The sequence below is a fragment of the Lethenteron reissneri genome, unplaced genomic scaffold (assembly GCF_015708825.2).
Source record: "Lethenteron reissneri isolate LAM-NWPU_2019-01 unplaced genomic scaffold, ASM1570882v1 scaffold_1848, whole genome shotgun sequence".
Lineage (NCBI taxonomy): Eukaryota > Metazoa > Chordata > Hyperoartia > Petromyzontiformes > Petromyzontidae > Lethenteron > Lethenteron reissneri.
In genome coordinates, this window is record NW_026891606.1 from 2,808 (window position 1) to 291,165 (window position 288,358).

General features: G+C 49.1%; 10 protein-coding genes across 19 annotated transcripts in view; 7 read left to right on the top strand and 3 right to left on the bottom strand.

Annotated features, from left to right (window-relative positions):
- Nucleotides 1–1,351: 1,351 nt before the first annotated feature.
- Nucleotides 1,352–7,436, top strand: LOC133339374 (zinc finger protein 879-like). The gene is made up of 4 exons (XM_061547516.1): nucleotides 1,352–1,406; nucleotides 5,526–5,896; nucleotides 6,149–6,265; nucleotides 7,359–7,436. Exons 2-4 carry the CDS (start codon nucleotides 5,546–5,548, stop codon nucleotides 7,434–7,436), a joined length of 546 nt encoding a protein of 181 aa, XP_061403500.1. The 5' UTR covers nucleotides 1,352–1,406; nucleotides 5,526–5,545.
- Nucleotides 7,437–24,097: 16,661 nt separating this feature from the next.
- LOC133339379 (uncharacterized) lies at nucleotides 24,098–36,955 on the top strand. Its single transcript, XM_061547519.1, has 4 exons — nucleotides 24,098–24,251; nucleotides 28,353–28,587; nucleotides 34,485–34,717; nucleotides 36,778–36,955. The coding sequence occupies exons 1-4, from the start codon at nucleotides 24,150–24,152 to the stop codon at nucleotides 36,868–36,870; spliced, it is 663 nt and encodes a 220-aa protein (XP_061403503.1). The 5' UTR covers nucleotides 24,098–24,149; the 3' UTR covers nucleotides 36,871–36,955.
- A 15,072-nt stretch (nucleotides 36,956–52,027) lies between these two features.
- On the bottom strand, nucleotides 52,028–215,438 carry LOC133339366 (interferon alpha-inducible protein 27-like protein 2A). 5 transcript variants are annotated; one of them, XM_061547500.1, is made up of 6 exons: nucleotides 215,409–215,438; nucleotides 214,244–214,369; nucleotides 212,012–212,077; nucleotides 54,527–54,577; nucleotides 53,629–53,790; nucleotides 52,028–52,925 (listed from the first exon to the last, which is right to left on the bottom strand). In XM_061547500.1, the coding sequence occupies exons 2-6, from the start codon at nucleotides 214,317–214,319 to the stop codon at nucleotides 52,801–52,803; spliced, it is 480 nt and encodes a 159-aa protein (XP_061403484.1). In that variant the 5' UTR covers nucleotides 214,320–214,369; nucleotides 215,409–215,438; the 3' UTR covers nucleotides 52,028–52,800. The 5 variants fall into 5 exon arrangements, with proteins under 5 accessions (XP_061403484.1, XP_061403482.1, XP_061403486.1 ...); XM_061547498.1 differs by lacking the exons at nucleotides 212,012–212,077; nucleotides 214,244–214,369; nucleotides 215,409–215,438 and adding exons at nucleotides 58,441–58,506; nucleotides 60,845–60,970; nucleotides 61,938–61,957; XM_061547497.1 differs by lacking the exons at nucleotides 52,028–52,925; nucleotides 53,629–53,790; nucleotides 54,527–54,577; nucleotides 215,409–215,438 and adding exons at nucleotides 201,080–202,184; nucleotides 205,898–206,059; nucleotides 210,047–210,097; nucleotides 215,311–215,370.
- LOC133339371 (interferon alpha-inducible protein 27-like protein 2A) lies at nucleotides 72,826–102,842 on the top strand. Of its 3 annotated transcripts, none has more exons than XM_061547507.1 (7): nucleotides 72,826–72,947; nucleotides 82,864–82,914; nucleotides 92,085–92,135; nucleotides 92,669–92,875; nucleotides 99,603–99,659; nucleotides 100,215–100,319; nucleotides 101,880–102,842. In XM_061547507.1, exons 1-6 carry the CDS (start codon nucleotides 72,872–72,874, stop codon nucleotides 100,238–100,240), a joined length of 468 nt encoding a protein of 155 aa, XP_061403491.1. In that variant the 5' UTR covers nucleotides 72,826–72,871; the 3' UTR covers nucleotides 100,241–100,319; nucleotides 101,880–102,842. The 3 variants fall into 3 exon arrangements, with proteins under 3 accessions (XP_061403491.1, XP_061403494.1, XP_061403493.1); XM_061547510.1 differs by having other exon boundaries at nucleotides 92,669–92,785; XM_061547509.1 differs by lacking the exon at nucleotides 82,864–82,914.
- On the top strand, nucleotides 132,723–151,552 carry LOC133339365 (tumor necrosis factor receptor superfamily member 26-like). Its single transcript, XM_061547496.1, has 6 exons — nucleotides 132,723–132,907; nucleotides 139,154–139,247; nucleotides 140,058–140,186; nucleotides 146,898–147,011; nucleotides 149,339–149,473; nucleotides 151,530–151,552. Exons 1-6 carry the CDS (start codon nucleotides 132,851–132,853, stop codon nucleotides 151,550–151,552), a joined length of 552 nt encoding a protein of 183 aa, XP_061403480.1. The 5' UTR covers nucleotides 132,723–132,850.
- On the top strand, nucleotides 157,152–159,144 carry LOC133339369 (interferon-induced very large GTPase 1-like). Its single transcript, XM_061547505.1, has one exon. The coding sequence runs from the start codon at nucleotides 157,170–157,172 to the stop codon at nucleotides 159,126–159,128; it is 1,959 nt and encodes a 652-aa protein (XP_061403489.1). The 5' UTR covers nucleotides 157,152–157,169; the 3' UTR covers nucleotides 159,129–159,144.
- On the top strand, nucleotides 159,291–163,890 carry LOC133339368 (interferon-induced very large GTPase 1-like). The gene is given in 2 exon segments (XM_061547504.1): nucleotides 159,291–160,511; nucleotides 160,513–163,890. Coding segments are annotated over 2 exon segments (2,229 nt in total). The 3' UTR covers nucleotides 161,521–163,890.
- On the bottom strand, nucleotides 184,426–197,698 carry LOC133339367 (interferon alpha-inducible protein 27-like protein 2A). The gene is made up of 4 exons (XM_061547503.1): nucleotides 197,554–197,698; nucleotides 192,419–192,469; nucleotides 188,282–188,443; nucleotides 184,426–184,572 (listed from the first exon to the last, which is right to left on the bottom strand). The coding sequence occupies exons 1-4, from the start codon at nucleotides 197,627–197,629 to the stop codon at nucleotides 184,469–184,471; spliced, it is 393 nt and encodes a 130-aa protein (XP_061403487.1). The 5' UTR covers nucleotides 197,630–197,698; the 3' UTR covers nucleotides 184,426–184,468.
- Nucleotides 215,439–227,015: 11,577 nt separating the features above from the next.
- LOC133339373 (interferon alpha-inducible protein 27-like protein 1) lies at nucleotides 227,016–246,133 on the top strand. The gene is made up of 4 exons (XM_061547515.1): nucleotides 227,016–227,137; nucleotides 236,895–236,945; nucleotides 241,016–241,177; nucleotides 245,090–246,133. The coding sequence occupies exons 1-4, from the start codon at nucleotides 227,062–227,064 to the stop codon at nucleotides 245,239–245,241; spliced, it is 441 nt and encodes a 146-aa protein (XP_061403499.1). The 5' UTR covers nucleotides 227,016–227,061; the 3' UTR covers nucleotides 245,242–246,133.
- Nucleotides 246,134–253,712: 7,579 nt separating this feature from the next.
- The window catches only part of LOC133339372 (E3 ubiquitin-protein ligase RNFT1-like), a 51,192-nt gene continuing 16,546 nt past the window's right edge, over nucleotides 253,713–288,358 (bottom strand). For all 4 annotated transcript variants that reach the window (XM_061547513.1, XM_061547514.1, XM_061547512.1 and 1 more), the window contains 8 exons: nucleotides 287,824–287,856; nucleotides 287,490–287,531; nucleotides 282,980–283,018; nucleotides 282,562–282,606; nucleotides 269,607–269,660; nucleotides 261,859–261,982; nucleotides 259,414–259,513; nucleotides 253,713–258,892 (listed from right to left, as the gene is read on the bottom strand). In XM_061547513.1, the coding sequence (XP_061403497.1) occupies nucleotides 258,830–258,892; nucleotides 259,414–259,513; nucleotides 261,859–261,982; nucleotides 269,607–269,660; nucleotides 282,562–282,606; nucleotides 282,980–283,018; nucleotides 287,490–287,531; nucleotides 287,824–287,856 (500 nt within the window). In that variant the 3' untranslated portion in view covers nucleotides 253,713–258,829. The remainder of the gene's footprint in view (nucleotides 258,893–259,413; nucleotides 259,514–261,858; nucleotides 261,983–269,606; nucleotides 269,661–282,561; nucleotides 282,607–282,979; nucleotides 283,019–287,489; nucleotides 287,532–287,823; nucleotides 287,857–288,358) is intronic.

Genomic DNA, 288,358 nt, shown 5'->3' on the forward strand with positions numbered 1-288,358 from the left:
ACCCGGCATGTATCCATGATGTTGTGTGGATGCGCCGATGCCGGAAGAGCGTGTTGGTAATTACAAGCCCATGGGCTGCACAAAAATCTAGCAGCCTCCTACCGTTATTATTGAGCTGATCTGGCCCATGCCTTCCAATCACTCCAGACCAGGTGCCAGCATCATGACCAACTCGGGCATTGAAGTCACCCAACAAGATGACTCTATCCCGAGTGGCCACTTTAGCCAGCACCTGTGACAGGAGGTCATAGCAAGCGTCCGACTCATCGGCTTTGCCTGCATCCCTCCACGGATGTTCATCTTCGGTGGGGGCATAAGTAACCACGACCACCACTCCTCGCCTCTGGTTGATGGGAAGGCGAGCCCAAAGTATCCTGGGGCTTACAGCTTCCCACACCTCACCGCCACGCTCACACGCCCCCTTCATTCTTTTGTTCAGAAGAAGAGCCACTCCCTGTTGTTTGGCAGTCTCCTGCCCCGAGTAGAGGACTGTCCCACCCCTCATGATGGCAAGAGCCAGAGCCGGTCCACCGGACCTCCTTAATGCCACAGAGATCCAGGCGGTACCGGTCCAGCTCCCGACAGAGGAGTGGCAGCCTCTCCTCCGCAGTGAGCGTTCGAACATACCACGTGGCCATCCGCAATGGTTTTGGTTGTTTCTGGAGGAGCCCCGAGGGTGAAAATTCAATCTCCTGGCTCCGCCAATGGGGTTTGGCCAGGAGACGTCATAAAGCCTGAACCCCCCGGGGCCTCCGGCACAAGCTTATTGTTACAGGTTTATGTTTAATTCGTAGTTTAGTGGTGGTTAATGAAGGTGGAGGGGTTACCAGCCCCTCGCACCCGTCCAGAGCAACCCGTTAGCCACTGTGGTGGTCACAGACGCCATGAGGGAGAGGCCAATGGGCATTGGCCCATCCCCCCACAGCACTGCCCACGACAGTGTTGCCCTGTCCGGCCCCGCGAGGAGGTAGGAGGTTGTTTTTGCCGGACTACATACCACACATACACAACAACAACCGCCATTCGCCACTAAGTGGCGGTGACGTCACCACGACGCTTGTTCCCCCTCCACCCCCCCACCCCCAAACCTCACCAGAGGGAATCGATTCGAATAATCGTTATCTGCGGCAAACCTCCTTTGTTGTTGCTGCTATCGTCACGAGCATCGATTCCATAACTTTGTGTATTTAATCTCAAAGGAATCGATTTCCCGCTATTCTCTGCAGACTCCGATGGCGGAGAAATCGGTTCGCGAATCGATGCAAACGATTCCGACCTCCTAGTTATAATTTGGAATCTATTCTTGGCTTGGTTCTTGGCTTTCTGTGAGTATTTTAAAAACCTCCGTCTCGAATAATTTAGCGATCGTCTTTTTGTAACTCAAACAAACAAGTAACTCATCCGAGGTGGGGAGGATTTGTTTCACAGCCTCGCGTCTTCGCCCAACTGATTGTGGCTCCCTGAATCGCAGAGATCGAGAGGCTTTTAGGCCCAAGCCTCGGTCTTGCCTAGATTTCTCCCCCGGGAAGCCGAGGCGAACCGAGGCGAATCGCGGAGACCGAGCAGCGTATAGGCCCAAGCCTCGGTCTTGCCTAGATTTCTCCCCCGGGAGGCCGAGGCGGGTCCCACCGTGAATCGTAGAGACCGAGGGGCTCGTAGGCCCAAACCTCGGTCTTGCCTAGATTTCGCCCCCGGGGGGGGGGGGCGAGGCGGGCGTGGGCCCACCCCAAGCCCCCCCTTGCCCGGTAGAAATCGCGATGTATTTCGTAGTCAGGATAAGCGGTTGCTTTTAGAATAAGTAGCGCGTATAGGTACGGGCGGTTTGAATACATAGTGCGGATGAGCGGGCGCGATTGGAATACGCAGTCCGCATTGGTGTCCGCTCATTGCAGATGAGCAATAGTTTAGATTTCGATATTAGGAAGCTATTGGGAGCTATGGTGAACTTTTAAATCATCGTAATTTATATTGAAAAACTCGTTCATTGAGAAATGCTTGTTTGTTCGTTGTCCTCCCGCGCCTCCGATTAGCACTGTTGGCTGTAAATGGTTGAGTGGGTGAGTGAGTCGGTGAGGTGAGTGTGTGGGTGAGGTGGTGGGTGAGGTGAGTGTGTGGGTAAGTGAGTGCGTGGGTGGGTGGGTGAGGTGAGTGGGTCAGTGAGTGTTGTGGGTGAGGTGAGTGGGTCATGAGTGTGTGGGTGGGTGAGGTGAGTGTGGTGAGTGGTGTGGGTGAGTGAGTGGGTGGGTGAGTGTGTGGGTGTGTGAGTGTGGGGTGGGTGGTGAGGTGAGTGGGTCAGTGAGTGTGTGTGTGGGTGAATGAATGGGTGAGTGGGTGGGTGGGTGAGTCCGTGAGTGGGTGTCAGTGAGTGGGTGAGTGTGTGGGTGGGTGAGGAAGTGAGTGGGTGAGTGTGTGGGTGAGGTGAGTGTGTGGGCGAGGTAGTGAGTGGGTGAGTGTGTGGGTCAGTGAGTGGGTGGGTGTGTGGGTGAGTGTGTGGGTGAGTGGGTGGGTAAGTGAGTGAGTGTTTGGTGAGTGTGGGGTAAGTGAGTGAGTGTTTGGGTGAGTGAGTGGGTGAGGTGGTGTGTGGGCGAGGTAGTGAGTGGGTGAGTGTGTGGTGAGTGAGTGTGTGGTGAGTGAGTGTGTGGGTGGGTGAGTGAGTGGGTGGGTGAGGTGAGTGAGTGAGTGGGGGGTGGTGGGTGGGTGAGGTGTGAGTGGGTGGGTGAGTGAGTGAGTGAGTGGTGAGTCGGTGATGAGTGTTGGGTGAGAGAGTGAGTGGGTGAGTGGGTGGGTAAGTGAGTGAGTGTTTGGGTGAGTGGGTGGGTAAGTGAGTGAGTGTTTGGGTGAGTGAGTGGGTGAGGTGAGTGTGGGCGAGGTAGTGAGTGGGTGAGTGTGTGGGTGGGTGTGTGGATGGGTTTGTGGGTGGGTGGGTGAGTGTGTGGGTGGGTGGGTGAGTCGGTCAGTGAGTGGTGAGTGTGTGGGTGAGTGTGTGGGTGGGTGTGGGTGGGTGGTGTGGGTGGTGGGTGGGTGGGTGGGTGGGGGTGAGTGGGTGGGTGGGTGTGAGTGGGTGGGTGGGTGAGTGGGTGGGTGGGTGAGTGGGGTGGTGGGTGGTGTGTGGTGGTTGGGTGTTTGGGTGGTTGGGTGTTTGGGTGGTTGGGTGTGGGTGGTTGGGTGTGTGGTGGGTGTGTGGTGGGTGGGTGAGTGGGTGGGTCGGTGAGTGTGGGTGAGTGGGTGGGTCGGTGAGTGTGTGGGTGAGTCAGTGAGTGGGTGGGTGAGTAGGTGGGTGAGTGGGTGGATGGGTGAGTGGTACTGGCTGGAGAAGCGATAGACCGATGAGTAAGTGTGGGTGAGTGTGGTTGGGTGATTGGATGGGTGAGTGTGTGTGGGGTGTGTGAGGTGAGTGTGTGGATTAGGTAAATGTGTGGGTGAGAGTGTGTGGGTAAGTGAGTGGGTGAGGTGAGTGTGGGTGAGTGGTTGGTGGATGAGTGGTTGAGGTGGGTGAGTAAGGTGAGTGCGTAAATGGGTGAGGTAAATGTGTGGGTGAGGTGAGATGAATGGGTGAGGTGTGTGTGTGAGTTAGTGGTTGAGGTGAGCGGGTAGGTGAGTGGGTGAATGAGTAAATGGTTGTTGAGTGTGTGGGTGAGGTGAGTGGGTGAGGTGAGTGGGTGAGGTGAGTGTGTGAGTAGGTGGGTGAGTGGTTGGATGAATGGGTGAGTGAGTGGATGAATGGGTGACTGAGTTAGTGACTGATAGAGAGGGCTAAACGAGCATGGCATGGGCTGGAGAAGAGAAAAACTGATGTGTGACGGGGTGAGTGTGTGAGTGGGTGGGTGAATGGGTGAGTACGTGGGTGAGTGAGTGACTGGGTGAGAAGAGATGGACTGATGTGTGAGTCTTGTGTGTCGGGCAAAAACAACCCCCTACTTCCTGGGTTGATGGTATCGCTGTGGTGAGCAATGCCATGGGGAGAACAGCCAATTTGAAAATGGGCTCTACACCTTCTTGGCACTTGTGGCCATCAAAGTTGGCCAATGGCGGCTCTGGACGGGTGCGAGGGGACTGGTAACCCCTCCACCTTCAATGCAAGTACCACAAAAACGGGGATAAAATATCGAGCAAAGCTTGTGCCGGAGGCCCCCGGGGGACGGGCGTCCATGACGTATTCTTGCCAAACCCCATTTGGCGGAGCCAGGAGACTGAATTCTTACCCTCGGTTTTCCTCCAGAAACGGCAAAAAGCCACTGGGTGGCCACGTGGAATGTCCGAACGCTCGCTGCAGAGGAGAGGCTGCCACTCCTCTGTCGGGAGCTGGACCGGTACCGCCTGGATTTCTGGTATTCAGGAGGTCCGGTGGACCGGCTCTGGCTCCTGCCACCATGAGGGGGTGGACAGTCCTCTACTCGGTGCAGGAGACTGCCAACAACAGGGTGTGGCTCTTCTTCGGTATTCAGGAGGTCCGGTGGACCGGCTCTGGCTCCTGCCACTATGAGGGGGTGGACAGACCTCTACATGGTGCAGGAGACTGCCAAACAATATGGTGTGGCTCTTCTTTGGTATTCAGGAGGTCCGGTGTACTGGCTCTGGCTCCTGCCACCATGAGGGGTGGACAGTCCTCTACTCGGTGCAGGAGACTGCCAAACAATATGGTGTGGTTCTTCGGTATTCAGGAGGTCCGGTGGACTGGCTCTGGCTCCTGCCACCATGAGGGGTGGACAGTCCTACTCGGTGCAGGAGACTGCCAAACAACAGGGTGTGGCTCTTCTTCGGTATTCAGGAGGTCCGGTGGACCGGCTCTGGCTCCTGCCACCATGAGGGGGTGGACAGACCTCTACATGGTGCAGGAGACTGCCAAACAATATGGTGTGGCTCTTCTTTGGTATTCAGGGTCCGGTGTACTGGCTCTGGCTCCTGCCACCATGAGGGTGGACAGTCCTCTACTCGGTGCTGGAGACTGCCAAACAAAACGATGTGGCTCTTCTTTGGTATTCAGGAGGTCCGGTGGACCGGCTCTGGCTCCTGCCACCATGAGGGTGGACAGTCCTCTACTCGGTGCAGGAGACTGCCAAACAAAACGATATGGCTCTTCTTCGGTATTCAGGAGTTCCGGTGGACCGGCTCTGCATTCCAGTCACGATGACTGAAGAAGAGCTACGCAGAAATAAAAACTATAACCCGTAAAAACAAAGTTTTTCACTATAAATCCTTTATATGCGTGGCGGCTAGTGTCCTCTCGTCCTCTGGCTTGAGATGGCTGCCACCTATGGGTCAGATGATTGTCTGCCAGTATTAAGCAATTGGTAATTAAATATTTAATTAGTTTTCCCTAAATTGTGTAAAATTTTGGAAAAAAAATTTCACGAACATTAATTGTCTCGCACAACGAGTCTGTGTGCAAAATGTCAGCTCGATTGGATCACGGGAAGTGGGTTAAAAACGACCGAAAGATTTGCACGGTCGTAAGCAAGCGAACTTAATATAAAGGATTTAAAAAATAGCTTTCGCCACCGTTTTTCCATTCTGCTTTTATCCAGGTAGCGCAAAACCCACGGGCATGGAGCGGAGGCCTGCCGAGCGTCCCCCGGGCAACCGCCACGAGTGCGACCACTGCCCCTACGTGACGGACCGCGCGGGCCACATGGAGAAGCACCGCAGGACCCACACGGGCGAGAGGCCGTTCGCTTGCCCCGTGTGCGACCGGCGCTTCACGCAGCCGTCGGCCCTCCGCAGCCACGAGAGGACTCACACCGGCGAGAGGCCGTTCGCTTGCGACCTCTGCCCCAAGTCGTTCGCCGTCTCCTCCACCCTGCGGATCCACGCCAGGACCCACACGGCGCGAGGCCGTTCCGTTGCGACGTGTGTGGCAAGGCGTTCCCCGTGGTCCGCCCTGCGCATCCACGCGCGGGTACACACCGGCGAACGGCCGTTTCACTGCGGTGGTGCGGGCGGTCGTTCGCCCGGGCCTCTAACGCCCGCAACCACGCGAGGACGCACGCGGGAGACCGGCCGTTTCGCTGCGAGCGCTGCGACCGGGCGTTCGCCGCGCTTCGTCGCACTTCGCGAACCACCTGAGGACGCACACGGGCGAGAGGCCGTTCGCTTGCCCCCGCTGCGGCCGCGCCTTCTCGCAGGCCTCCCACCTGAGCGTGCACGCTAGGACGCACACGGAGAGAAGCCCTTCGCGTGCGAGCGCTGCGGCAAGGCGTTCGCCCGCTCGTCGGCGCGCAACGCCCACCGGAAGACTCACGCGAGGGAGGGCGAGGAGACGGCGGCGGTGGCGGCGGCGGTGGCGGTGGTGGTGTGGGGGGAGGAGGAGACTGAGGAGACGGAGGAGACTGAGGAGGAGGAGGAGATGGAGGAGGAGACGGAAGCAACGAGCTGGCCACCTCGCGTGAAACGGGAAGCGGGGGAAGACGGAGGCTTTGAAACGTGGCCCGGAGTGGAAGTGAAACGGGAAGAAGAGGGGTTCGGCTCTGGAATCCGACTGCCAGGTGAAAAGCGTCATCGTCAAGCAAGAGTGAATTCGGACTCTGAGGGAGAGTGAGGGGATGCCACCACTGGCAGTTGCGAGAAATTCAAGAGGGGCTGCCGAAGGGAGTAGCAGTGTACAAGCTGTGGCCCAGGAATTGGAGGTGACACGGGAAGGTGATGAAGATTCCATTGCAGGACACAAGATCTCCTGGTCGATGGAGGCATCGTCAAGCAGGAGCAGGAGAATTAAGACTCTGGAGGCAGAGTGAGACGGTGAACCCACCGCGCAGTTACAGGAAAGTCAAGGTGGCTGCGGGTGAAGAAAGTAGTCCCAGTTTACAAACCGTGGGCCCAGGAGTTGGAGGTGACACCGGAAGATGATGAAGATTCCATTGCAGGACACAAGCCTCCAGGCTCGATGAAGGCATCGTCAAGCCCGTGGAGAAGAAGAATTCGGACTCTGGAGGCAGAGAGAGACGGTGAACCCGCCGTGCAGTTACAGGAAAGTCAAGGTGGGACTTGCGGTGGTAGAAAGTAGTCCCAGTTTTACAAAAACCGTGGCCCAGATATAATAATAGGTTTTACCCTTTCAACTGGTACAAAAACTGACACCTTTTTACAAGGCATCATGTTTGCAATAACCACAACACAAGCAGTCAAAATGCAAACAAAAAGAAACAACTCTGATGATGATAACGATATGCACTGTCCTTGAAGTTGATTGGTCTACACCCGAGACAGCTTTTCTTAGAGCCTAGTCTCCATTGGTGTTGGACCAGATGACGCCACAAGAGGCGTACAACTCAAGACAGCGCACTATCAGAGTATTGAGAGGTCGGGGTAAGCATTTACACTATGAGACATCTCCTTTACCCATATGTTGGAGGTGACCTCAGATGTTGGAGGTGAAACGGGATAATGGAGGAGGAAGATTCGGCTGCCAGGTCGTCATCGGCGTCGTTATCGTGAAGTAAGAGTGAGATGATGCCACGATGCAGTTGCAGGAAAGCGAGAGAGTGATGCGGTGCAAGAAAGTAGTCCCAGCTTTACAAACCGAGGCCCCAGGAATTGAAGGTGACACGGGAAGATGATGGAGATTCCATTGCAGGACCCAAGATCTCCAGGTCGATGGAGGCATCGTCAAGCAGGAGCAGGAGAATTCGACTTTGGAGGCAGAGAGAGAGACGGTGAACCCCACCGTGCAGTTACAGGAAAGTCAAGGGGGACTGCGGTGGAGAAAGTCGTGCCAGCTTTACAAACCGTGGCCCAGGAAATTGGAGGTGACACGGGAAGATACGGAGATTCCATTGCGGGACCCAAGATGTCCAGGTCGATGGAGGCATCGTCAAGCAGGAGAATTCGGACTCTGGAGGGAGAGTGAGGTGATCGCCACCATCGTTACAACAAGTCAAGGGCGCTGCGGTGGAAGAAAGTAGTCCCCAGCACTATACACACGGCCAGGTGTGGAGGTGAAAATGGGCAAGAGGGGGAGGAGGAAGATTTGGCTCCGGAATCCGACTGCCAGGTGAACAGCAGGAGGAGGAGAAGTTGGTCTCTGGATGGGAGAAGTTCGGACTCTTCAGGGAGAGTGGGACGGTGACCCCACACCGTCAGAGGTCACAAACGGGTTTTGATTCCTTACCCGTACCCCGGCCGCACCAGGGTCGCAAACGGGACCCGTACCTGGCCGTAACCTAGCCGTACCCGGCCGGGTACGGGTAGGGTGGTACGGGTATTGGGTACCTGATTGCGACCTCTGGGATGAAGCCATGTTGCAGGCGCGGGTGGGTTGATTCTAGGAACTTGAATTGTGAGAAGAGACAAGACGTTGGGAAATGAGTGACAAACGGTTACTCACCAGTGACTCACAGCCTACCCGTACCCGGCCGCACCAGGGTCACAAACGGGTACTCGTACCCGGCCGGCTACGGGTAGCCAGGTATCGGGTAGGGTACGGGTATTGGGTACCCGGTTGCGACCTCTGACCACCGTGCAGTTACAGGAAAGGCGGGAGAGTGCTGCGGCGGGAATAAAGTAGTCCCAGCTTTACGTGGCCGGTCCGCCTCTTCCTACCGTTGTGAATCCTTGCGGTAAAAATAAATTTCGGGGACGACTATGAGTAGACGGACCTCCTCATCGTGTTGCTCTGTCTCCTCTGGAGAAGTATGGTGGGGGAAAACTCCGCAACATACGAGCCACCATGGGGTGGATCAGGGATGCATCATCACCCTCCACGTCACAACACTTGCTGCGTATCTGCAATAGCGGATCAGAGATGCGTCGTCATCACGCTCCACGTCACAACACTTGCTGCGTATCTGCAATAGCGGATCAACCACGTCATCATCACCCTCCATGTCACAACACCACTGCCGATCTGCAACAGCATATCAGAAACACATCATCATCACCCTCCATGTCACAACACCGCTCCGTATCTGCAATAGCGGAATCAACCACATCATCATCACCCTCCCACGTCACAACACCGCTGCGTATCTGCAATAGTGGATCAACCACATCATCATCACCCTCCACGTCACAACACCACTGCATATCTGCAATAGCATATCAGAAACACATCATCATCACCCTCCCATTTAACAACACCGCTCCGTATCTGCGATAACGGATCAGAGACACATCATCATCACCCTCCCATGTCACAACACCGCTTCGTATCTGCAATAGTGGATCAACCACATCATCACCCACGTCACAACACTACTACGTATCTGCAATAGTGGATCAACCAGATCATCATCACCCTCCCATGTCACAACACCACTGCGTATCTGCAATAGTGGATCAACCACATCATCATCACCCTCCCATGTCACAACACCACTGCGTATCTGCAATAGTGGATCAACCACATCATCATCACCCTCCCATGTCACAACACCACTGCGTATCTGCAATAGCATATCAGAAAACACATCATCATCACCCTCCCACGTCACAACACTGCTGCCGATCTGCAATAGCGTATCAGAAACACATCATCATCACCCTCCCATTTAACAACACCGCTCCGTATCTGCAATAGCAGATCAGTCACATCATCATCACCCTCTCATGTCATACCACTGCTGCCTATCTGCTATATAGCCAGATCCAACACAACCGGTGTGCTGTACTCGTAACGAATTGGCGCATTCTGTTTACATGACACTAAACCTTCTTGGTTCTTATGGTAAAGTCACGTAGAATGGAAATAATAAAATTATAAAAATATAACAATAAAATAATTCTCACGACGTTTCAGCCACAACGCAAGCAGCCGTCCTCAGGTGGAGAACAGGACTGTCGAGAAGACAGAGTTGTGGCCGAAACGTGAGAATTATTTTATGTTTTATTTTATTATTTCATTTTACGTGACTTTACCGAAAGAACCAAGAAGATGAATCCCTGCAGTCACGAAAGCTTTAAATCGAAATTTAAACCTTACTTGTCGCTTAGATTGTAAGGGGGGGTCTGGGGACCGCCACTAACTTCAACGTGCTACACCAAGACCGAATGGCATTTTTCTCCAAATAACCAGCCGGATAATGGCTAAGTTCTCAATTATTTTTTTCCATAGAGGTTTTTGTTGGGTTAGATCGCACAAGTATAAAGGTTGTGACGTTAAAAACCCGCCACCATCCGACAAAGCCAATCGGTAAGGTTTAGTGTAACGTAAATGGAACGATGCCAATTTGTTACTAGTACAGCACGACACTGGGTGTGTGTTGGAGAGCAAACGACAGGAGGTACAAGAACATTGTGCATTGATAAAGTTTGTTACAGGACATACGGGGGATCTTTGTCTTTGTGTGCTTGTGTACCTGTCTGTACCTGTGAGTGTACCTGTGTTTGCACCTGTCTGTACCTGTGAGTGTACCTGTGTGTGTACCTTTTTGTATACCTGTGTGTATGTACCTATGTATTTACCTGTGTGTACTTCCATAATATAGGTGTTGTTTGGGTTAGATCACATAAAGATAAAATGTGTCGTTAAACCCTTCACCACCCGACACGGCCAATTAATCATGTTTCTCACGTAAACAGAACGTTCCAATTCGTTACTAGTGTAGTGACTGACTCAGAGACACTAAGTGTAGGATGCACTCTGTTTATTAACACGGCCTAACAGTTAACACTCAGTAACTACGATTCCCAGTCAGGACAGATGGTAGACTGCCTGACTGGCGATGCCGAACTGTGTACACTTACCTGTAAGGGCTGACATAGTCCAGTAGGGGCAGTCACAATATCCCGAGCCCCGGAGCAGGAGGGAGCCGTGGGGTGTCCTAGGATCCCATCGGGACTCCGCCCCTTGGTGGGGAGGTGTATATAAGCCGGTCCTCTACAGGCTCGTGGCCAGTTGAAGACAGAAGCAAGAAGACTGGTCAGCTAGGACCCTGGGACCCTGTGTGGCTCAGTGGTGAGACCCTGGGAACCCCCGGCCCGATGTCCTTGTGTAGAGGTGGTACGTACCGGGTGTAGCAAGCCATTACGTTGCGGTGTCTACATCACAGTCCGTGCATGGGGTGTCTACATCAACGTCCGCATACAGCCCCCGCCCCTCGGGGGGCAGTTGGGTATATAAGGCAGTGCGCGAGAGAGCTCGAGGCAGTCGTTGGAGCAGAAGAGCCAGTGAAGAACGAAGAGGGAGCAGCTAGGTAGGACCCTGGGACCCCTAGCCCCGCCGCCCTTATCAGGGCCGGGACTCTGTGTGGCTCAGTGGTGAGACCCTGGGAACCCCCGGTTCCCGACGTCCTTATCAGGGCCGGGTTCGAGCAAGCCAGTGGTTGGGACCCGTACCCTGGCTAGGTCGGGTCAGATAGCCTCCCCTAGGAAATACATAGCTGGAGGACCTGAGAGCGTAGCCGGTGTCAGGCACGCTAACCATAGGCTGTGTTCCTAGGCTGTATAGCTGACGGTTACTGTTGTGTGTTATAAATAAATACGTGTTGCCTCCGTCAACCGTCTCCTGCACTACTTACGCCGTTACACTTGTAAGGGCCGGGTCTGAGCGGCCCAGTGGTCGGAACCCGGCTCCCTGGCTAGGTCTGGTTAGAGGGGCCTCCCCTAGGCACCCATAGCCGGAAGACCTAGAGTAGCAGTCCCGTATCGGCTGAGTTAGCCCGGAGGCAGTACCTCCCTAGGCAAGGGTAATGGACGGGCCGTTGCCCTGAGTGTGCCGGGTTGTACTGCCGGACATTGTGTTGAATCAATAGTGTTGCCTCCAAGACTTGCGTCCGACGTCTCCGGAATCCACAACACTACACAAGTGTAGTGGCTGACTCAGAGACACTAAGAGTAAGAGGCACTGTAGTAGTAGGTTTTTACCCTTTCAAACTGGTACAAAACTGACACCTTTATACAAGGCATCATGTTTGCAATAACCACAACACAAGCAGTCAAAATGCAAACAAAAAGAAACAACTCTGATAATGGTAATGATATGCACTGTCCTTGAAGTTGATTGGTCCACACCCGAGACAGCTTTCCTTAGAGCCTAGTCTCCATTGGTGTTGGACCAGATGACGCCAAAAGGCCTACAACTCAAAAACAGCGCACTATCAGAGTATTGAGAGCTCGGGGTAAGCATTTACACTGAGACCTCCTTTAACAGTGGCAAAATATAGTAGTAGGTTTTTACCCTTTAAACTGGTACAAAACTGACACCTTTATACAAGTCATCATGTTTGCAATAACCGCAACACAAGCAGTCAAAATGCAAACAGAAACAACTCTGATAATGGTAATGATATGAGTAGGAGGCATTGTTTATTAACACGGCCTCACTGTTAACACTCGGTAACTACGGTTCCCAGTCAGGGCAGCTGGTAGACTGCCTGACTGGTGACGCCGAGATGGTGAAGACGGAGACGGCGGCGAAGTCTCCAGCAGCACGACAGGATCTCACTCCACACGACAGCCCCGAGCTCCCCTCCCAGGGCCTCTCTTATACTGCCAGTGTGGCCTGGCTCCGCCCCCCTCCCCGGCCACGCCCCCTTCTGGAACCTTTCCCCTACATCCCTCTCTGGTCTATCACGTGATCTGCTGCAGAGGTCGCAACCGGGTACCCGATACCCGTATTCTACCCGATGCCCGGCTACCCGTACCCGGCCGGGTACGGGTACCCGTTTGCGACCCTGGTGCGGCCAGGTACGGGTACGGGTAGACTGTGAGTCACTGGTGAGTAACCGTTTGTCACTCATTTCCCAACGTCTTGTCTCTTCTCACAATTCAAGTTCCTAGAATCAACCCACCCGTGCCTGCAACATGGCTTCATCCCAGCGGTCGCAATCAGGTACCCGATACCCGTACCCTATCCGTACCCGGCCGGGTAGGGTACGGGTACGGCCGGGTACGGGTTACTCGTTTGCGACCCTGGTGCGGCCGGGTACGGGTACGGGTAAGGAATCAAAACCCGTTTGCAACCTCTGGTCTGCTGTCAGGGCTGCTGTACGCTGCAGATCCCCTTCCCTGCCAGCAGCCGGCGCTATGCTGCTACGTGACTGATTCTATGTCACTACACGAGTAACGAATTGGCCACGTTTTGTTTACGTCACACTAAACTTTACTAATTAGCTGTGTCGGGTAGTAGCAGGTTTAACAACGCAACATTTACACTTACTCGATCTAACCCAACGAAAACCTACATCATGAATGAAACTGGTCGCGAAAGCCTACTGCGTGTTAAATTATAATTTTTCTAATCGAGCTTAAATGTAAATTTTTCCTGTGCACGACATTGTGGAGAGTGGTTAGGGTTTGCGTGTTGTGTATACGGTTTGGTCAGCAATATGGTGTGGTTTGGGTATTTTTTTAACCCATTTGTTTTAACTGCTGCAGTGCTGGAAAATTGGCATAGAAGTTCACCTCTTGGGGCAAAGGCGATGGTAGTAGTAGTAGCGAGTAGCAGCCGCAGCGTCTATGAAGGCCTGCACTGTGGCACGCACAGACAAAGATAAAGATCCCCTGTATAGCCTTAACAGGCTGTAGAGGCAAATGCTGTTAGCGAGTAGCACCTATGAAGACCGGCACTTTGGCACACGAGGGGTTGGGTGGCCAACATCACGCTCGGTCGCCTTTGTCTCCCTAGTGGCGATGTTTACACACTGAACCAGGTACTCATTTGAGGCTGAGTCGACCTAGTGAAGGCCCAGGACCGGTTCAGATTATCGTCACTCATGGTGGTTCATATAATCGTCACGTCGCACAGCATAGCGCTAACCACTACACCACCGCTCCCCACACAGACACGCAGAGACACAGACACTCACACAGACACACAAACACTAAGTGGCGGTGACGTCACCACGACGCTTGTGCCAGGTCATGTGCACCTTGAGGCCACGTGAAGTGTCGAACGCCCGCTGGCAGGAGGTCACGGGGCAGACCCAGCAGGTGCCACGGGTCGACTGACTGAGATGAGTGAGATGACTGGCTGATGCACCACCTGTGCCCCCTACTGTGCCAACTTGCTGTGCTTTAGCCCTCCGGCGCTCCGCTCGTTGTTGTGAGCGTCGCTCCTCCGTCCTCCGTTGTTGGAGGGCGACTGCCTCCAACTGCCCAAAGCAGCGTCCTTCACGAACCTCCTCCACTGAGGCCGAGGGTAGTGAGACACTGGTACTGAGACACTGGGTAGTGAGACACTGCTAGTGAGACACTGGGTAGTGAGACACTGCTAGTGAGACACTGGGTAGTGAGACACTGAGTAGTGAGACACTGAGTAGTGAGATACTGAGTAGTGAGACACTGAGTAGTGAGATTCTGGGTAGTGAGACACTGCTAGTGCGACACTGAGTAGTGAGACACTGGGTAGTAAGACACTGAGTAGTGAGACACTGAGTAGTGAGATTCTGGGTAGTGAGACACTGCTAGTGCGACACTGAGTAGTGAGACACTGAGTAGTGAGACACTGGGTAGTGAGACATTGGGTAGTGAGACACATATGATTACATTCTTACTTGTAGTTTGCCTCTCAGCAGTATCACGGTGGCTGGGAGATGTTAACAAACTCGCCTGGTATACAGGAGGTCGTGGGTTCGATGCTGACCCTGCCCGCTGCTGTACATTTGGAGCTTGCCTCTCTCCGCTCGTGGTCACTGCGTGGATTTCCTTTTCCTGGTCCTCCTCCGGTTTTTCCTTCCTCCACGTTTGAAGTCAACGTCTCTACGCGTTCAGAGCATTTGGCTGCCGCTATAAATATCCACACACTGTGATGATGGTGGTGGTGGTGGTATCGGCCACTTGGTTGAGCTCTCATCCGGGATAAGAAGGCACAGCTAATCGAGTCTCTCACCTTTCTGAAGAGATGCCGCGACTCTAAGGTAATACCAATCGCATTTACACTAACCTATGCAAATTTATTTGTCAAGGCGCCCTTCCTCCCCTAACCCAGCTTAAATATACGCTGCCAAGATTGGTGGTGTTCATTCAGACGCTGTCTTTCCGACAGACCTGTTCTTCACCTGAGGACGGCTGCTTGCTTGTGGCCGAAACGTTGTGAGAATTGTATTTTATTGTGTTTTATTTTTATTATTTTATTATTTCCCTTCTACGTGACTTTACCGAAAGAACCAAGAAGATGAATCCCTGCAGTCACGAAAGCTTTAAATCGAAAATTGAGCTGTCATGGTTTGTGATAGCCACGTAGTTCAGTGGAACCTTGGCTGGTAAAACAAAATAGGTGAGTTTAGTCTACGGCTCTCTATGTATCTCGTTGGTCCTCTGGATCTACGGGTCTCTGAGAATGGGTCTCTGTGGGTCTCTATGAGAATGGGTCTCTGTGGGTCGCTATGAGTATGGGACTCTGTGGGTCTCTATGAGTATGAGTCTCTGTGGGTCTCTATGTGTATGGGTCTCTGTGGGTCTCTAAGTATGGGTCTCTATGAGTATGGGTCTCTGTGGGTCTCTATGTGTATGGGTCTATATGGGTCTCTATGTGTATGGGTCTCTGTGGGTCTCTAAGTATGGGTCTCTATGAGTATGGGTCTCTGTGGGTCTCTATGTGTATGGGTCTCTGTGGGTCTCTATGTGTATGGGTCTCTGTGGGTCTCTAAGTATGGGTCTCTATGAGTATGGGTCTCTGTGGGTCTCTATGTGTATGGGTCTCTGTGAGTCTCTAAGTATGGGTCTCTGTGGGTCTCTGAGTATGGGTCTCTGTGGGTCTCTATGAGTATGGGTCTATGTGGGTCTCTATGAATATGGGTCTCTGTGGGTCTCTATGAGTATGGGTCTCTGTGGGTCTCTGTGGGTCTCTATGAATATGGTTCTCTGTGGGTCTCTATGAGTAGGGGTCGCTTCTGGTCAGTTAACACTTCTGAACATAGACTACACAGCAACTCAGTCGTGGTGCCTTACCAACCGGTAAAATAGAAAATTGTATAGTTGGTTAAGAGTTTAAAAAACCGAAAATAAAGTTATCCAGTTCATATTCGTTTGGTCTTTCGGTAAAGCCACGTAGATAGAAAACATAACAAAAATCAAAATCACGACGTTTCGATCGCAACACAAGAAATCGTCTTTAAGTGAAAAAGTAAAGACCCATAGAATATTAATTCCTGCAGTCACGAAAACTTTAAGTCAAGATTTACCCAGTTCAAGTTTCAAGTTCATGTATTTGGTATAGCCCTGTGAGCCATTCGGCTCTTGAATCGGGTGCAACCGCAACAAACAAAAAACAAAAACTTGAACAAGAAAACATCTTAAAGTGACTATGTGACTGAGTGCAACCAGAAAATCCAAGAAAAGACAGCAAAATATTGCAGAAAAAGCACCGTACACCAACGCTGTGTGCAAAAATCCCAGTGGGATGCAAGTCAAACAACAATAACAACAACCATAACACAACTTAGATTAAGGCCAATAATCTTACTCCGTACTACAACAAACAAACATGGCCAAACCAGTAAACTTTTCGAAATCACCAAAATAAAGCAATGAAACAGTGATCATAGGAACTGACGGAATTTTCACAATAAACGACATAAACAACATGTACCACCAAAACCCTGCAGCCATAGCTGGCTGCATGAGTCACTCCACAACAGCAGGAGCATCAATCGGAGTATTAGGCAAACACACACATGTAGTTACACACACAAATCGACTGACACACACACATAGAGTTCCACACACATATCGACTCACACATACATACATAGACTGAATAACAACAACCGCCATTCGCCAGTAAGTGGCGGTGACGTCAACCACGACGCTTGTGCCAGGCTATGTGCACCTTGAGGCCACGTAAAGTGTCGAACGCCCGCTGGCAGGAGGTCACGGGGCACACCCAGATGGCACAGGTCGACTGACTGGGACGACTGGCTGATGCACCACCTGTGCCCCCTACTGTGGCAACTTGCTGTGCTTTAGCCACCCGGCGCTCCGTCACCTCTGCTCTTGAATGCTGTTCGGGGTGGGCGGCAACGAGTCGATTTGCGGCTCCTGTGCGACTCGTCATAGGAAGCGTGCCGGTGTGTAGTGATTTATGATTGATCGGTCAGTGATTGGTTAGTGATTTGTGATGCGAAATGCACTTTCGAGCAGTGACGTCGTTTCTCGAAACGACTTCAAGGCTGCCCAGACGTTACAATATTCACTTTCAGTCGGAGAGAGAGCGAGCGAGGTGAGTGAGTATGGGAGTGAGTGAGTGAGTAGGGGTGGGTGTATGAGTGAGTGAGTAGGGGAGTAAGTATATGAGTGAGTGAGTAGAGGAGTGAGTGTATGAGTGAGTAGAGGAGTAAGTGTATGAGTGAGTGATTAAGGGAGCGAGTGTGGGAGTGAGTAGGGGAGTGAGTGAGTTGGGGAGTGAGTGTATGAGTGGGTGAGTAGGGGAGTGAGTGAGTATGAGTGAGTCAGTATGGGAGTACGTATATGAATGAGTGAGTTAGTAGGGGAGTGAGTGGGGGAGGAAGTGTACGAGTGAGTAGGGGAGTGAGTGGGGTGGTGATTGTGTGGGTATGGGAGTTTGTGAGCGTATTTGTGTGTGTATAGTGGATAGTGTTTCAGGGGCCTTACCATCAGCCCCACCAATGAGAGGCTTATTGATGCTCGGGTGTGGTCAAGGGATGGCTCCCTATTGGTCAACCATGTTACGTATGCCGATGATCTGGTGATTGCTTCGCACTCAGAGGAGGAGTTGGCCGTGGTGCTGCTGAACCTGGATGATGCCACTAAGAGGTGGCATCTTATCATCAGCACCACCAAAACTAAGCACCTGCCCTGGTATTTTGTACCATTGGACACTCCACCCCCAAAAACTCCCAATTGGTGATGGGGCAGTTGTGGAGAGAGTGGAGAGTTTCCCATAACTGGGCAGTGTGCTTATGACCAGCTCTGGTTTGACAGCAGAGGTCTCACTCCGAATCAGTCGAGCGGCATTATCTTTGCATCAGCTGCGTAACGCTGTGTGGAAGCTACCTGCTCTGTTGCTCCACACGAAGCTTCAGGTCTTCTCGGCCACGGTCAAGCCCTCCCTTCTCTACGCTTGCGAAACGTGGACCCCCCCTAATGGAACATCTTCGCTACTTAGAAATATTTAGGCTGGCCTGCCTACGATCCATCCTGGGTTTAACATACAGGCTGGATTGTGTGAGGAGCTAACAAATCCTTGAAAGATCTGGACAAAGTCCCATCGGTGAGCTCCTCCAGCAGGCAAGGCTGCGTTGGCTGGGTCATGTAGCCCGCATGCCCTACCAGCTTCTGTCTGGCCGCATAGAGGGGGCTAGACGGGCACGATATGAGCTAAAAAAGAGGTGGAGCTGATGCGGTACAGGAGGATGTGGAGCTGAGACTGGTACCAGCGGTGTCAAGATCGGCCTCTGTGGATGAGGAACGTGAAGGACGCTGCTGGGCAGTTGGAGGCAGTCACCCTCCAGCAACAACAGAGGGCAGAGGAGCGATGCTCACAACAAAGAGCGGAGTGCCGTGCGGATAAAACACAGCAAGTTGGCACAGGAAGGGGGCACAGGTGGCGATCGGCCAGTCATCTCGGTCATCTCCGTCAGACAGCCCATGGCACCTGCTGGGTCTTTCCCGTGACCTCTTGTCTGAGGGGAGCGGTAGTGTAGTGGTTAGCGCGCTGCGCTATGAAGCCGGCGACATGGGTTCGATTCCCGCTCACGGCCAATAACAGTGACGATTATCTGAACCGGTCCCGGGCCTCCCCTAGGTCGACTCAACCTCAAATGAGTACCTGGTGCGGTGTGTAGTAAACATCGTCACCAGGGAAACAAAGGCGGTCGGGCGTGGTGCTGGCCACCCACCCCCTCGTGTACCGTTCCGGCCTTCATAGGTGCTCGCTAACAGCAACTTGCCCCTACAGTCTGTTAAGGCTATATGGGGGATCATTGTCATATTTGTCTGTGTGTGGGGAGTGGTAGTGTAGCAGTTAGCGCGCTGCGCTACAAAAGTGGCGACCCGGTTTCGATTCCCGCTCGTGGCCAACACCAGTGACGGTTATCTGAACCGGTCCTGGGCCTCTCCTAGGTTGACTCAGCCTCAAATTAGTTCCTGGTGCGGTGTGTAAACATCGCCACGAGGGAGACAAAGGTGGTCGGGCGTGGTGCTGGCCACCCACCCCCTCGTGTGCCGTTCCGGCCTTCATAGGTGCTCGCTAACAGCACTTGCCCCTACAGTCTGTTAAGGCTATACGGGGGATCTTTATCTTTGTCTGTGCATGCCACAGTGCAGGCCTTCATAGACGCTGCTGCTGCTACTCGCTACTACTAATACCGCCCTTTCCCCAACAGGTTAACTTCTAGATTTGAAGCTTTCGTGACTGCAAAGATTCATATTCTTAGGTTTTTTTTGGGTAAAGTCACGTAGGTAAAAAAATTTAAATTAATAAAAGTAAAATAAAAATAAAATAAAAATCACGACGTTTCGGAGACAACACAAGCTTCTGTCTTCAGGTGGAACCGTCACAGCACGATTGCTGTATCAAGTAACAACAATGGAATGGACCGGTGTGGTGGTTAACCTGGGGTAATTGCTGTTTCAAGTAACAGCAATGGAATGGACCGTGTGGTGGTTAACCTGGGGTAATTGCTGTTTCAAGTAACAGCAATCGTGCTGTGACGGTTCCACCTGAAGACGGAAGCTTGTGTTGCCTCCGAAACGTCGTGATTTTTATTTTATTTTTATTTTATTAATTTAAATTTTTAATATTTACCTACGTGACTTTACCGAAAAAACCTAAGAATAGGTTAACTTCTATGCCAATTTCCCCACGCTGCGGCAGTTAAACAAATGGGTTTAAAAAATACCCAAACCACACGATCCATACTGCTGACCAAACCGTATACACGACACGCAAACCCGAGCCACCCCCAAACTCCCCACAATGTCGTGAACAGGAAAAAATAACATTGAAGCTTCCGCGATCAGTATCATTCATAATATAGGGTTGTGTTGGGTTAGATCGCTTAAGTGTAAATGTTGTTTCTAGATTTGAAGCTTTCGTGACTGCAAGGATTCATACTCTTAGTTTTGTCGGTAAAGTCACGTAGGTTAAAAAAATTAAATAAAAATTAATAAAAATAAAATAATGAAAATAATAAAAATCACGACGTTTCGGAGGCAACACAAGTCTCCGCCATCAGGTGGGACCGTCACAGCCAGATTTGCTGCATCAAGTTAGGCAGAGATTCAAAGATGCAAGCTCTTAAATACAAGTTAAGGGGGAGGGGGGGGGAGCTTAGAATGTGGTAGCCAATGAATGGAACGTATTGGGAGAGGGGAGGGCTAAAAGAGGTGTACGTAGACGTCGAAGTGGACGTGTTTGTGCACAAGCCCCTGTTGGTGCACATGATGACGTATTGGAAGAGAGGGGGGGGCTAAAAACGTCGTGATTTTTATTATTTTTATTATTTTATTTTTTATTAATTTTAATTTCATTTTTTTACCTACGTGACTTTACCGAAAAAAACTAAGAGTATGTAAATGTTGTGTTGTTAAACCTGCCACGACCCGACACAGCTAATTAGTGAGGTTGCGTTTCACGTAAGCAGAACGTGGCCAATTCGTTACTCGTGTTGGGCCATACCAAGGCTCTGTATATGTCTTCTTACTGTCACCACACTCACAGGCCGATAGGGGGCCCCGTGACCGGAGGTTGAGACCCCAGACCCCCAAGGGGTGGGGGCTGAGCAGAGGTCGCAAACGGGTTTTGATTCCTTACCTGTACCCGTACCCGGCCGCACCAGGGTCGCAAATGGGTACCCTACCCGTACCCGTACCCGGCCGGGTACGGGTAGCCGGGTATCGGGTAGGGTACAGGTATCGTGTACCCGGTTGCAACCTCAGGGATGAAGCCATGTTGCAGGCGCAGGTGGGTTGATTCCAGGAACTTGAATTGTGAGAAGAGACAAGACGTTGGGAAATGAGTGACAAACGGTTACTCACCGGTGACTCACGGCCTACCCGTACCCGTACCCGGCCGCACCAGGGTCGCAAACGGCTACCCGTACCCGTACCCCACTGGGTACGGGTAACCGGGTATAGGGTAGGGTACGGGTATCGGGTACCCGGTTGCGACCTCTGGGGCTGGGGTCCGACGGTCCATTCCCGACCCTTCCAGACCCTTCTAGAAGGTTCAAGGGAAGGTGTGGCTCGGGTCGGGGTAAGCCCCAACTTGTGTTTAAAAGCCGGTCCTCTCAACGGGACCGGCAGAGTTCATCCACTCAAGACGCGAAGACGTCTGAAGACTAAACCAGCACCCTGGAACCCTCAACCGAGGCTCTTGTAAGAGCCGGGTTGTAGCGGACCAGTGGTGGGACCCGTTCCCTGGCCTTCCGTAGGTCCCGTAGCGGAGGACCCGTGAGTGCGTAGCCCAGAGTCTGTAGGGCTCCGCTAGAAGGGAAGCCGTACCTCCCTTAGGTTATCGGGTGAACGGGACGTACCCCTTAGTGTTACAGGGGCCATGCCCCTCAGTGTTACGGCTAGTGTTGTCGTTTATCTACAATAAACGTGTTGCCGCTAAGAAGACGTCTCCTCGAGGTTTATGCCACAACACTAGTACAGCACATCAGTCGTGTGTTGGAGAGCAAATCCACAACATTTACAACTTTAAATTTCGATTTAAAGCTTTCGTGACTGCAGGGATTCATCTTCTTGGTTCTTTCGGTAAAGTCACGTAGAAGGGAAATAATAAAAATAAAACATAATAAAATAATTCTCACGACGTTGTCTTTCCGACAGACCTGTTCTTCTTGTGGCCGAAACGTCGTGATAATTATTTAATAATGTTTTATTTTTATTATTTTATTATTTCCCTTCTACGTGACTTTACCGAAACATTTACAACATGAGTACTCAGTAAATATTGGAGAGAAAATCCACAACATTTGCAATCACGTAGATTTTTGCGAACAATTGCATCCATTATACAGGTTGTTTCTTGGGTTAGATCACGAAAACTTAAAGGTTGTGTCGTTAAACCCATCACTACCCGACACAGCAAGGTTGAGTGTCACGTAAACAGAACGTGGCCAATTCGGTACTCGTACAGCAACTACACCGGTTGTGTGTTGAAGAGCAAATCGGCAACATTTACAACCTGAGCACGACGTTTCACCAATAATTACAACCGGCATCATCAGGCGACAAGCCAGTTCCAACACAACCGGTGTGCTGTACTAGTGTAGTGACGTAAAATCGGTCACGTAGCAGCATAGCGCCGGCTGCTGGCAGGGAAGGGGATCTGCAGCGTACAGCAGCCCTGACTGCAGAGGTCGCAAACGGGTTATGATTCCTTACCCGGACCCGGCCGCACCAGGGTCGCAAACGGGTACCCGTACCCGTGCCCTACCCGATACCTGGCTACCCGTACCCGGCCGGGTATCGGGTAGGGTACGGGTACCCGATTGCGACCTCTGGGATGAAGCCATGTTGCAGGCGTGGGTGGGTTGATTCTAGGAACTTGAATTGTGAGAAGAGACAAGACGTTGGGAAATGAGTGACAAACGGTGACTCACCAGTGACTCACGGCCTACCCGTACCTGTACCCGGCCGCACCAGGGTCGCAAACGGGTACCCGTACCCGTACCCAGCCGGGTACGGGTAGCCGGGTAGGATACGGGTATTGGGTACCCGATTGCGACCTCTGCCTGACTGACAGCAGGTCACGTGATAGACCAGAGAGATGGATGTAGGGGAAGGTTACGGAAGGGGCACATCGAGAACCCGCTAGAAGGTTCCAGAAGGGGGCGTGGCCGGGGGGGGGGGGGCGTAGCCAGGCCACGCTGGCAATATAAGAGGGGCCCCGGGAGGGGAGCTCGGGGCTGTCGTGTGGAGTGGGATCCCGTCACGCTGCTGGAGTCTTCATCATCTCGGCGTCGCCAGTCAGGCAGTCTTCCAGCTGTCCTGACTGGGAACCGTAGTTACCGAGCGTTAACAGTTAGGCCGTGTTAATAAACAGAGTGCATCCTACACTCAGTGTCTCTGAGTCAGTCGCTACACTAGTAACGAATTGGCACGTTCTGTTTACGTGACAAACCTTACTAATTGGCTGTGTCGGGTGGTGAAGGGTTTAACGACACAATATTTATATTTTCGTGAACTAACCCCAAAAAAAACCTATATTATGGAGGTACACACAAGTACACACAGGTACACCCAGGTATATTCACAGGTACGCACACACGCGCAGGTACACTCACAAGTAAATACCTAAGTACACACACAGGTAAATACCTAGGTACACGCACACACAGGTACACAAAAAGGAACACTCACAGGTACACTCACAGGTACAAACACAGGTATACTCACAGGTACACACAGGTACACACACACAGGTACACACACAGGTACACACACACAGGTACACACAGGTAAATACCTAAGTACACACACAGGTAAATACCTAGGTACACGCACACACAGGTACACAAACAGGTACACTCACAGGTACAAACTCACAGGTACACTCACAGGTACACACACAGGTACACACACAGGTACACACACAGGCACACACACACGCAGGTACACTCACAGGTAAATACCTAAGTACACACACAGGTAAATACCTAGGTACATGCACACACAGGTACACAAAAAGGTACACCCACAGGTACACACTCACAGGTACAAACACAGGTACACTCACAGGTGCACACATAGGTACACACACAGGTACACACACAGGTACACACACACAGGTACACTCACTGGTACACACACACATAGGTACACTCACAGGTACACTCACAGGTACACACACACAGGTACACACACAGGTACACACACAGGTACACTCACAGGTACACACACACATAGGTACACACAGGTACACACACAGGTACACACACACAGGTACACTCACATGTACACACACATAGGTACACACAGGTACACAAATAGATACACAAAGACAAAGATCCCCCGTATAGTCTATAACAAACTTTATGCATGATCAATGTTCTTGTACCTCCTGTTGTTTCCTCTCCAACACACGACCGGGGTAGTGTGTGTGTGGTGTGTATCTATCTGTTTGGCTGTGTGTGTTTGTGCGTGTCTGTGTGTGTATCAGTCTGCGTGTGTATCTGTCTGTGTGTCTGTATATCTGTCCGTGTGTCTGTATATCTGTCTGTGTATCTGTCTCTGTGTGTGCAGGATATACGGGGGGTGAATGTGCAAAGAGAGACAGACAGAGACTGACAGACGAGGCCATAGATGCCATGGTGGAGGATGTTTGGGCTCAGCAGGGCACCTCAGTCTTGCTGAGGTGTGCACAAAGCCTTGTCCAATACGCCAAGTACAACGAACTGAATTGGAGCAGGGTAAGGCGGTCCTCAGCTTACGAACACCCAACTTATAAGAGCCACGACTTATGAACAACTGCATTTCCTTAAGAACGCCACCCACACTTACGATCACCACCAGCACTTACGAACACCACCCGTACTTAGAAACACCACCCACATTTACGAACACCACCAGCACTTACGAACACCACCCGTACTTAGAAACACCACCCACATTTACGAACACCACCAGCACTTACGAACACCACCCGTACTTAGAAACACCACCCACATTTACGAACACCACCAGCACTTACGAACACCACCCGTACTTAGAAACACCACCCACATTTACAAACACCACCAGCACTTACGAACACCATCTGTACTTAGAAACACCACCCACATTTACGAACACCACCAACACTTACGAACACCACCCGTACTTAGAAACACCACCCACATTTACGAACACCACCAGCACTTACGAACACCACCCGTACTTAGAAACACCACCCACATTTACGAACACCACCAGCACTTACGAACACCACCCGTACTTAGAAACACCACCCACATTTACGAACACCATCAGCACTTACGAACACCACCCACACTTAAGAACGCCACGCACGCCTATGAACGCCACCCACACTTACAGACACCACACGCACAAATATATAGCAACGGCAATCATCGTCAGGGTCCAGGACCGAACCCACGACCTCCTGCATACCAGGTGAGGTAGTTAACATCTCCTGGCCACCGTGGCGTTAGTTGTCAGTATCGAACCCGCGACCTCCTGAGTAGCAGCAAAGGTAGCTAACATCTACGAAACACCATAGTGGTAGGGTCTGGGGTCGAATCCACAACTCGTGCATAGCAAACGAGGTTCTGGAAAACACCCTAATCTTATTTCCGCCTTTAAGGAAGCCGATAACCACAATATAATACGCTATACATTACACTAATCTACAGCGACTATACACACTACACCTACTCTACACACTACACATACTATACACACTATACCTACTATACAATGCACTACTATATACTGCACTACTATGCTCTACTATAGACTACACAAACACGACTATACACTGCACTACTATATACTGCACTACTATACACTGCACTACTATACTATACACTGCACTACCATACGCTACACTGCACTACACTACTATACACACTACACTACTATGCACTACACTACACTACCATACACTGCATTACTATACACTGCACTACACTACTATATACTGCACTACACTACTATACACTGCACTACACTACTATACACTGCACTACTATACACTACACTACTTTACACTACACTACTATACACTGCACTAAACTACCATAAACTACACTGCACTACACTACTATACACACTACACTACTATGCACTACACTACACTACCATACACTGCATTACTATACACTGCACTACACTACTATACACTGCACTACACTACTATACACTGCAACTACTATACACTACACTACTTTACACAACACTACTATACACTGCACTACACTACTATACACACGACACTACTATGCACTACACTACACCACCATACACAACACTACTATACACTGCACTACACTACTATACACACGACACTACTATGCACTACTCTACACCACCATACACTGCATTACTATACACTGCACTACACTACTATACACTGCACTACACTACTATACACACGACACTATACACTAGACTACTGCAAAGAAACTCCTTGGAGACGTCCATTCTAAAAAAAGGTGAAACCTGTAATTTCTCAAGAATAGCGGAGACGTAGATCTCCGCGAACAGTCAGCTCCCATGTCCTCCACCTCGTGGCTTGTTGGTCTCCGGGTAGGCCTCGGCAAGGTAAGGTAAAAGTTAAAAGGTAAAAACAACGAGCCTATTTTTACCCTACCTTTTACCTCTCTCATTGTGCTGTTGTGATGTCTGTCTGCTTGTATGTATGTCTATAGTTTTCTAGTTAGATTTGTGTTGCTATTTCTTTTATGCCTGATGATGATTGCTTGTGTTGCAATCGAAACGTCGTAATATGCTATTATTTTAATTTATTATTTTATCTTTAGACGTGACTTAACCGAAAGAAACAAAGAATAATTCCTGCAGTCACGAAAGCTCCAAAATTAAGATACAATCACTCTACCCTACCTTTTACCCTTATCCCATGTAAATTACCCAATTACAGGGTAATTACTAAGGAACTACACATGAACAAGGTTTATAACGGTAAATGCTAGGTAGAGCGCTTAATTCATATAGAATACTCTCGATGATTCCAATTTTACACGCTTGTTGTTGTTGTCGTTGTTGTTGTCGTTGTTGCATCCTCAAATCTTGTAACTACATTTTTACCCACTTTCTAATGTGGTATCGACTGAAAACTTGGTATACTTATGTCATACTGAGGACAACACTATATTCTATCATAAAATGTTTTTTTATACGTTATGTTTCGGCTTGGGTAAAATTGTCCACGCTCAACTGACGTTGGCTGTAATTGGCCACGGTCCCTTACGTCACGGCAAGCTTTGGGGCCACTTCCTGGAGTCGTGGAGTTCTGCCATTACTCACACATTTAATAAAAGCGTGTTTTTAAGAAAGTTTGTTTTAATATTACTTATTAAATGGAGGCCACGGACTGCGCCACGGAGCTTCTAGCGGTAAACAAGGCACCGTATTTACCGGTTTAAAACTTCGCGCTACCTTTACCCTACCGGGTAATTCTTCCGAGCTACCTTTACCCTACCCTTTACCTTACCCCTTGGCATGTCGACACCTTTACCTTTACCCTTTTACCCTCTCAACCCCGCCCATATCAGACAGCGCCCTCCACCCCACTATGGCACGTGCCTTCAATTATCTCAATGGCGCCGATTTCTCAATAATACACTGCACGATTATGCCCTACACTATACACTACTATACGCTACACTATGCACTACTAAACGCTACGCTATACACGACTATACACTACGCTATACAGTACTATTTCCTACACTATACACTGCACTACACAATGCACTACTATACACTACACTATACACGACTATACACTGCACTATACACTACTATACACTACACTATACACGACTATACACTACACTACTAAACACTATACACAAAACTACTATACACTATACACTACTATATACTACACTATAAACTGCACTACACAATACACTACTATACACTATACTATGCAAAACTATACACTACACTATACACGACTATACACTGCACTATACACTACTATACACTACACTATACACTACTAAACGCTACACTATACACGACTATACACTACGCTATACAGTACTATGTACTACACTATACAATGCACTACACAATGCACTACTATACACTACACTATACACGACTATACACTGCACTATAGACTACTATACACTATTCTATACACGACTATACACTACACTACACACAACACTACTATACACTATACTATGCAATACTATACACTACACTACGATACGCTACTATACGCTGCACTATACACTACTATACACTACACTGTACACGACTATGCACTACACTGTTATACACTACATTATACACTACATTATACACTACTATACACCAAACTACTATCTACTACACTATAGACTACACTTCTGTACACCACACTACTACACACGACACTGCTATACACTACACTATACACTACACTACTATATACTATACACTACACTACTATACACTACACTACTATACACTACATTATACACTACATTATACACTACTATACACCACACTACTATCCACTACACTATAGACGACACTACTGTACACCACACTATTACACACGACACTGCTATACACTACATTATACACTACACTACTATACACTACACACTACACTACTATACACTACACGATACACTACACTACTATACACTACACTGCTATACACTACATTATACACTACATTACTATACACTACACTATACACTACACTACTATACACTACACTATACACTACACTACTATACACTACACTATACACTACACTACTATACACTGCACTCTACACTACACCACTACACCTGCAATAATCACGATTTGGCCGGGTGCTTGCGCAGGTGACAGGTGAGGGCTCCGATGACACCATCTTGGTGAAGCACCTTGGCGGTGACGGCCGCGACGTAGGAGTGCAGTACAACCCGGCGTACGGACCCCGCTTCCGCCTGGCGCCCGACAACTCGCTCGAGATTGACGGGGCCGGCTTAGAAGATGCGGGGAGCTACTCGTGCCACCTGTACCCAGAGCTCGGCGAAGTGGTGCACGTGCAGAGGACGAGACTCGTGGTGGTGAGAGGTGAGCTGGTGGTGAGGAGTGGTGAGGTAGTGGTGAGCTGGTGAGTTAAGGTGAGTGGTGAATGGAGCTACTCCTGCATCCTGTACCCAGAGATCAGTGGAGTGGTCCACGTGGAGAAGCAGAAGCTCGTGGAGGTGAGAGGTGAGCTGGTGGTGAGGAGTGGTGAGGTAGTGGTGAGCTGATGAGTTAAGGTGAGTGGTGAATGGAGCTACTCCTGCATCCTGTACCCAGAGCTCCGCGAAGTGGTGCACGTGCAGAGGACGAGATTCGTGGTGGTGAGAGGTGAGCTGGTGGTGAGGAGTTGTGAGGTAGTGGTGAGGAAGCCGCATCACCTCTACATAACAATAGGCTCAGTCAACCATTCTACACAACAAAGAATCATTTCCTCGCAATGATTCTCGCCGCATCATCTCTACATAACAAAAGGCTCAGTCCCATTTACACGCACCTTTACATCATCCGCACCTAGTTTACACAACAAAGGCTCATTCCTAACAGCGTGCTTCAGCCGCACCGAACCTCACAAAAATAATATCCAGGGCCTACCTTGGCTCCTCCCACCCTCAACCAGTATATATACAAATACTGTTTCTTGGAATTTCTCTCACTTGATACAGCTATCGTGCTGTGACTGTTCCATCTGAATACGGAAGCTTGTGTTGCCTCCGAAACGTCGTGATTTTTATTTTTATTTTACTTTCATTAATTTTAATTTTTTACCTACGTGACTTTACCGAAAAAAACCTAAGAATATGAATAAGGTAGTGATGAGCTGGTGAATAAAGGTGAGTGGTGAATGGAGCTACTCCTGCATCCTGTACCCGGAGATCAGTGGAGTGGTCCACGTGGAGAAGCAGAAGCTCGTGGTGGTGAGAGGAGAGCTGGTGGTGAGGAGTTGTGCGGTAGTGGTGAGGTAGTGGTGAGCTGGTGAGTTAAGGTGAGTGGTGAGGGCAGCTGTTCCTGCATCCTGTACCCGGACTGGTAACAAATTGGCTGTGTCGGGTGGTGGCCGGTTTAATGACACAAATTTTACATATTCATGCGATCCAACCCACTAAAAAAAGTGTGTAGTGACGCAGTTCGGAGACGGTATAGATTGGAGGCACCTTGTTCATTCTCGCACGCAAGGGGGGAGTGCATGCTCCCTGCATGTACGAAGATGCTGGATGCAATCGCCAGCGAAACGTCGTGGTCCTCAAATTCTAAATGTTGTGGATTCACTCTTCAAACACACCGGTGGGCTGAAGAACTAATTGGCGTTTTGTTAACGTGACACATTTCTTACTGATTGGCCATGTCACGTGGAGGAGGGTTGCGACACATTTAAACTTAGGCGATCTAACCCAAAAAACGTTATTATGAATAATACCATTCTATGGTTCTTTCGGTAAAGTAACGAAGATAGAAGAAAAAGATAATAACAATAAAATAATAATAAAATAAAATTAAAATAAAGTTAATAGAAAACAATAAAAATATCACCACGTTTCAATCGCAACACAAGGGGGCGTCATCAGGAACAGGGAGGTTAGCCTCTGATGGCAAGCTGTTTCTAAAGGTTTAGAGATGGGCGGGGCAGCTTATGTTAATGTAGGGAGAGGGCCACGACACCGGCAGTAGGTCTACACCAATCAGAGTGCTGTTTATAAAGGTTTAGAGATGGGCGGGGCAGCTTATGTTAATGTCGGAGAAACCTCCGACACGGGCAGTAAGTCTACATCAATCAGAGAGCTGCTTATAAAGGTTTAGAGATGGGCGGGGCAGTTGTTAATGTAGGAGAGGCCTCCGACACCGGCAGTAGGTTTACACCAATCAGAGAGCTGTTTATAAAGGTTTAGAGATCGACGGGGCAGCTAATGTTAATGTAGGAGAGGTCTCCGACACTGGCAGTAGGTCTACACCAATCAAAGAGCTGTTTCTAAAGGTTTAGAGATGGGCGGGCAGCTAATGTTGATGTAGGAGAGGTCTCCGACACTGACAGTCGGTCGAGAATGCCTACGTGTTAAACTGGGTGTACGCCACACACAAACATATATATTTTACACATACGCAACCGTCCATCGTTGGCCGCACTAACGAGCTATAAAAGTTTGCAGGCTGTCGAGCTAGCGGCGTTCAGCAACGTCGAGCTACGGCGGCACAGATGGTGGTGAGATGTTCGCACGGCAGAGGTCGCAAACGGGTTTTGATACCCTACCCGTACCCGGCCGGGTACAGGTAGGGTACGGGTATCGGGTACCCAATTGCGACCTCTGGGATGAAGCCATGTTGCAGGTGCGGGTGGGTTGATTCTAGGAACTTGAATTGTAAGAAGAGACAAGACGTTGAGAAATGAGTGACAACCGATTACTCACCAGTGACTCACAGCCTACCTGTACCCGGCCGCACCAGGGTCGCAAACGGGTACCCGTACCCATACCCGGCCGGGTACGGGTAGCCGGGTATCGAGTAGGGTACGGGTATCGGGTACCCAGTTGCGACCTCTGTCGCACGGCGAGGACGGTCGACTCCTCCCAGCAACAGCCCCGAGCTCTCGCACGAAGGGCCCCATTGTTATCCTCCCAGCGTGGTCTTGCTCCTCCCTCACCACGTGACCTTGCACCGCCCTCACCACGTGACCTTGCTCCTCCCTCACCACGTGACCTTGCACCGCCCTCACCACGTGACCTTGCACCGCCCTCACCACGTGACCTTGCACCGCCCTCACCACGTGACCTTGCACCGCCCTCACCACGTGACCTTGCTCCTCCCTCACCACGTGACCTTGCACCGCCCTCACCACGTGACCTTGCACCGCCCTCACCACGTGACCTTGCACCGCCCTCACCACGTGACCTTGCACCGCCCTCACCACGTGACCTTGCACCGCCCTCACCACGTGACCTTGCACCGCCCTCACCACGTGACCTTGCACCGCCCTCACCACGTGACATTGCACCGCCCTCACCACGTGACCTTGCACCGCCCTCACCACGTGACCTTGCACCGCCCTCACCACGTGACCTTGCACTGCCCTCACCACGTGACCTTGCACCTCCCTCACCACGTGGTCTTGCTCCGCCCTCACCACGTGACCTTGCTCCTCCCTCACCACGTGACCTTGCTCCTCCCTCACCACGTGGTCTAGCTCCTCCCTCACCACGTGGTCTTGCTCCTCCCTCACCACGTGGTCTTGCTCCTCCCTCACCACGTGGTCTTGCTCCTCCCTCACCACGTGGTCTAGCTCCTCCCTCATCACGTGGTCTTGCTCCTCCCTCACCACGTGGTCTTGCTCCTCCCTCACCACGTGGTCTAGCTCCTCCCTCACCACGTGGTCTTGCTCCTCCCTCACCACGTGGTCTAGCTCCTCCCTCACCACGTGGTCTTGCTCCTCCCTCACCACGTGGTCTTGCTCCTCCCTCATCACGTGGTCTTGCTCCTCCCTCACCACGTGGTCTTGCTCCTCCCTCACCACGTGGTCTTGCTCCTCCCTCATCACGTGGTCTAGCTCCTCCCTCACCACGTGGTCTTGCTCCTCCCTCACCACGTGGTCTAGCTCCTCCCTCACCACGTGGTCTTGCTCCTCCCTCACCACGTGGTCTTGCTCCTCCCTCATCACGTGGTCTTGCTCCTCCCTCACCACGTGGTCTTGCTCCTCCCTCACCACGTGGTCTTGCTCCTCCCTCATCACGTGGTCTAGCTCCTCCCTCACCACGTGGTCTTGCTCCTCCCTCACCACGTGGTCTAGCTCCTCCCTCACCACGTGGTCTTGCTCCTCCCTCATCACGTGGTCTTGCTCCTCCCTCACCACGTGGTCTTGCTCCTCCCTCACCACGTGGTCTTGCACCTCCCTCACCACGTGGTCTTGCTCCTCCCTCACCACGTGGTCTTGCTCCTCCCTCACCACGTGGTCTTGCTCCTCCCTCACCACGTGGTCTTGCTCCTCCCTCACCACGTGGTCTTGCACCTCCCTCACCACGTGGTCTTGCTCCTCCCTCACCACGTGGTCTTGCTCCTCCCTCACCACGTGGTCTTGCTCCTCCCTCACCACGTGGTCTTGCTCCTCCCTCACCACGTGGTCTAGCTCCTCCCTCACCACGTGGTCTAGCTCTTCCCTCACCACGTGGTCTAGCTCCTCCCTCACCACGTGGTCTAGCTCCTCCCTCACCACGTGGTCTAGCTCCTCCCTCACCACGTGGTCTTGCTCCTCCCTCACCACGTGGTCTAGCTCCTCCCTCACCACGTGGTCTAGCTCCTCCCTCACCACGTGGTCTAGCTCTTCCCTCACCACGTGGTCTTGCTCCTCCCTCACCACGTGGTCTTGCTCCTCCCTCACCACGTGGTCTAGCTCCTCCCTCACCACGTGGTCTAGCTCCTCCCTCACCACGTGGTCTAGCTCCGCCCTCACCACGTGGTCTAGCTCCTCCCTCACCACGTGGTCTAGCTCCTCCCTCACCACGTGGTCTAGCTCCTCCCTCACCACGTGGTCTTGCTCCGCCCTCACCACGTGGTCTAGCTCCTCCCTCACCACGTGGTCTAGCTCCTCCCTCACCACGTGACCTTGCTCCGCCCTCACCACGTGACCTTGCTCCTCCCTCACCACGTGACCTTGCTCTGCCCTCACCACGTGACCTTGCTCCGCCCTCACCACGTGACCTTGCTCCTCCCTCACCACGTGACCTTGCTCCTCCCTCACCACGTGACCTTGCTCTGCCCTCACCACGTGACCTTGCACCACCCTCACCACGTGACCTTGCTCCTCCCTCACCACGTGGTCTTGCTCTGCCCTCACCACGTGACCTTGCACCACCCTCACCACGTGACCTTGCTCCTCCCTCACCACGTGGTCTTGCTCTGCCCTCACCACGTGACCTTGCACCACCCTCACCACGTGGTCTTGCTCCTCCCTCACCACGTGGTCTTGCTCTGCCCTCACCACGTGGTCTTGCTCCTCCCTCACCACGTGGTCTTGCTCTGCCCTCACCACGTGACCTTGCTCTGCCCTCACCACGTGACCTTGCACCACCCTCACCACGTGGTCTTGCTCCGCCCTCACCACGTGACCTTGCTCCGCCCTCACCACGCCCCCCTTCTAGAACCTACGAGCTGGATCCCGGGGCTTCCAGAAGGCCCCTTCCGTGAACTTTGCCGAGGTGGTTTATACTCTTAGGTTTTTTTTGGTTCAAGTTCAAGTTTCATGTGTTAGGTATAGCCCCGTGAGCCATTCGGCTCTTGAATCGGGTGCAACCGCAACAAACAAAAAACAAAAACTTGAACAAGAAAACATCTTAAAGTGAATATGTGACTGAGTGCAAACAGAAAATCCAAGAAAAGACGACAAAATATTGCAGAAAAAGCACCGTACACCAACGCTGTGTGCAAACATCCCAGTGGGATGCAAGTCAAACAACAATAACAACCACAAGACAACTTAGATTAAGGCCATCAGGTAAAAAATTAAATTAATAAAAGTAATAATAGAAACAAAATATAATCATAAATCACGACGTTTCGGAGGCAACACAAGTCTCCATCATCAGGTGGGACCGTCAAAGCTAGATTTACTTTACCAAGTGAGGACAGTAAATCTGTCAATTATCTAGACCGGTCCTGGGCCTCTCCTAGGTCGACTCAGCCTTAAATGAGTACCTGGTGCGGTGTGAAATCATCGCCACTGGAGAGACAAAGGCGGCCGGGCGTGGTGCTGGCAACCCACGCCATCATGTGCCGGTCTGGCCTTCATAGGTGCTTGCTAACATCACTTGGATCTTTCTCTTTGTGTGTGTAGCTGCGTGTTAACCTGTGTGTGTGAACCTGTGTGTGTGTAACCTGTGTGTGTAACCTGTGTGTATGTTTACCTGTCTGTGTGTCTGTGTGTGTGTACCCGTGTCCGTGTGTCCGTACGTTCCATTTCCCAGTGGCAGAGACGATCACCGATTTGGCTGTTCAGGCCAAACACTTCACGGACGCTGCACTAGAGTCTCAAACCAGCCGTGGTGATGGATTTGATGGTGGTGGTCTTGGTCATGGTGAAGTTGGTGGCGCTGGTGATGGTGATCACGGTGGCGGTGGCTTTGATTGTTTCTCGATGGAAGCCATCGTTTGCTACGCCATTCTCGCCATCACAGCGCTCATGCTCGCCGTCTTTCTGGTGGGTGCACGAAGATGTACCATACAACGCCTGCAGCCCATACAACCTATGTAACCCATGCGTAACGCGTATACCCCGTGTAACTATCACCGATACACATGCGTGTGGGGAAGGATCAGAAGTGACAGATCGCATTTGCAGTGTCCCATGCATGTGTCCGTTTGTGTGTATGTGTCAGTGTGTCTACCTGTGTGTGTGCCTGTGTGTGTCCGTTTGTGTGTGTCTGGATGTGTGTGTGTGTCCGTTTGTGTGTTTTATTGTGTGTGTCTGTGTGTGTGTACCTGTGACCGCTCCAATTTAACAGCAGAGGTCTCACTCCGAATCAGTCGAGCGGCATTATCTTTTCATCGGTTGCATAACGCTGTGTGGAAGCAACCTGGTCTGTCGCTCTGCACGAAGCTTTGGGTCTTCTCGGCCACAGTTATTCCCTCCCTTCTCTACGCTTGCGAAACGTGGACCCACCTAATGGAACATATTCGCCGTTTAGAAACATTCAGGCTGGCCTGCCTACGATCATTCCTGGGTTTAACCAGGCTGGGTTGTATGAGGAGCTCACAAATCTTTGAAAGATCTGGAAAAAGTCCCATCGGTGAGCACCTCCAGCAGGCAAGGCTGAGTTGGCTGGGCCATGTAGCCCGCATGCCCAGACACCGCATGCCCAAACAGCTTTTGTTCGGCCGGATCGAGGGGGCTAAACGGGCGCAGCACGGGCTAGAGAAGCGATGCAGTGATGTGTTATAGGAGGTTGTGGAGCTGAGTGGATTTGCCGATGACTGGTACCAGCAGTGTCAAGATCGGCCTCAGTGGAGGAGGCTCGTGAAGGACGCTACTGGGCAGTTGGAGGCAGTTGCCCTCCAACAACAACGGAGGGCGGAGGAGCGACGCTCACAGCAATGAGCGGAGCGCCGGGTGACTAAAGCACAGCAAGTTGGCACAGTAGGGGGCACAGGTGGTGCATCAGCCAGTCATCTCAGTCAGTCGACCCGTAGCAGCTGGGTCTGCCCCGTGGCCTCCTGTCAGTGGGTGTTCGACACTTCACGTGGCCTCAAGGTGCACATGGCCTGGCATAAGCGTCGTGGTGACGTCACTGCCACTTTGGGTGAATGGCAGTTGTTGTATATGGGGAGCAGTAGTGTAGCGGTTAGCGCGCTGCTCTATGAACCTGGCGACCCGGGTTCGATTTCCGCTCACGGCCATCACCAGTGACGATTATCTGAACCGGACCTGGGCCTCCCCTAGGTTGACTCAGCCTCAAATGAGTACCTGGTGCAGTGTGTAAACGTGGCCACTGGGGAGACAAAGGCGGACGGGCGTGGTGCTGGCCACCCACCCCTTCGTGCGTCGTTCCGGCCTTCATAGGTGCTCGCTAACAGCACTTTGATCTTTGTCTTTGTGTGTGTACCTGGGTGGTCACGTGCCATCCACATAGTTTCTTCAGATCACTTTTTTACCTACGTGACTTTACCGAAAGAACCGAAGAGTATGTGGATTGTTGTCTTCATGTCTACTTGCTACTGACATCAATTGCCACTACAGCCCTGCTAGAGGCTACCTGGGGATTTTTGTCTTTATGTCTACTTGTTACTGACAGCACTTGCCCCTACAGCCCTGCTAGAGGCTACCTGGGGATTTTTGTTTTCATGTCTACTTGCTACCCACCCCCTCGTGTGCCGTGTCGGCCTTCATAGGTGCTCGCTAACAGCAATTGCCCCTACAGTCTGTTAAGGCTATACGGGGAATATTTGTGTTTGTCTTTGTATATGCGGGTTTCTGTGTATGTGTCCCTTCATATATCCCTCCCCAATCACTTTTTCACTGTCCCCTCACGAATGGTCAATCGTCCGCCCTTTTCACATCCTTGTTGTATTTCTACACTCTCCAGTATTGTAGATCCCCCCTCCCTCCGAACCTCTAACCGATTCCCCGTTCAGTAACCACGTTTAAGCAAGCACTTCACGTTGACGTTTCGTTGATCGTGATACAAAACCGACGCTCGTACCTATGTATATTATTATTCATGTGTAACGTGAGTTTCGTGTTGTTGTTGCGGTGTTCCACAGGTTACAAAAGCGAGGAATTGGCAACGATATCAGAAGAATCTGCACGCGCAAACGTGTCCAGAGCGGGGTGAGGGGAAGATAGATGATCGTTAAACCTCCCCTTACGCTCGGAGCACGGTCACCAAAAGAATGCCCGACCATGCAGTTCTGTTGAGATAAGTCATGGGGGACACAATGAAAAGCCAGGGTTTTTTTTTTTCTCGCTGGCGATGAGAGAGTTACGTGTTTAGGATGTTCAAAGATCGTTGATAATTGTTTTTTTTACCCTTCTATCTGGCAACAAAACTGACACCTTTTTTACAAGGAGTCATATGTGCATAGACCACAATACCTGCAGTCATAATGCAAACAAAAAACACAACTCCGATAAAAGGCGCCTTTTCGCATCATCTGGTCCAACCCATATGAGACTAGGCTCTAAGGAAAGCTGTCTCGGGTGTGGACCAATCAACTTCAAGGACAGTGCATGCATTATCAGAGTTATGTTTTTTTGTTTGCATTATGGCTGCAGGTATTGTGGTCTATGCAAACATGACTCCTTGTAAAAAAAGGTGTCAGTTTTGTTGCCAGATAGAAGGGTAAAAAAACAATTATCATATTTTTTACTGGCAAATGAGGTTCCAATGATGTTCAAACACCGTCGCAAAATATGACAATGATAAATAAAGAGGTCCAAACACCTCAAGGAATCCAAGTCCTTAACGCCCACAAACACAAATACTCGCAGTGAACATGCAAACAATAAACATCGTCTGATTAAAATAACAATAATAACACTGGTCAACAACAACAAAAAATCATTTTTTTCTGGCCTGGACTTTTGCACCTGTTTTAGACTAATTTCAGGGTGCCAATTCCAAATCTGATCTCAGATTTGATCTATCGCATCTCATTTTATGCTATCTGCATACCCAGTTTTAATTGATTTTACCCGAAATTAACTCTGTCACTTATGATTGCAAGTTGTTGCGAGTCAGTGACTGCTTTAGTGTTAAATATGGTGCTGTATTTTTAGGATAGTGTGTTTATAATATAATTTTATGTAGATATCCACATCTATTTAATATTTTCTTCTGCAGTTTTTATTGAAAATGCAATATTTTATATCTCAAAAACCTGATATGATAGACAAAAACTGATGACAGATTTGGAATCAGCACCCCAAATTACCTTACAACCGTTGGAATACCTTATGCCAGAAAAAGTGTGTTGACCAGTGTAAGAGGAGGCCTTTCTGGAAATAAAACAGGAGTTGTGTTAGGATTGTAAAAAAGCTCCGTGGAGACGTCCATTTAAAAAAAAAGATGAAGTCTTCAATTTCAAAGTCATTTGTAGACACAGCTCCAACAACAGTCAGCCCCGACTTCCTCCACCTTTGTAGTTCCAGTTTCAGGCAAGCGCCCCTGCTGAGGGCTGTTGTGTATGTAATAAAGCTCGTTGAGACGACTTTTGGAATCCGTCTTTTATTCACTTATGTTACAGTTGCTACACGCTGCTGATAGGCAGCGTGAAAGGGACAGATAGACCGAGAGAGACGCACTGCCACATGGCAACTCGGAGCCCAGCTCTCGCGTGGCCCCTTCCTCCGTTCATTCCCGTTCTGACCACGTGTCGTTCGTCTCCACCCCTATTTAATACCCGGGTCACGTGGTACGTTTCCGCCAATCCTCGTTAGCCTGCATCGAATCTTCCAGGCTCCCTCGTTAGCTCCCGAGACCACGCCCCTGACTCATCTCCCCATTGGCTGTGGCCAAAGCCAGCAGATCCAATCCCCATAGCTGTCACCTTTCCATCACGTCAGGGCCATGCCCCCAGGCTTTTCCCCATTGGCTGTAAACCAGGACCAGCAGAGCCAATCACCATGACAAGTTGTGATACGTCAGTGAGCCGGGTATATCCTCATATTTCATGTATTTTTCCATGATCAATATTAAGAATAATTCTGCCAATATTTGTTTTCATATAATCAATCGCGGGGTCGCTTGGAGCACAAACAAAATGGAACCACCACCCCACACCACAGCTGCCTTTCAGAAACAAAGAGCCGGAGATGAACCATAAAAGATAATTTTAAAAACACACCGCGAGGAAAGGTGGGGGGACTGAGGGGATGCACCGGGGGGCCATCTGGAGCAAACTTCCATTTTTTTGGGTTTTTTCGGTAAAGTCACGTAGAAGGGAAATAATAAAATAATATAAATTAAACAATATACTGTTAGTAGCTCAGCTTATTGGAGAGTATATTTAGTATACTGATGATACTATGTAGTTTATACTTTAGTTTTTTACGTGGTTGTTTAGTTACTGCAGCTACATACTATTAACATTCCTTCCCTTTATTAATGCTACCCCTATCCCCTCCCTTTGATGCTGCTAATCCTGCATAATGCACGGGCATAATATGACTTTGAAACCCCCCGCCCCACCTCCTACACATTCCACAAGTAGTACTAATCCCATATCTGCATTTCCCACAAATATGCTAAATTCCTCTTGATATGCAAATTATTTTGTCAAGGCGCTCTTCGCCCTCCAACCCAGCTTAAATATACGCTCCAAGCCTGGGGTGTTTCATTCAGAAGCTTCCATTCAAGACAGACCTGTTCTTCACCTGAGGACGGCTGCTTGCGTTGTGGCCGAAACGTCGTGAGAATTATTTTATTGTTTTAGTTTTATTATTTTATTATTTCCCTTCTACGTGACTTTACTGAAAGAACCAAGAAGACAAACTTCCATTGTTAGCGGGATGACTCGAGGAAGAAAATTAACACCCCCAGTAAAGTAAAACAAGCACACACACACAGACACACATACCACTCCCCCTCCCCAACATCAAAGCGACATCAAAGGAAATTCAGGTCCTTTGCGAGAAGTCGCACGAAGAGGGAAGGGATTTTCACGGGTATTTTTTAAGCATAAACACAGATCATGCAGTCTCATTATTCTTGTGAGGGAGGCTCGCGAGGGGCAGACTCTGGGGCACGGCCTCGGGATCAATCATGGGTGTCGTGTCTCGCAGAGAGAAGGGACGAGGTGTCGTTAAGAGCTGAGTTCGGCATGAGCCGACAGAGTATCGCTGAAAGTTTTATTTTACATTTATCCTAATGTGTTGAGTCGCTCGCAAAGTCAAGGATTGCGACAAGTTGGATTGCACTAAGCTTTCACTGTCGGCTAAGAGGTGTGCGAATACAATTGCAAGTTTTGAGAGCGAATGCCGGGAGCCGCAGCTGGAGTTGAGCTAACGAGCAATCAACCGGGAGAGAGGGCGGAAAGCGCCAAGCATCTGTAATGTGAGGATATATCCGGGTCTTTGACGGATTACAACTCGTCACGATAATTGGCTCTGCCGGTCCTGGTCCATAGCCAATGGGGGGAAGCCTAGGGGCGTGGCCCTGACGTGATGGAAAGGTGACAGCTGTAAGTAGAGGATTGGTTCTGCTGGCTTTAGCCACAGCCAATGGGGAGACGAGTCAGGGGCGTGGTCCCGGGAGCCTACGGTGGAGTCTGGAAGATTCCATGCAGGCTAACCAGGATTGGTGGAAACGTACCACGTGACCCGGGTATTAAATAGGGGTGGAGACGAACGACACGTGGTCAGAACTGGAACGAACGAAGGGGAGAGGCCACGCGAGAGCGGGGGTCCAGGCTGCCACGTGGTCCAGGCTGCCACGTGGTCCAGGCTGCCACGTGGTCCAGGCTGCCACGTGGTCCAGGCTGCCACGTGGTCCAGGCTGCCACGTGGCTGCGCGCGACTCTCTCTCTCTATATCCCTCTCACGCTGTCTGTCAGCAGCGTGAAGGAAGTGCTGTAATGAAAGACCGGATTCCAGAAGTCGCTTCAACGACCTTTATTACACATCCACCAAACAAGAGCGTCGGCACCGGCAACCAGCGGACGAGCAACGACAGCCATCGTGCATCACCAGAGAGAACGGAGCAGTGGAAAGAGCCCGACCAGCCGCCCATGAGAAAGAGTGTCAGCGCCAGCGAGAGTGCCGTGTGTTGGACCCACACACACACCGACCAGCACCAGCTGGGAACCAAGGCATTCAGCAGCGGACAAGCAACATTGCTGCTGCTGCCTCAAAGAGAATGAGCAAGAGTGAGGAATGGCGGCCCAGCGGATGAGCTGTGTGCGCTATCTGACGACGGAATCATCGCGCACCGCCGACGGCGAGCGTCGTGCCGACTCGTCATCCAGCTGCGGAGAGAGCCGGCAGCTAACACACCTGATGATGATTGCTTGTGTTGCAGTCGAAACGTCGTGAGAATTTTATTGTTTTATATTTTTATTATTTTATTGTTTCCCTTCTACGTGACTTTACCGAAAGAACCAAGAATATGAATCCCTGCAGTCACGAAAGCTTTAAATCAAAAACATGCCCTGATGATAGATGGCATTGTCTTTGTGCTGTTCGCCTTTTGGCGTTCTCTAGTCTAACACTGGTAGTGAGACTAGGCCCTAAAGAAGGCTGTCTCTGGTGCAGACCAATCAGTTTCAAAGACAATGCCTATGTAGTGACATCGCTGGATGTCAACATGCTGGGTGCAGTGCCGGCCCTAAAGGGGCACGGTGTGCGTTGTTGCGACATTGCGGATACCACAGGGGTGTGGGTGTAGTACCGGTGTAACAGGCCGTAGTATACCCGGGGTTAAAACGGCCTAGGCTAGATTATACCCAGGTATATTATGGCCGAGGCCAATTTATACTCTGGGGTATATTATGGCCTAGGCCAAATTATACCCCCATGATAGTAATAGCATTGAGCGATATACACATGAATTGCTAAATTTTTCCAACATTTTATTTAAATCTGTAAACACATAGACTTTGATTGCTTCAACCAGAAAAAAACTTTAATAATAACCCTAACCCTATCCCTAACTCTAACCCTAACTATTACCATAACCCTAACCCTATTCCTAACCCTAAAAATGCTTCAATTGATCAAATTGAGATTATTACTTCCATTGATACGCTTTTTAGATGTCGATTGAAGTTCTTTGAACTCTCACATGGGGCATATTCTGGCCTGGAGGGGTATGGTCTGGCCCAGTCTAGTTTAAACCCCCGGGGGGTATAGTTTAGCCGAGGACACTGTATCCCCCCGGGTATACTCTGGCCTGGGCCAAACTACACCCGGGTTTAATCGGCGCAGGGGTTATTTTAGCCTGTTACACCGGCCCTAGAGGGGCCTGGTAAACGCTGAATGATAGCTCTAGATGGCACTACGCTTTGCGTACAGTCCCATGTGTGTGTGCCGGCCGAGAGATGAGGTTACTCGAGGCAATGGCACTCGGGTTGACCCGGGAGGACACGTGACCAGTTAAGTCTACAAAGGGGCCCCAACTGGGGGCTAGGGGTGGTCACCTGATTGGGACCCAGATTCTTCCCGAGGATTGTGGAAGGTGGACGTGGCTAATGGCGGAGCCAACCACGACACAGAGAATAGTAGCCGGGTCCCCAGAGGGACTGGGGTTGTTGTTCATCCTGAAGAAACCTTCGTCTACGTTCTACGAGTCTCCAACACGTGGACCCATCCTCAAGCTGTTGGTCCCGGTCTGTAGTAGCAGTTACGTTGTAACTAGAAACCGTTAGCCTGGTGGTCACCACCGTAGGTTGTTATTCTGTTAAGGGGCAAAGTTACCCCGTGTGTTGGAGTTGAATAAATGTGTTTCCTCCAAGTCAACGTCTGCGACTCAGTTGAACCCACTATCTATATAATTCTATAATTACATTATTATTAAAGACAATGCATGTAACATTATTATCGGAGCCATTTTTCGATTTAAAGCTTTCGTGACTGCAGGGATTCATCTTCTTGGTTCTTTCGGTAAAGTCACGTAGAAGGGAAGTAATAAAATAATAAAAATAAAACATAAAACAATTCTCACGACGTTTCGGCCACAACGCAAGCAGCCGTCCTCAGGTGAAAAACCAGGTCCGTCGAGGCGACAGAGTCTGAATGAAACAGCACACGAGCTTGGAGCATATATATAAGCTGGGCGCCTTGACAAAGGAATTTACATATCAAGAGGAATTTAGCATATTTATGGGAAATGCAGGAATGTGATTAGTACTACATATGCATGTGCATTATGCAGGATTAACAGCATCAAAGGGAGCTGCAGGTACTGCTGCTGCTGCAGTTGCTGCTGCTGCTGCAGTTTCTGCTGCTGCTGCTGCAGTTTCTGCTGCTGCTGCAGTTTCTGCTGCTGCTGCAGTTGCTGCTGCTGCTGCAGTTGCTGCTGCTGCAGTTGCTGCTGCAGTTGCTGCCTTATCCATTTTAATATAACACTATGTATTATTTTACCCACCCTAATGTGTATCACACTGCTATATATTTACTATATAATTACGACACCATACATTACTCTGCACACTGCACCATGCCAGTGAGTGGAACGCGGTCTGAAAGTCACCGTAAACGTGAACCCAATCAGTTAAGATCCGAAATGGTTTATTACGTCCTTCCAATGATTGCTAAGCCAGAATCCATCTTCTCGGTTAAAATTGTCTCTGTGTTTGTATATGTGGATCGCCTCATGAACGAATCTCTCATGATACACATCAATTCCATACACCCAGCCATCAAATTCACCATGGAAGTCGAAAAAGATGGCAAGCTACCCTTTTTGGATGTCCTAATCAAAAGGAGACCTGATGGTTCAATGAGCCACTCTGTCTACAGGAAAGCCACCCATACGGATGCTTACCTAAAACCGGATTCCCACCACCATCCATCCCAGAAGAATTCCCTCATCAAGACTCTATATCATAGAGCCCAATGCATTTCCGACCAGGAACACATTGGCAGTGAACTCAAACACGTACGCCAAGCTCTTAAGGCTAATGGTTACTCCGACTACACAATCCGCAAAGCCATCACTCCAACCATCAAGAAGGATCCTGTTGAGGAGCCTTTCAAGACCATCACCTTACCCTACATTGCTGGGGTCACAAAAAAGATCTCCAAAATCCTGATTAAACACAAGATCCAGGTCAGATTCAACACAGTACATAAAATCCGTGATCTGGTACCGTCTGTAAAAGATGTGGTTCCAGACATACAGTACCCTGGCGTCTACAAACTAAGTTGCCTCTGTGGTAGCAGTTACATTGGGGAAACCAAACGACATGTCTCAGACCGCATCCGTGAACATAAAGCAGACTTGAAACACGGTAGGACAAACACCTCAGCCGTGGCAGATCACTGTTACAACTCAGTGGGCTCACATGACATTGACTTCTCCAAGACAGAGGTTCTCTGCAAGCCATCTGGCTATCATGAGAGATTCGTTCATGAGGCGATCCACATATACAAACACAGAGACAATTTTAACCGAGAAGATGGATTCTGGCTTAGCAATCATTGGAAGGACGTAATAAACCATTTCGGATCTTAACTGATTGGGTTCACGTTTACGGTGACTTTCAGACCGCGTTCCACTCACTGGCATGGTGCAGTGTGCAGAGTAATGTATGGTGTCGTAATTATATAGTAAATATATAGCAGTGTGATACACATTAGGGTGGGTAAAATAATACATAGTGTTATATTAAAATGGATAAGGCAGCAACTGCAGCAGCAACTGCAGCAGCAGCAACTGCAGCAGCAGCAGAAACTGCAGCAGCAGCAGAAACTGCAGCAGCAGCAGAAACTGCAGCAGCAGCAGCAACTGCAGCAGCAGCAGTACCTGCAGCTCCCTTTGATGCTGTTAATCCTGCATAATGCACATGCATATGTAGTACTAATCACATTCCTGCATTTCCCATAAATACGCTAAATTCCTCTTGATATGCAAATTCCTTTGTCAAGGCGCCCAGCTTATATATATGCTCCAAGCTCGTGTGCTGTTTCATTCAGACTCTGTCGCCTCGACGGACCTGGTTTTTCACCTGAGGACGGCTGCTTGCGTTGTGGCCGAAACGTCGTGAGAATTGTTTTATCGGAGCCATGTTTGTTTACACGTCCGCCACAACTACTGCATGTGTGGTTAATGCAGAGGTATTATCTGTTGTGGTGTTTGAACATCTTAACCACAACTCCCTCTTGTATTGCTGCTGCCAGATAGGGTACACAACTCCTTTCTTATTTTTCATGGTTTGATAACAGGCAAAAAAAGGTCCCGCAACGTATTCCCATAACGCTGACCGTATGTGCAATTTAAATGCGGCGCACTGTCGTGTTCTGACTTCCAAACAGCATCAAGCTCTAAGTGGTGTCTAGGTTCTTAGCATTGCCTTTGTACCGGTCTACTTGTTTTCAAAACCTTATATGGGCCGGCTTCACCACCACATATTCACGCGATAATGAATACTGGTAGGAACGAAGTGAACCAGCCTACAATAGATGATATCGTCCGTCCGTCCGTCCGTGTAGCAACATCGACCCCTACTGCAAACACTTGGCATGACTCTACAAAAACCTTTAGACTCAGTGACGCTTTCCTGGCTAAACAAGTGTAACATTCCCTTATAGTTCCCTCAGATAGCTTTTAATTAAAACATTTAAATTAATGAGGCTTTCCTGGCTAAACAAGTGTAACATTCCCTTATAATTCCCTGAGATAGCTTTTAATTAAAACTTTTAAATTAAAATTTAACTCACAGCGGCCTAAAGCCTACAGCTAGGCCTAAAGCCTCGAACAACGCCTCAAACTCTCCCTTCGTATTGTATCCCCACGTGTGTGCAAGGGAGTTAATGTTTAACAATGTTACATTCCCTGATGATTTTAAATAGAAACATTTAAATTTAAAGCTTTTACATAAATAATACAAATTTAAATTAAAAATTAACTCACGGCCGCCTAAAGCCTACAGCTATGCCTAAAGCCTAGAACTAGGCCTCAAACTCTCCCTTCCTATCGTACCCCCGCGTGTGTGAAAGGGAGTTAATGTTTAACAATGTTACACTCCCTGATGTTTTTAAATAGAAACATTTACATTTAAAGCTTTAACATAAATAATTGAAACATTTAAATTAAAAATTATCTCACAGCGGCCTAAAGCCTACAGCTAGGCCTAAAGCCTAGAAGTAGGCCTCAAACTCTCCCTTCGTATCATCCGAGTAGGTGTAGCAACATCGCCCCCTACTGAAAACACTTGGCAGGACCCTAGAAAAACCTTTAGACTCAGTGGGGCTTTACTGGCTAAACAAGTGTAATAATACATTATGTTTATATTCTTTGGTTATTCGTTCCTACCAGCCCACCCCACAGGGTCCTGTTCGGTACACACCCTCAAGGTCGTTAAGATCTGCAGACTCTGCACCCTTCTGTGCATTCCTCGATCCCTGGCTGTGTTCATGGGGTGAATGGGCGACTTGCTGTGTCTGCACCTCGGTCGTGGAATTCGCTATCATTGGACATTCATTTAACGACAATGTGGAAACTCTTACGTCGCGTTTGAAAATACATTTTCCGAAGTCCGTTTATTCTATTTAGCTCCTCCTTCTCTCTTGGTCTTTCCTTAACCTTAATCTTACAAGGCGCATTGAGACATTAGTGGAAGGCGCCTTACAAATAAATGCAAATTATTATTATTAATGGAACGTGTTGGGGCTGAACAACAAAGAGCGGAGGCATTGTGGTGCTCGCGAATTAAGAAGAGGTGTCGTACATTCTCCCACGTGATACCATCGTAGATATTGCATGATAAGAAAAAAAATGAAAACGTAAAATGAAGTGACAGCAGTGGAAGAAAGAATGTTTTTTTTGTTTCACTTCCCTGTGAGTCTGCCATAGTGGAGTCACCATACCCACATGTACACACACACATACACACAGACACACACACGTACACCCACACAGAAACATAGAGACACACACACAGACGCACACACAAACACACGGACACACAGACTCTCACACACACAAACTCTGACACACACAGACACACACACACGTAACATCCACACAGACAACAAACAACGACCATTCGCCACTAAGTGGTGGTGACGTCACCACAACGCTTGTGCCAGGCTACGTGCATGTTAAGGCCACGGGAAGTGTCAAATGCCTGCTGGCAGGAGGTCACGGGGCAGACCCAGGTGCCATGGGTCGACTGAGGTGACTGGCCAATGCACCACCTGTGCCCCCTACTATGCCCACTTGCTGCGCTTTATCCGCCCGGTGCTCTGCTCATTGTTGTAAACATCGCTCCTTTGCCCTCCGTTGTTGCTGGAAGGCGACTGCCTACAACTGCCCAATAGCATCCTTCACGAGCCTCCTCCACAGAGGCCAATCTTGACACCGCTGGTACCTGTCATTCGCAAGTCTAATCAGCTCCACGTCCTCCTGTACCACATCACTCCATCTCTTATCTAGCCCGTGCCACGCCCATTTAGCCCCCTCCATCCGGCATGTGGTGGCTGGATATGCGGGCTACATGACCCAGACAACGATAGGACTTTGTCCAGGTCTTTCAAGGATGTGTGAGCTCCTCACACAATCCAGCCTGGTTAAACCCAAAATGGATCATAGCAGACTGGCCTAAACCTTTCTCCCGGCAAATATTTTCCATTAGCGGGTCCATGTTTCACAAGCGTAGACAAAGGGAGGGCATAGCCGGAGCCAAAAAGACCTGAAGCTTCGTGTGGAGTGACAGACCAGGTAGCTTCAATACAATGTTACGCAACCGATAAAAAGATAATGCCGCTCAACTGATTCGGAGTGAAACCTCTGCTGTCAAACCGGAGCCGGTCAGGAGCAAACTGCCCAGGTATGAGAAACTCTCCACTATCTCCACAACTGCCCCATCTCCAATTGGGACTTTTCGGGGTGGAGTGGCTGGTAGTGCAAAATACCCAGGCAGGTACTTAGTTTTGTTGGGGCTGATGGTAAGGTTCCACCTCTTAGTGGCACGTTCCAGGTTCAGCAGCAGCACCTCCAACTCCTCCTCTGAGTAACCTGCAATTACCAGGTCGTGGGCATACATAACATGGTTGAGCAATAGGGAGCCATCCCTCAACCACACTCACCCACTCAAACACACATACAGGTACACACACAAGCTCACACACACTCACACACACTCACACTCATATTTACTCACACACACAGGCGTCGCCGCTGTGAATACATTTTATTGAGAGAGTAACTGAGTAAAGTGAACACAGCCCCCAAGACCACGATGATGAAGAACCAAACTCCCACACTACAGTGCAGCACTCAGCACTAACACCGTCTAGACCACCTAGGCAATCTTCACCGACTAAGACCCTCTTCATTGACGAGAACATCTACAACATCTACACAATCTAGACCAACTAGACCATCTACACTGTCTAGACCAACGAGACCGTCTATACTGACTAGACCATCGAGACCATCTAGAATATCTAGAACATCTCGACTCTCTAGACCGTCTATACTGACTAGACCATCTGGACCATCTAGACCATCTAGACCATCTAGACCATTTAGAACATCTAGAACATCTCGACTCTCTAGACCAACTAGACTCTCTAGACCGTCTATACTGTGTTAGACTATCTACATTTTCTAGACCAACGAGATGGTCTACACCATCTAGACCATCTACACTGTCTTAGACCGACTAGACTGTCTACACTAACCAGACCGTCTAGACCATCGAGACCATCCAGAACATCTCGACTCTCTAGACCAGGGGTCTCAAACTCGCGGCCCGCGGGCCAATTGCGGCCCTCAGGACGATATTTTGTGGCCCCCACCTTAATATGAAAGTTTAATGTTAGTGCGGCCCGCTGAGTTTTATATTGTAGCAACCCCGCTGTTAGCTGCTGTGTGGGACAATGTTATGATGCTCTGGTTTCCTACTGTGTGCCTGTCCGGTGAATGCGGCATGCATGTGAGTGACATGGGGGGCGGGGTCGTGTGTGTGTGTTTGTGTACGTGTGAGAGTGAGTGAGAGAGAGAGCCGGGAGAGAAAAGAGTGGCTTTGGATGTGCGGAGAGCAGGAGGGTGAAATTCATAGTTTTCCGCCCTCATTCGCGCAGGTCATGATGTATCCATTGCTTCATTTGTAAATCACAAGGTGCCGGAACGCTAAGTACATATGACAGCGCAGGTACGACGAGCACAGGTCCCGGAACGCACGTAAAACGACGCTTAAAACAGCACACACATGACACTTACAATGCAGTGGGACTTATTTAGGCTATACTGCAGTGACGGTATCAGTCTTTGTGTCAGTGATTAATAAAGTGGCATCTTGAGCAAAGGCGACTTATGTGTCCAGCGGAGAAAACGAACGGAACACACACACAATTTGTTAAATTGAAGGCAAATTCAAGGGACACCACGGCTCCTTTACGCACACGCTGCGCTGTGAGGTTTTGGAGCTTCTTTACGCAGACGGATTATTCTAAACCGCAGCAGTTTATAACACGTCATTGAGCTAATATCAATATTTTACAGTCTGAGCTGTTTTACATTATTATTTACACCTGATATGTGTGGATGAATTTTAATGATTTAAATTCCCTCATCCTCTGGTGGTGACATTTACGCACCGAGCCACAGACTGTACATGACGATGTGCATAATAATTTTTGGTTCATCTTAGAAGTCTGCATTTGTTATTATTTTATGAAATTGTGATGCTGTTGTTAAGAAAGCTTTATATATAACTTATTAGATTATCTTGTTATTGCGTGGCCACAAATTAGTAATTCATCCACCGATGTCAACAGGGGCTCCGTAATTTTCTAGTGATTACATTATATTGTTATATTTTATTTTAATCATTTCTTAAAACACTTTTTAATATTCATATTTTTTTCGATACGAGAGGTACCGGATCTGCTCAAATAAGTCCCGGAACGCAGGCAAGCCAACACGCCGCCACAAAGTAAGCACAAAAATGTATAGAAAAATGTGATGATGTGACTGAAGGCAGCGAAAGCCCCGACAGTGACCAGCAGCATTTGAACCCCGTGGTCACACAATGACACTGCCTCATATAGTCCTCTCCTCTCTTTCGGCTCTCCACTGTGCGCGCACCGGAGCGCGTCAAAGCGCAGATCCACAGCTCATCCCGGCTCAGATCCCCGTGCTTTGAACAGAGAAGCGTGTATAGTAGCAGCCGCTACAGTTGTGTCTGCCTGTGACTGGGGTGTGGGGACGAAATCTGATGGGAACGCATTACCCCCCCCCCCCCCCCCCATAATCTATGCACCTGTTACCGGAAAAAGCGGAAATGACGTGCATTTGCGGAAATTACGTCTCCGTGCGTCGCTGGTTGGCTAAACACTTGACTGAAACTTTATTGCGTGAGCGACAGCAAGTGGAATGAATATATATCTTGTCACACAGCCCCAATCATGTTTTTTTCAAAGCCTGCAGTGAAGAGAAAGGTTGGTGACGAGCACAGACAATTTCAGGAAAAGTGGGAGATGCAATATTTCTTTGTTGAGCACATGAGCACCCCGACGTGTCTTATTTGTACAGAAAAAGTTGCGGTGCACAAGGAATACAACCTCAAACGTCATTACTCAACTAGACATGCTGAGGAGTATGCAAAATACCAGGGAGATGAGAGAGCCAACCGGTTGCCAATCTTAAAATGTCTACTGAGGCAACAAAATGTCTTCAAGAAAGCAACCAAAGAGAATAATGCAGCAGTCGAAGTAAGCTACGTGGTTAGTGAGATGATTGCTAAGGCAGGAAAGCCATTCACAGAAGGCGAGTTTATCAAAAGTGCATCTTATAGGCTGCAAGTATAGTCTGTCTGGAAAAGAAAGGTCAGTTTAGCAACATCAGCCTTTCTGCTAACACCGTGGCAGAGCGCATTTCTGACCTGTCAAGTGACATTTATGATCAACTGCGTGAGAAAGCCAAATTTTTCAATGCATACTCAGTCGCTCTTGACGAGAGTTCAGACATCACTGACACTGCCCAGCTCACAATATATGTCCGTGGTGTTGATGACAATTTTGAAGTGATGGAGGAGTTGCTCACAGTAATTCCAATGCATGGCCACAACACCGCTCAGGAGATATTTTGCCAGCTGTGTGATGCCATTGTGAATGCCGGTTTGCCATGGAAGAAGTTTGTTGGAATAACAACCGACGGAGCGCCATCAATGACAGGGAGGAAAAATGGACTGGTGGCACTTGATCAAAGAAAATTAGAAGAGGAGGGTGTGGAGGAGGTCATTGCTCTGCACTGCATCATCCATCAGCAGGCCCTTTGCAGCAAATGCCTGAAGTTTGACAATGTGATGTCTGTTGTTGTGAAATGCATCAACCAAATCAGATCCAGGGGCTTAAAGCACCGGATGTTCCGTACTTTTTTAGAGGAAATGGAGTCAGAATATGAGGATGTGCTCTACTTCACCGAGGTACGTTGGCTCAGCAGGGGAAACGTCTTGAAGAGATTTTTTGAGTTGAGAGCAGAAGTGAAAGCCTTCATGGAGAAGGATGGGGTGGCTGTTCCTGTGCTAAGTGATCCTAAATGGCTCATGGACTTAGCTTTTCTTGTTGACATCACGCATGAGCTGAATGTACTGAACAAGAAGTTACAAGGCCAGGGGCAGCTCGTCAGTGCTGCCTATGACAACGTGAGAGCATTCTCCACAAAACTTGTGTTATGGAAAGCCCAGCTCTCTCAGACAAACCTTTGCCATTTCCCAGCATGCAAGGGACTCCTGAATGCAGGCATACTATTCAGTGGTGAGAAGTATGTTGCCATTTTGAGGCTACAGGAGGAATTTGATCACAGATTTGCAGACTTCAAGACGCACAGAGCCACTTTTCAAATTTTTGCGGATCCCTTCTCCTTTGATGTGCAAGATGCCCCTCCTGTGCTTCAAATGGAGCTCATTGACCTGCAGTGCAACTCTGACCTCAAAGCCAAGTTCAGGGAGGTGAGTGGAAAAGAAGACAAGCTTGGGCAATTTTTGCAAGAATTGAACCCCAGCTTCCCTGAGCTTTCCCGAATGTTCAAGCGGACCATGTGCCTTTTTGGGAGCACATATTTGTGTGAAAAGCTCTTCTCCACCTTGAACTTCAATAAGTCCAAGTACAGGTCCAGACTTACTGATGATCATCTTCAAGCCATACTGAGGGTCTCAACTGCTTCCTCCCTCAAGCCAAATGTGGCTCAGCTATGTGAGAGGAAGCGCTGCCAGGTCTCTGGCAGCAAGAAGTAGGCAAGAGAAGCCATGTTCAGAAGAACCGTTCATGTTCTTCAATATTCTATTCATGTTCAGAAGAACCCATTGAAGTTAAATAACTGTTAGTAATGACATTTGAGAAGTTTGATTTTTTTAGCAAAGTTTTTTTTGTGGAATACCTGATACGTCCCAGCCTCACCCAGATACTGCCTCCAGCGGCCCCCAGGTAATTTGAGTTTGAGACCCCTGGTCTAGACCATCTAGACCAGGGGTCGGCAACCAAAATAACAAGAAGAACCATTTCTTTCCAATTCGGTACAAAATTCAGTATTTCAAGAGCCGCAATGCATCTGAGTACATACTGTACATACGTACATATCGTCAAGAAGCAGCCCGTAAAGAGCCGCATGTGGCTCCGGAGCCGTAGGTTGCCGACCCCTGATCTAGACCATCTAGAACACCTCGACTCTCTAGACCAACTAGACTCTCTAGACCGTTTATATTGTCTAGACCATCTACACCGTCTAGACCAACGATATGGTCTACACCATTTAGACTGTCTTCACTGTCCAAGACCGACTAGACCGTCTCGACCAAGTAGACCGTCTAGACCAAGTACACAGTCGAGACCATCTAGACTGACTAAATCGGAGAGAGGCAGGAGAGGAATAAGAGGAAGGAGAGGACTAGAGGCAGGAGAAGGCAGAGTAGCTGCTGCCGCACCGTAGCAGACCGTGCCAATGAGAGGTCTCTGAATCCTGGCAATTTTTAGCCAGCCACACTGTGCACGCACACTGCCCTCTCAGCGCTGCTCTCTCAGCGCTGCCCTCTCAACACTCACCCCCCCCCCACCCTCTCATTGCCTTCCTCCTCCTTCCTTCTACACAGGTTCGAGACGTCCACCACGACTACCTTGCTACCTTCCTACTTCTCCTCCTCCTCCTCCTCGTTCCCTATACTCTCTTCTAAGACGTCCACCGCAACCTTGGCGATGGCTGCCCCGGCAATCCCCACGACAGCCTGAGCTGCAGAACCCAGCCCAGCCGCTCCTACAGGGGGCAGGCAGAGGGGAGGGGCAGGGGGGAGAGATAGGGGGGCAGGGTGGGAGAGAGACGGGGGGGGGGGGGGAAGGGTGGAGGTTGGAGGGGGAGGATGAGGGGAGGAAGAGAAGGGGTGGTTAACATCTCGCAACTGCGGCAATCCAGAGGTTACCTGGGGGACCTGTGTCTGTGTCTCTGAGTGTGTACATTAGCCAGAACTTGTATCTACAGCACGACTAGAGGCTACCCGGGAGATCTTTGCTTCTGTGTCTACTCTAGTCACGGCTACTGACAGCCCTTGCCCCCTTACAGCCCTGCTAGAGGCTACCTGGGGGCACCTTTGTCTCTATGTCTACTTTATTCGCTACTGCTAAAAGCACTTCCCCCTATTGCCCTACTAGAGGCTACCTGGGTGACCTTTGTATGCGTCAATAGTGTGTGTGTAGTCCGGAAACACAATCCCCTACCTCCTCGGTGGTGCCGGACGGTAACGCTGTGGTGAGTAACGCCATGGGGGAACGAACAATTATATATTTGGCAATACCCCCTCATGGTGCTTGTAGCCATCACAGCAGCCAATGGGAACTCTGGACGGGTGCGAGGGGCTGGTAACCCATCTACCTTCAATTCAAGCACTACTAACGCACAGCCCTTGTCACCCTGACAACAGCCCTGGCCAGAGGCCCTCCTAGCCGAGGCCCTGCCTCCTTACCGGCGGCCTGCAGCCCGGCCACGATCCCTCCGGCCGCCACCCCACCTCCGTTGGCGGCCGCGGCCAAGGCCATGAGCTTGGCGGCAATCCCTCCAGCGGCGATCCCTCCAGCGCCGAAGCCCGCGGCTCCTATTGCCACTGGGGCCAGAGCAACGGCGCCCACTGGCTCACAACAACAACAAGCATGGCAACAACAACAATAACAACAGTGAGGAGGGAGGAGGCTCGCCCACAACAACAACGATAGTAACAACACCGTCACACAAACGATCACGCGGATGCATGGCGTCGCAGCAGCGTCACCATCACACAGCCTCACAGACACCAACATACACAACATCACACACAACATCACACACAACATCACAGACAGCATCACACACAGCATCACACAGCCTCACACACAGCAACACACACAGCAACATACACTACCTCACACAGCATCACATACAGCATCGCACAATATCACACAGCATCCCACAACATCACACACAGCATCCCACAGCATCCCACAGAATCACACAGCATCACACACAGCACACAGCAACACACAGCATCGCCATCATACACATCATCACACACGGCATCACACAGCATCATACACAGCACACAGCAACAACAACCGCCATGCACCACTAAGTGGCGGTGACTTCACAATGGCGCCTGTGCAATCCAATTTGCACGTTAAGGCCACGTGAAGTGTAGAACGCCCGCTGGCAGGAGGTAATGGGACAGACTCAACAGGTCCCATGGGTCGACTGAGACGACTGGCTGATGCGCCACCTGTGCACCCTACTGTGCCAAGAAACACTGTACGCAGCATCACAATCCTTGACCATCACACAGCAGCATCACAACACCAGCGATCACGTGGAGGCGTGGCGATGTTATCGCTTACCTCCTCCGGCTGCCATGGCACCAATCTTCCACCAGTTGGTCGACTCCTCCTCTATGTGGGGGTTACACAGTGCGATTAGTTCCATGAACTCACATATACACACTGCACTCTACACTACTATATACTACACTATACACTACTATATACTACTACACAATACTACACTATACACTACTATATACTACTACACACTATACACTACTATATACTACTACACACTACTACACTATACACTACTATATACTACTACACACTACTACACTACTATATACTACGACACACTACTACACTATACACTACTATATACTACTACACACTACTACACTACTATATACTACTACACACTACTAACTATACACTACTATATACTACTACACACTACTACACTACTATATACTACGACACACTACTACACTATACACTACTATATACTACTACACACTACTACAATATACACTACGATTTACTACTAAAAACTACTACACTATACACTACTATATACTACTACACAATACTACACTATACACTACGATTTACTACTAAAAACTACTACAATATACACTACTATATACTACTACACACTACTACACTGTACACTACTATATACTACTACACACTACTACACTATACACTACAATTTACTACTACACACTACTACACTATACACTACTATATACTACTTCACACTACTACGCTATACACTACCATATACTACTACACACTACTACACTATACACTACTATATACTACTACACACTACTACACTACACACTACTATATACTACTACACACTACTACACTGTACACTACTATATACTACTACACACTACTACACTGTACACTACTATATACTACTACACACTACTACGCTATACACTACTATATACTACTACACACTACTACACTAGACACTACTATATACTACTACACACTACTACGCTATACACTACTATATACTACTACACACTACTACACTAGACACTACTATATACTACTATACACTACTACACTATACACTACTATATACTACTACACACTACTACACTATACACTACCTTATACTAATACACACTACTACACTATACACTACCATATACTAATACACACTACTACACTATACAATACTATATACTACTACACACTACTACACTATACACTACTATATTCTACTACACACTACTACACTATACACTACTATATACTACTACACAATACTACACTATACACTACGATTTACTACAAAAAACTACTACACTATACACTACTATATACTACTTCACACTACTACGCTATACACTACTATATGCTACTACACACTACTACACTATACACTACTATATACTACTACACACTACTACACTGTACGCTACTATATACTACTACACACTACTATACTGTACACTACTATATATTACTACACACTACTACAATATACACTACTATATAATACTACACACTACTACACTCTACACTACTATATACTACTACACACTACTACGCTATACACTACTATATACTACTACACACTACTACACTATACACTACTATATACTACTACACACTACTACACTATACACTACGATTTACTACTACACACTACTACACTATACAATACTATATACTACTACACACTACTACACTATACACTACTATATACTACTAAACACTACTACACTATACACTACTATATACTACTACACACTACTACACTGTACACTACTATTTACTACAACACACTACACTATACACTACTATATACTACTACACACTACTACACTATACATTACTATATACTACTACACACTACTATACTGTACACTACTATTTACTACAACACACTACACTACACACTACTATATACTACTACACACTACTATACTGTACGCTACTATATACTACTACACACTACTATACTGTACACTACTATATACTACTACACACTACTACACTATACTCTACTATATACTACTACTACACTATACACTACTATATACTACTACACACTACTACACTATACATTACTATATACTACTACACACTACTACACTGTACACTACTATATACTACAACTACACTGTACACTACCATATGCTACTACACACTACTACACTATACACTACTATTTATTACAACACACTACACTACACACTACTATGCACAAAGCGGTTAAATATACATACTCACACATATATACACTACACTGATATACACACTGCACTATACATGGACTCCTCTGCTTACGAACGAGTTAGGTTCCAGAGGTCTGTGTTTGTAAGTCCAAACTTTAATTATGTCGATTCCAATCGCCTTGTATGGCGTGTACAGTAAACACGGGGAATGGCTTCAAGAGATTTTCAGGTTCTGAAGATGTAGATACCACTGGTTCTTAATGTTCTGCAAATGTAGATACCACTGAATCTTCAGATTCTGCAGATGGAGATGCCACTGATTCTTCATGTTCTGCAGATGTAGATTCCACTGGTTCTTGATGTTCTGCAGATGTAGATGCCACTGGTCTTCAGGTTCTGCAGATGTAGATGCCACTGGTTCTTCATGTTCTGCAGATGTATATGCCACAGGTTCTTCATGTTCTGCAGATGTAGATGCCACTGGTTCTTAATGTTCTGCACATGTAGATGACACCGGTTCTTCATGTTCTGCAGATGTAGATGCCACTGGTCTTCAGGTTCTGCAGATGTAGATGCCACTGCTTTTTCATGTTCTGCAGATGTAGATGCCACTGGTTCGTCATGTTCTGCAGATGAAGATGCCACTGGTTCTTCATGTTCTACAGATGTAGATGCCACTGGTTCTTCACGTTCTACAGATGTAGATGCCACTGGTTCTTCATGTTCTGCAGATGAAGATGCCACTGGTTCTTCATGTCCTGCAGATGAAGATGCCACTGGTTCTTCACGTTCTACAGATGTAGATGCCACTGGTTCTTCACGTTCTACAGATGTAGATGCCACTGGTTCTTCACGTTCTACAGATGTAGATGCCACTGGTTCTTTATGCTCTGCAGATGTAGATGCCACTGGTTCTTAATGTTCTGCACATGTAGATGCCACTGTATCTTCAGGTTCTGCAGATGTAGATACCACTGAATCTTCAGATTCTGCAGATGTAGATGCCACTGATTCTTCATGATCTGCAGATGTAGATGCCACTGGTTCTTCATGTTCTGCAGATGAAGATGTCACTGGTTCTTCATGTTCTACAGATGTAGATACCACTGGTTCTTCAGGTTCTGCAGATGTACGACTCTCACTTAAAAATAGCAACTGGACATAGGGACAGGTCTGTACGTATCTCTGAAAGTTCCTAAGTAGAGGAGTCATTATACTACTGTTGCGTCGTAGAACCACGCGGAGAAGTAACTTCTTGTAAGGGATTCCGCCATTTATTAACACTCGTTAAACACTCAGGCTCACACCAGGGGTGTGAGCCTGAGTGACTGCAGGGATTCATCTTTTTGTTTCTTTCGGTAAAGTCACGTAGAAGGGAAATAATTAAATAATAAAAATTAAACATAAAATAATTCTCACGACGTTTCGGCCACAACGCAAGCAGTCGTCCTCAACGCAAGCAGCCGTCCTCAGGTGAAGAACAGGTCTGTAGGAAAGACGCTGTCATTCAAACGCTGTCTTTCCAACAGACCTGTTCTTCACCTGAAGACGGCTGCTTGCTTTGTGGCGAAACATCGTGATAATTATTTTATTATGTTTAATTTTAATTATTTTATTATTTCCATTCTACGTGACTTTACCGAAAGAACCAAGAAGAACTATACACTACTACACACTACTATACCATACTATATACTACACTACTATACACTACACTACTATTTACTATTATATACTATTATACTGCACTTTATATACACGACACTATATACTTCACTACTATACCTGCAGATGTAGATGCCGCGGGTTCTTTGAGTTTTGTATTTGAAGATACCAGTGATTTTTCATGTTCTGCAGATGTACGACTCTCGTTAAAAAAAGGCAGATGGAGATAGTGACAGGTTTGTACGTATCTGTGAGTGCTCGTAAGTAGAGGAGTACTTATACTACTTTATACTACAGCACACTACTATACCATACACTATACTGCATTACTATACACTACACTACTATACACAACGCTATACACTATACGTGACACTATACAATGCACTACTATATACACTACACTACTATATACTATTACACTGCACTTTTATATACACGACACTATATACTATACTACTATACACTACTCTATACACTACTACACACTACACTACAAACACGACACTATACACTACACGAATATACACTACTACACACTACACTACTATACACTACTACACACTACACTACTATACACGACACTATAGACTACACTAATATACATTACATTATTGTATACGGCACGATACACTACACTACTATACATAATGCTATACACTACAATACACTACATAATACACTACAGTACTATACAATACACTAACATACACTACACTACTATACACTACACTACTGTACACTACACTACTATACACTACACTACTACACACTACACTACTATACATTACACTACTACACACTACACTATACACTACACTACTACACACTACACTATACACTACACTATACACAACACTACTATACACCACTACTATGCATGACACTATATACTATACTATCCTCAAAACTATACAATACACCACTATACACGACACTATACATTATACTACTATATGCTACACTATGCACTACATTACTATACACTACACGACTATACACAACACTATACATTATACTACTATATGGTACACTATACACTCCGCTAATATACACGACACAACGATGCACTACACTATACCATACAATGCACTACTATACAAGGCACTATACACTACTATTCACTCCACTATCTAGTACTTTACACTACACTACTATACACTACTAGATACGTCACTATACATCACGCTACTTGACACTTAACACTATGCTACTAAACACGACACGATACACTACTATACACTGTACATGACACTACTGTACACACTCTTAGGTTTTTTCGGTAAAGTCACGTAGGTAAAAATAAATAAAAATAATAAAAATAATGGAAATAATTATATTAATAAAATAATAAATCACGACGTTTCGGAGGCAACACAAGTCTCCGTCATCAGGTGGGACCGTCACAGCTAAATTTACTGTATCAAGTGAGGAAAAATTCCGAAAGACAAGCTCTTAAATACAAGTTAAGGGGGAGGGGGTCACGTACGTGACTTTACCGAAAAAACCTAAGAGTATGAATCCTTGCAGTCACGAAAGCTTCAAATTTCGAACTACTATACACTCCACTTTGAACTACTATACACTACACTACCATATACGACACTATACACTACTATACACTACGCTACTATAGATGACACTACTACACTATACATTGCACACTACTCTACTACACACTACACTACTATACACTACACTACTATACACTATACACTCCACTATACACTACTACACACTACACTACTGTACATAGCACTACACTGCACTATAAACTACTATACATTACACTACTATACACTCCACTATACACTGCACTATACACTACACTCCAATACACTCCACTATACATTACACTATACACTACTGCACACTACACTAATATACACTACACTATACACTACACTATACACTAATACACAATACACGTTTTCCACTCCACTATACACTAAACTGTACACTAATACACACTACACTTCTATACACTTCACTATACACTACAACACACTACACTACTATACACTTCACTATACACTACTATACACTCCACACTACACTATACACTACTATACACGACTTCCCCCGGACCTCCAATGAGCGCGATTGGCTACGTAACGGTGCAAAAGAGGTCCAACATACAGCGTACATACAAGTTTGAACATCTGAACAACTCCTACATTAAACAAAACGTGGCTACACTCACACACATGTACACACACATGTACACGCACAAAGACGTGTACACACGCACACACGTGTACACCCACACACATGTACACAAACATGTACACACACACGTTCACACACACATGTACACACATAGACGTGTACACACACGCACACACCTGAACACGCACACGTGTACACCCACATGTACACAAACACACAGGTAAACAAACACAGGTGTACACATAGGTACACACACGTACACACACATGTACACAAACATGTACACACACACACGTACACACATAGACGTGTACACACACGCACACACCTGAACACACACGCGTGCTGTACTCACCTTTAGCTATTGCGGGCGTGATCGAGACGCTCAAGATGGCGGCGATGAAGAGGACGGCGATCCTTTGTGACGTCATAGCTGACTCGGTGCTTGTGGGGAACCAATGAGAACGACGGCAGCTGCAACCTGCACGGCACCACACATAGAAAAATATTCCCCCTTGCAGCCTCTTAACGGACTGAATGAGCTACAGTGAGGGAAAAAATATTTGATCCCCTGCTGATTTTGTACGTTTGCCCACTGACAAATGAATGATCAGTCTATAATTTTAATGGCAGGTTTATTTGAACAGTGAGAGACAGCATAACAACAACAAAATCCTGAAAAACGCATGTCAAAAATGTTATGAATTGATTGACATTTTAATGAGGGAAATAAGTATTTGACCCCCTCTCAATCATATATACCCACTGAGACCCAAACTCATGAAGACCCTTAGAGATCCAGATACTCGTTTGGAACCACACACCCACAGACACCGATAGACTGAAACTAATCAATGTTTATGTTACTCGGAGAAGATAATCCACGCAGTGGCTAACACAGGGAGAGATAAACTCTGACTCCAAATATACAGCAGCAGCAGCAGGCATCGTCAGGGTCAGGATCGAACCCACGAACTCCCGTTGACCAGGCGAGGTAGTTAACATCTCCTAGCCACCTTGAAATTAGGGTTGGGATTGAACCCACGACCTCTCGTATACAAGGCGAGGTAGTTAACATATCCTGCTACCGTTGCGTTAGGGTTGGGATCGAACCCACGACCTCTCGAATACAAGGCGAGGTAGTTAACATCTCCTAGCCACCTTGGAATTAGGGTTGGGATCAAACCCACGACCTACCGTAGACTAGGCGAGGTAGATAACATATCCTAGCCACTTTGGCGTTGGAGTCGGGATTGAACCCACGAACTCCTGCGTGCCAGGCGAGGTAGTTAACATCTCCTAGGTACCGTGGCGTTAAGGTCGGGATCGAACCCACGACCTCCTACGTACCAGGCGAGGTAGTTAACATCTCCCTAGCCACTGTGGGGTTAGGGGCTATATCCCTCGACCCCCTCTCTCGCACACTCCTCCCTCTCTCAGAGTCTCACCTCTCTCTCTTCACGATCTCCACTCTCTCTCTCTCTCTCGCAGGGCTGCTTTTGTACCCAGACAGGGAACGCCTCTGGCGCCGCGTCACGGATTTCCCCGCCCGCCCTGTGACGGCGTTCATCAGAAATCCACTCCCTGCAGCGGCATGCAGCTCATACAGCTGTAGCTGCAGAATCGTGACGCTGCTGCTGAGACATTCTCAGCTAGCGGTGACTCAGCCGCATTCTGACATTCAGCTGCAAGCACTCCGATCTCAGCTGGGTCGTGTGTACACCTGTGTGTGTGTTTACCTGTCAGTGTATCTGTGTGTGTACACCTGTGTGTGTGTGTACCTGTGTGTGTATCTGTCTATGTGTAAATGTATGTGTGCCTGTGTGTGTGTACCTGTGTGTATGTGTACCTGTGTGTGTACCTGTGTGTACCTGTGTTTGTGTAGCTGTGTGTGTGTACCTGTGTATGTGTACCTGTGTGTGTACCTGTGTGTGTGAACCTGTGTGTGTGTGTGGCTGTGTGTGTGTGTCAAAAAGCGATAGTGTAGCGGTTAGCGCGCTGCGCTATGAACCCGGCGACACGGGTTCGATTCCCGCTCACGGCCAACACCAGTGACGATTATCTGAACCGGTCCTGGGTCTCCCCTAGGTCGACTCAGCCTCAAATGAGTACCTGTTACGGTGTGTAAACATCGCCACTGGGGAGACAAATGCGTTCGGGCGTGGAGCTGGCCACCCACCCCTTCGTGTACCGTTCCGGCCTTCATAGGTGCTCGCTAACAGCACTTGCCCAAACAGTCTGTTCAGGCTATATGGGGGAATCTATATGTGTGTGTGTGTGCCGGTGGCCCTGGGGTGACAGTCGTCTATGACGTCTCCTGGCCAAACCTTGCACAAACACACACCCCTTTCGCCCTGATGACGCCCGCTTGTATTGCGATCATAGTTTTTTGGTATTTTATTTGAACCTATCTACACTTTAGCGAAACACCCAAATAATACATTGCACAACATCGTGGTGGCGTCACCGCCACTTAGTAGTGGCGAATGGCGGTGGTTGTTGTTGTGTGTTCGCCTGTGTGTACCTATTAGTGAACCTGTGTGTGTACCTGTATGTGTACCTGTGTGGAAACATTTAGGCTGGCATGCCTACGATCCATCCTGGGTTTAACCAGGCTGGATTGTGTGAGGAGCTCACAAATCCTTGAAAGATCTGGGCAAAGTCCCATCGGTGAGCTCCTCCGGTAGGCAAGGCTGCGTTGGCTGGGTCATGTAGCCCGCATGCCCAGCCACCGCATGCCTAAACAGCTTTTGTTCGGCCGAATCGAGGGGGCTAAACGGGCGCGGCACGGGTTAGAGAAGAGATGGAGTGATGTGGTACAGGAGGACGTGGAGCTGAGTGGACTTGCCGATGACTGGTACCAGCGGTGTCAAGATCGGCCTCTATGGAGGAGGCTCGTGAAGGACGCTACTAGGCAGTTGAAGGCAGTCGCCCTCCAACAACAACGGAGGGCGGAGGAGCGACGCTCACAACAACGAGCGGAGCGCCGGGTGGCTAAAGCAAAGCAAGTTGGTACAGTAGGGGGCACAGGTGGTATATCAGCCAGTCATCTCGGTCATCTCGGTCAGTCGACCCGTGGCACCTGGGTCTGCCCCGTGACCTCCTGCCAGCGGGCGTTCGACACTTCACGTAGCCTCAAGGTGCACTTGGCCTGGCACAAGCGTCGTGGTAACGTCACCGCCACTTAGTGGCGAATGGCGGTTGTTGTTGTTGTACCTGTGTGTACCCAGGCAGGGACCGCCTCTGGCGCCGCATCACGAATTTCCCAGTCCGCTCCGTGACGGCGTTCATCAGAAATTCACTCCCTGCAGCGGCATGCAGCTCATACAGCTGTAGCTGCAGAATCGTGACGCTGCTGCTGACACATTCTCAGCTAGCAGTGACTCAGCCGCATTCTGACATTCAGCTGCAAGCAATCCGGTTTCAGCTGAGTCGTGTGTACACCTGTCTGTGTATCTGTCTGTGTACCTGTGTGTGTGCACACCTGTGTGTGTTTACCTGTGTGTGTACCTGTGTGTGTACCTGTGTATCTGTGTGTACACATGTGTGTGCACCTGTATGTGTACCTGTGTATCTGTGTGTACACATGTGTGTGCACCTGTGTGTGTGTTTACCTGTGTGTGTACCTCTGTGTTTACCTGTGTGTGTACCTGTGTGTGTGTACCTGTGTGTGTATCTGTGTGCACACCTATGTGTGTGTGTTTACCTGTGTGTGTGTACCTGTGTGTGTATCTGTGTGTGTACCTGTGTGTGTACCTGTGTGTGTGTGTGTGTGTTTACCTGTGTGTGTACCTGTGTGTGTACCTGTGTGTGTCCCTGGGTGTGTACCTGGGTGTGTACCTGTGTGTGTTCGTGTGTGTGTGTACTTTTGTGTGTACTAGTCTGTGTGTGTACCTGTATGTGTACCTCTGTGTGTACCTGTGTTTTACACTGTGTGTTTCCCTGTGTGTTGGGGATCGGTAGTGTAGCGGTTAGCGCTACGCTGCACTATGAATCCTGGCGACCCAGGTTCGATTCTCGCTCACGGCCAACACCCAGTAACGATTAGCTGAATCGGTCCTGAACCTCCACTAAGTCGACTCAGCCTCAAATGAGTACCTGGTGCGGTGTGTAAACATCGCCGCTGGGGAGACAAAGGCGGTAGGGCGTGGTGCTGGCCACCCACCCCCTCGTGCGTCGTTCCGGCCTTCATAGGTGCTCGCTAACAGCACTTTGATCTTTGTCTTTGTGTGTTTACCTAGGTGGTCACGTCCGACCCAAATAGTTTCTTCAGATCACTAAGAACCTTTATTCGGACATCAACTCCGAGTGCGTCTAATTGCGTGTGTACACGTGTGTGTGTGTTCTACACGTGTGTGTGTGTTCCTGTTTGTGTGTGTTCTTGTTTGTGTACCTGTCTGTGTGTGTGTACCTGTGTGTGTGTGTGTGCCAAAGGCTTCGGGGTGACAGGCGTCTGACGTCTCCTGGCCAAACCCCATTTAGCGGAGCCAGGAGACTGAATCTTTACCCTCGGGACTCCTCCAGAAACAAACCTTGCACAAACAAACACCCCTCTATGCCCTGATGACGACCGCTTGCATTGCGATCGTAGTTTTTTGGTATTTTCTTTGAACCTATCTACGTCACTTTAGCGAAACACCCGATGAATACATTGCACTACGTCGTGGTGGCGTCACCGCCACTTAGTAGTGGCGAATGGCGGTGGTTGTTGTTGTGTGTTCGCCTGTGTGTGTACCTATTTGTGTACCTGTGTATGTGTAACTGTATGTGTACCTGTGTGTGTACCTGTCTGTGTGTGTACCTGTGTGTGTGTGTGTACCTGTGTGTGTACCTGTCTGTGTACCTGTGTGTGTCCCTAGTGTAGCGGTTAGCGCGCTGCGCTATGAACCTGGCGACACGGGTTCAATTCCCGCTCACAGCCAACACCAGTGATGAGTATCTGAACCGGTCCCGGGCCTCCCCTAGGTCGACTCAGCCTCAAATGAGTACCTGGTGCGGTGTGTAAACATTGCCACTAGGGAGACAAAGGCAGTCGGGCGTGGTGCTGGCCACTCACCCATTTGTATACCGTTCTGGCCTTCATAGGTGCTCGCTAACAGCACTTGCCCCTACAGTCTGTTAAGGCTATAAGGGGGATCTTTATCTTTGTCCCTGGGAGTGTACCTGAGTGTTCGTGTGTGTACCTTTGTGTGTACCTTTGTGTGTACTAGTCTGTATGTGTACCTGTATGTGTACCTGTATGTGTACCTGTATGTGTACCTATGTTTTTCGCTGTGTTTTTCCCTGTGTGTTGGGGAGCGGTAGTGTAGCGGTTAGCGCTGCGCTGCACTATGAACCTGGCGACCCAGGATCGATTCCCGCTCACGGCCAACACCCAGTAACGATTAGCTGAATCGGTCATGAACCTTCACTAAGTCGACTCAGCCTCAAATGAGTACCCGGTGTGGTGTGTAAACATCGCCACTGGGGAGACAAAGGCGGTAGGGCGTGGTGCTGGCCACCCACCCCCTCGTGCGTCGTTCCGGCCTTCATCGGTGCTCGCTAACAGCACTTTGATCTTTGTGTGTGTACCTGGGTGGTCACGTGCCACCCACATAGTTTCTTCAGATCACGAAGTCACGTAGGTAAAAAATTCAAATAAAATAAATGAAAATAGAAGTAAAAAAGTAAATTAAATCACGACGTTTCGATTGCAACACATGATGATTGCTTGTGTTGCAATCGAAACGTCGTAATTTAATTTATTTTAATTTATTCTTTAATTGTGTTTTTTATTTTTTATTTTTTACCTACGTGACTTTACCGAAAGAACCAAAGAGTATGTGGATGGTTGTCTTCATGTCTACTTGCTACTGACAGCACTTGTCCCTACAGCCCTGCTAGAGGCTACCTGGGGATTTTGTCTTTATCTCTACTTGCTAATGACAGCACTTGCCCCTACAGCCCTGCTAGAGGCTACCTGGGGATTTTGTCTTTATCTCTACTTGCTAATGACAGCACTTGCCCCTACAGCCCTGCTAGAGGCTACCTGGGGATTGTTGTCTTCATGTCTACTTGCTACTGACAGCGCTTGCCCCTACAGCCCTGCTAGAGGCTACCTGAGGATTTTGTCTTTATGTCTACTTGCTACTGACAGCACTTGCCCCTACAGCCCTGCTAGAGGCTACCTGGGGATGTTGTCTTCATGTCTACTTGCTACTGACAGCACTTGCCCCTACAGCCCTGCTAGAGGCTACCTGGGTGGATCTTTGCCTCTGCGTTTGCAGTGGCAGGTCGTGACGTTGTGGCTGATACATTCTAAGCTATCGGTGACTCAGTTGCATTCTGATATTCAGCAACCACCGCCATTCGCCACTACTAAGTGGCGGTGACGCCAGCACGACACTTGTGCAATGTAGTCTTTGGGTGTTTCGCTAAAGGGACGTAGATAGGTTCAAATACAATACCAAAAAACTACGATAGCAATACAAGCGGTCGTCATCGGGGCATAGAGGGGTGTGTGTTTGTGCAAGGTTTGTTTCTGGAGGAGCCGCGAGGGTAAAGAATTCAGTTTCCTGGCTCCGCTAAATGGGGTTTGGCCACGAGACGTCATAGACGCCTGTCACCCCGGGGCCACCGGCACACACACACACAGCCACACACACAGATACACACAGACAGGTACACACACACAGACAGTTACACACACACAGGTACACACACACAGGTACAAACACACAGACAGTTACACACACACACAGGTACACACACAGGTACACACACACAGGTACACATACACAGGTAAACACACGTACACACACACACAGGTAGAAACACACACAGGTACACACACACAGGTACACATACACAAGTACACACACGTAGAAACACACACAGGTACACACACAGGTACACACACACAGACAGTTACACACAAATGCACACACACAGGTACACACACAGACAGTTACACACAGGTGCACACATAGGTACACGCACAAACAGGACCACCCATACAGGTGTACACACACAAAGATAAAGATCCCCCATATAGGGGAAAGTGCTGTTAGCGAGCACCTATGAAGGCCGGAACGGCACACGAGGGGGTGGGTGGCCAGCACCACGCCCGACCGCCTTTGTCTCCCCAGTGGCGATGTTTACATTCCGCACCAGGTACTCATTTGAGGCTGAGTAGGCCTAGTAGAGGTCCAGGACCGGTTCAGTTAATCATCACTATGTGTTTGCCGTGAGTGGGAATCGAACCTGGGTCGCCGGGTTAATTGTGCAGCGTAGCGCTAACCGCTACACTACCGCTCCCCAACACACAGAAAAACACACAGAGGTACACACACAGGTACACACACAGAGGTACACACACAGGTACACACACAGAGGTACATACACAGAGGTACACACAGAGACAGGTACACAACAACCGCCATTCGCCACTAAGTGGCGGTGACGTCACCACGACGCTTGTGCACACAGAGGTACACACACATGTCCACACACAGGTACACACACAGGTACATACACAAAGTTACACCCACACAGGCACACATACATGTTCACATACACAGATACACACAGGTAAACACATACAGGTGTACACACACAGGTACACACACAGGTACACACACACACACAGGTGCACACACAGGTACACACACAGATACACACACAGGTACACACACAGAGGTAAACACACACACATAGGTGTGCACACAGATACACACACAGGTACACACACACAGGTAAACACACACACAGGTACACACACACAGGTACACACACAGGTAAACACACAGGTACACACACACAGGTAAACACACACACAGGTGCACACACATGTGTACACACAGATACACAGGTACACATACAGGTGCACACACATGTGTACACACAGATACACAGGTACACACACAGGTACACACGCAGTAAACACACACAGGTGTGCACACACACAGGTACACAGACAGATGCACAGACAGGTGTACACACGACTCAGCTGAAACCGGATTGCTTGCAGCTGAATGTCAGAATGCGGCTGAGTCACTGCTAGCTGAGAATGTTTCAGCAGCAGCGTCACGATTCTGCAGCTACAGCTGTATGAGCTGCATGCCGCTGCAGGGAGTGAATTTCTGATGAACGCCGTCACGGAGCGGACTGGGAAATTCGTGATGCGGCGCCAGAGGCGGTCCCTGCCTGGGTACAAAAGTAGCCCTGCGAGAGAGAGAGCGGAGATCGTGAAGAGAGAGAGGTGAGACTCTGAGAGAGGGGGGAGTGTGCGAGAGAGAGAGGGGAGAGAGGGGGGCAAGGGATATAGCCCCTAACCCCACCGTGGCTCGGGAGATGTTAACTCCCTCGCCTGGTACGCAGGAGGTCGTGGGTTCGATCCCGACCCTAACGCCACGGTAGCAAGGGAGATGTTAACTACCTCGCCTGGTACGCAGGAGGTCGTGGGTTCGATCCCGACTCCAACGCCACAGTGGCTAGGATATGTTAACTACCTCGCCTATTCTACGGGAGGTCGTGGGATCGATCCCAACCCTAATTCCAAGGTGGCTAGGAGATGTTAACTACCTCGCCTGGTCTACGGGAGTTCGTGTGTTCGATCCTGACCCTGACGATGCCTGCTGCTGTTGTATATTTGGAGTCAGAGTTTATCGCTCCCCCTGTGTTAGCCACTGCGTGGATTTTATTCTCTGAGTAACATAAACATTGATTAGTTTTAGCCTATAGGTGTCTATGGATGTGTGTGGTTCCAAACAAGTATCTGGATCTCTATGGGTCTTCATGAGTATGGGTCTCAGTGGGTCTATATGAGCATGTGTCTCTATGCGTATCTATGTGTCTCTCTATGTGTACGTTTGTAGGGTATCTGTGTCTACAGTTTCGAGTATTTGATTGCTGCTATAAATATCCACACAGTGAAACCGGTTCCCATAGAAAGTCTATGGGGCAATGTAAAGAGACTCGATTTCGATTCCCGCTCACAGCCACCAACAGCAGTGGTGGCGATTATCTGAACCGGTGCTGGGCCTTCCCTAGGTCGGCTCGGCCTCAAAATGAGTACCTGGTGCCGCGGTGACAAAGGCGGCCGAGAGTGGTGCTGGCCACCCACCCTCTCTGTGCCACAGTGCTGGTAGCCTTCATAGGCACTGCTGCTACTGCTCGCTACTACTAACATCACTTGCCCCTAGAGTCTATTTGAGGTAGCCTTCATAGGCACTGCTGCTACTGCTACTCGCTACTACTAACATCACTTGCCCCAAGAGTCTATTTTAGGTACCCTTCATAGGCACTGCTGCTACTGCTCGCTACTACTAACATCACTTGCCCCTAGAGTCTATTTGAGGTAGCCTTCATAGGCACTGCTGCTACTGCTACTCGCTACTACTAACATCACTTGCCCCTAGGAGTCTATTTGAGGCTATACGAATGGAGCCTTGTCTCTGTATGTGTGGTGAGTGGTGAAAGAGCAGGTCAGTGGTAAATGTGTGTCTGTCAGTCTGTGTGTGGTAAATGTGTGTGTGAATGGTGAGTGTGCCATTGTGCGTAGATGTTTGTGTGTCTCTTGCTGTTCCGGTATCGGCGCATCTACGCCGGGTCCAAGCAAAAACATCTGCTGGACAATATAGTCCTTGACAACAGGATCTACCGTAGAGCTGATTTTCCCAATGATCATCGGCTTGTCATCTATAAGGCACGCCTGCCATTCTTCCACTCCGGTGGTGAGTGTACATCTAGGACCGCTTTTAAACTCACAGTGGCCTGATAAAAGTTGCAAGCGAGAATTTAATTATTACTTGCAGCTGGGGCCGAGGGGAAATGGGCAAGGTTTTGGACCGTGGCTCATGCAGTTGTAATGGCTGCGTTGGGTATACGGTACAAAGCTCTTAGACCTTGGTATGAATCAGAAAAATTGTCAGGTCCACTCCCACCGTCTACAAGGATGGGTGGTGGTCACTGGTTGTAGAGGAGATGGAATCTGTCTCAGTAGGCTGCGATCATAAATCACTATTTAACTTAATAAAAAAGTTACTTTCAGCACCACACTTATCAATCACTATCATTCGGGGAAAGAACGGTGATCCAATCTTCGACCCCCAGAAACAGGTTTGCAGATTTGCTGAGCATTTATGTGAGGTCCTGGGGGAGGCGAAATACCTCAGCCTGGAAAACAACGTGGGGCAAAGTGGGGATGACCCTGCTGAGGCTGCAGTGCCTCAATATTGGAAGTGGTAGTGACCCCCGTGAGTGGTTGGCTGAAGTACCATCTGTTGAGGAAGTATGGAAGGTGATCCAGAGTCATAGACCAGGAAAAACGCTGGGCAGCCATGATCTTCCAAGCAAAATGCTGAAGGAGGGTGGCGATTGTGCGTAGACTGCCCTACATGACATTATAATTACAGTCTGGACCACTGGATGGGTTCCGCAGAATTGGAAAGATGCCCTGGTGGTCCCCCTTTTTAAGAAAAGGGACCGTACAAAATGTAACAATTACATGGGCATCTCCCTCCTCGGTTTGACGAGAAAGGTCCTGGCATGGATTATTCAACATCACCTTGCCAGGCACACTCAGAAGAGGCTTGTGGAGCCCCGCTGTGGTTTCAGGCCAGGGCGGTCCTGCACAGATGCCATTTTTCCATCCTTCTGCTACAGCATAGGAGATGCAGAGGTGCTTTATTGAAATGGCCAAGGCCTATGATACCATGAGTAGGCCTGGGCTCTGAGTTGTTCTGTCAAGATCGGCCTTTGTGGATGAGTTTATATTATTTGGGTCTTTCGGTAAAGTCACGTAGATAGATTCAAAGAAAATAACAACAAAAACTACGACGTTTCAATAGCAACACAAGCGTTCATCATCAGGAAGAGAGGGTTCGCTTCTAAAGATAAACTGTTCATAAAGGTTTGAAATGGGCGTAGCCCAAATGTCAGCAGCCAATGGAAATGTCAGTGGTGGGCAGCGACCGCGACGCTGGTAGGATTTCCCACCAATTAAAGGGCTGCCCAGTAAAAATTAGCATGATAATGTAAGATGGCTGAGAGGTCTCAACGGCAGTGCCTTGAGGTGGCTATGTTAACGAGAGAGATTAGCATGTTAATGTGAGAGATTAGCTTGTTAATGGAAGATCGCAAGGCAAAAACCTCGAGCTCGGTGAGCTCGGCAGCTGTGTTAGGGTGAGAAATGTATCGTGTTTAATGTAAAATCAGAGAGCCGAAAATAACAACTATCATCGGAAGGTGGTAGGATGGGAACATCACAGCTAGCTATGACTGGTTGACATTTGGGATATGCCCATTTCAAACCTTTATAAAACAGTTTACCTTAAGAAGCTAATTCTCTCTTCCTGATGATGGACGCTTGTGTTGCGATCGAAACGTCGTAGTTTTTGGTTTGTAATTTTTTGTTATTTTGTTTGAATCTATCTACGTGACTTTACCGAATGACCCAAAAAATATGAATTCCTGCATTCACGAAAGCTTTAAGTCAATATTTGTGGAGGAGGTTTGTGAATGACGCTACTGGGCAGTTGTAGGCAGTCGCCCGCCCTCCACCAACAACTGAGCGAAGAGGAGCAACGCTCACAACAATGAGCGGAGTGCCAGGTAGCTAAAATGGAGGAAGTTGGCACAGTAGGGGTACAGCTGGTGCGTCTACTCGTCATCCTAGCCAACTCATGGCACCTGGGTCTGTCCCGAGACGTCCTGTCAGTGAGCCTTTGACACTTCACGTGGCTTAAAAATGCGCCTGGCCTGGCACAGGCGCCGTGGTGACATCAAAGTCACTTAGTGGCGAATGGCGAGAATTGGTATTGGTGAGTGGTGAATGCGGGTGGGCGGTGAGTGTGTCTATGTCTGTGTGTGGTGAGTTTGTGTGTCACTTAGTGGCGAATGGCGGGTATTGTTATTGGTGAATGAGTCAGTGAGCACTCGCCCCTACAGTTTGTTAAGAGGCTGCAAGGGGGAATCTTTTTAAATCCTTTATATTAAGTTCGCTTGCTTGCGTGCTTGCGTGCTTGCTTGCTTACGACCGTGCAAATCTTTCGGTCGTTTTTTAACCCACTTCCCGTGATCCAATCGCGCTGACATTTTCCACACAGACTCGTTGTGCGGGACAATTAATTTTCGCGAAATGTTTTTTCTAAATTTTTACACTGTTTAGGGAAAACAAATTAAATATTTAATTACCAATTGCTTAATACTGGCAGACAATCATCTGACCCATATGTGGCAGCCATCTCAAGCCAGAGAACGAGAGGACTCTAGCCGCCACGCATATAAAGGATTTATAGTGAAAAACTTTGTTTTTACGGGTTATACTTATTTCCTTGTTTGGTGCCATGCAGGTTGCAGCTGCCGTCGTTCTCATTGGTTCCCCACAAGCACCGTGTCAGCTATGACGTCACAAAGGATAGCCGTCCTCTTCATCGCCGCCATCTTGAGCGTCTCGCTCACGCCCGCAATAGCTAAAGGTGAGTACAGCACGCGTGTGTGTTCAGGTGTGTGCGTGTGTGTACACGTGTATGTGTGTACATGTGTGTGTGAACGTGTGTGTGTACATGTTTGTGTACATGTGTGTGGGTGTACACGTGTGCGTGTTCAGGTGTGTGCGTGTGTGTACACGCGTATGTGTGTACATGTGTGTGTGAACGTGTGCGTGTTCACGTGTGTGCGTGTGTGTACACGCGTATGTGTGTACATGTGTGTGTGAACGTGTGTGTGTACATGTTTGTGTACATGTGTGTGGGTGTACATGTGTGTGTGTACATGTGTGTGTGAACGTGTGTGTAAGGCGGTCGGGCGTGGTGCTGGCCACCCACCCCCTCGTGCACTGTTCCGGCCTTCATAGGTGCTCGCTAACAGCACTTGCCCCTACAGTCTGTTAAGGCTATATGGGGGATCTTTGTACATGTTTGTGTACATGTGTGTGGGTGTACACGTGTGTGCGTGTGTACACGTGTTTGTGTGTACATGTGTGTGAGTGTAGCTACGTTTTGTTTAATGTGGGAGTTGTTCAGATGTTCAAACTTGTATGTACGCTGTATGTTGGACCTCTTTTGCACCGTTATGTATCCAACCTCGCTCATTGGAGGTGCGGAGGAAGTAGTGTATAGTAGTGTATAGTGTAGTGTATTGTGGAGTGCATAGTAGTGTAGTATGTAGTAGTGTATAGTGTAATGTATAGTGGAGTGTATAGGAGTGTAGTGTATAGTGCAGTGCATAGTGGAGTGTATAGTGATATGTACAGTAGCGTAGTGTGTAGTAGTGTAGTGTATAGTAGTTAAGTGTATAGTAGTTAAGTGTATAGTAGTGTAATGTGTAGTAGAGTAGTGTGAAATGTATAGTGTAGTAGTGTCATCTATAGTTGTGTAGTGTATAGTAGTGTATAGTGTCGTATATGGTAGTGTAGTGTATAGTAGTTCATAGTGTAGTGTAGAGTAGTGTCGTGTAGAGTGTATAGTATTATAGTGTTAAGTGTAGTGTAAAGTAGTGTGATGTATAGTGTCCTGTCTAGTAGTGTATAGTAGTGTAGTGTATGGTAATGTATAGTTTAGTCAATAGTAGTGTATAATGTCTTGTATAGTAGTGCATTGTATAGTATAGTGTAGTGGATCGTATAGTATATAGTGTCATGCAAATGTAATGGGTTCAATTTAGGCGCACACACTTCTTGGGAGGCAACACTCATTTATTAATTAACACAACGTTTACTCAACAGTTACTCTTACTCTACACATAGGGTGGTGACCACCGACCTACACTAGCTAACACACCATTGTATTTTAGCCGCTCCAGCGTGACCCAGCCAGGTGGCTGCTGGCAGTCCGCTCACTGTAGGTCCTCTCTTCTGGCATCTTCACGAGGTGTCTTCATTCTTCTCAGGAACAGCCCTGCTCCCCGTTCACACCACGCTTATATCTCGTCTCTCTGGCGTGGCCGGCTCCGCCCAGGCCACGCCTCCCTTCCCAGGCCACGCCTCACTTCCCAGGCCACGCCTCCCTTCCCCCACCTCTGGGAAGGTCCGGATCCCTCCAGCACGTGACCCCCCAGGCACCCCCTTGGGGCCCCCAGCCCTCGTACAGGCCAACACAGTAGTGACCGTTCTGTCACTACATCACCCCCCCCCTGTATAAACACACAGCCGTCCCCGGCTGTAACACAACTGTGAACATCGAAAAGGTGTGCCTCCGAACCAGCAACATCAATAAATGACCGGCGACCGATAAGAAATACAATCACGTAATATATACAGAATCGACGAGGGTAAAAGGGAACCGCATAGAAAACGGGGAATTAACAACAAATATACATGAAAACTGGCTAACCCACTTACGCTACAGCACAGCCCCCCCCCCCCCCCCCCCCGTTAGAATCACGCATGCAATGACAGTCACCCATTAGCACCCCCTCGCCTTTCCGACGTGGCGTCACAACCAGTAGCACGCGTCGGCCATATCGGGGGGGGGATTTTCAGGTTACCACCCCACCGCCTTTCCGACGCGGCGTCACAACCAGTAGCACACGTCGGCCATATCGGGGGGGGGGAATTTCCATGTTACCACCCCACCGCCTTTCCGACGCGGCGTCACAACCAGTAGCACACGTCGGCCATATCGGGGGGGGAATTTCCATGTTACCACCCCACCGCCTTTCCGACGCGGCGTCACAACCAGTAGCACACGTCGGCCATATCGGTGGGATTTTAACCCAGTCTCTCCCCAAGACTCGCATCGCAGCCTATAGCTGTACCGACCGAGCGGAGACGACCCAGTCTCTCTCCCAGACTCGCATCGCAGCATATAGCTGTACCGACCGAGCTGAGACGACCCATCGTTCACTCACTGCACAACATGCACCCTAACAACTGAGGGAAACAGTCTCAACGTAACAGGCCAACTCCACCCGAACCTTACGAATCTCCAGCCCACTGTTTCAATGCGCCTCAGAGGGTCTCAACCTCCGAGCCGTCAGGTCAAGCTGTCAGCCATAGCATGACGGGACCACCCTCCCTGAGCCATGTGAGCGCACAGCCCACAAGGCTAGACAAGCCACAGAGTGTCTCGATTTCCGGGCTGTCAGGTCAAGCCATCAGACACAGCATGACGGGACCACCCTCCCTGAGCCATGTGAGCGCACAGCCCACAAGGCTAGACAAGCCACAGAGTGTCTCGATTTCCGGGCTGTCAGGTCAAGCCGTCAGACACAGCATGACGGGACCACCCTCCCTGAGCCATGTGAGCGCACAGCCCACAAGGCTAGACAAGCCACAGAGTGTCTCGATTTCCGGGCTGTCAGGTCAAGCCGTCAGACACAGCATGACGGGACCACACTCCCTGAGCCATGTGAGCGCACAGCCCACAAGGCTAGACAAGCCACAGAGTGTCTCGATCTCCGGGCTGTCAGGTCAAGCCGTCAGACACAGCATGACGGGACCACACTCTCCGAGCCATGTGAGCGCACAGCCCACTAGGCTAGACATGCCACGGAGTGTTTCAATCTCCGGGCTGTCAGGTCAAGCCGTCAGGCACAGCATGACGGGACCACACTCTCCGAGCCATGTGAGCGCACAGCCCACTAGGCTAGACATGCCACGGAGTGTTTCAATCTCCGGGCTGTCAGGTCAAGCCGTCAGCCATAGCATGACGGGACCACACTCTCCGAGCCATGTGAGCGCACAGCCCACTAGGCTAGACATACCACGGAGTGTTTCAATCTCCGGGCTGTCAGGTCAAGCCGTCAGCCATAGCATGACGGGACCACAACGTTCATGTTAGACACGCAACACTCACTGGGCCATCCTGGTCAGGACCTGCGCCCCAAGATAGGTGACAGCCAGCAGCACAATTCCAAATCCCTGGCAGCATGTCACCATCACAACACATACAATTTGAATTATGATCCCCCACAGAACTGATCCAATGCCGAACAGGTACGCACAATTTTTTTTTTTTGACGATCCCGAATATTCAATGGTCACAACAATACACCTCACATCCCGTATCCGTACACATCATCTCCGAGACTCGCATTGCAGCAATGCAGCTGTACCAACCGAGTGGAGAGAGCAATGCAATTTGACGGCAATTAACGGAAACGCACCCCCGATCCATGTAGAACACAAGGAGCATTCCCGCACAAAAGACATCATCTGTGCAACAACGGACAGGAACCAACCAGTGAGTTTTAAACAAACCGAACCTGTCACTTCAAAATCCCCTTCAACATTAACCATGGGACTCAGGGCATTCGAATTTTGAGAGAAAAAAACTGTACACAAACCCCAAGAATCGCCGAATTGATTAATACAGTATATGCAGTATACGAAGTTCGTACAGTCAATCATTTGGCGTAATGTTCCATCCAGTCCCCACATGGCAACACACACAATAATACTCCAGACAATCCGTACATAGTAAATAATCACAAGCAAGTACCCAACATTCCATACACTGTTAACAATTCCAAGCAAAGCTCCATACGGTCTGTACATTGGCAACAATGACGATCAAAGTTTCTGACAGTTGCAAGTGACAATCACGAGCGAAACTCCATACAGTATACACAATAACAATGGTGATTTCGCAACACAACGATGTAACAACACGAGTCATTAACACGGCAACATACAGGATATCCACGGAACTCGGGACACCAACAACGAATTAATCATTAACTACCCCCAGAAGATACCGATCTCGACGCCGTAATTAACAACAAACACTGGTCGCCGCGTCAATTTCTCACGCACACAACCGGACGAACACGCTCCGCAACCCAGCGAGTAATAAAAAACACACGATCGCAACCCGGCACACGCAAGATGGGTGAAGATTATTATTATTTTTCTCGTGTCATGTCACGACTCGCCTGGCAAACTGTGAATATCGGAGGGCGGCAAGGTGGAGCACTGGGACGGCTCGAAGAATCTTGCATGGTGAATATGGCCTGCTTTTGCGAACCCCCATCCACAAGTCGCGCTCGAGCAGAAGGCTGGAACTCCCCCTCTGCAGGCGTTGATGTCGGCGGGAGCGGCATTTCGGCAGCAGGAGCGGCGTTTTGGCGGGAACAGCGCACCGACCAGCCGCCGAAATGGCGGGAACGGCGTTTTGGCGGGAACAGCGCCCCGACCAGCCGCCGAAATGGCGGGAACGGTGTTTTGGCGGGAACAGCGCCCCGACCAGCCGCCGAAATGGCGGGCCCACCGCGTGGCCCGCATGCCCGGGCCTCCCCCGCAGCGACGATGGTGTCCTCTCGCCGCGGCTCCATCGCTCCGTTCCCGATGGCGGCGAAACAGCAGTGTGATGCAAGTCCCGCCGCTCCGCGTGCAGCGCCATCTCTCTCTCTCTCTGTCACCGGGGCTGCCATCCCCGGGGCTGTCCGAAGGACGGTCGTCACACCATCCCCGTCGTACGAAGACGTCCAGATGAGTTTTGTATTTGTTTTTCGTGTGCCCATTTTACTTCCCTAGGATAACACCTAGCAATATTTATTTTTCCACAACTTCTGACACCAAATGTAATGGGTTCAATTTAGGCGCACACACTTCTTGGGAGGCAACACTCATTTATTAATTAACACAACGTTTACTCAACAGTTACTCTTACTCTACACATAGGGTGGTGACCACCGACCTACACTAGCTAACACACCATTGTATTTTAGCCGCTCCAGCGTGACCCAGCCAGGTGGCTGCTGGCAGTCCGCTCACTGTAGGTCCTCTCTTCTGGCATCTTCACGAGGTGTCTTCATTCTTCTCAGGAACAGCCCTGCTCCCCGTTCACACCACGCTTATATCTCGTCTCTCTGGCGTGGCCGGCTCCGCCCAGGCCACGCCTCCCTTCCCAGGCTACGCCTCACTTCCCAGGCCACGCCTCCCTTCCCCCACCTCTGGGAAGGTCCGGATCCCTCCAGCACGTGACCCCCCAGGCACCCCCTTGGGGCCCCCAGCCCTCGTACGGGCCAACACAGTAGTGACCGTTCTGTCACTACACATAGTAGTGGTGTATAGTGTAGTGTATAGGGTAGTGTAGAGTGTAGTGTATAGTAATATAGTGATAAGTGTAGTGTATACGAGTGTCGTGTGTAGTAGTGTAGTGTAAAGTAGTGCAGTGTATAGTAGTGTATTGTATAGTAATGTAGTGTATTATGTAGTCTATTGTAGCATATAGCACTACGTATAGTAGTGCAGTGTATAGTGTCGTATACAGTAATGTAGTGTATATTAGTGTCATGTATAGTAGTGTGGTGTGTAGTAGTGTATAGTAGTGTAGTGTGTAGTAGTGTATAGTAGTGTAGTGTGTAGTAGTGGATAGTAGTGTAGTGTGTAGTAGTGTATAGTAGTGTAGTATATAGTGTCGTTGATATAAAAGTGCAGTGTAATAGTATATAGTAGTGAGTGTATATAGTAGTGCATTGTATAGTGTATAGCGTTGTGTATAGTAGTGTAGTGTATAGTAGTGTAGTATAATGTATGGTATAGTAGTGTGTAGTAGTATAAAGTAGTGTAAGTACTCCTCTACTTACGAACACTCACAGATACGTACAAACCTGTTACTATGTCCATCTGCCTTTTTTTAACGAGAGTCGTACATCTGCAGAACATGAAAAACCAGTAGTAGTGTGATGACGTCATGTCATGGGTGCTGAAAGGGGCGGGTCCGAGTGAAGAGGAGGAGCCGCCCAAGGGTTACTTAAGGGGCACCCCGTGACGAAGTCGTGGTCATTGTGGGAGCCCGGAGTGTGGATCGGATGCAGGAGGTCTTTCCTGCTCATGACCGGACAGTGTTGCATGAACCCCTGTCCCGGCCCGAGTGAGAGAGCCCAAAGGATAGGACGAGTAGAGCTCGGGGGTCCATGGGAAGGAGTATAGAGAACACCTACCCCTGGTGTGAGCCTGAGTGTTTAACGAGTGTTAATAAATGGCGGAATCCCTTACAAGAAGTTACGTCTCCGCGTGGTTCTACGACGCAACAGTAGTATAAGGACTCCTCTACTTACGAACTTTCAGAGATACGGACAGACCTGTCCCTATGTCCAGTTGCTATGTTTTTGCGAGAGTCGTTCATCTGCAGAACCTGAAGAACCAGTGGCATCTACATCTGCAGAACCTGAAGAATAAGTTGCATATACATCTACATAACCTTAAGAAATAGTTGCATCTACATCTGCAGAACATGAAGAACCAGTGGCATCTTTATCTGCAGAACATGAAGAACCCGTGGCATCAACATCTGCAGAACCTGAAGACCAGTGGTATCTACATCTGCAGAACATGCAGAATCAGTGGCATCTACATCTTCAGAACATGAATAACAAGTGGTATCTACATCTGCATAACCTGAAGAACCAGTTGCATCTACATGTGTGGAACCTGAAGAACCAGTGGTATCTACATCTGCAGGAGATGATACAACTCTTAAAGCCATTCCCCGTGTTTACTGTACACGTCGTACAACACGTTTGGAATCGACAGGAGTAAAGTTTGGACTTACAAACACAGACCTCTGGAACCTAACTCGTTAGTAAGTAGAGGAGTCCATGTGTAGTGACATAAGAAGGGAGGGGCTGCTGGGGGCTCTGGGACCCTGGGTGGACCAGGCGCTTAAGCCTCTGGGCGCCAGGCGCTGGGTTCCCAGGCGGGTCCAGACGCTTAAGCCTCTTGGCGCCGCCAACGGGGGGGGGGGGGGGGGGGGGGCTGTGTGTGCTCTGTGGGATGTCTGGTGGCGCACACGGTCCCACCCCTCGTTGGACCAGGCATAAAAGGGGAGCTCCCTGGACGATCAGGGCCCAGTCGTAGCTCAAGACCCAAGACCCAAGACCAGCCATCGGAGGACCCTGGGACGCTGCGAGAGCCAGTGGTGGGACTCTGGAACTCCCGACTCTACGACCTTGTGAGGGCGAGTTCCAGAGCGTAGCCAGAGTAGAGTATCTAGGCTGTGTACCTAGGCTGTGTACCTAGGCTGTAACAGAGTATCAGGAGTGTTGGAGAGTTGGAGAGTTGGAGAGTTGGAGTGTTGGAGTGCTGTTAGTAAGTAATAAAGAAGTTACCTCTACAAGTGTCTCCAGAACCCGTTACACATGCATAGTGCAGTGTGTATAGCAGTGTAGTGTATATATTTGTCAGTATGTATATTTAACCGCTTTGTGCACATTCCCCACATTGTAGTGTATAGTAGTGTATAGTGTAGTAGTGTGTTGTAATAACTAGTAGTGTATAGTGTAGTAGTGTGTAGTAGTATATAGTAGTGTACAGTGTAGTAGTGTGTAGTAGTATATAGTAGTGTATAGTGTAGTAGTAGTATATAGTAGAGTATAGTGTAGTAGTGTGTAATAGTATATAGTAGTGTATAGTGTAGTCGTGTGTAGTAGTATGTAGTAGTGTATAGTGTAGTAGTGTGTATATAGTAGTGTATAGTGTAGTAGTGTGTAGTAGTATATAGCAGTGTATAGTGTAGTAGTGTGTAGTAGTATATAGTAGTGTACAGTGGCGGCTCCTGCAAAATCTCTCAGGGGGGGGCAAATGTCTGGATGATTGATAAGCATAAGGTCCACCCATGCAATGGATAAATTAACAGCTTAAGCATGTAAAGGCAACTTCACTTCTTTAATATTAATGAAAAATAAAGTGACTCTTACAATACATCTTGTTTGTTTCTATACTCACTATTATTACAATCCACTCAGTTTCTTTTATTAAAGATTCCACTAGGTGGCGACAAATAATATTGTTGACTGAAACGTGCTTACGTATGATGACGTAAGCACGTTAGTGCGAGCCCTCCCGGAAGCCATAGAGAATGCATTGCAGCGCCCACCGTTCGAAAAAAATCATCTTTGAATGTAAGTCTATGGGAACACTCTGGGCGATTCTCAGCCGGAGTGAAATCGCCCAAAAAGAGGCGGTACTCCACAGAACGTGACATGACGCTGATTGGACTATATCCAGAGGCACAGTAACGGCTCGCATAACTATGTGGTTAAATGAGATTGGTGGTGCGTCGCCCAATCGCCCTAATGAAGAAACCGCCTCTGGTAGTGTATAGTCTAGTAGTGTGTAGTAGTATATAGTAGTGTATATTGTAGTGTATAGTGTAGTAGTGTGTAGTAGTATATAGTAGTGTATATTGTAGTAGTGTGTAGTATATAGTAGTGTATAGTCTAGTAGTGTGTAGTAGTACAGTGATACCTCGGTTCACGAACTTAATTCGTGAACTGACTCTGGTCGCGAACCGAATTGGTCGTGAACCGAGGCACATTTCCCCACAGGGTTCAATGTAAATCCGGTTAATCCGTTCTGACCTTTTTTTTGGTTTTTGAAGCACAAAAATATGAAACAAATTACAATACACATTAGTACTGTACAGTATAGTAATGTATAAAGAGAGAACACTAACCTTGCTTGAGATGACTTCAGTAAGCACTCAAACGGGTGAACTGTACAATACAGTAAGCACAGTACAGTAGTACAGTACTGTATGTGCTAAAAAGCACACCAAAAAGCAAAAAGTCACTGAAAGTGTCTTCACAGTACTCACAGTACTTCTTTCTGTGTCTCTTATTCTCTACACGATCTTCCTACAGAAAGTCACGACCATGTGACAGCCTGGAAATTGCATTAAAATGGCCGCGGCTCCTGTTCGTGAACCGAAGCGGAGTTCGTGAACCGGAGCCGATTTTTATGAACTTTTCTGTTCGTGAACCGAGTTGTTCGTGAACAGAAGCGTTCGTGAACCGAGGTATCACTGTATATAGTAGTGTATATTGTAGTAGTGTGAAGTAGTATATAGTAGTGTATAGTGTAGTAGTGTGTAGTAGTGTACAGTGTAGTAGTGTGTAGTAGTATATAGTAGTGTATAGTGTAGTAGTGTGTAGTAGTATATAGTAGTATACAGTGTAGTAGTGTGTAGTAGTATATAGTAGTGTACAGTGTAGTAGTGTGTCGTAGTATATAGTAGTGTATAGTGTAGTAGTGTGTAGTAGTATATAGTAATGTATAGTGTAGTCGTGTGTAGTAGTATATAGTAGTGTACAGTGTAGTAGTGTGTCGTAGTATATAGGAGTGTATAGTGTAGTAGTGTGTAGTAGTATATAGTAGTGTATAGTGTAGTAGTGTGTAGTAGTATATAGTAGTGTATAGTGTAGTAGTGTGTAGTAGTATATAGTAGTGTACAGTGTAGTAGTGTGTAGTAGTATATAGTAGTGTATAGTGTAGTAGTGCGTAGTAGTATATAGTAGTGTATAGTGTAGTCGTGTGTAGTAGTATATAGTAGTGTACAGTGTAGTAGTGTGTAGTAGTATATAGTAGTGTCTAGTGTAGTATATATTAGTGTAGACTGCAGTGTGTACATGTGAGTTCGTGCAACTAATCGCAGTGTAACCCCCACATAGAGGACAAGTCGACCAGCTGGTGGAAGTTTGGTGCCATAGTAACCGGAGGAGGTAAGCGATAACATCGCCACGCCTCCACGTGATCACGGGTGTTGTGACGCTGCTTTGTGATGGTCAAGGTTTGTGATGCTGCGTACAGTGTTTCTTGGCACTGGAGGGTGGACAGGTGGCGCATCGGCCAGTCGTCTCAGTCAGTCGACCCATGGCACCTGTTGAGTCTGTCCCATGACCTCCTGCCAGCGGGCGTTCGACACTTTTCACGTGGCCTTAATGTGCAAGTAGGATGGCACAGGCGCCAGTGGCATCTACATCTGCAGAACCTGAAGAATAAGTTGCATCTACATAACCTTAAGAAATAGTTGCATCTACATCTGCAGAACATGAAGAACCAGTGGCATCTTCATCTGCAGAACATGAAGAACCCGTGGTATCAACATCTGCAGAACCTGAAGACCAGCGGTATCTACATCTGCAGAACATGCAGAATCAGTGGCATCTACATCTTCAGAACATGAATAACCAGTGGTATCTACATCTGCATAACCTGAAGAACTAGTTGCATCTACATGTGTGGAACCTGAAGAACCAGTGGTATCTACATCTGCAGGAGATGATACAACTCTTAAAGCCATTCCCCGTGTTTACTGTACACGTCGTACAACACGTTTGGAATCGACATAATTAAAGTTTGGACTTACAAACAAATCGACTTACGAACACAGAATTCTGGAACCGAACTGGTTCGTAAGTAGAGGAGTCCATGTATAGTGCAGTGTGTACAGCAGTGTAGTGTATATATTTGTCAGTATGTATATTTAACCGCTTTGTGCACATTCCCTACATTGTAGTGTATGTGGGGGTCGCTAGCCCCCGAAATCCCTCCCTCGATAATGCTAACGGCCGGGCTAGCATCATCAATCGCCCCCCCGCTGCTAAGCGAACCGCTGCTAAGTTCCTCACCCATGGTGTGGGAGCCGTCGCCCGAGGGTTCCACTCCACCGCGGGTCCGCGTAGCAGGCATGGTTAATTACGTACGCGCACACCCACACACACAGCTCTGTACGGCACTCACTCTTGCGCTTCTCTGCGCCGCGCTGGCCGCTCACGTTACAATCGCGCACCTGGGGTACGCCGATTACGCACGCCGCGAGCTTACGCACACACAGTACCACACGCGTTCCCACACGCAACCCGCGCGCTCAGCTCCGCGCAGCGCTCACTCACGTGGCGAACCACTGTGCACACAGCGCACCCACACGCTCACACTGCACGACAAGATCACGCGAGACCACGCTTCGCTATTAATGATTTATTATATGCCACCTGCGAATTGATGTTGAATCAGTGAGTCGACGAGGCTGGCCTATTCCACTAAACCTGTACCTATTCCCTATTTATCGGCTATGATTCTAATTCCCCTTCTTACTCACTGTTAAGTGTCCACGGCGGTCCGCTGATCCTTCTGTTAACCGCGTGCCTCGGTGCGTCGCACGGACGTCCGGGTCGCTGGCTCGAGCTGCGTCTGGTCGCCTGGCGCTGGAGTAAGAGAGCGATTTCCCCTCTGCGCTCCTCTATTTATCCTCCCTACCTCCCAAAGGGGATGCTGCGCTGAACAATGGGCTCGTGCACCCCAAGCCCGCGCACGGCAGTCCCCAGGCGCTGTTGATATGCTAATCAGTGTGCTGCGTGCAAGGCGTAAATCCTAATTACTCCCTTACCCTTCCTACCAATGGGGCTTGCGCGCTCAAGCGCAATTATCCCAACCCTCCATGACTATGCGCAACAGCCCCTGTGACCCCGCTATTCATGCTGTCCCGTGCCTCCCCTGCTTGCCCCGTCGACTCGTGGGGGTGTGTGTGGGGGGAAATGCGCCTCAACCGCGGTGGCCGAATGCCCCACGCCGCGACCACACCATATTAAGGCCGGCAGCAGCGCCGCGGTACCACGTAGCACGGGGGAGGTCATCCAATTCCCTGATCGCCGGAAACCGTGAGAATTAATCCCGATAAGGGTCTCTCGGATAAAAACCGGTCGATCAGGTAACCTTCCCTTCCAGCTCTATGGGGGGGGGGGGGGGGATGCGTGCGGGTGTGTGCTTATGTGGGGCGGGTGATTGGGGGCAGTGCGGTGGGGGAAGCCGGGCGGCTCCCTGGCTCGGCAGAGCGGCCCCGTCGCTGTGGCACCACATAGCCCCCCGGGGTGCCAGTCCCCGTCCCGGGTTGACTTGAGCACCTCGCCTGGGTTGCCCCCACGAGGTATCGCCGCGGGGTCCGCGGGATTCGCCCGGCCCTTGTGGTTGGCCTCGGGGGTGGCGGCTCCGTCTCCTGGGGCTCCGGCGGGGGTCTCCTCCTCCATTCCAACGGCTCCCCTCGGCCTCTGGCACCTGCGGGCTGGGGAACAAACTCAGAGGCGGTGGGGTTTAAGGGTCGCCGTCCTCGTCGCCCCCGGCCCCGCCCGGGGCCCCTCGGAGCCCGGGGCTCCGTGGGGCCCATGTACTGCGCGAGGCCCCCGGGCACGGGGGGTGGGGGGACCCCGGGGTTTCGGGGTACTTGGACGGCGGGGCTCCCCCCCTCGGGGGCTGCTCGCCACGGCTTCAGTCGGCGGATGTTGACCACCATCTCCCGGCCCCTCTCTCCTCCCTGAATCAGCACCGTCCATGGTGAGATCTGCCGTCTCACAATCCAGGGTCCTCGCCAGTAGGTGGTCAGCTTCCCCACCTGTCCGGCACCGACGCGGGGAGTGTACAGCCACACCTCGGAGCCCGCAGTGTAGAAGGGGGGCTCCATACGGGGTCGGGCGCCCTGCTCTTGCCGCTGGTGCGCGGCCTCTCCGTGCGGGCAGGCTCGGCCCCTGGCCCCTCGCAGGGTCTCCAGCAAGTGCTCCACGGGGTGGCTCCCTTCCTCCCGTTGCGGCGGAGGAACACCGAACAGCAGATCTGCGGGCAGGCGAGACTCGCGACCAAACATCATTAGGAACGGGGTCTGTCCTGTAGAGGTGTGAACGGCGGTGGTGTAGGCGAACAGGGCATAGGGAAGGTGTTCGTCCCAGTCCTGTTGATTCGCGGCCGCCATGCGTTTAAGCTTCCCGGCCAGAGTCTGGTTCATCCTCTCTACCATCCCGTTCGCCTGGGGGTGATACGCCGTGGTTCGGTCCTTCTGGATCCCGAACTCTCGGCACAGCGCCTGAAATAATTCGGCCTCGAATTCACTACCCTGGTCGGTAATGACTCGTTCGGGGATCCCGCACTTAAGTACATAGTTTTCCACGAAGGCCCGGGCCACTACAAGGGCTGTTTTATCTGGGATAGCCACCGCCACGGGGTAGCGGGTGAAGTATTCCACCGCTACGAGAATATATCGGTTGCCCCGGTGGGATCGTGGAAAGGGCCCCTGCAGGTCGATTCCGACCAACTGATTCGTCCGACTGACTCGGAACGGCCTCAGGGGTACCTGGTACCTCGCCGGCTTTTGCCCACACTGCTGACAGGCCCGGCAGCCCTGCACCCAGGCGGCCACATCTTGTGCCAATTTGGGCCAGAGATACTGGCGACGCAGGGTCTCCCGGGTGCGCCGTTCCCCATCATGGCCCCCGAGTGGGTGGTCATGCACCAGCCGTAGCAGCTGGGGTCGCACCTGGGCAGGAACACAGATGCCCCCCGGCTGGCCGGCCTCGGTTAACTCCCGTACCACTCCGTTCCGCACACACAACCGGGCATACAAACCGCTCCAGGGTCCTGGTAGGGCGCTCTTTTCCTCCCGCAGTGCCGCCTCCACTGCCGCCAGATCCGGATCTCGCTGCTGGGTCTGTCTCAGCTGCTCGTCGTTTAGGCCCGGGAAGGCGCAGCCGACGTCCTCCTGGATCCGTCCGATCGGGTCCCGAGCCGCGGGTCCCGCGCTTGCCGGGCGGTCGACGGGATCCTCAGTGCCACCTGTGAGGGTTTCTGTGGCGCACACTGCACTCTCCCTCGCTGGGGGGGGGTCAGTGGCCGCGGCCTCTCGGGGGTCCGTTGCCTGCCGGCAGCGTCCCCCCGTGAAACACGGGCAGGCCTCCTCCGCCCTCGTCTCGGCGTACACCGTGGGTCGCCTCGATAAGGCGTCCGCGTTTGCATGCGTCCGGCCAGCCCGATACTCGATTTGCAGGTTGTACTCCTGCAACTGCGCCAACCACCGGGCCATCTGCCCCCGCGGCTCCTTGAATGTAAGAAGAAACTGCAGAGCATAATGGTCAGTGCGTACGCGACATCTCCTGCCGTACAAATACGGTCGGAACTGTTTGCATGCGAAAATCACGGCGTACAACTCTTGGCGGGTCACGCAATAGTTCAGCTCGGCCCCACTCAAGGTCCGGCTGGCGTACGCGATGACTCGTTCCGCCCCATCCTGTACCTGTGACAACACCGCGCCCAGCCCGCTGCTGCAGGCGTCGGTGTCCAAAATAAAATCGGTGGTAAAATCGGGGAAAGCGAGGGTGGGGGCGTGGGTGAGGTGGTCTTTGAGAGTGGTGAAGGCCGTCTGGCAGGCCCCCGTCCACTGGTAGGGGTGCTTAGGGGAGGTGAGTTGGGTGAGGGGGCGTGCAATCTCGCTGAATCCCTTTACAAATCGACGATAATAGGTGGCGAGCCCCAAAAATGATCTGATCTCCGTCAGATTCCTTGGCCGTGGCCACTCCACTACGGCGCGTACCTTCTCCGGATCGGTGCGCACGCCTGCCTCGCTGACGCGATGCCCGAGGTACCCCACCTCGCGTTGTGCGATGTAACACTTACGTGGCTTGAGCTTGAGATGAGCCGCTCGCAGCCGCTGGAACACCTCTCGAAGCCTGGACCAATGCTCAGACAAAGATCTACTGAACACTATCACATCGTCCAAGTAAATCAGGCACTGTTCCCACTGCAAGCCCCGCATCACCAACTCCATCAACCGCTGGAACGTCGCGGGCGCGTTAGTGAGTCCGAACGGCAACACTCGAAACTCAAACAGGCCCATCGGGGTGGTGAATGCTGTTTTTGGCCGATCCTCCTCCGTCATCTCCACCTGCCAGTAACCGGACGCCAGATCGAGGGTGGAAAAATACCGCGCTCCTGCGAGACTGTCGAAGGTGTCGTCGATGCGAGGTATGGGGAAGGCATCGCCGAGCGTGACTGCGTTTAGTTTACGGTATTTGACGCAGAATCGGGTTGACCCATCCTTTTTCGTTACTAGTACCACCGGGGCTGACCAGGGGCTCGCCGAGGGCTGAATTATGTTATCGCGAAGCATGTCCCCAACTGCCTCTTTGATTTGGGCGCGTTCGGGTGCGCCCACTCGGTACGCAGGGAGTTTGATGGGTCGGGCTGCACCGGTGTCAATTTGATGCTTAACAAGGTCGGTCCGACCCACGTCCGAGTCGTGTTCGCTGAACACGTCGGCATACTCCCGCAGTAACTCGCGCAGCCGATCGGCCTCTCCCTTAGGTAAGTCCGCCCATGGTACATGTAACGCGTCGAGCAGGGGAACGACCTCGGCTCGGGGAGTCGGGCCGACTCGCCAGGCCAGGTCCTGCTCACCCTCAGGACGACCGGGGTCCTCAGCCCAGAGTGCGAACACCGAGTCGTTAGAGTGGCGTGCGTGCAGGGGGTGTACTGTGGCTATCGGGGTGCGCCGTCGCAGTATCGCGGGGGTATTGTGGGGGTTAAACATCCGCATAAACAATCGGTCCCCATCTGCGTTTACCAACGTGGCGGATCCCACAACCCCATACCGTTTTGCCAACTCCGGGTGAGGAGTTAGCATTACCTCCCCTGATGGTCGGAGCGCGGGGTCGGTGGGGGATGTTGCCACCGGCACCAGCATCTCGGTGAGCGGGCCGATGGTGACTGCCGTCGTCAGGATAGCGGCCACAGGTGCAAAGCGGCGGCGCGTCGGTTCTCGTCCCAGGAACGGTATCCGCTCGCCGTTGCTCTCCATGGTGGCGCATCGCTGGCGGGGTTGCACGTTGAGTCCCAGCCGTTCTAAGAGGTCGGTACCTGCGATACACTCGTGACACAACGCACTCGACACGTAGAACTCCTGGGTGCACACCTGACTGCCTATGCGGACCTCTAGGGTGGCTCTCCCCAGCAGCCCCATTCCGGCTCCGCTCGCAGTGTGCAGCGCGCGGTCCGGTGCCTGCAGGTGACGCACGTCGACCCCGATCGCGCTGCAGTGCGCTGCGCTCACGAGCGAGGCCACCGCCCCCGTGTCCAGCAGGATTCGGGTACGCACTCCGTTAACCTCCCCTTCCACCAGCGACGTGGCCCCCGTGATCCCCGCCACCAGCTCCCGCAGCAAGTCGCCAGGAGTCACCGTTTCTGTGGGCGTTGTTGCTGGAACCTGTGTGGAGATCACTCGCTCGCCATTATTCTCATTATCGTCCATTTGTATCGGGACCGCGTCGATTGCACCCCTAGTTGGTCCGCTCTCTAGGGGGCGTTGGAGTTTAACCCCCCGCGTCTGTCTCGCTCGGGTGATTTCAGGACAGTCCCTCACTAGATGCCCTCGGCGATCGCACATATAACATGCCCGGGGAGGGGGGGCGGTTCCGTAGCGGGTCCCCTGTCCGCTCCCTCCCCCCCCATTACGCCGCTGTCCACCCTCCGCCTCTAGTCGGGCTACCCTCCCAGATAACCCTCCCACCGTGGCGCGTAGGTCCCCCATTTCGGATCGGATGGTCTCAACGGAGGATTGCAGTTTGGTCATATTTTTATTTGCTTCCTCGCGTACCTGGGTTACCCTTTCACCTACTTGGGTTATCATATCTCCCATGCCGGCCTGTAACCCGGCTACCCACCCCGGGGTCGTCTCGTTGGGTCTCTGTGGCTCTCTTTCCCGGCCCCTTACCGTCCTCGCGAGCTCCTGTCCCTCCTCCTCGTCTTCCGAGAGCAGGCTCGCAATGGCGCGCTCTCGTCCCAGCCCCCGGAGCTGCGCGCGTTCGCTGTGAATTCTTTCACACTTACGTGCGCGCTCGACAAGGGTGTTAAACGGAAGACGTGGGCAGCTCATGTCTGGCTGCCACCACGCCGTGCGAGACAGGTACCGCTGGATTTTCTCGGCGGCCAGTTCCTCAATAACATCAGTTGCGTACCCCGGGCGTGCGATCTTTGTTAACTCACGCACATCCTCGGCGTAATCACGTAGATCTTCGCCAGGTTGGCGCCGGCGCGCCTCTAAGGCCGATTTTGCTTCCTCCTCGTCACGCGTGCCAAAACGCTGATCGAGTCGGCGCATCAGCTCCTCTAGCTGTGTCTGTGCGCTCGCGGGTAACGCTTCTACAAAATCGGCTGCCCGCCCATCAAGATTCATATTAAGTTGACGTACTGCCTGCGCGTCCGTCCATCCATTAATTTCCTTGGCCCCTAAGAGATTGCGGGCGAATGCCTTCCACGAAGGGGCCCCCCGGCCGGTAAATATTAGTCTTATTTTAGCGTGAGGTAACGCGGGGGTCCGTACCGCTTCTGACACCAATTTGTGGGGGCCGCTAGCCCCCGAAATCCCTCCCTCGATAATGCTAACGGCCGGGCTAGCATCATCAATCGCCCCCCCGCTGCTAAGCGAACCGCTGCTAAGTTCCTCACCCATGGTGTGGGAGCCGTCGCCCGAGGGTTCCACTCCACCGCGGGTCCGCGTAGCAGGCATGGTTAATTACGTACGCGCACACCCACACACACAGCTCTGTACGGCACTCACTCTTGCGCTTCTCTGCGCCGCGCTGGCCGCTCACGTTACAATCGCGCACCTGGGGTACGCCGATTACGCACGCCGCGAGCTTACGCACACACAGTACCACACGCGTTCCCACACGCAACCCGCGCGCTCAGCTCCGCGCAGCGCTCACTCACGTGGCGAACCACTGTGCACACAGCGCACCCACACGCTCACACTGCACGACAAGATCACGCGAGACCACGCTTCGCTATTAATGATTTATTATATGCCACCTGCGAATTGATGTTGAATCAGTGAGTCGACGAGGCTGGCCTATTCCACTAAACCTGTACCTATTCCCTATTTATCGGCTATGATTCTAATTCCCCTTCTTACTCACTGTTAAGTGTCCACGGCGGTCCGCTGATCCTTCTGTTAACCGCGTGCCTCGGTGCGTCGCACGGACGTCCGGGTCGCTGGCTCGAGCTGCGTCTGGTCGCCTGGCGCTGGAGTAAGAGAGCGATTTCCCCTCTGCGCTCCTCTATTTATCCTCCCTACCTCCCAAAGGGGATGCTGCGCTGAACAATGGGCTCGTGCACCCCAAGCCCGCGCACGGCAGTCCCCAGGCGCTGTTGATATGCTAATCAGTGTGCTGCGTGCAAGGCGTAAATCCTAATTACTCCCTTACCCTTCCTACCAATGGGGCTTGCGCGCTCAAGCGCAATTATCCCAACCCTCCATGACTATGCGCAACAGCCCCTGTGACCCCGCTATTCATGCTGTCCCGTGCCTCCCCTGCTTGCCCCGTCGACTCGTGGGGGTGTGTGTGGGGGGAAATGCGCCTCAACCGCGGTGGCCGAATGCCCCACGCCGCGACCACACCATATTAAGGCCGGCAGCAGCGCCGCGGTACCACGTAGCACGGGGGAGGTCATCCAATTCCCTGATCGCCGGAAACCGTGAGAATTAATCCCGATAAGGGTCTCTCGGATAAAAACCGGTCGATCAGGTAACCTTCCCTTCCAGCTCTATGGGGGGGGGGGGGGGGATGCGTGCGGGTGTGTGCTTATGTGGGGCGGGTGATTGGGGGCAGTGCGGTGGGGGAAGCCGGGCGGCTCCCTGGCTCGGCAGAGCGGCCCCGTCGCTGTGGCACCACATGTATAGTAGTGTATAGTGTAGTGTGTTGTAATAAATAGTAGTGTATAGTCTAGTAACGTGTAGTAGTATATAGTAGTGTATAGTGTAGTAGTGTGTAGTAGTATATAGTAGTGTATAGTCTAGTAGTGTGTAGTAGTATATAGTAGTGTATATTGTAGTAGTGTGTAGTAGTATATAGTAGTGTACAGTGTAGTAGTGTGTAGTAGTATATAGTAGTGTATAGTGTAGTAGTGTGTAGTAGTATATAGTAGTGTATAGTGTAGTAGTGTGTAGTAGTATATAGTAGTGTATAGTGTAGTAGTGTGTAGTAGTATATAGTAGTGTATAGTGTAGTATATATTAGTGTAGAGTGCAGTATATGTGAGTTCGTGGAACTAATCGCACTGTGTAACCCCCACATAGAGGAGGAGTCGACCAACTGGTGGAAGATTGGCGCCATGGCAGCTGGAGGAGGTAAGCAATAACATCGCCACTGCCTCCACGTGATCGCTGGTGTTGTGACGCTGCTGTGTGATGGTCAAGGTTTGTGATGCTGCGTACAGTGTTTCTTGGCACTGGAGGGTGGACAGGTGGCGCATCGGCCAGTCGTCTCAGTCAGTCGACCCATGGCACCTGTTGAGTCTGTCCCATAACCTCCTGCCAGCGGGCGTTCGACACTTTTCACGTGGCCTTAATGTGCAAGTAGGATGGCACAGGCGCCATTGTGAAGTCACCGCCACTTAGTGGTGCATGGCGGTTGTTGTTGTTGTTGATGCTGTGTGTTGCTGTGTGCTGTGTATGATGCTCTGTGATGCCGTGTGTGATGATGTGTATGATGGCGATGCTGTGTGTGAGGCTGTGTGATGGTGACACTGCTGCGACGCCATGCATCCGCGTGATCGTTTGTGTGACGGTGTTGTTACCATCGTTGTTATTGTGGGCTAGCCTCCTCCCTCCTCACTGTTGTTATTGTTGTTGTTGCCATGCTTGTTGTTGTTCTGAGCCAGTGGCCGCAGTTGCTCTGGCCCCAGTGGCAATAGGAGCCGCGGGCATCGGCGCTGGAGGGATCGTCGCTGGAGGGATCGCCGCCAAGGCCATGGCCTTGGCCGCGGCTGCCAACGGAGGTGGGGTGGCGGCCGGAGGGGTGGCGGCCGGAGGGGTGGCAGCCGGAGGGATGGCGGCCAGTGGGATCGCGGCCTGGCTGCTGTCCGCCGGTACGGAGGCAGGGCCTCGGCTAGGAGGGCATCTGGCCAAGGCTGTTGTTATGGTGACAAGGGTTGTGATTTATTAGCGAGTCGAGGAGACGCAGAGACAAAGGCACTCTTGATTAGCCTCTAGCAGGGCTGTAGCGACAAGTGCTGTTGTAGTAGCGAGTACTCCCAGTTAGCCTATAGCAGGGCGGTTAGGGGGCAAGTGCTTTGATTAGTAGCGTGTAAAGGAGACACAGAGACAAATGACCTCCCGGGTAGCCGCTAGCAGGACGTAGCTTTGCCTGCCGGAGGAGCTCACTGATGGAACTTTGTCCAGATATTTCAAGGTTTTGTGAGCTCCTCACACAATCCAGCCTGGTTAAACCCAGGATTGGTCATAGGCAGGCCAGTCTGAATGTTTCTAACCGGCGACGATGTTCCATTAGGGGGGGTGCACGTTTTGCAAGCACTTTTTCTGGTTTCAGACTCTGGATTGCCTTCTGTACCTCCTCAAAAGATGGCACCTCAGCCAGCCACTCACAGGGGGTGACTACTTTTCCAATATTTGATGCACAACAGGCTCAGCAGGTTCATCCCCACTTTGCCCCATGATGTTGTCTGGACTGAGGGATTTTTCATCCCACAGGATCTAACAGAAATGTTCAGCAAACCTGCAAACGTGTTCCTGCTAGTCAGAGATCAGATCACAGTTTTTTCCCTTCAGGATAGTTATAGGAGTGGTACTGCAAGTTACTTTTTGATGGAGCCAAAAAGTGATTTATGATCACAGGCTACTAAGTCAGAGTTCATCTCCTCAACAACTCACGATCACCACTCATCCTTGCAGCGTCACACAGCCTTCTGAACCTCCGAGTGAAGGCTGCGGTAAGCCTCCTCATTCTCCAACGTGGGATGCTGTAGGTGGTGGGCGTGGGCCTTTTGCTTTTCTCAGCCAGCCAGAACACCTCCTCCATCAGCCAGGGTCTCTAGGGAGGTCTGGACCATGTACCCTAAGCATCCATTTCAGCTGCATGAACCACATTCCTAAACCTCACCTATTTCCCCTCGGCATCAGGAGGAAGGGGGGACAATGCAAACCCCAGCTGCAAGCAATGATGAAGTTCTCGCTTCTAACGTTCATCAGCTAGCTGAGACAAGGCCACTGTGGGTTTGGATGGGGTTCTAAATGTACACCCACCACCGGAGTGGAAGAATGGCATGCGCATCTTACAGATGACAACCCGAAGGTCATTTGGGAGATCAGCTCCACGGTAGGTCCTGGAGTCAAGGATATGGGCCCGCATCGACTGTTCCGTCATTATATAGTCCAGTAGATGTTCTTGCTGGCATCCGGCATGCATCCATGATGTTACGAGGATTCGCCGATGCCAGAGGAGTGTGTTGGTAATTACTAGCCCATGGACTGTACACAAGTCTAGCAGCCTCCTACCGTTATTATTGAGCTGATCTGGCCCATGCCTTCCAATCACTCCAGACCAGGTGCCACTCGGGCATTAAAGTCACCCAATAGGATGACTCTAGCCTGAGTGGCCACTTTAGATAGCATTCCGAATCAGTCGAGCTGCATGATCTTTTCATTGGCTGCGTAACGCTGTGTGGAAGCTACCTGGTCTATCACTCCGTACGAAGCTTCAGGTCTTCTCGGCCACGGTCATTCCCTCCCTTCTCTACGCTTGCGAAACTTGGACCCCCCTAATGGAACATCTTCACCAGTTAGAAACATTTAGGCTGGCCTGCTTACGATCCATCCTGGGTTTAACCAGGCTGAATTGTGTGAGGAGCTCAGAATCCTTGAAAGATGTGGACAAAATCCCATCGGTGACCTCCGGCAGGCAAGGCTGCGTTGCCTGAGTCATGTAGCCCGCATGGCCAGCCACCACATGCCTAAACAGCTTTGTTCCGCCGGATCGAGGGTGCTAAACCGGCGCGGCACAGGATGGAGAAGACATGGAGTGATGTGCTACAGGAGGACTTGGAGCTGAGTCCACTTGCAGATGACTGGTACCAGACTTGTCAAGATCGGCCACTGTGGAGGAGGCTCCTGAAGGACACTACTGGCCAGTTGGAGGCAGTCACCCTCCAACAACAACGGAGGGCGGAGGAGCGACGCTCACAACAACGAGCGGAGCGCCGTGTGGCTAAAGCACAGAAAGTTGCCACAGTAGGGGCCATAGGTGGTGCATCAGCCAGTCGTCTCAGTCAGTCGACCTGTGCCATCTGGGTTTGCCCCGTGACCTCTTGCCAGCGGGCGTTCGACACTTCACGTGGCCTCAAGGTGCACATAGCCTGGCACAAGCGTTGTTGTGACGTCACCGCCACTTAGTGGCGAATGACGGTTGTTGTTGTTCAGTCTATGTATGTATGTGTGAGTCCATTTGTGCGTGTAACTCTATGTGTGTGTATCAATGGATTTACGTGTGTAACTACATGTGTCGGCTTTTTTCGCCCGGGCAACGCCGGGTACTAACCGCTAGTAGTACTATAAAGTGTAGTGGATAGTGTTGCAGTGTACATTAGTGCAATGTCTAGTAGTGTAGTGTATAGTAGTGTAGTGTAGTACTATAGTGTATAGGTGTTTATAGTAGTGTGTAGTTACGTATAGTAGTGTGTAGTAGTGCATAGTAGTATAGTATACTTGCGGTAAGTACCCGGCGTTGCCCGGGCAAAAAGACAGACACACACATCGACTTACACACAGACATTGACCCACACACATAGAAACACATCGACTTACACGGACACACACACATTGACTCACACAGACAGACATTGACTTTAGACACACACATGGATCTACACACACATATGGACGTACACATACACATATGGACGCACACACACATGGACTGTCACATGCATACACACACTGGCGTACACACATCGACTGACACGCATAGACTCACACACAAACACACATCGACCCACACACGCACATAGAGCCACACACACATGGACTGACACACACACACATGGACTTACAAACACACACACATGTAAGTACACACAACAACAACCGGCATTCGCCACTAAGTGGCGTTGACGTCACCACGATGCTTGTGCCAGTCTATGTGCAGCTTGAGGCCACGTGAAGTGTCGAATGCCCCCTGGCAGGAGGTCACTAGGCAGACCCAGGTGCCATGGGTCGACTGACTGAGATGACTGAGATGACTGGCTGATGCACCACCTGTACCCCCTACTGTGCCAACTTGCTGTGCTTTAGCCACCGGTGCTCCGCTCGTTGTTGTGAGCGTCGCTCCTCCGCCCTCCGTTGTTGTTGGAGGGCAACTGCCTCCAACTGCCCAGTAGCATCCTTCACGAGCCTCCTCCACAGAGGCCGATTTTGACACTGCTGGTACCAGTCATCGACAAGTCCACTTATCTCCACGTCCTCCTGTACCACATCACTCCATCTCTTCTCGAGCCCGTGCCGAGCCCATTTAGCCCCCTCGATCCAGTGGAACAAAAGCTGTTTAGGCATGCGGTGGCTGGCATGCGGGCTACATGACCCAGCCAACGCAGCCTTGCCTGCAGAAAGGAGGTCACCAATGGGACTTTGTGCAGATCTTTCAAGGATTTGTGAGCTCATCAAACAATCCAGCCTGGTTAAACCCAGGATGGATCGTAGGCAGGCCAGCCTAAATGTTTCTAACCGGCGAAGATGCTCCATTAGGGGGGTCCACGTTTTGCAAGCGTAGAGAAGGGAGGGCATGACCGTGGGCGAGAAGACCTGAAGCTTCGTGCGGAACGACAGACCAGGTAGCTTCCACACAACGTTACGCAGCTGATGAAAAGATAATGCCGCTCAACTGATTCGGAGTGAGACCTCTGTTGTTAAACCGGAGCCGGTCATGAGCACACTGGCCAGGTATGGGAAAGTCTCCACTCTCTCCTCATCTGCCCATCACCAATTGTGAGTTGTGGGGGTGGATTGTCCGATGGTACAAAATACCCAGGCAGGTGCTTAGTTTTGGTGGGCTGATGGTAAGGCCCCACCTCTTAGGGGCAAGCTGCAGGTTCAGCAGCAGCGCCTCAAACTCCTCCTCTGAGTGAGTCGCAATTACCAGATCATCGGCATACATAACGTGGTTGACCAATAGGGAGCCATCCCTTGACCGCACCCGGGCATCGATGAGCCTCCCATTGCATGTTTACCAGATGGGAATTCTTTCGGTACAGCCATTGAAGGCTTCACGAACTACGCGGTCCAAATATATTTAAAATAATGTGGGAGCTAGAGGACATCCCTGTCGCACCCCAAGTTGTAGAGGGAAGGGCTCTGACTCGCGACTACGTAGTTTGACGCAGGTGCGCTCACTATCATGAAGGTCCTTAGGGATCGTGAGCAGTGGGTCAGGGACTCCAAAAACACGAACAACAACCCAGAGCCCAGGCCTACTGATGGTATCATACGCCCTGACCAGGTCAATAAAGCACACACATGGACTAACACGCACACATGGACCTAGAGACAAGCAAAGAAATGGACTTACACTGACTAACATGAAGCCACGCACACACAGCGACTAACACACGCGCACGTGGACTCACACACATACATAGACTGACACACACATTGCCGTACACACACAGACATATCGACTCGCACACACAAACACATCGACTTACACGCACACATATATGGACTTACACTCACATAGACATCCACTTTAGATACACATACATGGAGTTACACACACATATCGACATACACACATACAGCGACTCACACACACACACATCGACTCACACACAGACATACGTGGAGTCACACACACATTGACGTAAACACACATGTAATTACACACACACATATCGACTAAGACACACACATATGGACGTATACACACACATGGACCCACGCATACACATGGACTTACACACACACATAGACTCACACATACATAGACTGACACACACATTGCCCTACACACACATACACATATGGACTCTGACACACAGACATCTACTTTGGATCCACACACATGGAGTTACACACACATATCAACTCACACACACGCATTGACTTACACACACACATCGAGTGACACGCACACATATATGGACTTACACACACATGTGGACTAACATACATACATATGGACTGACACACACATACACATGGACGTACACACACACACATCGATTGACACAAAGACACACAAATGCACATTGACTTACACACTGACATGGAGCCATGCACACACATCGACTAACACACACACAACGACTAACACACACACAGCGACTGATACACACACTTGGACTGACACACACACACAAACACATCGATGTACACACACACACACATCGGGCGTTGTCCGTGAGAAAAAGACAGACACACACATGGACTTACACACACGCATGAACCTACACGCACACACATATGGACTCAAACACACACATCGAATCACACACACACATCGACGTGCACATCAATCCCCGATGATGGCACAGCTATGAGCATAGCAGTACTACGCATGAGTAAATAGCGAAACAATATAAATGTATTGAAGAAATAAGCAGAAATAAGTGTAAATTAAAGAGCAGCAGTACGCATAGGTAAGTTGAGAAGCAGGTTATAGTCTAGATTATAGACTGCCAGTACGCCGACTCAATGACATAAGCATTGCTACAGTCGACATACAAAGCTGTCAATACGGGCATCAGCTGAAAAAGCAGGATACAGTCGACATGAAAGGCTGGCAGTACACTGACCGAGGTAAAGGAGCAGGCAACAGATTATAGACTGGCATACACTCATAATGGTCAAAAACAAAATTAGCAGTGTAGATAATAGAGTGGCAGTGCACTGACATTAATTAATCAGCAGGCAGCAGTCCAAAGCACAGACTGGCAGTACACGGTTTCAGCGTCATAAGAAGACAGCTAATACAGGAAATATGTAGCAACCTAATAATGAAAAATTATTTTTCTGCACACAAAGATTATCATTGTAATATCAGCCAATTGATTTGTTTCATAATAGTAAACAATGAACATGAGTGATCTGCACACAACCATTATTAGTGTAATATTTGCCAACTTATTTGCTTCATAATAGCAAGCATTTAACCCGAGTTCTTAGCGAAAGATTCAATTAAATTATTGTAGTACTTTACACTGCCGTGGTGAGGCCTAGTCCCGTGCAGAGCCCGTGGCCTCGCCTAGATTGCTCAGCCGAAGGAGGTGAGACATTGGAAGGCTGGTGGCTGGGCCGCTACCCCCCCCCCCACCATCTCCCCGCCCGAGCTACAATAATACTACAATAATACTATGTAAGCGCTATAATATTAGTATGTACCGAGCCTATAGTAGTAAGTGCACACATTGGGGTGGGAGAATATGACACTTTGATGAATTTACCGTCAGCGTTGCATGTATTTTTTGTTGCATTCTGAACACGAAGGAGAAATCCCCCCCACCCTCCAGCGATGATGTGCGTGAGTTGCTAGGGGCAACCCCCGTGCAGCTTGGTCGGGGCGTGGAGAAAATTGTAAATGAAACTACTTTAAAGTTTACGGATGGGAAAACGGAATAGCCTATGAGTACTGCCTGTCAAATCTTTTTCGACATAGACCCCACCGTTCGAGAGCCAAATCCCTCGCAAGCGCACGTGCGCAGAGACTGTTATATATAAGAAAGATTGTAGTATATAGTGCAGTAGTATGAAGTAGTGTAGTGTGTATGTGTGAGTACGTATAACTGATCACTCTTTGTAACCCCTACACAGAGAACGTGAAGTCGACCCACCACGTGTGCAGAGATGCCAAATATGTACCCGGAACAGGTAAGCGATGGCGTCACCACGCGTCCAGTGATGCCGTGTGATGGTGACGCTGGGTGACGCGTTGTGATGGCCATGTTGGTGATGGTGTGTGATGTTGATTTGCGTATGATGGCGATGCTGTGTGATGCTGTGATGATGTGTGATGGTGATGGTGTGTGATGGTGATGCCTTGTGAGACTGTGTTACACTGTGTGATGGTGTGTGATGGTGTGATGATGTGTGATGATGTGGCGCTGTGTGATGGTGGTGTGTGATGGTGATGCTGTGTGATGGTGACTCTGTGTGATGGTGATGCTGTTATCGTAATCATCTTCATGATCGTTATTGTTGAGATAGTAAACTCTTCCTCATCACTGTTATTGTTGTCGTTGTTTGTAATCGTCATTGTTTGTTGATATCGTCATTGTTATTGCCACCACCATCATCATCATCATCTCGATTGTTGTTGTTCTGATCGTCATTGTCATCATCACAGTTATTCTTTATTATTGTTGTGAGCTAGTAGCCTCCTCCTCACTGTCACCACTGCTGTTGTTGTTCATTTGTTGTGAGCAGTTGGTGCAGACTTCGTGTGTGGATAAGAAATGGGCTTCTCCACTGAAGGCTTCGCCACAAGCTACAACGGAGCCGGAGTGGTGATGGCCATGCTGCAGTCCATCGGTAAGGAAGCAGGGCCTCGGTCAGGATGGCCTCTGGCTAGGGCTGTAGGGGCAAGTGCTGTTGTTTGTAGCAAATAGCAGCAGCGCCTATGAAGGCCAGCAACTGTGACACACAGACACTCACGCACACACACACACAAACTCACAACAAAAACAACAACCGCCATCACGGCGCCTGTTCCAGGCCAGGCACACTTTTAAGGCCACGCTAAGTGTTGAACACCCGCCGACAGGAGGTCACGGGACAGACCCAGCAGGTGCCATGGGTCGACTGACTGAGATGACTGGCCGATACACCATCTGTGTCCCCTACTGCGCCAACTCGCTTTGTTTTAGCCTCCTAGCACCCCACTCATTGCTGTGAGCATCACTGCCCTCCGTTGCTGCTAGAGAGCAACTGCCTTCAACTGTCCAGTCACATCCTTCACGAGTCTCCTCCGCAGAGGCCGATCTTTCCGTATCCCTCCACTGATGTTCATCTCCGGTGGGGGCATACGCAACCACGATGAGCCCACCATAGTCTGGGGCTTACAGCTTCCCATACCTCACCGCCACTCTCCCACGCCCCCTTCATTCTTTAGTTCAGAAGAAGAGCCACTCCCTGTTGTTGTGCAGTCACCTGCTCCGAGTGGAGAACTGTCCACCGCTAATCGTGACTGGAGCCAGAGCCGGTCCACCGGACCTCCTGAATGCCGCAGAGATCCGGGCGGAACCGGTCCAGCTCCCGACATAAGAGTGGCAGCCTTCGCTCCGCCTGGCCACTCTCAGTGGGTTTTTGCCATTTCCGGAGGAACCCTGATGGTAAAGGGATCAGTCTCCTGGCTCCACCAAGTGGGCCTCCAGCACGAACTTAGTGAGATTTTTTAGCAAGTGCTTTAGTGGCGCTTGTATTGAAGGTGGAGGGGTTACCAGCCCCTCGCACCTGTCCAGAGCCCCCATTGGCCGCTGTGGTGGGTACAAGCACCACAGCGTTATCGTCCGGCACTACCAAGGAGGTAGGGGGTTGTTTTTACCGGACACTTACACACACACAGATACACACACACAGGTACACAGGTGCACACACACAGATACACAAGACAAAGATCCCCCGTATAGCCTTAATAGACTGTAGGGGCAAGTGCTGTTAGCGAGCACCTATGAAGGCCAGAACGGTATACAAGTGGGTGGGTGGCCAGCACCACGTCCGACTGCCTTTGTCTCCCCAGTGGCGGTGTTTTAACACCTCTCCAGGAACTGATTTGAGGCTTAGTCGACCTAGGGGAGGCCCGGGACCGGTTCAGATAATCGTCACTGGTGTTGGCCGTGAGCGGGAATCGAACTCGTGTCGCCGGGTTCGTAGCGTAGTGCTAACCGCTACACTACCGCTCCACACCAGGTACACACACTCAGAGTCACAGGCCCCCCAGGTAGCCTCTGGTGTGCCGCGGTGGCGAGATATTAACCCCCCCTCCTCTCCCTCTCTCTCCCTTTCCCCCCTTCCCCCCTTCCCCTCCCCTCTATCCCCTCCCCCATCTCCCCTCCCCTTCCCCCCTCCCCCCCTCTCCCTTTCCCCCAATAGGAGCGTCTTGGCTGGGTATTGGGGTGGACCCCTTCAACAAGCAGCCGACGGGAGGAGAGGAGTAGGAGGCCAGCAAGTGGGCAGCGTCGATGAGGATGGGCAGCGCTGAGAGGGCAGCGAGCGCGCTCACCGTGGCTGGCCGCAGCAGTGCGAGGGGTTTCACAAACACCTCTCGTTGGCGCGGTCGGCCACGCTGAGGTAGCAGCTCCTCTGCCTCCTCCTGCCTCTCATTCCTCTACTTCCTCTCATTCTCTTCTGCCTCTCATTCCTCTGCCTCCTCTTGCCAGTCCAGTCGGCCTAGTCAGTCTAGACGGTGTAGGCAGTCTAGTCAGTCTAGATGGTCTAGACAGTGTAGTCAGTCTAAACAATGTAGTTGATGTAGATGATCTAATCAGTCTTGATGGTGTAGTCAGTCTACATGGTCCAGTCAGTCTAGATGGCATAGACTGTCTAGTCGGTGCTGGACTGTGTAGTTTGGGGGTTTGGCTGACTAAGATTTGCTGTGTACACTTCACTAAGCCTGGCAGACTCTCTAAGATAATCCCTATAAATAAAACGGCATCCACAACTACTATGCCTGTGTGAGTGAGTGTATGTGAGTGTCTGAGTGTAAGTGTGTGAGTGTGTGTGAGTGTGTTAGTGTGGCAGAACTGCTGTGTACACTATACTAAGCCTGGTGGACTCTCTATCTATATATATAAAATCGTGAATCTGTCTGTCTATCTGTCTGTCTGTGTGTCTGTGTGTCTCCGGACCATACGCACTTTCATTGGACGCCGGTTGCCCCTGCCAACGGCTAGCGACGCCTTCGCCGCTTTCATTGGACCTGGCAACGGCTAGCGACGCCTTCGCCAAGGGCTGCAGTTTCATTGGACGGCGGTTGCCCCTGCCAATGGCTAGCCACGCCTTCGCCACTTTCATAGGCTCCGTAATTAATTAAATAATAGCCATTACTCAGTATTGTTCGAGCGCTAGGGGGGGGGGGACCGGCACCCGTACCCAGCGTCAGCCGGGTGGGAAAATCAGGCGAGGCGGGAGGCTCTGCACGGTGCTAAGCTTCGACACCCACCACGCGAATCTAAGGTAAATTCATAAAAGTTTCACGTCCTCTACAGAGTCGTGAGGGAGGGAGAGTGGCGAGGGAGGGAGAGTGGCGAGGGAGGGACTCAGCCTCAAAACGAGTAACTGGTGTGGCGTTTTCACATCGGCACTGGGGAGACAAAGGCGGCCGGGCGTGGTGGATCCAAGTCCCGGGCGAAGCCGGGTCATGTGTATGTGTGTATGTGTTTATGTGTATGTCTGTGTGTCTCTATGTATGTGTGTATGTATGTGTGTGTATGTGTTTGTGTGTTTGTATGTGTGTGTGTATGTATGTCGGTTTTTTTTATGTGTTTATGTGTATGTCTGCGTGTCTGTATGTATGTGTGTATGTACGTGTGTGTATGTGTTTGTGTGTATGTATGTGTGTTTGTATGTATGTGTGTGTATGTGTTTCTGTGTATGTATGTGTGCGTATGTATGTGTGTTATGTGTCTGTGTGTCTGCATGTATGTGTGTGTGTATTGTGTATGTGTTTGTGTGTATGTATGTGTGTGTTTGTGTGTATGTGTATGTCTCTGTGTATGTATGTGTGTGTATGTGTGTGTATGTGTTTGTGTGTATGTGTGTGTATGTATGTGTGTGTGTGTCTGTGTGTGTCTGTGTGTGTGCGTGTGTGGTGTGTGGGGAGCGGTAGTGTAGTGGTTAGCGTGCTCTCTGTGTGTCTGTGTGTGTGTGTCTGTCTGTGTGTGTCTGCGTGTGTCTGTGTGTGTGTCTGTGTGTGTGTCTGTGCGTGTGTGGTGTGTGAGGAGCGGTGGGTGTAGTGGTTAACGCTACGCTGCGCTACCAACCCGGCGAACCGAGTTCCATTCCCGCTCACGGCCACCACCGGTGACGATTATTTGAACCTCCCCTAGGTCGACTCAGCCTCAAACGAGTAACTGGTGTGGCGTATTAACATCGCCACTGGGGAGACAAAGGCGGCCGGGCGTCAGTGGTGAGGGAGGGAGAGTGGTGAGGGAGGGACTCAGCCGCAAAACGAGTAACTGGTGTGGCGTATTAACATCGCCACTGGGGAGACAAAGGCGGCCGGCCGTGGTGGATACAAGTCCCGGGCGAAGCCGGGTAGTACAGCTAGTTGTTTTATATTTTTATTATTTCATTGTTTCCCTTCTACGTGACTTTACCGATAGAACCAAGACTATGAATCCCTGCAGTCACGAAAGGTTTAAATCAAAACATAAACACAGTTTAGTTTATGTCTATGGGTGTGGGTCTCTATGAGTCTCTATGATTCTATATGAGTCTCTGGATCTCTGTGAGTCTCTATGGGTCTCTGTGAGTCTCTATGAGTCTCTATGGGTCTCTATGATTCTGTGTGAGTCTCTGGGTCTCTGTGAGTCTCTATGAGTCTCTATGGGTCTCTATGATTCTGTGTGAGTCTCTGGGTCTCTGTGAGTCTCTATGAATCTCTATGGTTGACTTATTTGGAGTCGATATGTGTGTGTAAGTCCATATCTGCGTGTAGGTCGATGTGTGTGTGTGTAACTCCATGTGTGTGTATCTAAAGTCGATGTCTGTGTGTGTGAGTTCATATGTGTGTGTGTGTAAGTTGATGTGTTTGTGTGTGTGGGTCAATGTCTGTAAGTGTGTGTAAGTCGATGTGTGTGTCGGTCTTTTTTGCCCGGGCAACGCCGGGTACTTCCTGCTAGTGTTACTCTATAATAATACTGTTTCCACAACTGCGACGCCTGTGTTTGTGTGAATAAGTGTGTGAGTTTGTGTGAGTGTGTGAGTGCGTGTCTGTGTGTGAGAGTTAGCGAGTGTGTGAGAGTGTGTGTGTGAGTGTGTAATAACAGCTGTGTACACTCTACTCAGCCTGGTGTATTCTCCAAGGAGCTCTTAAATAAAATCTGTATCCACATCTATGTCTGTGTTTGTACCTGTGTGTGTGTATGTGTGTGTACACGTGTGTGTGTGTGAGTGTCCGGCAAAAACAAACCCCTACCTCCTCGTTGGTGCCAGATGCTAACACTGTGGTGGCTGTGAGCAATTGAAATGGAGGGAAGACCAATTCCAAACTCGGCTCCACCCCTTCATGGCTCCTGTCGCCACCACAGTGGCCAAAAGGGAGCTCTGGACGGGTGCCAGGGGGCTGGTAACCTCCCACCTTTGATTCAACTGTCACTGAACCGCGTGCGATAAAAATCGAACGAAGCTCGCGCTGGAGGGCCCCTGGGGAAACAGACGTCCATGACGTCTCCTGGCCAAACCAACATTTGAATCGGAGGTCCCGAATAAACGAAAGTCGAAATTGCAATTAATCATTTTTTTTGCGACTCCATCCCACCACGCACATAAACGCCGCGACCCCACCTGGCGCGGATCATTCTCTTGTCATGTCGTCCAAACGCAGAATAAACAAAACTTTGAAACATTGATTAGCGCATCGTGTACAGCTCGTCGATAGGAACAGACAGGGGCTCATGGGTTCAATTGGCAGAAACAGGAGACTGAAACCTTACCCTCGGGGTCCCCCCAGAAACGAGCAAAGAGCCGCTGCGAGTGGGTCACGAGGAATGTTCGAACGCTCGCTGCGGAGGAGAGACACAGGTTACATGTGTAATGCGGGCGTAAACGACCTTCCGGAAGTGACGTCATGGGGGGAGGAGTTACGTCACGTGAGGGACAGGGTTCAGGGTTATAAGGGGAGAAACCGGAAGCAGTAGGGGGTGATCGGAGACTGGGGAAAGTGTAAGGCCACGCAGGGCGGAGTGGGGGAGAGAGAGAGAATGGCGAGATCGCCACACACACAGACCTCGAGGATCGGCACCGTCGGCCAGCGGTGACCGACCCCAGGGCTGGAGGAGCAGCGAGGAGGCTGCAGAGAGAGCAGCGGGTCTGCAAGGGTGGAGTTGGGCAGCGGGAGTCTGCACGACGAGACAGCAGCGGGTCTGCAAGGAGGGAGTGGGCTACGCGAGCGACAGCAGCCTGGGGGCTGCAGAGTGAAGGGTATATAGGGGAGTGCTGTGAAGTGGGCTACGTGAGGAGACAGCAGCGGGTCTGCAAGGAGGGAGTGGGCTACGCGAGCGACAGCAGCCTGGGGGCTGCAGAGCGAAGGGTATATAGGGGAGTGCTGTGAAGTGGGCTACGTGAGCGATAGCAGCCTAGGGCTGCAGAGCAAAGAGTAAGGGGGAGTGCCGTGAGGGAAAAGAGACCGAACCCAAATAAAGGACACAGGACAGAGAGAAGCGTCAGAGTCTTTTATTACACTGGTGTTGGAAGTGTAACGGCATGGCTAAACAACTGAGAAAAAATAATATTCCGTCTCCGGCATCGGCTTCTTCTTCCGACGACGAAGACCTTCCTCCTACGGTGGACCTGACTCCGACAGACGAGGAGATCCGTGCTGGGACGAGTGCTGGTCCGGGGGTCCAAGAGGTCGTCGCGTCGGCGGACCCGTCTGCACCAAAGGACGTGGATTTAAGATGGAGTCAGATGGCTGAGCAACTTGAAACTCTCAAGAACGTACTTGCACAGTTGTGTGAGCTCGTCACGCCGAGAACGGCGTCTGGAGGAGATGTTGGTGGTCCGCAGGAGCCCGGGTTGTCTTCGCTGTCGCCGCCATCAGCCACGCGGCGTGAGGACGCCTTCTTGGGCGTGGCGCACGAGGAAAGGCGGGAAGCCGCCATTTTGGGCCCTTCTCGGCGTAAGGCCACCATCTTGTCGACACCACGTTGGGACGCCATGTTGAATCTGCCACCCGATGAGTCAGCGGCCGGAGGGAGCGCGCCGAGAGGTCGCAGTCGTCACTTGCCAACTGTTAAAGAATTCTCCATCGGGGGAGATTGGAGCGCGTTCGCCTGCAGATTTTTGGCAGCGGTACGCACGGCGAGGTGGACTGACGCTGAGGCATTAGAAGTTCTTCCGACTCTTCTCGATGATGAGTCTGTTAGATGCTTTCGCTCGATAAAAGCCGCAAAGAAGAAAACGTTGCGAGGAGTTTTCACCGAAATGGCTGACGCTTACGAGCCACCGGACGATGCTCTTCGCCGGTTTGTGCAACGACAGCGCGCACCCGAGGAGTCTCCGGTGGCGTATAGGGGCGCGGTGCTGGAACTGGCTATGGCTGCATACCCGGAGACGGAGCCTGACCTGCTGGAACCTCTCATCCTGGGAAAGATGCTGGAGCTGTCCCGGGATCTCGGCATTCCTATGCCGGTGTGTGGGCATGAGAAGCTCACATCCCGGGCTGCGGCCAGATGTCTAGATGCCCAGTTCAACCTGCGCCGGTGGAAGCAGGTTACGGCGTGGACGGGGGGGCCTAACATCGAAGAGGGAGCCTTGGGTTGGGACCCCAAAAAGGCAGTTTTTGTGCCAGACGACAGGGGCCCGCAGGAGCTGTCGGCTGCCGCGACTCCGTGGACGGGCCGAGGGGGGCCGGGGCCACGGGCTGCGCCGCCGACACGGCCGCGTCGGGACGGGGCGTCTGCAGCGCGCCGTAACGACATTGACTGTTTCCGCTGCGGCCGTAAAGGCCATTACGCTCGGGACTGCTGGGCCCGCGTTCCGGGTCCGCCCCAGCAGGAGGCCTCGACTGCGGCCGCTCCAGAAAAGGATTCGCCAGCACAGGCAAGTCGGTGCGCACCAGACACCCGGCAAGGCTTGACACCTCATTCATCACCGTTGTCATGCGATCCGGGTGTTGTTAATAACGGGAGGCCATCGGCTGCGCCTTGTCGCTCGGTAACGCAGTGGCGTAAGCTGGCTCGGCGGGTTGTCGCGGCCGCTACCAGTTCGTCCACCGTACCTGGGTCGATACAAGGGGTGGACGTGCGGATTTTGGTCGATTCTGGAGCGTCCGCGACCATTATTTCTGATGTAATATTTCATCTCTTGAACATCCCACCAGAGGCCGTGAGTCCAGTTTACGCTTCCTGCATCGCCGCGAACGGGGGTAGCATGGGCATTGTGGGCCAGGTGAATGCTAACATCGCTATCGGGGGAGTGTCTGCCTCGGGAATTGTGTTAATTTCGAGGTCTCTTGCGGTTCCTTGTTTGTTAGGGACCGATTTTCTGGAAAGAATGCCCATTCTGATTAGAATTAATGAGAGCTGCATTGAACTACCGGAAGGCCAAAAAATTGCGTTTTTGCCGTCAGCCTGGGGGCGACCTGATCCTGTCGCCCTGGTGCAGGCGTTGTCCGAGGTGTCTGTTGATATTCCACCTGGCTCACAGATACTCATTCCCTTGCGTTATCGGAAGCCTGTACCTGGTCGTCAAGGAGCGATTGGTGTTTTGTTGTCGCCGTCCGCCGCTATTACGGGTGGATCGCCACTGGTTGGGGCACAAACTATTGTCCGGCCAGATCAACAGCCGTTTTTGCAAGTGCTTAACGCGAGTACCGAAAGCGTGTGTGTGCCGGCGGGTACTGTTGTGGCACATGCCACTACTGCGTTTACAGCTCATGATAATTTGTCTAGCCGGGGAGTTGTTGGGGGTGTTTCGGGGGCCGGAGCTGCAGATGATCGCTGGATCGCTGAATTGTGTGCGGAAAATTCGGCGCTTTCCGGGGAACAACGTTGTGCGATTCGTAAATTATTATTCAGCTATTCTGACGTGTTTAGCTCTGACGATTTGGATTTGGGATGCACCTCGTTGCTTTACCATCATATTGACACAGGGGACGCTGCCCCTATTCGGTTAAACTCGCACCGGATGAGTCCGGCGGAACGCGAGCATGTTCGAGGGGCAGTGGATGACATGTTGGCTGCGGACATAATATCTCCGTCTAACAGCCCATGGGGCGCGCCTGTTGTTTTGGTCAAAAAGAAAGATGGAAAATTGCGATTTTGTGTAGATTTTCGTAAATTAAATAAAGTGTCGGTAGCAGATGCATATCCCCTGCCGCGTATGGACGACTCTCTCGATGCCTTGTCGGGGGCGAAGTTTTTCTCGACGCTAGATCTCTCTTCGGGCTTCTGACAGCTTCCCCTTGATGAGTCCTCGCGAGAAAAAACAGCTTTCCGTACGCCGCAGGGGTTATTCCAATTTAACTGCCTTCCGATGGGGCTGAATGCGGCCCCTGCCACTTTTCAGAGGTTAATGGAGTTGGTATTAACGGGGTTGCAGTGGGAGACGTGTCTTATATATCTAGACGATGTTATCGTCTTCAGCCGCACATTTGACGAACATTTATCGCGGTTGGAGGCTGTGTTCACCAGGATGCGTTCTGCTAATTTGAAATTTAAGCCTAAGAAATGTCACCTACTGCAACACTGGGGCACATCGTTAGTGCAGATGGGGTGGCCACGGATCCGGACAAGACTGCGTGCGTCCGTGACTGGCCAACCCCTGCCACGGTGGGGGATGTTCGTCGTTTTTGGGGTTCGCCTCATACTATCGGAGGTTTGTTCCAAACTTTGCTACGATCGCGAGGCCTTTGCATCTCCTTACGGGAAAAGGACATAAATTTGCTTGGGGACCGCCAGAGGAGGCGGCGTTTCGAAGCCTACGCGATCTATTGGCTACGGCGCCGACGTTGGATTATCCGGATTTTGAACATCCCTTTATTCTGGATACGGACGCGAGTGACACGGGTATTGGGGCGGTGTTGTCTCAGTCCAAGGGTGGTGTGGAACGCGTGGTGGCGTATGGTAGCCGGGTTTTGTCTCCCGCTGAGACCCGCTATTGCGTCACACGCAGGGAACTTTTGGCGATTGTTTTATTTCTCCGCCAATTTCGACCGTACTTGTACGGTCGTTCGTTTATTGTTCGCACGGATCACGCGGCCTTGCAGTATGCGCTTAAAATGGACCAACCATCCGGCCAGCTGGCGCGGTGGTTGGACACGCTGCAGGAATTTTCCTTCCAAATTCACCATCGGAAGGGAGTGCGTCACGCTAATGCGGACGCACTTTCCAGGCTGCCGCAGCGATCCCCTTGCGCGTGTGCGTCGGGGACGCATAGGTGTGGGCCGATTCAGCACCCCCCTCAGCCTGTCGCGTTGGCAGTCGAGGTGCCTGAAGCTCCGCTTGAGCCGGGGCCGGCTGATGGGGGACCGGCTGATGGCATTTTACATCTTCCAAGGTCCGTGTGGATCCGCGAACAGATGTTGGATGATTCTTTGGTGACATTACGTAAGCGACCAGTGAAGGGAGAGGGGGGTGTGCCGGAAACTGCTCTCCGTGATGGCTTGCTGATGTGGAGGGAAGGGATACAGGAACGCTGGCGTCTTGTCGTACCAGCATCATTGCGGTACGAATTGATTAGAACTCTGCATTGTGACACGCTTTTACATCTGGGAGTGCAGAAGACCCTATTGACGCTGCAGCGAGATTACTATTGGCACGGCATGACGACGGATGTCGTCGGACACGTTCGTGCGTATCCCGATTGTGCCCGCCGTAAGCCACCTAAACATCCATATGTGCCGCCTATACAATCTATTCAAGTGTCTCGAGTTAATGAGTTGGTGGCGTTAGATATTTTGGGACCCTTTCCGCCATCCGCTAGGGGAAATAAATATTTGCTGGTAGGGGTGGAGTACCTCTCCCGCTGGCCGATGGCCTGGCCCTTGCCTGACCAGTCAGCGGCGTCTATCACAGACGCCTTTCTTTTTGGGTATGTTATGGACAAGGGGGCGCCGGAGAGACTCCTTACGGACCAAGGCCGGAATTTTTCGTCTAAATTGTTGGGGGAGGTGTGTGCGGCTCTTGGAACAAAGAAAATTCGGACATCTCCCTACCACCCGCAAACGGATGGTATGGTGGAACGGCTAAATAGGACTCTGTCCGCCATGTTGTGCCATATGGTTAGTGAAAAACAATCGGATTGGGATTTGCATATCCCTGGGGTGCTTTCTGCGTACCGAATGACGCCGCACGCGGCTACAGGATATTCGCCGTTTTTTCTTATGTACGGTCGTGAAAACGTACCGCCGATTAATGAACAGTTGGGAACCGGAATGAGGGGACCTGCCAAGCCTCTGCTTGACTATATTCAGGACACCGTTCGCCAAGTCACTGTGGCGCGGGAAGGGGCCCGCGTGGCTACGGCCAAAGCCCAGGCTCGGAATGAGAGGTGTGCGCGCCGTTCAAAAGGGGAATGCCCCTGGAAACCGGGGGACCTGGCCTGGCTTCATTGTCCACAGGTGCGGCCAGGTACCTCTCCTAAGTTACACAAACCATGGCAGGGCCCGGTTCGCCTCATTGAGGTTCCCAACCCACAGTCGGCGCGTGTTCGGTTTGCATCTCGGCGTTGGTTCGTCCACACATCTCGGTTGAAACCATACGTGGCCCCTCGACCTGATGCGTCATCTCCTGAGATTGCCTTGCCGGGGTCTGTTGCTGCCGACGCGCCTTTGCCTGTGCCTGCTGACCTTGCAAGAGCGCCTGTTGTGCCTTTTACAGACGAGCCGGTCGTAACGTGGCAGGGGAAAGACGACTCAGCTCGGGGTGCGCCTAACACGGCTGCGGAACCTTTGAGGCCCGCAGCCCTTCCAACCCCGCCGCGGACGCGATTGCGGGACGCCCCTGATGCTGCGCCGGCAAGGTTGGGGGACCGGGACGTTGCCAGGCTTCCAATAACGACTGACGAACTTCAACCTGTCGCTCTTAAGACCCTGCCACGTTTTCGTTCGGCGGGAGGGCCGCCGACCGTCCGGGACGGTCCGGCGACCCGCACCCGCTCAAAATCCTTCACATTTCGTTAAATAGTGTTGTGTTCTTGTTCTTCGATATAATATTGTGTGTTCTGTGTTTTTTTGTATACGGTCGTGTTCGCTCGCATTATTGTTGGAGTTGTGTTCAGTCGGGGTCGGCTGCATTTTCTCTACAGGGGAGGGTGGTGTAATGCGGGCGTAAACGACCTTCCGGAAGTGACGTCATGGGGGGAAGAGTTACGTCACGTGGGGGACAGGGTTCAGGGTTATAAGGGGAGAAACCGGAAGCAGTAGGGGGTGATCGGAGACTGGGGAAAGTGTAAGGCCACGCAGGGCGGAGTGGGGGAGAGAGAGAGAGTGGCGAGATCGCCACACACACAGACCTCGAGGATCGGCACCGTCGGCCAGCGGTGACCGACCCCGGGGCTGGAGGAGCAGCGAGGAGGCTGCAGAGAGAGCAGCGGGTCTGCAAGGGTGGAGTTGGGCAGCGGGAGTCTGCACGACGAGACAGCAGCGGGTCTGCAAGGAGGGAGTGGGCTACGCGAGCGACAGCAGCCTGGGGGCTGCAGAGCGAAGGGTATATAGGGGAGTGCTGTGAAGTGGGCTACGTGAGTGATAGCAGCCTAGGGCTGCAGAGCAAAGAGTAAGGGGGAGTGCCGTGAGGGAAAAGAGACCGAACCCAAATAAAGGACACAGGACAGAGAGAAGCGTCCGAGTCTTTTATTACACATGCATACAGACACACACACACACAGGTACAAACAAAGACAAAGATCCCCCGTATAGCCTTAACAGACTGTAGGGGCAAGTGATGTTAGCGAGCACCTATGAAGGCCGACACGGCACACGAGGGGGTGGGTGGTCAGCACCACGCCCGGCCGCCTTTGTCTCCCTCGTGGCGATGTTTTCACACAATGCACCAGGTACTCATTTGAGGCTGAGTCGACCTAGGGGAGGCCCAGGACTGGTTCAGATAATAGTCACTGGTGTCGGACGTGAGCGGGAATCGAACTCGGGATTCGAAGCGCAGAGATCCAAGTGGTGCCGGTCCAGCTCCCTACAGAGTGGCAGCCTCTCCACCGCAGTGAGCGTTCGAACATTCCACGCGGCCCCTCGCAGTGTTTTTTTTTTTGCAATTTCTGAAGAACCCCGAGGTTAAGGAGTCAGTCTCCTGCCTCTGCCAAATGGGGTTTGGTCAGGAGATGTCATAGGCCCCTGTCCCCCCAGGGCCTCCGTCAAAAACAGATAAACGAAAGGCACATGAATGGGACACTGAAAATGTGATCTGTCACACACGGACAACATACACACAGACACACACAGATAAACACACACAGGTACATAAACAACCGCCATTCGCCACTAGGTGGCGGTGATGTCACCACGACGCTTTTCCCAGGCCATGTGCACCTTGAGGCCAGGTGAAGTGTCGAACGCCCGCTGGCAGGAGGTCACAAGGCAGACCCAGGTGCCACGGGTCGACTGACTGAGATGACCGAGATGACTGGCTGATGCACCACCTGTGCCCCCTACTGTGCCAACTTGCTGCGCTTTAGCCACCCGGTGCTCCACTTGTTGTCGTGAGCATCGCTCCTCCGCCCTCTGTTGTTATAGGAAGGTGACTGCCTCCAACTGCCCAGTAGTGTCCTTCACGAGGCTCCTCCATAGAGGCTGATCTTGACACCGCTGGTACCAGTCATCGGCAAGTCCACTCAGCTCCACATCCTCCTGTACCACGTCACTCCATCTCTTCTCAAGCCCTTGCCGCGCCCGTTTAGCCCCCTCTGTCCGGCCGAACAAAAGCTGTTTAGGCATGCGGTGGCTGGGCATGTGGGCTACATGATCCAGCCAACGCAGCCTTGCCTACCGGAGGGAGCTCACCGATCGGACTTTGTTGCGATCTTTCAAGGATTTGTGAGCTCCACACACAATCTAGCCTTGGTAAACCCAGGATGGATCGTAGGCAGGCCAGTCTAAATGTTTCCTACCGGCGAAGATGTTCCATTAGGGTCGGTCCACGTTTCGCAAGCGTAGAGAAGGGAGGGAATAACCGTGGCCGAGAAGACCTGAAGCTTCGTGCGGAGCAACAGACCAGGTAGCTTCCACACAGCAGTGTTATGCAGCCGATGAAAAGAGAATGGGGCGCTCGACTGATTCGGAGTGAGACTTCTGCTGTTAAACCAGAACCGGTCATGAGCACACTGCCCAGGTATAGGAAACTCTCCACTCTCTCCACAACTGCCCTATCACCAATTGGGAGTTGTGTGGGTGGAGTGTCCAATGGTACAAAATACCCAGACAGGTGCTTAATTTTGGTGGGGCTGATGGTAAGGCCCCACCTCTTGGTGGCAAGCTCCAGGTTCAGCAGCAGCGCTTCCAACTCCTCCTCTGAGTGAGCAGCAATTACCAGATCATCGGCATAGATAATGTGGTTGAGCAATAGGGAGACATGCCTTGACCGCACCCGGGCATCGATCAGCCTCCAATTGTATCTGTACCAGACGGAAAATCCTCCGGTACAGCTATTGACGGCTTCACGAACTACGTGGTCGAAATAGATGTTAAGTAATGTGGGATCCAGAGGAAATCCCTGTCGCACCCCAAGGTGAACAGGGAATGGCTCCGACTCCTGGCCACATAGCTTTACCCGGTGTTGTGTATGTACCCCCTTTTTATTTTTTTTAATATTATTTTTTTTTAAGAATTATTCTGCCAACATAGATAATATCGTTTTTTTTAATAGACGCGGCCACGTGGGAACGAACACGCCCCCACACTTCCACAGAGGCCCCCACACTACCACAGATGCGCGCACACCTCATTTGAAAGGAAAGAGGACATGAAAGGGGGGGCAATAAGGTAATAAAAACTCCCCTAAATTCACACAAGAGGAACAAGGGAGGGGGGAATGGCAGGCAGGGGGGTCAGCAGGACATCCTTTTGTTAAAAAAACCTCAAACCAGGCACCATGAAGGAAGAGATAATTATATTCTGAACAAAGATAAGCCGGGATATCAGATTAAAGAATCACAAGAAGTCAAATAATAAGTACGGAATTAAAGTAGAAGAGGAATCAAGGGCGGAGAAGGCTCTCAAAATTAACCAAACACAACACCCATGGGAAGCGAGCAACACGGCCGCCTTTGTCTTTCCGAGAGGATCTCCACACACAGGCACCAAGCCAGGAAATGACACCCATAAAGGTTGGGGCAAGGGCTCAAAGGAAATTAACACACGCCTTCGAATAAATAAGCGCATGCGCCGGGTGCTCCCACCGTGGAAACAACCGCCTTTGTCTCCCCACAACACGGACAGCAAAAATTGCACACGCGAGGAAATAACATTTCCATGAGAGATCGGGTCACGATGAAACATCGTGAACACGGTTTCGGCATAACCAAGCAGCAAATAAGTCGCATTTCAACTTCCAAACCAAACCAACTTAAGCTGTGTGAGACAAAGGATGTGATCCCAGAGCAAGGAAGGGAATAATTAAGCTCGCTTAACGCGTAGGTTTTCGCGACAAATATTATTCAGTAACAAAACATGGATTCGAATGTTTTTTTTTTATAACTCGACGCGAATCATCGGTCTGGCTAATGGATAACTTCAGCCGCGCCGTCACGAGGCCCCCACCCCCACCCCTTTCTTCCAGAACGACACAGCTGTGTCTTCAAAGCTAATAAACACACGGACAAACACGCACGCGAAACACACGGACGGACACACACACAACGAACGCAGATGGTTCAGCCCACAGGAGGGTTTTATGACACAGCCTTTGAACAACTCGGGAAGCCGAGTGGAATTTTCCGATATAAACCGAAGGAAAATCCATACAAACCAGATCTCGTCCGGGCTTCAGCTCCAACACAGATCATCCGGGCCACGAGCCCATCTTCGGCTCCACCACAGATCGTCTCCGGGCTAAGGCCCCACCAGAGTTCTCCAGGGTGACAGCCATCTCTCCTCGTCGCCGCCAACGAAGAAGCTCCTGTCATTCAGAATGACGAGGTTCGCGGAGTAGCGACGCGTAGCTACAAGCCGAGGTCTGCACCACCTGAGAAGAATCGCTACCCTGAGTCGCAGAGCTGCGAGTGAAGCCAACAAAGACGCCAACGTCCACCCTGCCACGAACGAAGCATCGCTCCTCGTCAGAGTGACGACCAGCGAACAACCCGCAGGAAAGGCGGAGATCGCTGAACGAGCGCCAACGTGCGCCACCGTGCGCCACCTTGCGCCACCGTGCGCCACCGTGCGCCACCGTGCGCCACCGTGCGCCACCGTGCGCCACCTTGCGCCACCGTGCGCCACCGTGCGCCACCGTGCGCCACCTTGCGCCACCGTGCGCCACCGTGCGCCACCGTGCGCCACCTTGCGCCACCGTGCGCCACCGTGCGCCACCGTGCGCCACCGTGCGCCACCGAGCGACAACGGGCGACACCGGGCGCCACCGTGCGCCACCGAGCGACACCGAGCGACACCGAGCGACACGAGCGACCGAGCATCTTCAAGGACAGCATCGTGCCAACTCGTCATCGAGCAGTGGAGAGAGAGAGAGAGAGCAAAAGCCGAGCGACACGCCGAGCGAGGGAGCAGCAGGAGCAGAGCGGCGGCCACGCCCAACCCAGAGAAAACTTCTGGCCGCTGTTCGTATCCTCCCACACCACACAAGCTAACGACACAACTCCCGACTCTAAGAATTAATTGATATTACAAGGGGACAACGCACACACAGCACGCACACGAATAAGACTTTAAAAGAAAAACTGTCTTTGCGTTTCAAAAAGGGTTGCCATTTCGAGGTGGTGCGTTCAATATCAACTGATCGTGCAAAGCAGTTGCTGCCGTCGAGTTACATGAATAAGAAATGTTTTAGTCATTCATTTTCGTTAACTGCATAATTTCGCCAATGAAGAAGTATTTTTAGTCATTTAATTTCGTTAATTGCATAAGATTGCGCAGGAATTTATTGACGTATACTCGCTTTCGCATACTAGAGTGTCATGTGCTTGTTTAGAATTAAAATTGCTTCACACCAACTGTTCGAGTGCTTCTTTCCAAGTCCATGCAAAACCATCTTATTCATAAGAGCTGTTACCTGCGATGAGATATGAAAATGGAGACCTAAAATATTATAACACACACTAGGATAATCGGTAAATGAATCTATGATAATCGTGTTATCCTGATTGATAACTCTGGATAAACGAAACTAAGCAAATTATCACAACTGCACACATTAACATAATCGCAAGCCTCCGCATAATTACTACGATTATCTCCGTGATTATCATAATTTATGCATATAATTACACGCATTATCATAATGTATGCATATTAATACACACATTAACATAATTAATGCGATTTGCGCATTTTTCGGAAAATTATTAATTTTTATTATTTTCATCAAAATTTCATAATCCCAACACATACAACACCGGCCCTGCTCACCATCATGAAGGTCCTTAATGGTCGTGAGCAAAGAGTTAGGGACTCCGAAAGCACGAAAAACAACCCAGAGCCCAGGCCTACTGACGGTATCATAGGCCTTGACCAGTTCAATAAAGCAGAGATGTAGGTCTTTTTGGAATTCCCTACACCTCTGCTGTAGTAGACGAACAGAAAATATGGCATCTGTGCAGGACCACCCTTTCCTGAAACCGCATTGGGGCTCCGCAAGCCTCTCCTCAGCGTGCCTAGCAAGGCGATGTTGAATAATCCCTGCTAGGATCTTTCCCGGCACACTGAGGAGTGAGATGCCCCTGTAGTTGTTACAGTCTGTGTGGTCCCCTTTCTTGAAGAGGGGGACCGCCAGGGCATTTTTCCAATCCTGCGGAACCCTTCTAGTGGTCCAGACTGTTATTATGATGTCATGTAGGGCAGTCTGCGCATACACGCCACCCTCCCTCAGCACTGGGCCACTCACTCACTGGGTCCACCCACTCACTGGGACACACAATGGGTCACTCACTGGGTGCGTGTGTTTGTACTCACTGCACGGTGTGTGCGGTGTGTGTAGGTGTACTCACTATCCGACGTGTAGGGTGTAGTGCATGGTGTATGTGGTGTACTAACTATTCGGTGTGTGGAGGCGCGTGGAGTGTATACTCACCATCCGGTGTGTGTAGTGTGTGCAGGTGTGTGGTGTGTTTGTCCGACATTGAAACGAGGCAGAGTCTGCGAGTGCTGCCCTGCAGCCACGAGTTCCACGCCACGTGTGTGGACGAGTGGCTCAAGGTGAGGGGTGGTGGGTGAGTGGTTGAGTGGGTGGGTGGTTGAGTGGGTGGATGAGTGGGTGGGTGGTTGAGTGGGTGGGAGAGTGGGTGGGTGATAACTCATTAAACCGTTTGTAACATTTTTTGTAATTGTAACCACCGTGAAATATACTGCTTTGAAATTGGGTCCATCTTTTGACACAACCCTGTATTTTAGTCATTCATTTCGTTAATTGCATAATCTTACCAATGAATTCATTGCTGTAAACGTTTGCCACTGGGCACACGCGTTTCTTTAGCACGGTTCCGTATGAATATTGTTATTTTAAGGACTTCCCTATCGTCGTGTATTGTCACGCTACTATGAGGAGTTAGCCTATTGTTCTATTGCTCAATTTTAACAAACGTAACCATTGAGGTTTGATTGTACAGATCGATGAGTAGGACATCTACAGGAGTACTGTGGTGGCAATTCCGATCATAAGTGTGTTCGCATATTAGAGTGTTTTTAGATATTAAAGTTGCTTAACACAGAAGCGTCTGAGTGGTTCCTTCCTAAATTCCTAAGTTCATGCGTAATAATCTTAATTATAAGAACTTTATTCTGCGGCGAGATCTGAATCCTGAGACCGGGCATAATTACACTAAAATCATAATTAGTAAAAGTTAAAGCAAGACTCATTGTATTACCACGAATGGTAATACACTCCTAGACAACGAAGGCGAGCATCACGTCACACACATCAATCGCAAGAAATACACACAGAATACACTCCTAGACAACCAAGACGAGTCAACAAAAATAAAACACGTAACTACACGCACACCTATTGATCATAATCCAAACTAACACACACAGTAATAATACTCCACTGCGAGGACGATCTGGACTTGTGTCTTTGTCTTTATTATTTCTTCCACAGCTGGACAGCGCCGCTCCTCTCTCTCTCTGGCACGGCTGCACTCCGTTCCGCCGGCTGCTGGTTACTCGCCCTCTCTCTCTCAACCTCTCCCGCTCCCACGTGCCGCTGACAGGCGGTGCGCTGGGAGGAAGCCTCCGGTCCGCCACGTGGCCGCTGGCGTCCCGGAGGCGAGCGACGTGGTCCCGCTCTCTGACTCCACACTCTGCTCCCGAGCCCTCTTCTGCTTCCCTTATATCCCCTGGCCCACGTCACCAATCCCGCTTACGAACCTTCGAGATGGTTACATCCCTGTAGCCTTTTGAGCTCCGCCCCTAACCTCGGCCCGTCCCTTCTAATTGGGTGATGGCCCAAGGGGCGGAGCCTATCCACTGATCGGCGCTCATCGATGAACTCTTGTATTACATCACCCCCCCCCCCCCGGTGTAACAGGACTAGCCGTCCCGGCTAAATCAAGCAACGACAATACGAGAGCCGTAGAGCATGACGACAATGCAACAACAAGAACAATAAAAAGGCACCCCACAAGCGCACAAGGCAAGGGCAGTAAGAACATAAGCAAATCACAACAGTATCGATAAGATGGATTCTTTGCCTCGGTACTCTCCCATTGACATATTTCTTTGCTGCCTCTTAGTATGTTTCACACGATGGTCAATGGTACAGTGTATAATAACAAATTGTATATCATTTATATGCTTAATACAATGTACAAAGTAATATATAGTATCGTAATTGTATAGTGAATATATAGCAGTGTGATATACATTAGGGTGGGTAGAATAATACATAGTGTAATATTACAATGTATAAGGTATAGGGTGGTTTATAGCAATACAGTATATAATTTAATGTTGGGTTTGTCTATGGCAGTATGTAGTACGGTGTAGACTCGTGTGATGTAAGAGAATAAAGTTTAGATGGAAGCATATTATATAATTTTTACGACGTAAAATTGTAATGTATTACTTACTGTTAGTAACTCAGCTTATTGTAAAATATAGTTAGTATACTGATGATACTATGTAGTTTATACTTTAGTTGTTTACGTGTTGGTTTTAGTTACTGCAGCTACATACTATTAACACTCCTTCCCTTTATTAATGCTACCCCTCCCTTTGATACTGCTAATCCTGCATAATGCACGGGCATAATTAGTACTATTCACATACCTTCATTTCCCATATCCCCTCCCTTTGATTCTGCTAGTCCTGCATAATGCACGGGCATATGTAGTACTAATCACATACCTGCATTTCCCATATCACATACCTGCATTTCCCATATCCCCTCCCTTTGATGTGTGCTAATCCTGCATAATGCACGGGCATATGCATTACTAATCACATACCCGCATTTCCCATAAATATGCTAAATTCCTCTTGATATGCATATTCTTTTGTTAAGGCTCCCCCTTTTTTCCCCCCTTCCAACCCAGCTTATATATATGCTCCAAGCACGTGTGCAGTTTCATTCAGACGCTGTCGCCTCGACAGACCTGGTTTTCACCTGAGGACGGCTACTTGCGTTGTGGCCGAAACGTCGTGAGAATTATTTTATTATGTTTTATTTTTATTATTTTATTACTTCCCTTCTACGTGACTTTACCGAAAGAACCAAGAAGATGAATCCCTGCAGTCACGAAAGAAGCTTTAAATCGAAATATAATAAATTAATTTATTTTGTCGACTCCGTCCGACCGCGCACATAAACGCCGTGACCCACCTGGCGCGGATCATTCTGTTGTCATGTCGTCCAAGGGGCCGTCCATAAATGACGTCACGCACCTGGGGGGGGGGTTAGACATTTGTGACGATGTGTGACGAGGGGGGGGGTTGAGAAATGTGACTTCACATCAAAATGCGCAACTTTCGTTGTTGTTAATTAAATAGACTTTTTAATGAATGTTTCTCCTACAACATCAGAGTGCAGCGCCACATTAAATACGCACTACAATGACCATAGTTTAAAGCGATTTGAAGCATGTTTTATATTTTTGGGGGGGGGCAGAGCTTTGTCACGTCATATTTGAGGGGGGCTCTGACTTTTTATGACGCCGTGTGACGAAGGGGGGGGGGGGCATCTTCTTGGTTCTTTCGGTAAAGTCACGTAGAAGGGAAGTAATAAAATAATAAAAATAAAACATAATAAAATAATTATCACGACGTTTCGGCCACAACACAAGCAGCCGTCCTCAGGTGAAGACCAGGTCTGTCGAGGCGACAGCGTCTAAAAGAAAACACCACCACGCTTGGAGCGTCTATTTAAGCTAGTTTGGAAGGGGGGGGGAATGCGCATTGACAAAATAATCTGCATATCAAGAGGAATTTAGCATATTTATGGGAAATGCAGGAATGCGATTAGTGCTATTTGTGAAATGCTAATCCTGCATAATGCCCATCCTGCATAATGCCCATGCATTATGCAGGATTAGCAGCATCAAAGGGAGGGGGATAGGGGTAGCATTAATAAAGGGAAAGAATGTTAATAGTATGTAGATGCAGTAACTAAACAACAACGTAAAACGCTAAAGTACAAACTTCATAGTATTAAATTGTATACTGTATTACTATACACTACCCTATGTCTTATTACTTCCCTACTTTACCGAAAGAACCAAGAACCAAGAAGATGAATCCCTGCAGTCACGAAAGCTTTAAATTGAAGGGGGGGGGGGGGGTCAAAAATCGTCCAAAATCGCGTGACGTCATTTTTGGACGGCCCCCAAGCGCAGCGAGGACGAATGCGCAGAAGAGCAGAACAAGCGAATGCACTCCATGCTCGGGTATGGGCAGGATCATAATAAGTCCTATCCAAAGCTGCTCAAACTGCCTACACGACTTAGGTCATTTATTTTTTCACAACGGTCTGCATAATACAGTGAAACTGCTTTCTTATCTTCATTATTATTTGTAACCTACCAATGTCTGCAGCCAGGATCAATCGATGACAATCCGATTACCTGCAGATATTTAACAGATGAGTTGCGTTGCACCGTTAATTCCTCCTGTTTGATAATTAATACTTCCCTTGTCCGTATGCATCTGTGCAGATAGTTTTTTTTTTGCGGTTAAGCCATCGTCCCCACATACCGCTCGTATCAATGCGGATAAGAGGAGCGGCGACCCACGACTCTGTGGAGTAACATTGGTATAAACGTTTGTTACAATATGAACAGCGCATTGAAAACGCGTACTATTCTATGTACTGTTCACAAAGTGTGTTCACAAATCCACACTGAGAAACACGATGATTAACAGAGGGGTGCAAATATTTGTTTCAATAGTGTATTTAAATAGAGGTGTTGCAGGTAAGTAGTTTTCAGTTTTAAAGGCATAGTTTAACAAGCCAACACTTCCATAATAGAGGTTTTTTGGGCTAGATCGCGTAACAACACTTGCCACCATCCTTCAAACCTATTGGTGAAAAAGAGCAACGTTTTTGTTTACATTATAATATCATCTTTACGCGAGAGCCGGGGTCTTATGGGACCCCGGGGTCCCGCCATAAGGTTAATCTTCTTTGGGTCTTACGGTAAAGTCCGAATATAAGTTAAAAAAAGACAAAAAACTACGATGTTTCGATCGCAACACAAGCGGTCGTCATCAGGTGGAGACGATCGAAACGTCGTAGTTTTGTCTTTTTTTTACCTATCTACGTGATTATTCTTTAGTTCTTTCGGTCAACGTGACTTTACCGAAAGACCCAAAGAATATGAATCCCTGCAGTCACGAAAGCTTTAAATCGAAATCTATCTACGTGACTTTACCGAAAGACCCAAAGAATATGAATTCCTGCAGTCACGAACGCTTTAAGTCAAGGTTTATCTGTTGATGCCATCTGCTTATCAGGGGCGGGGCGGGGGGAAAGCGAAACTTTTCTCATCACTTCCCTGCGGAGGCTTTCTGCGTTGGTGCAGCGACGTCCAACTCCAAAGTGAACCGGGAACGGAACGCGTTCCGAGAGGAGATGGAGCGATGAAGTCATCCCGTGCGCAGGTACTGGGAGGTTCGTCGCGTCGCAGATTCATGCGCGAGAGACGGTGACGGCTCGGGGGAAGCCTGCATCCAGCAGTGGATCGCTCATGGCTGACGATGGTCGATGCTGCGTCTTTGTTTGGGTGGCACCACACGTGCTACGTGCGGGAGCGGCACGGGTTCAGCGCACGCTCTACTGGGTATGCGTACATGTCAGTTGGGTAAATAAAGGATGTTGTGTATATGCATCACGGAGTCGGTGGACATGGCGAGGCATGTGTCATGTGTATGTATTGAGGATGTCCACGAGGCTCCCTTTAGTCAATCCACTGCTGGATGACGAATCCCAAAGCGGTGCAGGTTGCGAGGAGTTGTTTAACTTCACAACTCCAAACTCACCAGCGTGGGTTCGTGAAGGCGGAGAGCGTAGATGTGGGAGCATAGAAGTGCAGTATAGCAAGGAATATTGGTTATTTATTTCAAAACAAAATGGTTAATATCGTGGCTCTGCCCGTGCGTGGGAATGTTGGAGCCTTGTCAAGAATGAGATCCCCACTAAAGTCGTTCTCTTTTTTAGGGAAGTGGCGATGACTAGTTTCGATTTTCCCCGAAAAAATAAAATCTCACCAGTTGGGAATGTGCCACACACAACAACAACTAACAACTGTCTAACAAAGCGAGGCGTAACGCGGTTTTAATCGGTTGGGTATTCCATAATTAATTGATGTTCGCAACCACATCACTAATACGTCTCAAAGCAACTGCTGTGAGAATCTCGCCGGTTTTGGGTTCGTGTCCAACTTCCATTTTGCTGTGAATCATATTCAACGATGTGAAAATTTATATAAAATCCCATATAGGCGTGTCATACATTAATGAACGTGCATTAATGTATTTGTTAATTTAGTCATTAATTAATTTCTACTACTTCTCTCTTCCGTTTATTAAATAAATGCATACATCGACGTATTCAAATTATTTCTATGCATTTCCGTCCATTCATGTATTTTTTTCATGAATGCAATCTACGGATCGAGACGGATTCAGGCAGTGTGCACCCAGATTCACGGGGAGATCGGGAGAATGAAATTTAGAGTGAACAGATGGAGTTCGCGCTCAACAAATCAGTCACGAGAGATCCTCGCCATGGCCGTTGTCTCTTGCAGGGAAGTGGCGAGAAAAGTTTTGTTGATACCCCCGATAACGAAGTACCACGCACACACGCGCTTGGACACACACACACGCGCTTAGACACGCACACATGCTTGGACACACACACACGCTTAGACACGCACACACACACGCTTGGACACACACGCTTGGACACACACACGCTTGGACACGCACACACACGCTTGGACACACACACACGCTTGGACACACACACACGCGCTTGGACACACACACACGCGCTTGGACACACACACACGCGCTTGGACACACACACACGCTTGGACACACACACGCTTGGACACACACACACACGCTTGGACACACACACACTTGGACACACACACACACGCTTGGACACACACACACACACGCTTGGACACACACACGCTTGGACACACACACACACACGCTTGGACACACACACACACGCTTGGACACACACACACACACGCTTGGACACACACACACACGCTTGGACACACACACGCTTGGACACACACACACACACACGCTTGGACACACACACGCTTGGACACACACACACACACGCTTGGACACACACACACGCTTGGACACACACACGCTTGGACACACACACACACACACGCTTGGACACACACACACGCGCTTGGACACACACACGCTTGGACACACACACACTTGGACACACACACACATGCTTGGACACACACACACGCTTGGACACACACACACGCTTGGACACACACACATACGCTTGGACACACACACATACGCTTGGACACACACACACACGCTTTGACATACACACACGCCCTTGGACACACACACGCTTGGACACACACACACGCGCTTGGACATACACACACACGCTTAGACACGCACACACGCTTGGACACACACACACGCTTGGACACACACGCCCTTGGACACACATACATACGCTTGGACATACACACCCACGTGCATTTACAAAGACAAAACCCCCCATGTAGTACTGCTGGGGCAAGGGCTGTTGCGAGTAGCACCCATGAAGGCAGGCACGGCACACGAGGGGGTTGATGGCCAACACCACGCCCGGCCGCCTTCGTCTCCCTAGTGGCAATGGTTTTCTTTTACACCAGGTACTCATTTGAGGCTTAGTGAATCTAGGGGAGGCCCACGACCGGTTCAGATAATCGCCATCTGTGTTGGCCGTGAGCGGGAATTTAACTCGGGTCGCCGGGTTTGTAGTGCAGCAATAATACTATAGACCAGTGGTTCTTAACCTTGTTGGAGGTACTGAACCCCACCAGTTTCATATGCGCATTCACCGAACCCTTCTTAATTGGAAAAATAAAATATGATTTTTTCAAATTCAAAACATAGGTATATGTTTTACTGGTGCACAAAATGAACCATGCATCAACATCACTGTGTTCAAAGAACAAAACCAGCAAAACATGATTTTCACACAAAAACTAAAAATAATGAATACTTACTGCAAATCAGTGTGACTTCTGCTGTTGCCTTTCAGAGACCAGTTCAGAAATGCGCGGCTTCACCTTGGCAAGTGCCACTCTCATGTCATTTTCGCAACAAAGTCTGTTCCTTTTCTTCGTTTTTATGTCCAGCATCCTCGAAAAGGATTGCTCGCAAAGATATGTTGTAACAAACGGTATGAAAATCTCCAGGGCTTTCTTAGCAATAACAGGGTACGTTACCATTTAATTCTAGATTTGAAGCTTTCGTGACTGCAAGGATTCATATTCTTAGGTTTTTCGGTAAAGTCACGTAGGTAAACATTAAAATTAATAAAAGTAAAATAAAATAAAAATCACGACGTTTCGGAGGCAACACAAGCCTCCGTCTTCAGGTGGAACCGTCACAGCCACGACAGCTGTATCAAGACGGAGGCTTGTGTTGTATCCGAAACGTCGTGATTTTTTTTTTACTTTTATTAATTTTAATGTTTTACCTACGTGACTTTACCGAAAAAACCTAAGAATACGTTACCATTTGTTGACACCAAAACGTTGAGAGTGTTGTTGTTCTGAAGAGTTGCTGTTGAACCTGGCTCTGCTGAATTTAAATGATTTCGTCGAGGTATTCATCATTGACATCTGCTGTCTCAACACTAAACGTGAACGGCTGTCTCTCCCATGCTGGATATGACTCTCTTGTAGGGAAGTATCCGTCGAGAGACTTTTCAAGCTCATCTAAGTGCGTGGCAATTGCTTGCTTCAGTTCCGCGGGTACAGAAATGTCTTCGATTCCAGATACATCTTCGATCTTACTTACATAGTCGTCCAGCAGGGGAAAGTTTGCGAAGTTATCGTTCTCTGTTCGTCATTTCCATAACGGTAGCTTTTTTTGAAAAGCCTTCAGGTTTTCTTCCGCTTCAATGATGTTGACTCCACCGCCCTGCATCTGCTGATTGAGATGATTGAGAGCTGCGAAGATATCAGCCATGTAAGCAATCTGCATGACAATGTTGGTGCTCTTGCAAAAACAGGGCTAATTCCACACGCATGGCAAAAACACGATTCAGGACCTGTCCACGGGATAACCACCGAACGTTAGAATAGTACAGAAGTACCTCGAATTCAGAGCCCATTTCTTTACACAACTCACTGAAGATGCGGTGCCTCAGAGCACTATTTCGCACATAGTTCACGCATTCCACTACAATTTTTAATACTTCTGTCAGTTTTGGAGGCAAGGTTTTTGTTGCCAACGCATGCCTGTGCAGAATACAATGCGTAACAATGATGTGTGGTGCATCGGCTTTCACTAGCGCACCAAAACCAGACTTTCTTCCTAGCATGACTGGAGCTCCGTCCGAACAAACTGCAGAAACCATATCACACAAAAGATTGTTGTCTTTGAAGAAGTCATTCACAAGTTTCTTCACATCGGCTACCTTAGTTGTTGTTGTAAGAGGCTTACAAAATAAAAAAAATATTCCTTTATCACGTCGTCTTTCACATAACGCACGAATAAAGCAAGCTGGCTTAGATTGGAAACGTCTGTGGTCTCGTCGAGTTGCAGGCTGAATTTTGCCGGGATTGAAATCAGATCCGCAACTACTTGAGCCAAGATGTCTTTACTTATGTCCTCTATTCTGTCGCTGATGGTGTCATTTGAAAGAGGAATTTGGGATAACTTAACTTCAGCCGCTTTTCCCAGCATGATATTCGCCATCTTCAACACAGCTGGTTTTATGAGTGTTTCACCAATGGTGTGTGGTTTGCCCTGCTTTGCGATCAGGTAAGCAACCTCGTACGATGCTGTGAGGATCGGTTTGTTGATGGGTACAAAGCCGAGAACAGGCAGAGTAGCCTTTTCATCGAATCTGGCTCTCTTCACCTTGAATTCAGCGAGCGTTGTGTTCTTATATTCCCCATCTCCATGCAGCTTAAGAAAGTGTTCCCTTAGTTTTGCCGGTGCTAGACTAGAATTGCTCAACTTGGCATTGCAAATCATGCAGTTAGGACGCTGACTCCCATCACGTTCCGTTATAAATGTGAATCCATATTGTACATATTCGTCCGACCACTTTCTTTTTTTCCTCGACATAGTTAGTATGAAGGGATTAAAATATTAAGAAAGAAATCACACGACGTACCATCACGACAGTCACAAGTCGACTACCGAGCGCACCAAATTCCCTGCAGCACAGATAGGCCAAGCGATGTAGCGTGATCACTTGCAGCCAATGATGGCCAAGCCGGACGTGTCATCACGAATTATACGAGTCGGGTGTGTGTCTTAACCTCCGCCGAACCCCTGAGACTGACTCACCGAACCCCTGGGGTTCGATCGAACGCAGGTTAAGAACCATAGACTCAATATATACTACTATAGAGTCAGTAGATCCTACTATGAAGTCAGTTTAACGTAGGCTTTAGCGACTAATATTATTGATAATAAAAAGCCACCCATCCATGTGTAGAGATGTTACGTACCGGGGTGTAGCAACCCATTACGTTGCGGTGTCTACATCACGGTCCGTGCGTGGGGTGTCTACATCAACGGCCGCATAAAGCCCCGCCCCTCGGGGGGCAGTTGGGTATATAAGGCGGTGCGCGAGAGAGCTCGAGGCAGTCGTTGGAGCAGAAGAGCCAGTGAAGACTGAAGACCAGCTAGCTAGCCCTGGGACTGCCCTGACTCGCTGCTCTTGTAAGAGCCGAGCAGGGCAAGCCAGGGGCGACCTCAGAGCAGCGAGGTCTGTGTCCTTGTGAGGGCCAGGCTCGTGTGGCTGAGTGTCGGACCTGAGCCGAAGCTGGGCCAGGTGAGTTAGCCTCTATAGGATGGTCTGGGTTAGAGGGGTGTAGGAGCTAACGGGGAAACGTTAGCCGAGGGACACTGCCTCGGATAGACTGGGTGAAGGGGCCGTTACCCCTTCCAGTGTTAGGGTGCGCTACGTACTGTATAGTACCCATTTGTTAATAAATACGTGTTGCCTCCGTCAAGCGTCTCCTACGCTACTTACGCTGTTACACATGAATATTAATGAGGGGGGTGGGCCTCATGTGGAGTGACATCACGCACGTGACACACACACATTCTTGGCTCATTATATTAGTAATTTACATTTTTCAATTAAAAAAACGTCAAATTGAAAGCGAATTTGCGTAAAAATATTTATTTCCGCTCAACCTTCTTCTGCGAGAGTGTAAAAATCCACCCGCTCATGATTATTAATGACGGGGGGCCTCTTGTGCAGCGACGTCATGTACGGATGTAACACTGCGCTGCTTAGACTAATTTATTACCGTCACTTTCTGTAAAGAAACGTCATATTTAAAGCGACTTTGCAGAATAAATTATTGAATTCAGCTCGACCTTCCTGTATAAATCCACCCACTCATGAATATTAATGAAGGGGAGTATGCCTCATGGGGAGTGACGTCGCGAGGGGGGTGGGCCTCATGTGGAGTGACGTCACGCGGGACACACACACACATTCATGGCTTATAATAATCGTAATAATATGTTAGTAATGAGTAAATTCGTATGTGTTTCCTAAAAATTTCAAATTATAAGATGTATGATTTAATAATACGCTTGCAGGTCGCACTAAGCCTGTAGCTGTCAGAGCGGTTAAAAGTATTTGTATTTCTCTCAATTTCAATGGATTCTCTAATTAATCGTGGTCAACCAAACCCATCATTTTACCGTACGTTGCAGGGTTTACCTAAAAGATTTCCAAAATCTTAAACAAACACAACATCCAGGTTCGTTTAAATACAGTACACAAAATCCTTAATTTAATCCCATCTGTAAAATATGTGATTCCTGACATGCAATACCCTGGTGTCTACAAACTGAGCTTTGGTTGCGGCAGCAGTTACATTGGGGAAACGAAACGACATGTCTCGGACCGCGTCCGTGAACACAAAACAGATCTGAAACATGGTAGGACCAATACCTCTGCCATTGCCGATCATTGTTTTAACGCTGTGGGCTCACACGAAATAGATTTTTCCAAGACGGAGGTACTCTGCAAACCTACCGACTACCTTCAGAGATTTGTTCATGAAGCCATCCAGAAATATAAACACAGACACAACTTCAACCGAGAGGATGGGTACAAACTGAGCAATCATTGGAAGGACGTTATAACCAGGTAAAGTCTCAACTGACTGTGATGTTTCCATCATACCTGCCTATGTCAGCTGTTATTTCGACTCTCTGTATCTCTCTCTGTGCCTCTCTCATGCTCACATGTCCGTTGCATTGCACTCTCTTGCCTTTGGATGGCACTCTCATGGTCACATGTCTTTTGGATTGCACTCACATACTCACAGGCCCGTTTGGATTACATCCGTTGGGTTGCACTCCCTCGTCGAGGAGGCCGCTCACCTTCTTTTCTACAGTTACATGCTAATCTCTCACATTAACATCATGCTAATTTCTCACATTAACATCATGGCAATCTCTCACATTAACATCATGCTAATATCTCACATTAACATAGCCACTTCCGTGCCCTCGTCTAGGAGGCTGCTTTCCTTCTTTTCTACAGTTACATGCTAATTTATCACATTAACATCACTAGCCCCGGCCACTTCTATATGACCCTTAGGCTACACCCATCCAAACCTTTTAAAACAGTCTGCCTCAGCAGCAGACCGCGCTTTCCCACCTGATGACGGACGCTTGTGTTGCGCCCGAAACGTCGTGATTTATTTTATTTTATACCTACATGACTTTACCGAAAGAACCACAGAGTACAGTAATAATTAGTTTTGCACAACACTTCAACGTTATCAAAATCAATTGAGTGTCCTTGTTGGCAAGCATGTTCTGCAACTGCCACCAGTTGTGTTTGAGATTATTTAATATTTATTTGGTGTTATTTTAATCTTACGCTAATGTTACGTCCCGTCTGTCAAATATAGCATATGCCACGTACGCAATTTATCTGATACACACCTTTTGTTGATAACTTAGGCAATTCATCTTTAGTGCAAGATACTAATTTTTGAATTTTGTGTACGGTACCAAATCTTACTTTGATGTTTTGCTTTTGCAAAACACGGGCTAATTTGTCAGTTACTCCTGAGATAAATGGTATTTTAATTGTTTTAACAATCTGATCGCTTTCAGCAGTGTTGCTTTGCGTTCGTGATTTGGCATTCAGTGCTCTGTTAATTTGAGCATTATTTTAGCCATTCTGTCGTAGTGCTTCTTTAAAATGTTTAATCTCTCTCACTAGACTTTCACCATCTGACACTGTTTTAGCCCGATGTATGAGTGACTTGATAAGAGAGAATTTCTGAGCTGGGTGATGATGTGAATCTGCATTCAGATAGGCATCAGTGTGCGTTCCCTTTCGGTAAACGCTGTGTGTTATTTTGCCATTTAGACCAATACATCCTGTTATTAGATTGTAGTACCGCGATGTTTAAGATGATTCATATGCAGTGGTTGTCATTTTGAGCGTTCCAACTTTCTAGGCACCAGTGTTTGTTAATTCAGACAGCCGTTGAAACGGCAATGGACATTCTAGTCTCTTTGCCCTTCATTTGCCCTAGGGTGGGCAGCAGTTTTTTGGTGTTTTGCCATGGGTCCTCCCTTCCGCATCCTGTTCTGCTCTGTCCTTTGGAGATGTTGATGCCTGACCCTGTACGTACATTTCTCGTTTAGAAAATTCTTGTTTCTATCGGGTGGGCAGCGAGTGTATGGTGTTTTGTCATGGGTCCTTCCTTTCGCATCCTGTTCTGCCGACTTCTTTGGAGACGCTGATGCCAGACCCCTGTCCGTAAACGTATCTCTCAGAAATGTACCTGAGTCACTCCTTGCCCAGGCGAGGGTTATGTCCTCTTTGGCCTACCATTATTCTACATGAGTTTGGTTAATTCCTCGGAAAGCTAAATATACTACGACTTCACAAGACCCATTGTCAGCTCTGGTGATTGTTATAATGCCAATTATACTTTCGGTTTTCAGAAAACTTGTCTACACTGTATGTCTACAAGGAGTTATGACATTCAAAATAAACAATATCACTCTTAATTTTTATATTTTTGGAAAGGGCATATATGCAACAGTGGTCATTGGCAAGAAAATTTGTAAACTCCTTGGCAGTTTGCATGCAGATATTTGGTGGCAGAATGATCGTCAGAACAGGGAAATCAACGGATTGGTGTCGGGGTCATAGTTACAGCCATGATGCGCATTGCGTTACTTAATTGTGCATCTCGAAATTGTGTGCACATGCACCCGGACAAGGCTGGAGGGCATTGGCTCTGCCACTGAGTAGATCGTTGAGAGGGTGGCAGTTTGCAGCACATCGGCTGAGGCGTTCCAAGTTGTTCCTGCAAATTTTTATTTTTTAGCAGGGCGATTCTTGATTTGATAATTTCACAGAGCTGTTTCATGTTGAGCCTTGAAGGTCACAGTTCTATCCATGATAATCCCTTGATATCTTGGACTGGGGATCATAGCGTACTGGGCTACCTCAGAAGGACACGTGAAGGGTGGCGGTATCTGCTGCGTGATTGTTCAGGAGGAACGTGCTTGCCGTGTATTTGGAAATATTTATTTGGAGTCTCAAGCGGTGAAAATATCCCTCCAACAACGTGAGATCAACCGGTAAAGGATTGGCAAAGTTGTAGAAGTTTGTGCCCATTGCAGCAAGGGCTATGGTTTCTGCACCCAGGAGCTTGTGAGATAATGGACATGGCAGTCTGTCTTGGCTATGACAATATATTAATGATAATATCAAGCGAAGTCAATGGTATAATGCAAGGCTGGCAACTTCAGACATTACAGTCCCTTACATCATATTTAACAATAATATTCGTATCTGGCAATATTGTTATAACAACAATCTCACATATGGTTAGCACGGTTGGCTATGTACGGTGCAAAAGAAGTTCAACATATGTACATACGAGGCATGCAAGAACCTTGCTTTTATTTTCTGTGCCATTTCCTTTTTGGTATCGAAATCTTTTTCCTGTACAAAGCACAAATTCAGCCAAAGTTAGAATCTAGTAGTGGGTTTTTACCCTTTTAAACTGGTACAAAACTGACACCTTTATTCAAGGCATCATGTTTGCAATAACCACAACACAAGTAGTCAAAAAAGCAAACAAAAAGAAGCAACTCTGATAATGATAATAATATGCACTGTCCTTGAAGTTGATTGGTCCACACCCGAGACGGCTTTCTTTAGAGCCTAGTCCCCATTGGTTAGTTAGAATCGTCGTCACATCTGGGGTGGAGCACTTAGTTCCCCTTTTGGGACGTTAGGGGTATGCTCAAATACAATAATTGAAAACGACATCAAATAAAAACCATCATCAAGCATCTTCAGGAAAAAGATCCAATAATTCGGAATAACAATCCAGCGCGATGTTCATTCTCAACAGATGCCTGCGAAGAACACCGCAGAACGTCGAGGCCAGGAAATGACGGTCGCACTTTGCGGACTCGCATTTTGAGCTGGACAAGAGCTGGACAAGGGACGGAGGAGTCTCAGAGTCTGCGGCGTGGAGAGGGGAGCGTCATGACCTCGCGGAGGAACCCGGCGGGGCTCACGATGGGAGTGAAACTCCTGCTCATGGTGAGAACGACCACTCGCATTCTCTCAGTAATGTGTCAGTTAAAGGGGTTACCGCGTCACTGAGGACCTGGGTTCGAATCCAGATTTCAGCCACCTGCGACTACACCGAATCCTCAAGCCCAGTCACCAAAGACTTATATATCAATGTATAGAGATCCATATATTCGCACACAGACAAAAAGATTCACAACAAGATGCTTAGGCTTACACAGATGCGTAAATTCGCACGGAGACTCAAAGACTTACATGGAGACCCATAGATTGACATAAACGCATAGACTGAGAGAAGAGTATACTTATAAAGAGGCAGTCTTATATAGAGACAAATTTAGACTGAGCTGTGACTAAACCAGGCTTGCAACTCACCTACATACATGACCACTCACTTCCACACTTCACCAATCACATATAAACCCCATCACCGGCCAACAACAGAACCACTCTCCTCCACACCCCACCAATCACATTAACTCGCCACCGCAGCATCACTCACCTCCCACAGGGTCCCCAAAATTCCCCCATCGTCACCCCATATAAACTTATAGCACCACTCGCCTAGCAACGCGTTGTACATTGCAACTGAGTGTTGATTGCGTTTCATGAGAAATACATGGCTCCACACAGCCACCTGTGAATGACCCCCAGAGGCGTAGCGAGGGGGGGGGGCAGGGGGGTACACGTGTCCCCGGGCGCCAAGGTAAAGGGGAGCGCCAAAATGAGGCTTACAACGTCACATCAGAACTTATTGAGGCGGGCGCGGCAGCCTGAAACTACTGCACAAATCTACACCTCAACCTAAAAGTTGATATATCCCGCCACACACAGCATACATGTCATGTAATTACATTTTGGTACGCGCGCCTATTAAGAACTTACATGGAAGAACGTCCCAAACAACAAACAGGCGCAGTCTTTCAGCCTTAGTCACTGGCCTGTTTTTTGGTGGCGGAAACTACGAAATGATGATGAACTTGTTGACAGTAACGGGGAAGATGAGATAGAAGAATCTTCTGATAGAGACGCTGAAAATACTCATTATGATGCTGATCCTGCTGTACTAAGGTTTCACGATGTTGGCTACTTAGAATTTGATAAAACGACAAAGCTATCGAAAATATCACAACCTCTTTGCAATGAAATGATTACTCTCGGATCCTTGCCTTTTCAGCAGAGAGTCAATCTATCATCAGTATCCAGATAACGTTCAATTACATCAGCATGGTTTAAACGCCGACTAGCGAACGGAGAGGAAGTGAATGGTTCGTGGCTATTATATTCACCAATCAATAAAGCTGCTTACTGTTTCTGTTGTCTATTATTTACATCATCGAGTTCAAACTCACAAGCTTCGTTTGAGTTAACAAACGGTTTCAACAAGTGGAGAAAGCCAGAAAAACTAAATTCTCATGAAAACAATCCTAGCCACTGCACGGAAGGAAGCCGAACGAAGGATAATTGATGGTACTGGAATTGACGCAGTGGTTCAAGCTCAGATTCATTTGGAAAAACAACGTTGGCGAGATATATTGCAAAGGATACTCACGTGTATTAAGTTTCTGGTTTCACAAAATTTGGCACTACGTGGCCATGAGGAAAATTTGAATGCGGATGAGGATAAAAATGTTGGAAACTTTCTCGCGCTGATCAAACTCGTTGCTCAGTATGACCCATTGTTAGCAAAACACGTTCAGCACGCAGGAGAAAATCCGGGATCAGTTTCTTATTTGTCACCGGAAATCCAGAATGAATTTATCCACATACTTGCGTCGACTGTAAAGAACCAATTGTTAAGTGATATCAGGAAAAACAAGTACTACGGTATCTTACTTGACTCAACTCCTGATCTAGGACATCGGGAACAGCTTTCTCAGGTCATAAGATTTGTGGATGTGGATTTTCAAACTAAAAAAGTAACTATCAAATAATAATTTTTAGGTTATATCTAAATACATGCAAAAGATGCAGCAAGCCTAAAAAGAGTCATTGTCGAGAGACTGAAATCTGACAACATACCTCTAGCCGAATGTTGGGCACAATGTTATGACAATGCTGCTGTGATGACTGGGCATATATCCGGCCTTCAACAACGAATATGTGACAAAAATTACAGAGCACTGTTTGTCAACTGTGACAACCACGGCTTAAACTTAGCAGGAGTACACTCAGCTAAACAGGATCCACTTGTCGTCACATTTTTTGGAACAGTTGAAAGTATATATTTGTTTTTCTCTCGTTCAACAATTCGTTGGGAAGAGTTAAAAAAAGCTGTGCCCATCACAGTAAAGCGGGAGTCTGAAACACGCTGGAGTACACAATCAGAAGCTGTTAAAGCTATCTATGAAGGACTGGATGAACTAGTATGGCTGTTAGACAAATTATCGGAGGACGTAACTATGACGCCTGAAACCAGAAGTGATGCAGACAAGTTACAGGCATGCGTATTACATTTTAACTTCATAGTTTTATTACATTTCTGGAATGTCATTCTTGGAAAAATGTATCGTGTTCAGAAGCGCTTACAGGTTCCTACTATGAATTTCAAGGAAGCAGCAACTGATCTTGAATCTTTGGAGCATGAATTTGTCAAGCTTCGTGATGATTTGAGCCAAGTTGCTGTAGAAAACGCCAAAATAAGATGCACAGCCTGGGGGATCGATGTGGACAAGAATTAGGCGACGTCAGAAGATGCCAGGAGACCTGGCAAGAAATGCAGGACTTTCAGCAGAAGAAGAAATTGTGCGCGTTATGAAGAGCGTATTTTATCGACTTCGACAAGAGATGTCAACACGGTTTTTACGACTAAAAGACCTGAACACGAAATTTGGATTTCTGCTGGACGTCAAAACTCTTCTATCCGACATAGATGTCGATGCAATTCGTCGAAATTGCACAGATTTTGGAAATTTCTATGACACCGACATCAATGGCCACGAATTTTTCACAGAAATTGGAGATTGCAAAATGCTGCTCAGCAACCGGAATGAAGTTCTACCAGAAACTCCTTTGGATCTTCTTGGTTTTATTGTGTTTTATGGAGACGACATATTTCCGAATTTGCGAATTTCATTGCAAATTTTATTAACAATAGCAGTTTAAATTGCAAGCTGTGAGCGGTCGTTCAGCAAATTGAAACTTATTTCGTCGTAATTGCGTGCTTCAATGGGACAAGATCGTCTCAGCTATCTTGCTCTTCTTAGCGTTGAAAGAGAAACATTGGAAAAAACAGATTTTGATTACGTGATTGACCAGTTTGCGACAGTGAAATCAAGAAAAATGTATCTTTTGTAGACTATGTCAACCAGTCTACGACAGTGACTGAGTGAGCCATGTAATATAATTTCTATAAATTTGCTTCTTTAAATACAATGTTTCATTAAAATTTAAATTGTTATTCCTTATTCGATGTAATAGGAAAATGTGATTAAAGGGGGGGGGGGGAGGGCGCCAATTTTATAGTTCGTCCCCGGGCGCAAAATATCCTAGCTACGCCTCTGATGACCCCTGAGTTTCCATTGCACAACAGCAACTTCCTTCATTCATCGGATATAAAAGATAAACTGTTTTGATTATTGTTCAAGACATTTCTGCGTTTGGTAAGTAAGTAAAGTTTTTGTTCAGATTTAAATTAAGCTAATACACACGGACAGCTGACGTTTATCTTGGAGGCGGTCTCCTGAGATGCATTACCTCTTGGCTTGTTCTTCTATTGTATGGCCAGACGGTAACTTAAACATTCAGGTTTAAGTTTGTGCACTTCAGGAAAAGAGATGGGAGTGCAGAGGTAGAAGAGTGGATGGATGGGATTAGACTGTAATAAGGGGTAGGAGAGTGAGTGGAGATTAACAGAGATGAGAGGGGAGAGGTAGGAGAATGCGTGGAAGAGAATAGAGTGAGAGGGGATGGGTAGGAGAGTGCGTGGAGATTAACAGAGTGAGATGAGAGGGGAGAGGTATGCAATCCCTCAGTGAGTCTGAGACTTGACAGAAAGACAGTGGAGAGATTGCAGCACTGGAGTGATGCGACAGCGACGTTCATGCCTATGGGTACGGAGCTTTGCTGTGGCATATCCGAATCACCAGTAATTTGAGACCATAGAAGGATTGAGTCGCAGTAGGCCAAGCAAAGAGCTGCGGCACGGATGAGGGTCTCAGCAGGCAGTGGATCTAGACAATGATGTGCTCAGTGGTCGGCAAAGAATGTAGCTTTTCAGAGCCCAGCAGGCTTGAGTCTCACAGCACACAACAGTGTCTGCGTGATCCATCAACCCTCCTTGGCATGGAAAGACAATAGGTCAATAGACTATACTTCTATGTGGAGTCAGATTATAGTTTTTTTTTTAAGTATAATTGTGTTTACCCATGATGTTCCATGCCAATGCATGCTGAGCGTATACACCTCATTAGTTATCGTGTTGAACAGGACCCCATAGTTTATATGGAGTGCTCTTATTAACAGCATTTATTTTTAGAATTGCTACATTCGTTAAACAAACCAGACTGCTGATGAGAGGCATAAGTTCAAATCCGCTCAGAGTTTTCTTGCCTTAACAAATGCCACTGGATGGAATTTGTCTGCAAAGCCAACTGGCTATTCGTTTGTTCGTTTCTCAATCCTTTTTTCGTGATTAGGGTCGTGGCGGTAGCATGTTGAGTAGGGCAGTCCAGACCTCTCTTCCTGAATTCTCAGGCCAGCCAAGCGACATATTCCCACCAGCGTGTCCTGTGCCAGCCCCGGGGTCTTTGCTCAGTGGGACGTGCTGCCCATTAGAGTTCCAGGGGGAGTCTACCACGGGGAATCCTTGCCAGGTGCCCGAACTACCTCAAGTGGCTCCTCTCAATCCGGAGGAGCAGCGGTTCGACTCTGAAGCTCTCACGGATTACCGAGCTCCTCAACCAATCACGGAGAGGGAGGCCGGCAACCTTTTGGAGAAACCTCATTTCGGCACCTTGTACCGGCGATTTCATCCTATTGGCCATTACTCAAACTTCATGGCCATAGGTGAGGGTGGGAACGTAGATAGACCTGTAAACCGAGAACTGTGTTCGAGAACTCAGCTCCTGCTTCACGACCATGAAATGGTACAGCGCCCACATCACTGCGAACGCCGCATGGATTACGCTGACGCTTGTGTTGTGATCGAAACGTCGTTATATTTGTATTCACTTTGTAAAATTATTTTATTGTTATTATTTTTTCGATCTCCGTGACTTTGCCGAAAAACCATAGAATATGAATTCCTGCAGTCACAAAAGTTTTAAGTCAAAATGTACTGATAACTGTTTGAAAGATTAAAAAACTGATTATCAGTTTGCAACACATATAGAAATGTTCAGAGCACTAACATTTTTACCTTGGTAACTGCCTTGGTATAATCGTTAGCACACTGAACATTCCATATAGGGCTCAATATAAATCTACACCTACAACCTCTCTCCACCCAGCAGTGGTTTGCCGCAGTTAAGTCTATGATCAGCAGGTCTCACGTTATTAATGAGGTGCTGTATGGATCCTTGCTAGGATAACATTATGCAGTGGGGTAAGTTGGGGGTTTGCCTGCCCCTTCCAGGCAAATACCCTCTGGAGCTCCCTGTAGTGGAGGCCCTTCCTCCAGCAGTGGCGTGCACAAGCGTGCAACTTCAAGGGTTTACTTTAACATTTTAACTAAGATGCTAATGCCAACGGTGCAATAACTCTCAGCTCGTCGTGGATCTTTTCAAATCGGTTGCCACAGCTGCCCTGGGACTTCTGGTTCTATTATATTTGAGCCACCACCACAGCTTGGCATCCAGACATCGCGCTCGGTCACCAATTACTCTGGCTGCCGCTAGCATATGCCGAATGTCACAATCACACGGACATTTCCAGCTGCCAGCTTGGGCACAATCAACCATAACGCCAAGTGGATTTGAGTTAGAGGCAGCGTGAGTGGATAACGGTGGGAGTTGTGCAAGGGTGCGAGTGGGCATGTTCCACAGTAGGGTTAGCAGTGGGGTGGCTTTAAGACCGAAAATAATAATGGATAAGCGACATCGTATTTCAAACATTTAAAAGGTTACCCCGAGTGGCAGCTGTCCCTGTAGCTACAAGGTGACTCAAATGGGCATGAGTGTGTCAGTCGGGGCGATGACGTCAGGAGATCTTTAACATCCACAGAGTGAAGCAGACAGCGCATATTTATGGTTCGGTTGGTCTGCCCCCCACCCCGATCTCCGAATCTTTCTTTGTTGTGTGAATCCGCTCCTACAGATATCTTTACTGCACAAGTTGTCTCTTGCCAAGGAGTGTGGTGATGGATTCCACGAATCACAACAAGGCATCTGTTGCAAGTTGTGCCCTGCAGGTAATGCAACACAGAGAGAGCAATCCAGGCTCATAGCACTTCACTGCCCTCGCCATTTGATTGACAGATCTGAATGTCACGAACAATAGTTCCTTGGACCACTTCCCACAGCCTTGCAGATCACACCTGGGAACAACAACCCTACCCCTACTCCTATGTGTAAAAAAAATCGTGGCACCGGGATTCCTGTTTGCTGGCCAGGTTGGCCCTCTACAGATGTACAAAGCAACCATCTTGGCCGTTGCTTTTGCAAGTGGCTCCAACAGATGGTTTAAGTCGTGATAAAAGGAAAAAAAACACTGGAGTGTGTTTCAGTTGAGGCAATATAATAGTATTTAGGACATTTGTTGTTCATGGCTATTCCGAACATGCCATATCTTATAAACAGTCTACAGCAGGTTCATGATCGGGGGTGATGTTGCTGTTATGTGTATTCCCAATTGAGTAATTTGCGGTGTTATTTTACAGCTTGGAAATGCGGACCACAATGTCGGCACACAATAGCCCACTTTTGCGAATTGCATCTCGGAATATTTCACGTCCACTGTGAAGCAGATGGAATGGAGTATCTGCAGTTAACACACCCGCAGTAAGACCTAGGTTGGCCTACCGCAATAGAACTACTCTGCAACAATCGGTGAATACGTGGACGCTGGGCCATGTCAATGCCCCACTGTGCTCCTAACAGGCCCGTGCTTAATATTTGTTGTCTCAGTCCCAAATAATCAACCTCCAGTCGCACGTTTCTCCCAGCTCAGTTTTAAAATGAATTCTCATCTCCTGGCATGCTCACACCACTTTGTCCTCCAGGTACCTACAAGATGTACAGCTGCATACATAATGGGAGTAGAGCGGCATGTGATCTATGCCCTACGGGCAGCTTCATGGACAGAGACAATTGGGAAGAGAAGTGCACACAGTGCAAAAGCTGTGGACCAGGTAAATCATTGCACATCAAATAGGCTGTATGTATGTTGAAATTTTTTCACACCGTACGTAGCCAAACGTGCTAATCGAAGGTTGCTGCCGTATCTGCATTGTGTTTGAGATACGTGTTTGTATGAATCATGGGTTTAAAGTAGGGTTGTTCAAATAATGTGTATTTCCTTACTGGTAACCACATTGAACAAACCAACGTCTGGTGAGTGTGACAGAGTTAAACGGGTTCTAATTAAACACCCTAGAGCTCCCTCTAGTGGAGACCCTTTGGCAAGGCTGCACTTTAGCATTTTACCCTTTAACCTTAACTGAGAAACAAAACCGCGCCATGCAGGAACTTAACGAGACTGTCGAATGTGTAGCCGCTATAAGAGGGCTGCCCTTGGCCAATCATAGTGGCACATGTTGTGCCGTTTGTTCATTCGTGCACACCGAGTCAATGTAAGCTCTCAGTTATAGTTCATTACCGTTAACATTTACAACGTTCATTGTTAACGTTGCGACTAGTAATGCTCTTAGTGTTAAGTTCACCTCATACGCTTCATTGTTATGAAAATGTGATGAAGTTAATGCTGTCTGTGCTGCGTTGACTAATAGTTTACTGAACTGTACTATTTGCGGGAATGTTCTAATTAATTAACAGTTAATCGTATAGTGTAGGTTGTTTATAACGGTTATTGTAAGGGTAATGTAATTTTTGTAATATTACTATTGACACAGTAATTGTTTTTACTATATTTACTGTATAAATGACCTCCTCTATTCTGACTGGGATGCGGTAAGCAACATCCCAGTTTTTAAAACTGCTTGGACATATTTTTCAGAATCAATTCCTCTAAAGTTTTTATCAACATGCCTCCTGAACAAAAGTTCTAAATAGAAGGTGATCGTCCACCGTGGTTTGATTCGAACATTTCTAAATTAACGAAAACGAAAGATAAAGCCTGAAATAATGCAAGAACATCAAATAACCTCACCGATTGTACCTATAGAACATTAAAAAAGAGATGCACTTGCCAAGTAATGAACCCTACATTTTCTAACGACCATGCAACTATTCTAAATTCACAAAAAACAAGACTCTTCTGGGAGTGCAGGATACAGCCAAATTTGATAATTTCATTTTGAACTTTGATCCTTACTCGCCAATTTTAATGTGCAATGTTGTTGAGGGACTGTGCATTGTTGTGTTGGTGTGGTATGATACTGTCGTTGTTTTGCGGCCTTGCCCAAGGTTGCATCTAGAGTAAAAAAAAATCGGCATGAATTGAAAAATGTTTGCAAATTGTACTGATTATACATTCTTTAATTAGTTTTTTTTTGTTTCAGTGATTTGCATGCCTATCGTTTTTTGCAGTTTTTATTGCTGTAACTTTCTGATCAATCACTACGGGAAATCTGTGGAAAAAAATATTTAAAGCTCATTGGATTCCTCCAGTCTAAATTAAAATTCTGATACGTTCCTGAACTTTTAATTTACAGTCGATAATAGAAATAACTACCGATTGTTATTTCACAACAGTAACTTAAAGATGAACCAAACGAGAACTTGACCAGATATTCGGGGTTTTTCCAAAATTAATTTTATATCCAACTAGCGGGAAGTACCCGGCGTTGCCCTGGCGAAAAAGACAGACACACACATCGACTTACGCACACTTACAGACATTGACCCACACACACAAAGACATCGACTTACACACGCACATATGTACTCACACACACAGACATCGACTTCAGATACACACACATGGAGTTACACTCACATATCGACGTACACACATACAGAGACTTACACAGACATCGACTCACACATATACATAGACTCACAGACACATCGACCTACACACAATTATGGACTTACACACACACACATCGACTAAGACATACACATGAACCCACGTACACACATGGACCGACGCACGCACATCGACTTACACACACACACATCGACTCACACTCATATACATAGACTCACACACGCAACGCCCTACAGACACACACATATGGATTGACACACACAGACTCTACTTTAGATACACACCTCATGAAGTTACACACACACATGGACTCACACACACACATCGACGTACACACACACATCGACTGACACACATGGATTTACACACACACATTGACTCACACACACATGGACTTTCATACACACACATCGACTCACACACATACATCCACTCACACACACACATCGACGTACACACACACATATCGACTAAGACACACACACATGGACTGACACACACACATGGAGCCACGCACACATATCAACTAACACACACACATCGACTTACACACATATTGACTCAAACACACACATCGACTCTCACACACATCGACTCACACACACACATCGACGCAGACACGTACATGGACTCACACACACACATGGACTTAGACACACACATTATAATTTAAAAAAATACCAATCTAATTGTGAAATATTAGTTGTCTACACACACACCACGCACACACATTGATTAACACACACACACATCGACTGACACACACACATATCGACTCACGCACACACACATCGACTCGCGAACACACACACATCGCCTTATACACACACACGGATGTACACACACACAAATTGTCGCAGACATGCACATGGACTCACACGCACACAAGGACACAAGCACACACACATAAGAATAAAAATAATAGGCAAGTAAATAGTGAAATATGAGTTGTCTGCACGCAAACATAATTGTTTGTATAAATGCAAGGTGATTATTAAAAAAATATTTTGAATGTATGTAAGTTTAGCGAAAGTAGCAAAAAAAATAAACATTTGTCTGCTCACAAACAATATTATTTAAGTATTTGCAAGGTGATTATTTTAATATTAGGTTTCCATGTACGTGAGTTTAGCGAAAGCAGCAAGAAAATAGTACTTACTTAACATTGCCGCGGTGAGGCCTAGTCCCGTGCAGAGCCCCCGGCCTTGCCTAGATTGCCCAGCCGGCCGAGGTGGCACCTTGGCAGGCTGGGCCACTCCCGCCGCCCACACTACAATAATACTGTCTAAGCTCTACAATATTAATATCTACAGACACACATAGACTTCCACAAAAACATAGATGGACTCACATACGCTCATAGAGCCATACACACATGGACTGACACACACACGTGAACTTACGCACACACACACAAACATGTACGTACAGACACACACCCATGGACTCACACGCATACATGGACCAACACACACAGAAAGAAATGGACTTACACTGACTCACATCGAGCGACGCACACACAGTGACTAACGCACACGCACACCAACTTACACAAACACACAGACATATCGACTCACACATACAAAAACATCGACTCTGACACACAGACACATGGACTCACACACACACACACATTGACTCACACACACAGACACATTGACTTACACACACACATCGCCGCAGCCAGCACATCGACCCACACGCACACATGGACTTAGAAACAGGCATTATTATTGTGAAAAGTAACTTAATTTAAAAATAGTAGTTGTCTACACACGCACACCACGCACATACATTGACTAACATACACACATCGACATACGCACACACACATCTACGGTATACACTATCACTACAGCAGTGCATACCGACTGTGGTTAAACCTGCTTTCACTACAGCAGTGCACACGGACTGTGGTGGTTCGTGGTATCACTACAGTAATGCCTAGTGACTGTGGTGTAACCTGCTATCACAAAGGCAGTGCATACTGACAGTGGTGATACCTGGTATCACAAGAGCAGCGCATACTGACTGTGGTGGTACGTGCTTTCACTACAGCAGTGCATAGTGAATGTGGTGGTACCTGCTATTAATACAGCAGTGCATACTGACAGTGGTGGTAGCTGTTATGATAACAGCAGTGCATACTGTGGTGGTACATGGTTTAACAACAGCAGTGCATACTGAACGTGCTGGTACCTGCTATGATTACAGCAGTGCATATTGACTGTGGTGGTAGCTGGTATTACAGCAGTGCATACAGTGGTGGTACCTGTAGTACTAATCACATTCCTGCATTTTCCATAAATATGCTAAATTCCTCTTGATATGCAAATTCCTTTGTCAAGGCGCCCAGCTTATATATATGCTCCAAGCTCGTGTGCTGTTTCATTCAGACACTGTCGCCTCGACAGACCTGGTTTTCACCTGAGGACGGCTGCTTGCGTTGTGGCCGAAACGTCGTGAGAATTATTTTACTTATATTTTATTTTTATTATTTTATTACTTCCCTTCTACGTGACTTTACCGAAAGAACCAAGAAGATGGTGGTACCTGCTTTAGCTACTGCAGTGCATACGAACTTTGGTACCTGCTTTAACGACAGCGGTGCATAGTGACTGTGGTGGTCCCTGCTATGATTACAGCAGTGCATACTGTGGTGGTACCTGCTTTCACTACAGCAGTGCATACTGTGGTGGTGGTACCTGCTTTCACTACAGCAGTGCATACTGTGGTGGTACCTGCTATGATTAAAACAGGGCAAGCGACAGTGGTGGTACATGCTATTATGACAGCAGTGCATAGTGACTGTGGTGGTATCTGCTAGCACTACAGTAGTACATGCTGACCGCAACGGCGGTGGTTCACAGCCAGAACCATCGACACATCGAGGCCAGGGGAGCATAGGAGGTCATGCCAGCGAGACCCCAGCCCGCCAATGCAGAGGCACCCAACAGGGCAATGCAACTCAGAGAGTCGGAGGTCACAGCTAGACGGCAGGGAAGAATGGAAGCACCACAGCAAGTTACGACTTTGCTTGGTTAATAATGTCCTTCCAATGATTGCTCAGCTTAGACCCATCTTCTCGGTTGAAATTGTCTCTGTGTTTATATATCTGGATGGCTTCATGGACAAATCTTTGATGGTAGCCCAAAGGTTTGCAGAGTACCTTTTGTCTCGGAAAAAAACAATATCGTGCGAGCCCACTGCTTTATAACAATGATCCACCACTGCAACGGTATTGGTTCTGCCGTGTTTTAAATCTGCCTCGTGTTCGCGAACACAGTCCGAGACATGTCGTTTCGTTTCAGCCAATGTAACTGCTGCCGCAGACACAACTTTTTGTAGACACCAGGGTATTACATGTCAGGAATGACATCCTTCACAGATGGGGTTAAATCACGGTTTTTGTGTACTGTATTGAATTGGACCTGGATCTTGTGTTTGTTTAAGATTTGGGAAATTATTTGGTAACACCTGCTATGTATGGCAAGGTGATGGTTTTGATTTGGTAATCAGATGGTTGTCTCCCCATGTTTGCGGATACAGCTTTGCAGATTGTGCAGTTTGAGTATCCATTCATCTTGAGGGCTTGGTGTACGTGCTCCAGTTCACTGGCTAGGTGGCGCTGGTCGGAGATGCAGTGGGCCCTATGGTGTAGTGTTAAGTTGAGGGAGTTCTTCTGGGCTGGATAGTGGTGGGAGTCAGGCTTTAAATAGGAATCCGTGTGGGTAGCTTTCCTGTAGACGGAATGTCCCAACGAGCCATCAGGCCTCTTCTCCATCAAAACATCCATGCTGAATTTGATGGATGGGTGTATGGAATTGATGTGGTTGAAAAACTGGTTCAGTGTTGGCTGGCCATGTGGCCAGATGACCATCTACGTATCTCTTCAGATGACCATTTACGTATCTCTTCCACAAGGAAGGACGTGGGGTGGCTGTCAGGATGGCATCTGTTTCAAATTTCTCCATGAAAACATTCGTTACCACTGGTGATAGGGATAACCCATAGGGGTACCTTCATTTTGTTTGTAGAATGTACCATTCCAGATGAAGTAAGTGTTTGTATGGCAGTGCCTCACCAAAGTTGGTACATCAGGATTCAGTCCCTGTTGGACCAAATCTTCAATGATTTCTATGGTGTCAGGTACAGGTACCTTGGTGAACATAGAGACTACATCAAATCTGACAAGCAAATCATCTGGAGACAGTGAAATGTCCTTGATCAGAGAAACCAAGTGAGCTGTATTACGTACTGCTGAGGTGGTACTTCACGTGAATGGAAGCAGGGTCTCAGACAGAAATCGGGCCAGTTTGTAGGTAGGTGAGTTGATGGTAAAAACGATAGGATGGAGTGGAGTACCTTCTTCATGGTTTTATGGAAGACCATAAAATTTGGGTTGTCCAGCAGCCGATGGTTTTAGACAGAGCTGCTTGTTCGTTTCGATTAGAGAAGTCGAATTAGTGATGATATTTTTGTTTTTTGTAGCCAGGCGGATGGTAGGATCTTTGTTGATTTTAGTATAACTGCCATCATTAAGAACGTCCTGGATATTGTTGTAGTATGTGGATTTATCCATGATGACCGTGGCATTGCCGTTGTCGGCTGACAGAATGACAATGTCATCTCTATTTTTCTATTTAAGAAGGTTCAGAGCGCTCGTCCCTGCAGATGTTACTAATGGGTTTCTTAGCATTTTTGAGGATGGCGGCGACTTATTTGAAGTAGACTATGAATCGTATAGAAATTTACTTAATAGCGTTCGCCTCTCCTTACACATCCATCGTTTTCTAACCATGACACTATGGTAGCGCCATTCGTTTCCCAGTAAATAAATAGAGAAGAACATGATATGCCTATTGCCTTTTGTGAATCTGTTACCAATATTGAAAACGACACGATTTAACAACCATAGCTAGGACTGATTCTCCTCTGCTTCTCATTGCAGATGAGGAGGTGGCTCTCGCCTGCTCTGTGGCCCAGGACACGGTGTGTCAGTGCATGAAGGGGCTCAAGAGAGACGCCGACTCGGGAGTTTGTCTGAATGAAAAGACCCACACAGGTGAGCTAACCAGCCACTCAAGCTGGTGCCATCTGCTTGCAGTAGATACTTTGATTTGTCAGCCTACGGTGGAAGCAACAACAACAACCTAGTAACCCAACAGCAGATGGATCACTGCAGTTAAACTGAAGGCAGGATCCCAAAATCGTGTTTAAATGCAGAGATCATAAATGGTGCTGTAGTAAGGATATTTCTAGCGCTGTAGGGTGAACTCCAAAACAGATTTCGGTTGTCCACGTTAAATTTGGAACTCACAGGCTCGCGACAGAAACATCATCATCTTTATCAGATAAAAGATTGTAAATGTTTGATCAACATCATAAAATAATGTAAATGTTGTGGCTTGGCTCTCCAACACACCTGTGTGCTGTTCTAGTAAATCATAAGAGTGTTCTGTTTAAGTGACAACCCTTAGTAATTGGCTGTGTCGGGTGGTGGCAGGTTTAACGACACATTTATATACTAATGCAAACTAACCCAACAAACCTGTATTATGGATCATCATACCGTTCATCATTAGCTTTACATAGCGTTAAAATGCAAATTGCATCCTACAATCACATTTATATATTGACGCACTCTATACTCCGCTATCTTTCTCCTGCTTCCCTCACACATCCACCCTCTTCCCTGCCCCCAGCAGGGGATCAACCAACACTGCTGGGGAGGACGAGATGAGGAGGGAAAGGTCCCAGACATCTCCACCCCGACTCTTATGTTCTTCATCCCTTGAGCACCAACCAACCAACTCTCCATGTTGTTCCGCACACTCCCTTATATCTACCTCCTCATTAGGGATCCTCACTTACCCCAATTAAGCTGGTGCCTCTCCGGCGCCTCCAGCATGTGCTCTCTCTCTTATCGTCTCCATCTCCCGCCTCTCCGGTGTCTACCCCGTGTTCCAACGCTTGCACCTGCTCATCCCCAGATGCACCCGCACAATTAATGCTTCTCTCCCTAATTGCTGCCGCATTTCCGGCGCCAATCCATTTCTCCCCGCTTACACCTGTGTGACCTCAGTTGCACCCTCTCTTTGCTAACCCCGCGTGTTACGCCACTACACATGTGTAGTGAGTCACTCAAAGACACTAGTAGCAGGAGGCACTCTATTTATTATAGCCTTCACAGGCACAAGGAGTAACTTCTTTATAGTCAGGACAGCTAACAGGCTGCCTGGCTAACAACGCCGAGGAGGTGAAGACGGTGACGAAGACTCAAGCAGCACGACGGGTTCCACTCCAAACAACAGCCCCGAACCTTTTGCTTGGAGTCCCCTTTTATCCAACCAGCATGGCCTCGCTCCTCCTTCGGCCACGTCCCCCTTCTTGAACCTAGTAGTAGGTTCCCGTGCTTTACCTTATGTGCTCCCTCTATCACCTTTGCCCACATCCCTTTCTCAAGCTTATCACGTGACCTGCTGGCAGACAGGGCTGCTGCAACTGCAGATCCCCTTCTCTGCCAGCAACCAGCGCTTTGCGCCATAGTGACCCATTCCATGTCACTAAACATGTGTTATGACAACTTGACACACTTCTCTTGAGATGGCACTTCATTGAAGACACTTCACTTGACATCAGGGGGAGACACCACTGCAATTGCCCCGAGTCTTTTGGGCATCTCCCTTATATACCAACCGAGGCTATGCCCCCCTTCTCAATCATTCTTGCTGACTCTGGACGCTCGCTCCACCAGCAGACTCCACCGTCCTCTTCCGTCACCTAACCGCGCCCCCTTCTCGATCATTCCCATATCCACCAGTGACTTTCGCACTCACAACCAATACCCCTGTCATTACCTCCTGTGACCACTAGTGCTCACAGCGCATGTAGGCTCTATCGTTATTACACATGTGACGTCCATGAAAACGTAATGGATTTCCCCATAGAGTGCAATGTATCACAAAGATCTGATCAGCAGGTGCGGAGAAAACATGCATTTATATTTTTTTGGCTACAATTAATGTCCACACGATTATCCACTTCGTTGAGCTATCATTTGTGATTTGAAGCTTTCATGACTGCAGAAATCCATACTCTTTGATTATTTCGGTAAAATCACGGGGCTTTACCGGATCAAATAAAAATAAACTGTTTCGTTTTAGTGTTTTATGTATTTTTTTACCTTTCCTAGACTTTGTACTTTAATTGTTTATTGGCATTTTTTGTCGTTGTAACTCTCTGACCTGTCCCAAAGACGACATCTATAAAAAAAAAAGAGCTTAATAGCTCAATGTATGTCTCTAGGATAAATAAAAAATGCTGATTCTGAGATGAAACTCTCTGAACGTTCTGGCTTTTGACAGCTTGTTGTTTCTCCTCTTTTATAAGACGACGCTGCAGCCACATCAGCCATCGTATTGGCATGTCTCCTTACCCTGATACTCGTCGTATTTACTGTCATCCTGCTGTTCCGTATGAGAAAACCCAGATGGTCGACTTTAAAACTCAAGTTTAACCCTTCTGGTAAGTGTTAACGTTCAATGGTCAAACGATATAATCATGCGTCCATTCATTTATATTCTTCTGCAACCATTGGGGCCAAAGACTTCTTGCATTTCTCAGATTCGTGCTCTCTCACGCATACAGACACTTGGTTTAAAACCACCAAAATGTAGATTGTACAGTTGGAAAGGGCACATGATCGACTCCAGTAATATTGGTGAGGAATTTGATCTATTATATAAAGAGGTTCAGGAACGCAGTAACGAAAGTACTTACAGCAACGGGAGCAGATTGTGGCTATGACAGCTGCCCTGCCATGACTAAGAAGTCAGAACTTGGGAAGGGCTATTCCCGGCTTTATAAACCATTGTGGTCCTGATCTTGGCGCTAAATGACTGGAGACGCTTGCGAAAACATAGAGATATAGCATCCTCACTGTCCGACAAAAAATCCTATATGGGGCAGCTCATCAAGACATGGCAAGAAGGTACCTTGATGACATTTACCAACTTCGCGTTCTTCTCGGCCTCTTAGCCCTGACCAGTGTATTCGCTTTAATACGTAGGAGGCTTTTGCGACCCATACCATACATATTACCGGTTTTATTTGGGTTAGATCGGCTAAATAAATAAATGTGTCGTTAAACCCGCCACCTTCCGACACAGCCAATTAGAGCACTCAAGTGTTGTCATCACATATACCCCTTTATTTAAAGAACAAAACAGGAGGATTTCTCCACAAATTTGGCTGTCCACCTGATGAGGCTGGTTGTAATTGCTGGCAAAACGTCGTACTCAGATTGTACATATTGTGGCCTTGCTCTCCAACACACTGATGCTGCTGTACTAGTAACGAATTGGCCACGTTCTGTTTACGTGACAAACCTTACGAATTGGCTGTGTCGGGTGGTGGCGGGTTTAACGACACATTTATATATTTACGCGATCTAACCCATTCATAATAAAATTTTCTGGGTTACATCGCTTAAATATATAAATGTGTCATTTAAACCCACCACCACCCGACACAGCCAATTAGTAAGGTTTCGTGTCACGTAAATATAACATGCCAATTCCTTCCTAGTGTAATGCGAACAAGGACAGGTTGGGTGCTGCCTCCGCGTCACTCACACGGGCCGGAGTATTGGGGGCGGAGCCCGAGTCGACGGGACGTGTAGGGAGGAGCCACTGCTCACCTCGGCTCCAATGGGAGTCGGGGTGAGCGGGGGTGGAGACAGGGGCAGTATGGGAAGGAGGAGTCAGGGTCACGTGAGAAGGAGGATTTAGGGTGAGAGCCGGAAGCGATCTGGGAGTCGAGAGAGAGTGGAAATAGGGGGAGGCCACGCTGGGCAGTGGCGAAAGAGTGGCGCCATTTGCCACGTGGTAGGAGGCCACGGCACCATCGGCTAGCGGTGTACGTGGGCAGAGAAGAGCTAGTGGAGTATGAGGAGTTAGCCTGGAGTGAGGAGCTAGCAGGGAGTGGAGAGCCAGCAGTGTGGAAGGAGCACGATGAGCTGGAAGGAGCTGGCAGAGTGTACGGGGCCCAAGGAGCAGCGGTGTGGCTGCAGTGTGTGCAAGGGGCACACGGAGCGGGCGCGTGGTGAATAAGAGAAGAGGCGCAGGTGGGTGAGACAAGAACCCACATAAAGGACAACGGAGACCTAGACTGCCTGAGAGAGTCTTTTATTACACTAGTACAGGACTAGTGTATAGTATAGTGTAGCAGTACAGCGCACCGATGTGTTGGAGAGCAGAGCCACAACATTTATAATCTGAGTACAACGTTTCGTCAGTAATTACAACCAGCTTCATCAGGCGATATTGTGTATTTGCCTTCAACACGGTATGGTGGGAAACTGCAGCTACACTTTATTTTTTGTTATTAAAAAATGCGCATCATCTGAATAGGCCTCTCACTCTAAGCCCCCCATGACCTGATATTTTCTATCGCTGTTATTTTAATGGGTGCCAATTATTGAAATTTGTGCGTTGCTCTGCCACCAGAACGGACATTATGCCACCATATCCACAATCGAATAAATCAGTCGTAACATAATTGTGTTCTGTTTATTTCACAGGCGTCACCAATGCAAAGGGATGATGTTGAAATGGAAATTGTTGATCTGCGAGATGGAGTTCAGGTAAACATGACGCAGCATGCTTGTACATTCACCCCACTCTTCTTCATTATTCAGCGAATAGGCTTGCTCACAAGTACGCTGCTTGGGGCCTTCGGACTTCAACAATAATCGATGAAGGCTCAGCTATGGTACTTATATGCTATAGTGAATATAAATGACTGTAAGTAAGAAATGAACAATACCATTCAGGAGCATTGATTTGTTTAAAAACAACGCATTGACTTTACAAAATCTCTTTATACAGCACATTATCCGTGTGTTTTCCATCTTTGTCTTGATGCAAAGCTTTCTGAGTCAGAATCTTGATGGCTCGTTGCGGTAAGCGTCACTCCTCTGCCCTCCACTGTTATTGGAGGACGACTGCCTCCTACTGCACAGTTGCGTCCTTCACGAACCTGCTTCACTGCTGCTACCGGTCATTGGCAAGTCTACTGAGCTCCATAGCATTCTGTACCACATCAGCTCCATTTCTTTTGTAGGCCTGTGCCATGCCCGTTTAGCTCTCTCTATGTGGCTAAACAGAAGCTGCTTGGGCATGCGGTGTGCTAGGCATGCGCGCTACATGACCCAGCCAACACAGCCTTGCCTGCTCGAATAGCTCACCAATGGGACTTTGCCCAAATCTTTAAAAGGTTTTATGTGCTTGTCACGAAATCCAGCTTGGTTAAACCCACAATGGATCATAGACAGGCCAGCTGGAATGTTCCATTAAAGGGGTCCACTTTCACAATGATAGAGTAGCAAGGGCATGAGTGGGGCCCAGAAGACGCAACGCTTTTTGTGGAGTGACAAGCCAGCTAGGTTCCACAGAGCAGTTGATGAAAATATTCCACCCAACAGATTCGAAGTTAAAACACTGCTGTCAAACCGGAGCTGGTAATTAGCACACTTTCCAAGTATGGAAACCTTTCACTTTTTCCACAACTGCCCCATCACCAATGGGGAGTTGAGAGTGAGAGGTGTCTGATTGCACAACATACTCAGGCAGGTGCTTAGTTTTGGTGGAGTTGATGGTAAGGCCCCCCATCTTCGCAGCAACCTCCAGATTCAGCAACAGATCCTCCAACTCCTCTAGGAGTGAGCATCTATCACCAGAGCATCAGCATACGTGACATGGTTGATCAATAGGAAGCCATCCCTTGACCACACATAGAGAGGCAATGTAGGGATGATCCTGCTGGGGCTGCAGCGCCTCAAATATCGGAATAAGTAGTCAACCCCTGTGAGTGGCTGGCTCTGGTGCCATTTGTTGAGGAAGTCCAAAAAGGTGATCCAGAGTCTGAGACCAGGAAAGGGACTGGAAAGGATCTTCAACGCAAACTGCTGAGGGAGGGTGGCGTTTGGGTGCAGACTGCTCTATATGATATCATTAGAACAGCCTGGGCTACTGTACGGATTCCTCAGGATTTCAAGGATGCCCTGGTGGTCCCCCTTTTGAAGAAGGGGGGGTCATACATTGTGCTGGGAAAGGTTTTGGCACGGATAATTCAACATCGCCTTGCCAGGCACGCTGAGGAGAGGCTTGCGGAGTCCCAATGCGGTTTCAGGCCAGGGCGGTCCTGCACAGTCGTAATAGTCTCTGTCTGTCTGCTATAGCAAACGCGTAGATAATTTCCACAAAACCTACATCTTCGCTTTATTAACCTGGCCAAGGCCTATGATACCATCAACAAGCCAGGGCTTTGGCAGTTCTTCTTGCTTTCGGGGTCCCTGAACCTCTGCCAACAATCAATGAGGACCTTCATAATGGTGGGCAGGCCCAGGTAAAGCTCCGTGGTTCGGAGTCAGAGCCATTCACTGTTCGCGTTGAGGTGCGACAGAGATGTCCCCTGGCTCCTATATTATTTGACATTTTCCCACCACGTAGTTCAGGAAACGTTCCTGAACTACGTGCAAACACAAATAATAGAAATATGATATTCCACATGTGTGTGTCACTTAATGTGCATTACATTGTGGGGAGCAGTATTGTAGCAGTTAGCGCACTGCGCTACAAAGCCAGTGACCCGAGTTCGATTCCCACTCATGGCCACCAACACCAGTGACGAATATCTGAACCGGGTCCTGGGCATCCCCTAGGTGGACTCAGCCTCAAATGAGTACCTGGTGCGATGTGTAAAAATTGACATTGGGGAGTAAAAGGCGGACGAAAGTGGTGCTGGACACATACCCCCTCATATACTGTGCTGGCCTTCATAGGTGCTCGCTAACAGCACTTGCCCAAACAGTCTGTTAAGGCTATATGGGGGATCTTTGTCTTTGTATTACATAGGACCAAATATACTGTATCTGGTAGCTGTTTTTTTTTTATTTAATCTAACAGAAATCGTGTCAAGTTGGACCTGTCAGCCAGGGTTTCAATATATTTAAAGTTGTTTATATATAAATATAATGTTCTCGTGGGAGTTGTGGCCTAGCGTTAGCACACTGTGCTGTGGACTCATTCGCACATCATATCTGAGGCCAGAGCTTTAGGATATTCTTCGTTGCCCTTTTTCGCGGGTCATGAAATGATATTCATGATAGTGACCAGGTCTGGGTAAAGCTGTGTGGCCAGGAGGTAGAGCAATTGCTTTAGGGTGCAACCTATATATCCTCTGGCCCCTATAATATTTAACGTTTTCTTTGATAAAGTACAATGTGCAGTTTTCCATGGCTGTACAATAGGATATTCCATCTGGTCCAGATCCAATGGGAGGCTGGCCGGTGTCTGGGTCGGGTCGCGTGTGCACTATGTTTTTGGGGGGCAGTGAGGAGCAGAAAAGTCCATTGCTTTGATGTGCCTGCACTTGCCAGCTGCACTCGTAATATGCACGTTTCTGTCGTCATTGTTTTATTCTTTAGAAATAGCGCGTAATTTAAGGTGTTTGTAATTCGTTATGAATATTATAATAACAACACGCTTTTCCCCAGGAAATGTCTACAGAGAAAGAAGAGGAATGCACAAGCCAGGCTAATGATGGACTTGCACCAAAGATCATTTCTGATGCACCGGCCCTGCTGCATATCGACCTGCAGGACTGTGGAAAACTGGACTCGCCTTTCCATAATTTGCGGGAAAAGCAGGCATTTGATGAAATGCTTAAGATTGATGCTGATGTTGTTGAAAGTAACAAAGAAGCATCGAGCTTCGCTTCACATGTACACAATTATAATCTGTTGCCTTTTGTCGTGTCCGAGACAATTCATGAGCCAACCCAAGCAATGGGAAACTATGTTTCAAAAGAGTGTCGGGTAGATATGGAGATTTTACAAAGCGCATCTGGGGGTCTTGCTCTCGAGGGGGTTTACTTGAGTGGGAAGCTTGAGGATGAATTACAGAAGAGAGGAAAACTCTTGGCAATCCCACAAACTTTCCGCCTGGTGGGTCTGGTTGGCAAGTCGGAGACAAAACAACACGACTTTGTTTCTTTCAGTGAAGAATCTTTGTTTGAGAAGACAATGAGGATCATGGGCTTCAGCAGCGCTGTCTTTGAAAATGGGAGAGTCCATGCTTTGCGTAGTGGACCAATCTCATTGCATGCCAAGTCATTAAATCTTAAGGGAGTGAAACACACTCAAACCGATAATTCCTATCTTTGCTGGGCAGAGTACATGTACCTGCCATTAGCCTCGGCACATCTTCAAATGTCACAACTCAGGCTGTCTGAAACAGCCCTGAACGCACTAATAAATATAGAGAACACCTTGGCAAATACGATGGAAATTTTCAAAAGCAAAGTATTAAACAGCATGAGTGGCAACTTCTTCCTCAAATTCGGCTCTCACGCAAATGAGGGCCCTCTTGAATTTGGAGGAATATTTTGCAGAAAGGCGTCAGCTAAAGCTTTCAGTTCAGATCAGAAACGTGAAATTCAACGGCTCTTGTCTGAGTCATTGGGACCAAACATTGGTGCTTACTGTGACAGTTGTATGACTTCTGATACTGATGGTGCAATGGCAACTGCGCCAGGTCCAAGTGGTTCTGAACATCACAGCCCGGTGCTCAACAATATGGTACAGACGACTGTAACCACAATAGGGGGCGACCCTGACGTTCGTAATCTCCTTCAGTGGAAATCTGCAATTGCATCCAACAATAGGACATGGTCTCTCATCGACCGAGGCACCAGGTTTATACCAGTATGGGACATCGTCCTGTCCAATCATGAATGCAATTTTAAAGATGTCCTGAAGTTCGCCTGTGATCTTCAAACAGCTTACACAGTCTTAAAAAATAGAACTACAAATACTTCTCAAGAGGGTCAATTGGCTGCCATAATCGTTGAAGCCCAATCCATCATGCAAGATGCTAATCAGTGGATAGAATCTGACAATGAGGCTCATCTGGATATACTCGGGGATCTAAAACAGAAGCTATACGAATGCACAACAAATAACAGGAGCTGGATTGATGGTTGTCTCTCCCATCCAGCCCTTCAGGAATTCCTGACGCGGGCTGTATCGGCATACAGTCACTCTCCTGGTGACAAAATCGAATGTATTATCGTGAAAATGCGCCGCCTTTTGGAGCCAAACATACACGAAGTGGAGAACTTCCCCCAGCGCTCCTCGATAATGCAGTGGGTGTATGGGTCTGATACAGTCAGGGTTCTTGATGCTGAGCTAAAAGCCCTCACTGAGACATTTACAAAAACAAAGGAACGATTGAAAGAAGCGACGGATGCATCGACTTGTTTTGAAACTGCGCTGAATGAAGCAAAGGTGAAGGGAACCAATGACGTCACATTTTCCCTCAATTCCCTGTGCCGCTGCCTCCGAGAAATGAATCGGGTGGAGGAGGAGCTCCTGTTCGTTTCAGCTGCTGCTGCTTCAGGGTTCAGTGCAAAGGAGAGATCGTTCCATCGCCTCCTCGACTACCAAGACGTTGACTGCCTTCAGCACCAAGTGGACAAGGCACACAGCGAGTACTTGGCTCTCAGATCTCGAAGCACGCTCAAGGCTCAGGCATACGTGCTCTTGAACGGTTTGACCACAGGAGCTCAGTCTAATGCATGGAGCCCCGAGGAGAAAGAGGAACATCTCGAATTTATGAAATCCCATTTGGGTTCAACCATCCGCACCCAAGTTTCAAACGTGGTGCGGGTCCATGATGGAGTCTCAATTGACTGGAACCGACTCGAGGAAGGTTTGAAATCTCTTTGTGCTGGGAAACTGAATATCGCATTGACTTGTTCACAGATACTAGAGGCTGAGAATGAAAGAAATAACACTGAATTCATAAATCTTCTAAAAAGATTGGGGCTTCAGAAATACTACCCCAATAAAATGCACACAGGGGATGTGTGTTTTGTCAACAAGTCAACAATGTGTACAAAACCTCCAAGCACAGAGCAAGAACTTGTGTTTTGTTATCTGCAGAAACTGATCATGGTTGACTATCGAGCAAGGTATGTTAGTCTTCACGATGAAAATACAAATAACGAGACGACCCATAATAATGACAATTCTCACAGCGCCCAATTAAACAACCTGTCTGAGCCCGCGTATGCACATGCACACTCTAATATTGATGACTTTCTTTGTGATGATGTTGAATTAAGCAGTATAGATGATACTCGAACCCACATTCACCCCATGGATTTGCAAATGGCAATTTTCCAATGTGGAGACAATTTTGTGAGGCAGTATATTTACACCAAACTCTCATTTTGCCAGTTTGCACTGCCGCTTTTAGTTCCAAATCCTTGTAGCACAGAAATAGAATTCCCCCTTTGGGCATTCCGACAGATTTACAAGAGCTGGAAATATCGTGACGCATCCACTAAGACACAACAATCCAAAAGCTGTGCAATTGTTAACTCTGACACTCCCCTAGTGTCCTTCATTAGATTTGGTGATTCGCCCACATCGAAATCGCAGATGCTGAACTCTCTGCTTGGAAAGCAAAGCCATGGAAGTTTCTTTCATCGGCACTGCAGAGGCAGCAGAAAGAATGGTCTCCTCATGGAAGGAGTCACAGAGATCGCCTGGTACTGTCCAGGTGGGATGGACGATGACGTCTTTAATGACTGCATAGCGTTCACCAATCTGCACGGAGATGCAAGAAAACACAGACGACAGGTGAAGTTTCTACACGAGATATCTTCTATTAATGTGGTTTTACTGTCTGAATCACAACTGAACGATGATGCTAAACACATTTTGCAGGAATATCTGAATTCCCCAAAGCCTTTCGTTTTCCTATGCGCTGACAAAGAGAGAATCAAAGGTGCAAAGCCAGGAATAAAGGTGAAAATTGCTGTCAAGAACAGAAACGAGCCCGAGTTAATGGATGAATTGAAGTCAACTCTCAATAATCTGTTGGCTAAATCAACACAAACGATCAACATCGATGATTGCTCAAACATTGCTCGACGGCACGGCTTCAAAGTTGACGAAGATAATGAAGATTGTAAACAAGGCAAGTCCATGGCAGACGACTTGCTGAGTTGTCTCAAGGACAAGCCACTGCCTTCCATGAAGGAAACTTTTCTGCCTCTTCAAGGTAAATTGTGGCACGAGTGGTGCAAGAAAGATAAAGAATTCACTCGCTTGAGAGTAAAGGGGGACCAAAGCGTGGAGGAATACAGGGACAGCATTTCAATGGAAAAACAATCCTTACGGCAAGCCCAGCTTGACAAAGGATTTCCTCTCAATGATGCAATTAGAACATTTATTGAAATTCTGGAGCATCAGGTAGACACAGTAAAAGCATACTTCCTGAATTGGCTAAAAATATATTTAGATAACCTCTCCAAAGATGAATTATCACAACTTCATCAGGAGTATCATCAGGTTCGGAGAGAAATGGTAAAGTCCAAGAAAGAAACAAATGAAAGTAGTTTGCTGGCTACAAAACAAGCAGAGCTGCAAAAAATATCACAAAAACGTGATGCCTCTTCCTTTGGAATCGATCACCTTTTCCGGGAAGTTGGACAGATCTACGAAGCGTCACAGACACTGCGCATAGCTGACACACACTTAGCTGCTTTGCCAGGCATCGCAGCAGATTTCATGCTCTCTGGGTTCCCTCTTGAACTCGTGGACGGTGACGCCTCGCATGTCCCACTCACTTGGATCGGCTCGGTTTTGGACAAAGTTATTGAAAAAGTCGGAAACAAAAAACTGTTTGTTCTCTCCATACTGGGCATACAGAGCAGTGGCAAGTCCACACTGCTAAATGCAATGTTCGGTCTCCAATTCCCTGTGGGTGCAGGGAGATGCACCCGAGGCGTTTACATGCAGTTGGTGAAGGTGGAGGAGGAGTTCAGCATAGAGCTAGGCTGTGACTTTGTGCTGATAGTCGACACAGAAGGGATACGAGCCCCAGAACTATCAAATGCGAAACCCACTCGTGACAATGAGCTGGCTACGTTTGTGATCGGCCTTGGCAACGCGACAGTGATCAACATTTTTGGAGAGAATCCATTAGAGATGCAAGACATTCTGCAGATTGCTGTGCAGGCGTTTCTGAGAATGAGGCAGATGAAGTTGTCATCGAGCTGCGTGTTTGTCCATCAAAACGTAGGGGATGTGACCAGCTCAAGACAATAATGAAGAATGCACGGAGACGCCTCCAGGAGAAACTCGATGAGATGACGCGCTTGGCTGCAGAGCAGGAGCAGTTCGCTGTTGAATCTTTTGACGAGGTGATCCGGTTTGACGTGGACTCTCACGTCCTGTTACTTTGCTCATCTCTGGGAAGGAAAACCTCCAATGGCTCCACCAAATCCAAGCTACTGCCAAAATGTCAAAGATCTTAAAGAAATGTTACTTAGCATTTCTAAAAGAGGGAAAAATGTATTAAAGATTTCAGAGTTCAAAGCACGTATTCAGGACCTATGGAGGGCTTTGCTCACAGAAAACTTTCTGTTTAGCTTCAAGAACACCCTAGAGATCGCAGCTTATAGCAAACTGGAAGAAATGTATGGGAAATGGACTTGGAGCCTGAGAAGTCATCTTATTCAAGAGGAGAATAAGCAATATAATATAATTAACAACAGTACAGATGTGACGTCCAATTTAACTCGGTCAATGATTGAGAAATCCGTTTTGCCAAAATACAACGAGACCAGGAAAGAAATTGAAACATATTTCAAAGGAGAAGATGCTGAATTGTTGACTCAATGGAAGACTAACTTCGCAAATAGATTTGAAACAATTAAGGAAGATCTTGTGATTGATACTTACAAAAAATGTACAGATCTGATTGAGCAAAAGAGTGCTCTGAACAGTGTGGATCAAAATAGATCACGCTACGAGGATCAGCTGATGAAGAAGTGCAAGGATTTGGCTTCCAAACTGAACACCACTGATGTGAAAGATGTCCAATTGGAGAAAGAGTTCGATACAATGTGGGAAGAATCGATGGATGAAGTGAAAAACAGTGTTCTGGCACCTAAAATTCTGAATTTTAGAATTGAAGTACAAAATATACTTCAGAAGGAGTTTCAAATTGAAAACGGCATATCCACTAACGTGGAGAAAATGTTTCATAATGAATCACGTGAGATTCAACGAAATGGTATTTGGGACTGGCTTCCATTTTCCCGTTATCAAGAGCAGACAAATATTTTCAAAAAAATAACAGAGGACGCAGAAAATGCAGCCAATGTTGTTATTAAACATATTGAGAATCGGAAGCTTGGTTACAATGAAAACAATATACATGAAGTAATTAAATGTGTGCAGGAAACTGTAGATTCATGTTGCGAACACAATGCAAAACTGAAGCTCACTAATACAAACAGGCTAGATTTAGCAATATGCATTTTGACAAATGCTGAATGGAAGTTTCAGAAAATACATGATGATTTCCAGAGGGCAAACGATCCTCTAATATACTTCAGCAGCAAGAAAGAAGAGTACTTCAACAGCTTTAAGATTAGATGCAAAGGAGCAACAAACACCACCATCTTTGCCGACACTTTGTGCAGTAAAACTTAAAGCAGCCATGCACCAGGCAGTCTGTGACCAAGCCAGCCTTTACATCGTCGACAAAATGAAATCAGAGTGTCAGGCATTCAATGGCAATCGATCAAGATTACAAAACTACATATTGATACATTTAGCAGAGAAGGAAATGTTCGAGGAATTTAATGAATATATTCAGAAACCACAACAATATTTTGTTAAGTACATTACAGAACGTGTTGAAGAATATTGCTCAGCAAAAGAAAATAATAAAATTAACAAAATATTGAAATCGTGTCTTGAGCTTCAAAAAAAATTAGTTGTCAATGTGATCGCTGATGCAACCACAGCTGTCCAGACAAACAAAGGCGATGCATCATCGTGGCTGGATGAATTTAGTAAACGACTTGATCACAAATTCAATTTCCCAAGGCACGGTCTGGTTATAGCTGACTACAAAGACATTAATGACATTGCCTACTTGACAGATGAACTAACCAAAGCAATGGAAACAATGGTGACACAGTTGAACACACAATATTCTACAGCATCCCTAAGGGATTTAGAACATGTAAGGAACAAACCTCATGACATGCTATGTGAGCAAATGAGTGGGTGCTGGGCACAGTGCCCATTCTGCGATTCACTCTGTACAAACACGATACTCAATCATGCTGAGGACCACTGCACTCCGATTCATCGGCCACAGGCAGTTACAGGGTGGAGCTGGCATGAAACAAATTTTTTTTGTACTGATATTTGTACGAGTTTAGTTGCTAGTGATATCTTGTATGTGCTTCCTGATGGCAAGATAATGCCATATAAGGATTATCGCACAATAGGGCGAGAACATGCTAGTTGGAGCATCACGCCAGACTTAACCGTGCAGCCATATTGGAAATGGTTTGTCTGCAGATTTAAGTCAGACCTAGAGGAGTTTTACAATTTGCAATTCAAAGGCAGTGGCGCCATTCCAGATGGCTGGACAAAAATTACAAAGGATGAGGCGATTGCAGACTTGCATAAAAAGTAATGTCAACACTATTGGCAAGTTATCAAATGGGAATACTTTCTCAATTCGATCTAATTTTGTCCTTTTCTGTCTTCGTGTTATAAATAAGTTTCATCTTCATTAGCCAATTGGATCTTTATTATGAGAAAATATATCCTTCTATATTTCAAAATTCAATAGGAATGCTATTGCTGTTGTGGGTTCTCTCATTATATGTAAGACGATTTTTGTTTCTGGGAAGTTATAGTGTGATGTTCTAATTGCTATGCCTCAAAAGTGCAGAAATGGCTGTTATTTCCCACAAACGTTGCTTTTGTAACCAGGACTTTACGTGAAGGAATGACACAAATGCACATGTTTTGTCAATGAAAATATGTACATTTCAAAATATCATTGTCCTGGTCACAAAAAGCAAAGTTTGTGGGGAATAATGGCCATTTTCTGTACTTTTGAGGCATAAGCAATTAGGAAATAATGATTTCTCCCCAGGAAGATTTTTTTTTATTTTTTTGTTACACAGTGAATGTATTTATTAGCATTGGCACAAGACTTCATTGCAACAACTTAGTCATTGGGAGGCACCATTATATATAATTCCGGCTAGTCATTAGGGATCACCTTGATGAATACTGAGTTTAGTCAACATAGGAATGGGACTTCAAATAGTGGGCTGCTTCGGGCTTGGAAAGCCAACTTGGAAGAAGGTGCTTGGAAATTGTATTGAGTAACTCGGACTTTTAATATTTCAGAACCATTCATAATTCTCATAAATGGCATCCCCTGCATTAGCAAGTAACCTAAATTACTTCGTCCACCTAACATATTCAGACAACTTACTGCCCTCTACAATGTGAACATAACTTTACTGCAGGGCATTACGTATTTTAGCAATTATGAAAACATGCCATTGTAAACATTTAGAATTTGTGTAGGGTACTGGATATGGCAAGGGTTATAGGGGGGTCAGTGTAGATGGGTGGAAACAGGTGCAGGGTACTGTACAAGGGAAAGTTCGAGATGGGAAGCAGAAGAGGGTTGAGTCTTCTGGAGGAATCTACCGGGGAAAAGTGATGGAAGTTACCAGGGCGTGGTCGGGCGGGGATATAAGGGAGAGTGAGGCCCACAATGGGGGCGGTGGCTCGGGGATTTAAGGACGACTACAGGTGGACGTTATCAGGGCCGAATGTTGGAGATAGACATCGTGGAAACCATCAAGACAGACTGTCTGAGATCTACATGGTGGAAACCATCAAGAAAGACCGTCTGAGATCTACATGGTGGAAACCATCAAGAAAGACCGTCTGAGATCTACATGGTGGAAACCATCAAGAAAGACCGTCTGAGATCTACATGGTGGAAACCATCAAGAAAGACCGTCTGAGATCTACATGGTGGAAACCATCAAGAAAGACCGTCTGAGATCTACATGGTGGAAACCACCTGGGCTGCAGATCGTCATCATCTTGTGATACGTGTGAGTCGTGCTCTCGCCTTCTAAATAGGTTATTGTAACATAAACAATCTATAAAATGGAAAACGCGAAGGAGCCTCTTGACGTTTGTAACTCGTTATTGTCAAAATCGTAAGGTGCCCATTGCGGATTTTCCCGTTTATAATCGTACAATTCTGTTTCCATGTGAGGCAGTCGGTGCGTATCCATAGATGCCATGTCGCATGTTATGGAACCTTTTCGTTTAGTCAGATGATACAATTCTCTTATTGTGCTTCATGCTGCAGTGTTAACAAGACCAGTAACTACTCACACCTTCCTTTCTCCCCATGATGCACACGCACCATTGTTTTGTACAGGGGCTTGAGATGTGATTGGATTTAGAAGCTGTTTAAATACAAACTCAATTGTCAAAAAATGATTACATATTTAAAAAATCGGGGGGACTTGTGGTGCCAGTCAAGGACCCGACCCATCTCCTTCATTTTCCTGATTGCACAAAATGAGTATCATATTTTAGTGACCAGCTCCTGCCATCGGAGTGTAGCGTTTACACCGCTGTCTTAAAGGCTGTGAAATAGACATGAGGCGATGATTGGGTAAACGTATCACCCTGCTCTCGTTTGAGTGAGAAAACTTGGCCACTTTTATTGAAAACAATCTAAATGAATTTCCATGTGCGTGGCCCTTTCACAGTGCGAGATTACGATTTCTATCGGCGAATCTGAACGAAAGAGGGACGTGAATTACATCGCATCGTGAAAACGTTTTATATCAAGGCAACCCGATTAGTTTTTTGTCAGTGCTGGACCTCGAATGAGGTCAGTCCTGCGGTGATTGCAAACATTTATGTAATCGTGGTGAATTAGAATTGTGCATAATCACATGACTGTCTCGACTAGTGTGCTTGAATTGCAATTAATTTGTATGCTTTAACCTAGCGTTTAGAAGTCTGACTTAACATGAATTAACGATAGCATGCTTCTTATTAATGTGTTTCTCATGATGCTAATGATTACATTTATCTTGATTTTAGTTCATTTCGTCTGTGGGGCTTTGCAAGTATATGTCACTTGGGCAATTGTAATTTTGGAGTTGTTTGTTTAATCGCACCGTACTTTGACATATATCTTACATGAATAAACCTGAGTACTATGACAATAAACATGTCAGTCTCATATGTGCGAGAGTGTGAGTGTGTATGTGGAGGGAGAGAAGTAGCACAGTGGTTGGTACAGCGCGATTCCAGTTTGATTGTTTAGCATGTGGTAGCCTTTCGGGACCAATATCATCCATACTAGAGGTTTTTTGGGTTAGATCGCGTAAAATGTCAATGTGTCGTTAAACCGGCCACCACCCAAGGCAGCCAATAAGTAAGGTTTGTTACGTAAACAGAACATGCTTATTCGTTGCTTGAACATAACTAGTGTATAGTAGTGTATACTAGTGTATAGTGTAGTGTATAGTGTAGTGTATAGTGTAGTGCATAGTGTAGTATACTAGTACACCACACCTTTGTGTTGGAGAGCAAAGTCATAAGATTTACAATCTGAGTACGACGTTTCGCCGGTAATTACATCCAGCTTCATCAGGCGATAGCCATATTTGTGAAGAAATCCTCCTGTTTCTGTTTCCATGACAAACCTTACTAATTGGCTGTGTCGGGTGGTGGCGGACTTATCGACACAACTTTCATATATTTACGCGATCTAACCCAAAAAACTTGTATTATGGATGATATTGGTCGTGAAAGCCTATCACATGTTAAACAGTGTTTGGGTTAGAAGCAGTAACTAATTGGCACGTTTTGTTTAGGTTTCAAACCTTACTGGCCGTGTCGGTTGTTGGAGGGTTATGACACATTTATACTAACGCGATCTAATCCTGAAAAAAAAACTTTATTACGAATGAACTAATTATATGTTTACATTGAAAGTTCTGTATTTTCTGATAAACTGAAAAGGATGCAAAGGAGCATGGGAGATTAAAATAGAATGACACTGAGAAACAGAGAGGAACAGATTATAATAGAACATACACAGCTTAGGTATATCATCACATTTATTTTCAACCAGTTGTGGATAGACCTTGATGATGAAAGCATGGAGAGATGCGTGCTTGGGATTACCAGGCTATGAGGGGGCCTAAGCACGTATTCCAAGTTACAAAAAACTTTCTTTCATCAAGTAATGAAACGTAATTATTAATGTTAAAATTGTTGAAGACTTCCAGATGACTCAGTCGGAGACGGAGGTGAGTTAAGGGCTTCCGCCGTAAGTTTATCAGGGGGGTTGTAATACAAGGGGGTGAACCACTTCCCAGGGGTTAGGGGTCCCGGGCTAGCTCCCACTGGGTCCTCACACAGCCGGCTGACCTGCGCTGCCTCCTCTGCGCCGGCCGTGAGATCAGCCAACACGGCCGACCGAGGAGCACAGCCGCGTCCAGCCCTGGCGCTGTGCTAGCCCCTATTCCTACCCTCTTGCCCCTCGCTCCCCATTCCACCCCTTCTCCGACCCTACTCTCCAGCTACGACCCCACTTACGTCACGGGGTCCCCCCTTTATACTCCAGGAGCTGTGATATCATTGCGCCACCCAGAGCGCATGACGTCATATCCAGTGACGTCATCGCACTGGACAGGACAAGTGACGCCACTCCCCTATTCTACTACTCTACATCACCCCCCCCCCCCCCCCGTGAAAAAACCAGCCAACCCAGCTGCAACCACAACGCAAGCGGGCCCCCACTCCGGATCCAAGGCCGAACAACTAAGATTGGTTGTGCCTGAAGGTAAAACCGGCTGTTAGGATTAACCCAACCTTAGGGCAGCACGGCCTCCCAGGCACCACAAGAATAATAACCACCCCCAACAACAACAAAAAAGGAGTCCGACTGCCTCTTCCACCCGGCAGTGCCGAACGGGCGTCGGGGGTGGGGCCCGATGAACGGCCACCAAGACCATTACCGGAGCCGCATCCCCCTCGAGCAGGTATGCGCTGCCGGCCCGCTTCCCCGTGTGGCGTCCGCCGCCAGAGCAGGCGGCACGTCAGCGGGCAACAGGCCCACCGCAGTGGCCATCGGTGAGTGCAAACAGAAATCCAAGAAAAGACAGCAAAATGTTGCAGAAAAATCACCGTACACCAACGCTGTGTGCAAAAATCCCAGTGGGATGCAAGTCAAACAACAACAACAACAACCATAAAACAACTTAGATTAAGGCCATCAGTCTAACTCTGTACTACAACAAACAAACATGGCTAAAACAATACACTTTTCGAAATCACCAAAATAAAGCCATGAAAGCAATGAAAAAGCAATCATAGGAACTGTGACGGAATTTTCACAATAAATGGCATAAACATGTACTACCAAAACCTTGCAGCCATAGCTGGCTGCATGAGCCACCCTACAACAGCAGGAGCATCAATAGGAGTATTATAATTTTCCAATGCACCTTTAAGATCAGCACACTAAATCAAAACACAGGTCATACTTTGTAGCGATCATCCGGAGCTAAACATTTTATTTTAGGCCACTGAATAGCACTGGCAGCTAGGGGTGTACAACTCCTCTAGAGCAGTTTTGAGTGAAGATCTCATAGGAAGTGACTCAAGTTTCAATTTATTGGCAACAGCATTCCAGACCCTGGGGGCATCAATAGCAAAGGCCCTTCCTCCAGTATATGTACGGCAATAGGGAATGTTAAGCTGGTAAATGAGTGTAGACCTTAGGTCAAATTTGTTCTTTGAAACAGAGATGAGATCCAGCAGGTAATCTGCGGATTTTTTTGCAAGTGCATCATGAATAAATAAGATCTGGTGCACAAGCCTTCGAACATTCAGAGATGTTAAGTTTGACCCAATGTAGAGATCACAGTGGTGAGTCCTATATGGGCAGTTCAATGCAAATCTTAAGGCCGAGTGATACATTGAGTCAAGTTTCTTCAGTACAGTACTTGGGGCTGATTTACACACAATGTCACAGTAATCAAGTAGAGACAGTATGGTAGCTTTTATCAATTCCAAACGGAACATAGGGGGGAAGCAGTGCTTGTGTCGATATAGAAAACCAATTTTTTTTGTCTTTTTCCCAATATAATAAATGTGATCTTCAAAATTCAGTTTTGAATCCAGGATGACCCCAAGATACTTATAGATCTTGACTTGCTCTATTTGATCATTATTTAAGGAATGTAATTGGGGGAAAAGAACTTCCCGCTTTAGTCCTGGTGAGAAGCATAGCACCTTGGTTTTGGCAGGATTTAGGACTAGTTTAAGAGCAACTAGCTGATGTTGTAGTTTGTTGAAATCACTCTGGAGCTTAGCAATCGCGTAATCTGGAGAGCGGCCAGCAGTAATCAGTACCGTGTCATCTGCAAAAAGATTAACCCTGGAATAATCCAGTTCAGTGCCCAAGTCATTTACATAATGAGAGAACAAGAGGGGGCCGAGAATAGAACCCTGTGGAACCCCTTTTGTTATCTTAACACTGTTTGACCTCCAACCATCTGTGAATACAGTTTGGGTGCGAGAAAAGAGGTAATTTTTTAACCATTCTACTGTATTTTCGAAAAAACCGAGGCAACTTATTTTACAAAGCAGGATGTTGTGGTCTACTGTATCAAAAGCTTTGGACAAGTCAAGAAAAAGACAGGCGCAGTGCTGCTTATTATCAAGGCTACTGTAAATGTGATTCAGAGAGTCTAATGCAGCAGATGTGGTGCTGTATTTTTTTCGGAACCCAGATTGTTTTAGATGTAATAGATTGTTGGCTGACAGGAAACTGCTAATTTTTCAAAAATTTTCATCAACGGGGACAATATTGAGATAGGTCGGGAGTTATTTGGATCATCTTTAGGACCCCCTTTGTGAAGTGGACGAACATAGGAATGTTTCCAATCTAGAGGAACTGATGCTTCTTTGATGGACAGGTTGAAAATATGGGCTATAGGTTTGTATATTAGGTGACCAACAGTTAGTAGAGCAAAGACGGGAATTCTATCTGCTCCGGTAGAGGATGACCCTATGAGTTAGGACAGTTGTTTCAGAACATTACTTTCGTGGATTGGCTGAAAACTAAATTCGCTTAATGTTTGAATAGGGGTGTAGGAATTTGCATCAGCAGGGGTCACTCCCAATACATTATCAAATAGGGTACCAGCTTCAGAAAAATGAAGGTTAAAATTGTCAACTATTTTTTGGGGATCTGAAAAATATTCCCCATTTCGGTTAAGCTGAACGGGCAGATTATTTGTTTTGGATGCCTTTTCGATACATTTGATTGTTTTCCAGAAAATCCTGGCATTTCCATGAGATTCAAGGAGAGTGGAAGAGAAGTAGTCATTTTTTGCATGCCGTATTTTTTTGACGCATCTATTCCTTAAAATCCTGTATTCTAGCCAGTCATTGACCAAATTACTTTTCTGAGCAAATGCCCAAGCCTTGTCTCTAGTTTTCATGAGCTTTGTAATCAAAGGATCAAACCATGGTGGACGGTTGCCTTTAGTTTTAAATTTAACCAACGGAGCATGTTTGTTAAGAATTTGGAGAAACGTGTACCTGAAAGTCTCCCAAGCCGTAGTCAGGTTTGGAATATCACAGACCTTGTCAATATCCGAGTGAAGCACATCATTAGTAAATGCCTGAGTGCTGAAGTGTCTCATGGAGTGCTTCTCAACCAATTTAGGGGGGGCTTTGGGTCTGGTTGATGATCTCACCCCAAAAATGAAGGAGTGATCACTAAGGTTATTACCCAGAACACCAGTCAGTGCGAAATTGTGAGGGGCCATTTGTCAATAGGACGTCAAGCAGAGATGACTGTCCCGGATTTTTTAGGTTGGGTCTTGTGGGGACATTTATTAATTGAAACAGGTTAAATTCATCTGCAAAATTTGTGGCCACGGCCGGCGGGTTTAGCCAATTCCAATTTAGATCACCCACTAAAACTATTTCACATTTAGGGAGGCCCCCAAGAAGCTCTCTCAGATGCAGCTTCAACATAACGTTTGAGCCAGGACGGGTGCACTATCCACCGCCGGAAACCGAACCGAATCCGGACGCACTGCAGCCGGCGGACCTCCACGATCTCAACGGGGCCCTGTCAAGGGCGATGCAGTTTGGCAGATGTGCCAACGGGGACCTGGGGACAATGCAGCCATACTTTTTGGCCCGCTACCCATGGGAAGCCAGCTGCCTGGTGTTTGGGCAGCCGCTCATTGGCCACCTGCCGGCTGGCGGAATTCTCGGCCGCGGCCTGCCGCGCCTTACGCAGCCGGTCAAGCGCGACCTTCAAAGGGACTAGCACCGCCGACCCCTTCCTGGGGGACCCGACATCCAACTGGACGTGCACGGGGGGCTCCGGCTCCCTACCGTACATCAAAAAAAAAGGCGAAAATCCCATTGAGGCATGAGGAGCCAACTGATAAGCCACCAAGACCCCCGGGACGAACAGGTCCCAGTCTGACTGGGACGTGTTCACCTGGTGGCACAGCATGGACGTGAGGGTGCGGTTCAAGCGCTCTACCATCCCGTCCAACTGGGGGTGGTAGGGCAAGGTGCGGATTTTCTTAGTGCCAAGGAGGTGACACACCTCCTTGAGCAACCTAGACGAGAAATTCCGCCCCTGGTCAGTCAACAATTGTTCCGACGCGCCCTTGTCAAACACGTACCCCTGGATGAAGGCCTCGGTGACAGAAGAGGCCGACTGATCGACAAAAGGCCATGCCATGGGCCAATGTGTGAGGTACTTAATGCCCACCAAGAGGTATTTGTGGCCCCGTTGGGATGCAGGGAATGGCCCCGAAATGTTGAGCGCCACAAGCTCATTAACGCGAGAGATCCTAATGGACTGCAGTGGGGCCCGGTCCCGGACAACTGGGGCATTCCTCCGCGCGCAGTCGTGGCAACCCTTCAAAATCAGTGCCACGTCACCCTCTACACCCGGCCAGTAATAGTCCCACTTAAGGGTCAATAAGGTCTTGTGATAGCCAAGGTGCATAAGCTTCTCGTGAATGGCTCGGGTTAATTTACCACGCAGGCTAGTGGGCACCACCACACAATAGCGTTTCAATTGGGCATCCCAATGCAAGAGGAGTCCGTCATGCACGGCGATCGCCGGGGCAGCCGACGAAGCTGAGCTCCGGGCCTGATGCCCGACGCGGCACCGTAGCTTCAGCAGAGAGGAATCCTCCATCTGCAAGCTGGACCATACCTCCTGGGGAAGTCCAAGGCGGAAATCCGCGGGCCCCGCCGCACCTGGAGGGGTGGCCGCCTCGGCCGACGCGCCCAACTGGGCCGCAACGTCCCCTGGGGCCTTGCAACGGCTAGAGCCCAGGGCGCAAGCACACCCACCGCCTGCTGGCAATCGCGATAAACCATCCGCATTTCCATGCTGTGCCCCCTTCCTGTGGATTACGTCAAAGGGGTAATCCTGGAGCACCTCGAGCCAGTGGGACAGCTGACCCGAGGGCTGAATAATCCTCAGCGAATATTGCAGGGCCGCGTGGTCGGTTCGGACCGTAAAACGCCCACCGTACAAATAGGGCCTATATAATTGAACAAATAAAAGTATGGCCAAAAGCTCCCTCCGGGTCACACAATATCGCTGTTCCATCGGGGACAGAACGCGACTGTCATAGGCTACCACCCTCTCAACCCCGTCGACCACCTGGGCCAGGTCGCTGGCATCGGTGTCGAGCAGGAAGGGTTTAGAAAAATCCGGGTACCCCAAGGGCGGCTCATCCGCCAAGGCCGTGCGAAGCGCCGCAAAAGCCGCCTCCTCCTCCGCGCCCCAGTAAAACCTTTGGCCTTTGGCGGAAAGGGTGTGCAGCGGCTTCGCAATTGTCACAAAATCGCGGACAAACCGACGATAGTACGATGCGAAGCCTACGAAGCTACGCACTTCCGCGACAGATGTGGAAGTCGCCACGTCCGGACACAAGCCGTTGTATCCGGGTCCGTGGTGACACCTGACGCGCTAACAATGTGTCCCAAATACTTCACCGATGGTTGTAGCAAACGGCATTCTGGGGTTTAAATTTCAAGCCCGCAGCACACACTTTGACGAACACAGCCTCAAGGTGTTGCAAGTACTCGTCAAACGTACGGCCAAAAACAATAACGTCGTTCAAGTAGATTAAACAAGACTCCCACTGCAGCCCCGCCAAGACCATCTCCATGAGATGCTGGAAGGTGGCTGGGGCCGAATGAAGACCCATAGGAAGCCGATTGAACTCGAACAACCCCTGGGGCGTGCGGAACGCTGTCTTGGGCCTAGAGGCCTCGTCTAGTGGCAATTGCCAGAAGCCGGAGAGCAATTCTAGAGTCGAAAAGAACCGTGCCCCCGAGAGGGCATCCAGGAAATCATCCATGCGAGGCAATGGATATGCATCAGCCACCGAGATCTTGTTCAATTTACGGAAATCGACGCAGAACCGGAGACTCCCATTCCCGTTTCTTGACTAGCACAATGGGGGCACCCCAAGGGCTAGCCGATGGGGAGATGATGTCCGCCGCCAACGATTCGTCGACAGCCGAGCGGACATGCTTTTTTCCGCAAGGTAAAAGTGGTGGGAATTTAGTCGAATAGGGGCCGAGTCTCCCGTGTCTATGTGGTGCTCCAAAACAATAGTGCGACCCAGATCAAACTTACTTTGGCTAAACACATCAGTGAACCTCTCGATGAGTTCGCGGATTTGCTGACGTTCCCCGGTGGGCAACGAGGCATTCTCGTTGCACAACGTGGCGATCCACGATGCTTCGGAGTCCTCCGCGCGCATCACACCCGCCACGATCTCTCTATCCGGGGCAGCGCCCTCGGGTGGAGGAGCCGGGGTTGCGTGCGCCAGGACGGCGCCGGCCAGGACTACGACCGGCGCGGGCCCCGAATTGAGGACCTGCAAAAAAAGGTCCTGGCCCCCCGACACGGCTGTCAAGGCACCCACCAATCCCTTCGTCCTTGAAAAGTAACTCGATGGGGACAGGAGGATACCCGTCCCTGTGGAGCTCCCTTCGAGCGGTCTTCGCAACCTAAGGGGTAGCAGGATTTGTGACGCCGGCGGAACGGTCACCGCCGCTTTATTCAAAGCCCGCACACTGGTGACCAAGGGAGACAGAACGGTAGGTGATTGTAAGAATTGCAGTCGCCTCCCTGACGGCATTTCCACACAGCCCTGGTCAACGAGAATTCGAATGGGCATCCTAGAAAAAAAGTCGGTCCCCAAGAGGCATGGAACAGCCAAGGTCTTGGAGACCAAAATAGGCCCGGCCAACTCAATCTCGTCAACCCGAACTGACGCTATAACGTGGCCCAAGATGCCCAAACTGCTGCCGTTCGCGGCGACACAAGCCCCGCAAACCGGCCTTAACGGACCAACGCTGCGGGGTAGCAGCTCGAAAATGTCTTCTGAAATAATGGTGGCAGACGCCCCCGTATCCACCAGGAGGCGAACGTGCACCGCTTACACGTATCCCGCCACCGCTGAGGAGCCGGCAGCGGCTGCCACCATCCGATGCGCCAGCGCGTTCCAGTAGCGGGTCTGTCTGGGCCATCCCACGGGTGACAATGATGGTGCACCCGACCCCTCAAGGACAACCCCATGACGATGGGCCCTAACCCCGCTAGATGCATGAGATGAGGGGAGCGGCCGCGCGGGTGATGCGTCGCGACTCGCCTGGGGCCCTGGGCCCGATGCCGACGAGAGTCCGGGAGGAGTTGGAGCCGCCTTGCTGAAGGCCCCTGGGGCATTCCGGCAGCCCCGCTCAATGTGGCCCCACTGACCACAGCGGAAGCAGGTCACCGTGGGATCATCCTGCGGATGGGACGGTCCCGTCCGCCCCCGCTGCTTCGGACGGCGACCACCCTCCCCCCTCCCGCGACGACCGGGCATCGCCAGGGCCGCGAGGGTGTCCACACCCTGATATGCAGCCATCCCTTCCGGCGCCAGGACCCCCACGCACGCTGCCATCTGAGGCTGTTGGCGGAGAGAGAGGTGTGCCTGGATTTTCTCCCCAGCTCACGCGCCAGGTCGAGTAGCCGTTCTAGGGCCATCGAGTCCAGCGCCCTGCCCTGTAGGTCAGGGTATGCGGCCTGTGCCAGGGCCAGGAGCGAGCAGCGAAAGGCTAACAGAAGTTCCCCCTCCTCCCGCCGCCACAGCGAAAACTTCAGGCGTGCACTGGACGGTGGCTCAAATACGTTGGCCATCTGGATATACGCCGCTGGGAGCGTAGCACTATCGGCCGGGGGAATTGACTTGAAGGCCTGCAGCGCCCTCTGATCCAGACAGGTCAGAAGGGCCTGCAACGCCTCCTCCATGGGCCAGCCGACCAACATATACACCACGTCGAACCTATCTTGGAAGGCCGGACGGCGTGGCGAAGGTTGGAAACCCCGCGGCACCCACAACCCACCCTGTGGGCGCGACGTGGTGCGGCGGCGTTGCGGCCCCCATGGGCCACACCGGAGCCGCAGCGAGTGGCGGCTGCGCTGCGGCACCCATGGGCCACGCTGGAGACGGAGACGCAGCGAGTGGCGGCCGCGTTGCGGCACCCATGGGCAACGCCGAAGTCGCGGCGGCGTAATACGGCCCTGCGGCGGCGCCCGCGGCCCACCCTGCAGGCGCGGCGAGGTGCGGAGCTCCGGACGTACCTGGGGCCCCCCCGGCAGGCGCAGCATGGTGCGGAGCTGTGGCGTCGCTGGCGGCAGACCCCGCAGGCGCAGCGTGAAGTGGGACCGCGCCCGCGGTGAAGAGCGGTGTCGCGGCGCCCATGGCGCCGACATGCGGCGTCGCACCAACAATGGCGGCCGCTTGTGGCGTCGCAGCCGAAATGGACGCCACCTGCGGCGTCGCAGCCGAAATGGCGGCCGCCTGTGGCGCCCCCACCAGCATTGCCGCCGACGGCGGCGTTGCGGGAAAAATGGCGGCCACCTGCGGCGTCGCGGCCAAAATGGCGGCTGCCTCCCGTGGCTCCCTCGTCGGGAAAATGGCGCCAATTTTGAAGTTGGTGGGAGGTGGGTTGGCAGGAATCTGCCACTCCCCCTCAAAATGTGGGCCGGGTGCACCCATCCGCGCCTCTGCGACGTCGAGTCGGGCGCTGAGCTGCTCCATTGCCCCCCTGACCAGCTCCAGCAGCCCCGCGAGGACGCTCTCCGTGCCGAGCGGCGGCGCGCTGGCACCACCGGATACCTTCTCCTCCCGCTCCGTCCCCATCTTCTTCCCGGGGGCCATCACCGGGGCCCCCGGACTCCGGGGTCACTGCCGAAGCCTCCTCCCTGCCGTCTTCATCCCCCAATCGTCCCGTCGCTGGGTTCTTGCGCGCCGCTCCCAATGTCGACATGGTGGCGGCAGCGCAGGCACTTTGACACCACTGTTGAGGAGTTCCCAGGACGCACTCAGAGACGGAAGTAAGGTTATGGGCTTTCGCCAAAGGTTTATTAAGGGCTGTTACAAAACACAAGGGTACACAACTCCCCGGGGTTAGGGGTCCTACGCTGAGTCCTGGTCCCTGCCCGGCTAGCTCCGGTCTCTCTCTCTGTGTCGGATCGGGGACTCTGCCAACTCCACCGACCCGACAGAGAAGCACCTCTATCGGCTACCACCGGTGTCCTTCCAGACTCACGACTTCGTCCCTCTACACCCCCCCTTCTACACCCTGGTTCCCTCTCTACCCTTCTCACTCTACCCCGCTTTCATCACAGGGTCTCCCTTAAGTACTCTCCGAGACGTGACGTCATCGAGCCGCCCAGCGCGCATGACGCCACGTTCTGTGACGTCATCGCACTGAACGGCACACATGACGTCACGTCCCCATTTTACTCCTCTACAAAATCAACAAATGTACTCGACTCAAGGTAAAAATCATCAAATATAAATCACTCAATTTCTTCAAACATTTTGTTTTAAATGGAGCTTTACCTCTGGCAAAGTCACACGCGAATGATGAGGCCTTCATAATTTGAAGACAAAAAAAATTCAGATATCTGTGCGACCATCGCTCAGCTATTACTACAACATATTAATGTGAGGATATATCCGGGTTGCTGACGGATCACAAATCGTCACGATGATTGGCTCTGCCGGTCCTGGTCCATAGCCAATGGGGGGAAGCCTAGGGGCGTGGCCCTGACGTAATGGGAAGGTGACATCTGTAAGTAGAGAATTGGTTCTGCTGGCTTTAGCCACAGCCAATGGGGAGACGAGTCAGGGGTGTGGTCCCGGGAGCCTACGATGGAGTCTGGAAGATTCCATAGAGGCTAACCAGGATTAGTGGAAAGGTACCACGTCACCCGGGTATTAAATAGGGGTGGAGACGAGCAACACGTGGTCACAACTGGAACGAACGGAGGGAGAGGCCACGCGAGAGCGGGGGTCCAGGCTGCCACATGGCTGCGCACGTCTCTCTCTCTCTATCCCTCTCACGCTGTCTGTCAGCAGCGTGATGGAAGTGTTGTAAAGAAAGACAAATAAAGACCGGATTCCAGAAGTCGCTTCAACGACCTTTATTACACATCCACCAAACAAGAGCGTCGGCACCGGCAACCAGCGGACGAGCGATGAGAGCCATCGTGCATCGCCAGAGAGAACGGAGCAGTGGAAAGAGCCTGAGCCAGCGCAGCCCTGAAGTAAGGGCGGGTGTCCGTGTGAAGCTGGCAGCTGCACGATCAGAGAGAGAGCACGGAGCAGTGGAAAGAGCCCGACCAGCCGCCCGTGAGAAAGAGTGTCAGCGCCAGCGAGAGCGCCGTGTGTTCGACCACACACACACCGACAGCACCAGCTGGGAACCAAGACATCCAGCAGCGGACAAGCAACATTGTTGCTGCTGCTGCCTCAAAGAGAAAGAGCAAGAGAGCGGCTGACCCACGCCGTGCCGGCCTTCAAGGAGCAGTGGGCGATGGAGGAGGCCGTGTGCTCGGTGGCAGATGACGTGGAGCTCTGCATGCTGATATGAGATACCCGTCGGAGGCCGTCGGACTGCGAGAAGGGCTGCGTGCAGAACGAGAGAGAGCGAGAGAGTGAGCGAGAGAGTGAGCGAGAGGTGGGGGTTTACATAAAGCAAAGTTATAAAAAAAAATACGAAATGATGAACGAAGCAAAGTGCCGAATACACCGAGCATCTTCTTGTTTCCACTGATCGTAAAAAAAGAGAGCGAGAGAGGGCAAGCAGATGTTTGTATACCCCTCCCCCACCCTCACAAGCTCGCAACGCAGCGCCCGGCATCTGCTTAATACAAATAATTGATCAAGAAGACAATCACACATTGTCCCAATATATTTAGTTAATTATGTAATGTTGCCAATGAATCTATTGACGTATACTTTTTGCCTTCGTGATGTAATAATTTGCTTTGTATTGCCTTTCGTATGAATATCGTCGCATGCATGTTTTAAAGACTTTCCTTATCGCCGTATATGCTCGCGTTACTCGGTGGAATTAATCAATTGTTCGGTTGCCCAGTTTAACAACGCAATCATTGATGGTTAAATGTACGGATCCATGAGGGGTACTTCCCCGGTGGTACTGCGGATAATTCCAAGCATGAGAGTTCGCATATTAGATTAGAATTAAAATTGCTTAAAGAGTCTGAGTGGTTTCTTCCTGAGTTCATGCATAATAATCTCATTTATAAGAACTGTATCCTGCGTTGAGATTTGAATTCAAGACATGACATAAACACACTAAGACATAATCAGTCAATGTTAAAGCGAGAATAATTGCATTATCCCGATTGATAATACAACCCTAGACAACGAAGCTGAGCTTAATTTAGCATAATTACTTCACACTTGGATAACTTCATGCAACTAATTGTATTGTCCCGATTGATAATACGGCCCTAGACAACGAAGCTAAGCCTAATTATAATAACCAAATATATTAGTATAATCGCATCAATTTGCATAAGCTAATAAGATCACATCCCTAATTAACATAATGTATGCGCACAATTACATAAATTAGCATATTTTCCGTTAATTTCCCACTTTTTCAATATTCATTGAAATGTTTTTTTTCAAGACCCGACATATACAACAGGGCCTCGCTCCGCTTTATCTACCCTCTTAAATGGACAATGCCCTTCACTCTGGCTGTGCCACGTGTGTCTGAAATCAGCCCAACGTGTGCTTATCGCTGTTCTCTATACAGTCCCCAAAAGGACCCCTGTTCACAATAATCTCAACGCGTACATTTGATAAATTCACTACACAGTCCCCTACAAGATGTGAAAACAACAACTCGATTATACCTATAACAAAAGGTCGAATCGTGTCTGCATTGACCACACATAGAACTTGTTTCGCACATGTAAACAAAAACATGCCTATATTATTGGTTCTTTCGGTAAAAGTCACGTAGAAGGGAAACAATAAATAAGAAAAATATAAAACAATAAAATTCTCACGACGTTTCGACTGCAACACAAGCAATCATCATCAGGTGTGAAAAACACAGCAGCCATTGGAAGGATTTGATCAACCATTTCGGGTCTTATTTGATTGTGTTCACGCTTACGGTGACTTTCAGACAGCATTCCATTCTCCTCTTCTCCCCCCTCCTTTTTTCCGAACATAGATGGACTCGTCCATCTGAACAATTGTCAAAATCGCTGTCCGTGGTTAAGAAAAAACTGCCACTTTTTTCAAATTTTCTTGCTGTGTTTTCCACACCTGATGATGATTGCTTGTGTTGCAGTCGAAACGTCGTGATAATTTTATTGTTTTATATTTTTTATTATTTTATTGTTTCCCTTCTACGTGACTTTACCGAAAGAACCAAGAATATGAATCCCTGCAGTCACGAAAGCTTTAAATCAAAACATGCCCTGATGATAGATGGCATTGTCTTTGTGCTGTTCGCCTTTTGGCGTTCTCTGGTCTAACACTGGTAGTGAGACTAGGCCCTAAAGAAGGCTGTCTCTGGTGCAGACCAATCAGTTCCAAAGACAATGCCTATGTAGTGACATCGCTGGATGTCAACATGCTGGGTGCAGTGCCGGCCCTAAAGGGGCACAGCGTGCGTTGTAGCGACATTGCGGATACCACAGGGGTGTGGGTGTAGTACCAGTGTAAGAGGCCGTAGTATACCCCCAGGCCGTACTATACCCGGGGTTAAAACGGCCTAGGCTAGATTATACCCGGGTATATTATGACCTAGGCCAATTTATTCTCTGGGGTATATTATGACCTAGGCTAAATTATACCCCCATGATAGTAATAGTGTTGAGCGATATACACATGAATTGCTAAATTTTTCCCTTATAATTCCCTGAGATAGCTTTTAATTAAAACTTTTAAATTAAAATTTAACTCACAGCGGCCTAAAGCCTACAGCTAGGCCTAAAGCCTCGAACAACGCCTCAAACTCTCCCTTCGTATTGTACCCCCGCGTGTGTGCAAGGGAGTTAATGGTTAGCAATGTTACATTCCCTGATGATTTTAAATAGAAACATTTAAATTTAAAGCTTTTACATAAATAATAAAAACATTTAAATTAAAAATTAACTCACGGCGGCCTAAAGCCTACAGCTAGGCCTAAAGCCTAGAACTAGGCCTCAAACTCTCCCTTCCTATCGTACCCCCGCGTGTGTGAAAGGGAGTTAATGTTTAACAATGTTACATTCCCTGATGTTTTTAAATAGAAACATTTACATTTAAAGCTTTTACATAAATAATTTAAACATTTAAATTAAAAATTATCTCACAGCAGCCTAAAGCCTACAGCTAGGCCTAAAGCCTAGAACTAGGCCTCAAACTCTCCCTTCGTATCGTCCGATTAGGTGTAGCAACATCGCCCCCTACTGAAAACTCTTGGCAGGACCCTAGAAAAACCTTTAGACTCAGTGGGGCTTTCCTGGCTAAACAAGTGTAATAATACATTATGTTTATATTCTTTGGTTATTCGTTCCTACCAGCCCACCCCACAGGGTCTTGTTCGGTACACCCCCTCAAGGTCGTTAAGATCTGCAGACTCTGCACCCTTCTGTGCATTCCTCGATCCCTGGCTGTGTTCATGGGGTGAATGGGCGACTTGCTGTGTCTGCACCTCGGTCGTGGAATTCGCTATCATTGGACATTCATTTAACGACAATGTGGAAACTCTTACGTCGCGTCTAAAAATACATTTTCCGAAGTCCGTTTATTCTATTTAGCTCCTCCTTCTCTCTTGGCCTTTCCTTAACCTTAATCTTACAAGGCGCATTGAGACATTAGTGGAAGGCGCCTTACAAATAAATGCAAATTATTAATGGAACGTGTTGGGGCTGAACAACAAAGAGCGGAGGCATTGTGGTGCTCGCGAATTAAGAAGAGGTGTCGTACATTCTCCCACGTGATACCATCGTAGATATTGCATGATAAGAGAAAAAATGAAAACGTAAAATGAAGTGACAGCAGTGGAAGAAAGAATGTTTTTTTTGTTTCACTTCCCTGTGAGTCTGCAATAGTGGAGTCACCATACCCACATGTACACACACACATACACACAGACACACACACGTACACCCACACAGAAACATAGAGACACACACACAGACGCACACACAAACACACGGACACACAGACTCTCACACACACAAACTCTGACACACACAGACACACACACACACGTAACATCCACACAGACAACAAACAACCACCATTCGCCACTAAGTGGTGGTGACGTCACCACAACGCTTGTGCCAGGCTACGTGCATGTTAAGGCCACGGGAAGTGTCAAATGCCTGCTGGCAGGAGGTCACGGGGCAGACCCAGGTGCCATGGGTCGACTGAGGTGACTGGCCAATGCACCACCTGTGCCCCCTACTATGCCCATTTGCTGCGCTTTATCTGCCCGGTGCTCTGCTCATTTCTGTAAACATCGCTCCTTTGCCCTCCGTTGTTGCTGGAAGGCGACTGCCTACAACTGCCCAATAGCATCCTTCACGAGCCTCCTCCACAGAGGCCAATCTTGACACCGCTGGTACCTGTCATTCGCAAGTCCAATCAGCTCCACGTCCTCCTGTACCACATCACTCCATCTCTTATCTAGCCCGTGCCACGCCCATTTAGCCCCCTCCATCCGGCATGTGGTGGCTGGATATGCGGGCTACATGACCCAGACAACGATAGGACTTTGTCCAGGTCTTTCAAGGATGTGTGAGCTCCTCACACAATCCAGCCTGGTTAAACCCAAAATGGATCATAGCAGACTGGCCTAAACCTTTCTCCCGGCAAATATTTTCCATTAAGGGGTCCATGTTTCGCAAGCGTAGACAAAGGGAGGGCATAACCGGAGCCAAAAAGACCTGAAGCTTCGTTTGGAGTGACAGACCAAGTAGCTTCAATACAATGTTACGCAACCGATAAAAAGATAATGCCGCTCAACTGATTCGGAGTGAAACCTCTGCTGTCAAACTGGAGCCGGTCAGGAGCAAACTGCCTAGGTATGAGAAACTCTCCACTATCTCCACAACTGCCCCATCTCCAATTGGGACTTTTCGGGGTGGAGTGGCTGGTAGTGCAAAATACCCAGGCAGGTACTTAGTTTTGTTGGGGCTGATGGTAAGGTTCCACCTCTTAGTGGCACGTTCCAGGTTCAGCAGCAGCACCTCCAACTCCTCCTCTGAGTAACCTGCAATTACCGGGTCGTGGGCATACATAACATAGTTGAGCAATAGGGAGCCATCCCTCAACCACACTCACCCACTCAAACACACATACAGGTACACACACAAGCTCACACACACTCACACTGACACACACACACACACAGGCGTCGCCGCTGTGAATACATTTTATTGAGAGAGTAACTGAGTAAAGTGAACACAGCTTTTCTTTTTCAGCCAGGCCCAAAGACCACGATGATGAAGAACCAAACTCCCACACTACAGTGCAGCACTCAGCAATAACACCGTCTAGACCACCTAGACAATCTTCACCGACTAAGACCTTCTTCATTGACGAGAACATCTACACCGTCTAGACCAACGAGACCATCAAGACCATCGACACTGTCTAAACCATCTAGACCAGGGGTCCTCAAACTTCTTAAACAGGGGGCCAGTTCACTGTCCCTCAGACCGTTGGAGGGCCGGACTATAGTTAAAAAAAAACTATGAACAAATTCCTATGCACACTGCATATATCTTATTTTGAAGTGAAGAAACAAAACGGGAACAAATACAATATTTAAAATGAAGAACAAGTAAAGTTAAATCAACAAACTTGCCAGTATTTCAATGGGAATTATGGGCCTGCTTTTGGCTAATGAGATGGTCAATGTCCGGTTCCATATTTGTCACTGCTAGTCGTAACAAGTGATGCAAGTGTGCATCCGTTAGTCTAGATCTGGTTGGAGATTTCAAGTGTTTCATTCTGGAAAAAGTCTGTTCACAGACATAAGTGCTGCCAAAGATGGTTGCCATTTTGAGTGCATGGTTCCTGAGATGAGGATATGTCTCAGAGGGGAGAGATGCATATAAATTATGAAGGCTGCTTGACTTGAATGCGTCTTTCAGAGAGTCACAATTCTGCAGTTCAGCCAGTTCCATTTGGTAAATTCTATCCACATTTTCAATGTCAATAGAAAATGGGTTACGGAAAAGCTGTATGTCCTGTTCATGGAGATGAAGCTCTTTAAATCTAAATTGGAACTCCTTTTGCAATTTTTCCAGTGAATCCACACATGTTTTGTTTGGGAATGCAACCAATGGTTTTTCCGCTTAACAGATTTTGAGTTGTGGGGAGATGGCAGAAGTTTTCCTCCTTAACTTGTTTGATGAGGAGGCCTAATTTTACTTCAAATGCTTTGACATGTGATTGCATATCCAAGATGAGCTTCCCCTTTCCTTGAAGTTGCACATTGAAACTGTTGAGTAGCTCTGTTACATATGTCATAAAGGCAAGGTGCCATTTCCATTCTGCATCATTGAGCTCTGATACTTCTTCGTTTTTTGAAAGCAGAAAAGCTGTAATCTGTGGAAGTAAGTCATAGAAACGTTTCAAAACTCTCCCTGGACTCAGCCAACGGACTTCTGTGTGGTACAGAACATCTTCATAGTCAACATTTAGCTCAGACAGATATTCCTGAAATTGGTTGTGGTTTAGTGCATGAGCTCTAATGAAGTTAACACAAGATACCACAATTTTCATAACAGAGTCCCACTTCAGTGATTTACTACACAGCGCTTGTTGGTGGATGAGGCAGTGTATGGCTATTGGATGAGAATGGTTATGTTTGTCCGTCTCTTGATTAATGCGAGCAATTACTCCTTTCTTAGACCCCACCATGCTCGGAGCAACATCAGTTGTCACACTGGCTAGTTTAGTCCAGTTCAGCTCCAAACCATTCACAGTTTGGCAAACCTTTTCATAGATATCCTCTCCTGTAGTTGTTCCTTTGATGCTTTGCAGTGCAGCAAACTCTTCTGTGACTTCGAAATAGTCATTCGTCCCACGAATAAAAAATAGAAGTTGTGCAGAATCACGAACATCATTGCTTTCGTCGAGTGCCAAGGAAAAATAGGAAAGTTTTTTTTGTGGAGTTTTGCAAATGCTGATGGTAATTGTCTCCCATTTCTTCAATCCTCCGTGTAATTGAAGGCCGTGAAAGACTCACTGTACTAAATAAATCGGCCTTCTCTGGACACATCTCTTTGGCAACAGAAAGAGGCATTCTTTAACAAATTCTCCATCCACGAATGGTCTGCCAGAGCACGCTATTAGCTTGGAAACTTGAAAACTTGCTCGCAGTGATGAAATATTTAGCTGCTTCTGCTTCACAAAAGTATTTTGCTGAGTTGTTAATGTATTTTTCAGTTTTAATATTTTATCTTTTCTCACTTCTCCGACCAAACAATCATATTTATCTTAATGTTGAGTTTCATAGTGTCGACGTAAATTGTATTCTTTGAACACAGACACTATATTCTGGCATATCAGACACACAGCTCTTTCCTTGTACTGCATGAAAAAGTAATCATAAGTCCACTGTTCTTTGAATATCCTACACTCCGAGTCAATTTTTCTCTTTCTTGACATCATTGTTGCCTAGGGAGTCAAAATTGCTATTAGTAAAATACCAATATATATAGAGCGCTACAAAAACAATATACCAGCAATAACTTTGCCCACACAGAGACATACAGACTGCACTGCCCATCAATGCAGTCTGATTGGGGGAACTCCGCTTTTACCCCAGGCTCACACTGGTGCGGGTGCCATTAAAAAGTTAATTACACCTGCAGTTTTGGTCACAGATCGCAATGCGATCTGCGAACTCGCATAGAAATCTGATCGCATGGGGGAGAAGACCCATGCGATCCGATTCCACTGCAGGAAAAAGAAGGCACATGTGCCTTTTTTCTTCCGAATCTAATGCAAGTTCAGCCATACAAGCATATGGCTGAACTCGCACTGCTCAGATATCGCAACAGTATGAACCGGGGCTTACACAACATACAACATATAACCTCATACAACTGAATAGCAATCAGAATATAAATGCACTTACTGTCATTTAAATTGGGTTTCCTACTCTTCGGCTGTCTGTCACTGACCAGCACGGGAAAACAGCAGGCAGCGCCTCCAGAGATCAGAGATCACTCTGTTATTACCCCTCTATCATTTACTCAGCGGTGCGTGTGCTGGGGATCTACATCCCCAGCACACAGGAATATCACTGGGAGTGGAGCCGAGGGGCAAGTGAGGGAGCTGAGGGAGGGAGAGCCAGTCAAGCACAGCCAGGGGAGGGCTGGCAGCCTTAGGCCTGGGGGGCAAGTCCAGTCAATTGGCCCATTGAACCATTCACCAGCGCAGCCCAATGAGTGCCCACCGCCGCAGCCCAATGAGTGCCCACCGCCGCAGCTCAATCAGTGCTCGCCACCGCAGCCAAATCAGTGCTCGCCACCGCAGCCCAATCAGTGCTCACCAGCGCAGCCCAATGAGTGCTCACCAGCGCAGCCCAATTAGTGCTCACAAGCTGCAGCCAAATTAGTGACCATGGGCCGGATAAATGTCCTCGGCGGGCCGCATGTGGCCCGCGGGCCGTAGTTTGAGGACCCCTGATCTAGACCGTCTACACCAACTAAACCGTTTAGACCATCTAGACCAACTAGACCATCTACACCATCTAGACCATCTAGAACATCTCGACTCTATAGACCAACTAGACTCTCTAGACCGTCTATATTGTCTAGACCATCTACCCCGTCTAGACCAACGAGATGGTCTACACCATCTAGACCGTCTTCACTGTCTTAGACTGACTCGACCGTCTCGACCAAGAAGACCGTCTAGACCAAGTAGACGGTCGAGACCATCTAGACTGACTAAATCGGGGAGAGGCAGGAGAGGAATGAGAGGAAGGAGAGGATGAGAGGCAGGAGAAGGCAGAGTAGCTGCTGCCGCATCGTAGCCGACTGTGCCAATGAGAGGATTCTGAATCTTCGCACATTTTAGCCAGCCACGCTGAGCATGCACGCTGCCCTCTCAGCGCTGCCCTCTCAACACCCCCCCCCCGCCCTCTCGCTGCCCTCCTCCTCCTCCTTTCTACATCATGTCACACAGGTTCGAGACCTCCGCCATGACGTTGGTGATGGCTGCCCCGGCTATCCCCACGACAGCCTGAGCTGCAGGACCCAGCCCAGCCGCTCCTACAGGGGCCAGGGAGAGGGGAGGGGCCGGGGGGAGAGAGAGGGGGGCAGGGTGGGAGAGAGACGGGGGGGGGAGGGTGGAGGTTGGAGGGGGAGGATGAGGGGAGGAAGGGAGAAGAGAGGAGTGGGGAGAGGTGAGAGAAGGAGGGAAGGGGTGGTTAACATCTCGCCACTGCAGCAATCCAGAGGTTACCTGGGGGACCTGTGTCTGTGTTTCTGAGTGTGTACATTAGCCAGAACTTGTCTCTACAGCACAACCAGAGGCTACCCGGGAGATCTTTGCCTCTGTGTCTACTCTAGTCACGGCTACTGACAGCCCTTGCCCCCTTACAGCCCTGCTAGAGGCTACCTAGGGGTACATTTGTCTCTGTGTCTACTCTATTTGCTACTGCTAAAAGCACTTCCCCCTATTGCCCTACTAGAGGCTACCTGGGTGACCTTTGTATGCATCAATGAGTGTGTGTGTAGTCCGGAAAAACAATCCCCTACCTCCTCGGTGGTGCCGGACGGTAACGCTGTGGTGAGTAACGCCATGGGGGAACGGACAATTATATATTTGGCTATACCCCCTTATGGTGCTTGTAGCCATCACAGCAGCCAATGGGAACTCTGGACGGGTGCGAGGGGCTGGTAACCCATCCACCTTCAATTCAAGCACCAGGCTTGTGTCAGAGGCCTCGGGGGGGGGATTGTTGTCTATGACGTCTCGTGGCCAAACCCCCTTTGGTGTAGCCTGGAGACTGATCCCGGCACCCTCAGGGTTCCTCAAGAAACGATAAAAACAGTCATTGCTGGTGGCCACGTGGAATGTTTGAACGCTCACTCCGAAGGAGAGGCTGCTACTCCTCTGTCAGGAGCTGGACAGGCACTACCTGGATCTGTACGGCATTCAGGAAGTCAAGTGTACTGGCTCTGGCTCCAGTCACCTTGAGGGGTGGCAGTCTTCTACTCAAGACAGGAGACTGCCAAACAGTTTGAAGGGGGTGTGGGAGCATGGTAGTGAGGTGTGGGAAGCTGTAATCCCCAGGTTACTGTGGGCTCGCCTTCCCAACAAGAAGAGGTGAGGAATGGTGGTGGTTGCTTATACCCCCACCGAAGATGAACATCAGGGAGGGATGCAGGCATGGCTGATGATTCAGATGCCTTCTATGCCGTCCTGTTACAGGTGCTATTTAAAGTGGCCACTCAGTGACTTTAATGCCCGAGTGGCACCTGGGCTGGAGTGATTGAAAGGCATGGGCCAAATCAGCTCATTAACAACGGTTGGAGGCTGCAAGACTTGCGTACAGTCCATGGGCTTGTAATTACCAACACGCTCCTCTGGCATCGGCGCATCCACATAACATCATGGATGCATGCCGGGTCCAAGCAAGAACATCTACTGGACTACGTAGTGACGGAACAACGGATGCGGGCCTAGATCCTTGACTCCAGGACCTACCGTGGAGCTGATCTCCCCACTAACCTTCGGGTTGTCATCTGTAAGATGCGCCTGCCATTTTTCCACTCCGGTGGTGGGTGTACATCTAGGACCCCATTCAAACCTACAGTGACCTAGTCTCAGCTAATTGATGAAAGTTAGAAGCGAGAACTTCATCATCGCACGCAGCAGGGTTTGCATCGTCCCCCCCTCCTCCTGATGCCTAGGGGAAATGGGTGAGGGTTAGAACTGTGGTCCATGCAGCTGCAATGGCTGCTTAGGGTACACGGTCCGGACCTCCCTAGAGACCCTGGCTGATAGAGGAGGTGTTCTGTCTAGTTTAGAAAAATCAAAAGGCCCACGCCCACCGTCTGCAGCATCCCACATCGGAGAAGGCTTACAGCAGCCTTCGCTCGGAGGTTTGGACAGCCGTGTGATGCTGCAAGGATGAGTGGTGATCGTGGGTTGCTGAGAAGATGAACTCTGCCTCAGTAGCCTGTGATCATAAAATACTCTTTAACTACATCAAAAAGTAACTTGTGGTACCACATCTATCACTATCCTTAAGGAAATGAACTGTGATCCGATCTCTGACTACCAGGAACAGGTTGGCAGGTTTGCTGAACATTTATTTTAGATACTGTGTGAGGAGAAATATCTCAGTCCAAAAACATCATGGGGCAAAATGGGGATGAACCTGCTGAGCCTGCTGTGCCTCAAATATTGGAAAAGTAGTCACCCCCTGTGAGTGGCTACCTGAGGTGCCATGTTTTGAGGAAGTACAGAAGGCGATCCAGAGTCTTAAACCAGAAAAAGTGCTGGGAAGAGATGATCTCCCAAGCAAAATTGTGAAGAAATGTGGCGTTTCTCTGCAGACTGCCCTACTTGAAATCACTGGATGGCTTCTACAAGATTGGAAGGATGCCCTGGTGGTCCCCTCGTTAAGAAGAGGAACCGCACAGACTGTAACAACTCGAGGGGCATCTCCCTCCTCAGTATACCAAAAAAAGTCCTGGCAAGGATTATTCAACATCATCTTTCCAGGCACGCTGAGAGGCTTGCAGAGCTCCAATGTGGTTTTGGGTAAGGATGGTCCTGAACAGATTCCATATTTTCTGTCCGTTTTCTACAGCAGAGGTTTAGGGAATTCCAACAGGACCTAGATCTCTGCTTTATTGATCTGGCCAAGGCCTATGATACCATCAATAGGCCTGGGCTCTGGGTTGTTCTTCGTGCTTTTGGGGTCCCTAACTTTCTGCACAAAATCGTTAAGGACCTTCATGATGGTGGGCAGGCCCGGGTAAAGCTGGGAGTCAGAGCCATTTCTTTTTCACTTTAGGGTGCACATATATAACATCGTCTTGACCACGTAGTTTGAGAAGCCTCCATGGCTGTACTGGAGGATCTCCATCATGTACAAGGGTACGGTCAAAGGATGGGTCCCTATTGGGCAACCATGTTATGTATGCCGATAATCTGGTGATTGCAGTTCACTCAAAGGAAGAGATTGAGGCGCTGCTGCTAGACCTGGGCCGTGCCACTAATAGGTGGAGCCTTACCATCAGCCTCACCAAAACTAAGCACCTACCTGGGTATTTTGTACCATCAAAAACTCCACCCCCACACCTCCCAATTTGTAATTGGGCAGTTATGGAGAGAGTGGAGAGGCCCCATACCTGGGCGGTGTGCTCATGACCAGCTCCGGTGTGACAGCAGAGGTCTCACTCCGAATCAGTCGAGAGGCATATTTTCATTGGCTACGTAATGTTACGTGGAAGCTACCTGGTCTGCAGCTCCACACGAAGCTTCGGGTCTTCTCGGCCACATTCATGCCCTCCTTTCCCTTCACTTGCAAAACGTGCACCACCCCTAGTGGAACATCTTCGCCAGTTAGAAACATTCACACTGACCTGCCTATCATCCATCCTGGGTTTAACCAGGCTGGATTGTGTGAGGAGCTCCCAACACCTTGAATAATCTGGACAAAGTTCCATCGGTGAGCTCCTCCGGCAGGCGAGGCTACGTCCTGCTAGAGGCTACCCGGAAGTACATTTGTCTCTGTCTCCTTTACTCGCTACTAATCAAAGCACTTGCCCCCTAACCGCCCTGCTATAGGCTAACTGGGAGTACTCGTTACTACAACAGCATTTGCCGCTACAGCCATGATAGAGGCTAATCAAGAGTGCCTTTGTCTCTGCGTCTCCTCTACTCACTACTAACGCACAGCCCTTGTCACCCTGACAACAGCCCTGGCCAGAGGCCCTCCTAGCCGGGGCCCTGCCTCCTTACCGGCGGCCTGCAGCCAGGCCACGATCCCTCCGGCCGCCACACCACCTCCGTTGGCGGCCGCGGCCAAGGCCATGGCCTTGGCCGCGATCCCTCCAGCGGCGATCCCTCCAGCGCCGAAGCCCGCGGCTCCTATTGCCACTGGGGCCACTGCAACTGCGCCCACTGGCTCACAACAACAACAAGCATGGCAACAACAACAATGACAACAGTGAGGAGGGAGGGGGATAGCCCACAACAACAACGATGGTAACAACACCGTCACACAAACGAACACGTGGATGCATGGCGTCGCAGCAGCGTCACCATCACACAGCATCAGACACAGCATCACACAGCATCACACACAGGCTCACACAGCATCACACAACATCACACACAGCATCACACAACATCACACACAGCATCATACAGCATCACAGACAGCCTCACACAGCATCACACACAGCCTAACACAGCATCAACAACAACAACGATCGCCATTCGCCACGAAGTGGCGGTGACGACACCACGACGCTTGTGCAAGGCTATGTGCACCTTGAGGCCACGTGAAGTGTCGAATACCCGCTAGCAGGAGGTTATGGGGCAGACCCAGGTGCCACGGGTCGACTGACTGAGACGACTGGCTGATGCACCACCTGTGCCCCCTACTGTGCCAACTTGCTGTGCTTTAGCCACCAGGCGCTTTGCTCGTTGTTGTGAGCATTGCTCCTCCGCCCTCCATTGTTGTTGGAGGGCGACTGCCTCCAACTGCCCAGTAGCCTCCTTCACGAGCCTCCAGTTATCGGCAAGTCAACTCAGCTCCACATCCTCCTGTACCACATCACTCCATCTCTTCCCTAGCCTGTGCCGCGCCCGTTTAGCCCCCTCGATCCAACAGAACAAAAGCTGTTTTGGCATGCGGTGGCTGGGCATGCGGGCTACATGGCCCAGCCAACGCAGTCTTGCCTGCCGTAGGAGCTCACCGATGGGACTTTGTCCAGATCTTTAAAGGATTTGTGAGCTCCTCACACAATCCAGCCTGGTTAAACCCAGTATGGATCGTAGGCAGGCCAGCATAAATGTTTCTAACTGGCGAAGATGTTCCATTAGGGGGATCCACGTTTTGCAAGGGTAGAGAAGGGAAGGAATGACCATGGCCGAAAAGACCTGGAGCTTCGTGCGGAGTGAGAGACCAGGTAGCATCCACACAGTGTTACGCAACCGATGAAAAGATAATGCCGCTCGACTGATTCGGAGTGAGACCTCTGCTGTTAAACCGCAGCACGTCATGAGCACACTGCCCAGGTATGGGAAACTTTCCACTATCGCCACAACTGCCCCATCACCAATTGGGAGTTGTGGGGGTGGATTGTCCGATGGTACAAAATACCCAGGCAGGTGCTTAGTTTTGGTGGGGCTGATGGTAAGGCCCCACCTCTTAGTGGCAAGCTCCAGGTTCAGCAGCAGTGCCTCCAACTCCTCCTCTGAGTGAGCAGTTATCACCAGATCATTGGCATACATAACATGGTGGAGCAATAGGAAGCCATCAATTGACCGCACCCGGGCATCGATCAGCCTCCCATTGTATCTGCACCAGATGGAAATTCCTCCAGTACAGCCATTGAAGGCTTCACAAACTACGTGGTCAAAATAGATGTTAAATAATGTGGTAACCAGAGGACATCCCTGTCGCACCCAATGTGTACAGGGAATGGCTCTGACTCCTGGCCACGTAGTTTTACCCGGGCCCGCTCACCATCATAAAGGTCCTTAATGATTGTGAGCAAAGGGTCAGGGACTCCGAAAGCACGAAGAATAACCCAGAGCCCAGGCCTACTGATGGTATCATAGGCCTTGACCAGGTCAAAAAAGCAGAGATGTAGGTCTTGTTGGAATTCCCTACACCTCTGCTGTTGCAGACGAACAGAATATATGGCATCTGTGCAGGACCGCCCATTCCTGATACCGCATTGGGGCTCCGCAAGCCTCTCCTCAGTGTGCCTAGCAAGGCGATGTTGAATAATCCTTGCCAGGACCTTTCTCGGCACACTGAGGAGTGAGATGCCCCTGTAGGTGTTACAGTCTGTGCGGTCCCCCTTCTTAAAGAGGGGGACCACCAGGGCATCCTTCCAGTCCTGCGGAACCTGTCAAGTGATCCAGACTGTTGTTATGATGTCCTGTAGGGCAGTCTGTGCACAATCGCCACCCTCCCTCAGCATTTTGCTTGGGAGATTATCTCTGCCCGGTGCCTTTACTGGTCTTAGACTCTGGATCGCCTCCAGTACTTCCTCAACAGATGGCACCTCAGCCAGCCACTCACAGGGGGTGACTTTTTCTTGCAATATTTGAGACACCGCTGCCTCGGCAGGGTCATCCCCACTTTGTCCCATGTTGTTTTCCTGGGTGAGGGATTTCCCCTTCTCCAGGACCTCACAGAAATGCTCAACAAATCTGCAAACCTGTTCCTGGGGGTCGGAAATTGGATCACAGTTCATTCCCCTAATGATGGTAAAAGGTGTGGTGCTGCAGGTTACTTTTTTTGATGGAATTAAAGAGCGATTTGTGATCGCGGGCCACTGAGGCAGACTCCATCTCCTCAGCAACCCGCGACCACCACCCATCCTTGCAGCGCCTCATGGCTCTCCGAACCTCTGAGCGAAGGCTGCAGTAAGCCTCCTCATTCTCTGATGTGGGATGCTTGAGCCGATTAGAGTGGGCCTTTCGCTTTTTCTCAGCCATCTTGAACACCTCCTCTGTCAGTCAGGGTCTCTGGCGAGGTCTGAACCATGGACCTAAAGCAGCCATTGTAGCTGCATGAGCCACAGTCCTAAACCTTGCCCATTTCCTCTCGACATCAGGAGGAGTGGGGAATGATGGCAACCCCAGCTGCAAGCGATGATTAAATTCTCGCTTGCAACTTTCATCAGCTACCTGAGACCAGGCCATCTAAGGTTTGAATGGGGTCCTGGGTTTACACCCACCAACGGAGTGGAAGAATGGCAGGCGCATCTTACATATGACAAGTTGATGGTCAGTTTGCAGATCAGCTCCACGGTAGGTCCTGGTGTCAAGGACATGGGCCCGCATCTGGTGTTCCGTCACTATATAGTCCAGCAGATGTTCTTGCTTCGACCCGGCATGCATCCATGATGTAGTGTGCATGCGCCGATGCCAGAAACAGCGTGTTGGTAATTACAAGCCCATGGGCTGCACAAAAATCCAGCAGCCTCCTACCGTTGTTATTGAGCTGATCCGGCCCATACCTTCCAATAACTCCATACCAGGTGCCAGCATCATGACCAACTCGGGCATTGAAGTCACCCAAAAAGATAACTCTATCCCGAGGGGCTACTTTAGCTAGCACCTCTGACAGGAGGTCATAGAAGGCATCTGACTCATAGGTGGGGGCATAAGTAACCACTACCACCACTCCTCGCCTCTGGTTGATTGGAAGGCAAGCCCAGAGAAGCCTGGGGCTTACAGCTTCCCACACATCACGCCACACTCCCACACCCCCTTCATTCTTTTATTCAGAAGAAGAGCCACACCCTGTTGCTTGGCAGTCTCCTTCCCCGAGTAGAGAACTGTCCACCCCTCATGGTGGCAGGAGCCAGAGCCGGTCCATCGGACCTCCTGAATACCACAGAGATCCAGGCGGTACCAGTCCAGCTCACGACAGAGGAGTGGCAGCCTCTCCTCTGCAGTGAGCTTTCGAACATTCTACGTGGCCACACGTAGTGGTTTTTTGTTGTTTCTGGAGGAGCCCCGAGGGTAAGGATTCAGTCTCATGGGGTCATAGACACCTGTCCCCCCGGGACCTCCAGCACAAGCTTATTAATTTGAGATTTAAACGTGGTTTAGTAGTAATTAATTGAAGGTGGAAGGGTCACCAGCCCCTCGCACCCTTCCAGAGCCCCCATTTAGCCGCTGTGATGGTTACAAACGCCATGCGACAAAAAGCCAAACAGAATTCGCCCTCCCCCTACGGCACTGCCCACGACAGCGTTGCCCGTCTGGCACCACGAGGAGGTAAGGGGTTGTTTTGCTGTGTGTGATGCTGTGTGTGATGCTGTGTGATGCTGTGTTAGGTTGTGTGTAATGTTGTGTATGTTGCTGTGTGTGATGCACACGTGGAGGCGTGGCGATGTTATCGCTTACCTCCTCCGACTACAGTGACGCCAACCTTACACCAGTTGATCGACTCGTCCTCTGTGTGGGGGTTACACAGTGCGATTAGTTCCATGTCCTCACATGTACACACTGCACTTTACACTACTATATACTACACTATACACTACTATATACTACTACACACTACTACACTATACACTACTATATACTTCTACACATTACAACACTATACACTACTATTTACTACTACACACTAATACACTGTACACTTTTTTCTTCTTCGTTCTTTTGGTAAAGTCACGTAGAAAGAATTTAATAAAATAATAAAAATAAAACATAATAAAATAATTCTCACGACGTTTCGGCCACAACGCAAGTAGTCGTCTTCAGGTGAAGAACAGGTCTGTCAAGAAGACAGAATCTGAATGGAACGCCCCAGGATTGAAGCGACTATTTATGTTGGGATGGAGGGGCGAAGAGCGTCTTGACAAAATAATTTGCATATCAAGAGGAATTTTGCATATTTATGGGAAATGCAGAAATGCGATTAGTACTACTTGTGAAATGCGTAGGGGGTCTGGCGAGGGGTTTAAAGTCACTATGCCCATGCATTATGCAGGATTAGCAGCATCAAAGGGAGGAAGTGAGGTCAGAATTAATAAAGGGAAGGAATGTTAATAATATGGCGCAATGGGAGACTAGGAGGCTTGCAGAGAACCTCTGTCTTGGAGAAGCCATCCAGCTACCATGAGAGATTCATCCATGAGGCGATCCACATATATAAACACAGAGACAATTTCAACCGAGAAGATGGATTCTGGCTCAGCAATCATTGGAAGGACGTAATAAACCATTTCGGATCTTAACTGATTGTGTTCACGTTTATGGTTAATTTCAGACCGCAGTCCACTCACTGACATTGACTATATATCTTGTATTATCCGCAAGGAATGGATTCTTTGCTCCACTGCAAGCCTCCTAGTCTCCCATTGCGCCATATTATTAACATTCCTTCCCTTTATTAATTCTGACCTCACTTCCTCCCTTTGATGCTGCTAATCCTGCATAATGCATGGGCATAGTGACTTTAAACCCCTCGCCAGACCCCCTACGCATTTCACAAGTAGTACTAATCGCATTTCTGCATTTCCCATAAATATGCAAAATTCCTCTTGATATGCAAATTATTTTGTCAAGACGCTCTTCGCCCCTCCATCCCAACATAAATAGTCGCTTCAATCCTGGGGCGTTCCATTCAGATTCTGTCTTCTTGACAGACCTGTTCTTCACCTGAAGACGACTACTTGCGTTGTGGCCGAAACGTCGTGAGAATTATTTTATTATGTTTTATTTTTATTATTTTATTAAATTCTTTCTACGTGACTTTACCGAAAGAACCAAGAAGATGAATTCCTGCAGTCACGAAAGCTTTAAATCGAAAAATACAATGTATACTAGTAAATATTACAACATACAAAACTATATCCACTACACTATACACGACACTCTACACTACTATATACTAAAATGTGGGGAATGTGCACAGAGCGGTTAAATATACATACTCACACATATATACACTACACTGATGTACACATTGCACTATACATGTGTAATGCGAGCGTAATTGGCCAGGCCGGATGTGACGATCCGCGAGGGAGGAGTCAGGGTCACGTGGGAGAGGGAGGAGTCAGGGTCACGTGGGGGAGAAGTTATAGCGAGGAGACAGAAAGAGATCTGGGGCAGTCAAGGGAGTGAAGAGGGGAGACCACGTTGGGTGGCCGCCGTGCCTCAGCCTGGTGGCTGAGGGGCTCATCGGACGGCGCCAGCCAGCGGGGTGAGGAGAGAGCAGAGTGCGCGGGGCGCACAGGGCGTGCAGGGGTTGCACGGAGCAGCCGAGTAGCTGCAGAGCTAGCGGAGGCTAGCACAGGGCGTGCGAGGTTGCACGGAGCAGCCGAGTAGCTGCAGAACTAGCGGAGGCTAGCAGAGGGTACGAGGTTGCACAGGCAGCAGAGTAGCTGCATAGGGAGCAGCAGTGGGGCTGCATAGGAAGCAGCAGGGTAGCTGCAGAGTGCGCGGGGCGCAAGGAGAGACGACGCTGGGCCGAGGAGGAGGCCAGCGGGGTGAGCGGAAGACGAACACAAATAAAGGACCGACGGAGATCAACATCGTGTGACGGAGTCCTTTATTACACATGGACTCCTCTACTTACGAACCAGTTCGGTTCCAGAGATCTGTGTTCGTAAGTCGATTTGTTCGTTAGTCAGAGGTCGCAATCGGGTACCCGATACCCGTACCCTACCTGATACCCGGCTACCTGTACCCGGCCGGGAACGGGTACCCATTTGCGACCCTGGTGCGGCTGGGTACGGGTATGGTTAAGGAAACAAAACCCGTTTGCGACCTCTGTCGTAAGTACAAACTTTAATCCTGTCGATTCCAAATGTGTTGTACGGCGTGTACAGTAAACACGGGGAATGGCTTCAAGAGTTGTATAATCTCCTGCAGATGTAGATGCCACTGTATCTTCAAGTTCTGCAGATGTAGATGCCACTGGTTCTTCACATTCTGCAGATGTAGATGCCACTGGTTCTTCAGGTTCTGCACATGTAGATGCCACTGTATCTTCAGGTTCTGCAGATGTAGATGCCACTGGTTCTTCACGTTCTGCAGATGTAGATGCCACTGGTTCTTCACGTTCTGCAGACCACTGGTTCTTCATGTTCTGCAGATGTAGATGCCACTGGTCTTCATGTTCTGCAGATGTAGATGCCACTGGTTCTTCCGGTTCTGCAAATGTAGATGCCACTGGTCTTCATGTTCTGCAGAAGTAGATGCCACTGGTTTTTCATGTTCTGCAGATGTAGATGCCACTGGTTCTTCAAATTCTGCAGATGTAGATGCCACTGATTCTTCAGGTTCTGCAGATGTAGATGCCACTGGTTCTTCCGGTTCTGTAGATGTAGATGCCACTGATTCTTCACGTTCTGCAGATTTAGATGCCACGAGTTCTTCGGGTTCTGTATATGAAGATGCCACTGGTTTTTCACGTTCTTTAGATGTACGAATCTCGTTAAAAAAGGCAGATGGACATAGTGACAGGTTTGTACGTATCTCTGAATGTTCGTAAGTAGAGCAGTCCTTATACTACTATACACTACTACACACCATAAATACCATACAATATACTACACTACTATAAACTACAGGTGAAGGTCTTTCCGACAGACCTGTTCTTCACCTGAGGACAGCTGCTTGCTTTGTGACCGAAACGTCGTGAGAATTATTTTATTATGTTTTTTTTTTATTATTTTATTATTTCCCTTCTACGTGACTTTACCGAAAGAACCAAGAAGAACTATACACTACTACACACTACTATACCATACCATATACTACACTACTATACACTACACTACTATTTACTATTATATACTATTATACTGCACTTTTATATACACGACACTATATACTGCACTACTGTATTTGAAGATGCCAGTGATTTTTCATGTTCTGCAGATGTACGACTCTCGTTAAAGGCAGATGGACATAGTGACAGGTTTGTACTTATCTGTTTGTGCTTGTAAGTAGAGGAGTACTTATACTACTTTATACTACTACTACACACTACTATACCATACACTATACTACACTACTATACACTACACTACTATACACAACGCTATACACTATACAATGCACTACTATATACACTCACTACTATATACTATTACACTGCACTTTTATATCCACGACACTATATACTACACAACTATACACTACTACACACTACACTACTATACACTACTACACACTACACTACTATACACTACTACACCCCACACTACCATACACGACACTATACACTACACTAATATACATTACATTACTGTATACGACACTATACACTGCACTACTATACGTAGTGCTATTTGCTACAATACACTACATAATACACTACATTACTATACAATACACTACTATACACTGCACTACTGTACACTACACTACAACACACGACACTACTATACACTACATTATACACTACATTACTATACACTACACTCGTATACACTACACTTATCACTATATTACTATACACTAAACTATACACTACCCTATACACTACACTATACACCATTACTATGCATGACACTATATACTATACGATCCACTACACTATACTATACAACGCACTACTATACAAGACACTATACACTACTATTGACTAAACTATACATTACCATACACTACACTACTATAGACTACTAGACAGGACACTATACATCACGCTACTTTACACTACACTTTAAACTATAATACTATACACTCTACACGACACTACTATACACTGCACTATGAACAACTATACACTACACTACCATATACGACACTATACACTACTATACACTACACAACTATAGATGACACTACTACACTATACATTGCACACTACTCTACTACACAATACACTACTATACACTTAACTACTATACACTACACTACTACACACTACGCTACTGTACATATCAATATACACTCCACTATACACTGCACTATACACTACACTCCTATACACTCCACTATACATTACACTATACACTACTACACACTACACTTATATACACTACACAATACACTACACTATACACTACTATACACTACTTCCTCCGCACCTCCAATGAGCGCGGTTGGCTACATAACGGTGCAAAAGAGGTCCAACATACAGCGTACATACAAGTTTGAACATCTGAACAACTCCCACATTAAACAAAACGTAGCTACACTCACACACATGTACACACACATGTACACACAAACACGTGTACACACGCACACACGTGTACACCCACACACATGTACACAAACATGTACAAAGATCCCCCGTATAGCCTTAACAGACTGTAGGGGCAAGTGCTGTTAGCGAGCACCTATGAAGGCCGGAACGGTACACGAGGGGGTGGGTGGCCAGCACCACGCCCGACCGCCTTACACACACACATGTACACACACACGTTCACACACACATGTACACACACACGTGTACACCCACACACATGTACACACACACACGTGTACCCACACACGTTCACACATACATGTACACACATACACGTACACACACACGCACACACCTGAACACACACGCGTGCTGTACTCACCTTTAGCTATTGCGGGCGTGAGCGAGACGCTCAAGATGGCGGCGATGAAGAGGACGGCGATCCTTTGTGACGTCATAGCTGACTCGGTGCTGGTGGGGAACCAATTAGAACGACGGCAGCTGCAACCTGCACGGCACCACACAAGGAAAAATATTCCCCCGTGCAGCCTCTTAACGGACTGTAGGAGCTACAGTGAGGGAAACAAGTATTTGATCCCCTGCTGATTTTGTACGTTTGCCCACTGACAAAGAAATGATCAGTCTATAATTGTAATGGCAGGTTTATTTGAACAATGAGAGACAGAATAACAACAAAACAATCCAGAAAAACGCATGTCAAAATTTTTATAAATTGATTTGCATTTTAATGAGGGAAAAAAGTATTTGACCCCCTCTCAATCATATATACCCACTGAGACTCATACCCATAGAGATCCAGATTCTCGTTTGGAACCACACACACCCATAGACACCGATAGACTGAAAATAATCAATGTTTATGTTACTCGGATAAGAAAATCCCCGCAGTGGCTAACACAGGGAGAGAGACACTCTGAGGTAGTTAACATCATATAGCCACCTTGGAATTAGGGTTGGGATCGAACTCACGACCTCCCGTAGACTAGGCGAGGTAGGTAACATATCTTAGCCACTTTGGCGTTGGAGTCGGGATTGAACCCACGAACTCCTGCGTACCAGGCGAGGTAGTTAACATCTCCTAGCTACCGTGGCGTTAAGGTCGGGATCGAACCCACGACCTCCTACGTACCAGGCGAGGTAGTTAACATCTCCCTAGCCACTGTGGGGTTAGGGGCTATATCCCTCGCCCCCCTCTCTCCCCTCTCTCTCTCACACACACACACCCCTTTCTCAGTCTCACCTCTCTCTCTTCACGATCTCCGCTCTCTCTCTCGCAGGGCTGCTTTTGTACCCAGACAGGGACCGCCTCTGGCGCCGCGTCACGGATTTCCCCGTCCGCTCCGTGACGGCGTTCATCAGAAATCCACTCCCTGCAGCGGCATGCAGCTCATCCAGCTGTCGCTGCAGAATCGTGACGCTGCTGCTGAGACATTCTCAGCTCGCGGTGACTCAGCCGCATTCTGACATTCAGCTGCAAGCAATCCGGTCTCAGCTGGGTCGTGTGTATACCTGTGTGTGTGTTTACCTGGGTGTGTGTTTACCTGTGTGTGTGTACCTGTGTGTATATCTGTCTATGTGTAAATGTATGTGTGCCTGTGTGTGTGTACCTGTGTTTGTGTACCTGTGTGTGTGTAGCTGTGTATGTGTACCTGTGTGTGTGTGTACCTGTGTGTGTGTGGCTGTGTGTGTGTACCTGTGTGTGTGTGTACCTGTGTGTGTGTGTGTACCTGTGTCTACCTGTGTGTGTGTGGCTGTGTGTGTACCTGTGTGTGTGTGTACCTGTGTGTTCATGTGTGTCCCTGTGTGTGAATACCTTTGTGTTTACTAGTCTGTATGTGTACCTGTATGTGTACCTCTGTTTTTCCCTGTGTGTTGGGGAGCAGTAGTGTAGCGGTTAGCGCCACGCTGCACTATGAACCCGGTGACCCAGGTTCGATTCCCGCTCATGGCCAACACCCAGTGACGATTAGCTGAACCGGTCCTGGACCTCCGCCCAGGACCAGGAAAGGCACCGGGCAGAGATGATCTCCCTATCGAAATGCTGAGGGAGGGTTGCGTTTATGCACAGACGGCCCTACATGACATCATAACAGCAGTCTGGACCACTGGACGGATTCCACAGGGGAATCTCACTCCTGAGTGTGTCGGGAAAGGTCCTGGCAAAGATTATTCAACATTGCTTTGCTAGGCACGCTGAGGAGAGGCTTGCGGAGCCCCAATGCGGTTTCAGGAAAGGGCGGTCCTGCACAGATGCCATATTTTCTGTCCGTCGAGCATCATTATCTTTTCATCAGTTGCATAACGCTTTGTGGAAGCTACCTGGTCTGTCGCTCTGCATGAAGCTTCAGGTCTTCTCGGCCACGGTCATTCCTTTCCTTCTCTATGCTTGCGAAATGTCGACCCCCCCTAATGGAACATCTTCGCCGTTTAGAAACATTTACGCTGGCCTGCCTACCATCCATTGTGGGTTTAACCAGGCTGGATTGTGTGAGGAGCTCACAAATCATTGAAATATCTGGGAGAAGTCGCATTAGTGAGCTCCTCTGGCAGGCAAGGCTGCAATGGCTGGGTCATGTAGCCCGCATGCCCAGTCACAGCATGCCGAAACAGCTTGTGTTCGATCGAGGGGGCTAAACGGGCAGGGCACGGGCTAGAGAAGAGATGGAGTGATGTGGTACAGGAGGACGTGGAGCTGAGTGGTCTTGCCGATGACTGGTACCAGCGGTGTCAAGATCGGCCTCTGTGGAGGAGGCTCGTGAAGGACGCTACTGGGCAGTTAGAGGCAGTCGCCCTCCAACAACAACGGAGGGCGGAGGAGCGACGCTCACAACAACGAGTGGAGCGCCAGGTGACTAAAGCACAGCAAGTTGGCACAGTAGGGAGTACAGGTGGTACATCAGCCAGTCATCGCAGTCATCTCGGTCAGTCGACCCGTGGCACCTGGGTTTGCTCCGTGACCTCCTGCCAGCGGGTGTTCGACACTTCACGTGGCCTCAAGGTGCACATGGCCTGGCACAAGCGTCGTGGTGACGTCACCGCCACTTAGTGGCGAATGGCGGTTGTTGTTGTTGTATATACGTGTGTTTTTGTATAGGTCCCTTCATATATCCCTCCCCAATCACTTCCCCACTTTCCCATCATGAATGGTCAATCGTCCCCCAATTTCGCATCCTTGTTGCATTTCTACACTCTCCAATGTTGTCGATTTCCATCCCCGAACCTCTAATCAATTCCCCGTTCAGTAACCACGTTTAATCAAGCACTTCACGCTGAGGTTTCGTTGATCGTGATAAAATTCCCACACTCGTACCTATGTATATTTTTGTTAATGTGTAACGTGAGTTTTGTGTTGTTGTTGTGGTGTTGCACAGGTTACAAAACGAGGAATTGGCAACGATATCAAAATAATTTGCATGCGCAAACGTGTCCAAAGCGGGGTGAGGGGAAGATAGATGATCGTTAAACCTCCCCTTCCGCTCGGAGCACGGTCACCAAAAGAATGCCGGGCCATGTAGTTCTGTTGAGATAGGGGCCGTCCATAAATGACGTCACGTGATTTTGGACGATTTTTTACCCCCCCCCCCCCTCGTCACACGGCGTCACAAAAAGTCAGACCACCCTCAGATACGACGTCACAAAACTCTGCCCCCCCCCCAAAAATAAAAAAAAAACATGCTTCAAGTCGCTTTAAAATATTGCCACTGTAGTGCGTATTTAATGTGGTGCTGCATTCTCATGTTGAAGGAGAAACCTTTATTAAAAAGTCTATTTTAATAAGTAGAACGTGTTGTCTATATTTATTTAAAGTTGCGCATTTTGATGTGATGTCACATTTCTCAAACCGCGCTCCCCCCCCCCCCTCTCGACATCGTCACAAATATCTGACGTCATTTATGGACGGCCACTAAGTCATGGGGGACACAATTGTAATGTGAGGGTATAGCCGGTGGGTTGAATGATCACACCTCGTTACGATGATTGGCTCTACCGGTCCTGGCCCATAGCCAATGGGGAGAAGTCTAGGGGCGTGGCCCTGACGTAATGGGAAGGTGACATCCGTAAGTAGAGGATTGGTTCTGCTGGCTTTAGCCACAGCCAATGGGGGGACGAGTCAGGGGCGTGGTCCTGGGATCGTACGATGGAGTCTGGAAGATTCCATGGAGGTTAACCAGGACTGGTGGAAAGGTTACCACGTGACCCGGGTATTAAAAGGGGTGGAGACGGTCAACACGTGGTCAGATCTGGAACGAACGAAGGGTGAGGCCACGCTGGAGCAGGGGTCCAGGCCTGCCACGTGGCAGCACGAGTCTCTCTCTCGCTCTCACGCTGTCTGTTAGCAGCGTGAAGGAGTAAGACAGGAGTGGAATTTATATGAAGGAGTGTTGTGAACGAAAGACAAATAGAGACCTTGATTCCAGAAGTCGCTTCCACGACCTTAATTACACAATGAAAAGCCAGGGTTTTTTATACTTCTCGCTGGCGATGAGAGAGTTACGTGCTTAGGATGTTCAAACACCGTCACAAAATATGACAATGATAAATAAAGAGGTCCAAACACCTAAATAGATACTCAGCTTTTTTGCAAGGCATCCAAGTCCCTAACGCCCACACACACAAATACTCGCAGTGAACATGCAAACAAAAAACATCGTCTGATAATAAAAATAACAATAATAATGTCATGGGTCCTTTTTTGGCAGTACAAAAAAGGAGGCTTTGGTACCGGCCACGACACAGAGAATATAAACCGGGTCCCCAGAGGGACTGGGGTTGTTGTTCATCCTGGAAGAAACCTTCGTCTCCGTTTTACGTTCTCTGTTCAACGAGTCTCCAACACGTAAACCCATCTCCAAGCTGTTGGTCCCGGTCCGTAGGAGCAGTTACGTTTTAACTAGTGTCGTTAGCCTGGTGGTCACCACCATAGCATGTTGATGATGGCTGCCCCGGCTGTCCCCAAAGTAGCCACCGCTCCAGGACCCAGCCCAGCCGCTCCTACAGGGGGCAGGGAGAGGGGAGGGGCAGGGGGAAGAGAGAGAGGTGGGAGAGGGGGCAGGGTGGGAGAGGGACGGGGGGGGAGGTTGGAGGGGGAGGATGAGGGGAGGAAGGGAGAAGAGAAGAGCGGGGAGAGGTTAGAGAAGGAGGGAAGGGGTGGTTAACAACTTGCCACTGTGGCAATCCAGAGGTTACCTGGTGGACCTGTGTCTGTGTCTCTGAGTGTGTACATTAGCCAGAACCTGTCTCTACAACATGACTAGAGGCTACCCGGGAGATCTTTGCCTCTGTATCTACTCTAGTCGCAGTTACTGACAGCCCTTGCCCCCTTACAGCCCTGCTAGAGGCTACCTGGGGGTACCTTTGTCTCTCTGTCTACTCTATTCGCTACTACTAACAGCACTTGCCCCTATTGCCCTACTAGAGGCTACCTTGGTGACCTTTGTATGCGTCTCTGAGTGTGTGTGTAGTCCGGCAAAACAATCCCCTACCTCCTCGGTGGTGCCGGACGGTAACGCTGTGGTGAGTAACGCCATTGGGGGAACGGAAAATTATAAATTTGGCTATACCCCCTTATGGTGCTTGTAGCCATCACAGCAACCAATGGGAACTCTGGACGGGTGCGAAGGGCTGGTAACCCATCCACCTTTAATTCAAGCACCAGGCTTGTGTCAGAGGCCTCGGGGGGGGGGGGGGGATTGTTGTTTATGACGTCTCGTGGCCAAACCACATTTGGTGGAGCCAGGAGACTGATCCCGGCACCCTCAGGGTTCCTCAAGTAACGATAAAAACAGCCACTGCGGGTGGCCACGTGGAATGTTTGAATGCTCACTCAGAAGGAGAGGCTGCTACTCCTCTGTCAAGAGCTGGACAGGCACTGCCTGGATCTGTACGGCATTCAGGAAGTCCAGTGTACTGGCTCTGGATCCAGTCACCTTGAGGGGTGGCAGTCTTCTACTCAAGACAGGGGACTGCCAAACAGTTTGAAGGGGGTGTGGGAGCATGGCAATGAAGTGTGGGAAGCTGTAATCCCCAGGTTACTGTGGGCTCGCCTTCCCAACAAGAAGAGGTGAGGAATGGTGGTGGTGGTGGTTGCTTATACCCCCACCTAAGATGAACATCAGTGGAGGGATGCAGGCATGGCTAATGATTCAGATGCCTTCTATGACCTTCTGTCATAGGTGCTATCTAAAGTGGCCACTCGGGCGAGAGTCGTCCTGTTGGGTGACTTTAATGCCCAAGTGGCACCTGGGCTGGAGTGATTGGAAGGCATGGGCCAGATAAGCTCAATAACAACGGTAGGGGGCTGCTAGACTTGTGTACAAACCATGGGCTTGTAATTACCAACACGCTCCTCTGGCATTGGCGCATCCACATAACATCATGGATGCATGCCGGGTCCAAGCAAGAACATCTACTGGACTACATAGTGACGGAACAACGGATGCGGGCCCATATCCTTGACACCAGGACCTTCCGTGGAGCTGATCTCCCCACTAACCTTCGGGTTGTCATCTGTAAGATGCGCCTGCCATTCTTCCACTCCGGTGGTGGGTGTACATCTAGGACCTAATTTAAACCCACAGTGACCTGGTCTCAGCTAGTTGATGAAAGTTAGAAGCGAAAACTTAATCATCGCATGCAGCAGGGTTTGCATTGTCCCCCCCTCCCCCTGATGCCGAGGGGAAATGGGTGAGGGTTAGGACTGTGGTTCATGCGGCTGCAATGGCTGCTTAGGGTACACGGTCCAGACCTCCCTAGAGACCCTGGCTGATGGAGGAGGTGTTCTGTCGAGTTGAGAAAAAGCAAAAGGCCCACGCCCACAGTCTACAGCATCCCACATCGGAGAAGGCTTACCGCAGCCTTCGCTCGGAGGTTTGCTGCAAGGATGAGTGGTGATCGTGGGTTGCTGAGAAGATGAACTCTGCCTCAGTAGCCTGTGATCATAAAATACTCTTTAACTCCATCACAAAGTAACTTGTGGTACCACATCTATCACTAACCTTAAGGAAATGAACTGTGATCCGATCTCTGACTACCAGGAACAGGTTGGCAGGTTTGCTGAACATTTATGTAAGATCCTGTGGGAGGAGAAATCCCTCAGTATAAAAAAACATCATGGTGCAAAGTGGGGATGAAGCTGCTGATATATTGGAAAAGTAGTCACCCCCTGTGATTGGCTACCTGAGGTGCCATGTATTGAGGAAGTACAGAAGGCGATCCAGAGTCTAAAACCAGAAAAAGTACTGGGAAGAGATGATCTCCCAAGCAAAATTGTGAAGAAATGTGGCGTTTCTCTGCAGACCACCCTACTTGAATTCACTGGATGGCTTCTACAGGATTGGAAGGATGCCCTGGTGGCCCCTCTCGTTATGAAGAGGAACCGCAGAGACTGTAACAACTACAGGGGCATCTCCCTCCTCAGTATACCAAAAAAAGTCCTGGCAAGGATTATTCAACATCGTCTTGACAGGCACGCTGAGAGGCTTGCAAAGCTCCAATGTGGTTTTGGGTAAGGGTGGTCCTGTACAGATTCCATATTTTCTGTCCGTTTTCTACAGCAGAGGTTTGGGGAATTCCAACAGGACCTACATATCTGCTTTATTGATCTGGCCAAGGCCTATGTAACCATCAATAGGCCTGGGCTCTGGGTTGTTCTTGGTGCTTTTGGGGTCCGTAACTTTCTGCTCAAAATCATTAAGGACCTTCATGATGGTGGGCAGGCCCGGGTAAAGCTGGGAGTCAGAGCCATTTCTTTTTCACCTTAGGGTGCACATTATTTAACATCGTTTTGACCACGTAGTTCAAGAAGCCTCCATGGCTGTACTGGAGGATCTCCATCTGGTACAAGGGTACGGTGGATGGAGGGGTCCCAATTGGGCAACCATGTTATGTATGCCGATAATCTGGTGATTGCAGTTCACTCAAAGGAGGAGATTGAGGCGCTGCTACTAGACCTGGAGCGTGCCACTAATAGGTGGAGCCTTACCATCAGCCCCACCAAATCTAAGCACCTGCCTGGGTATTCTGTACCATCAAAAACTCCACCCCCACACCTCCCAATTTGTGATGGGGCAGTTGTAGAGAGAGTGGAAAGGCCCCATACCTTGGCGGTGTGCTCATGACCGGCTCCGGTGTGACAGCAGAGGTCTCACTTCGAATCAGTCCTGAGCCATATTTTCATCGGCTGCGTAATGTTGGGTGGAAGCTACCTGGTCTGCAGCTCCACACGAAGCTTCGGGTCTTCTCGGCCACATTCATGCCCTTCTTTCCCTTCACTTGCAAAACGTGCACCACCCCTAATGGAACATCTTCGCCAGTTAGAAACATTCACACGGGCCTGCCTATGATCCATTCTGGGTTTAACCAGGCTGGATTGTGTGAGGAGCTCACAAAACATATCTGGACAAAGTTCCATCGGTGAGCTCCTCCGGCAGGCAAGGCGTCGTCCTCCTAGAGGCTACCCGGAAGTACATTTGTCTATGTCTCCTTTACTCGCTACTAATCAAAGCACTTGCCCCCTAACCGCCCTGCTATAGGCTAACTGGGAGTACTCGCTACTACAACAGCACTTGCCGCTACAGCCCTGCTATAGGCTAATCAAGAGTGCCTTTGTCTTTGTGTCTCCTCTACTCACTACTAACGCACAGCCCTTGTCACCATAGCAACAGCCCTGGTCAGATGCCCTCCTAGCCGAGGCCCTGCCTCCTTACCGGCGGCCTGCAGCCCGGCCACGATCCCTCCGGCTGCCACCCCACCTCCGTTGGCGGCCGCGGCCAAGGACATGGCCTTGGCAGCCACGGAGCCGGCGGCGATCCCTGCAGCACCGAAGCCCGCGGCTCCTAATAGCACTGGGGCCAGAACAACTGCCCCCACTGGCTCACAACAACAACAAGCATGGCAACAACAACAATAACAACAGTGAGGAGGGAGGAGGCTAGCCCACAACAACAACGATGATAACAACACACAAACGATCACGTGGATGCATGGCGTCGCAGCAGCGTCACCATCACACAGCATCAGACACAGCATCACACACAGGATCATACAGCATCATAGACAGCCTCACACAGCATCACACCTAGGCTCACACAGCATCACACACAGGATCATACAGCATCACAGACAGCCTCACACAGCATCACACCCAGGCTCACACAGCATCACATACAGCCTCACATACAGCAATACACACAGCATCATACAAAGCATCACACAGCATCAACAACAACAACGACCGCTATTCGCCACGAAGTGGCAGTGACATCACCACGATGCTTGTGCCAGGATGTGTGCACCTTGAGGCCACGTGAAGTGTTGAACGCCTGCTGGCAGGAGGTTACGGGGTAGACCCAGGTGCCACGGGGCGACTGACTGAGATGACTGGCTGATGCACCACCTGTGCCCCCTACTGTGCTAACTTGCTGTGCTTTAGCGACCAGGCACTCCGCTCGTTGTTGTGAGCATCGCTCCTCGCCCTCCATTATTGTTGGAGGGCGACTGCCTCCAACTGCCCAGTAGCCTCCTTCACGAGCCTCCAGTTATCGGCAAGTCAACTCAGCTCCACATCCTCCTGTACCACATCAAAACATCTCTTTCCTAGCCCGTGCCGTGCCCGTTTAGACCCTTCGATCCGACAGAACAAAAGCTGTTTTGGCATGCGGTGGCTGGGCATGCGGGCTACATGGCCCAGCAAACGCAGCCTTGCCTGCCGTAGGAGCTCACCGATGGAACTTTGTCCAGATCTTTCAAGGATTTGTGAGCTCCTCACACAATCCAGCCTGGTTAAACCCTGGATGGATCGTAGGCAGGCCAGCCTAAATGTTTCTAACCGGCGAAGATGTTCCATTAGGGGGTCCACGTTTCGCAAGCGTAGAGAAGGGAAGGAATGACCATGGGCCAAGAAGACCTGCAGCGTCGAGCGGAGCAAGATACCAGGTAGCTTCCACACAGTGTTATGCATCCGATGAAAAGATAATGCCGCTCGACTGATTCGGATTGAAACCTCTGCTGTTAAACCGCAGCAGATCATGAGCACACTGCTCAGGTATGGGAAACTCTCCACTCTCTCCACAACTGCCCCATCACCAATTGGGAGTTGTAGGGGTGGATTGTCCGATGGTTGAAAATACCCAGGCAGTGCTTAGTTTTGGTGGGACTGATGGTAAGGCCCCACCTCTTAGTTGCAAGCTCCAGGTTCAGCAACAGTGCCTCCAACTCCTCCTCTGAGTGAGCAATTATCACCAGATCATCAGCATATGTAACATGGTGGAGCAATAGGAAGCGATCCCTTGACCGCACCCGGGCATCGATCAGCCTCCCATTGTATCTGCAACCAGATGAAAATTCCTCCAGGACAGCCATTGAAGGCTTCACGAACTACGTGGTCAAAATAGATGTTCAATAATGTAGGAGCCAGAAGACATCCCTGTCGCACCCCAAGGTGTACAGGGAATGGTCCTTAATGATTGTGAGCAAAGGGTCAGGGACTCCGAAAGCACAAAAAACAACCCAGAGCCCAGGCCTACTGATCGTATCATAGGCCTTGACCAGATCAATAAAACAGAGATGTAGGTCTTGTTGGGATTCCCTACACCTCTGCTGTAGCAGACGGACAGAATATATGGCATCTGTGCAGGACCGCCCATTCCTGATACCGCATTGGGGCTCAGCAAGCCTCTCCTCAGTGTGCCTAGCAAGGCGATGTTGAATAATCCTTGCAGGACCTTTCTCGGCAGACTGAGGAGTGAGATGCCCCTGTAGGTGTTACAGTCTGTGCGGTCCCCCTTCTTAAAGAGGGGGACCACCAGGGCATTGTTCCAATCATGCGGACCCGTCTAGTGGTCCAGACTGTTGTTATGATGTCATGTAGGGCAGTATGTGCACATACGCCACCGTCCCTCAGCATTTTGCTTAGGAGATCATCTCTGCCCGGTGCCCTTCTGGATCGCCTTAAGTACTTCCTCAACAGATGGCACCTCAGCCAGCCACTCACAGGGGGTGACTTCTTCCTACAATATTTGAGGCACCGCTGCCTCGGCAGAGTAATCCCCACTTTGTCCCATGTTGTTTTTCTGGGTGAGGGATTTCCCCTTCCCCAGGACCTCACAGAAATGCTCAACAAATCTGCAAACCTGTTCCTGGGGGTCAGAGATTGTATCACCGTTCTTTCCGCTAATGATGGTAAAAGGTGTGGCACTGCAGGTTACTTTTTTGATGGAATTAAAGAGCGATTTGTGATCGTGGGCCACTGAGGCAGACTCCATCTCCTCAGCAACCGGCGACCACCACCCATCCTTGCAGCACCTCACGGCTCTCCGAACCTCCGAGCAAAGGCTGCGGTAAGCCTCCTCATTCTCTGATGTGGGATGCTGCAGCCGATGAGAGTGGGCCTGTCGCTTTTTCTCAGCCAGCTTGAACACCTCCTCTGTCAGCCAGGGTCTCTGGGGAGGTCTGGACCATGGACCTAAAGTAGCCATTGCAGCGGCATGAGCCACAGTCCTAAACCTCGCCCATTTCCCCTCGACATCAGAAGGAGTGGGGGACGATGGCAACCCTATCCGCAAGCGATGATTAAATTATCGCTTCCAACTTTCATCAGCTATATGAGACCGGTCCATCTAAGGTTTGAATGGGGTCCTGGATTTACACCCACAAACGGAGTGGAAGAATGGTAGGCGAATCTTGCATATGACAAGTTGATGGTCAGTTTGCAGATCAGCTCCACGGTAGGTTCTGGTGTCAAGGACATGGGCCCACATCTGCTGTTCCGTCACTATGTAGTCCAACAGATGTTCTTGCTTCAGCCCGGCATGCATCCATGATGTAGTGTGGATGCGCCGATGCCGGAACAGCGTGTTGGTAATTACAAGCCCATGCCCTGCACAAAAATCTAGCAGCCTCCTACCGTTGTTATTGAGCAGATCTGGCCCAAGCCTTCCAATTACTCCAGACCAGGTGCCAGCATCATGACCAATTTGGGCATTGAAGTCACCCAAAAAAATAACTCTATCTCGAGGGGCTACTTTTGCGAGCACCTGTGACAGGAGGTCATAGAAGGCATCTGACTCATCGGTGGGGGCATAAGTAACCATTACCACCACTCCTCGCCTCTGGTTGATTGGAAGGCGAGCCCAGAGAAGCCTGGGGCTTACAGCTTTCCACACATCACACCACGCTCCCACGACCCCTTCATTATTTTATTCAGAAGAAGAGCCACACCCTGTTGCTTGGCAGTCTCCTGCCCCGAGTAGAGAACTGTCCACCCCTCATGGTGGCAGGAGCCAGAGCCGGTCCATCGGACCTCCTGAATACCGCAGAGATCCAGGCGGTACCAGTCCAGCTCCCGACAGAGGAGTGGCAGCCTCTCCTCTGCAGTGAGCTTTCGAACATTCTACGTGGCCACAGGTAGTGGATTTTTGTTGTTTCTGGAGGAGCCCCGAGGGTAAGGATTCGGTCTCCTGGGGTCATAGATGCCTGTCCCCCCGGGACCTCCAGCACAAGCTTATTAATTTGAGATTTTAAACGTAGTTTAGTGGTAATTAATTGAAGGTGGAGGGGTCACCAAGCCCCTCGCACCCTTCCAGAGCGCCCATTTAGCCGCTGTGATGGTTGCAAACGCCATGCGACAAAAAGCCAAACAGAATTCGCCCTCCACCTACGGCACTGCCCACGACAGCGTTGCCCGTCTGGCACCACGAGGAGGTAAGGGGTTGTTTTGCTGTGTGTGATGCTGTGTGTGATGCTGTGTGATGCTGTGTTAGGTTGTGTGTAATGTTGTGTATGTTGCTGTGTGTGATGCACACAGCAGGGTCACAACACCAGCGATCACGTGGAGGCATGGCAATGTTATCGCTTACCTCCTCCGGCTGCCATGGCGCCAATCTTACACCAGTTGGTCGACTCGCCCTCTGTTTGGGGGTTACACAGTGCGATTAGTTCCATGAACTCACATATACACACTGCACTCTACACTACTATATACTACACTGTACACTACTATATGCTACTACACACTACTACACTATACACTACTATATACTACTACACACTACTACACTATACACTACTGTATACTACTACACACTACTATACTATACACTACTATATACTACTACACACTACTACACTATACACTACTAAATACTACTACACACTACTACACTATACACTACTATTTATTACAACACACTACACTATACACTAATATACACTACAATGTAGGAAATGTGCACATAGTGGTTAAATATACATACTGACCAATATATACACTACACTTCTATACACATTGCACTATACATGGACTCCTCTGCTTACGAACGAGTTAGGTTCCAGAGGTCTGTTTTTGTAAGTCCAAACTTTAATTATGTCGATTCCAATCGCCAAGAATGGCGTGTACAGTAAACACGGGGAATGGCTTCAAGAGATTTTCAGGTTCTGAAGATGTAGATACCACTGGTTCTTAATGTTCTGCAAATGTAGATACCACTCAATCTTCAGATTCTGCAGATGTAGATGCAACTGATTCTTCATGATCTGCAGATGTAGATGCCACTGGTTCTTCATGTTCTGCAGATGTAGATGCCACTGGTCTTCAGGTTCTGCAGATGTAGATGCCACTGGTTCTTCATGTTCTGCAGATGTATATGCCACTGGTTCGTCATGTTCTGCAGATGAAGATGCCACTGGTTCTTCATGTTCTACAGATGTAGATGCCACTGGTTATTCATGTTCTGCAGATGAAGATGCCACTGGTTCTTCATGTTCAGCAGATGTAGATGCAACTCGTTCTTAAGGTTATTTAGATGTTAATGCCACTGTTCCTTCATGTTCTGCAGATGTAGATACCACTGGTTCTTCAGGTTCTGCAGATGTACGACTCTCACTTAAAAATAGCAACTGGACATAGGGACAGGTCTGTACGTATCTCTGAAAGTTCCTAAGTAGAGGAGTCCTTATACTAATGTTGCGTCGTAGAACCACGCGGAGACGTAACTTCTTGTAAGGGATTCAGCCATTTATTAACACTCGTTAAACACTCAGGCTCACACCAGGGGTAGGTGTTCTCTATACTCCTTCCCATGGACCCCCGAGCTCTACTCGTCCTATTCCTTGGGCTCTCTCACTCGGGCCGGGACGAGGGTTCAGCCAACACCATCCGGTCACGAGCAAGAGAGACCTCCTGCATCCGATCCACACTCCGGGCTCCCACAATGACCACGAATTCGTCACGGGGTGCCCCTTAAGTAACCCTTGGGTGGCTCCTCCCCTTCACTCGGACCCGCCCCTTTCAGCAGCCATGACATGACGTCATCACACTACTACTCTACACAACTATACACTAAATTTCCATTTAAAACTTTCGTGACTGCAGGGATTCATCTTTTTGTTTCTTTCGGTAAAGTCACGTAGAAGGGAAATAATAAAATTATAAAAATTAAAAATAAAATAATTCTCACGACGTTTCGGCCACAACGCAAGCAGCCGTCCTCAACGCAAGCAGCCGTCCTCAGGTGAAGAACAGGTCTGTCGGAAAGACGCTGTCATTCAAACGCTGTCTTTCCAACAGACCTGTTCTTCACCTGAAGACGGCTGCTTGCTTTGTGGCGAAACATCGTGATAATTATTTTATTATGTTTAATTTTAATTATTTTATTATTTCCATTCTACGTGACTTTACCGAAAGAACCAAGAAGAACTATACACTACTACACACTACTATACCATACTATATACTACACTACTATACACTACACTACTATTTACTATTATATACTATTATACTGCACTTTATATACACAACACTATATACTTCACTACTATACCTGCAGATGTAGATGCCGCGGGTTCTTTGGGTTTTGTATTTGAAGATGCCAGTGATTTTTCATGTTCTGCAGATGTACGACTCTCGTTAAAAAAAGGCAGATGGACATAGTGACAGGTTTGTACGTATCTATGAGTGCTCGTAAGTAGAGGAGTACTTATACTACTTTATACTACAGCACACTACTATACCATACACTATACTACACTACTATACACTACACTACTATACACAACGCTATACACTATACGTGACACTATACACTACACTACTATATACTATTACACTGCACTTTTATATACACGACACTCTATACTATACTACTATACACTACTCTATACACTACTACACACTACACTACAAACACGACACTATACACTACACGAATATACACTACTACACACTACACTACTATACACTACTACACACTACACTACTATACACGACACTATAGACTACACTAATATACATTACATTATTGTATACGGCACGATACACTACACTACTATACATAATGCTATACACTACAATACACTACATAATACACTACAGTACTATACAATACACTAACATACACTACACTACTATACACTACACTACTGTACACTACACTACTATACACTACACTACTACACACTACACTACTATACATCACACTACTACACACTACACTATACACTACACTACTACACACTACACTATACACTACACTATACACAACACTACTATACACCACTACTATGCATGACACTATATACTATACTATCCTCAAAACTATACAATACACCACTATACACGACACTATACATTATACTACTATATGCTACACTATGCACTACATTACTATACACTACACGACTATACACAACACTATACATTATACTACTATATGGTACACTATACACTCCGCTAATATACACGACACAACGATGCACTACACTATACCATACAATGCACTACTATACAAGGCACTATACACTACTATTCACTCAACTATACAGTACTTTACACTACACTACTATACACTACTAGATACGTCACTATACATCACGCTACTTGACACTTAACACTATGCTACTAAACACGACACGATACACTACTATACACTGTACATGACACTACTGTACACACTCTTAGGTTTTTTCGGTAAAGTCACGTAGGTAAAAAAAAAAATGGAAATAATTATATTAATAAAATAATAAATCACGACGTTTCGGAGGCAACACAAGTCTCCGTCATCAGGTGGGACCGTCACAGCTAAATTTACTGTATCAAGTGAGGAAAAATTCCGAAAGACAAGCTCTTAAATACAAGTTAAGGGGGAGGGGGTCACGTACGTGACTTTACCGAAAAAACCTAAGAGTATGAATCCTTGCAGTCACGAAAGCTTCAAATTTCGAACTACTATACACTCCACTTTGAACTACTATACACTACACTACCATATACGACACTATACACTACTATACACTACGCTACTATAGATGACACTACTACACTATACATTGCACACTACTCTACTACACACTACACTACTATACACTACACTACTATACACTATACACTCCACTATACACTACTACACACTACACTACTGTACATAGCACTACACTGCACTATAAACTACTATACATTACACTACTATACACTCCACTATACACTGCACTATACACTACACTCCAATACACTCCACTATACATTACACTATACACTACTGCACACTACACTAATATACACTACACTATACACTACACTATACACTAATACACAATACACGTTTTCCACTCCACTATACACTAAACTGTACACTAATACACACTACACTTCTATACACTTCACTATACACTACAACACACTACACTACTATACACTTCACTATACACTACTACACTACTATACACTCCACACTACACTACACTATACACTACTATACACGACTTCCCCCGGACCTCCAATGAGCGCGATTGGCTACGTAACGGTGCAAAAGAGGTCCAACATACAGCGTACATACAAGTTTGAACATCTGAACAACTCCTACATTAAACAAAACGTGGCTACACTCACACACATGTACACACACATGTACACGCACAAAGACGTGTACACACGCACACACGTGTACACCCACACACATGTACACAAACATGTACACACACACGTTCACACACACATGTACACACATAGACGTGTACACACACGCACACACCTGAACACGCACACGTGCTGTACTCACCTTTAGCTATTGCGGGCGTGATCGAGACGCTCAAGATGGCGGCGATGAAGAGGACGGCGATCCTTTGTGACGTCATAGCTGACTCGGTGCTTGTGGGGAACCAATGAGAACGACGGCAGCTGCAACCTGCACGGCACCACACAAGGAAAAATATTCCCCCTTGCAGCCTCTTAACGGACTGAATGAGCTACAGTGAGGGAAAAAATATTTGATCCCCTGCTGATTTTGTACGTTTGCCCACTGACAAATGAATGATCAGTCTATAATTTTAATGGCAGGTTTATTTGAACAGTGAGAGACAGAATAACAACAATAAAATCCTGAAAAACGCATGTCAAAAATGTTATAAATTGATTGGCATTTTAATGAGGGAAATAAGTATTTGACCCCCTCTCAATCATATATACCCACTGAGACCCAAACTCATGAAGACCCTTAGAGATCCAGATACTCGTTTGGAACCACACACCCACAGACACCGATAGACTGAAACTAATCAATGTTTATGTTACTCGGAGAAGATAATCCACGCAGTGGCTAACACAGGGAGAGATAAACTCTGACTCCAAATATACAGCAGCAGCAGCAGGCATCGTCAGGGTCAGGATCGAACCCACGAACTCCCGTTGACCAGGCGAGGTAGGTAACATCTCCTAGCCACCTTGAAATTAGGGTTGGGATCGAACCCACGACCTCTCGTATACAAGGCGAGGTAGTTAACATCTCCTGCTACCGTTGCGTTAGGGTTGGGATCGAACCCACGACCTCTCGAATACAAGGCGAGGTAGTTAACATCTCCTAGCCACCTTGGAATTAGGGTTGGGATCAAACCCACGACCTCCCGTAGAATAGGCGAGGTAGATAACATATCCTAGCCACTTTGGCGTTGGAGTCGGGATTGAACCCACGAACTCCTGCGTGCCAGGCGAGGTAGTTAACATCTCCTGCCACCGTTGCGTTAGGGTTGGAATCGAACCCACAACCTCCTGCGTACCAAGCGAGGTAGTTAACATCTCCTAGGTACCGTGGCGTTAAGGTCGGGATCGAACCCACGACCTCCTACGTACCAGGCGAGGTAGTTAACATCTCCCTAGCCACTGTGGGGTTAGGGGCTATATCCCTCGACCCCCTCTCTCGCACACTCCTCCCTCTCTCAGAGTCTCACCTCTCTCTCTTCACGATCTCCGCTCTCTCTCTCGCAGGGCTGCTTTTGTACCCAGACAGGGAACGCCTCTGGCGCCGCGTCACGGATTTCCCCGCCCGCCCTGAGACGGCGTTCATCAGAAATCCACTCCCTGCAGCGGCATGCAGCTCATACAGCTGTAGCTGCAGAATCGTGACGCTGCTGCTGAGACATTCTCAGCTAGCGGTGACTCAGCCGCATTCTGACATTCAGCTGCAAGCACTCCGATCTCAGCTGGGTCGTGTGTACACCTGTGTGTGTTTACCTGTCAGTGTATCTGTGTGTGTACACCTGTGTGTGTGTGTACCTGTGTGTGTATCTGTCTATGTGTAAATGTATGTGTGCCTGTGTGTGTGTACCTGTGTGTATGTGTACCTGTGTGTACCTGTGTTTGTGTAGCTGTGTGTGTGTACCTGTGTATGTGTACCTGTGTGTGTACCTGTGTGTGTGAACCTGTGTGTGTGTGGCTGTGTGTGTGTGTCAAAAAGCGATAGTGTAGCGGTTAGCGCGCTGCGCTATGAACCCGGCGACACGGGTTCGATTCCCGCTCACGGCCAACACCAGTGACGATTATCTGAACCGGTCCCGGGTCTCCCCTAGGTCGACTCAGCCTCAAATGAGTACCTGTTACGGTGTGTAAACATCGCCACTGGGGAGACAAAGGCGTTCGGGCGTGGAGCTGGCCACCCACCCCTTCGTGTACCGTTCCGGCCTTCATAGGTGCTCGCTAACAGCACTTGCCCAAACAGTCTGTTCAGGCTATATGGGGGAATCTATATGTGTGTGTGTGTGCCGGTGGCCCTGGGGTGACAGTCGTTTATGACGTCTCCTGGCCAAACCTTGCACAAACACACACCCCTTTTGCCCTGATGACGCCCGCTTGTATTGCGATCATAGTTTTTTGGTATTTTATTTGAACCTATCTACACTTTAGCGAAACACCCAAATAATACATTGCACAACATCGTGGTGGCGTCACCGCCACTTAGTAGTGGCGAATGGCGGTGTTTGTTGTTGTGTGTTCGCCTGTGTGTACCTATTAGTGAACCTGTGTGTGTACCTGTATGTGTACCTGTGTGGAAACATTTAGGCTGGCATGCCTACGATCCATCCTGGGTTTAACCAGGCTGGATTGTGTGAGGAGCTCACAAATCCTTGAAAGATCTGGGCAAAGTCCCATCGGTGAGCTCCTCCGGTAGGCAAGGCTGCGTTGGCTGGGTCATGTAGCCCGCATGCCCAGCCACCGCATGCCTAAACAGCTTTTGTTCGGCCGAATCGAGGGGGCTAAACGGGCGCGGCACGGGCTAGAGAAGAGATGGAGTGATGTGGTACAGGAGGACGTGGAGCTGAGTGGACTTGCCGATGACTGGTACCAGCGGTGTCAAGATCGGCCTCTGTGGAGGAGGCTCGTGAAGGACGCTACTAGGCAGTTGAAGGCAGTCGCCCTCCAACAACAACGGAGGGCGGAGGAGCGACGCTCACAACAACGAGCGGAGCGCCGGGTGGCTAAAGCAAAGCAAGTTGGTACAGTAGGGGGCACAGGTGGTATATCAGCCAGTCATCTCGGTCATCTCGGTCAGTCGACCCGTGGCACCTGGGTCTGCCCCGTGACCTCCTGCCAGCGGGCGTTCGACACTTCACGTAGCCTCAAGGTGCACTTGGCCTGGCACAAGCGTCGTGGTAACGTCACCGCCACTTAGTGGCGAATGGCGGTTGTTGTTGTTGTACCTGTGTGTACCCAGGCAGGGGCCGCCTCTGGCGCCGCATCACGGATTTCCCAGTCCGCTCCGTGACGGCGTTCATCAGAAATTCACTCCCTGCAGCGGCATGCAGCTCATACAGCTGTAGCTGCAGAATCGTGACGCTGCTGCTGACACATTCTCAGCTAGCAGTGACTCAGCCGCATTCTGACATTCAGCTGCAAGCAATCCGGTTTCAGCTGAGTCGTGTGTACACCTGTCTGTGTATCTGTCTGTGTACCTGTGTGTGTGCACACCTGTGTGTGTTTACCTGTGTGTGTACCTGTGTGTGTACCTGTGTATCTGTGTGTACACATGTGTGTGCACCTGTATGTGTACCTGTGTATCTGTGTGTACACATGTGTGTGCACCTGTGTGTGTGTTTACCTGTGTGTGTACCTGTGTGTTTACCTGTGTGTGTACCTGTGTGTGTGTACCTGTGTGTGTATCTGTGTGCACACCTATGTGTGTGTGTTTACCTGTGTGTGTGTACCTGTGTGTGTATCTGTGTGTGTACCTGTGTGTGTACCTGTGTGTGTGTGTGTTTACCTGTGTGTGTACCTGTGTGTGTACCTGTGTGTGTCCCTGGGTGTGTACCTGGGTGTGTACCTGTGTGTGTTCGTGTGTGTGTGTACTTTTGTGTGTACTAGTCTGTGTGTGTACCTGTATGTGTACCTCTGTGTGTACCTGTGTTTTACACTGTGTGTTTCCCTGTGTGTTGGGGATCGGTAGTGTAGCGGTTAGCGCTACGCTGCACTATGAATCCTGGCGACCCAGGTTCGATTCCCGCTCACGGCCAACACCCAGTAACGATTAGCTGAATCGGTCCTGAACCTCCACTAAGTCGACTCAGCCTCAAATGAGTACCTGGTACGGTGTGTAAACATCGCCACTGGGGAGACAAAGGCGGTAGGGCGTGGTGCTGGCCACCCACCCCCTCGTGCGTCGTTCCGGCCTTCATAGGTGCTCGCTAACAGCACTTTGATCTTTGTCTTTGTGTGTTTACCTAGGTGGTCACGTCCGACCCAAATAGTTTCTTCAGATCACTAAGAACCTTTATTCGGACATCAACTCCGAGTGCGTCTAATTGCGTGTGTACACGTGTGTGTGTGTGTGTTCTACACGTGTGTGTGTGTTCCTGTTTGTGTGTGTTCTTGTTTGTGTACCTGTCTGTGTGTGTGTACCTGTGTGTGTGTGTGCCAAAGGCTTCGGGGTGACAGGCGTCTGACGTCTCCTGGCCAAACCCCATTTAGCGGAGCCAGGAGACTGAATCTTTACCCTCGGGACTCCTCCAGAAACAAACCTTGCACAAACACACACCCCTCTATGCCCTGATGACGACCGCTTGCATTGCGATCGTAGTTTTTTGGTATTTTCTTTGAACCTATCTACGTCACTTTAGCGAAACACCCGATGAATACATTGCACTACGTCGTGGTGGCGTCACCGCCACTTAGTAGTGGTGAATGGCGGTGGTTGTTGTTGTGTGTTCGCCTGTGTGTGTACCTATTTGTGTACCTGTGTATGTGTACCTGTGTGTGTCCCTAGTGTAGCGGTTAGCGCGCTGCGCTATGAACCTGGCGACACGGGTTCAATTCCCGCTCACGGCCAACACCAGTGATGAGTATCTGAACTGGTCCCGGGCCTCCCCTAGGTCGACTCAGCCTCAAATGAGTACCTGGTGCGGTGTGTAAACATTGCCACTAGGGAGACAAAGGCGGTCGGGCGTGGTGCTGGCCACTCACCCATTTGTATACCGTTCTGGCCTTCATAGGTGCTCGCTAACAGCACTTGCCCCTACAGTCTGTTAAGGCTATAAGGGGGATCTTTATCTTTGTCCCTGGGAGTGTACCTGAGTGTTCGTGTGTGTACCTTTGTGTGTACCTTTGTGTGTACTAGTCTGTATGTGTACCTGTATGTGTACCTGTATGTGTACCTGTATGTGTACGTATGTTTTTCGCTGTGTTTTTCCCTGTGTGTTGGGGAGCGGTAGTGTAGCGGTTAGCGCTGCGCTGCACTATGAACCTGGCGACCCAGGATCGATTCCCGCTCACGGCCAACACCCAGTAACGATTAGCTGAATCGGTCATGAACCTTCACTAAGTCGACTCAGCCTCAAATGAGTACCCGGTGTGGTGTGTAAACATCGCCACTGGGGAGACAAAGGCGGTAGGGCGTGGTGCTGGCCACCCACCCCCTCGTGCGTCGTTCCGGCCTTCATCGGTGCTCGCTAACAGCACTTTGATCTTTGTGTGTGTACCTGGGTGGTCACGTGCCACCCACATAGTTTCTTCAGATCACAAAGTCACGTAGGTAAAAAATTCAAATAAAATAAATGAAAATAGAAGTAAAAAAATAAATTAAATCACGACGTTTCGATTGCAACACATGATGATTGCTTGTGTTGCAATCGAAACGTCGTAATTTAATTTATTTTAATTTATTCTTTAATTGTATTTTTATTTTTTACCTACGTGACTTTACCGAAAGAACCAAAGAGTATGTGGATGGTTGTCTTCATGTCTACTTGCTACTGACAGCACTTGCCCCTACAGCCCTGCTAGAGGCTACCTGGGAATTTGTCTTCATGTCTACTTGCTACTGACAGCACTTGCCCCTACAGCCCTGCTAGAGGCTACCTGGGGATTTTGTCTTTATGTCTACTTGCTACTGACAGCACTTGCCCCTACAGCCCTGTTCGAGGCTACCTGGGGATTTTGTCTTCATGTCTACTTGCTACTGACAGCACTTGCCACTACAGCCCTGCTAGAGGCTACCTGGGGATTTTGTCTTCATGTCTATTTGCTAATGACAGCACTTGCCCCTACAGCCCTGCTAGAGGCTACCTGGGGATTTTGTCTTTATGTCTACTTGCTAATGACAGCACTTGCCCCTACAGCCCTGCTAGAGGCTACCTGGGGATTTTGTCTTCATGTCTACTTGCTAATGACAGCACTTGCCCCTACAGCCCTGCTAGAGGCTACCTGGGGATTGTTGTCTTCATGTCTACTTGCTACTGACAGCACTTTCCCCGACAGCCCTGCTAGAGGCTACCTGGGGATTTTGTCTTCATGTCTACTTGCTACTGATAGCACTTGCCCCTACAGCCCTGCTAGAGGCTACCTGGGGATTTTGTCTTCATGTCTACTTGCTACTGACAGCACTTGCCCCTACAGCCCTGCTAGAGGCTACCTGAGGATTTTGTCTTTATGTCTACTTGCTACTGACAGCACTTGCCCCTACAGCCCTGCTAGAGGCTACCTGGGGATGTTGTCTTCATGTCTACTTGCTACTGACAGCACTTGCCCCTACAGCCCTGCTAGAGGCTACCTGGCAATTTGTCTTCATGTCTACTGGCTACTGACAGCACTTGCCCCTACAGCCCTGCTAGAGGCTACCTGGGTGGATCTTTGCCTCTGCGTTTGCAGTGCCAGGTCGTGACGTTGTGGCTGATACATTCTAAGCTATCGGTGACTCAGTTGCATTCTGATATTCAGCAACCACCGCCATTCGCCACTACTAAGTGGCGGTGACGCCAGCACGACACTTGTGCAATGTAGTCTTTGGGTGTTTCGCTAAAGTGACGTAGATAGGTTCAAATAAAATACAAAAAAACTACGATAGCAATACAAGCGGTCGTCATCAGGGCATAGAGGGGTGTGTGTTTGTGCAAGGTTTGTTTCTGGAGGAGCCGCGAGGGTAAAGATTCAGTCTCCTGGCTCCTCTAAATGAGGTTTGGCCACGAGACGTCATAGACGCCTGTCACCCCGGGGCCACAGGCACATACACACACAGCCACAAACACAGATACACACAGACAGGTACACACACACAGGTACACATACACAGGTACACACACACAGGTACACATACACAGGTACAAACACACAGACAGTTACACACACACACAGGTACACACACAGGTACACACACACAGGTAAACACACGTACACACACACACAGGTAGAAACACACACAGGTACACACACACAGGTACACATACACAAGTACACACACGTAGAAACACACACAGGTACACACACAGGTACACACACACAGACAGTTACACACAAATGCACACACACAGGTTCACACACACAGGTACACACACACAGGTACACACACGTACACACACAGATAGAAACACACACAGGTACACACACACAGCCAGTTACACACACAGATGCACACACACAGGTTCACACACAGGTACACACACAGACAGTTACACACAGGTGCACACATAGGTACACACACAAACAGGACCACCCATACAGGTGTACACACACAAAGATAAAGATCCCCCATATAGGGGAAAGTGCTGTTAGCGAGCACCTATGAAGGCCGGAACGGCACACGAGGGGGTGGGTGGCCAGCACCACGCCCTACCGCCTTTGTCTCCCCAGTGGCGATGTTTACATTCCGCACCAGGTACTCATTTGAGGCTGAGTAGACCTAGTAGAGGTCCAGGACCGGTTCAGTTAATCATCACTATGTGTTTGCCGTGAGCGGGAATCGAACCTGGGTCGCCGGGTTAATTGTGCAGCGTAGCGCTAACCGCTACACTACCGCTCCCCAACACACAGTAAAACACACATAGGTACACACACAGGTACACACACAGAGGTACACACACAGGTACACACACAGAGGTACATACACAGAGGTACACACAGAGACAGGTACACAACAACCGCCATTCGCCACTAAGTGGCGGTGACGTCACCACGACGCTTGTGCACACAGAGGGACACACACAGGTCCACACACAGGTACACACACAGGTACATATGAAGTATGTGAATTGACGGCAGGAACTTCTTGACGGGTAACACACTTTTATTAAATCTTTACGTGTCACAATACAACGTGTGGTCTTCCTTCTTCCGACGACACACTCCACTAATCTCGTGTAACTCTAGGCCTCTGGCTACACCCGATACACTTCACTCGTGTAGACCCTATGCCTCTGGCTACACACAATATACTCGACTCGTGTAAGCCCTATGCCTCTGGCTACACAATACACTCGACTCGTGTAAGCCCTATGCCTCTGGCTACACAATACACTCGACTCGTATAGACCCTATGCCCTGGCTACACACAATGCATTCGGCTCGTGTAGACCTATGGCTACACACACTACACTCGCCTCTGGGTTACACAGAGTCCCGGTCCCCTTAGGACGGCGGGGCTAGGTACCGCAGGGCTCTAGGTCTTCATCCCCGTCTTCATTCTTCGCTGGTTACACACTGCCCTTACGCCTGTGTGCATCCCCTTTTATAGCCCCTGCTCACGAGAGACGGAGCTGATGCGGACGTCGACGTGAGCGTCGTTCCTTAATGACCAATCACGACGCACTCTCTCTACGATCCGTTTTCCCCAGCGCGTGTTAACATTCTCCACCAATCACACTGCTCTGCCCCCTGATCACTCCCTCTCAGCGCGTCACCGGCCCACAGCCAATCATTATGCGCTGGCATACGATCCCTAATCCCAGCGCGTATCACCTCTACACATACACAAAGTTACACCCACACAGGCACACATACATGTACACATACACAGATACACACAGGTACACACACACACAGGTGTACACACACAGGTACACACACAGGTACACACACACAGGTAAACACACACACACAAGTAAACACACACACACAGGTGTGCACACACACAGGTACACACACAGATACACACACAGGTAAACACATACACAGGTACACACACACAGGTGTACACACATGTGTATACACAGATACACAGGTACACATACAGGTGCACACACATGTGTACACACAGATATACAGGTACACACACAGGTACACACACAGGTAAACACACACACAGGTACACAGACAGATACACAGACAGGTGTACACACGACTCAGCTGAGACCGGATTGCTTGCAGCTGAATGTCAGAATGCGGCTGAGTCACTGCTAGCTGAGAATATCTCAGCAGCAGCGTCACGATTCTGCAGCTACAGCTGTATGAGCTGCATGCCGCTGCAGGGAGTGGATTTTTGAAATCCGTGACGCGGCGCCAGAGGCGGTCCCTGTCTGGGTATAAAAGCAGCCCTGCGAGAGATAGAGCGGAGATCGTGAAGAGAGAGAGGTGAGACTCTGAGAGAGGGGGGTGTGTGCGAGAGAGAGAGGGGAGAGAGGGGGGCAAGGGATATAGCCCCTAACCCCACCGTGGCTAGGGAGATGTTAACTACCTCGCCTGGTACGCAGGAGGTCGTGGGTTCGATCCCGACCTTAACGCCACGGTAGCAACGGAGATGTTAACTACCTCGCCTGGTACGCAGGAGGTCGTGGGTTCGATCCCGACTCCAACGCCACAGTGGCTAGGATGTTTTAACTACCTCGCCTATTCTACGGGAGGTCGTGGGATCGATCCCAACCATAATTCCAAGGTGGGCTAGGAGATGTTAACTACCTCGCCTGGTCTACGGGAGTTCGTGTGTTCGATCCTGACCCTGACGATGCCTGCTGCTGCTGTATATTTGGAGTCAGAGTTTATCGCTCCCCCTGTGTTAGCCACTGCGTGGATTTTCTTCTCTGAGTAACATAAACATTGATTAGTTTTAGCCTATAGGTGTCTCTGGGTGTGTGTGGTTCCAAACAAGTATCTGGATCTCTATGGGTCTTCATGAGTATGGGTCTCAGTGGGTCTATATGAGCATGTGTCTCTATGCATATCTATGTGTCTCTCTATGTGTACGTTTGTAGCTCTGTGGGTATCTGTGTCTACACGTTTAGAGTATTTGATTGCTGCTATAAATATCCACACAGTGAAACCGGTTCCCATAGAAAGTCTATGGGGCAATGTAAAGAGACCCGATTTCGATTCCCGCTCACAGCCACCAACAGCAGTGGTGGCGATTATCTGAACCGGTGCTGGGCCTTCCCTAGGTCGGCTCGGCCTCAAAATGAGTACCTGGTGCCGCGGTGACAAAGGCGGCCGAGAGTGGTGCTGGCCACCCACCCTCTCTGTGCCACAGTGCTGGTAGCCTTCATAGGCACTGCTGCTACTGCTCGCTACTACTAACATCACTTGCCCCTAGAGTCTATTTGAGGTAGCCTTCATAGGCACTGCTGCTACTGCTCGCTACTACTAACATCACTTGCCCCAAGAGTCTATTTTAGGTACCCTTCATAGGCACTGCTGCTACTGCTCGTTACTACTAACATCACTTGCCCCTAGAGTCTATTTGAGGTAGCCTTCATAGGCACTGCTGCTACTGCTACTCGCTACTACTAACATCACTTGCCCCTAGAGTCTATTTGAGGCTATACGAATGGAGCCTTGTCTCTGTATGTGTGGTGAGTGGTGAAAGAGCAGGTCAGTGGTAAATGTGTGTCTGTCAGTCTGTGTGTGGTAAATGTGTGTGTGAATGGTGAGTGTGCCATTGTGCGTAGATGTTTGTGTGTCTCTTGCTGTTCCGGTATCGGCGCATCTACGCCGGGTCCAAGCAAAAACATCTGCTGGACAATATAGTCCTTGACAACAGGATCTACCGTAGAGCTGATTTTCCCAATGATCATCGGCTTGTCATCTATAAGGCGCGCCTGCCATTCTTCCACTCCGGTGGTGAGTGTACATCTAGGACCGCTTTTAAACTCACAGTGGCCTGATAAAAGTTGCAAGCGAGAATTTAATTATTACTTGCAGCTGGGGCCGAGGGGAAATGGGCAAGGTTTTGGACCGTGGCTCATGCAGTTGTAATGGCTGCGTTGGGTATACGGTACAAAGCTCTTAGACCTTGGTATGAATCAGAAAAATTGTCAGGTCCACTCCCACCGTCTACAAGGATGGGTGGTGGTCACTGGTTGTGGAGGAGATGGAATCTTCCTCAGTAGGCTGCGATTATAAATCACTATTTAACTTAATAAAAAAGTTACTTTCAGCACCACACCTATCAATCACCATCATTCGGGGAAAGAACGGTGATCCAAACTTCGACCCCCAGGAACAGGTTTGCAGATTTGCTGAGCATTTATGTGAGGTCCTGGGGGAGGCGAAATACCTCAGCCTGGAAAACAACGTGGGGCAAAGTGGGGATGACCCTGCTGAGGCTGCAGTGCCTCAATATTGGAAGTGGTAGTGACCCCCGTGAGTGGTTGGCTGAAGTACCATCTGTTGAGGAAGTATGGAAGGTGATCCAGAGTCATAGACCAGGAAAAACGCTGGGCAGCCATGATCTTCCAAGCAAAATGCTGAAGGAGGGTGGCGATTGTGCGTAGACTGCCTTACATGACATTATAATTACAGTCTGGACCACTGGATGGGTTCCGCAGAATTGGAAAGATGCCCTGGTGGTCCCCCTTTTTAAGAAAAGGGACCGTACAAAATGTAACAACTACATGGGGATCTCCCTCCTCGGTTTGACGAGAAAGGTCCTGGCATGGATTATTCAACATCACCTTGCCAGGCACACTCAGAAGAGGCTTGTGGAGCCCCGCTGTGGTTTCAGGCCAGGGCGGTCCTGCACAGATGCCATTTTTCCATCCTTCTGCTACAGCATAGGAGATGCAGAGGTGCTTTATTGAAATGGCCAAGGCCTATGATACCATGAGTAGGCCTGGGCTCTGAGTTGTTCTGTCAAGATCGGCCTTTGTGGATGAGTTGACATTATTTGGGTCTTTCGGTAAAGTCACGTAGATAGATTCAAAGAAAATAACAACAAAAACAACGACGTTTCAATAGCAACACAAGCGTTCATCATCAGGAAGAGAGGGTTCGCTTCTAAAGATAAACTGTTCATAAAGGTTTGAAATGGGCGTAGCCCAAATGTCAGCAGCCAATGGAAATGTCAGTGGTGGGCAGCGACCGCGACGCTGGTAGGATTTCCCACCAATTAAAGGGCTGCCCAGTAAAAATTAGCATGATAATGTAAGATGGCTGAGAGGTCTCAACGGCAGTGCCTTGAGGTGGCTATGTTAATGTGAGAGATTAGCTTGTTAATGGAAGATCGCAAGGCAAAAACCTCGAGCTCGGTGAGCTCGGCAGCTGTGTTAGGGTGAGAAATGTATCGTGTTTAATGTAAAATCAGAGAGCCGAAAATTACAACTATCATCGGAAGGTGGTAGGATGGGAACATCACAGCAAGCTATGACTGGTTGACATTTGGGCTCTGCCCATTTCAAACCTTTATTAACAGTTTACCTTAAGAAGCTAATTCTCTCTTCCTGATGATGGACGCTTGTGTTGCGATCGAAACGTCGTAGTTTTTGGTTTGTTGTTTTTTGTTATTTTGTTTGAATCTATCTACGTGACTTTACCGAATGACCCAAAAAATATGAATTCCTGCAGTCACGAAAGCTTTAAGTCAATATTTGTGGAGGAGGTTTGTGAATGACGCTACTGGGCAGTTGGAGGCAGTCGCCCGCCCTCCACCAACAACTGAGCGAAGAGGAGCAACGCTCACAACAATGAGCGGAGTGCCAGGTAGCTAAAATGGAGGAAGTTGGCACAGTAGGGGTACAGCTGGTGCGTCTACTCATCATCCTAGCCAACTCATGGCACCTGGGTCTGTCCCGAGACATCCTGTCAGTGAGACTTTGACACTTTACGTGGCTTAAAAATGCGCCTGGCCTGGCACAGGCGCCGTGGTGACATCAAAGTCACTTAGTGGCGAATGGCGAAAATTGGTATTGGTGAGTGGTGAATGCTGGTGGGCGGTGAGTGTCTTTGTCTGTGTGTGGTGAGTTTGTGTGTGTCACTTAGTGGCGAATGGCGGGTATTGTTATTTGTGAATGAGTCAGTGAGCACTCGCCCCTCCAGTCTGTTAAGAGGCTGCAAGGGGGAATCTTTTTCCTTGTGTGGTGCCGTGCAGGTTGCAGCTGCCGTCGATCTCATTGGTTCCCCACCAGCACCGAGTCAGCTATGACGTCACAAAGGATAGCCGTCCTCTTCATCGCCGCCATCTTGAGCGTCTCGCTCACGCCCGCAATAGCTAAAGGTGAGTACAGCACGCGTGCGTGTTCAGGTGTGTGCGCGTGTTTACACGTGTATGTGTGTACATGTGTAATAACAGCCATAGAGGGTTCACGTGGGGATTGGCTTGCCGGTCCTACTTTGTAGCCAATAAGGGTTGAGATAGGAAGCATGGCCCCGGCGTGATCACGGCATGTCATCAGGAGTGATTGGCCTAGCCATTCGGGGCCCCAGCTAATGGGGATCCGGATGAGAGGCGTGGTCCCGGGATTGACAGGGAACCATCGAGAATGGTCAAGGCTGTCCATGGAGGATTGGCTGGGGGGACCACGTGACGAAGGGATTAAGAGAGAGTGAGAGAGAACGATCGTGAGCAGACTGGGGAACGAACAGAGGGAGAGCCACGCGTGTACGGGGGCTCTGGGTGCCACGTGCGCGGTGGGGACTTGGTGTGAAGTCTGCCCGCTCTCTGTTGTCTGCCAGCAACGGAGAGTGTGTGAGTAAAGTGTATTGTGGAAGTGAAAATAAAGAGGACCGATTCCGAAGCCGTCTCAAAAGGATTATTACACATGTGTGTGTGAACGTGTGTGTGTACACGTGTGTGAGTGCAGCTATGTTTTGTTTAATGCTGTATTGTAGCGTATAGCACTGTGTATAGTAGTGCAGTGTATCGTGTCGTATACAGTAATGTAGTGTATATTCGCGTAGTGTATAGTGTCGTGTATAGTAGTGTAGTGTATAGTAGTGTAGTGTATAGTAGTGTAGTATAAAGTGTCGTGTATATAAAAGTGCAGTGTAATAGTTTAAAGTAGTCTAGTATATAATGTATATAGTAGTGCATTGCATAGTGTCTCGTATAGTGTATAGTGTCGTGTATAGTAGTGTAGTGTGTAGTAGTGTATAGTAGTGTAGTGTGTAGCAGTGTATAGTAGTGTAGTGTGTCGTAGTGTATAGTAGTGTAGTGTGTAGCAGTGTAGTGTGTAGTAGTGTATAGTAGTGTAGTATAAAGTGTCGTGGATATAAAAGTGCAGTGTAATAGTATATAGTAGTGCATTGTATAGTGTCACGTATAGCGTATAGCGTTGTGTATAGTAGTGTACTGTATAGTAGTGTAGTGTATAGTAGTGTAATATAGTGTATGGTATAGTAGTGTGTAGTAGTATAAGTACTCTACTTACGAGCACAAACAGATACGTACAAATCTGTCACTATGTCCATCTGCCTTTTTTTAACGAGAGTCGTACATCTGCAGAACATGAAAAATCACTGGCATCTTCAAATACAGTAGTATAGTATATAAGAGTAAATAGTAGTGTAGTGTATAGTAGTGTAGTATATGGTATGGTATAGTAGTGTGTAGTAGTGTATAGTTCTTCCTGGTTCTTTCGGTAAAGTCACGTAGAAGGGAAATAATAAAATAATAAAAATAAAACATAATAAAATAATTCTCACGACGTTTCGGCCACAAAGCAAGCAGCTGTCCTCAGGTGAAGAACAGGTCTGTCGGAAAGACCTTCACCTGTAGTGTATAGTAGTGTAGTATATTGTATGGTATTTATGGTGTGTAGTAGTGTATAGTAGTGTAGTAAGTATATGGAGGCTTGACGACAGGATCGGAGGCACACTTATTTATTACACCAACACAGTTATTTACAGGTCACTGGGCTACAGGGATTTCTCGACAACTAACCCCTCTAACCTATACCAATTCCTCCACTACGGGACTAGGGGAGGCTATCTGTCCCAGCTTGGTTAAGCTGGGATCCCGGCTCCCTGAGTCACCAGACCAGCTTCGTCTGGGCTCTCGGGGCCACGCCACCGGCTTGCCCTGGTCGGCCCTTATAAGGACAGCGAGCCAGGGGAGCTCTGGGGCCTACACTAGCTGGTCTTCCGTCTTCTCTGGTTATAGCTGAGTCCCGACTCCCGAGCCTTTCGGCTCATCACCTTTTATAGGACTTGCCCCCAAGGGGGGGGCCCGTGGGGGATACACATGCGGACGTCGGTGCGAGCGCCACCCTTGTGTACGGCCGTAACCCCGCCCCTTGTGTTTGTTGGCCATCCGTGGCCATGCATAATCACACCTCAACATTCGTAGACATGCGCAATTACACCTCTACATCACCCCCCCCTGTACAGCTCGCAGCCGTCCCCGGCTGCAAAAAAAAATCAGAATAAAGGTGCATCCCTCACAAAAACCCCGTGTGTGCCTCGCGTAATTTTTAACAAGAACAAGAACAACGAGAGGAAGAGAGAGAGAGAGAAAAAAAAATAACCCGACGCACCCCCCCCGGATAACACCCCAAAACCAACATATATATACACTCCGGGCGTCACCTTTCCCATCGTCCGCAAGGCCCCCCAACGGCCGACCTCACAACACCCCTCCCCTTTTGTCCGCAAGGCCCCCCAACGGCCGACCTCACAAAAGTCTGCGCGTTTTGGCGCGCGTTCTCGCGGCGGGTCCGTCACAAGGGTCCGTCCCGGCACGCTCAGTGACGGTCGTTGACGGTCCGGGTGCAAGAGGGTCAGGCTCCGCTGCCGAGTGACCCCCGACCCCTCCGGGAGGGGTTGGTGGGCGTGGGCCCGTCACTCCTGTTTCACCTGGGGGCGGAACAGTTGGCGTCAGGTTAGGCGAGTGCAGCGACGACGGGGAGTCGGCGACACCCTCACACGTTTGGCCATGCGTGTGTGTGTGTGAACCCCGGGGCGGCGTGACGAATGGTTTTAACCTTGAGGGGTGCACATACCACCGGCGCCTCCCCCATTTGACGCGAACACATTGCGGCCGCAAAACCTGCACGACCTCCACTGGCCCCCGCCACGGCCGTACCAATTTCGACGAGGTTGCCAGCGGCACCTGAGGACAGTGCAACCACGCCCTGTCCCCTGGTACCCATTTGACCACCTGCACCCGCCCCAACCGAAGCCTCTCGTTCGCCTTCTGGCGGAGTTCAGAATTTTGCACGGCCGCTTCCCGCGCCTCAGACAATTGAGCGATGTTAAATTTAACGTGTTCGGACAACTTAGACTTCGCCTGGAGCGCCGAGAGCTTCAGCTGGGTCGCCACAGGAGGGTTAACTTCGCGCCCATACATTAAAAAGAAAGGGGAAAATCCGGTGGCCGCATGGGGAGCCATTCTGTAGGCCTGCAACACACCGGCTATGCGGAGGTCCCAATCCGTCTGGGATACCGACACCTGCTGGGACAGCATGGACGTGATGGTCCGATGCAGCCGTTCCACCATCCCGTCAGTTTGTGGGTGATACGGAGAGGTCCGAACCTTCTCCGTACCCAAGAGGTCGCACACCTCACGTAGGAGTTTACCAGAAAAATTCCTACCCTGGTCAGTAAGCAGCCGTTCCGGAGCACCCTTGTCGAGGACATAGCCCTGGACAAAGGCCTCCGCGATGGCTGCTGCCGATTGGTTCGCCAGGGGCCAGGCCATAGGCCATCTCGTGAAGTATTCAACCCCCGTTAGTAAATACCTATTGCCCCTGGGTGTAGCGGGAAATGGGCCAAGTATGTCCAGAGCGACGAGCTCGTTAACCCTGGAAACTTTTATGGACTGCAGCGGAGGGTTGGATCCCCTAGCAGGTGGCTTCCTCTGCGCGCATTGCGTGCACGACCCCAAGAGGTCCCCCACGTCCTTTTCCATGCCCGGCCAGAAGAAATCTAGCTGGAGCGTGGCAAAGGTCTTATGAACCCCCAAGTGCAGAAGCCGCTCATGAACAGCCCATACCACCTTACCCCTTAAAGCAGCAGGCACCACGAGCCGCTGGCGCCGGGTTTTACCATTCCAGTGCATCAAAAGTCCCTGGAACAACCCCCACGAGTCAACGTTTTCCACCCCCTGGCCAATCCCCCCGGCGCGACGGCGCAGAGCGAGGAGGGAGGTGTCCTCCATTTGGAGGCGACCCCATTCCGCGACTGACAACCCCAGCAACGAATCCCTCCCTTCTTGCTCGATAGGACCCGAAACCGAAGGTGCATCGGCAGCGGCCACGAGGACCGAATCGGTGGTGACGTTCGGAGACCTACAACGCCCCGAACCCAAGAGGCACGCGCACTCCGAAGTGGGTGGCAATCGCGACAGGGCGTCAGCGTTCGTGTGGCGGAGACCCTTACGATATGTGGTGACAAAGTCATAGTCTTGGAGAATCTCCAACCATCGAGACAACTGGCCCGATGGTTGTTGAACCCGCAGGGCGTATTGTAGGGCCGCATGATCTGTACGGACGGTGAACCGCCGACCGTACAGATACGGGCGGTACTGCTGAATGAAATAAACAATCGCCAATAATTCCCGACGGGTAACGCAGTACCGCTGTTCGGCTGGAGACAGTACCCGACTACCGTAAGCCACCACATGCTCTACGCCCCCAATGAGCTGGGACAGCACGCCCCCGATGCCCGTGTTACTTGCATCTGTATCGAGCAAGAAGGGTTGTGAAAAATCCGGGTAATTCAACGGCGGCGCCCCCACCAAAGCATTCCGGAGGGCGCGAAAAGAAGCCTCCTCCTCCGGCCCCCAATGAAACCTGACTCCCTTGGACGTCAAGGCATGCAAAGGTTTCGCAATCGTAGCGAAGTCAGCCACAAATCGCCGATAATACGACGCGAACCCAATGAAACTCCTGACCTCTCCCACAGAGGTGGGAGTCGGCCAGGAGCTGACGCATTCCGTTTTGGCGGGATCAGTGGATATCCCCGAGCGCCCAACAATGTGACCCAAATATCGCACCGATTCGCGGAGTAAATGGCACTTCTGTGGTTTAAATTTCAAATTGGCAGCCCGCATTTTGAGAAAAACAGCACGCAACCTCTGGAGGTGTTCCTCGAAGGATTTGCTAAAGACGATGACATCGTCTAAGTAAATCAAACACGAATCCCATTGCAACCCTGCCAAGACCAATTCCATTAACCGCTGAAAAGTTGCCGGCGCAGAATGTAAACCCATCGGCAAGCGGTTAAATTGGAAGAGACCCTGCGGTGTCCGAAAAGCAGTCTTAGGTTTTGATTCGTCATCCAGAGGAAGCTGCCAGAATCCAGATAGCAAATCGAGGGTGGAAAAGAATCGCGCCCCCGCCAAGGCATCGAGCGACTCATCCATTCGAGGAAGCGGGTACGCATCTGCCACAGAGATTTTGTTCAGACGCCGAAAGTCGACACAAAACCGCAGTGATCCGTCGTGTTTTTTCACCAAAACGATCGGCGCGCCCCACGGGCTATTGGAAGGGGAAATGATATCGGCGGCTAGCATGTCATCAACAGCCGATTTGACATGATCCTTTTCGGCGGGACTCAACCGAAAGGGATTTTGGCGGATTGGCGCGCTGTCACCCGTGTCAATATGGTGTCGCAGCAATTTAGTACAACCAATATCAAATTTGTGTTGACTAAAAACGTCAGCAAATTCGCTCAGAAGAACTCGCAGCTGCGCGCGCTGCGAGTCGGACAGGTCCACTGAACCCGCGCAAAGCGCATCCAGCCAACCGTCATCACAGTCCGAATGCGGTCGCGACGGAGGATCGGTGGATACCTGACCCACGAGTGGTTCCTCATAGGGTACCGGCGTTGCGTGTGCAAGCACGGTCCCTTGAGGAACCACGGCCGTTCGCGATCCCACATTAAGGACTGCAATGAAGGGGTCCCCATCCCCCCTCACCATGGTCTGAGCCGCGAGCAAATCTGGTCCATTTACCCCGGCCCGAGATGGTCCCAACAAGACCCCCCGATCCGCAACCCCTTCATTAAACGGCCGACGCAATCTAAGAGGGACGAGCATCTGAGCCCCCGGAGGCACGCGCACAGTTTTTGTGACGAGCGCCTGCACGGTGGCAAACGCCCGACGCTCCGTGGTGGGGGAAGACAGAAATGTAACGCGTCGGCCCGATGGGAGCTCAATGCACCCTTGGTCAATAAGGATGCGGATGGGCATTTTGGCCAGAAAATCCGTCCCCAACAGGCACGGAACCGCGAGTGAGGAGGAAACCAAAACAGGCCCGGATAATTTAATGTCCCCAATGCAGATAGTGGCGCGGATTTGGCCAATAATGCCCAGAGAGCCCCCGTTAGCGGCATAGCACGGCACGTCAACAGGGAGCAAGGGACGACTTTGAACGGGAAGGATGTTATAAATTAAATCAGATATAATGGTCGCCGATGCCCCTGTGTCAATTAAAATCCGCACCTCTACCCCATCAATGTGACCGACCACGACCGAAGATCCCGCCGACGCAGCAACGACACGATGGGCGAGCTCCGACCACTGACCCGGTTGGAGCGCCCGCCGCATTACCGAACGATCGCGCGCGACGGATGGGGAATTTGGAGCCTTGTTTAGTTGGGCGCGTGAGTGTGTGTCGGATGTGTGCGTGGGCCAAACGTGTGAGGTGCCGCGACTCGCCGTATTTCTCTGCTGGAGCTTGGGAGGAGACGGCGTGGCGTCCTGGCGAGGTGTCGCCCCGCGCTGACGGGGAGCCCGGCATCCTGACGCAACGTGGCCTTGCAGGCCACAGTTGTAGCAGCGTGTGAGCGCCCCCGATGTCCTGGGCTGCTCCTGGCGGCTCGGTCCATTCCGAGCCTGTGGTACTGCCGCTCTCCATTCCCCTCGCCGCTCCACCCCGCAGACCTCCTCCGATGGGAGGGCGGTAGCCGCCATGGCATGGCTGGCCGCCCCCTTTGCCGCCTTTCGACGAAGGGACCGCAAGCCCCCGTGGATGTGGCGCGCGACCAGCAGGGACGACATCTCTGAGTCGTCTTGAGCCAGGACGTTGACGTCCAGCTCATCAGCGAGTAGCAGCAGCTTCTCAGCCACCATGGCATCCACTCCTTCCTCGTCCATCCTTGGGAAAGCAGCCTTCGCTAGAGCCAGGAGAGCAGTCCGGAAGGCCAGAGGTGATTCGTTGGTGCCCCGACGCCGATCGTGGAAAAGCTGCCTGCAGTCCGAAGGCGGCCCATAGACGGCTGACAGCAGCTGCAACGCCAGGTGTAGGGTGGCGCGCTTTTCCCTCGGCGCCGAGGTGAGGGTAGCCAGGGCGTCGTTGTCCAGCATCGCTGGCAGCGCGCGTAGAGCCTCGGCGTCCGTCCAGTTCGCCATCTCCTGATGAGCGATGAACCGTCTCTTGAAGCCGCCCCAGTCTCCGTCTGCGCCTACGAATTCTTTCAGAGGTGGCAGACGCTGCTGCAAGGCGACGTCCGTGGCTGTAGATCGCTCTCCGTCGCTCCCCGCCGATGATACAGTGTGGGCGGGCTGTGCACATGGCATCGCCGGTCGCTCCGATGTTGACGCGCCGGCCGGTGTTGATGATGTCACGGCTTGTGCTTGGCGCTCAGCAGTCACGTGACGCGGGCCGGCCCCGCCGTCCGCTCGCACTGTAGAGATGGCGGGAAATTTAACCGCCAGCCGCGTCGGGGTGGCGGGAAACGTTGCCGCGCGCCGGCTGCTGTCGTCGACCCGCGCTGCCCCTCCAGCCCCCAGCCGCGTGATCTCCTCCAACGCAGCGGCGGCGGCGTAGAGCAGTTCCGCCAGGCGGGAGTGGGCCAGCCGGAGTCCTTCAGCCGACGCATCCCCCCCCTCTTGTCGTAGCGGCACGGGCGTACTTGGCCCCGGCTGCTCCGATCCGACCCCGGCCATCTCTGGTGTTGAATCGGCCGCGGCGTCTTCCATCTCCGACTCCTTGGTACGTGTCGTCCCTCGTGTGTCCATCGTTTGGACGTTTTACTTCTGACACCAGATGTAGTAAGTATATGGAGGCTTGACGACAGGATCGGAGGCACACTTATTTATTACACCAACACAGTTATTTACAGGTCACTGGGCTACAGGGATTTCTCGACAGCTAACCCCTCTAACCTATACCAATTCCTCCACTACGGGACTAGGGGAGGCTATCTGTCCCAGCTTGGTTAAGCTGGGATCCCGGCTCCCTGAGTCACCAGACCAGCTTCGTCTGGGCTCTCGGGGCCACGCCACCGGCTTGCCCTGGTCGGCCCTTATAAGGACAGCGAGCCAGGGGAGCTCTGGGGCCTACACTAGCTGGTCTTCCGTCTTCTCTGGTTATAGCTGAGTCCCGACTCCCGAGCCTTTCGGCTCATCACCTTTTATAGGACTTGCCCCCAAGGGGGGGGCCCGTGGGGGATACACATGCGGACGTCGGTGCGAGCGCCACCCTTGTGTACGGCCGTAACCCCGCCCCTTGTGTTTGTTGGCCATCCGTGGCCATGCATAATCACACCTCAACATTCGTAGACATGCGCAATTACACCTCTACAGTAGTATAAGGACTGCTCTACTTACGAACATTCAGAGATACGTACAAACCTGTCACTATGTCCATCTGCCTTTTTTAACGAGAATCGTACATCTGAAGAACGTGAAAAACCAGTGGCATCTTCATATACAGAACCCGAAGAACTCGTGGCATCTAAATCTGCAGAACGTGAAGAATCCGTGGCATCTACATCTGCAGAACCTGAAGAATCAGTGGCATCTACATCTGCAGAATTTGAATAACCAGTGGCATCTACATCTGCAGAACATGAAAACCCAGTGGCATCTACTTCTGCAGAACATGAAGACCAGTGGCATCTACATCTGCAGAACCGGAAGAACCAGTGGCATCTACATCTGCAGAACATGAAGACCAGTGGCATCTACATCTGCAGAACATGAAGAACCAGTGGTCTGCAGAACGTGAAGAACCAGTGGCATCTACATCTGCAGAACATGAAGACCAGTGGCATCTACATCTGCAGAACATGAAGAACCAGTGGTCTGCAGAACATGAAGACGCAGTGGCATCTACATCTGCAGAACCTGAAGACCAGTGGCATCTACATCTGCAGAACCTGAAGATACAGTGGCATCTACATGTGCAGAACCTAAAGAACCAGTGGCATCTACATCTGCAGAATTTGAAGAACCAGTGGCATCTACATCTGCAGAACTTGAAGATACAGTGGCATCTACATCTGCAGGAGATTATACAACTCTTGAAGCCATTCCCCGTGTTTACTGTACACGCCGTACAACACGTTTGGAATCCTTTCCTTGCAGAGAATACAAGATATATAGTCACTGTCAGTGAGTGGACTGCGGTCTGAAAGTCACCATAAACGTGAACACAATCAGTTAAGATCCGAAATGGTTTATTAAGGCCTTCCAATGATTGCTGAGCCAGAATTCATCTTCTCGGTTGAAATTGTCTCTGTGTTTGTATATGTGGATCGCCTCATGGACGAATCTCTCATGGTAGCCGGATGGCTTCTCCAAGACAGAGGTTCTCTGCAATCCATCCGGCGACCATGAGAGAATGGATTAATCGCATTTCTGCATTTTCCATAAATATGTTAAATTCCTCTTGATATGCAAATTATTTTGTCAAGACGCTCTTCGCCCCTCCATCCCAACATAAATAGTCGCTTCAATCCTGGGGCGTTCCATTCAGATTCTGTCTCCTTGACAGACCTGTTCTTCACCTGAAGACGGCTACTTGCGTTGCGGCCGAAACGTCGTGAGAATTATTTTTTTATGTTTTATTTTTATTATTTTATTAAATTCTTTCTACGTGACTTTACCAAAAGAACCAAGAAGAAAAAAGTGTACAGTGTATTAGTGTGTAGTAGTAAATAGTAGTGTATAGTGTAGTAATGTGTAGTAGTATATAGTAGTGTATAGTGTAGTAGTATATAGTAGTGTATAGTGTAGTATATAGTAGTGTAAAGTGCAGTGTGTACATGTGAGGACGTGGAACTAATCGCACTGTGTAACCCCCACACAGAGGATGAGTGGATCGACTGGTGTAAGATTCGCGCCATGGCAGCCGGAGGAAGTAAGCAATAACATCGCCATGCCTCCACGTGATCGCTGGTGTTGTGGTCCTGCTGTGTGCATCACACACAGCAACATACACAACATTACACACAACCTAACACAGCATCACACAGCATCACACACAGCAAAACAACCCCTTACCTCCTCGTGGTGCCAGACGGGCAACGCTGTCGTGGGCAGTGCCGTAGGGGGAGGGCGAATTCTGTTTGGCTTTTTGTCGCATGGCGTTTGCAACCATCACAGCGGCTAAATGGGCGCTCTGGAAGGGTGCGAGGGGCTGGTGACCCCTCCACCTTCAATTAATTACTACTAAACTACGTTTAAATCTCAAATTAATAAGCTTGTGCTAGAGGTCTCGGGGGGACAGGCGTCTATGACCCCATGAGACTGAATCCTTACCCTCGGGGTTCCTCCAGAAACAACAAAAAACCACTACGTGTGGCCACGTAGAATGTTCGAAAGCTCACTGCAGAGGAGAGGCTGCCACTCCTCTGTCGGGAGCTGGACTGGTACTGCCTGGATCTCTGTGGTATTCAGGAGGTCCGATGGACCGGCTGTGGCTCCTGCCACCATGAGGGGTGGACAGTTCTCTACTCGGGGAAGGAGACTGCCAAGCAACAGGGTGTGGCTCTTCTTCTGAATAAAAGAATGAAGGGGGTGTTGGAATGTGGCGTGATGAGTGGGAAGCTGTAAGCCCCAGGCTCCTCTGGGCTCGCCTTCCAATCAACCAGAGGCGAGGAGTGGTGGTAGTGGTTACTTATGCCCCCACCGATGAGTCAGATGCCTTCTATGACCTCCTGTCACAGGTGCTCGCTAAAGTAGCCCCTCGGGATAGTTATCTTTTTGGGTGACTTCAATGCCCGAGTTGGTCATGATGCTGGCACCTGGTCTGGAGTTATTGGAAGGTATGGGCCGGATCAGCTCAATACCAACGGTAGGAGGCTGCTAGATTTTTGTGCAGCCCATGGGCTTGTAATTACCAACACGCTGTTCCGGCATAGGCACATCCACACTACATCATGGATGCATGCCGGGTCGAAGCAAGAACATCTGCTGGACTACATAGTGATGGAACAGCAGATGCGGGCCCATGTCCTTGACACCAGGACCTACCGTGGAGCTGATCTGCAAACTGACCATCAACTTGTCATATGTAAGATGCGCCTGCCATTCCTCCACTCCGTTAGTGGGTGTAAACCCAGGACCCCATTCAAACCTAAGATGGCCTGGTCTCAGCTAGCGGATGAAAGTTGCAAGCGAGAATTTAATCATCGCTTGCAGCTGGGGTTGCCATCGTCCCCCACTCCTCCTGATGTCGAGGGGAAATGGGCAAGGTTTAGGATTGTGGCTCATGCAGCTGCAATAGCTGCTTTAGGTCCATGGTCCAGACCTCCCCAGAGACCCTGCCTGACAGAGGAGGTGTTCAAGATGGCTGAGAAAAAGCGACAGGCCCACTCTCATCGGCTCCAGCATCCCACATCAGAGAATGAGGAGGCTTACCGCAGCCTTCGCTCAGAGGTTCGGAGAGCCGTGAGGTGCTGCAGGGATGGGTAGTGGTCGCGGGTTGCTGAGGAGATGGAATCTGCCTTAGTGGCCGGCGATCACAAATCGCTCTTTAATTCCATCAACCTGCAGCACCACACCTTTTACCATCATTAGGGGAAAGAACTGTGATCCAATATCCGACCCCCAGGAACAGGTTTGCAGATTTGTTGAGCATTTCTGTGAGGTCCTGGGGAAGGGGAAATCCCTCACCCAGGAAAACAACATGGGACAAAGTAGGGATGACCCTGCCGAGGCAGCGGTGTCTCAAATATTGGAGGAAGAAGTCATCCCCTGTGAGTGGCTGGCTGACGTGCCATCTGTTGAGGAAGTACTGGAGGCGATCCAGAGTCTGAGACCAGGAAAGGCACCGGGCAGGGATGATCTCCCAAGCGAAATGCTGAGGGACGGTGGCATATGTGCACATACTGCCCTACATGACATGACATGATAACAATAGTCTGGACCACTTGACGGGTTCTGCATTATTGGAACAATGCCCTGGTGGTCCCCCTCTTTAAGAAGGGGGACCGCACAGACTGTAACACCTACAGGGGCATCGCACTCCTCAGTGTGCCGAGAAAGGTCCTGGCAAGGATTATTCAACATCGCCTTGCTAGGCACACTGAGGAGAGGCTTGCGGAGCCCCAATGCGGTATCAGGAATGGGCGGTCCTGCACAAATGCCATATATTCTGTCCATCTGCAACAGCAGAGGTGTAGGGAATTCCAACAAGACCTACATCTCTGCTTTTTTGACCTGGTCAAGGCCTATGATACCATCAGTAGGCTTGGGCTCTGGGTTGTTCTTTGTGCTTTCGGAGTCCCTGACCCTTTGCTCACAATCATTAAGGACCTATGTGATGGTGAGCGGGCCCGGGTAAAACTACGTGGCCCGGAGTCAGAGCCATTCCCTGTACACCTTGGGTGCGACAGGGATGTCCTCTGGCTCCCACATTATTTAACATCTATTTTGACCACGTAGTTTGTGAAGCCTTCAATGGCTGTACTGGAGGAATTTCCATCTGGTGCAGATACAATGGGAGGCTGATCGATGCCCGGGTGCGGTCAAGGGATGGCTTCCTATTGCTCCACCATGTTATGTATGCTGATGATCTGGTGATTGCTGCTGACTCAGAGGAGGAGTTGGGGGCACTGCTGCTGAACCTGGAGCTTGCCACTAATCATCAGCCCCACCAAAACTAAGCACCTGCCTGGGCATTTTGTACCATCGGACAATCCACCCCCACAACTCCCAATTGATGATGGGGCAGTTGTGGCGAGAGTGGAGAGTTTTCCATACCTGGGCAGCGTGCTCATGACCTGCTGCGGTTTAACAGCAGAGGTCTCTTTTCATCGGTTGCGTAACACTGTGTGGATGCTACCTGGTCTCTCACTCCGCACGAAGCTCCAGGTCTTCTCGGCCATGGTCATTCCTTCCCTTCTCTCCGCGTGCGAAACGTGGACCCCCATAATGGAACATCTTCGCTGGTTAGAAACATTTATGCTGGTCTGCCTACGATCCATCCTGCGTTTAACCAGGCTAGATTGTGTGAGGAGCTCACAAATCCTTGAAAGATCTGGACAAAGTCCCATCGGTGAGCTCCTACGGCAGGCAAGACTGCGTTGGCTGGGCCATGTAGCCCGCATGCCCAGCCACCACATGCCAAAACAGCTTTTGTTCTGTTGGATCGAGGGGGCTAAATGGGCGCGGTATGGACGAGGGAAGAGATGGAGTGATGTGGTACAGGAGGATGTGGAGCTGAGTTGACTTGCCGATAACTGGAGGCTCGTGAAGGAGGCTACTGGGCAGTTGGAGGCAGTCGCCCTCAAACAACAATGGAGGGCGGAGGAGCGATGCTCACAACAACGAGCGGAGCGCCTGGTGGCTAAAGCATAGCAAGTTGGCACAGTAGGGGGCACATCAGCCAGTCGTCTCAGTCAGTCGACCCGTGGCACCTAGGTCTGCCCCGTAACCTCCTGCCAGCGGGCGTTCGACACTTCACGTGGCCTCAAAGTGCACACAGCCTTGCACAAGCGTCGTGATGTCATCACCGCCACTTCGTGGCGAATGGCAGTCGTTGTTGTTGTTGTTGTTGATGCTGTGTTCGGCTGTGTGTAATGCTGTGTGATGCTGTGTGATGCTTTGTATGATGCTGTGTGTATTGCTGTGTGTGAGGCTGTGTGTGATGCTGTGTGATGCTGTTTGAGCCTGGGTGTGATGCTGTGTGAGGCTGTCTGTGATGCTGTATGATGCTGTGTGTTATGTTGTGTGATGCTGTGTGATGCTGTGTGTGTTGTTGTGTGATGCTGTGTGAGCATGGGTGTGATGCTGTATGATGCTGTGTGTGATGCTGTATGATCCTGTGTGTGAGGCTGTGTGATGGTGACGCTGCTGCGACGCCATGCATCCACGTGATCGTTTGTGTGACGGTGTTGTTACCATCGTTGTTGTTGTGGGCTCGCCTCCTCCCTCCTCACTGTTGTTATTGTTGTTGTTGCCATGCTTGTTGTTGTTGTGAGCCAGTGTTCGCAATTGCTCCTACCCCAGTGGAAATAGGAGCCGCGGGCTTCGACGCTGGAGGGATCGTCGCCAGTACCCTGGCCGCCAAGCCCATGTCCTGGGCTGCGGCCGCCAACGGAGGTGGGGTGGCGGCCAGAGGGATCGTGGCCGGGCTGCAGGCCATCGGTACGGAGGCAGGGCCTCGGCTCGGAGGGCATCTGGCCAGGGCTGTTGTTATGGTGACAAGGGCTGTGATTTAGTAGTGAGTCGAGGAGACGCAGAGACAAAGACACTCTTGATTAGCCTCAAGCAGGGCTGTAGCGGAAAGTGCTGTTGTAGTAGCGAGTACTCCCAGTTAGCCTATAGCAGGACGTAGCCTTGCCTGCCGTAAGAGCTCACCGATTGAACTTTGTCCAGATATTTCAAGGTGTTGGAGCTCCTCACACAATCCAGCCTGGTTAAACCCAGAATGGATCATAGGCAGGCCAGTGTGAATGTTTCTAACTGGCGAAGATGTTCCACTAGGGGTGGTGCACGTTTTGCAAGTGAAGGGAACGGAGGGCACGAATGTGGCCGAGAAGACCCGAAGCTTCGTGTGGAGCTGCAGACCAGGTAGCTTCCACGTAACATTACGTAGCCAATGAAAATATGCCTCTCGACTGATTCGGAGTGAGACCTCTGCTGTCACACCGGAGCCGGTCATGAGCACACCGCCCAGGTATGGGGCCTCTCCACTCTCTCCATAACTGCCCAATTACAAATTGGGAGGTGTGGGGGTGGAATTTTTGATGGTACAAAATACCCAGGCAGGTGCTTAGTTTTGGTGGGGCTGAGGGTAAGGCTCCACCTAATAGTGGCACGCTCCAGATCTAGCAGCAGCACCTCAATCTCTTCCTTTGAGTGAACTGCAATCACCAGATTATCGGCATACATAACATGGTTGCCCAATTGGGACCCATCCCTCGACCGTACCCTTGTACCAGATGGAGATCCTCCAGTACAGCCATGGAAGGCTTCTCGAACTACGTGGTCAAAACGATGTTAAATAATGTGCACCCTAAGGTGAAAAAGAAATGGCTCTGACTCCCAGCTTTACCCGGGCCTGCCCACCATCATGAAGGTCCTTAATGATTTTGAGCAGAAAGTTAGGGACCGCAAAAGCATGAAGAACAACCAAGAGCCCAGGCCTATTGATGGTATCATAGGCCTTGGACAGATCAATAAAGCAGAGATCTAGGTCCTGTTGAAATTCCCTAAACCTCTGCTGTAGAAAACGGATAGAAAATATGGAATCTGTACAGGACCACCCTTACCCAAAACCACATTGGAGCTCTGCAAGCCTCTCAGCGTGCCTGGCAAGACGATATTGAATAATCCTTGCCAGGACTTTTTTGGTATACTGAGGAAGGAGATGCCCCTGTAGTTGTTACAGTCTGTGCGGTTCCTCTTCTTAATGAGGGGGACCACCAGGGCATCCTTCCAATCCTGTAGAAGCCATCCAGTGATTTCAAGTAGGGTGGTCTGCAGAGAAACGCCACATTTCTTCACAATTTTGCTTGGGAGATCATCTCTTCCCAGCACTTTTTCTGGTTTTAGACTCTGGATCGCCTTCTGTACTTCCTCAAAAACATGGCACCTCAGGTAGCCACTCACAGGGGTGACTGCTTTTCCAATATTTGAGGCACAGCAGGCTCAGCAGGTTCATCCCCATTTTGCCCCATGATGTTTTTGGACTGAGCTATTTCTCCTCACACAGGAGCTAACATAAATGTTCAGCAAACCTGCCAACCTGTTCCTGGTAGTCAGAGATCGGATCACAGTTCATTTCCTTAAGGATAGTGATAGGTGTGGTACCACAAGTTACTTTTTGATGGAGTTAAAGAGTATTTTATGATCATAGGCTACTGAGGCAGAATTCATCTCCTCAGCAACCCACGATCACCACTCATCCTTGCAGCATCACACGGCTGAGCAAACCTCTGAGCGAAGGCTGCGGCAAGCCTCCTCATTCTCCGATGTGGGATGCTGCAGATGGTGGGCGTGGGCCTTTTTGCTTTTTCTCAACCAGACAGAACACCTCCTCTATCAGCCAGTGTCTCCAGGGAGGTCTGGTCCGTGTACCCTAAGCAGCCATTGCAGCTGCATGAACCACAGTCCTCACCCTCACCCGTTTTCCCTCGGCATCAGCAGGAGGGGGGGGGACAATGCAAACCCCGCTGCGTGCGATGATGAAGTTATCGCTTCTAACTTTCATCAGCTAGCTGAGACCAGGTCACTGTAGGTTGAATGGGGTCCTAGATGTACACCCACCACCGGAGTGGAAGAATGGCAGGCGCATCTTATAGATGACAACCCGAAGGTTAGTGGGGAGATCAGCTCCACGATAGGTCCTGGAGTCAAGGATCTAGGCCCGCATCCATTGTTCCGTCACTACGTAGTCCAGTAGATGTTTTTGATTGGACCCGGCATGCATCCATGATGTTATGTGGATGCGCCGATGCCAGAGGAGCGTGTTGGTAATTACAAGCCCATGGACTGTACTCAAGTCTTGCAGCCTCCAACCGTTGTTAATGAGCTGATCTGGCCCATGCTTTCAATCACTCCAGCCTAGATTCCACTCGGGCATTAAAGTCACTGAGTGGCCACTTTAAATAGCACCTGTAACAGGACGGCATAGAAGGCATCTGAATCATCAGCCATGCCTGCATCCCTCCCTGATGTTCATCTTCGGTGGGGGTATAAGCAACCACCACCACCATTCCTCACCTCTTCTTGTTGGGAAGGCGAGCCCACAGTAGCCTGGGGATTACAGCTTCCCACACCTCACTGCCATGCTCCCACACCCCCTTCAAACTGTTTGGCAGTCTCCTGTCTTGAGTAGAAGACTGCCACCCCTCAAGGTGACTGGAGCCAGAGCCAGTACATTTGACTTCCTGAATGCCGTACAGATCCAGGCAGTGCCTGTCCAGCTCCTGACAGAGGAGTAGCCTCTCCTTCGGAGTGAGCGTTCAAACATTTCACGTGGTCACCCGCAGTGGCTGTTTTTATCGTTTCTTGAGGAACCCTGAGGGTGCCGGGATCAGTCTCCTGGCTCCACCAAATGGGGTTTGGCCACGAGACGTCATAGACAACAATCCCCTCTGATTTAAAGCTTTCGTGACTGCAGGGATTCATCTTCTTGGTTCTTTCGGTAAAGTCATGTAGAATGGAAATAATAAAATAATAAAATAAAACATTATAAAATTATTCTCACGACGTTTCGGCCACAACGCAAGCAGCCGTCCTCAGGTGAAGAACAGGTCTGTCGGAAAGACAGCGTCTGAATGACTGAATGACGCTGTCTTTCCGACAGACCTGTTCTTCACCTGTTCTTCACCTGAGGATGGCTGCTTGCGTTGTCAAGAACGGCTGCTTGCGTTGTGGCTGAAACGTCGTGAGAATTATTTTATTATGTTTTATTTTTATTATTTTATTACTTCCCTTCTACGTGACTTTACCGAAAGAGCCGAGAAAATGAATCCCCTCTGACACAAGCCTGGTGCTTTAATTGAAGGTGGATGTGTTACCAGCCCCTCGCACCCGTCCAGAGTTCCCATTGGCTGCTGTGATGGCTACAATCACCATAAGGGGGTAGAGCCAAATATATAATTATCCGTTCCCCAATGGTGTTGCTCACCACAGCGTTTCCGTCCGGCACCACCAAGGATTTACGGGGTTGTCTTGCCGGACTACACACAAACTCAGAGACGCATACAAAGGTCCCCCAGGTAGCCCCTAGTAGGGCAATAGGGGGAAGTGCTTTTAGCAGTAGCAAATAGACACAGAGACAAAGGTACCCCCAGGTAGCCTCTAGCAGGGCTGTAAGGGGGCAAGGGCTGTCAGTAGCCGCGACTAGAGTAGACACAGAGGCAAAGATCTCCCAGGTAGCCTCTGGATTGCTGCAGTGGCGAGATGTTAACCACCCCTTCCCTCCTTCTCTCACCTCTCCCCACTCCTCTCTTCTCCCTTCCTCCCCTCATCCTCCCCCTCCAACCTCCACCCTTCCCCCCCCCCCCTATCTCTCTCCCCCTGCCCCTCCCCTCTCCCTGGCCCCTGTAGGAGCGGCTGGGCTGGGTCCTGCCAGGGCAGCCATAGCCAAGGTCATGGCGGACGTCTCGAACCTGTGTAGAAAGAAGGAGGAGGAGGGCAGCAAGAGGGCGGGGGGGGGGGAGGTGAGTGTTGAGAGGGCAGCGCTGAAAGGGCAGCGGTGAAAGGGCAGCGCTGAAAGGGCAGCGGTGAGAGGGCAGCGCTGAGAGGGCAGTGTGCGTGCAGTGTGGCTGGCTAAAAAGTGCGAGGATTCACAAACCTCTCATTGGCACGGTCGGCTACGGTGCGGCAGCAGCTGCTCTGCCTTCTCCTGCCTCTCATCCTCTCCTGCCTCTCATTCCTCTCCTGCCTCTCCCCGATTTGGTCAGTCTAGATGGTCTCGACCGTCTAGTTGGTCTAGACCAGGGGTCGGCAACCAAAATAACAAGAAGAGCCATTTTTTTCCAATTCGGTACAAAATTCAGTATTTCAAGAGCCGCAATGCATCTGAGTACATACTGTACATACGTACATATCATCAAGAAGCAGCCCGTAAAGAGCCGCAAGGCGGCTCCGGAGCCGTAGGTTGCCGACCCCTGGTCTAGACGGTCTACTTGGTCGAGACGGTCTAGTCGGTCTAAGACGGTGAAGACAGTCTAGATGGTGTAGACCGTCTGGTTGGTCTCGACGGTGCAGATGATCTAGTCAGTATAGATGGTCTAGATGGTCTAGATGGTCTAGACGGTCTAGTTAGTGTAGACGGTCGAGAGAGTCTAGTTGGTCTCGAGAGTCGAAATGTTCAAGATGTTCTAGATGGTGTAGATGGTATAGATGGTCTAGACAATGTAGATAGTCTAACACAGTATAGATGGTCTAGAGAGTCGAGATGTTCTAGATGGTCTAGATCAGGGGTCGGCAACCAAAATAACAAGAAAAGCCATTTCTTTCCAATTCGGTACAAAATTCTGTATTTCAAGAGCCGCAATGCATCTATGTACATACGTACATATCGTCAAGAAGCAGCCCGTAAAGAGCCGCATGCGGCTCCGGAGCCGTAGGTTGCCGACCCCTGGTCTAGATGGTGTAGATGGTGTAGTTGGTCTAGATGGTCTAAACTGTTTAGTTGGTGTAGACGGTCTAGATGGTTTAGACAGTGTCGATGGTCTAGACGGTCTCGTTGGTCTAGACCAGGGGTCGGCAACCTACGGCTCCGGAGCCGCATGCGGCTCTTTACAGGCTGCTTCTTGACGATATGTACATGAGTACAGTATGTACTCAGATGCATTGCGGCTCTTGAAATACTGAATTTTGTACCGAATTGGAAAGAAATGGCTCTTCTTGTTATTTTGGTTGCCGACCCCTGGTCTAGACGGTGTAGATGGTCTCGTCAGTGAAGAGGGTATTAGTTGGTGAAGATTGTCTAGGTGGTCTAGATGGTGTTAGTGCTGAGTGCTGCACTGTAGTGTGGGAGTTTGGTTCTTCATCATCGTGGCCTTTGGGGCTGTGTTCACTTGACTCAGTTACTCTCTCAATAAAATGTATTCACAAAGACGACGCCTGTGTGTGTGAGTAAATATGAGTGTGAGTGTGTGTGAACTTGTATCTAGCTGTGTGTGTACCTGTATGTGTGTTTGAGTGGGTGAGTGTGGTTGAGGGATGGCTCTCTATCGCTCAACCATGTTATGTATGCCGATAACACTGGTCAACACACTTTTTCTGGCATAAGGTATGCCAACGGTTTTAAGGTAATTTTGGGGTGCTGATTCAAAATCTGGCATCAGTTTTTGTCTATCACATCAGGTTTTTGAGATATCAAATACAGTAATCCCTCGATTATTCGCGGTTCAAGTTTCGCGGCCTCAGTGCATCGCGGATTTTTCAAAAATATGAATCGAAAAATAAAAATTCAAAAATACCGCCATATCGGCAGCCGTATTGCGGAAAGCAGCGTTGTTTCATCGTGATGCACGAGAGAAACGGCTTTGTACATACTGTACCCACGGGCACTCAGACAAGGCACGTGATTGGTTCCCGGCGCGAGATCGACGAATGAGAGCACGAGTGGATGTACAGTATCCCGTGAGCTGATTGGCTGCGCATCATCGCATCTTCTCTAAGCGCCTTCCCGTGTTGTATCTCGCCACTCTCGTTCACGCTGTCAACTGTGTCTCGCGTATCTTAGTGTTGTGTTCGAAATTAACTGGTGAGTGTAGAACACCATAATACGTATCGTATGAGAGAGAGAGAGTGAATGTATAATATTAAGGTTTTATAATTAAATAGACTTAAGTAAAATATATATATCAAGCATAAATATACATATTTTAAACATTCTGGTACCCACACACACATATACGGAAATTCCTAGGGGGGCCAATCCTACTTCGCGATAAACGAGGGATCACTGTATTGCATTTTCAATAAAAACTGAAGAAGAAAAATATTAAATAAATGTGGATATCTACATAAAATGATATTATAAACACACTATCCTAAAAATACAGCACCATATTTTAACACTAAAGCAGTCGCTGACTCGCAACAACTTGCAATCATAGGTGACAGAGTTTATTTCGGCTAAAATCAATGAAAATGGGGTATGCCGATAGCATAAAAATGATGTGATAGAGCAAATCTGAGATCAGATTTGGAATCAGCACCCTGAAATTATTCTAAAACAGCTGCAAAAGTCCAGGTCAGAATTTTTTTTTTTTGACCAGTGTAATCTGGTGATTGCAGCTTACTCAGAGGAGGAGCTGGAGGTGCTGCTGCTGAACCTGGAGCGTGCCACAAAGACGTGGAACCTTGCCATCAGCCCCACTGGGTATTTTGCACTACCAGCCACTCCACCCCGAAAACTCCCAATTAGAGATGGGGCAGTTGTGGAGATAGTGGAGAGTTTCTCATACCTGAGGAGTTTGCTCCTGACTGGCTCTGGTTTGACAGCAGAGGTTGCACTCCGAATCAAATGAGCGGCAATATCTTTTCATCGGTTGCATAACATTGTATTGAAGCTACCTGGTCTGTCGCTCCAACATGAAGCTTCAGGTCTTTTTGGCTCCGGTTATGCCCTCCCTTTGTCTACGCTTGCGAAACATGGACCCCCTAATCGAAAATATTTGCTGGGAGAAAGGTTTAGGCTAGTCTGCTATGATCCATGCTAGGTTTAACCAGGCTGGATTGTGTGAGGAGCTCACCCATCCTTGAAAGACCTGGACAAAGTCCTTTCGTTGTCTGGGTCATGTAGCCCGCATATCTAGCCACGGCACTGGCTAGATAAGAGATGGAGTGATGTGGTACAAGAGGACGTACAGCTGAGTGGACTTGCCAATGACTGGTATTAGCGGTGTCAAGATCGGCCTCTGGAGGAGGCTAATGATGGATGCTATTGGGCATTTGTAGGAAATCGCCCTCTAGTAACAACGGAGATCTAAAAAGCTACGCTCACAACAATGAGCGGAATGCCGGGCAGATAAAGCGCAGCAAGTGGGCACAGTTTGGGGCACCTGTGGTGCATCAGCCAGTCATCTCGGCCATCTCAGTCAGTCGACCCGTGGCACCTAGGTCTGCGCCGTGACCTCCTGCCAGCGGGCGTTCGAAACTTCACGATGCCTCAAGGTGCACATGGCCTGGCACAAGCGTCGTGGTGACGTCACCGCCACTTAGTGGCGAATGGCGGTTGTTGTTGTTGTGTCTGTGTGTTTTAGGAGTGGTAGTGTAGCGGTTAGCACGCTCTGCTTCGAAAATGGCGACCTGGGTTCGATTCCCGCTCACGGCCGACACCAGTGACGATTACCGTAACAAGTCTTGAGCCTCCCCTTGGTCGACTCAGCCTCAAATTAGTACCTGGTCCGGTGCGTGAAAATATCGCCACTGTGGAGACAAAGGCGGCTGGGCGTGATGCAGGCCATCCACCCCCTCGTGTGCCGTTCTGGCCTTCATAGGTGCTCACTTACTGCACCTGCCCCTAGAGTCTGTTAAGGCTATATGCGAGGATCTTGGTCTTTGTTTGTACCTGTGTGTGTGTCTGTGTGCATATAACCTGTGTCTCACCTCCGCAGCGAGCATTCCAACATTCCGCGTGGCAGTGGCTCCTTTCTAGGGGGGTAAGAATTCATTCTCCTGTCTCTACCAATTGAACCCATGAGCCCCCGTCTCTCACATGAACTATGTTGCGAAGTAATTTAATGTCTGTTGAAGGCAAGCGATATGGCAATTTATTCCTCTCGACGCACTCTATACGATGCGCTAACCAATGTTTCAAAGTTTTGTTTCTTCGGCGTTTGGACGACATGACAACAGAATGATCCACGCCAGGTGGCGTCGCGGCGTTTATGTGCGTGGTGGGACGGAGTCGCAAAAAAAGATTAATTGCGATTTCGACTTCCGTTTATTCGGGACTCTCGGTTCAAATTTGGTTTGGCCAGGAGACGTCATGGACGTTTGTTTCCCTGGGGGCCCTTAATATTTTTCGCACGTGGTTCAGTGACGGTTGAATCAAAGGTGGAAGGGGGTTACCAGCCCCCTCGCACCCGTCCAGAGCTCCCTTTTGGCCGCTGTGGTGGCTACAGGCGCCATGAAGGGTGGAGCTCACAGCTACCACAGCGTTAGCATCTGACACCAACGAGGAGGTAGGGGTTTCATTCTTGATTTGAAGCTTTCGTGACTGCAGGAATCCATACTCTTTGGTTCTTTCGATAAAGTCACGTAGGTAGAAAAATATAATTAAACAAAAAATAATAAATCACGATATTTCGATCGCAACACAAGCAGTCCGTCCTCAGGCGGAAAAAATAATCCAGCAGTGGAACTGCTGAACCAGCGAAAGAGCTGTTACATCAACAAGAGGTTATTTACGTGGTGATGGGCAAGCAAGCGGGTTCTGAGCTGGAAAGGAATTTCATCCCCGGACGCAAGCACGTCAGTTGTGTTAATGGGGACGATTAGGAAGAGAGATTAGGGAGAAATATTAGCATGAAATAAGCTTCCGTCGCCGCATAAGAGTATCGCCCCCACATATTAGATTAGGCAGGGAGATTCGGGGAGATAATGGGGATTAGCAAGTTGATGTCATGTCTATGTGTAACACAAGATGCGGCGCTGCCAACTGCGCTGTGAGGCAAGCGCTTCTACGCAAGAGAACCACCGCAACTGTGGTCGCGCCAGTGAGACACAGCCCATCACACAGCCAGAACCATCGATACATCGAGGCTAAGGGAGCAAAGGTGGCCATGTTAGTGAGACCCCAGCCCGTTAATGCAGAGGCACCTAACAGGGCAATGAAACTCAGAGAGTCGGAGATAACAGCCAAACGGCAGGGGAGAATGGCAGCACCACAGCAAATTACGAATTTGCTTGGTTAATGTCATCCAAATGTAAAATAAACCTGATTGCTAAATTCAACATCCTGTCAAAAAGAAGCCAGATCCACACGTGAAAAAGTTTAATGTTAACAAGATTGTCATCAATCAGAGTAACAGCCCAATTTTCGATAGCCTAAAATCGGTTCTAGCTAGAGGGCTGAACTTTACAGTCACCCCTAAACACATCCCAGTGGATGATATCATTGCCCAGGTTGACGTAGCCCTCAAAGGTTTAGGTCACATCCCAGCAGACGTAGCAAGATCTGAAATCGCCGCCATCCTCAAAATGCTAAGAAACCCATTAGTAACATCAGCAGGGATGAGCGCTCTGAACTTGCTCAATTGAAAAAAAGGCATTGTCAACCTTTCAGCCAACAAGAGCAATTCTAGATTTGAAGCTTTCGTGACTGCAAGGATTCGTACTCTTAGTTCTTTCGGTAAAGTCACGTAGGTAAAAAATGAAATTAAGAGTATGAACAAGAGCAATGCCACGGTCATCATGGAGGAAACAACAAACAACTACCTTATTAATGATGCCAGTTATACTAAAATCAACAAAGATCCTACCAACCGCCTGGCTACAATAACCAACAATATCATCACTAATTCGACTTCTCTAATCGAACCAACCAAGCAGCTCTCTCTAAACCCTCCGGCTGCTAGACAACCCAGATTTTACGGTCTTCCATAAATCTAAAAGAAGGTACTCCACTCCGTCCTATCGTTTCTACCATCAACTCACCTACCTACAACTGGCCCGATTTCTGTCTGAGACCCTGCTTCCATTCACAGGCAAGACCACCTCAGCAGTACGTAATACAGCTCACTTGGTTTCTCTAATCCAGGACATTTCACTGTCTCCAGATGATTTGCTTGTCAGTTTCGATGTAGTATCTCTGTTTACCAAGGTACCTGTACCTGACACTATAGCAATCATTGAAGACTTGGTCCAACAGCGACTGAATCCTGATGTACCAACTTTGGTGAGGCACTGCCTTGCAAACACTTACCTCATCTGGAATGGTAAATTCTACAAACAAGATTAAGGTTCCCCTATGGGTTCTAACCTTATCACCAGTGGTACCGAATGTTTTCATGGATAAATTGGAAACAGATGCCATCCTGACATCCACCCTACGTCCTTCCCTGTGGATGACACTTCCATCATCTGGCCACATGGACAGCGAGCACTGAACCCGTTTTTCAACCACATCAATTCCATACACCCATCTATCAAATTCACCATTGAAGTGGAAAATGATGGCAAGCTACCATTCCTGGATGTTTTTATCGAGAAGAAACCTGATGGCTCGTTGGGACACTGATTACAGGAAAGCCACCCACACGGATTCATATATAAAGCCTGACTCCCACCACCATCCGGCCCGGACACACACACTGACACGCACTGACACACACACACACACACACCGATACACACCGATACACACTATCCAGACAACAACAACCACCATTCGCCACTAAGTGGCGGTGACGTCACCACGGTGCTTGTGCCTGGCTACGTGCACCTTGAGGCCACGTGAAGTGTCGAACGCCCGCTGGCAGGAGGTCACGGGGCAGACCCAGGTGCCACGGGTCAACTGACTGAGATGAGTGACCGATGCACCACCTGTACCCCCTATGGAGGCAAATTTCTGCGTTTTAGCCGCCCGGCGCTTTGCTCATTGTTATGAGCATTGCTCCTCCGCCCTCCATTGTTGTTGGAGGGCGACTGCCTCCAACTGCCCAGAGTAACAGCGTCCTTCACGAGCCTCCTCCATAGAGGCCGATCTTGACACCGCTAGTACTAGTCATATGCAAGGCCACTCAGCTCCACATCCTCCCATACCGCATCAGTCCATCTCTTCTCCATCCAATGTCGTGCCAGTTTAGCCCCCTCTATGCGGCCAAACAGAAGCTGTTTGGGTATGCGGTGGCTGGGCATGCTGGCTATAAGACCCAGCAAAGGTAGTCTTGTCTTCCGGAAGAGCTCACCGATGGGACTTTGTCCAGATCGTTCAAGGATTTGTTTGCTATTCACACAATGAAGCCTGGTTAATCCCAAGCGTAGAAAAGGGAGGGCATGACCTTGGCCGAGAAGATCCGAAGCTTTGTGTGGAGCAACAGACCAGGTGGCATCCAGACAGCGTTACACAGTCGATGAAAAGATAATGCCGCTCAACTGATTTGGAGTGAGACCTCTGCTGTCAAACGAGAGCTGTCATAAGCACACTGCCCAGGTATGAGAAACTCTCCACTCTCTACACAACTGCTCCATCACCAATGGGGAGTTGTGGGGATGGAAATCCCTTTGGTACAGCCATGGAAATATTCTCGAACTACGTGGTCAAAGATAATTTCAGTTTCATTTCAGTTAGATAATTCTGTGAGCCATGCGGCGCTTGACTCGTGTGCAACAACAAAAACATGAACAAGAAACAACTTAAAGTGACTACGCGCAACAGAAAAATCCAGGAAAAAACAGCAAAGTCTTCCAGAAAAAACACCGTATTTTAACGCTGCGTGCAAAAATCCCAGTGGGATGCAAGTAAACAATAACAACCATAAGACATTTAAATTTCGATTTAAAGCTTTCGTGACTGCAGGGATTCATCTTCTTGGTTCTTTCGGTAAAGTCACGAAGGGAAATAATAAAAATAAAACATAATAAAATAATTCTCACGACGTTTCGGCCACAACGCAAGCAGCCGTCCTCAGGTGAAGAACAGGTCTGTCGGGAAGACAGCGTCTGAATGAAGCACCCCAGGCTTGGAGCGTATATTTAAGCGGGTTTGGAGGGGGAAGAGCGCCTTGAACCATAAGACAATTTAGATTAAAGTTATCAGGATTACTCTATACTACAACAAACAAACATGGCTAAACCAAAAGTTAAAAAAATCATCAAAATAAAGCTATAAAAACAATGTACCAGTGATCATAGGAACTGTGATTCAAATTTAGCAATAAACGATATACATAACATGTACGACCAAACTCTGCAGCCAGAACTGGCTGCATGAGTCACTCCATAACAGCAGGAGTATCAGTAGCAGTAACAAAAACATTCAATACACCTTTACAGATCAGCACACTGTCATCAAAACTCAAGATCATACTTTGCAGCGGTCATCCGGAGCGATACATTTTATTTCAAGACATTCTGAATAGCAGTGGCAGCTGGGGGTGTACAACTCCTCTGGAGCAGTTTTCAGTGAAGATCTCACAGGCAGTGATCCAAGTTGCAGTTTATTGGCGATAGCATTGCAGACCCTGGGGGCATCAATAGAAAAGGCCCTTCCTCCAGTATTTGTACGGCAATAAGGAATGTGAAGCAGGTAAATGAGCGAAGACCTTAGGTCACATTTGTTCTTCGAAACAGTGAGGAGATCCAGCAGGTAGTCTGTTAAATAATGTGGGAGACAGAGGACATCCCTGTCGCCATCTCAAGATGAACATAGAATGGCTTTGACTCCTGGCCACGTAGCTCTACTCGGGCAGGCCCACCATCATGAAGGTCCTTAATGATTGTGAGCAGAGAGTCAGGGACTCTGAAAGCACGAAGAACAACCAAAAGCCCTGGCTTGTTGATGGTATCATAGGCCTTGACCAGATCAATAAAGCAGAAGTGTAGGTCTTGTTGGAATCCCCTACACCTCTGCAGTAGCAGAGAGACAGATAATATGGCATCCATACAGGACTGCCCTGGTCTGAAACCCCATTGGGGTTTTGCAAGCCTGGCAAGGGGGTGTTGAATAATCCTTGCCAGGACCTTTCCCGGCACCCTGAGAAGTGAGATGCCCCTGTAGTTGTTACAGCCGGTGGGGTCCCCATTCTTAAAGAGGGAGACCACAATGACATCCTTCAAATCCTGCAAAACCCATCCAGTGGTCCGGACTGTTATTACAATGTCGTGTAGGGCAGTTTGTGCATGAACACCACCCTCTCTCAGCAGTTCGCTTAGGAGATCGTCTCTGCCCTGCACTTTTCCTCGTTTTAGACTCTGGATCACTGTCGTGCTTGCTCAACAAATGACACCTCAGCCAGCCACTCACAAGGGGTGACTATTTCCTGTAATATTCGAGGCATTGGCAGCCCCAGCAGGGTTATTCCCACCTTGCCCCATGATGTTATCTGGGCAGAGGAATTTCCCCTTCACCAAAACCTCAAAGATATTCCTGTGGTCGGAGATCGGATAACATTACTTTCCCTTAATTCTAGTGATAGGTGTGGTGCTGCAAGTTACTTTGTGATGGAGTTAATGAGTGTTTTGTGATCGTGGGAAACCTGCATTGTCGCACGGCTCTCCGAACCTCCAAGCAAAGGCTGCGGTAAGCCTCCTCCTTCTCTGATGCTGTAGTCGGTGGGAGTGGGGCTAACGCTTTTTCTCAGCCAGCTGGAACACCTCCTTTGTCAGCCAGGGTCTCTGGGGATGTTTGGACCGTGTAACCAAATTAGCCATTGCAGCTGCATGTGACAGTCCTAAACCTCGCCCATTTCCCCTCAGTATCAGGAGGGTTGTTCGATGCCAACCCCAGCTCTATGCGATGATCACTTGCAACTTTCATCATCTAGCTTAGACCAGGCCATTGTGGGTTTGAATAGGGTCCTAGGTGTACACCCACCACCGGAGTGGAAAAATGACAGGCGCATGTTATAGATTACAAGCCGATGGTCAGTGGGCAAATCATCCCCAGATGTATCTGTGTCTGGTGCCAAAGGGGGTGACTCACTGCGAGTGCTTTCTGGCGACGGGAGCCATCGCGCACATCGACGCAGACGGAGCCGGACCCATCATCCATGCCGGCACGGGCACCGCCGCCAGCGTGAGCAGTGTGCCGACTCAGCAACCACCCCAGCGGTTAGGCCTTGTTGTTGTTGTGTGTGAGAGAGAATCTTTGTGTCTCTGTGTTTGTGTGTGCTGTAAGTAGGCCTCGGCAAGGCAAGGTAATTTACCCTTTTTACCGGGTAAAAGGGTAAAGCTAAAGGCTAAAGATGTCGACATGCCAAGGGGTAAGGTAAAGAGTTGGGTAAAGGTAGCTCGGAAGAATTACCTGGTAGGGTAAAGGTAGCGCGAAGTATTACCCGGTAAATACGGTGCCTTGTTTACCGCTAGAAGCTCTGTGGCGCAGTCCGTGGCCTCCATTTAATAAGTAATATTAAAAAAAACTTTCTTAAAAACACGCTTTTATGAAATGTACTAGTAATGGCAGAACTCCACGACTCCAGGAAGTGGCCCCGAAGCTTGCCACAACGTAAGGGGCCGTGGTGATTTACAGCCAACGTCAGTTGACCGTGGACAATTAGACCCAAGTCGAAACATAACATATAAAAAAGGATTTAATGATAGAATATAGTGTTGTCATCAGTATGACATAAGTATACCAAGTTTGCAGTCGATACCACATTAGGAAGTGGGTAAAAAATGTGTTACAAGATTTGAGGAAACAACAACGACGACAACGACGACGACAACAACGACAACAATGACAACAACGACAATGACAACAACGACAACAACAATGACAACAACAACAATGACAACAACGACAACAACGACAACAACAACAATGACAACGACAACAACAATGACAACAACAACAATGACAACGACGACAACAGCAATGACAACAACGACAACAAGCGTGTAAAATTGGAATCATCGAGAGTATTCTATATGAATAAAGCGCTCTACCTAGCATTTACCGTTATAAACCTTGTTCATGTGTCGTAGTTCCCTAGTAATTACCCTGTAATTGGGTAATTTGTATAGGGTAAGGGTAAAAGGTAGGGTAAAAGGTAGGCTCGTGGCTTTTTATCTTTTACCTTACCTGCTCAAGGGTAAAAGGTAGGGTAGAGTGATTGTATTGCGGTAAGGTAAAAGGTTGGGTACAAATAGGCTTGTTGTTTTTACCTTTTACCTTACCTGCTGAAGGGTAAAAGGTAGGGTAGAGTGATTGTATTGTGGTAAGGTAAAAGGTAGGGTAAAAATAGGCTCGTTGTTTTTACCTTTAAACTTTGACCTTACCTTGCCGAGGCCTACCAGCGGTGGAGAGAGACTGACTGCGCAGCCGAGAGCACCGCGTGTTCGACACACACACACACGTACACGCGCCGACCCAGCGCCCCCTGCTGGGAACCTGAGGTATTTTCGGTTCAAGGAACGCTGCACCGCGGAAGCCATTGATTCCTCAAAATCACACTGCCCGCTATAATTACACTGGTCAATTTTTGAAGCTGTTTTAGACTAATTTCAGGGTGCTGATTCCAAATCTGATCTCAGATTTGCTCTATCACATCTCATTTTATGCTATCGGCATACCCCATTTTCATTGATTTTACCCGAAATTTACTCTGTCACTTATGATTGCAAGTTGTTGCGAGTCAGTGACTGCTTTAGTGTTAAAATATGGTGCTGTATTTTTAGGATAGTGTGTTTATAATATAATTTTATGTAGATATCCACATTTATTTAATATTTTTCTTCTGCAGTTTTTATTGAAAATGCAATACTTTATATCTCTAAAACCTGATGTGATAGACAAAAACTGATGCCAGATTTGGAATCAGCACCCCAAAATTACATTAACACCGTTGGAATACCTTATGCCTGAAAAAGTGTGTTGACCAGTGTATAGTACATAGTAATGTAGAGTGTAGTGTATAGTAGTGTATTGTATAGTAGCGTCATGTATTGTAGTGTGGTGTGTAGTAGTGTAGTGTATAGGTGAGTCGTGTATAGTCGTGTATAGTGTAGTGTATAGTGGTGTATTGTATATTAGTGTAGTGTATAGAAGTGTAGTATATAGTGGTGTATAGTGTCGTAGTGTGTAGTAGTATATAGTAGCGTACAGTGTAGTAGTGTGTAGTAGTATATAGTAGTATATAGTGTAGTAGTATAAAGTAGTGTAGTGTGTATGTGTGAGTACGTAGAACTGATCGCTCTCTGTAACCCCCACACAGAGTAATTGGACCTCGTGGTGACTGTCCTCCTACTCACACACACAACGCCCATATCGGTGCGAATAAGATTGCTCCAAGAAGTTTTTTTTTTTGTTTCGAAAAGGGTTCCCATCACAAAGTGGTGCGTTAACTATTAGCTGATCGTGAAAAGCATCGTTCTGTCCCTTGAGTCGTTTCGAAGAATAGGGTGTTTAAAAAGCAGACCCGATTTGAAATCGCTATATCTCTGCAACCACGAACCGCCCATTAATGAAACTCTTACCACTTGAAAGGGCGGGGCATAGAGTTTCAAATGATTACCACTAGATGCCTCTCCCAGTACACAAACAGCCCCTTGCCTCAGTCATTCGCAAGATGGTGACCCCGCAATACAAGGAGCGTTTTACGTTCAGCAGTTCAGCAAGACTGAGTCCGTAATTGCGGTGCAGCATGCGTTTCAACGGCGTTTTGGCATTGATCCGCCATTGTCAAATAGCATTCGTGGTTGGTACCGACAATTTGAGGAAGCGAGCTGTTTATGTCAGGGGAAGAGCACAGGGAGACCATGCACCTCAGGCGAAAACGTGAGAAGAGAGGCGTTTGGGACGAATTCAACTATCGTCTCGATGGTGTCCGTACAGCAGGTGGAGGGCACATCGAGCATTTATGAAAATGGTTTGTAAAACTTGATAACTCATTAAACCGTTTGTATCATTTTGAGTAATTGTAACCATCGTGAAATATACTGCTTTGAAATTGGGTCCATCTTTTTGACACAACCCTGTATTTTAGTCATACATTTCGTTAATTGCGTAATCTTACCGATGAATTAATTGCTGTAAACGTTTGCCACTGACATATTTTACATTTTTCATGACATTATTTTTCAAAACAATAGAAACAACAATCACTACCACCATCATCATCACTACCACCACGACGATTAAGATCATCACCATCATCACCACCATCACCATCACTGCAACCATCATCACTACTACCACCACCACCCTCACCACCACTATCATCACCACCACCACTACCATCACTACCATCATCATGACCACCACCACCACCTCTGCCACCGTCATCAAGAGCCGCAAAGCCACAGCAAAGTGAATGTCGGGCAACTGCAGTCACAGCAACACTCCTCACCATGGCGACGTTCACCGTGGCAACGTTCACCATGGCGACGTTAACCGTGGCAACGGTCACCGTGGCAACGGTCACCCGTGGCCGAGTGAACGGCGATTGCACGCGGCTGTGTGGGTTGGTGTGGTGGGTTGTGAGTTTGGTTCCGGTGAGTGTGGTTGTGGTGTTGGTGAGTGTGGTGGTGGTGAGTTGTGGTTGTGAATGTGGTAGAGTGTTGTTGTGAGTGTGGTTCTAGTGAGTGTGGTGGTGAGTGTGGTTCTAGTGAGTGTGGTGGTGAGTGTGGTTCTTGTGAGTGTGGTGGTGAGTGTGGTGGTGAGTGTCACTCTCCCTTGTGTGGAATCTCTGAGGCATCGGCACGGCAGATGGGGCAGGTCGGGTTAATCTGCAACGACCACATCAACAACCACATCAACAACCACAACAACCACATCAGCAACCACAACAACAATCGTGTCAATCAATTAACACTCACCCCCATCCCACCCACCCACCTCGCCCACACATCCACACCCCCCCCCCACTCACTTACCCTCCCACCCACCCACTCACCCACTCACCCACCCACCCATCCACCCACCCACTCACCCACCTACTCACCCACCCACCCACTCAACCAACCCACCCACCCACCGACCCACCCACCCACCGACCCACCCACCCACTCACCCACCCACCGACCCACCCACCCACCGACCCGCCCACCCCCCCGCCCACCCACTGACCCACCCACCCACCCACTCACCTCACCCACCCACCAACTCACTCACCCACTCACTCACTCACCCACCACCCCTCACCCACACACTCACTCACCCACCCACTCAACCACCCACCCACCCACCAACTCACCCACTCACCCACCCACCAACTCACTCACCCACCCACTCACCCACCACCCCTCACCTTGAGCCACTCGTCCACACACGTGGCGTGGAACTCGTGGCTGCAGGGCAGCACTCGCAGACTCTGCCTCGTTTCAATGTCGGACAAACACACCACACACCTGCACACACCGCACACGCCAAATAGTTAGTACACCACATACACCACGCACACACCGCACACACCACGTAGTGCGTACAAACACACGCACACAGTGAGTGACCCATTGTGTGTCCCAATGAGTGAGTGACCCAGTGCTGAGGGAGGGTGGCGATTGTGCATAGACTGCTCTACATGACATCATAACAACAGTCTGAACCACTGGACGGGTTCCGCAGGATTGGAAGGATGCCCTGGGGGCCGCACAGACTGTAACAACTACAGGGGCATCTCACTCCTCAGTGTGCCGGGAAAGGTCCTGGCAAGGATTATCCAACACTGCCTAGTTAGGCACGCTGAGGAGAGGCTTGTGGAGCCCCAATGCGGTTTCAGGAAAGGGCGGTCCTGCAGAGATGTAGGGAATTCCAACAACAACTACATCTCTGCTTTATTGACCTGGTCAAGGCCTATGATACCGTCAGTAGGCCTGGGCTCTGGGTTGTTTTTCGTGCTTTCGGAGTCCCTAACTCTTTGCTCACGATCATTAAGGACTTTCATGATGGTGAGCAGGCGCGGGTAAAGCTATTTGGCTGGGAGTCGGAGCCATTCCCTGTTCACATTGGGGTGCGACAGGGATTTCTTCTGGATCCCACATTACTTTACATCTATTTCGACCACGTAGTTTCGTGAAGCCGTCGATGGCTGTATTAGAGGATTTTCCACCTGTTACAGATACAATGGGAGGCTGATCGATACCCGGGTGCGGTAAAGGGATGGCTCCTATTGCTCAACCATGATACGTATGCCGATGATCTGGTGATTGCTGCTCACTCAGATTAGGAGTTGGAGGCACTGCTGCTGAACCTGGAACTTGCCACTAAGAGGTGGGGCTTTACCATCAGCCCCACCAAACTAAGAACCTGTCTGGGTATTTTGCACCATCGGACACTCCACCCCCACAACTGTCAATTGGTGATGGGGCAGTTGTGGAGAGAGTGGAGAGTTTCCCATATCTGGGCAGTGTGCTCAGGACCGGCTCCGGTGTGACAGCAGATGTCTCACTCTGAATCAGCCTAGCGGCATTATCCTTTTTTTGGCTGCGTAACGCTGTGTGGAAGATACCTGGTCTGTCGCTCGACACGAAGCTTCAGGTCATCTTGGCCACGGTCATGCCCTCCCTTCTCTCCGCTTGCAAAACGTGGACCCCCCCTAAATGGAACATTTTCGCCGTTTAGAAACATTTAGGCTGGCCTGCCTACGATCCATTCTGGGTTTAACCTGCAGGCTGGATTGTGTGATGAACTCACAAATCCTTGAAAGATCTGGACAAAGACCCATCGGTGAGCTCCTCCGGCAGGCAAGGCTGCGTTGGTTGGGTCATGTAGCCCACATGCCCAGCCACCGCATGCCCAAACAGCTTTTGGTCAGCCGGATCGAGGGGGCTAAATGGGCACGGCACGGGCTAGAGAAGAGATGGAGTGATGTTGTACAGGAGGATGTGGAGCTGAGTGGACTTGCTGATGACTGGTACCTGCAGTGTCAAGATCGGCCTCTGTGGAGGAGGCTCGTGAATGACGCTACTGGGCAGTTGGAGGCAGTTGCCCTCCAACAACAACGAAAGGTAGAGGAGCGACGCTCACAACAACGAGCGGAGCTCTGGGGCACGACAACACAATAAGCTGGCACAGTAGGAGGCACAGGTGGTGCATCAGCCAGTCATCTCAGTCAGTCGACCTGTGGCACCTGCTGGGTCTTCCCCATGACCTCCTGCCGGAGGGCGTTCGACACTTCACGCGGCCTCAACGTGCACATGGCCTGGCACAAGTGCCGTGGTCACGTCACTGCCACTTAGTAGTGAATGGCGGTTGTTGTGTGTCCCAGTGAGGGAGTGACCCAGTGAGTGGGTGACCAAGTGAGTGACCCATTGAGTGAGTGACACAGTGAGTGAGTGACACAGTGAGTGAGTGACACAGTGAGTGACACAGTGAGTGGCACAGTGAGTGAGTGACAGTGAGTGACACAGTGAGTGAGTGACCCAGTGAGTAAGTTACACAGTGAGTGACACAGTGAGTGAGTGACACAGTGAGTGAGTGACCCAGTGAGTGAGTTACACAGTGAGTGACACCGTGAGTGAGTGACACAGTGAGTGAGTGACCCAGTGAGTGACACAGTGAGTGAGTGACCCAGTGAGTGAGTGACCCAGTGAGTGACACAGTGAGTGAGTGACCCAGTGAGTGAGTGACACAGTGAGTGAGTGACCCAGTGAGTGAGTGACCCAGTGAGTGACACAGTGAGTGAGTGACCCAGTGAGTGAGTGACACAGTGAGTGACACAGTGAGTGAGTGACACAGTGAGTGAGTGACCCACTCCGTATCGACGGACTTCAGCGTGGCCGAGGGCGTAGTGGGGGAGGCGACGCAGCCGGTGGTGTTCACTCCAGCGGAGAAGAACGCGGCTTGTACTAACACTAATATCTGAACCACTATGGCCACTGGCTCACAACAAGAACCACGGCAACAACAACAATCATTAAAACAACAATAATGATAAAACCACAACAATAATCGTGATGAAAATAACAATCATGATGATGATGACAATGACCATTAAAAAACAATGAAAACAATGACGACATTGATGACGATGACAACAATGATAACCATGACAACAATGATGACGACAATGACGACAGCAATGACAACAACAACCTGATAACAATGACGATGACGACAATGATTACGACGACAACAATGACGACAATCAAGACAACAACGACGACCAAAATAACAATAATGACGACGCCAACAATGACAACAACGACCACAACAGCAGTGATGATGACGACAACAACAACAGTGATGATGATGAAGACAACAACAACAGTGATGATGACGACAACAACAACAGTGATGATGACGAAAACAACAACAGTGATGATGACGACAACAACAACAGTGATGACGACAACAACAACAACAGTGATGATGACGACAACAACAACAGTGATGATGATGACGACAACAACAACAACAGTGATGATGACGACAACAACAACAGTGATGATGATGACGACAACAACAGTGATGATGATGAAGACAACAACAACAACAGTGATGATGACGACAACAACAACAGTGATGATGATGACGACAACAACAACAGTGATGATGACGACAACAACAACAGTGATGATGATGACGACAACAACAACAGTGATGATGATGATGACAACGACAACAACAACAACAGTGATGATGACGACAACAACAACAGTGATGATGATGAAGACAACAACAACAACAGTGATGATGACGACAACAACAACAGTGATGATGATGACGACAACAACAACAGTGATGATGACGACAACAACAACAGTGATGATGATGACGACAACAACAACAGTGATGATGATGACGACAACGACAACAACAACAACAGTGATGATGATGATGACGACAACAACAACAGTGATGATGATGACGACAACAACAACAGTGATGATGACAACAAGTGATGGTGACGACAACAACAACAGTGATGATGACGACAACAACAACAGTGATGATGATGACGACAACAACAACAGTGATGATGAAGACAACAACAACAGTGATGATGATGACGACAACAACAACAGTGATGATGACGACAACAACAACAACAGTGATGATGAAGACAACAACAACAGTGATGATAAAGACAACAACAGTGATGATGATGACAACAACAACAGTGATGATGATGACGACAACAACAACAGTGATGATGAAGACAACAACAACAGTGATGATGAAGACAACAACAACAGTGATGACGACAACAACAACAACAGTGATGATGATGACGACAACAACAACAGTGATGATGAAGACAACAACAGTGATGATAAAGACAACAACAACAGTGATGATGACGACAACAACAACAACAGTGATGATGAAGACAACAACAACAGTGATGATGAAGACAACAACAACAGTGATGACGACGACAACAACAACAGTGATGATGATGATGATGACGACAACAACAACAGTGATGATGATGATGACGACAACAACAACAACAGTGATGATGATGACGACAACAACAACAACAGTGATGATGATGATGACGACAACAACAACAGTGATGATGATGACGACAACAACAGTGATGATGACGACAACAACAACAGTGATGATGATGACGACAACAACAACAACAACAGTGATGATGATGACGACAACAACAGTGATGATGACGACAACAACAACAGTGATGATGATGACGACAACAACAACAACAACAGTGATGATGACGACGACAACAACAGTGATGATGACGACAACAACAGTGATGATGACGACGACAACAACAGTGATGATGACGACAACAACAGTGATGATGACGACAACAACAACAACAACAGTGATGATGACGACAACAACAGTGATGATGACGACAACAACAGTGATGATGATGAAGACAACAACAACAACAGTGATGATGACGACAACAACAGTGATGACGACGACAACAACAGTGATGATGATGACGACAACAACAACAACAACAGTGATGATGACGACAACAACAGTGATGATGACGACAACAACAGTGATGATGATGACGACAACAACAGTGATGATGATGACAACAACAGTGATGATGACGACAACAACAGTGATGATGATGACGACAACAACAACAACAACAGTGATGACGACAACAACAACAGTGATGATGATGACGACAACAACAGTGATGATGATGACGACAACAACAGTGATGATGACGACAACAACAACAACAACAGTGATGATGATGAAGACAACAACAACAGTGATGATGATGAAGACAACAACAACAGTGATGATGATGACAACAACAACAACAGTGATGATGATGACAACAACAACAACAGTGATGATGATGACAACAACAACAACAGTGATGATGAAGACAACAACAACAGTGATGATGAAGACAACAACAGTGATGACGACAACAACAACAGTGATGATGATGACGACAACAACAGTGATGATGATGAAGACAACAACAACAGTGATGATGATGAAGACAACAACAACAGTGATGATGATGACAACAACAACAACAGTGATGATGATGACAACAACAACAACAACAGTGATGATGAAGACAACAACAACAGTGATGATGAAGACAACAACAACAGTGATGATGATGACAACAACAACAACAGTGATGATGAAGACAACAACAACAGTGATGATGAAGACAACAACAACAGTGATGATGAAGACAACAACAGTGATGACGACAACAACAACAACAACAGTGATGATGATGACGACAACAACAGTGATGATGATGAAGACAACAACAACAGTGATGATGATGACGACAACAACAACAACAGTGATGATGATGATGACAACAACAACAACAGTGATGATGATGATGACGACAACAACAGTGATGATGATGATGATGACGACAACAACAACAACAGTGATGATGATGATGACGACAACAACAGTGATGATGATGATGACGACAACAACAACAACAGTGATGATGATGATGACGACAACCACAACAACAGTGATGATGACGATGATGACGACAACAACAGTGATGATGATGATGACGACAACAACAACAACAGTGATGATGATGATGATGACGACAACAACAACAGTGATGATGACGATGACGACAACAACAACAACAGTGATGATGATGATGATGACGACAACAACAACAGTGATGATGATGACGACAACAACAACATTGATGATGACGACAACAACAACAGTGATGATGATCATGACTAGGGAGGAGGCGATGGAACCGGCGGTGATCCCTCCAGCGGAAAGCCCCAACACACCGACTACCACTGGGGCCAGAGCCACTGTGGCCACTGGCTCACAACAACAACAACAACCGTAACAACAACAATCACTTACAGCATCACCATCACCCACAGCATCACCATCACGCACAGCATCACACACAACATCACCATCACCCAGCATCAACCACAAAGACAACAACCGCCATTCACCACGAAGTAGCGGTTGATGTCACCACGGTGCTTGTGCCAGGCTAGGTGCACCTTGAGGCCACGTGAAGTGTCGAACGCCCGCTGGCAGGAGGTCACGAGGCAGACCCAGCAGGTGCCATGGGTCGACTGACTGAGATGACCGAGATGACAGGCTGATGCACCACCTGTGCCCCCTACTGTGCCAACTTGCTGTGTTTTAGCCACCCGGCGCTCCACTCGTTGTTGTGAGCGTCGCTCCTCCGCTACGTCGTGGTGAATGGCGGTTGCCTGGGTATTTTGTACCATTGGACACTCCCTTGACCGCACTGAGGCCTCGATCAGCCACCCACAGAGGCCGATGTTGACACCGCTGGTACCAGTCATCGGCAAGTCCACTCAGCTCCACGTCCTCCTGTACCACATCACTCCATTTCTTCTCCAGCCCATGCCACGCCCGTTTAGCCCCCTCAATCCGGCCGAACAAAAGCTGTGTAGGCATACGGTGGCTGGGCAAGCGGGCTACATGACCCAGCCAACGCAGCCTTGCCTACCGGAGGAGCTTCCTGATGGGACTTGGTCCAGATCTTTCAAGAATTTGTGAGCTCCCCACACAACCCGGCCTGGTTACACCCAGGATGGATCATAGACAAGCCAACCTAAATGTTTCTCATCGGCGAAAATTTTCCATGAGTGTGGTCCATATTTTGCAAGCGTAGAAAGGGAAGGGCATGACGGTGGTCAAGAAGACCTGAAACTTCGTGTGGAGCGACAGACCAGGTAGCTTCCACACAGTGTTACGCAACCGATGAAAAGATAATGCCGCTCGACTGATTCGGAGTGAGACCTCTGCTATCAAACCGGAGCCAGTCACGAGCACACTGCCAAGGTATGGGAAGCTCTTCACTCTCTCTACAACTGCCCCATCACCAATTGGGAGTTATGGGGGTTAAGTGTCCGATGGTACAAAATACCCAGGCAGGTGCTTAGTTTTGGTGGGGCTGATGAAAAGGCCCCACCTCTTAGTGGCACGCTCCAGTCTCAGCAGCAGTGCCTCCAACTCCTAATCTGAGTGAGCAGCAATTACCAGATCGACAGCATATGCAACATGTTTGAGCAATAGGGAGCCATCCCTTTACTGCACCCGGGCATCGATCAGCCACACGTTGTATTTGTACCAGATGGAAATCCCTCCATTACAGCAAGCGAAAGCTTTACGAACTATATGATCGAAATAGATGTTAAATAATGTGAAAGCCAGAAGACATCCCTGTCTCACCCCAAGGTGAACAGAGAATAGCTCCGACTCCCGGTCACGTAGTTTTACCCGGGCCCGCTCACCATCATGAAGTTCAGTAACAATCGTAAGCAGAGAGTCAGGGACTCCAAAAGCACAAAGAACAACCCAGAGCCCAGGCCTATTGATGGCATCATAGGCCGTGACCAGGTCAATAAAGCAAAGATGTACAGACGGACAGAAAATATGGCATCTGTGCAGGACCGCCCTTTCCTCAAACCGCACTGGGGCTCTACAAGCCTTTACTCAGCGTGCCTAGCAAGGCGATGTTGAATACTCCTTGACGGGACCTTTCACGGCACACTGAGGAGTGAGATGCCCCTGTAGTTGTTACAGTCTGTGTGGTCCCCTTTTTTGAAGAGGGGGAGCACCAGGGTAACCTTCCAATCCCGTGGTCCAGACTGTTGTTATGATGTCATGTAGGGCAGTCTATGCACAATCGCCACCTTCCCCCAGAATTTTGCTTGGGAGAACATCTCTGCCCGGTCTCAGACTCTGGATCGCCTTCAGTACTTCCTCAACAGATGGCACCTCAGCCAGCCACTCACAGGGAGTGACTTCTTCCTCCAATATTTGAAGCACCACAGCCTCAGCAAGGTAATCCTCACTTATCCCCATGATGTTTTTCAAACTGAGGAATTTCCTCTCCCCCAGGACCTCACTGAAATGCTCAACAAATATGCAAACCTGTTCCTGGGGGTCGGAGATTGAATCACCATTCTTTCCCCTAATTATGGTAATAGGTGTGGCGCTGTAAGTTACTTTTTTATGGAATTAAAGAGCGATTTGTGATCGCCGGCCACGAAGGAAGATTCCATCTCCTCAGCAACTCCGCGACCACCACCCATCCTTGCAGCGCCTCACGGCTCTCCGAACCTCCGAGCGAAGGCTGCGGTAAGCCTCCTCATTCTCTGACATGGGATGCTGTAGACGATGAGAGTGCACTTGTTGCTTTTTCTCAGCCAGCCTGAACACTTCCTCTGTCAGCCAGGGTCTCTGGGGAGGTCTGGACTATGTACCCAAAGCAGACATTGCAGCTGCATGAGCCACAGTCCTAAACCTTGCCCATTTCCCCTCGACATCAGGAGGAGTGGGAGACGATACCAACCCCAGCCACAAGCGATGATGAAATTCTTGCTTGCAACTTTCATCAGCTAGCTGAGACCAGGCCACTATGGGCTTGAATGGGGTCCTGGGTGTACACCCACCACCAGAGTGGAAGAATGGCAGGCACATCTTACTGAAGACAAGTCGATGGTCAGTGAGCAGATCAGCTCCACAGTAGGTTCTGATGTCAAGGACATGGGCCCGCATCCGCTATTCTGTCACTATGTAGTCCAGCAGATGTTCTTGCTTGGATCCGGCATGCGTCCATGATGATGTGTGGATGTGCCGATGCCAGAACAGCGTGTTGGTAATTACAATTTAATGGGCTGCACAAAAATCTAGCAGTCTCCTAGCGTTGTTATTGAGCTTATCAGGCCCATGCCTTCCAATCACTCCAGACCAGGTGCCAACATCATAACCAACTCGGGCATTAAAGTCTCCCAACAGGATGACTCTGTCCCGAGGGGCCACTTTAGCCAGCACCTGTGACAGGAGGTTATAGAAGGACATCTGACTGATCGACTTTGCCTGCATCACTCCACGGATGTTCGTCTTCGGTGGGGACATAAGCAACCACAACCACCACTCCTCGCCTCCGGTTGATAGAAAGGCGAGCCCACAGTAGCCTGGGGCTTATAGCTTCCCCCACCTCACTGCCATGCTTGTTCAGAAGAAGAGCCACTCCCTGTTGTTTGGCAGTCTTCTGCCCCGAGTAGAGGACTGTCCACCCCTCATGGTGGCAGGAGCCAGAACCGGTCCACCGGACCCTCCTGAATACCACAGAGATCCAGGCGGTACCAGTCCAGCTCCCGACATAGGAGTGGCAGCCTCTCCTCCGCAGTGAGCGTTCGAACATTCCATTTGGCCACACAGTGGTGTTTTCTTATTTCTGTAAGAACCCCGAGGGTAAGGATTAAGTCTCCTGGCTCCGCCAAATGGGGTTTGGCCAGGAGACGTCATAGACAACAGTCCGCCTGGGGCCTCCGGCACAAGCTTAATTCGATTTGTATTCCGTGGTATCGTGGTAAATTATTTAATGGTGGAGGGGTTACCAGCCCCTTGCACCCGTCCAGAGCCCCCATTTGGCCGCTATGGTGGCTACAAACGCCATGAGGGGAATGGCCAATCCAAATTGGCCCTCCCCCCACGGCACTGCTCACCACACCGTTGCCATCGTCCACCAACGGGGAATTCGGGGGTTGTTTTGCTGGTCTCACACAGTATCACACACAGCATCACATACAGCATCAACACAGCATCAACACAGAGCATCAACATCACACAGCATCACACAGCATCCAAAGACACAGATCCCCCGTACAGCTAGGTTCGTCGCGCAGCGTTGCACTAACCGCTACTCTACTGCTCCCCACAGCAGCATAACACACAATATCACACACCATCACACACCGCATCACCATCACACATCATCACCATCACACAGCATCACACAAAGCATCACACAACATCCAAAGACAAAGATCCCCCGTATAGCTAGGTTCGTCGCGCAGCATTGCACTAACCGCTACTCTACTGCTCCCCACATCAGCATAACACACAACATCACACACCATCACACACAGCATCGCCATCACACAGCTTCACACACAGAACCAGCATCACACACAGCATCACACACCATCACACAGCGTCACCAGACAAGCGATCACGTGGTGGCATGGTGACGTCATCGTTTACCTGCGGCTACCATGGCGGCCAAATTCCACCAGTGGGTCGAGTTTTTCTCCTTCTCTGTGTGGGGGAGATGCACAAAGAGGTTGGGTCTACATACTAATATATATACACACACTATACACTATACTACTATATACTACTACACACTACATTATATACTACTGTAGGGATGTTAGAGAGAGGGCCGTTATGTATGGCAGTCTATGGGAAAGAAACACAGTGGGCGGGGCTACGTGTGTGCACAGGGAGATGCCCTCTGCGACGTCCGAGCCAGACACCCTGGGGGGGGCTGGTTTGGCGTTATGATCCCCCGGGGCCCCACCCCTCAAGGAGGGTTGGGTATAAAAGGGGACGTTATATGGGCTCGGGAGGCAGTTATGTTATAGTTAACTAAGAAGACCGAAGACGTCTGAGATAGAGCCCTGGACTCCCTCGTTCGATGTCCTTGTCAGGGCCGAACAGGACCGAGCCAGCGGCGTGGTCCCGAAAGCCAGAGCCGGTGCTCTTCTAAGAGCTGGTCTGGGACTCCGGGTACCGGCCCGACTTACCAGTGTCGGGCCAAGTAGCCTCCCCTAGCCCAGTAGTGGAGGACTGTGAGGTAGGCTAGGACTTAGCTAGGAGTTGTATTCTTAGCTAGTCGGGTGAGGGGGCCGATACCCCCTCCAGTGTTGTATGTCACATACAAGTTGTGTTAAATAAATATCCGTGTGCCTCCACCTCGGCGTCAAGTGTCTTCACCGGTACTTCAACTGGTGTCAGAAGTAAAACTCGAACATGGACACGCGGAAGACAACGCGGGCCAAAGTACCGCAAGAAGAAGATACTGCCGAGATCGAAACGCCCGGGACGGCTACACAAGCCACAGTGCAGCCGGAGCCTGATGTCTCCTTACCGGGGCATCCGAGTGAAGGAGGATCACAGTCAGACGCATTGCGGCTGGCTCACGGGAGGCTGGCGGAGCTGTTATACGCCGCTGCCGCCACGCTGGAGTCCATCACGCGGCTGGGGGCCGGTGATTCAGCACGGGGCGAGACGGCCCAACGACCAGGGCGCCTTCCCGCCATTTCGGAGCAGCCCGAGTTTGAATCTCCCGCCATCGACGCTGCAGCTGTTCGGGGCGTGGCCAGCCTAAACATCCACTCCGGCATCGCCGTCGCTGAAGCCACGACGTCATCACCACCGCGACAGGCGATTCCATCGGCCGCTCGTACCGACGCACAGCCAAGTGGAGGTGACATCCGCCCGCGGGAATCAACAACGACCGCTGCACTCCATCAGAGGCTGCCCCCGCTGAAAGAGTTCGTCGGCGCGGAGGGGGACTGGGCCGGGTTCCGCAGGCGATTCCTCGCCCATCAAGAGATGGCGAGGTGGACAGACGAGGAGGCTCTCTGCGCGCTGCCGGCGCTCCTCGACAGCGACGCGCTCGCAGCCCTCACATCGGCACCTAAAGAGAGGCGGGCGACGTTACCGATGGCGCTGCAGCTGCTGGGAGGGGTCTACGGACCATCGGCGGAATGCAGACAGGAGTTCTACGACCGCAAGCGGGGTGAAAAGGAGTCGCCCCTGGCGTACCGAACGAGCCTCCTGGCGATGGCCAAGTCGGCCTTCCCCCGTATGGATGACGACGGCATCGACGCTATGGTGACGGAGAAAATACTCCTCCTGGCTGACGACCTTGACATCGCTGTCGTCGCACAGGAGGACGCGGAAATGACATCGCTCCAGGCGGCGCGGCTCCTCCACGCAAACCTCCTGTCGCTCCGGCGGAAAGCCAGCAGGGCATCGGCGGGGCGTGCGGTGGCTGCAGCCACCCTTCCGACGGAGGAACTCTACGCCGTCGACCACCGACGGCAACAGGCGACGAGTGCACGGCCGGGCCAGGACGGGTCGGGCCGTTCCGACCATTCGTCACCTCCGACGCCGCTCCCACGCTGTTTTAACTGCGGCGTCCGGGGCCACGTCGCCTCGGGGTGCCGCTCTCCTCGTCAGCGCGGGACGACACCTCACCGGGACGACGGGCCTCATCCCAAGCTCCACCATCAAAAACCGGCGAGTCGCGGCACCCCACACGTTTGGCCCACACACACACCCGTCACGCACTCAAACACCGCGACGAGAGGGGGGCCGGTATCACACACCATCGCACCATCACGCACCACTCCGGGTACCCATATCGAACCCGGCCAGTGGTCCGTGCTGGCCGATCGTGTGGTTGCCGCATCGTCGGGGTCGTCGGCCGTTGTGGGGTATATCGACGGGGTTGAAGTGCGCATCCTGGTCGATACGGGAGCATCGGCGACTATTATTTCGGAATTAATTTATAATATTCTCCCTGTCCGGAGTCGTCCCTTGATGCCAGTTAACATACCATTCTATGCGGCTAACGGGGGCTCACTTGGCATCATCGGACAAATTCGTGCCCAAATTTGTATCGGGGAAATAAAATTGTCTGGGTCGATTTTTGTTTCTTCCTCGCTGGCGGTTCCGTGCCTGCTGGGGACGGACTTCCTGGCCAAAATGCCGATCGTAATTTTGATCGACCAGGGTTGCATAGAGCTTCCATCGGGCAGACGCATGGCGTTTCTGCCATCACCGGTTGCGACTCGGACGGCGTTCGCGACGGTGCCGGCGTTCGTGGAGAGAACGGTACGCGTCCCTCCGGGGACGCAAATGTTGGTACCCTTGAAACTTCGGCGGCCCCTCGTTAAGGGTGCTGGGGCACAAGGAGTACTGTTGGGACCGTCTAGGGCCGGGGTTAGTGGACCTGACTTACTTCCGGCCCAGACCATAGTGAGGGGGGATGGTGAACCCTTCATCGCGGTCCTAAATGTGGGCTCGCGGACGGTGGTGGTCCCACAGGGGACCGTGCTTGCTCACGCAACGCCGGTGCCGTGTGAGGAACCCGCCGTAAATCGCGTAAACACTGTCCCTGCGTCGTGACCGCATTCGGACAGCGATGAAGGGTGGCTCGAGGCGCTTTGTGCGGGATCGACGGACCTGTCCGATTCAGAGCGTCAACAACTTAAAACACTACTGCGAGAATTTTCCGACGTTTTTAGTCGAAATAAATATGATTTGGGTTGCACTCACTTGCTGCGTCACCATATTGACATGGGTGACAGCGCGCCAATTCGCCAAAATCCGTTTCGGTTGAGTCCCGCCGAAAAGGACCATGTCAAATCGGCTGTTGATGACATGTTGGCCGCAGACATCATTTCTCCTTCCACCAGCCCTTGGGGAGCGCCGATCGTCCTGGTTAAAAAGCAGGACGGTTCGTTGCGGTTTTGCGTTGACTTCCGGCGTCTTAATAAAATTTCGGTTGCCGACGCATACCCGCTCCCTCGGATGGATGAATCGCTTGACGCCTTGGCGGGAGCGCGATTCTTTTCCACACTCGATTTACTTTCGGGATTCTGGCAGCTTCCTCTGGATGATGAGTCAAAGCCTAAAACTGCTTTTCGTACACCGCACGGCTTGTTTCAATTCAACCGGTTGCCGATGGGCTTACACTCAGCGCCGGCAACTTTCCAGCGTTTAATGGAATTGGTTTTGGCTGGACTGCAATGGGAGTCGTGCCTCATTTATTTGGATGACGTTATCGTCTTTGGTAAAACTTTTGATGAACATCTCCAGAGGTTGCGGGCGGTTTTCCTAAAGATGCGGGCTGCTAATTTGAAATTCAAGCCCCAAAAATGCCATTTGTTGCGTGATTCGGTGCGTTATTTGGGGCACATCGTGGGACGCTCAGGTATTGCTACCGATCCCGCCAAAACGCAGTGTGTCAGCTCCTGGCCGACTCCCACCTCGGTGGGAGAGGTCAGGAGTTTCATTGGGTTCGCGTCGTATTATTGACGGTTTGTTGCTGATTTTGCAACAATTGCTAAACCCCTGCACGCTTTAACATCTAAAGGGGTTCGGTTCCACTGGGGTCAAGAGGAGGAGGCTGCGTTCCGCTCCCTTCGGGACGCCCTGGTGAAAGCCCCTCCCTTGATTTACCCTGATTTTTCGAAGCCCTTTTTGCTCGACACCGATGCGAGCAACACGGGTATTGGGGGTGTGCTTTCCCAGGTGGTTGATGGCGTTGAACGGGTGGTCGCGTACGGTAGTCGGGTGTTGTCTCCTGCGGAGCAGAAATATTGTGTCACCCGTAGAGAACTGTTGGCAATTGTTTTTTTTATCCAACAGTATCGCCCATATCTGTACGGTCGGCATTTCACCGTCCGCACAGATCATGCGGCACTACAGTATGCCCTGCGAGTTCAACAACCATCGGGACAGTTGTCTCGATGGTTGGAGGTTCTCCAGGATTTTGATTTTGAGACCACTTACCGTAAGGGCGTTCGCCATACCAACGCGGACGCTCTGTCACGCATGCCAACCACCTCGGAATGTGCATGCCTCCTGGGGTCGGGACGTTGCAGACCTTCAGGGGACGCATCGGTTCCGATCCTGGCAGCCACCGACGACGACGAACCACTGCCTGATAATTCGATCGAACAACAGGGAAGGGATTCCCTGTTGGGGTTGCCCGTCACTGAGTGGGGGCGCCTCCAAATGGAGGATACCTCCCTCCTCGGGTGGCGTCGTCGCGTCGGGGGTGCTGGGCGGGTGAAAGGTGATTCGGGTGCATGGGAAATGGTACAGGGTCTGCTCATGCATTGGGACGGCAAATCACAGCGACATCGGCTGGTCGTCCCTTCTGAGTTGCGAGGCAAAGTGGTGTGGGCCGCGCATGAGCGCCTGTTACATCTGGGGACTCTAAAGACCCTTGCACTGATACAACTTGATTTTTTTTGGCCTGGTATGACAAAGGATGTTGGGGATCTTTTGAGTTCATGCCCGCGGTGTGCGCAACGGAAGCCGCCGGCACGGGAGTCTAACCCGCCTTTACAATCAATCAAGGTGTCCAGAATAAATGAGCTTGTCGCGCTGGACATCTTGGGCCCATTTCCCGCCACCCCCAGGGGCAATAGGTATTTGCTGACAGGAGTCGAGTATTTTACGCGCTGGCCCATGGCCTGGCCCCTTGCCAACCAGTCGGCAGCAGCCATCGTGGACGCCTTTGTTCAGGGATACGTCCTGGACAAAGGTGCTCCGGAACGGCTGCTGACCGACCAGGGTAAAAATTTTTCCAGCAAATTACTTAAACAAGTCTGTGACCTCTTAGGCACAAAGAAAATTCGGACCTCCCCGTATCACCCACAGACTGACGGAATGGTCGAGCGTCTGCATCGCACCATTTCGTCAATGATGGCACAGCAGGTCTCAGATTCACAGACTGATTGGGACCTGCATATTCAGGGGGTCTTGGCGGCATACCGGATGGCACCCCATGCAGCTACGGGATTTTCCCCCTTTTACCTTATGTACGGTCGCGAACCCGACCCGCCTGTTCGCGCCCAGCTGCAGATCCCCGACCCGCAAGGAAAAACTAAATTGGCTGACCACGTCAAATTTAATCTGGCTAAATTAACAAAGGCACGGGATGCTGCGAGGTTGAACTCGGACCTCCGTCAAAAGGCGAACGAGCGCCTCAGGCTGGGTCGGGCGCATGTAATACAGTGGAAACCGGGGGACAGGGCATGGTTGCACTGTCCCCAAGTACCCCTGGCTACCTCCCCTAAGCTGGCGCGGCCGTGGCGGGGCCCTGTGGAAGTGGTCGAGGTCTTGCGACCACAGTGCGTGCGCATTCGTTGGGGGAAGCGGCGATGGTTCGTGCACCCCTCTCGGTTGAAACCCTTCGTCGCGGTACGCAAACCCACTTCACACATGCGTGGCCAGACGTGTGGGGGGTCGACCGACTCACTAGGTCCGTCTCCACCGCGCTCACCTAATGCCTTGCCGGCCGTGCCACCTCCAGGTGCATCGAGACTGACGGGCTCACGCCCGACCACCCCTTCTGGGGATGCCAACAGTCACGCGGCATCAGAGGAGGTCTCACTCCGGGACGGACGATTACCACCTGACGGTCCGCCACCCGGGGTTTCCCCGTGTGAGGGGCCCGCCGCAAGGACGCGCGCAAAAATGCGCAGACTGTTGTGAAACCGCAAGATGTGTATATATGTTGTGTTCATTGCGTGTTGTGTGGGGGGGTGTGTTCCCTGCCCATTGAATTTACATACGTTGTGCTCACCTGCTGTTGTGTGTATGGTGGCTTCGCTGCAAATTGTATATAGCTTGTTCTTACGGAATTCGTATTTATTCAAGGGGGGGTGCGTCGGGTTGTTTTTTTTTCTTCTGCTGTTGCATTTTTTTTTTGTGTTCTTGTTACCATTCTTGTTATTGTTGATAATTAGTGAGGCACACGCGCGGTTACAGTAAAAATTCATTTTTATTGTCATTCTGTATGTTGGCAGCCGGGACGGCTGCGAGCTATGTAGGGGGGAGTGATGTAGGGATGTTAGAGAGAGGGCCGTTATGTATGGCAGTCTATGGGAAAGAAACACAGTGGGCGGGGCTACGTGTGTGCACAGGGAGATGCCCTCTGCGACGTCCGAGCCAGACACCCTGGGGGGGGCTGGTTTGGCGTTATGATCCCCCGGGGCCCCACCCCTCAAGGAGGGTTGGGTATAAAAGGGGACGTTATATGGGCTCGGGAGGCAGTTATGTTATAGTTAACTAAGAAGACCGAAGACGTCTGAGATAGAGCCCTGGACTCCCTCGTTCGATGTCCTTGTCAGGGCCGAACAGGACCGAGCCAGCGGCGTGGTCCCGAAAGCCAGAGCCGGTGCTCTTCTAAGAGCTGGTCTGGGACTCCGGGTACCGGCCCGACTTACCAGTGTCGGGCCAAGTAGCCTCCCCTAGCCCAGTAGTGGAGGACTGTGAGGTAGGCTAGGACTTAGCTAGGAGTTGTATTCTTAGCTAGTCGGGTGAGGGGGCCGATACCCCCTCCAGTGTTGTATGTCACATACAAGTTGTGTTAAATAAATATCCGTGTGCCTCCACCTCGGCGTCAAGTGTCTTCACCGGTACTTCACTACTACTACACACTATACTACTACACACATTATATATGTAATGGGTTCAATTTAGGCGCACACACTTCTTGGGAGGCAACACTCATTTATTAATTAACACAACGTTTACTCAACAGTTACTCTTACTCTACACATAGGGTGGTGACCACCGACCTACACTAGCTAACACACAATTGTATTTTAGTCTCTCTCCAGCGTGACCCAGCCAGGTGGCTGCTGGCAGTCCGCTCACTGTAGGTCTTCTCTTCTGGCATCTTCACGAGGTGTCTTCATTCTTCTCAGGAACAGCCCTGCTCTGCCTTCACACCACCCTTATATCTCGTCTCTCTGGCGTGGCCGGCTCCGCCCAGGCCACGCCTCCCTTCCCAGGCCACGCCTCACTTCCCCCACCTCTGGGAAGGTCCGGATCCCTCCAGCACGTGACCCCCCAGGCACCCCCTTGGGGCCCCCAGCCCTCGTACGGGCCAACACAGTAGTGACCGTTCTGTCACTACATATACTACGACACACTATACTATATACTACTACACACTATATACGACACACTACTACACGCTATATACTACTACACATTATATACTATACGACTATATACTACTACACACTATATACTACTACACACTACACTACTACACGCTATATACATTATATACTACGACACACTATACTACTACACACTATATACACACACTATATACTACTACACACATTATACTACATACTATATAAGACACACTACACGCTATATACACACTATATACTACTACTATATACTACTACACACGATATACTACTACACACACACTATACTACTAAATAGTGGTGGGAGATGTCAGCCTTCTCGGGGCCCACCCTGTTACGTGAACGAAGTCTACAACCAAGTTCAAAGCGAATGACATCACTAAGGAAACTGTAAGTCGCCAGTCGACCTCTGGATTACAGGAGAAAGAACTATGCAAAGCAACAAAGGTCCTCCTCAGGGCCAGACGAGCCGTTACATTGGCCCCATCGGTTCGTCTATACCAGCTGCATGTAGATGGCCCGCGAAGGCAGACGTCCTCGTGAGAAAACATCGACACGCCTGCTATCCAAGAGACGCACGCGGAGGAAAGCAGCTCTCTACGATTGAACATTCCAGGGTACATCCTCGCCGCTTTCAAGGGCCGCGCTAAACGCGGCCTGGCCACTCACATCGCGCATCGCATCAAAGATACAGCCAAAGTTATTTAGGCAGACAACGACTTCACATTTTGGACAATGATCGCCGGTCTCCGTTGTATACAATGTCTACAAACCGCCAACAACAATAACAACCTGGCACCTACCAACATTGCCTGCGGTGCAAGATCCCGCGATCTACATAGATGACTTCAACATCCATCACACGATGTGGGGCTACCCAGTTAACGACTTGGCAGGCGAACAAATTCTCGATTTGGCATCTGCAGAAATAGCTCTTCCTCGTTTTTGACGCCAGGCAACAAGGCACATTCCACCCTACATGGTGAAATACGGAATATAACCCATACCCGTTGCTTTGTAACCACAGATAAGAATGGCTCAGACCTTTGCCCACCATATCCAAAGTCCTGCCTTGCTTCCCGCACAGCCAGCACAAGCCCATAGTCATCCAGGTTGGCCACAGAACCCCAGTAATCACCAGCACACAAAGAACCTGCTGGAACTTTGGAAGGGCAGATTGGCCCCGTTTTATGGCTGCAGTGGAAAAGAACATCCACCACATCTCCACAAACCCTGAAAAATGTGAGCAGTTCATCGCGCTCGTGAAGAAAGCTGCCAGGAATTCGATCTCGCGGGCCTATCGAAGGTCATACACCCCTCTCTGGACTGCGGAAAGTGAAAACCTGCTTCGTGAACATCAGAGCATTGGCGACCCAGAAATCGCCACAGCCGTTCTGCAGTCACTAGATTCTGCCAGAAGAGCAAAGTGGGCAACATTTATGGAGTCTTTTGACTTCACGCACTCTAAGGGCATGGGGGTTACTGTGGAAGCTCGGTGGAGCGACACCCTCAGAACACCGCACTCCTAAGGCGACTGCTAATGGGATAGCGACGCAGGTTCTCGGCAATGCAAAAACAGTCGAAAAGAAGAACGTGCAGTAAAACAACCCGCAAAAGATACACTCTCCACCAGGGTCAAAAACTCTCCTCTTTCTGCAGCTGTACTTGCGGAAGAAATAGATGCTGCACTAGCAGTAACAAAGGCAGGTAAAGCCGCAGGAATAGATGGGATTCACCCGGAATTCCTAAAACACCTTGGCAGCGGCAAAGGAAGAACCTGGCTGGCGAAACTTTTTTCTAAAATCATTGCCATCAACAAGCTACCAAGACTTTGAAAAAAAGCAAAAGTCATTACTCTCCTCAAGCCAGGAAAACCTGCTGATGACCCACACAGCTACAGGCCAATCTCTCTTCTTTGTGCAGCCTACAAGCTACTGGAGCGAGTACTGCTCGCAGAACTCTTTCCTTTCTTGGAAGCCACCATACCTCCTGCGCAGGCAGGTTTTCGTGCACAAGGAGTTGTACACCCCTAGCTGCCACTGCAATTTAGTGGCTTAAAATACAATGTTTCGCTCCAGATGATCACTGCAAAGTATGATCCGTGTTTTGATTTAGTGTGCTGATCTTAAAGGTGCATTGAAAAATGTTGATACTCCGACTGATGCTCCTACTGTTGTGGAGTGACTCATGCAGCCAGCTATGGCTGCAGAGTTTGGAAGTACATGTTGTTAACGTCGTTTATTGTGAAAATTCGGTCACAGCTCCTATGACCTGCACTGTTTCATTGCTTTTATGGCTTTATTTTGGTGATTTTCGAAAAGTTTACTGGTTTGGCCATGTTTGTTTGTTGTAATACAGAGTTAGACTGATGGCTTTAATCTAAGTTGTCTTGTGGTTGTTGTTATTTGACTTGCATCCCACTGGGATTTTTGCACACAGTGTTGGTGTACGGTGCTTTTTATGCAATATTTTGCTGTCTTTTCTTGGATTTTCTGTTTGCACATAGTCACTATAAGATGTATTCTTGTTCATGTTTTTGTTTTTTGTTTGTTGCTGTTGCACCCGATTCAAGAGTCGAGTGGCTCACAGGGCTATACCTAATAAATGAACTTGAAATGAACTTGAACTTGCTGTGACCAGGTCCTCGCCTTGACATCACCACATCGAAGTCCAACTGCCAGCATGAACAGAAAACAGCGGCTACCTTTATCAACTTGTCCTCTGCATATGACACGTTCTGGCGACTCGCCAACACCATCAAGTGCGAAAAAACGGCTTGGCTAATCGCCAGTGTGCTCAGCGACCGACAATTTCGCGTCCATTTCGGAAACCAGATCAGTCGCCAGTCGACCTCTGGGTTACAGGAGTGAGAACTACGCAAAACAACAAAGGTCCTCCTCAGGGCCAGACGAGCCGTTACATTGGCCCCATCGTTTCGTCTATGCCAGCTGCATGTTAACAATTTCGCGTCCATCTCGGAAACCAGATCAGCCGCCCACGAACACTAAAAAATAGCCTACCGCATGGGTCGGTATTAGCACCAGCCCCATTTAATCTTAACAGCAGCGACATACCGGCCACATTAAACCGCAAGTTATATTATGCAGATGACCTAGCACTGGCCAGTCAGGCAACGGCACTCAGCACCACTCAAGACATCTTGAACACTGACCTAGAAAATTTTAGAAGATTATTACTACTCCTGGCAACGTAAGCCAAATCTGACCAAGACAGTGTCCTCAGGATTCCATCTCAACGACGCAGAGGCAAAAAGTACGCTGAAGATCGAGTTTTGCGGTAAAACCATCACCCACGACCCACTCCCGAAATACTTGGAGTGGTGGTCGATCGAAGTCGCACTCTCAGGCAACACATTGAGCAGTTCGGCAACAAGATAAAAACCCACACGAACATTATCCATAAACTGGCAGGAACTATCTGGCAACAAAACTGGCACCTTTTTTACAAGGAGTCATGTTTGCATAGACCACAATACCTGCAGCCATAATGCAAACAAAAAACACAACTCTGATAATGTACGCACTGTCCTTGAAGTTGATTGGTCCACACCCGAGACAGCTTTCCTTAGAGCCTAGTCTCACATGGGTTGGACCAGATGACGCCAAAAGGCGCACAACTCAAAGACAATGCACCATCAGAGTATGAGAGCTCGGGGTAAGCATTTACACCATTGGAACCTCATTTGCCAGTAAAAAATATGATAGTTGGTTTTTTACCCTTCTATCTGCATTATGGCTGCAGGTATTGTGGTCTATGCAAACATGACTCCTTGTAAAAAAAAAGGTGTCAGTTTTGTTGCCAGATAAAAGTGTAAAAAAACAATAATCATATTTTTTATTGGCAAATGAGGTTCCAATGGTGGCAGGAACTAGTTGTGGCTGTGATGCGCAAACACTATGGACTGCCACACTCGACCTCGTGTATTCGACGGGAGAGTATTGCTCACCAGTGTGGGGAAGCAACGCTCGCACTCAAGTTATCGACGCACAATTGAACATTGCGATGCGTGGCCATCGCAGGTATGCTGAAGTCGACGCTGACCCAGTGGCTCCCGGTGCTCACCCCACGTCGCTCCGCCGCAAATCCGTCGCGAAGCAGCGGCCAACAAGGAGTTCTAAAACATTCTCATTAACCCACCGCACCTTCCGATACTTCGGGACGTACACCCAGTGCCACCTGTTCACCTAAAATCACGTCACCCCTTCTGGATCATAGCAGCCTCACGCCATGCCGCAAATATAAATGAAGGCGTGAGATGGAAGCAAGTCTGGACTGTGGCCGACGTCAAAAATAAACCTATTCTTAGGTTTTTTCGGTAAAGTCACGTAGGTAAAAATTTTTTTTTATAAAAGTTAAATAAAAATAAAATAAAAATCACGACGTTTCGGAGGCAACACAAGCTTCCGTCTTCAGGTGGAACAGTCACAGCGCGATTGCTGTTAATTTTTATTTAACTTTTATTAATTTTAATTTTTTTACCTACGTGACTTTACCGAAAAAACCTAAGAATATGAATCCTTGCAGTCACGAAAGCTTCAAATCTAGAAAGAAAAAAAAACCTCTCATACAGGACCCTACCTTCAGACCTCCCCGTTTCACCCTTTCATGCCACCAATGGTCGACCATTAACCGATTCAAGACTGGGCCACGTGGCCGATGCGGCCACTTGATGGACAAATGGCGCCATCAAAGATTTGGTGGCCTGCGAGTGGAGCCACCAATGCCAAACGATCGACCACATTATGGACAGGTGATGAAGATCAACTCTGCATCAGATCAGAAAAGTGAGTCGATAACAAATCTAAAATTGCATCTTTAAACTGCTGCTTTGAATCCATACACAGAAATAAAAATATTACTAAATATACTACGCACTCTCGATTTAAAGCTTTCGTGACTGCAGGGATTCATCTTCTTGGTCTGTCGAGAAGGCAGACTCTGCCTTCTCGACAGACCTGTTCTCCACCTGAAGACGGCTGCTTGCATTGTGGCCGAAACGTCGTGAGAATTATTTTATTATTTTCCTTCTACGTGACTTTACCGAAAGAACCAAGAAGATACTATGCACTACACACTAATATATATTTCTTTACACTATACTACTATATATAATACTACTAAACTATACGCTACTAAACTGCTATACACTACAACACACTACACTATACACGCCACTATACACTGCACTATGCTATACACTGCACAACTATAAACTACAGTGTACGCTACTGTACACAACTTTACAATACACAGTACACTGGACACTATTATACACTACTGTATACACTACACTGCACACAACTTTACACTACAGTATACATTACACGATATACACTACTATACACTACACTATACACGATGGCATTATCATCACACAGCGTCACAGTAGCGTCACCACACGAGCGATCACGTGGAGGTGTGGTGACGTCATCGTTTACCTCTGGCGCTGAAATTCCACCAGTGGCTCGACTTCTCCTCCGTCTCTGTATGGGCGAGTTGCACAGACAAGTTAGTTCTACATACTCACAAATATATACACTATACTACTATATACTACAACACTACTACAAACTACAGTATTATATTCTACTACACTAAGATAAAATACACTATACACTACTGCACACTATACTAAAATATACTACTACACGCTACACTAATACACACTATTGTATACGCTACACTACTAGAAATTACACCGTACACTACTACACACTACACTAGGCTTTACACTACAGTGCCATTATCATACACCATCACACAGCATCACCATCACACAGCATGACGATCAAGCAGCGTCATCACAGCGTCACCACACAAGTGATCACGTGGAGGCGTGGTGACGTCATCGTTTACCTGCGCCAAAAATCCACCAGTTGGTCGACTTCTCCTCCTCTGTGTGGGGGAGTTGCACAGACAGGTTAGTTCTGTAGTGCTCGAACCGACACGACAGCTTCTTGTCTTTCCTCACCACAACTCTCCATCAACACCGCTCAATGTTCCTCCGCTCACACCAACTCACAACTCTCCGTCAATACCGCTCAATGTTCCTCCGTTCACACCGACCCACAACTCTCCGTCAATACCGCTCAATGTTCCTCCGCTCACACCAACTCACAACTCTCCGTCAATACCGCTCAATGTTCCTCCGTTCACACCGACCCACAACTCTCCGTCAACACCGCTCAATGTTCCTCCGCTCACACCAACTCACAACTCTCCGTCAACACCGCTCAATGTTCCTCCGCTCACACCAACTCACAACTCTCCGTCAACACCGCTCAATCTTTCTCCGTTCACACCAACTCACAACTGTCCGTCAACACCGCTCAATGTTCCTCCGCTCGCTCGCTGCGCTCCGCTGGCCTCGCTCACTCCCCTCTGCTCGTCCGTCGACTCTCCTCTCCGCTCTTTCTATCTCTCCAGCTCGGCTGCTCTTTATCAACTCCGTCGTCCCACCCCGTCGTAACTAACTCTGTCGTCTCTCTCTTCGGATGCTTCCGCTACTCCGCTGCTACCCTACACTATCCTCACTCTTCTCCACTGCTACCCTATGCTGTACTCACTCTATCCACTGCTACCCTACGCTGTACTCACGCTATCCACTGCTACCCTACACTATCCTCACTCTTCTCCACTGCTACCCTACGCTGTACTCACGCTATCCACTGCTACCCTACGCTGTACTCACTCTATCCACTGCTATCCTATGCTGTACTCACTCTATCCACTGCTACCCTATGCTGTACTCTCTCTATCCACTGCTACCCTACGCTGTACTCACTCTATCCACTGCTACCCTACGCTGTACTCACTCTATCCACTGCTACCCTACGCTGTACTCACTCTATCCACTGCTACCCTATGCTGTACTCTCTCTATCCACTGCTACCCTACGCTGTACTCACTCTATCTACTGCTCCGTCTCTCCATCCGTCTGTCTCTCGTCCCAGGCACCAACTCCCGTTTCACTCCACCATCCCTCACTTTATTCCTGAACCAATTTCCCCTAATTAATTAGGTCATCCCCCGCGACGCCACTCGCCCCCAGCCTCCGGTGCCACGTGGCGTTGTTTTTCCAGACACGCCGGCGCCAATCTCGGACAACAGCCCCTCTCGTCCAATCAGCGCCCTGCATCCTTAATTACCCCCGGCCACCTGCGACTCCCTTAACTATCACGCCACCTTAATTTGGACAACAACAACGGTCATTCGCCCTCACTGTCCGCCGCGTGCGTGCATACCGACCCAGCACGTGACGTGCATCTCAAGCACTACAGTTCTATACACTAACATACATATATACACAGGTATATATACACACTATACACTAAACACCACTAGACTAACATATATAGTACTACACTACTATATACTACTACACACTACACTACTATATTCTAATACTAGACTACTACACACTACAACACACTACACACTACACAACTGTATTCGACTACACCCTACACTGCTATACACTACACACCCCTACACACTACACTACAATATACTACGCTACTATATGCTACACTACACTACCACACACTACACTGCTATACACTACACGCCACTACACACTATACTACTATATAATACACTACTATACACTGCTACACCATATACTTCTACAAACTAAACTAAAATACTACGATACTGTACACTACATTACTATCCATAACTAAATACTACACTATACAATACACTACCATACACTACTACACTATATACACTACTAAACTACAACACACTGCACTATGCACTACATTATTCCACACTACACAACTACACACTACACTGCTATATACTACACTACACACTACTACACACTACTGCATCACCATCACACACCATCCCCATTAGACAGCAGCGTCATCGCAGCGTCACCACACGAGCGATCACGTGGAAGGGATTAGAGGAATAAAGTCTTGAACAATGATCTGTCGGTAAAAAAAGAGAGGATCAGTTAGAGGGTAAGAACAGGGACTGGCTCAGGGAAAAGCAAGGACAAGAAGGTTCCACAAAGGGGGCTCGAGGAGTATAAAAGGGGAGAGCACGAGGAGTGGGACGTTAGGAGGAAGTTACAAGCTGAAGACAAGAGCACAGAGCCTCGGGTCACTCTTTGTGGCTGTGTCCCAAAAAAGTGTCTCTCATTTCATAATCGTCAGAGTCCAGTGGCGGCTCCTGCAAAATCTCTCAGGGGGGGCAAATGTCTGGATGATTGATAAGGATAAGATCCACCCATGCAATGAATAAATTAACAGCTTAAGCATGTAAAGGCAACTTCACTTCTTTAATATTAATGAAAAATAAAGTGACTCTTACAATACATCTTGTTTGTTTATATACTCACTATTAAAACAAACCACTCAAGTTTATTTTATTAAAGATTCCACTAGGTAGCGATAAATTATATTGTTGGATGAAACGTGCTTACGTATGATGACGTAAGCACGTATGATGACGTAAGCACGTTAGTGCAAGCCCTCCAGGAAGCCATTGAGAATGCATTGCAGCGCCCCCGTTCGAAAAAAAACATCTTTGAATGTAAGTCTATGGGAACACTCGGGGCGATTCTCAGCCAGAGTGAAATCGCCCCAAAAGAGGCGGTACTCCACAGAACGTGACATGACGCTGATTGGACTATATCCAGGGGCTGACAGTGACGGCTAGCGTGACTCTGTGGTTGAATGACATTGGTGGTGCGTCGCCCAATCGCCCTAATGAAGTAACCGCCCCTGTCAGAGTCGTTACATATGTAGTGGATTCAACTGAGTCGCAGAAGTACTTCGTGGAGGCAACACATATTTATTAACACCAACACATTAACACAAAGGGGTTACTGCCCCTTCACCAGATAACCTATGGTGGTGGACCACCAGGCTATCTACGCTAGTTACTGGGAGTAGCTACAACAGACAGGGCCCTGGCTTGGGTCCTCTTCCACGTGTTAGTGACTTCTTCTCTTGGACGTAGATCATAGATCTTTGGATGACGACAGCAACGCAGCGCCCCGGTCCCTGTTGGGACCCCGGCTTATATGCTCCTGGGTCGTGGCTGGCCCCGCCCTTGGCCACGACCACCTTCAGGAAACATCTTGTCGTTTCTCGACCCTGACACGTGACCACCCCCTAGCCCCCGCCTGGGGCCCCTGCGTAGATCTTACTGGTCACGTGTCAACCAGAGTGCGATGGCCCAGGGTAACCTCATCAAATGGCTGACACTCTCACACTCCCTCCAGTAGGAGTCAGCACTGCACGCCACGTGTGGTGCCACTGCGCTATCCCAGCGCTCACCGAGCCACCTCTAGGGCTGGTACTACACCCACCTACGGGGTGTCTGCGATGACGATGCATCGCACGCCATGCCTCGCGAGAGCCGGAATTATTCAGTGACATTCACGATGTCACTACATACGTGATTTCGATTTAAAGCTTTCGTGACTGCAGGGATTCATCTTCTTGGTTCTTTCGGTAAAGTCACGAAGAAGGGAAATAATAAAATAATAAAAATAAAACATAATAAAATAATTCTCACGACGTTTCGGCCACAACGCAAGCAGCCGTCCTCAGGTGAAGAACAGGTCTGTCGGAAAGACAGCGTCTGAAGACAGGTCTGTCGGAAAGACAGCGTCTTCAGACAGACCTGTTCTTCACCTGAGGACGGCTGCTTGCGTTGTGGCCGAAACGTCGTGAGAATTATTTTATAATTTTTATTTTTATTATTTTATTATTTCCCTTCTACGTGATGACTTTACCGAAAGAACCAAGAAGATACATACGTGATGTCCGCGATGCGAGTACATCACACGCCGTGGCTCTCTCGGGCCGGCACCACACAGTGACATCTGAGATGTCACTACACATATACACTATACCATACACTATTATAACACACTACACTACTATATACAACTACATTACTATATACTACAATACACTACACTACCATATACTACTCCACTACTTTTTACTATACTACTACACTACTATACACTACTACACTACAACACAACTATACTCGTTGGGTCTTTCGGTAAAGTCACGTAGAGAGAAAAATTAAAAAGTCATGACGTTTCGATCGCAACACAAGCAATCGTCTTCAGGTGAAATAATACAGCAGGCGGACTGCTGATGCAGGAAGAAATATAGTGGGAGAGCTGCTGCAACCAAAGGTTATACAGGTTTTGAGATGGGTACCACCCAAGGGTAAGTGGGCGGGTCTTTAAGATTTTACAACACAACTATATACTGCACTGTACACTACAATACACTACACTATACCAGCACACACCATCACCATCACACAGTGTAATCGCAGCATCACCACACAAGCAATCACGTGGAGGTGTGTTGACGCCATCATTTACCTGCGCCGAAAATCCACCAGTTGGTCGATTTCTCCTCCGTCTCTGTGTGGGGGAGTTGCACAGACAGGTTAGTTCTACATACTCATACATATATACACTATACGTTATACTAATATATATTACTACACGCTACACTAATACACACTACTGTATACTCTACACTAATAGAAATTACACCGTACACTACAACACACTACACTACGCTTTACACTACAGTACCATTATCATACACCATCACACAACATCACCATCACACAGCATGATGATCAAGCAGCGTCATCACAGCGTCACCACACAAGTGATCACGTGGAAGCGTGGTGACGTCTTTGTTTACCTGCGCCGAAAATCCACCAGTTGGTCGACTTCTCTGTTTGGGGGAGATGCACAGGGAGGGTAGTTCAACATACTCACACACATGTATATACAGAGTATACACTATATACTACTACACACTTCTAACACTACTCTATATAGCGCTACACTACTATATACTACTACATACTAGACTACTATATTCAACTACTAGACTACTACACACTACAACACACTACACAACTGTATTCGACTACACATTACACTACAATATATTACACTACTATATACTACACTATACACTAACACACACTACACTGCTATACACGACACGTCACTATACTACTATATACTACACTACCATACACTGCTAAACAATATACTTCTACAAACAACTAATAAATCCTACACTACTATATTGTACACTACACTACTATCCAATACTAGATACTACATTATAAAATACACTACTACACTATATACTACACTACTATACACTACTAAACTACAACACACTGCACTATCATACACTGCACTATGGACTACAATATTCCACA

Excerpts from the sequence above, each read along its gene's own strand:
- LOC133339371 (XM_061547507.1), top strand. The coding sequence starts at position 72,872 with ATGACGTCACAAAGGATAGCCGTCCTCTTCATCGCCGCCATCTTGAGC. Across the intron at positions 72,948-82,863 it reads CACGCCCGCAATAGCTAAAG|AGGACAAGTCGACCAGCTGG; the intron begins GTGAGTACAGCA and ends ACCCCCACATAG. Across the intron at positions 82,915-92,084 it reads TGCCATAGTAACCGGAGGAG|AGGAGGAGTCGACCAACTGG; the intron begins GTAAGCGATAAC and ends ACCCCCACATAG.
- LOC133339369 (XM_061547505.1), top strand. The coding sequence starts at position 157,170 with ATGGATTTGCAAATGGCAATTTTCCAATGTGGAGACAATTTTGTGAGG.
- LOC133339367 (XM_061547503.1), bottom strand. The coding sequence starts at position 197,629 with ATGACGTCACAAAGGATCGCCGTCCTCTTCATCGCCGCCATCTTGAGC. Across the intron at positions 188,444-192,418 it reads CGTCACTGTAGTCGGAGGAG|TGGGCGCAGTTGCAGTGGCC; the intron begins GTAAGCGATAAC and ends GTTGTGAGCCAG. Across the intron at positions 184,573-188,281 it reads GGCCTGGCTGCAGGCCGCCG|GAGCGGCTGGGCTGGGTCCT; the intron begins GTAAGGAGGCAG and ends TGGCCCCTGTAG.
- LOC133339366 (XM_061547497.1), bottom strand. Across the intron at positions 210,098-212,011 it reads CGCGGCATCTACATCTGCAG|AGGGCGAGTCGACCAACTGG; the intron begins GTATAGTAGTGA and ends ACCCCCAAACAG. Across the intron at positions 202,185-205,897 it reads GGCCGGGCTGCAGGCCGCCG|GAGCGGCTGGGCTGGGTCCT; the intron begins GTAAGGAGGCAG and ends TGCCCCCTGTAG.
- LOC133339373 (XM_061547515.1), top strand. The coding sequence starts at position 227,062 with ATGACGTCACAAAGGATAGCCGTCCTCTTCATCGCCGCCATCTTGAGC. Across the intron at positions 227,138-236,894 it reads CACGCCCGCAATAGCTAAAG|AGGATGAGTGGATCGACTGG; the intron begins GTGAGTACAGCA and ends ACCCCCACACAG. Across the intron at positions 241,178-245,089 it reads GGCCGGGCTGCAGGCCATCG|GAGCGGCTGGGCTGGGTCCT; the intron begins GTACGGAGGCAG and ends TGGCCCCTGTAG.
- LOC133339365 (XM_061547496.1), top strand. The coding sequence starts at position 132,851 with ATGACCTCGCGGAGGAACCCGGCGGGGCTCACGATGGGAGTGAAACTC. Across the intron at positions 139,248-140,057 it reads TTGCAAGTTGTGCCCTGCAG|GTACCTACAAGATGTACAGC; the intron begins GTAATGCAACAC and ends TTTGTCCTCCAG. Across the intron at positions 140,187-146,897 it reads GTGCAAAAGCTGTGGACCAG|ATGAGGAGGTGGCTCTCGCC; the intron begins GTAAATCATTGC and ends TTCTCATTGCAG.
- LOC133339374 (XM_061547516.1), top strand. The coding sequence starts at position 5,546 with ATGGAGCGGAGGCCTGCCGAGCGTCCCCCGGGCAACCGCCACGAGTGC. Across the intron at positions 5,897-6,148 it reads CCCTGCGCATCCACGCGCGG|GACGCACACGGAGAGAAGCC; the intron begins GTACACACCGGC and ends CGTGCACGCTAG. Across the intron at positions 6,266-7,358 it reads AGGGCGAGGAGACGGCGGCG|ATGTTGGAGGTGAAACGGGA; the intron begins GTGGCGGCGGCG and ends AGGTGACCTCAG.
- LOC133339379 (XM_061547519.1), top strand. The coding sequence starts at position 24,150 with ATGGTGGAGGATGTTTGGGCTCAGCAGGGCACCTCAGTCTTGCTGAGG. Across the intron at positions 24,252-28,352 it reads ACGAACTGAATTGGAGCAGG|GTGACAGGTGAGGGCTCCGA; the intron begins GTAAGGCGGTCC and ends GTGCTTGCGCAG. Across the intron at positions 34,718-36,777 it reads TCATGCTCGCCGTCTTTCTG|GTTACAAAAGCGAGGAATTG; the intron begins GTGGGTGCACGA and ends GGTGTTCCACAG.